At 36.5% G+C, this 237,087-nt stretch overlaps 38 protein-coding genes, 1 long non-coding RNA gene and 3 pseudogenes across 54 annotated transcripts; 24 read left to right on the top strand and 18 right to left on the bottom strand.

The window, feature by feature from the left end:
- Positions 1-2,382: 2,382 nt before the first annotated feature.
- Positions 2,383-4,131, top strand: LOC125212188 (loganic acid O-methyltransferase-like). 2 transcript variants are annotated; one of them, XM_048112284.2, is made up of 3 exons: positions 2,383-2,540; positions 2,907-3,530; positions 3,641-4,131. In XM_048112284.2, the coding sequence occupies exons 1-3, from the start codon at positions 2,457-2,459 to the stop codon at positions 3,971-3,973; spliced, it is 1,041 nt and encodes a 346-aa protein (XP_047968241.1). In that variant the 5' UTR covers positions 2,383-2,456; the 3' UTR covers positions 3,974-4,131. The 2 variants fall into 2 exon arrangements, with proteins under 2 accessions (XP_047968241.1, XP_088923862.1); XM_089067736.1 differs by having other exon boundaries at positions 2,479-2,549; positions 2,906-3,530.
- Positions 4,132-6,809: 2,678 nt separating this feature from the next.
- LOC148930811 (loganic acid O-methyltransferase-like) lies at positions 6,810-8,341 on the top strand. Its single transcript, XM_089067029.1, has 3 exons — positions 6,810-6,890; positions 7,017-7,643; positions 8,009-8,341. The coding sequence occupies exons 1-3, from the start codon at positions 6,810-6,812 to the stop codon at positions 8,339-8,341; spliced, it is 1,041 nt and encodes a 346-aa protein (XP_088923155.1).
- A 7,908-nt stretch (positions 8,342-16,249) lies between these two features.
- Positions 16,250-16,723, top strand: LOC148930810 (loganic acid O-methyltransferase pseudogene; annotated as a pseudogene).
- Positions 16,724-20,221: 3,498 nt separating this feature from the next.
- On the top strand, positions 20,222-20,622 carry LOC148930809 (uncharacterized). Its single transcript, XR_016136173.1, has 2 exons — positions 20,222-20,353; positions 20,441-20,622. It is a non-coding gene; the product is annotated as an uncharacterized LOC148930809 (long non-coding RNA).
- Positions 20,623-22,347: 1,725 nt separating this feature from the next.
- Positions 22,348-24,327, top strand: LOC148930808 (loganic acid O-methyltransferase-like). 2 transcript variants are annotated; one of them, XM_089067678.1, is made up of 3 exons: positions 22,348-22,492; positions 22,614-23,237; positions 23,781-24,327. In XM_089067678.1, the coding sequence occupies exons 1-3, from the start codon at positions 22,376-22,378 to the stop codon at positions 24,111-24,113; spliced, it is 1,074 nt and encodes a 357-aa protein (XP_088923804.1). In that variant the 5' UTR covers positions 22,348-22,375; the 3' UTR covers positions 24,114-24,327. The 2 variants fall into 2 exon arrangements, with proteins under 2 accessions (XP_088923804.1, XP_088923805.1); XM_089067679.1 differs by having other exon boundaries at positions 22,413-22,492; positions 22,592-23,237.
- Positions 24,328-36,884: 12,557 nt separating this feature from the next.
- Positions 36,885-38,382, top strand: LOC125212189 (loganic acid O-methyltransferase-like). Its single transcript, XM_048112285.2, has 3 exons — positions 36,885-37,015; positions 37,097-37,720; positions 37,998-38,382. The coding sequence occupies exons 1-3, from the start codon at positions 36,932-36,934 to the stop codon at positions 38,328-38,330; spliced, it is 1,041 nt and encodes a 346-aa protein (XP_047968242.1). The 5' UTR covers positions 36,885-36,931; the 3' UTR covers positions 38,331-38,382.
- Positions 38,383-42,916: 4,534 nt separating this feature from the next.
- LOC148930807 (uncharacterized) lies at positions 42,917-44,446 on the top strand. Its single transcript, XM_089066619.1, has 3 exons — positions 42,917-43,463; positions 43,849-43,901; positions 44,282-44,446. The coding sequence occupies exons 1-3, from the start codon at positions 42,917-42,919 to the stop codon at positions 44,444-44,446; spliced, it is 765 nt and encodes a 254-aa protein (XP_088922745.1).
- A 12,064-nt stretch (positions 44,447-56,510) lies between these two features.
- On the top strand, positions 56,511-58,234 carry LOC125210044 (loganic acid O-methyltransferase-like). Its single transcript, XM_048109618.2, has 2 exons — positions 56,511-57,298; positions 57,826-58,234. Exons 1-2 carry the CDS (start codon positions 56,801-56,803, stop codon positions 58,156-58,158), a joined length of 831 nt encoding a protein of 276 aa, XP_047965575.2. The 5' UTR covers positions 56,511-56,800; the 3' UTR covers positions 58,159-58,234.
- Positions 58,235-60,035: 1,801 nt separating this feature from the next.
- Positions 60,036-61,654, top strand: LOC125212753 (loganic acid O-methyltransferase-like). Its single transcript, XM_048112999.2, has 3 exons — positions 60,036-60,123; positions 60,246-60,869; positions 61,253-61,654. Exons 1-3 carry the CDS (start codon positions 60,043-60,045, stop codon positions 61,583-61,585), a joined length of 1,038 nt encoding a protein of 345 aa, XP_047968956.2. The 5' UTR covers positions 60,036-60,042; the 3' UTR covers positions 61,586-61,654.
- A 3,940-nt stretch (positions 61,655-65,594) lies between these two features.
- LOC125212752 (loganic acid O-methyltransferase-like) lies at positions 65,595-67,075 on the top strand. 2 transcript variants are annotated; one of them, XM_048112998.2, is made up of 3 exons: positions 65,595-65,718; positions 65,846-66,469; positions 66,593-67,075. In XM_048112998.2, the coding sequence occupies exons 1-3, from the start codon at positions 65,632-65,634 to the stop codon at positions 66,923-66,925; spliced, it is 1,044 nt and encodes a 347-aa protein (XP_047968955.2). In that variant the 5' UTR covers positions 65,595-65,631; the 3' UTR covers positions 66,926-67,075. The 2 variants fall into 2 exon arrangements, with proteins under 2 accessions (XP_047968955.2, XP_088923978.1); XM_089067852.1 differs by having other exon boundaries at positions 65,637-65,697.
- Positions 67,076-67,768: 693 nt separating this feature from the next.
- On the bottom strand, positions 67,769-72,578 carry LOC125214087 (vacuolar-sorting protein BRO1-like). The gene is made up of 9 exons (XM_048114965.2): positions 72,038-72,578; positions 71,392-71,699; positions 70,179-71,132; positions 69,980-70,069; positions 69,743-69,811; positions 69,429-69,569; positions 69,248-69,296; positions 68,822-68,925; positions 67,769-68,715 (listed from the first exon to the last, which is right to left on the bottom strand). Exons 1-9 carry the CDS (start codon positions 72,405-72,407, stop codon positions 67,966-67,968), a joined length of 2,835 nt encoding a protein of 944 aa, XP_047970922.1. The 5' UTR covers positions 72,408-72,578; the 3' UTR covers positions 67,769-67,965.
- An 888-nt stretch (positions 72,579-73,466) lies between these two features.
- On the top strand, positions 73,467-75,709 carry LOC125213596 (FAM133-like protein). Of its 2 annotated transcripts, none has more exons than XM_048114232.2 (3): positions 73,467-73,578; positions 73,935-74,000; positions 74,431-75,709. In XM_048114232.2, exon 3 carries the CDS (start codon positions 74,445-74,447, stop codon positions 75,261-75,263), a length of 819 nt encoding a protein of 272 aa, XP_047970189.2. In that variant the 5' UTR covers positions 73,467-73,578; positions 73,935-74,000; positions 74,431-74,444; the 3' UTR covers positions 75,264-75,709. The 2 variants fall into 2 exon arrangements, with proteins under 2 accessions (XP_047970189.2, XP_047970188.2); XM_048114231.2 differs by having other exon boundaries at positions 74,398-75,709.
- Positions 75,710-75,871: 162 nt separating this feature from the next.
- LOC125213597 (fruit protein pKIWI502-like) lies at positions 75,872-78,494 on the bottom strand. The gene is made up of 5 exons (XM_048114233.2): positions 77,863-78,494; positions 77,419-77,518; positions 77,213-77,308; positions 77,054-77,134; positions 75,872-76,342 (listed from the first exon to the last, which is right to left on the bottom strand). Exons 1-5 carry the CDS (start codon positions 78,333-78,335, stop codon positions 76,280-76,282), a joined length of 813 nt encoding a protein of 270 aa, XP_047970190.1. The 5' UTR covers positions 78,336-78,494; the 3' UTR covers positions 75,872-76,279.
- A 1,086-nt stretch (positions 78,495-79,580) lies between these two features.
- Positions 79,581-82,948, bottom strand: LOC125213393 (ATP synthase subunit beta, mitochondrial-like). The gene is made up of 9 exons (XM_048113909.2): positions 82,418-82,948; positions 81,710-81,785; positions 81,533-81,621; positions 81,298-81,415; positions 81,111-81,214; positions 80,861-81,019; positions 80,544-80,768; positions 80,154-80,465; positions 79,581-79,983 (listed from the first exon to the last, which is right to left on the bottom strand). The coding sequence occupies exons 1-9, from the start codon at positions 82,874-82,876 to the stop codon at positions 79,870-79,872; spliced, it is 1,656 nt and encodes a 551-aa protein (XP_047969866.1). The 5' UTR covers positions 82,877-82,948; the 3' UTR covers positions 79,581-79,869.
- An 862-nt stretch (positions 82,949-83,810) lies between these two features.
- Positions 83,811-91,448, bottom strand: LOC125216735 (protein DETOXIFICATION 14-like). Of its 2 annotated transcripts, XM_089067787.1 has the most exons (8): positions 91,177-91,448; positions 90,692-90,699; positions 85,428-85,978; positions 84,991-85,077; positions 84,849-84,905; positions 84,517-84,755; positions 84,229-84,434; positions 83,811-83,978 (listed from the first exon to the last, which is right to left on the bottom strand). In XM_089067787.1, the coding sequence occupies exons 1-8, from the start codon at positions 91,406-91,408 to the stop codon at positions 83,913-83,915; spliced, it is 1,446 nt and encodes a 481-aa protein (XP_088923913.1). In that variant the 5' UTR covers positions 91,409-91,448; the 3' UTR covers positions 83,811-83,912. The 2 variants fall into 2 exon arrangements, with proteins under 2 accessions (XP_088923913.1, XP_088923912.1); XM_089067786.1 differs by lacking the exons at positions 90,692-90,699; positions 91,177-91,448 and adding an exon at positions 87,003-87,452.
- LOC148930806 (uncharacterized) lies at positions 89,741-90,522 on the bottom strand. Its single transcript, XM_089068412.1, has one exon. It carries the CDS (start codon positions 90,479-90,481, stop codon positions 89,741-89,743), a length of 741 nt encoding a protein of 246 aa, XP_088924538.1. The 5' UTR covers positions 90,482-90,522.
- A 1,467-nt stretch (positions 91,449-92,915) lies between the features above and the next one.
- Positions 92,916-94,046, top strand: LOC125210043 (F-box protein At3g07870-like). Its single transcript, XM_048109617.2, has one exon. It carries the CDS (start codon positions 92,916-92,918, stop codon positions 94,044-94,046), a length of 1,131 nt encoding a protein of 376 aa, XP_047965574.1.
- Positions 94,047-101,009: 6,963 nt separating this feature from the next.
- Positions 101,010-102,137, top strand: LOC125210042 (F-box protein At3g07870-like). The gene has a single exon (XM_048109616.2). The coding sequence runs from the start codon at positions 101,010-101,012 to the stop codon at positions 102,135-102,137; it is 1,128 nt and encodes a 375-aa protein (XP_047965573.2).
- A 651-nt stretch (positions 102,138-102,788) lies between these two features.
- On the bottom strand, positions 102,789-105,891 carry LOC125210409 (protein DETOXIFICATION 12-like). The gene is made up of 7 exons (XM_048109968.2): positions 105,664-105,891; positions 104,419-104,963; positions 104,251-104,337; positions 104,102-104,158; positions 103,639-103,877; positions 103,228-103,433; positions 102,789-103,117 (listed from the first exon to the last, which is right to left on the bottom strand). The coding sequence occupies exons 1-7, from the start codon at positions 105,889-105,891 to the stop codon at positions 103,043-103,045; spliced, it is 1,437 nt and encodes a 478-aa protein (XP_047965925.1). The 3' UTR covers positions 102,789-103,042.
- A 1,178-nt stretch (positions 105,892-107,069) lies between these two features.
- LOC125216327 (protein DETOXIFICATION 12-like) lies at positions 107,070-109,828 on the bottom strand. The gene is made up of 7 exons (XM_048118019.2): positions 109,517-109,828; positions 108,488-109,032; positions 108,317-108,403; positions 108,159-108,215; positions 107,804-108,042; positions 107,412-107,617; positions 107,070-107,251 (listed from the first exon to the last, which is right to left on the bottom strand). Exons 1-7 carry the CDS (start codon positions 109,754-109,756, stop codon positions 107,177-107,179), a joined length of 1,449 nt encoding a protein of 482 aa, XP_047973976.1. The 5' UTR covers positions 109,757-109,828; the 3' UTR covers positions 107,070-107,176.
- A 3,184-nt stretch (positions 109,829-113,012) lies between these two features.
- LOC125210041 (protein DETOXIFICATION 14-like) lies at positions 113,013-116,149 on the bottom strand. Its single transcript, XM_089066618.1, has 7 exons — positions 115,731-116,149; positions 114,437-114,980; positions 114,276-114,362; positions 114,112-114,168; positions 113,768-114,006; positions 113,369-113,574; positions 113,013-113,204 (listed from the first exon to the last, which is right to left on the bottom strand). The coding sequence occupies exons 1-7, from the start codon at positions 116,023-116,025 to the stop codon at positions 113,136-113,138; spliced, it is 1,497 nt and encodes a 498-aa protein (XP_088922744.1). The 5' UTR covers positions 116,026-116,149; the 3' UTR covers positions 113,013-113,135.
- A 111-nt stretch (positions 116,150-116,260) lies between these two features.
- LOC125214341 (protein DETOXIFICATION 12-like) lies at positions 116,261-119,171 on the bottom strand (annotated as a pseudogene). The gene is made up of 7 exons (XR_016136999.1): positions 118,864-119,171; positions 117,460-118,004; positions 117,277-117,363; positions 117,132-117,188; positions 116,821-117,059; positions 116,528-116,733; positions 116,261-116,407 (listed from the first exon to the last, which is right to left on the bottom strand). The product of XR_016136999.1 is annotated as a protein DETOXIFICATION 12-like (transcript).
- A 999-nt stretch (positions 119,172-120,170) lies between these two features.
- LOC125214342 (uncharacterized) lies at positions 120,171-124,897 on the top strand. 4 transcript variants are annotated; one of them, XM_089068159.1, is made up of 5 exons: positions 120,171-120,314; positions 120,441-120,534; positions 121,017-121,226; positions 121,444-122,199; positions 123,066-124,897. In XM_089068159.1, the coding sequence occupies exons 1-4, from the start codon at positions 120,240-120,242 to the stop codon at positions 122,169-122,171; spliced, it is 1,107 nt and encodes a 368-aa protein (XP_088924285.1). In that variant the 5' UTR covers positions 120,171-120,239; the 3' UTR covers positions 122,172-122,199; positions 123,066-124,897. The 4 variants fall into 4 exon arrangements, with proteins under 4 accessions (XP_088924285.1, XP_047971289.1, XP_047971288.1 ...); XM_048115332.2 differs by lacking the exon at positions 123,066-124,897 and adding an exon at positions 122,300-122,472; XM_048115331.2 differs by lacking the exon at positions 123,066-124,897 and having other exon boundaries at positions 121,444-122,472.
- LOC125210040 (palmitoyl-acyl carrier protein thioesterase, chloroplastic-like) lies at positions 122,634-124,607 on the bottom strand. Its single transcript, XM_048109613.2, has 6 exons — positions 124,223-124,607; positions 123,994-124,127; positions 123,760-123,873; positions 123,496-123,664; positions 123,364-123,432; positions 122,634-123,278 (listed from the first exon to the last, which is right to left on the bottom strand). The coding sequence occupies exons 1-6, from the start codon at positions 124,589-124,591 to the stop codon at positions 122,967-122,969; spliced, it is 1,167 nt and encodes a 388-aa protein (XP_047965570.1). The 5' UTR covers positions 124,592-124,607; the 3' UTR covers positions 122,634-122,966.
- Positions 124,898-126,602: 1,705 nt separating the features above from the next.
- LOC125215585 (sec-independent protein translocase protein TATC, chloroplastic-like) lies at positions 126,603-128,609 on the top strand. Its single transcript, XM_048117045.2, has 4 exons — positions 126,603-126,919; positions 127,297-127,604; positions 127,849-128,139; positions 128,239-128,609. The coding sequence occupies exons 1-4, from the start codon at positions 126,730-126,732 to the stop codon at positions 128,446-128,448; spliced, it is 999 nt and encodes a 332-aa protein (XP_047973002.1). The 5' UTR covers positions 126,603-126,729; the 3' UTR covers positions 128,449-128,609.
- Positions 128,610-128,765: 156 nt separating this feature from the next.
- Positions 128,766-130,885, bottom strand: LOC125215584 (uncharacterized). Its single transcript, XM_048117044.2, has 4 exons — positions 130,731-130,885; positions 130,534-130,627; positions 129,848-130,057; positions 128,766-129,550 (listed from the first exon to the last, which is right to left on the bottom strand). Exons 1-4 carry the CDS (start codon positions 130,803-130,805, stop codon positions 128,823-128,825), a joined length of 1,107 nt encoding a protein of 368 aa, XP_047973001.1. The 5' UTR covers positions 130,806-130,885; the 3' UTR covers positions 128,766-128,822.
- Positions 130,886-132,444: 1,559 nt separating this feature from the next.
- LOC125215586 (palmitoyl-acyl carrier protein thioesterase, chloroplastic-like) lies at positions 132,445-134,376 on the top strand. The gene is made up of 6 exons (XM_048117046.2): positions 132,445-132,839; positions 132,945-133,078; positions 133,201-133,314; positions 133,395-133,563; positions 133,628-133,696; positions 133,782-134,376. The coding sequence occupies exons 1-6, from the start codon at positions 132,471-132,473 to the stop codon at positions 134,091-134,093; spliced, it is 1,167 nt and encodes a 388-aa protein (XP_047973003.1). The 5' UTR covers positions 132,445-132,470; the 3' UTR covers positions 134,094-134,376.
- A 1,149-nt stretch (positions 134,377-135,525) lies between these two features.
- LOC125215583 (CDP-diacylglycerol--serine O-phosphatidyltransferase 1-like) lies at positions 135,526-140,820 on the bottom strand. 3 transcript variants are annotated; one of them, XM_048117041.2, is made up of 13 exons: positions 140,327-140,820; positions 138,610-138,801; positions 138,365-138,430; positions 138,212-138,271; positions 137,885-137,975; positions 137,660-137,714; positions 137,477-137,556; positions 137,260-137,376; positions 137,072-137,156; positions 136,781-136,872; positions 136,172-136,425; positions 135,994-136,082; positions 135,526-135,903 (listed from the first exon to the last, which is right to left on the bottom strand). In XM_048117041.2, the coding sequence occupies exons 2-13, from the start codon at positions 138,771-138,773 to the stop codon at positions 135,776-135,778; spliced, it is 1,281 nt and encodes a 426-aa protein (XP_047972998.1). In that variant the 5' UTR covers positions 138,774-138,801; positions 140,327-140,820; the 3' UTR covers positions 135,526-135,775. The 3 variants fall into 3 exon arrangements, with proteins under 3 accessions (XP_047972998.1, XP_047972997.1, XP_047972994.1); XM_048117040.2 differs by having other exon boundaries at positions 140,331-140,820; XM_048117037.2 differs by lacking the exon at positions 140,327-140,820 and adding an exon at positions 138,926-140,289.
- Positions 140,821-145,267: 4,447 nt separating this feature from the next.
- On the bottom strand, positions 145,268-148,309 carry LOC125214346 (fructose-bisphosphate aldolase 3, chloroplastic). The gene is made up of 6 exons (XM_048115337.2): positions 147,994-148,309; positions 146,785-147,054; positions 146,483-146,592; positions 146,301-146,391; positions 145,916-146,185; positions 145,268-145,834 (listed from the first exon to the last, which is right to left on the bottom strand). The coding sequence occupies exons 1-6, from the start codon at positions 148,153-148,155 to the stop codon at positions 145,556-145,558; spliced, it is 1,182 nt and encodes a 393-aa protein (XP_047971294.1). The 5' UTR covers positions 148,156-148,309; the 3' UTR covers positions 145,268-145,555.
- Positions 148,310-151,205: 2,896 nt separating this feature from the next.
- On the top strand, positions 151,206-155,202 carry LOC125216611 (2-oxoglutarate and iron-dependent oxygenase domain-containing protein CP2-like). The gene is made up of 9 exons (XM_089066337.1): positions 151,206-151,730; positions 152,253-152,300; positions 152,732-152,908; positions 153,005-153,155; positions 153,248-153,334; positions 153,586-153,710; positions 153,895-154,013; positions 154,323-154,434; positions 154,904-155,202. Exons 1-9 carry the CDS (start codon positions 151,398-151,400, stop codon positions 154,937-154,939), a joined length of 1,188 nt encoding a protein of 395 aa, XP_088922463.1. The 5' UTR covers positions 151,206-151,397; the 3' UTR covers positions 154,940-155,202.
- A 1,439-nt stretch (positions 155,203-156,641) lies between these two features.
- RCK (DNA helicase ROCK-N-ROLLERS) lies at positions 156,642-163,909 on the top strand. 2 transcript variants are annotated; one of them, XM_089068138.1, is made up of 28 exons: positions 156,642-156,826; positions 157,131-157,237; positions 157,318-157,501; positions 157,799-157,960; positions 158,035-158,272; positions 158,356-158,392; positions 158,480-158,526; positions 158,710-158,747; positions 158,844-158,865; positions 158,970-159,182; positions 159,320-159,476; positions 159,816-159,867; positions 160,056-160,127; positions 160,208-160,257; positions 160,349-160,466; positions 160,553-160,613; positions 160,691-160,774; positions 160,850-160,975; positions 161,052-161,248; positions 161,341-161,529; positions 161,638-161,892; positions 162,018-162,067; positions 162,173-162,190; positions 162,319-162,401; positions 162,493-162,673; positions 162,759-162,793; positions 162,881-163,210; positions 163,292-163,909. In XM_089068138.1, the coding sequence occupies exons 2-28, from the start codon at positions 157,170-157,172 to the stop codon at positions 163,813-163,815; spliced, it is 3,591 nt and encodes a 1,196-aa protein (XP_088924264.1). In that variant the 5' UTR covers positions 156,642-156,826; positions 157,131-157,169; the 3' UTR covers positions 163,816-163,909. The 2 variants fall into 2 exon arrangements, with proteins under 2 accessions (XP_088924264.1, XP_047969987.1); XM_048114030.2 differs by having other exon boundaries at positions 157,126-157,237.
- A 19-nt stretch (positions 163,910-163,928) lies between these two features.
- CAF1 (RNA-binding CRS1 / YhbY (CRM) domain-containing protein) lies at positions 163,929-167,134 on the bottom strand. The gene is made up of 5 exons (XM_048114031.2): positions 166,300-167,134; positions 165,823-165,950; positions 165,084-165,309; positions 164,880-165,007; positions 163,929-164,787 (listed from the first exon to the last, which is right to left on the bottom strand). The coding sequence occupies exons 1-5, from the start codon at positions 167,099-167,101 to the stop codon at positions 164,005-164,007; spliced, it is 2,067 nt and encodes a 688-aa protein (XP_047969988.1). The 5' UTR covers positions 167,102-167,134; the 3' UTR covers positions 163,929-164,004.
- A 7,859-nt stretch (positions 167,135-174,993) lies between these two features.
- LOC125216976 (E3 ubiquitin-protein ligase RHA2A pseudogene) lies at positions 174,994-175,701 on the top strand (annotated as a pseudogene).
- Positions 175,702-180,958: 5,257 nt separating this feature from the next.
- Positions 180,959-184,296, top strand: LOC148930805 (uncharacterized). The gene is made up of 3 exons (XM_089066617.1): positions 180,959-181,469; positions 184,073-184,134; positions 184,234-184,296. The coding sequence occupies exons 1-3, from the start codon at positions 180,959-180,961 to the stop codon at positions 184,294-184,296; spliced, it is 636 nt and encodes a 211-aa protein (XP_088922743.1).
- Positions 184,297-184,952: 656 nt separating this feature from the next.
- LOC125212967 (zinc finger CCCH domain-containing protein 15-like) lies at positions 184,953-187,917 on the bottom strand. The gene is made up of 3 exons (XM_048113283.2): positions 187,813-187,917; positions 186,776-187,489; positions 184,953-185,539 (listed from the first exon to the last, which is right to left on the bottom strand). Exons 2-3 carry the CDS (start codon positions 187,448-187,450, stop codon positions 185,210-185,212), a joined length of 1,005 nt encoding a protein of 334 aa, XP_047969240.1. The 5' UTR covers positions 187,451-187,489; positions 187,813-187,917; the 3' UTR covers positions 184,953-185,209.
- Positions 187,918-189,973: 2,056 nt separating this feature from the next.
- Positions 189,974-190,805, top strand: LOC148930804 (two-component response regulator ARR10-like). The gene is made up of 3 exons (XM_089066616.1): positions 189,974-190,094; positions 190,176-190,328; positions 190,432-190,805. The coding sequence occupies exons 1-3, from the start codon at positions 189,974-189,976 to the stop codon at positions 190,803-190,805; spliced, it is 648 nt and encodes a 215-aa protein (XP_088922742.1).
- A 30-nt stretch (positions 190,806-190,835) lies between these two features.
- LOC125215764 (lipid phosphate phosphatase 2-like) lies at positions 190,836-193,369 on the bottom strand. Of its 2 annotated transcripts, none has more exons than XM_089067090.1 (8): positions 193,156-193,369; positions 192,243-192,477; positions 192,066-192,153; positions 191,868-191,977; positions 191,685-191,778; positions 191,426-191,614; positions 191,265-191,324; positions 190,836-191,114 (listed from the first exon to the last, which is right to left on the bottom strand). In XM_089067090.1, exons 2-8 carry the CDS (start codon positions 192,456-192,458, stop codon positions 191,020-191,022), a joined length of 852 nt encoding a protein of 283 aa, XP_088923216.1. In that variant the 5' UTR covers positions 192,459-192,477; positions 193,156-193,369; the 3' UTR covers positions 190,836-191,019. The 2 variants fall into 2 exon arrangements, with proteins under 2 accessions (XP_088923216.1, XP_047973258.1); XM_048117301.2 differs by having other exon boundaries at positions 190,836-191,111; positions 193,156-193,364.
- A 1,152-nt stretch (positions 193,370-194,521) lies between these two features.
- LOC125211545 (lipid phosphate phosphatase 2-like) lies at positions 194,522-197,589 on the bottom strand. 3 transcript variants are annotated; one of them, XM_048111389.2, is made up of 9 exons: positions 197,438-197,589; positions 197,115-197,238; positions 196,195-196,419; positions 196,022-196,109; positions 195,816-195,925; positions 195,377-195,467; positions 195,106-195,294; positions 194,968-195,027; positions 194,522-194,820 (listed from the first exon to the last, which is right to left on the bottom strand). In XM_048111389.2, the coding sequence occupies exons 2-9, from the start codon at positions 197,166-197,168 to the stop codon at positions 194,654-194,656; spliced, it is 984 nt and encodes a 327-aa protein (XP_047967346.1). In that variant the 5' UTR covers positions 197,169-197,238; positions 197,438-197,589; the 3' UTR covers positions 194,522-194,653. The 3 variants fall into 3 exon arrangements, with proteins under 3 accessions (XP_047967346.1, XP_047967347.1, XP_047967345.1); XM_048111390.2 differs by having other exon boundaries at positions 197,334-197,454; XM_048111388.2 differs by having other exon boundaries at positions 197,339-197,451.
- A 13,360-nt stretch (positions 197,590-210,949) lies between these two features.
- On the top strand, positions 210,950-214,427 carry LOC125212111 (transferases, transferring acyl groups). The gene is made up of 16 exons (XM_048112168.2): positions 210,950-211,092; positions 211,218-211,281; positions 211,360-211,408; positions 211,528-211,643; positions 211,740-211,804; positions 211,913-211,988; positions 212,060-212,149; positions 212,302-212,375; positions 212,740-212,827; positions 212,967-213,093; positions 213,214-213,318; positions 213,483-213,612; positions 213,710-213,761; positions 213,837-213,881; positions 214,010-214,108; positions 214,207-214,427. Exons 1-16 carry the CDS (start codon positions 211,055-211,057, stop codon positions 214,357-214,359), a joined length of 1,371 nt encoding a protein of 456 aa, XP_047968125.1. The 5' UTR covers positions 210,950-211,054; the 3' UTR covers positions 214,360-214,427.
- A 3,948-nt stretch (positions 214,428-218,375) lies between these two features.
- On the top strand, positions 218,376-220,852 carry LOC125213263 (uncharacterized). The gene is made up of 2 exons (XM_089068646.1): positions 218,376-219,684; positions 219,785-220,852. The coding sequence occupies exons 1-2, from the start codon at positions 218,441-218,443 to the stop codon at positions 220,659-220,661; spliced, it is 2,121 nt and encodes a 706-aa protein (XP_088924772.1). The 5' UTR covers positions 218,376-218,440; the 3' UTR covers positions 220,662-220,852.
- Positions 220,853-225,729: 4,877 nt separating this feature from the next.
- LOC125209034 (uncharacterized protein C24B11.05-like) lies at positions 225,730-228,563 on the top strand. Its single transcript, XM_048108618.2, has 7 exons — positions 225,730-225,816; positions 225,933-225,998; positions 226,893-226,990; positions 227,151-227,276; positions 227,760-227,972; positions 228,065-228,130; positions 228,362-228,563. The coding sequence occupies exons 1-7, from the start codon at positions 225,768-225,770 to the stop codon at positions 228,512-228,514; spliced, it is 771 nt and encodes a 256-aa protein (XP_047964575.1). The 5' UTR covers positions 225,730-225,767; the 3' UTR covers positions 228,515-228,563.
- An 858-nt stretch (positions 228,564-229,421) lies between these two features.
- On the bottom strand, positions 229,422-232,135 carry LOC125209395 (receptor protein kinase-like protein ZAR1). The gene is made up of 2 exons (XM_048108999.2): positions 230,452-232,135; positions 229,422-230,357 (listed from the first exon to the last, which is right to left on the bottom strand). The coding sequence occupies exons 1-2, from the start codon at positions 231,902-231,904 to the stop codon at positions 229,726-229,728; spliced, it is 2,085 nt and encodes a 694-aa protein (XP_047964956.2). The 5' UTR covers positions 231,905-232,135; the 3' UTR covers positions 229,422-229,725.
- Between the last annotated feature and the right edge of the window lie 4,952 nt (positions 232,136-237,087).

The following is a 237,087-nucleotide window of genomic DNA, read 5'->3' as shown; positions in this document are numbered from 1 at the left end:
GGTGCTGCCATGTGGCACAAAACATGCAATATTTTATACACAAAAATGCAATCTAGTTGTATATGCATTTTCGCAGATTGCATTTTTGTTGTATGTAAATTGCATTTTATAGTATTGAGTTTTGCATTTTCACATAAATTGCATTTTTTATTGTTAAGTTTTGCATTTTCACATATAAAAATGCAATCCGTCTATATATAAAATGCAATTTAAACAGTCAATATCTAAAATGCAAAACTTAACAATAAAAAATGCAATCTGCATATAACAAAAATGCAATCCGCCAAAATTCATTTATAACTTCTACAAATGCGTATTGCATTTTTCTGTATACAATATTGCATTTTTCGTGCCATGTGGCAGCACGATCCAACCACGTGCTGCCACATGGCACGAAAAATGCAATATTGTATACAGAAAAATGCAATACGCATTTGTAGAAGCTATAAATGAATTTTGGCGGATTGCATTTTTGTTATATGCAGATTGCATTTTTTATTGTTAAGTTTTGCATTTTAGATATTGACTGTTTAAATTGCATTTTATATATAGACGGATTGCATTTTTATATGTGAAAATGCAAAACTTAACAATAAAAAATGCAATTTATGTGAAAATGCAAAACTCAACACTATAAAATGCAATTTACATACAACAAAAATGCAATCTGCGAAAATGCATGTACAACTAGATTGCATTTTTGTGTTTAAAATATTGCATGTTTTGTGTCACATGGCAGCACCAGATTAGATGTACGTTGTGACTCTAAATAAGGAGGCACCCTAGTGCTCCCCTATATATATATACCTATATATATATATATATATATATATGGGAGTGATCAATTGCTAACTAATTAACGATCCCAAACTAAGACTAAATCTTAGTCATTAGATTGGAAGATCTAGTGGTTGAAATAATGTCACATGTATTATATTTTTAATTAAAAAATTAATAAATAAAATTAGAGGGTATTAGTGTCAATTCCTTCTCATTTAAATCATCTTAAAATTTTTATTTACGTGATTCTCTCGATTTAAATTATTTTTTCGCAAAAAATATATCAAATTAAAGATAATTTTATAAGGATTCAAATGAGATCTCAATTGCATATGTTCCGACGACGTTCGGATGATGAAATTTGATATTTTTTATTTTAGATTTCGTAAATGTTGATAACCAGATTTTTATCAACAAATACATAAAAAAATCTCAATAAAACTATGTAAAAATCTCAATAAATATGTGTTGATATTCTTATGTCATAATGTTGATATTTGTAATACATTATGTTGATATAAAAAATATTGACGAAAATTATCATATGATAACATAATGACGATATTACTCTTTTGTCGATATTTTGTCTACTATTTATTGAGATTCGTAAGATTTAATCTCGTCATTATGTTATCATATGATAATTTTCGTGAATGCTTTTTTATATCAACATAGTGTATTACAAATATCAACAATATGACGTGAGAATATCAACACTAGTGCAAGAAAATATCAACACATATTTATTGAGATTTTTACATGGTTTTATTGAGATTTTTTGATGTATTTGTTGATAAAAATCTGGTTATCAACATTTACGAAAACTAAAATAAAAAATATCAAATTTCATCATCCGAACGTCGTCGGAACATATGCAATTGAGATCTCGTTGGAATTCTTATAAAATTATCTTTAATTTGATATATTTTTTTGCGAAAAATAATAATTTAAATCGAGAGAGTTACGTAAATTTAAAGTTTTAAGATGATTTTAATGAGAAGGAATTGACATTAATACCCTTTAATTTTTTTATTAATTTTCTTAATTAAAAATATATAATTTATGATCTTCTAATTAGGCTGAGATTTAGTTTTAGTTTGGAATTGCTAATTAGTTAGCAATTGATCACTCCCTTATGCATGCATGTATCGATATACTTATACAAAAATCAATCAGTGATCCGGACAAATTGTCTTATAGTGTGTCCTACCAATTATAATTGCATATAACCATTTCCTTCACACCTTTTCTTCTCGTTTTCTCCAATGTGGATTAATTGAATACACCAAATGGTAATATGTCCGAACCATGACTTTTTACTCCCCGATAATGATTGTGTATTTAGAAAATAGTTCGTATATAAACAAATCCTAGTATATATATACTACTATATAAATTTGAATAAATGTGAACCATCATTGTTTGACTCTAAATGTACAAATAAAACATTATTATTATGCACAAAAAATGATAATTTTAAGAATCTAAGAATGAAATCCAACTACTAACTAAATCAGATTGATGGACATGAATTAGCCACGTACGTACGGATGAGTTGTCAATTGTAACACTTCGATTAATTAGTGGATAATAGTTTTCATTTCCAACTTAGTTATCACTCTCATATCCTCTATATATACATACATATGATTCACCTCTCTACATAGTTTTACATCATGGGTTCTTCCAAAGTTAGTGGACATTTATCCATGAATGGTGGCGATGGAGCTCACAGCTATGTCAAAAACTCATCCTACCAGGTTTAAATCTACACATCTTTTACCATCATAATTATTAAACTCTCATACTTTGATATGATCTATGGTAAGTCCACTGCAATAAAAAATAACAAATAAAACGCTTTTTATTTCATTAAGAACGCTTTTTTGTTATGTTTTTTTTTATTGTCAAATATATCATCGACGTTTCAAAAAAGCATCCTTATTCTTGATGTGCCAAATAAGAATAAGGACGCAAAGAGAAAGCGCTAGTGAATAAATCTCTTCTTGGGACGCCTTTTAAAAGCGTCACTAAATGCAGGTTAAAATTAGAGACACTATTAAAAATTGTCCCTACATGAATTTATGTTTGCGAATTAACGTTTGCTAAAAATTGATGTTTTCAAGAGAGGAATATTGGAGGCTGCAACGGCAATCATCGAAGAAGAAATCGCCACAAAATTAGACATTTCAACTAATAACTTCTGCATTGCCGATTTCGGGTGCTCAACTGGAAACAACTCTTTTCCGGCCATGCACACGATCATCGAAGCTGTCAGAAAGAATTACGAATCCTCAGACCTCAAAACCCCAGAATTCGTCGTGTGCTTCAGCGATTTAGTCTCCAACGACTTCAACACCCTCTTCAGTTCCCTCCCACCCGGCAGGAGCTACAAGGCAGCTGCAGTAGCCGGAGACTTTCACGGCCGCCTTCTCCTGCCATCGTCTGTCCACTTCACGTACTGTTCTTGGTCGCTCCACTGGCTGACGGAGGTGCCCAAGGCGGCCGAGGGCCTCAAGTCTGTTTGGCATGGTGGAGAGGAGAGAAAGGAGGTTTATGATGCCTATTTGGAGCAGTTTGAAAGGGATATGGAATCATTCTTGCAGTGTAGGGCTGTGGAAATGGTGGAAGGTGGAGTTATGGCTCTTTTAATTCCTTCAGTTCCTGCTTATTGGGACCCACAAAAGGAGTACACCGTTGGGTCGTTGGCCGACCTTCTCAGATCTTCCCTCCTCGACATGGCCAAAAAGGTCAAATCTACATTTTTTGCGTATATTCTTATTTTTATTCATAACAACAATCGATATTAAAAACTTTGACCAAGTCAATGAAATTGACTATACTATATTGACTTTCACAGGGAAAATTGAGTAAGGAAAAGTCAGAGACATTCAACATTCCATATAACGTTCCCACTCCAGGAGAAGTAAGGGCCATATTGCAAAAGAGCAATAGTTTCACATTAGAGAGAATGGAGAGTTTGAAGAGTGGGACATTGCTCAATGTTGATGGCCACGTGGCATTTTTTAGGGCAGTTCATCAAAATTTACTTACATACGAATTTGGAGCTGAAACCATCAATGAAACGTTCGACCTTTTCAAGAAGAAACTCCAAGCTTCGCCAGTTTACGCAGATCCTTCTAATGATAGATCTCTTGTGGTTGTTGCTATCCTCAAGCGGAACAATGTTTAGTACTTTGGTCACCGATTTTGTTGTCGGAGGCATCAATAATTCTGTTGTATCACTATAAAAATAATTTGGGGCTTTGGGATTTATATGGTATATCTACATAATGTAATATGAATTTTATCTTACAAAATAAAGTTTGTTGCTTATGTGTTCCTAATTAACTCATTCCGCCCACTACCAGGACTATTTTTTTATGGACAAATATATAGTACATAAATGAATAAAATTATTGGCCGTCAATATCACGAACTTTGACCTATTCTGGATCTTTCCACAAACATAAATTTAGTCGTAAATATCATGAACTTTGTTGTTGTTGCCGACTTCCCACAATCGCCAAAATTGAAACTGATGTGGCTAAATTTAAGTTGAGGTGTTAGTTAAATAGTTAGCAATTGAAACTGACGTGGCTAAAGTTAAGTTGAGGAGTAATAATATACTCCACTAGCTTACTTACTGGCTATAGTTAAACAAAAGATTAGGTAATTACATAATTTAACAAAATCGTTAAGAGAAAAATGACAATTATAAACACTACATCTACTACATTCATCCATAAAAAGAGACATGCTAGTGGAAGTTGTGAGTTTCAATACAAAATTGGTTAAATGAGAGATACAAAGAATATGGTATTAGTGTTACTGGAAAATGAGAAATACTTCAATAAGTGAAAAATTTACCATAAATAGAAGAATATAGATTAATTCTAGTGGACGACTCAAAATGGAAAAAACAACACTATATCTCATAGAAAGTGAGAGTATATAATTACAAAATTTGGCTAGCTAAGTCAAAATTTCGGCCAAATTGCAATCGGCTCAACTTACCTACCCAAATCTTTGACTCCTGCAAATCCTAGTTTCATCTGCCAATTTTCGACTCAATTACTTTAAAGTCCAGTGCTCGACAACGAAATTGAAATGAGAACATTTTTCGTTGACATCCCAAAATGACTAAATGAGACTTTTTTGGTAGACGAAAGAAGTTTATAAATGTGGAGTCCGCATTCCATCAGTGTCCTTCACAAAGGCAAACAATTTTTTAAAACTTGGACCGATCAAATATGGGACATGTAATGGGGACCGGAGGGAGTACGATTGATATCGTGCGCACAACTATGCAGCCCAATGATCACCAATGCCTCATTCGTTTGAAATCCGAATGCACAATTGAAAAAATCTCGAGATACAAAATTAAATAATAGGTCGGCTGATGAGTGATGAACTTAACTATGCTTAGGCATTAGTAGTATTAATGTGTGTGTGTCTAAGTTACCAACTTCGATCCTACCTATAACTAGCTGGGGACCAATCGAAGGTGTCTAAGAAAGCTAGGATTTTGCCATTTTAGTTTTGCATATGGAGAAAACTGTTGTGGTGTTGTAATAATATGACTTATGTTTTGATTAAGACTTGATTTGACTAATTGACTATATCTTTTATTTCCCTCCATAAACTATCGTTACGGAACTCGTGATGAAAACATTAAAAAAATAATGGTCAAAGCCTCAAATAGTACATATATTAACTAGATACTATTATTCTATTTGTATAATTATAAACGTAATACACCTATATATCCTCATAGATTGTTTTACTCTTGTAAAAGCACATCACAAATCACAATTATAATAGTACCAAAGTACACAGCATAATTATACTCCCATGGTCCCATAGAAATAGGCTAAATTTCATTTTTTGTTCGTCCTATAAAAACAGTTCATATCAATTTATATAAACCTTTTCACCTTCTTTTTTACTTTATCATTAATGGATTCCACCGTTCATTACATTATTTCAACTATTTTTCTCTTACTTACTAATTATGCATTAACACTGGTGTCATGTCCAATTAGCCCATTTCTACAAGACAGATGATGTATTTTCTAGTTCATTTATGTTTTACTTAATTTTGAATACTAGGGTAGGGTTCTAACCAATGCGAGAGATCATTGGATATTAATGTGAGTAGTGGAGGGAAATCACATAGAGCTAGCTAGCTCTTTGGCATTCTGCCTTTTGTAGCCTCCATTCGCTTAATGTTTCGGATCAATGTCTTTGTCGGTGCCTATGAGTTTGAGGTGCTTCTACTCAATATGAGTATAATCGTTTTATCTTTGGAGATGTTACAGTAATCCATGAGCTTTAATCCACTACAACAAAAAAACCATTAAAGATATTCTTAAATGTAATTAAATATGCTAATTTGTATATCTAAATATACCACTAACGCTTCAACAAGCGTCCTTACCGTTGGTGTCACAATTAAAATTAAAGGACGCAAAAGGAAGCGTCCTAAAATAGCAAAGGGATTAAAATTTTTTTTCCTTAATTGTTATTTTTAAAATTTTCATATGCAATTAATTGCATCTCGATTATTTAGTCATTTAAAATACTCCCTCCGTCCACAAAAAAGAGATCACTTTTGTCATTTTAGGACGTCCACAAAAAATAGATCACTTTCTAAAAATGTAAAGTTTATCTCTCATACTTTTTCCACTTTTTCTTCCATCTCTCGTACTTTACTCACTTTTTCTCCCTATCTCTCTTACTTTACCTATTTTTTCTCCTTCTCTCTCTTACTTTACCAATTCTACATTAAAACTCGTGTCATACACAAAGTGATCTATTTTTGGTGGACGGAGGGAGTAATTTTTTTGTATTGATAGGGCATATCTCATCTTGATGATAGATGAATACTTGTAAGACAAGTACTTAGTTTGTATTCTTGACTATATTATTTATTGTTTTTATTTTTACACTCTACTTTTATTCAATTGTAATACTCCGTAGCAATTGTATATACATATAAAAATCTCCTCTCTCCATAGTTTTACTTCATGGATTCCAAAGTTAGCACACATATATCCATGAATGGTGGCCATGGAGATCACAGCTACGTCAAAAACTCATCCTATCAAGTTTAAATTAATATTTTGATATGATTTATAAGTACTTCTTAATTATTTAATTCAATTACGTCACACAAATTAGCTAAAGAATCACCGTTTGCGAAAACATTTATTTTCATGTCTCAAGGCCTCAAGGGAGGAGTATTGGAAGATGCAAAGGCAGTCATCAAAGAAGAAATTGCCACAAAATTAGAGATTCCAACTAATAGTTTCTTCTGCATAGCCGATTTCGGGTGCTCAACCGGAAACAACTCTTTTCCGGCCATGCACATGATCATCGAAGCCATCAAACGGAAATACGAATCTTCAAACCTCAAACCCCCAGAATTCTACGTTTACTTCAACGACGTCGTCTCCAACGATTTCAACACTCTCTTCAGTTCCCTCCCACCCGACAGAAGCTACAAGGCAGCCGCAATAGCAGGAGACTTCCACGGCCGCCTTCTCCCGCCTTCGTCTGTCCACTTTGCGTACTCTTGTTGGGCGCTCCACTGGCTGACAGAGGTGCCCAAGTTGGCCGAGGGCCTCAGGCTTGTTTGGCATGGTGGAGAGGAGAGAGAGGAGGTTTATGATGCTTATTTGAGTCAGCTTGAGAGGGATTTGGAATCATTCTTGAAGTGTAGGGCTGTGGAAATGGTGGAAGGTGGGATTATGGCTCTTCTAATTCCTGCCTTGCCAGCCTATTGGGACCCACAAAAAGAGTTCACCGTTGGATCGGTGAGCGAGCTTATCAGATCTTCCGTCCACGACATGGCCAAAAAGGTGAAATCTACGTTTTTCAATTTTTATTTGGGAGATATCGTTATTTTTATTCACAACAACAATCGATTTTAACAATTAATATCTCCGTCTGTGGCGAAATAGCATGTTTTTTCTAGGGCAAATGGCAAAAGAAACCATGAAGTTTAGTCAAATTCTTGTCTATCCCGTAATTTTTAAAATTGGCCAATTATATCATAACTTTGATATGTCACATAGTCTATGAGTTGGGAGATAGACCAAAATTTGACCACACTATTTAACAAGAGGGGTATAGTACTTTAAATTATAAGAGCGGTCGAACTTTCCTTCGGGCTTATGGCGAGGGAGAGTTTTGGTTAATTTGATGAAATTGACGACTTTTGCAGGGAAAATTGCGCATGGCGAAGTCAGAGACATTCAATTTTCCATACTACATTCCCACTCCAGAAGAGCTGAGGGCCATATTCCAAAAGAGCAACGATTTCAGCATAGAACGAAAGGAGATTTTGAAGACGGGGGCATTGCTCAATGTTGATGGGCACGTGGCATTTGTTAGGGCAGTTCTTCAAAATATGCTCACACATGAGTTTGGAGCTGAAATCACTGATGAAACGTTCGACCTTTTGAAGAAGAAACTCCATACTTCACCAGTTTCCACAAATCCTTCTAATGATAGAACCATTGTGGTTGTTGCTATCCTTAAACGCAGCAATGTTTAGTACGATCACGGTTGTCGATAGTATCAGACATCAGCCATTCTACTATATCACACTCAAATAAGGTGATACGGGCCCCAACTGACAGGGCCCGAGTTCACCGACATCACCACGGCCCAAGCCAAATACATAACAGAATCCAACCATATATACCAGAATATGTTTTTATACAGACTATTTTCTATATATATATAGAATGTGGGGCGTATTATGGTCAATAAGTGATATTATGTTAAAAATCAAAACAAATCTCAGCCCTTGGATCCTGAGATTGGATGGTTGTGATAAGCTACATTATTAGCCAAGATGTTACATTATCACCCGAGCTACATTATTAGACTAAAATGCTACATTATTGTACTAAAATAGTACTACATTATTAGCTAAGTTACATTATTTGACTAATAATCTACATTACTAGATGACACGTGGCATTAATCTAACGGTTACATTACAAGATCCAATGACTAAGATTTGCTTTAATTTTTGACAGAATTTTACTTATTAACCTGATCACGTCCCTATAGAATGTTGTTCATATATGCCAGCCAAATAAAAAAAATTGTAGTACTAAACAGTTCCATATGGAAACTATCTGTCAAAATTAGATATTATACCACTTGATCACGTATAATATATGGTGGCACATGGGTTCCATCGTAACTCTACAAATAATAGTTTTTCTTGAGAAAAAGCAAGGTACTAATTCTGTCCTAAAAGATCAAAATAATATTTTCGATTCAAAAAAAAATACGTGACACAAAAAACGACTGTTGGATTTTGGATGGACTCTTATTGGGCTGTGATTATTTGTTAAGCCCGGGTGTTATTAATTGGGCTGAGCCCAATTACTTACCTCCTCACTCCAGATGTTGCCACGTGTCCCTCTCTCTCAGATGCTGTCTTCTGACCGTTGGATGTAGGGTTGAGTGTTTTATGTGAGTGTTGGCTTGGTTGAGCCGTTTCATTACTCACAATATCTCTCTCTCTCTCTTCCTTGTGAATCAGAGTGTCTCTCTCTTCTCTCCTCTCTTCTCCGGTGGACTTCCGGCCATCTCTTGGTGATCTCCCATGGTTCTTTGAGTGGTTGATCTCTTGTGAGTGCTAGTGTGAGGCAATCTCTTCGATTGCTTGTTACTGGAGTGGAACTAGGGTTTTGTGAGAACCCGAAGAGTGTGTGTGGAGATTTATTCGGTGGAACTTGATCTGGTGTGAGGGGCTTTCACAGTGGAGGTATTGGTGGTCTGAGGGTTAACTCTATCCAATCCATTGGTGCTCCCTTGGATCTAAGTTCTGGAAGAATAGATCAGTGTTGGTTGCGGCGGGTTCTGAGCCAAGTTTCTTTGATCTCTTGTTCTTGCTCTCTGTTGTGTAGTTGAGTTCTAGTATTTAGATCCGAGAGGATCTCTCTTAGTAGTTCTAACTTGTTTCTTGAGTGTGCAGGTGCAATTGAGTACGATTGAAGCTGTAGTGATAGCTTCAAGACCTTGTAATAGTTAGAACTAGATTCTTGTAATCTTAGTTGTATTACTTGTGTAAATCAGCCGCGTGGGTGAGAGTTTGGCTGAGCTCTCTTGTACAAGAACAAAGAGGTCTCGGTAATTAGTGAATCTAGACTAATCTGATCCCTACAGTGGTATCAGAGCCACATGGGGGGATTAGTCTAGCACGCCGAGTCGCTTAAGGAGGTGGGCAAGTGGAATCCTCCTTCGAGAGGGGATTCACTCTGGTAAATTGGCTTATCCTTCTTGGTTTATGTTTCTGTTTAGTGCCAACTATAGGCTTGGGCTTTTGTTTCTGGTAGACAGTCTCTGGCAAGGACTTAGAACTTCTGTGCTTTCTTTTCTCTGTGTTGCTTCCGCTGGTTTTAGTGCTCTGTGATCTGTGATCTCAAGTTACTTGACCACCAAGCATCTTGTACTGCCCAAGTGACCCCCTGCGCCCTCCAGTAGTGAGTGATTGCGAGCTGGGATAGCCTTGGCCAGTCTTGCTCGTGACAGTCAAGGATTTGAGTCCCTTTCTGTTGTGTGAAAGCTCTTGGTCCGTTCTTGTGTTGCTGGTGCATGTCTCTGTGCTTTCAGGTGTGTAAGGCTGTGTGTTTCTGTCTTGCTTCCTGCTTTCTTGTAAATTTTCTTGCTAAAATGGCTCAACCTGTTGGTTTGGTTCCTTATAATGGAAAAAATGATTTTGCTATTTGGAAACAGAAAATGAAATGTGTTTTGATTCAACAAAAAGTTTTCAAAGTTGTTGATGGTACTTTACCTGAGGATACTACTCAGGATAAAATTGATGAGATGAATGATCTGGCAAGGGCTACCATTGTGTTAAATCTATCTGATTCTGTGATTAGGAAAGTTGATCATGAGGAATCTGCTGCTGAAATGTGGAAATTGCTTGATACTCTGTATACTGAAACCTCTATGTCTTCCAGAATGTATTTGCTTGAAATATTGTTCAAATTTAAGCTTGATCTTGCTAAAGACATTGATGACAATGTGGATAGGTTTCAGAAGTTAGTACAGGACATTAAGAGGTCAGGTGATAAAACCATAGATGAATACACAAGTATAGCCCTGATGAATGTCATACCTGATTCCTATAGTGATGTTAAGGCTGCCATTAAGTATGGTAGAGATTCTGCTCCTCTAGTCCTCATTATTAGCTCCTTGAAATCCAAAGAACTTGAACTTAAGGAAAGGGCTGCTGACAAGACTGCTTACAATAAGGTGTTGAATGTCAGGGGTAGATCTAAATCTAGAGGGGGCAATGAGCCCAGTAGTGGTTCTGGTAATTCCTCAAACTCTAGGAAAAAGTTTAGGTCTAGGTCTAGAAGCAAGGATCCTAAAACCTATAGGAAGTGTTTCAACTGTGGTGATATTGGGCATTATAAGAAAGAATGTACAAAACCTAAGAAGAATAAGTTCCCTAACAATAATTCCCAAGTTGAAACCCTGGTTAATGTTGCTGCTTATGATAATGTAAATGATTCTGTTTTCATGGTGCATGACCTGCAATTTGTTAATGCCTCTCCTGCATGTCGCTTCACTTCAAATGATTGGTTGTGTGATTCTGGATGTACTTATCATGTGAGTCCTTTTAAGGAAGTGTTTTCTGAGTTAAAACCTGTTACTAAGACTTTTGTGTCTATGGCTGATGACAAGAAGTGTGAAATTCTTGGTATTGGCACTGTGTGTTTGAAGTTTGAAAATGGTTATGTGCTCAGCCTAAAGGATGTCAGATATGTTCCTGGTCTATGCTATAATTTGATGTCTTGTACTGCTCTTGAAAATGAGGGTATGGGAGGGAAGTGGGGGGAAGACTGTATGAAAATTTGCAGAGGTTCTATGTGTCTTTTCAAAGCTCAGAAGAAATGTGGCTTATATGTGTGTAATGATGTGCCTCTTGCATGTGACAAGGCTTATGCTAATGTAGTTAAAACTGACAGAACCATGTTGTGGCATAATAGGCTAGGTCATATGAGTGCAAAAGGATTGAGTATCCTGAAAAAACATGCCATTCTTTCTGATAATGATGTTCAAAGTGAGTTGTCTTTCTGTGATTCTTGTGTGCTGGGTAAACAACACAGAGTTTCTTTCCCAAGTACCCCTGCTCCTGCTAATGTGAGTAAATGTATTCTGGAATATTTGCATATGGATGTTTGGGGTCCAGCTTCAGTGTCTTCTCACTCTGGATGTGTCTACTTCTTGTCTGTGATTGATGATTTCTCAAGAAAAGTGTGGTGTTTTTTGATGAGACACAAGTCTGATGTTTTTGAAAAACTTAAAACTTGGAAAATCTTGATTGAGACTCAAACTGGTAAGAAGATTAAGGCTATTAGAACTGATAATGGCCTGGAGTTTTGTAATAATCAGATGGATGATTTATGTGATAGCTTTGGAATTAAAAGACATAGAACTGTGCCTTATACCCCACAGCAAAATGGGGTTGCTGAGAGAATGAACAGGACTTTACTTGAAAAAGTGAGATGCATGCTTTCTAAGTCTGGATTGTCAAAAAAGTTTTGGGGTGAGGCTTTGTTAACTGCTACTTATTTGGTAAATAGGTCTCCTTCTGTGCCTCTGGTTGGTCAGTGTCCTGAGTATGTGTTCTATGGCAAACTTCTTGTTTTTTCTCACCTAAGGGTTTTTGGCTGTACTGCTTTTGTGCATAATAAATCTGACAAACTTGAGCCTAGATCTAGGAAAGGTGTTTTTCTAGGTTATCCTGAAGGTGTCAAAGGGTATAGAGTCTGGCTAAGGGATGAACCTGGGTTCAAGGTCATAATAAGTAGGGATGTGGTCTTCAATGAAGATGAATTCCCCTGCTTAAGGCTGACATTGAGCCCAGATCCTATAGATGTGGACAATGAACCTCTTACTGAGGTGGAGTCCACAGATACACTCACTGGAGTGGAGCATCCTAGTGGTGCTCCAAGTGAGGTGGAGCAGCCATTTTGGAACACTTATCCAGTCTATACTCCTAATGAGACACTTGATGAAGGAAACCTAAATTTGCTGCATAATAACCCTGCCCAAAATGTTGATGACAATGTGCCTAATTTGCATAATAGTCCTGTTAGAAACTCTCCTCCTGTTCCTGTTCAGAATGTGATAAATAGCCCTAGTGGCATTCAAAATACTATTGATAATACTAACTTGCAGGATTATATTTTATCTAGAGATAGAACTAGAAGGGTAAATGTTGGTAAACCCTCTAGATATGATGGCTTTGTTGGTTTAGTTGCTCTGATTAATTTGGCTTTCAATGTTTATGAATCTGATGGTGATGAGCCTCAAACCTATAAGCAGGCTACTAAGTCTAAATTCTGGAGTCAGTGGCATAATGCCATGATGGAGGAGATGCATTCTCTGAAAATTAATTTCACTTGGATTCTTGTACCTTTGCCTCCTGGTGCATCTGTGGTTGATTGCAGGTGGCTCTATAAACTGAAAAATGAGGTGGAGGGCCTTAGGTACAAGGCCAGATTGGTGGCAAAAGGCTTTACTCAACAAGAGGGGGTGGATTACACAGAAATCTTTGCCCCTGTTGTTAAATTCACAATTGTTAGAATGATGTTGGCTTTGTGTGCTCATTTTAATTGGGAATTGAAACAGATGGATGTTAAAACTGCTTTCTTACATGGTGATCTTGATAAGCCCATTTACATGAAACAGCCTGAGGGCTTTGTTGATCCCAAGCTTCCCAATCATGTGTGCTTGTTGAAAAAGGCCCTTTATGGTTTAAAACAGTCACCTAGGCAGTGGAACATCAAGTTTAATATATGCATGCAAAAGTTAGGTTTTGTAAGAAGTACCTTTGATGCTTGCTTGTATGTGAAGAACCTTGACACTGTGCATGCCTGTGTTTTTGCTTTTATATGTTGATGATATGCTTATAATGGGTCCTTGTTTGAAAACCATTAAGGGTGTGCAAGCTGAGTGAGAATTTTGATATGAAGGATCTAGGTGATGCTCAGAAAATCTTAGGGATCAATATCTATAGAGATAGAGATACATCCACCCTTGTGTTGCATCAAGAACCTTATGTGTACAAAATTCTGAAAAAATTCAACATGTTTGATGCTAAGCCTGCTTCTGTGCCTTTAGCTGCTCATTTTATGTTGAGTAAAGATTTGTGCCCTAAGTCTCAGTCTGAAATTGATGCTATGAAAAGAATTCCCTATGCTAATGCTATTGGATCTGTTATGTACTTGATGGTTAGCACTAGGCCTGATATTGCCTATGCTGTATCTTGTCTTAGTAGATATATGTCTAATCCAGGTCCTGTTCATTGGGAAGCTCTGAAATGGCTTCTTAGATACTTGAAGCAAACTGCTAAGTATGGTTTGTGCTATTCTAAATGTGATGATGGTGTTTTACTAACTGGTTTTATGGATTCCAACTATGCTAATGACAGAGATAAGAGGAAGTCAACCACCTCCTATGTATTTTCAGTGTGTAGGTCTTGCATAAGCTGGAAATCACAACTGCAGCATATTGTGGCACTGTCCACCACTGAGTCTGAGTATATTGCTATCACTGAGGCAATGAAAGAGGCTGTATGGTTAAAGGGAGTACTTTCTGAACTCAAGTTTGTGAAATCCTCTCCTGTGTTGTTCTCTGATTCTCAATCTGCTATTCAGTTATGTAAAAATCCTGTTTTTCATGATAGAACAAAACATATAGATGTAAGGTTTCATTACATTAGGGATGTTGTAGAAAAGGGTGAAGTGTTTCTTCAAAAGGTGCATACTGATAAAAACACAGCTGACATGGGAACTAAACCCTTACCTTTGGAAAAACTTCTTTTCTGCATTAAGTACTTGCATTTTGATCTAGGATAGGTTGCATGTCCCGGGGAAAGACCTCAGTCACCTTATCAGCTGTGGTAAGGGTGGTAGGTGGCTGGAGGCATGAAGTCCTTTAGACTAATGGGTGTCGGCCCCTCTGGTGTCTAAAGGCAACCTGGTAGTTCCCAAGATGCTTGTGGACTTAGTCCTTTGGTGCTGAGGGATCTGCCTTGTAGGCTATGATGATTTTGTCTCAGCCCACAACACTTGATTGGTTTCCCAAAATAAAAGTCCAAGGTGGAGTATGTTGGATTTTGGATGGACTCTTATTGGGCTGTGATTATTTGTTAAGCCCGGGTGTTATTAATTGGGCTGAGCCCAATTACTTACCTCCTCACTCCAGATGTTGCCACGTGCCCCTCTCTCTCAGATGCTGTCTTCTGACCGTTGGATGTAGGGTTGAGTGTTTTATGTCAGTGTTGGCTTGGTTGAGCCGTTTCATTACTCACAATATCTCTCTCTCTCTCTTCCTTGTGAATCAGAGTGTCTCTCTCTTCTCTCCTCTCTTCTCCGGTGGACTTCCGGCCATCTCTTGGTGATCTCCCATGGTTCTTTGAGTGGTTGATCTCTTGTGAGTGCTAGTGTGAGGCAATTTCTTCGATTGCTTGTTACTGGAGTGGAACTAGGGTTTTGTGAGAACCCGAAGAGTGTGTGTGGATATTTGTTCGGTGGAACTTGATCTGGTGTGAGGGGCTTTCACGGTGGAGGTATTGGTGGTCTGAGGGTTAACTCTATCCAATCCATTGGTGCTCCCTTGGATCTAAGTTGTGGAAGAATAGATCAGTGTTGGTTGCGGCGGGTTCTGAGCCAAGTTTCTTTGATCTCTTGTTCTTGCTCTCTGTTTTGTAGTTGAGTTCTAGTATTTAGATTCGAGAGGATCTCTCTTAGTAGTTCTAACTTGTTTCTTGAGTGTGCAGGTGCAATTGAGTACGATTGAAGCTGTAGTGATAGCTTCAAGACCTTGTAATAGTTAGAACTAGATTCTTGTAATCTTAGTTGTATTACTTGTGTAAATCAGCCGCGTATGTGAGAGTTTGGTTGAGCTCTCTTGTACAAAAACAAAGAGGTCTCGGTAATTAGTGAATCTAGACTAATCTGATCCCTACAACGACGAAGAATGAACGTAATATAGTTGGACATTCTTGTTATATGCGTGCCTCGTGATATATCAAATCTCCATTAAAATATTTGGAATTTTTTGTTTTAAAGATTTCAATTCTCTATACATACAGATGTATGATTCACTCTCTCTCTCTACATAGTTTTTCTTCATGGATTCTTCCAAAGATAGTCGACATTTTTCCATGATTGGTGGCGATGGAGTTCATAGCTATGTCAAAAACTCATCCTACCAGGTATACATCTATTACTATTATAATTAAACTATTGCATTCATATTCTATAATTTTACATGATTGCTCATACACAAATTAAAGAGAGGAGTATTGGAAACTGCAAATGCAATCATCGAAGAAGAAATAGCCACAAAATTAGAGATTTCAACTAAAAGGTTCTGCATTGCCGACTTCGGGTGCTCAACCGGAAGCAACTCTTTTCCGGTCATGCACACAATCATCGAAGCCGTCAAACAGAAATACGAATCCTCATACCTCAAAACCCCAGAGTTCTACGTCTACTTCAATGACATCGTCTCCAACGATTTCAACACCCTCTTCAGTTCCCTCCCGCCCAATAGGAGTTACGAGGTTTTAGCAGTGCCCGGAGACTTCCACCGCCGCCTTCTCCCGCCGTTGTCCATCCACTTTGCGTACTCTGCTTGGTCTCTCCACTGGCTGTCGGAGGTGCCCAAGGCGGCAGAGGGCCTCAAATCTTTGATTTGGAGTGGAGGAGAGAATGAGGAGGTTTATGCAGCTTATTTGGGGCAATTTGAGAGGGATCTGGAATCATTCTTGAAGTGTAGGGCTGTAGAAATGGTGAAAGGTGGGATTATGGCTCTTCTAAATCCTGCACTATCTACCTATTGGCAGTGGCGGACGCAGAAAATTTTGTTAGTAGGGGCTGAATTGTATGTGTAGAGATAAAGAGTTGAGATAAAAAAGAATTTAATACATAATCGGATAACCAAATATAGAGGTCATTTTTCGATCGTTTTAGTTTATAATCATAGATGATCGTGTATAAATTTTGAACCTCCGTGTTATCTTAAAAATAACATCCGTGACAAATACCAGTATAAGATATGCATTAATATTTATGAATAAAACTAGTCTAATGCATAATCAAAACGGTACCGTATATTATCTATAAAATAATATAGTAAATTACAAATGTATTGCATAGCATGTCTTTTGTCATATTTCCAATATAATAGTCACTTATTAATTAAATATGACAAATTAAAAAAAAAAATAATTTTGCATAAAATTGGAAAAAGAAGAATAAAAGTGAACAATTGAAATTATAGATTAAACTCAGTAAACAGTTATTAAATTTGCATCGATGATAGTGGAAGAAAATGAATTATGATTAAAAAGAAATTTTTAGTCAAGAAGGAAATATTATTTAATTTAAAATTAATTAACCTTTTTTTAAAACTAAGTAATCAAGAAAATGAATTATGTTTAAAAAGAAACTTTCACACAAAATACACATATTTTAAGGCAATAAAATAAGCCCTCCGCATCATTTAAAAGAGATGACAGCTCATCACTTGTTTCAATACAATAATATTAAATTTATTAAAATTGAGTCTTCTTCTTCACGCTACACAACCGCATTACTTATTTTCTCTGCAACTTTTTATTTCAGATTCAGTTCAGCCCATCCTACTATTTAATTTTTATAGATTTAGACCTCAGCAACATTGATTTGGCAGGGGCTTATGATAGCTTTCAAAAAATTTGAAAATTTTAGAAGTAAAAAAAATACATAAAAAAAACTTCTTGGGGAGGGCTTAAGCCCCTCACCCCCTCTTACTGTGTCCTCCACTGCCTATTGGGACCCACAAAACGAGTATACCGTTGGGACGCTGGCCGACCTTCTCAGATCTTCCCTCCTCGACATGGCCAAAAAGGTCTAATCTATGTTTTTCACCTTTTATTTGAAAAATATTACTCTATCCGTCCCATAAAATTTGTCACTTATTTTTATTTTCGTCGATCCTTAAAAATATGTCACCTTTCACTTTTAACATTTTTGGTAGTAGATCTCACGTTTCACTAAATAATTCACATATATAAAAGTATGACCCACATGCACTAACTTTTTTAACTCACTTTCTAGTATAGTATATTTCTTAAAAACACATGCCAAAGTCAAATGATGACAAATTATTTAGGATATCAGGAAGTACTACTATTTAAACCCATAAATTGTCCCGTGACTTTAAGAATTAGCTAGCTAGAAAAATCATGAAGCTAGTTTGGATTCGTTCTTAATTATTTTATGGTAAAAAAATTTGGCGTCTAGTGTGGCAGTCGAAAATTCATAATGAAACTGCCAATGAGTAAATCAATATTTTCTACTATTATTAAAGAAAACAACATTGTTTAGTTAAAAAATACGAGCAAAACAATATTTTCTACTAGAATTTCTAAAGAAAACAACATTGTTTAATTGAAAAATATGAATAATATACTACAAGTAAGCAATCAATGATTTTCATCATGGGATACTTGTGAACTAATATCTAAATATCATGGTTTTTCTAATTTATTTTCAAAGTTGCGGGTCGAACAGCCAAACTTCATATTTTTCCTAGAAACTAATCCTTTTGTTTATTTGTAAATCATTTTATCAGGGTAGATTGTGTAAGGAGAAGTGTCACGACCGCCCTTTCTAGGGTTAATAAATGTGGAAGGTCACGACCAATGGGACTTTAAGAAAGGAGAATTTTCTAGGGTTTCGATAAAGAGTTTGACAAAGATAATTAATATTCAAATGTTGAGGAAAAAATCAGAGTAAATGCTTAAGTTTAAAATCCAAGGTCAACAATTATCATCATTTATAATTCAAGAGAAAAAGGGGTTCACAATATAATTGCGAAAATTAGTATTATCTCAGCAGAAGCATCCAAGAGTAAGAGTGACGCCATATATGAAGACACGATGCCACTCGGAGTTCAAAATAAATCCAACAATGATTAAGGTTCGACTCAACACCACCCCAAGCTCGTTGCCGCTCAACCTGCACATAAGGAAAACATATGCAGGGCTGAGTACTATAAGATATCCAGTGGACTCATGCCGAAAACAGTTTATAAAAATAAATTATATTTATCATGTCATTTTTAGGTAACCACCGGGGTTTTGACTTTTGAAAAGCCCGAGGCACCAAAATATTCCATTGTTCAAAATCGCGACTGCGTAGTCATTTTCCCATAGGCGTTTACCATATCTGCTCATACATGACTTGGAATGTGGCCACAAACCAAGTCACTAGACCGGCTAACCCGTACGCTGACACACGGTTTACCATAGGTGTACACTAATCCAAGTAGGGTTTGCGGCCCTACAAGGACCCGAATTCGATTTAAATAATAAATGGCAAAGCCATTTCAGATAGGCACGTTAAAACAAAATACAGCATGATAAACAGTTTCACATTTCATTCTCATCGATAAAATAGTTAGGGCATTGTCCTTATTTAAAAAGAGAGTCCACCTCAACTGCTTAATCCGAAATTATTTTCTTTCCTTGATATCACGTCTCGCTTGCAAGGAAATACCTTTAGCATTTAAATAACACATAAATCAACACAACGAATCGAGTAAATAATTAAGATGCATGAATCCTTTGGCTTCGATTATTTTTGTTGATAGGATTACAAATTTTCCCAATTAAAACTCCACTCTATTCCTCAAAATATCTCAATCAATCAGAGAAGTAAACATCAAATTAGCCCAACAAAAGAAACAAACACATCCAGGCCTAAGGCTTTAAATAGGTTCGGCCACTTCCAATAATTTTAAAGAATTAGCCCAATACTTAATTTAACAAACCACATCCCTTTACAATATAAAAGTAAAATGAATTTAATAAAGAATAAAAAGTACACCCCCATTCCCAACATACACGTAAACTCCCATCACAGTTTATAACAAACTCCCAAATTTAAGAATACACAACTGAGAAACAGCCGCCGTCGTCGAACAAGATCTCGCCGGGCATTCGCCTGATCCAAGACGTTCGGCGCTGCAGCGGTCGCTACATCGCCGCTCCGGCAGACCTGATTCACACCGAACACCCCGCAAGATAAGTTCTAAATTTTCGATTAAAAGTTTGATCTTTTACTTGGTTTGCTTCGATTACGCGATATATCGATTTGATTTCAGATTGTATTAACCGGTAGTGTAGGATATGTATGAATGCAGCAGTAAAAAGTCAGATTTGGGTGAGGGAGGTGTATACCGTCTGTACATGATGCAGATTAGTGAATGAAAGAGTTGTTGTTCCTGTTCTTTTCTCCCCTTCAAGTTTCTGTCGTGTGAAGTCATTTTCATGAGTTGGTTTGGAATAACAGGGATTTTGCAAAAATGAAACGTGATCAAGGATATACCGGAATTTAGAGTGGGAAGAAGATGAAGGCGTCGGATAGTTCGTCTTCTTCGCTGCTCTCTTTCTCTCTGTCGTATTTCTCACAGTTGGAGTATTTGAGATTGTGAAAGAATTTTGTTACGTGAGTGAGAGCGCCGGTGGGAGATTAGGGTATGAAGACTAGGTTTTATAAGAGAAATTTGTGGCAATTGATTCTCAAATAATTGGAATTAAAGGCTGATTGGTGGTTTAATTTAGGAAAAGGATTTGCATATCAGGGGAGGGGAGGAAGAAGAAGACGCGTTAAGATGGAGGAGGAGAAATCTTTGCCAATTTTTATTTATTTAATTATTTTCTTCTTTCCACAATTATAATCAAGGAAAGTCTTCGGGATCAAGACAAAGATCTTATAATTTAATCAAATTAATTTAGGGCTCAAACCCTTGTATTTTATTTAAATTATGTTGCTCACAAATTATGTTTCACAAGATTAGACTATTATTATTTATTTATTTTTATCATCAGATCCAACACGGAATTGAGTTCAATAAATATTCTTCACCGCAAGGAATTAAATATATATATATATATATATACATTTAATTCCGTCAACGTACATTCAAACCCTAAATCAAATTAGGTCACAAGAATATCAAATAATTATTTCACTCGTCATTTATTCCACGGACTTCAAGGCGTTAAAAGCATTAACTGCAAAAATTTTACGGTTCGAAAATTAGGGTTCGAAAATTGGGGCGTTACAAGAAGTGTGAGACTTTTAACTTTCCATGCTATACTCCTACTCCAGAGAAGTTGAGAGCCATATTGCAAAAGAGCAATAATTTCAACATAGAAAAATAGAGATTTTGAAGACGAGGACATTGTTCACTGTTGATGGCCACGTGGCATTTTTTAGGGCAGTTAAACAAAATATGCTTACACATGAGTTTGGAGACGAAATCATCGATGAAACATTCGACATTTTGAAGGAGAAACTACAAATTTCACCGGCTTACGCCAATCTTTCTAACGATAGAACTGTTGTGGTTGTTGTTATTCTCAAGCGTTGTTGTTATTCTCAACGATGTTTAGAATGTGGTCACCGTTGTTGTTTTGTTGGTCTCAGATCACAATCAAATAAAGTGTTCTACTCCCTCCGTCCACAAAATATAGAGCACAATTACCATTTTTGGCAGTTCACAAAAATAGAGATATTTATTTATGGAAAGTTTTTCAACAAATAATAATCCTACACGTCATTCAACTAACACTACTTATCACTTACTTTTTCTCCTTCTCTCTTACTCTTTTCCTTACTCTCTTACTTTACACCAATTCTACATTAAAACTCGTGTCATACACAAATTGCTCTATTTTTTTTGGGCGGAGGGAGTATTAAGTAAGATATTTTTCTTTTCTCTTTTTTTCTTTTTAGGATCAAACATAGGATTTATTAATATGGAAGCCAAATAGCCAATAACAGTTCAAGGATACTTAAATACTCAGTTACGACAACCTTTCAAGGTCGTATGAGCTTGTAAGAGTTGTACAATCTAATGCCTAACTAATTGACATCTTAACAGTAGACTTAAATCTGATTGGCAAGTATAAAGAAAACTTAAATCTAGTTTTAGGATAACTAGGTGGAAAAAGGCTAAAAGCTGACTTTTTTTAAGTTAAATGAATTTAAATTTAAATATTGCAGCCACGTAGGCTTGAAACTGAGACTTTTGGTCTCAAGCATTAACCTCTCTACCGCTTGACCAAATCACACACAAAAATTTTTTTACTTAAGTCTATGTCTTGTTGCCCAACCCTATTATCTAATTAACCTAATGAATATTTTTAGATTCATTAAGAAAAATAGATAAAGTAGAAAAGATATTATTATAATATGGTCTATAGGAATGTGATCAAATGAAAACTCTAAATATTGTATAAACTCAAAACTATGATCTGGATCATTGAAAGATGTTAACAGATCACAAAAAAGCATCAACAGGATAATGTCAACAGAATTTCAATAGTAGTTAATGATTGATGTTGTGTTGATATTGTGTTGATTTGACATTAAAATCTTGAAATTTTACACTGTGTTGATTGATGTTGGTATTGAAACTGTGTTGAAGTTGTGTTGAGGAGTTTTGAGTATATAGAATATATAAGTGCATTTTATCACCTATATATGCATATATGATTCACTCACCTCTCTACATACATAGTTTCGTGATGGATTCCAAAGATAATGCATATTTTTCCATGAATGGTGGCGATGGATATCACAGCTATGTCAAAAACTCATCATACCAGGTATACATCTATTACTATCATAATTTAACTATCGCATTCATATTTTGAAATGATCGATAATGCTTCATGTTTGCTAATCAATTATGAAATTAACGTTAGCAAAACATTTTATGTTTTAAAGAGAGGAGTAATGGAAACTTCAAACGCAATCATCGAAGAAGAAATAGCCACAAAATTATATATTTCAACTAATACCTTCTGCATTGCCGACTTCGGGTGCTCAACCGGAAGCAACTCTTTTCCAGTCATGCACACGATCATCGAAGCCGTCAAACAGAAATACGAATCCTCAGACCTCAAAACCCCAGAATTCTATGTCTGCTTCAACGACATCGTCTCCAACGATTTCAACATCCTCTTCAATTCCCTCCCGCCCGACAGGAGCTACGAGGTTTGTGCAGTGCCCGGAGACTTCCACGGCCGCCTTCTCCCACCGTCGTCTGTCCACTTTGCGTACTCTTCTTGGGCGCTCCAATGGCTGTCGGAGGTGCCCAAGGCGGCAGAGGGCCTCAAGTCTTCAATTTGGAGCGGAGGAGAGGGAAAGGAGGTTTATGCAGCTTATTTGGGGCAGTTTGAGAGGGATATGGAATCATTCTTGAAGAGTAGGGCTGTAGAAATGGTAAAAGATGGGATTATGGCTCTTCTAATTCCGGCCTTGCCGGCATATTGGGACCCACAAAAAGAGTTTACGGTTGGAACGTTGGCCGACCTTCTCCGATCTTCCCTCCTCGACATGGCTAAAAAGGTCAAATCTATGCTTGACTTTTTTCGAAAAATATTACTCCCTCCGTCCTTTTGTAGCTGAGTCGTATTCCTTTTTGGATTATTTTATTGCAATTGAGTCATTTCCTTTTTTTGGTCAAAAGTATTTTACTCTCTCTTACTTTATTCTATTTTTTCTCTTTCTACATTATTCACCTTTTACTCAATTATTTAAAACATTTTTTCTTAAATCTCGTTTCTATAGAGGGACGGAGGGAATAGTAATTTTATTAGGGTTAATTATAAAAAGCATAAATTTTGTTCATATTTTAAGTTTGGATTTCTTGTCAATTATTCTATGGTAAAAAAAATAGTTTCTATTAATAGATCAAACGTCATCATTTAGTTGAAGAATATGAAAATCATATTACATGTAATCGACTGGAAATTCTGGTGATAGGATAATTGTGAACAAATTTAGAATTCATTGTTTTTCTAGTTGGTTTTCAATGTCGCGGGACAAACGGTCAAACGTCATATTTTTCCTACAAATTTACCCTTTTTGTAATGAAATCAATCTTAACAGGGAAGATTGTGTAAAGCGAAGTCGGAGACTTTTAACTTTCCAGGCTATATTCCCACCCCAGAGGAGTTGATATCTATATTGCAAAAGAGTAATAGTTTCAGCATAGAAAGAATGGAGATTTTGAAGCCTGGGACATTGCTCACGGTTGATGGTCACGTGGCATTTTTTAGGGCAGTTAAACAAAATATGCTCATACATGAGTTTGGAGATGAAATCATCGATGAAACGTTCAACCTTTTGAAGAAGAAACTCCAAAGTTCACCTGCTTACGCAAATCCTTCTAATGATAGAACTGTTGTGGTTGTTGTTATTCTCAAGTGCAACGATGTTTAGTAAGTGGTCATGGTCGTTGTTTTGTTTATCATCAGAGATCACAATTAGATAAAGTGTTTCTGTTAAGAAAGATACTCCCTCCGTCCCCTAATAATTGTCCACTTTGGTTCCAGCACGGGTTTTGAGAAATGTAAAGGAAAGTGAGTTGAAAAGGTTAGTGGAATATGAGTGTCACTTTTATATATTAGTTTTAGAGTAAAGGCCAAATTGATCATGAACATATGCCCATTTTACGATTTTTAGGTCATAAACATTATCTTTTGAATTTTCGCATCTCAAACATTTCAACTCGGATCACAATCGGTCCAAAACTAACTTTTCCATCAAACTGTAACGGTCAACGTTTTAAATTATGATTACTAACTCCCTAATTATATCATTAATTATTTTAAAATTAAAAAAGTACTAGGGATCTGACTTTAATCCCACTCTAAAATCACCTAGTTATATCACTGAATTCCCACTCTCTCTCTGACTCAACTTATTTTAACACAAATAATACCCGCAAGTGTACGAGGCTAGTGTAGCAATTAGCAAGCAAGAATATCGTATTCCACAGAGACAAGATTGTATCAACTCAAGTACCACGAACAAATTTCGACTACTATCTAGACAATCCAAAGAGAAATGGTTTTGTTCTAACACTACTATAAGCATATAACAATTAAAAAGAAATTAAAAGTAACAAGAGGAAATAAACATAAGTGAAAAGATACCACAAAGAGGAGAGTAGAGTTTTGGATCCAATTACAATGGAATTGTCATGCGATTGTGTCACGACCGCACTTAGCTAAGGGTAGCAAGGTATGCTTACCGCGACAAGGGGGGGATTTAAAGAAGCGGGGAATTGAACATAACTTGAAATAATTGGAATAGCTTAAAAAAAATCGTAGTATCATCTCGAAAAAGTATAAACTCAAAAGAAGCAATAATCAGCGGAAGCATTCAGGGTAAAAGAAAATATGCCAGGTGTGAAGACATGACATATCCAGAAAGTTAAGACAAATTCTTCATCGGCTTTGCTCAACACCCACCCGCCCATCATCGGTCAACCTGCACATTTAAAAAAAATACATGTAGGGCTGAGTACTTGATATACTCAGTGAACACTTATCGAACTATGCTTTATATTAAAACTAGTTTTGTCAAGCCATCATTGAGTGAGCTCGGGATTTATCTTAAAAAGGCCCGAGTACACTATACTCTTTTCTTTTGTAAATTATGACTGGTCTGTCTATTTTCCTGTAGCATATACCATATCTGAACCTGTGTGAATCGGGAATGTGGCCACATTCCGAGTCACTGGACCGGCCAACTCAAAGGATGGCTGACGATCCCCTGGTGTACACTAATCCGAGTAAGGCTTGCGGCCCTACTGGGACCCGAATTCGATATGACTGTCCTAGTCTAGTAGGGAGACACCCCTAGCTAGACAAACAAACAGACATTGCTAAAAATAAAATATGGTCAGACAAAACATACTTAGAATTTAAATAACTAAAATCATACTTGAAAGCCCACATAATAATATAGGATAGAAAGCCCACCTCGTTAGCATAGTTTCCTTTTAACTTAAAAAAACTCAGCTTTCCTTCGAATTAATTATTTCGAAAATTAAAACATGGTCTAGCATATTATCACAAAGTCCCCACAACTATTTATTTTGGTCCAAAGATATTCTAGTGCAACAAATAATTCTCGGCCCAAAGTAAATTTCTCAAATTACTCTAATATTCTGGCCCCCAATTCCCAAATTAAAATCCATAGCCCATCTTAAAATGATATTCCTTAGCCCAACTATTTTATTCCATTTAGCCAATCCTCTTTTCCCTAAAAGAAACCCAATTACAATTCAAAATAGAGCAGCCCACTTTCCCCACCATCGTCACCACCAAATTACTCTTATTCCTTCATCACACAAAAATTCCCAAATTCAAACTCCTCTCTCTCTATCCCTCTTTCTCTCAACTAAATCAAAATCCTTGAAAAGAAGACTCCATCTAATCCCTTCTTCTTGCTCTCCCCAACAAAAACGCAGCACCGCCACCACCGGACACGCACAGGCGGCGGCGCTGCCTCCCCTCAGCAAACTCCCATCTCTCTCTTTCTCTAATTCTCGCTGCCGGAAACCCATTCGATTTAGAGCCCCGTCGGAAGTCATCTCTGGACCGGTTGCTGCCGTGCAGGCGCAGGTGTCGCCGTTCGAGGCACCATCGGCGCTGCAACTGTTCTCAAGAAATTGGAGTTGACTTGGTTTCAATAGGTTGAACTTATTTCGATGTTTGCACAAAAATCTCATGAATTAACTACTGTGAATGATGAAAAGGTATGCCATGGAAATAAAAACATAGATACGGGAACTGACAGAAATTATACCCTGTTGTTGGGAGAAAAGATTTTGCAACCGTATAAAAACACTTGTGTTGAAAGCTATTGTGGGGAATGATAATATGATATACTCCCTCCGTCCCAATAGAAATGAAACGTTTTTCTATTTGGATTGTCCCATTAAAAATGAAACGTTTCTTAAAATACAAATAATTTTATTTACTTTTTCCTCAATCTTATCTTATTCTCTCTTCTTGAACTCACAAAATAACACTACATAAAATCCTGTACCGAAAAACAAACGTTTCATATTTATTGGGACGGAGGGAGTATGTGTTACTAGATATTTTAAGGCGGTGGAGAGAAATTGGCAGATTTTGCAGAGGACGCGTGGAGTTGGGGAGTTGGCATATTGGAAACTCTATTGGGCTGCCAACAGAAATAAAGAGGGCATGGAGATGGGTTCTCCCAATAGTGGTTTTAAAAGAAAGTTTGGGCTAAAATAAATGGTTGATAGGCCCAAAACCTAGATGTCAATTTTCTTAATTTCCATTTCTTCTATTTTGGAGACGTAGGCAGGATTGGCAAATCGTGCAGATTGGGTCGTTATCGGGTCAACTCAATAAGGCCAAACTCGAACCCAACCTGTTAAGGAAACTCCAAACCCGAACACGAATCCAACCCGCCACCTTCAAACTCGGACACGACCTGAACACGATAACGACACGAACTGCTTTGGGTTGACCCGACACGATAACAACACGATATCGGCCTGAATACGATACCGGCACTAACCACTTTAGGTTGACCCGACACGATAACAACACGATATACAAAATTAGGGTATTTTACTATTTTTGTCATTTTCTATCATTTGCAAAAGTTAAAGGAATTTACCTATTTTAGTTATAGCATTAATTTCACATTATAGCCTCTAATGTTGATTAAAATTTGAACATGCTTTCAGCTAGAATTCAAAAACAAAAATGCTTATATAATTTTAACAAAAATGTTTTATTATATTTAGAAAAATATTTTACATCATATTTTTTTCTAGTTTTACCAAAAAAATTTGAAACAAGTTAAAAGAACTAAAGAAGTAAAAAGAACAAAACAAAAGAGTGAAAATACTAATAATTAAATTAAATTTATTAAATCAAAATAAAAAGAATATAATAGTAATAAATTATATTATTAAATTATTGGTAGATTAGTTTTGCTATTACATAATATCTGAATTACGTTTTGTATCTATAAGTATAAACTTATTTTTCATAAATTTATTCAAATTATCCTTTTATTCTAAATACTAATTGATTTAGTACTATTTTTCATTTGGATCTCTCACGTAGATTGTATTTTATTTCATTTCATTTCTTTCAACTACTTTAATTTTTGTAATTTGAAGTATAATTTGAAGCTTGTAATTTCAAATATTTTCTATATATTATAACATATGGAGAAATATGCAAAGTAGAGTCATTACTGGTCATTTAATATTATTATCCAAGATTACATGAATGAAGACATAATTATATATTTTGTATATAATAACTAATACTCTTGAAGATTGTGTCACAGGCCTAGGTGGACGTTGAGAGCAACAACCTTCTATCGTCGAACTAGCTCTTATGTATCATTTGATGCACTATAAAATATATAAGATAATTAATCATAAATTAATTTTATAATATGGGTCTAAAATTTATTGTGGTTTATCATAATATTTAAATATATCAATTTATATAGCAGTCATATAATTAAAGGATGTGTTACAACTTACACATTGGGTTCCACATGTTGTTATCCTCGTACCATCTCTATTATGATATTATTACGCACTATGAAAATAATTATAAAAGTAATATTAAAATAATACAGTAAATGAAAGATTGAAAATATTGTGATTTATCATATAGCAACAATAATTTTTCATGATCTTATCAATTTATGCAGCAAGTGCTATACATTTGAATGTTGCATTACTATTATATGTGTTGAGTCCAACAATGTCTCATTATTGAATGACCCATATTATATTGTTAATAATTTTAGATAGAATAATCAACCAATATGTATAATATTATTTTCAAAATTAAAAGTTAGAAACTAATGATAAAATATCAATGGTTTCAAAAATAATATGATAGAATTTCCAAACAAAAGAGTGTTTTCCTAATTTATACTTTGTAAAAAAAAATAATTTATTTATCTTTATATCATTGTGATAGTTTAAATAAAATGAATAAAAAATTATTCCATTATTACTCCATTAAAATATTATGGATAGTTATTCTTTCTAAACTTTTATCTTTTAATAAGGTACAACAATACAAATGAATAATGAAAAATTATAAATAAGGTCAAATTAGTCACAAAAATATGTAATTAATGATGCTATCTAATCAAAATAAATTAATATTATCCTTTTTAAAATTTGAAGGGCATTTTGTGTATATAATTTTTGTAAATTCAACTTTACTCAAAATAAAAATAAAAATATTAATTTTTAACGGGTTACCCGCATCCGACCCGCATCCAACCCGCATCCGACCCGAATTTTTCCTATTCATAGTGGGTCGACCCTATAATGACCCGCATCCAATAAGATTTAATCCAAACCCAATAATTTCGTGCGGATTCGTGTCGGATTATCGTGTCGTGTCAAAAATTGCCAGCCCTAGATGTAGGGATGTTCACATATGTAAACTTATGTCTTGGTTCTTCTTTTCTTCCTTTTTTTTTCATTCCTATCTTTCAGTTTGGTTGAGGAAACGATATATTAATACGCAAAGGGAACTTGGGATTCTAGATAATATTCTACTAAACGTTTGAAATTTATATGTAAAAAAAAAAAAACACAACTAAAGGATATAGGAAAAGTCGGGGCATTACAGATTGATTCAACAACTTCGATTACCCATTTTATGTCTCTAGGATTACTAGGAAAGTCGCTAGTCTAGGTTGAGCCCCTTCGCGAGTGTACTCACCCTGTTGATTAACCCTTAATATTGAAGTCTCCTTCTAATATGTTTAGATTAACTCCAAAGAACAAAAGACCCAAGCCCTCACTAAGGTTCCCCTCTCTCGAGTGTAGATTTTCAAAGTGATGCTCACTCTTTTATCAAACCTAGATAGGTATCTCTCGATTACAACTATAAAGGTAAACAAACTCAATTGGTAGCTAAGCAATTGAATTGAAACGGCACAAGAATGAACAAAGAAATCACAAGAGCTAAGTAATCGAAAGAAGTCATTGAATTAATCACAAACACCCATTGTAGTTTTCACCAAAACTCCACAATAAAATTAGCTACTCATGTTCTTCATGAAAACCAAAACAATGGATTTAATCAAATACATCAAAGAAAGCAAATAAATACTCATGTGGAATGATTCTATGGATTAGAGACTCCAATCTCTCGATTTGTAGTCTTCAATCTTCAAATCGGTCTTCAAAGTGTTCTTGGGGAAGTGTGGAGTGTGTGGTAGGTGGTGGAATGTAGAATGATGAACCCTAGGCATTCTTCCTTTTAATCCCCCATCAAAAATCGCGTTTTTGGCATAAAAATACACTAGAATAGTGTACCGGGTCGGGTGGAATTCTAAAGAGTAAAATTCACCAGGCCGGGTGGTCATTTTGGACCAATTTCTGACTCTTTTCGCGTAGAAACACCGTACCCGGCCGGGTGGTTAATTCACCCGACCGCGTGAAATTTTCTGGAACGCGCAGTGCTCTTATAACGACCATAACTTCTTCTACCTAATTCCGATTGAGGCGTGCGAGATACTCACGCGAAGCTCTTTCGAAGACGAAGAGATTGATATGCATTAGGGGCTGATTGGACTTAAAAATCTCCAGTTAATATTGTCTTAAACCAAGGCTGTTGCACATCCACATATTTTGTACCTTTTTCTCCACATTTTTAACAAAATGGTCAACATACCAACATAATAGAAAAGTGGATATAAATATGCCCAATAATAGACAAAATATGATCAAATTCATACAAAACCATCCTTTAAAACCATGTAAAATTCAAGTATGTCACTCTCCCACACTGTTTCAAAATTTCACCTTTCCCCCCTCCCACTTCCCCTCTTTTGATTCTCAATTTCTGCCCTCTCCACTCTCCCACATCAAAATGCATCCCTCCTCCTCCTCCTAACCTCAATCACACCCGCCGCGGCCAAATCCACCATCGAGCCCTACTCCAACTCCGCCTCCTGCCCCGCCCTCGTCGGCTACACCCTCTATATCGACCTCAAAGTCTTCGAAGTGGCATCCGAAAATCATTTTCTATTTCAAAATAATTAATGATATAATTAGGGAGTTAGTAATCATATTTAACGGCTTAAGTTGGTCAAAATCAGGATTAAAAATGTTGACCGTTACAATTTGACGGAAAAGTTAGTTTCGGACCGATTGTGATCGACTTAAAATGTTTGGGATGCAAAAATTCAAAAGATAATATCTAGGACCAAAATCGTAAAATTGACATATATTCAGGACCTATTTTGGCATTTACTCTTAGTTTTATAATAAAATGTGAGTGGAATGAGTTAGTGGAATGTGGTACATATTGCCATTTTATGCTAAAAAGTGAAAGTGGACAATTAATAGGCGACAGATGAGTATATTCTTTCCTTTTTTTTCTTCTTAGAGCATCCACAATGGTCGACGAGCGACCGGCTAGCCGACTCCTGGCGCTGGCCGGTCCGCTCGCCGAACCATTGTAAGCGGCTAGCATGGAATCGGCTAGAGAATCGGCGAGCGCTCGCCGATTCCCGGGCGCTAGCCGAAGCGCTCGCCGATCCGCTCGCCGCCATTGTAGGTTGCTGATCGGCGATCGATCGACCAGCGCATTTTTTTTTATTAATTTAATATCCGAACCACTATATATACGCTATTTGAACGTCATTTTCATTTGCACCGCTTGTTTTAACGAGCTTTCTCACTCTCTTAATTTCTGTACAAGAGCAATAACCTGAAATGAGTAACGCGGGTGGTAGTGGTAGTAGTGGTAGGGATGCCAAGGAGGAGTTCGAACGACAAGTGTTGGAAGTGTTAGAGGCCTATACGACCCGCGAGGCAGAGCGGCTGTTATAAAGGGCCTTGCAGCCGCCGATACCTCGACCTCGACCCGTTGTCCACCGCCGAGCAGTGATTGATCGGGATCACCAAGCTGCACATCAACGGCTATATGACGACTACTTCACTCCGGAGCCGCGGTATGGGGCCAACATTTTCAGGCGGCGTTTTAGGATGCACAACATGATAGTTGAAGATAAAGGTGTACAACTGACTAGTTGGGCCAATGATGATGAAGCCGATCCAAGCCACGGCGTGGCCACCCCCAAGGTATGAAGGGGGTACCTCACGACGAAATCGGCCGCCTTCAGGCACATGCCGACATGCGCCAAGTGGATGCTCATATTCAACTCTAAAAGGATTTAATTGAAAAGTTATGGGCGCGGAGGACTGTACGGCGATAGTTTTTTTTGTTTTATGTATTTTTTATTATTATGTAAATTTTTTTAATAAATGTACTTTTTGATTATTTTAATGAAATTAATGAAATTTCCCTTACATGTGTCATAAATTTAATTCTGTATTTTGTGTTTAATTCCGTAAATTTAATTGTTTTTTAATTTTGATTGTTGTGGCTAGCCTATGGCTAGCCTATTGCTTGTCCTGGTGATATGGCAGGAGGAATTTTAATGCTGATAATGTGGCAGGAGGAGCTTGTGGCAAGCCTATAGCTAGCCTAAAGCCATTATGGATGTTCTTAGAATCCATTCAGTTATCAGTATTGCCCATGACTAAAAGCCATATTTATTCTTATATCTTATTCAGTTGTATTTTCTCTCAAAAAGTTAGCACGTGACCGTGTATCCTGGCTCGTCTTGAAAGTGCTAACATTACATTGTATCGCACAGTTATTTGCTCCAACCCCACCCTACTGACTAATTTACAAAATAAAGTTTATTTTGGTTTATCACATTGTATAATAGTGGACACCTTCATACAAATATATACATGAAACATTAAATTAGAAAGAATAAATCAAGTCCTTGAGTCTAATGAAGCCCATATATCCAATTCATATTTTACAAGTTTCATAAAAATTTGTAACTTTAAAAACACATTACAATTGTAGATTAAAATTAGTAACGGGCATCTAGTCGAGTTATATAGAAATTAAATTAGCAACCTATAGCATACTAGCAACTTGGGGCATACTATAAAATTTTGTTTCTTATGCAAATAGTAGTCAATAAATTTATTAATATAGAAAATAATATTATCTAAAATTCTTGTTGTTATGATTATAGTTATATATAGATATTTTTCTAAAAGCTGAGGAATGATAACTTCAAGTGATCCGAGTCCAATTAGTGATATAATGATATAGTCGAGTTATTCAATATTCCAGATTTGTGAGTATTTTCTTCAATGAGACAAATTTGCGAATCGGTGGGAGAAGAATAGATGAATGATCTGTTAATTATACATACTAAGTGAAACTTTTTTGAAAATAAAAATGAGATTATTCTTCGATCACATCAAGACATGGTGATTCATCGGAAATGATTATCATTTAACACGTCTCATTAGATTTGTATTGACATTATATGAAAAATTGAATATTTTAATACTATTATGTTTTTAAATTTCAGCATTGCCTTATTTAACTGTTAGATTCCGTCATTGGGACAACGGCACCACTGTGCTTACAACTCGATTGCTCCAAATCGTGCACAAAACCACGCTGCCCAGGCTGCCCAGTTTCGACAGTTGAACGTCATGCTTCCGCCCATAAAAAATAGTTCAATTTGTGGATGGCACGGATTTTATGAGAAATTGGCAAATTAAGAGAGAAAAAAAGAATAAATAGGTAAAGTTAGAAAGATAGATTGAAAATTGAATAAAATATTGAGAGAGGAGAAAAAGTATGTAAAATATGAGATACTATAAATTTCCTCTTTTTGAAACGAGATTATTTTTTGTGGACATCCAAAAATGACAAAATAAGACTATTTTTCATGAATGGAGGAAATATTAATAGGTCGGCTGATAAACCAACTTAGACTTGGGCATTAATTAATACTCCATCTGTCCTACTTTAGGAGTCCCAGTTTACCATTTTTGGGCGTCCCACTTTAAGAGTCCCGGTTGAAATATTCCATAAATGGTATTAGATCCGACATTCCACTAACCTTTTTCCTCACACATTTTATTATAAAACTAATATAAAATAGTACGACCCACATTTCACAATCTTTTTTCACCAACTTTCCTTTACATTTCTTAAAACCCATGCCGAACTCAACCGAGACTCCTTCAAGGAAAAAGCTTGTGAGTCCTCCATACAATACGGACATGCATGGTGCCCAGATGTACTCCATCCTGATAACATTGAATATGCGGGGAAGTCGCTGATAGTCCTCATCAGTGCTGCACGCAACTGGAAGTTTTGTTTTCTGGATATATCGTATGCTGGAATTCCTTCAGCCCATAAATCGTTGAGCTCTGCAATCAAGGGTTGTAGAAATAAATCAATTTTGTGTTTTGGACTCTTCGGACCTGGCACGATCACAGTGAGAAACATGTATGGATCTTTCATGCACATCCACGACGGCAAATTGTATGGAGTTAAAATTACCGGCCATAATGAGTATTGTGAACCACGTTGGCCGAATGGCTGAAATCCATCTGTGCTAAGTGTCAACTTGACATTTCTTGATTCATAAGAAAATCAGGGATGTGTCTTGTCGAATGTTTTCCAGTCTATAGAATCAGCTGGATGGCGCATCTCTCCTGGAGTCTGGGCGTGCCATCGCATGGATTGAGCTGTAACTTCAGACGCATACAATCGTCTTAATCTTGGGCCCAGAGGAAAATAGTACATCTTCTTGAATGGACTCCTGCCATTATCCTTGAATCTAGCCTGACCACAAACTTTGTATTCAGTCATATTCTCGTCTTCCCTCCAATAGATCATGCATCCTTTCTTGCAACAATGTAACTTCAGATGTCGCATATCTAAAGTCTGCATTTGTTTCTTGCACTTGTAGAAACTGTTAGGCATACGATTTGGCTTTGGCAAACGCTCCTCCATAAACTGACACAATTCGTCAACAGCTCGCAAAGACGTTCGATGTTCAGACTTCATAGTCATTATTCGAGCATTTGTTGACAGCTCAGAATAATCACACCCCTCCCACAAATCAGACTTAGACGCTTCTAACAAATTATAGAACTGTTGCGACTCATTGAATGGGGGCTTTGGCATGTATGTAGGCGGAACATACTGCCAATGCTCATGAGCACCTGAATGTCCCCACGCATCGTGCACCATATGCTGGTACGGATTCAATGGTGGATCACAATGCATGGATTCTATTTGTCTTGAGCTGGACGACGCTTCAATAGTGAAATCTCCAATCATAATAATTTTTAGTAAACCCCATTTTCACAAGATGCTCCTTCACCATGTCCATATGAAGAAAAGTTTTATTATCACATCGTGCACATGGACACCTAATATTCGAACCATCCATTCTAGAGGGATGTTGCACTCTCTTCCCGGAATTTGATTCATTTTACTATCTATCATACAAAAACAATATAAATCAAATAAAGTACAATAATACTTTGAATTATTTAGCCCACAAATTAAAAGAATATTTATCAAATAAAAGTTTTACCTTTTAATAATTGGAAAATGCCAAGCTGGGCCGACCACGGGTAGCGGAAACACCTCCAAATCGCAGAAATCTTAGGCAAGAAACAATATAAATCAAATCAAGTGTAATAATACTTTGAATTATTTAGCCCACAAATAAGAATAACTAACAATTCAAGTATCATAATATAGATCAAATCGAGTAGACCAATATTTTGAATTATTAAGCCCACAAATTTAGAAAAACATCTAACAAATCAAGTACTCCCTCCGTCCCATAAAAGTTGAGTCGTATTCCTTTTTAGTCCGTCCCAACAAAGTTGAGTCATTTCCTTTTTTAACTAAAGACAAAACATCTAATCACTCTTACTTTATTCCATCATTTACTTTACTCTCTTTTATCTTTCCTACTTTTTTCATCTCTCCTATTTATTTAATATAAATTCTTAATCTCCGTGCCCAAAAGTTTTGTCTCAACTTTTATGGAACGGAGGGAGTATAATAATATTGTGAATTATTTAGCCCACAAATTTAAAAGAATATCTAACAAATCAAGTATATAATAATTTAGCCTACACATTTAGAAGAAAAGCTAAAAAATCAAATATGATAATATTTTGGTTTATTTAGCCCACAAATTTAGAGGAATAGCTAACAAATCATGTATAATAATTTAGTCCACACCTTTAAAGAATATCTAACAAATCAAGTATAATAATTTAGCCCACAACTTTAGAAGAATAACTAGCAAATCAAAGTTTTACCTTTCAATAATTGAAAAATATCAAAATTCGATGAGTTTGCTTCCCCACATCTCTCTACCCCTAACTTTCAATGATTGGAAAATATCAAAATTTGATGAGCTTGTTTCCCCATATATCTCTCTTCTCCCAACTTTTATGTAAGTAGATCTGGCAAAAATTTTTGCTACGAGTGGAGGCTTGGTTCGACAGTCGATGGCAGAAGGGATGGAATCATACGGTGATAACAAATATGGGGAAAGGTAACAAATGAGAAACAAGAAAGTAGATCTGGATAAGAATTAAAGTTTGCGAGCACCTATTTCTGCTCACTAATTTGCTAGCAACTATTATTGCTCACTAATTTGCGAGCACATGTATATTTTGCGAGAGAAATTGGTAAGAATATAATTTCGAGCACACTCACGTGCTCGCAAAATGGAAAAAATTCTACTTAGTTGTCATGTCGCAATCACCCTTTGCTCGCAAACTTTCGAGCACTATAGGTGTGCTCGCAAAATCCCTCATTTTATTCCAGCTGGCAAAATATGGGTGTAAATGGATGTTGTTTTTGTTTATGCTGGCTATTCTGCTCGCAAACTATCGAGCACTATAGGTATGGTCGCAAACAGGCGCTTTTTTTTGTAGTGTATATATTCATAATGTTGTTCATATATGCCAGCCAAATAAAAAAATTTGTGGTATTAAACAGTTCCACATGGAAACAATCTGTCAAAATTAGATATTATACTACTTGATCACGTATAATATACGTGGCACATGGATTCCATCATAACTCTACAAATAATTGTTTTTCTTGAGAAAAAGCAAGGTGCCAATTCTGACCTAAAAGATTCGAATAATATTTTCGATAAAAAAAGATATGTGACACAAAAAAACGACGAAGAATCAACTTAAAATAGTTAGACATTCTTGTTATATGCGTGCCTCGTGATATATCAAATCTCCATTAAAATATTTGGAATTTTTTGTTTCAAAGTTTTCAATTCTCTATACATAGAGATGTATGATTCACTCTTTCTCTACATAGTTTTTCTTCATGGATTCTTCCAAAGATAGTCAACATTTTTCCATGAATGGTGGCGATGGAGTTCATAGCTATGTCAAAAACTCATCCTACCAGGTATACATCTATTACTATTATAATTAAATTATTGCATTCATATTCTATAATTTTACATGATTGCTCATACACAAATTAAAGAGAGGAGTATTGGAAACTGCAAATGCAATCATCGAAGAAGAAATAGCCACAAAATTAGAGATTTCAACTAATAGCTTCTGCATTGCCGACTTCGGGTGCTCAACCGGAAGCAACTCTTTTCCGGTCATGCACACAATCATCGAAGCCGTCAAACAGAAATACGAATCCTCATACCTCAAAACCCCAGAGTTCTACGTCTACTTCAATGACATCGTCTCCAACGATTTCAACACCCTCTTCAGTTCCCTCCCGCCCAATAGGAGTTACGAGGTTTTAGCAGTGCCCGGAGACTTCCACCGCCGCCTTCTCCCGCCGTTGTCCATCCACTTTGCGTACTCTGCTTGGTCTCTCCACTGGCTGTCGGAGGTGCCCAAGGCGGCAGAGGGCCTCAAATCTTTGATTTGGAGCGGAGGAGAGAATGAGGAGGTTTATGCAGCTTATTTGGGGCAATTTGAGAAGGATTTGGAATCATTCTTGAAGTGTAGGGCTGTGGAAATGGTGAAAGGTGGGATTATGGCTCTTCTAATTCCTGCACTACCTGCCTATTGGGACCCACAAAAAGAGTATACGGTTGGGACACTGGCCGACCTTCTCAGATCTTCCCTCCTCGACATGGCCAAAAAGGTCAAATCTATGTCTTTCACTTTTTATTTGAAACCATAAATATTATTCGAAATATCATAAATAGATGTCACTGCAAATCTAAAATTCATGGTTGAAAAATATGAACAATATATTAAATGTAAGTGACCAGAAATTTTTATTATAGATAATTGTGAAGAAATTTAATATTCATGGTTTTTCAAGTTGATTGTGATTGTCAAAGTTGCGGGATGAACAACAACATGTTTTTCCTAGAAATTTACCCTTTTTTCATATGTAATAAAACCAATTTTAACAGGGAAGATTAAGTAAGGCGAGGTCGGAGACTTTTAACTTTCCATGCTACACTCCCACCCCAGAAGAGTTGAGAGCCATATTGCAAAAGAGCAATAATTTCAACATAGAAAAAATGGAGATTTTAAAGACGAGGACATTGCTCACTATTGATGGCCATGTGGCATTTTTTAGGGCAGTTAAACAAAATATGCTTATGCATGAGTTTGGAGACGAAATCATCGACGAAACGTTCGACCTTTTGAAGAAGAAACTCCAAAATTCAGTAGCTTACGCAAATCCTTCTAATGATAGAACTATTGTGGTGGTTGTTATTCTCAAGCGCAACGATGTTTAGTGTGGTCACGGTTGTTGTTTTGTTGGTCTCAGATCACAATCAAATAAAGTGTTCTATTAAGTGAAATATTTTTCTTTACTTTTTTTTCTTTTTAGGCTCAAATATAGAATTTATTAATATGGAAGCCAAAGAGCCCATAACAGTTCAAGGATACTTAAATACTCAGTTGCTCTACCTTTCAAGTTCATAAGAGCTTGTAAGAGTTGTACAATCTCATGCCGAACTAATTGACATCTTAACAGTAGACTTAAATCTGATTGGCAAGTATAAAGAAAATTTAAATCTAGTTTTAGGATAACTAGGTGGGAAAAGGCTAAAAGGTTACTTTTTTTAAAGAAAACTTAAATCTAGTTTTAAGATAACTAGGTGGAATAAGGCTAAAAGGTGACTTCTTTTTTAGGTAAATGAATTTAAATTTAAATATTGTGGTCACAGAGGATTTGAAATTAAGACTTTTGGTCTCAATCATTAATCTCTCTACTGCTTGACCAAATCAAAAAAAAATGTCACTTAAGTCTATGTCTTGTTGCCCAACACTATTATCTAATTAACCTAATTAATCAGATTAATATTAATTAGGTTAATTGGATTATTTGAATTTAAAATTAAATCACAAATTTGGTCAAAAGTTATAAACGAGATTGTTGACTTGGATCAAAACATATTATCAGAGACCAAAAGTATCAGAGACCAAAAGGTAACAAATTAACTTAATATATACTCTTCCGCCTCCCACTAATTGACACCGGTTGACTTGGCACAGATTTTAAGAACTGTAGTGGAAAGTGAATAAAAAAGGTTAGTGGAAAGTGAATAAAAAAGGTTAATGGAATAAATGTCCAACTTTTATATATTAATTTTATAATAAAATGTGAGTTAGTGGAATATGAGGTCCACTACCAAAAAGTAAGGGTGTTAATTTATGGGGACAAGTGAAAAAAGAATTGGTGTCAATTAATGAGGGACAGAGAGAGGGAGTATCACTAAAGAGTTTTTTAGGTCAAATTTAGAAGACTAATTTAAACTTTATTCTATTTATAAATCAGGAAAATAAATCAAAATCCTAACTACTTATGGAAATGAATAATAAACATAATACACACTATTTTTAGATTCATTAAGAAAAATAAATATACCTATCATATGGTCTATATATGCATATATATGACTCACTCACCTCTCTACATACATAGTTTCGTGATGGATTCCAAAGATAATGCATATTTATCCATGAATGGTGGCGATGGATATCACAGCTATGTCAAAAACTCATCATACCAGGTATAAATCTATTACTATCATATTTAACTATTGCATTCATATGTTGATATGATCGATAGTTCTTCATGTTTGCTAATCAATTATGAAATTAACGTTAGCAAAACACTTTATGTTTGCAAGAGAGGAGTATTGGAAGCTGCAAAGGCAATCATCGAAGAAGAAATCGCCACAAAATTAGAGATTTCAACTAATAGCTTCTTCTGCATCGCCGATTTCGGGTGCTCAACCGGAAGCAACTCTTTTCCGGTCATGCACACGATCACCGAAGCTATCAAACAGAAATATGAATCACCAGACCTCAAAACCCCAGAGTTCTACGTCTGGTTCAACGACATCGTCTCCAACGATTTCAACACCCTTTTCAGTTCCCTGACTCCCTCCCACCTGATAGGAGCTACGAAGTTTTAGCAGTGCCCGGAGACTTCCACCGTCGCCCACTCCCACAGTCGTCCATCCACTTTGCGTACGCTGCTTGGTCTCTCCACTGCTTGTATGTAACACCCCGACTTTTTCTATCTCTTTTAATCGTTCTGGAAAGGAGGTCGAGTTTGGGAGCCAGATTTTTCTTAGTTACCTAGGCTCGATTAAAGGAGTATTGGATAGTACGATCGATCAAGAGGAGTTCAATTTGCGGATACTACATGGAATAACACCGAAGAATTTCTTTAGTTTTTATTTATGGGCCTAATAATTTTAAAAGAAAGTATTATTCTTTGGTGAGCCAAAATCCTTCCATCTTTTTTTTGAGCCAAATAAATAAATTTTTTTCTTGAGCCCAAATATCAGACTATGAGTCTTTAAGCGATTCCTCTTCACTGCCGTTCCATGCGTTTTTTTTTCATTCACTCCCACCACCTGAGGAAATCAATTCCACCAATAAATAGTCATCAACTCAATTCAATGGCAATCAAACTCAATTAAGCACCATTATTTCCCATTAATCTCCATTACGTGCAATTTATTGCCCACCTTTTATTATACGATTAATCACCATCAATTTCGTTAACTCCCCACATGTGATGCAAAATGAACGGTAGAAACTATGAGAATGACTGAACTGATAAAGAACTCAAACTAATTGAAAACTTCGGAGTATAAAAACTCAATACAAAATTATATATTCAAAATCGTCTTTTAAGTTCAACAATAAGGCCTTATATAGGCAAAGGGAAATCCTAAACTTATGGAAAATAAAACTAGAAGGAAAATAACTAAAAGGAAAATAAGCAAAATAGAAAAACCTAATTTGTAGAAGGAAAAACAATTACTTCTAATATTTTTCCATCTACTAATTATATTAACTAGGAAATAAATAAAACCAAAAATATAACTCTTCCAATACTGCATCATACTCCCCTTCTTGAAAAAAGACTCGTCCTCGAGTCTTTATTGAAATAACATCTTAATCTAATCAAAATTTCTCCAATCAGCACGCTTGCACAATCAAGAGAAGCATCCTTCACAGCGAAAACTAGATCATCTCTTATGTGCAAGAAATCAATCCGTAAAGGCTCTTCCCAACTCCTTTCAACCACCAAGAGGCTGACACGATTATAAACATCACAGTAGTACCCCAAAAGAATTTGTGCCAGATTTGTCATGTAGTTTCCATCATTTATCTTGCTAGTATCTACAGTTGTAGAACTAGTATTGGATAGATCCAAGCCTACTAACCAATGCAAATTGTTAGAGATATACCGACCATTAGTGACACAACTTTTCAAGCTAGATATACTATCCTCTGGTGCTATATCTTTCTCAACTGGAAGATCACCAACACCGTTAACATTCCCAAACATGAACCCTAGGAGACAGTTTCCCCCTTCAGGCTCATCGTACTCCTCATCGTCATAGACGACAACGCCCTTGTCTTCGGCAACATCGTCAAATTTCACGGAAGGAGGCGAAGATTTGCTCATCAATCCAGGGAGCTCATAGAATATATCCTCGTCGTATACAGGCTTATCATACACCGGCATCGAGTATATATCATCTTCGTGTACGGGCGTATCATACACCGGCATCGACAATATATTGTTGTTACCAGCCACGGATCTACTCAGTGCCAAGCCCCCGCGCCAGCAGGGGCTTGCCCGGCGCCGGACCTCGAACCCCCCTTATTATGCCGTGCTCCGACCGTCTCCGCCCCGTAGCGAACCGCCGAGCCGACTCCGTCTCCGCCTCAATTTTAAAATCTGAAACTGAAAATTGGGGAAGAAGAATAGTGAAAAGTGGGCTTATTTATTTTGGGCTTTTTAACTTAATAAACTAAGTATCAATCCAATAATGCCAACCCTAAGCCCTTACACAATTAGCCCAATTGCCCAATTCTTCACAAAAACTTCACGCCTGGAGCTCGCCGCTTCGCCTGGATTTTCGAAGTACTAGATTTCCTCCACCATCGCCGGAGTTCTTCAGCGCGATTTAGGTAAGAATTCATGTAAATAGGTGATATATCATACTTGGTATGTAATTTAGGGCTTAGTGCAGTATATCCCATTTGTGAAATCTCAAGGCTCAATTTCAATTTCTCAAGTTTTATTTGCCTCAATGCTTTTTAATTTAATTTGTACGGTATGCTTCAATTTTCAATCTTCATAATTGATTTTGGCTTGGATTTGATAGTTAGGTAAAAATAGAATTAGTGTAAAATCATTTACATTGTCCAAATAGTATGTTTGTAAAGTTATTATTATATGAATATATATCATCTAGCACTAAGAAATTTTATTGTTATTGATTGTAGTTATGCATCGATATTTTTCCAAAAGACCAAGGAATGATTCAACTACTACAAATGCTTCAAATGATAGTAGTATTCCAATTCCGAATCCGATCATGAACCAAGAAAGAATTAATGTTGCAAGTGTTGAATCTATTGTGGAAAACATCGATTGTGACCCGGGAAGAGGGAGACCTATTGTTGAGTATGATGTCCAAGATAGGGATCGTATTCGAAGAGAATATATCTTGAAGGGACCTTTCCAACCAAAAGGTCATGTGTTTAAGAAAAGCTCATTTGCCAAGGAGAAAAGGAGTTTCCAATATAAATGGTTTGAAAGACATGCTTGGTTAGAGTATAGTGTGGATAAAGATGCAGCATTTTGTTTTTGGTGTTATATTTTTAGGCCTATTAATGACAATCGGTTTGGTGATGATGTCTTTGTGAGCACAGGGTGTAAAAATTGGAAAAAGCACTTGCTATTTTTAGAGAACACGAGGGTTCAGTTAATAGCACACATGATCAGGCAAGAATACTTTTTGAAGGATTTAAAAATCAAAGACAAAGTGTTGGGTATAATTTGATGAAATTTGATAAGGAAGACGAAGTCAACTATCGAATTTGTTTGACTGCTTCTTTAAATGTGACTCGAATATTGTTGAAACAAGGGTTGGCTTTTCGTGGAAGTGATGAATCATTGGAGTCTGAAAATAGGGGAAACTTTATAGAGATACTTGATTGGTTGCGTGAGCAAAAACTTGAGGTAGCAGTGGTGACATTGGAGAATGTTCCTCGCAATAATCAGATGGTTTGTCCTTCAGTTCAAAAGGAATTGACAAATTGTTGTGTTGTTGAAACTACAAAAGTTATTTTGGAAGATATTAAAAATTGCAATTTCTCTCTTTTGGTTGATGAAGCGCGCGATGCATCGATAAAAGAACAAATGGCATTGGTTTTGAGGTATGTTAACAATGATGGAGAGATTGCAGAAAGATTCTTGGCTTTGGTTCATGTCACCGATACCACGGCAAAATCTTTGAAAGAAGGGATTGACTTTGTATTTGCTAAGCATGGTTTATCTTTGTCACGCTTAAGAGGTCAAGGTTATGATGGTGCATCAAATATGCGAGGTGAGTACAATGGTTTGAAATCACTTGTATTGAAAGAAAATCCATCTGCCAAGTACGTTCATTGTTTTGCCCATCAGCTCCAATTAGTTGTGGTAAATGTTACAAAAGCGCATGGTGTTGTAAGTGATTTTTTTACCATTGCCACTATGATTGTCACCACATGTGGTTCATCTTGTAAAAGAAAGGACAAACTACGGCAGATTGAGCATGAAAAGCTTGTCGAAGCTATAGAAAGTGGAGAAATTAAAAATGGAAGGGGTTTAAATCAAGAGATGAGTTTAAAGCGACCGAGCGACACTCGATGGGGGGTCACACTTTACTACTTTGCTTCGTTTAAAAAAAATGTGGTCGTTGATAATTGAAGTGCTTGAAAATGTGTTTGAAGATGGTTGTAATCCTGATAATAGAGGTATATCAAAAACATTGGTCATGAGGATGGTGAGCTATGACTTTGTTTTTATTTTGCACTTGATGATAGAGTTGCTTGGGACAACGAATGATTTGTCAACAATTCTACAACTTGGAGATCAAAATATTGTTCAAGCTACATCTTTGATTACTTTGCGAGATTTGAGAGAGAATGGGTGGAATGATTTCTTGGGACAAGTTGAAGAGTTTTGTGTGGCTAATTCCATTGATGTCATTAGTATGAATGATACCATCAATCATCGTGTGCGTATGAAGCGGGATGGGCGTGTTACTAATTATCATCATTATAAAGTGGAGATTTATTGTCAAGTAAGATTCACATTTTATTCTCATTTATGATTACAATTAATTATCTATTAAATACTTAACTCACATTTTGCAATTGTTAGGTTCTTGATTTACTTAGTCAAGAGATGGAGAATCGTTTTCCAGAAGTGAATACGGAATGGCTTATTTGCATGAATTGCCTTAGTCCAAAAAATTCATTTGCTAGCTTCAATGTTGACAAGTTGGTTCGTCTTGCAGAACTTTATCTGGATGACTATCGCCTATAGAATGTATGTCTCTTCCATATCAACTTAAAACTTATATCAATGATATATTTGATAAAGTTGAGTTCTCCAACATTGAAGATTTGGGAAATTTAGCAAAGATTTTGGTTTCTACCGCAAGAGATAAAGCTTTCCCCTTGGTGCACCGTTTGATTGAGTTGACACTGATCCTCCCGGTTGCAACAGCTTCTGTCCAGAGAGTATTTTCGGCCATGAAAATTATTAAGACAGATTTGCGCAATAGAATTGGAGACGAATGGATGAATGATATCTTAGTTGTATACATTGAGAGGAGAATTTTCAAAAAAATTGGAAATGAGACCATTCTTCGGCGATTTCAGGACATGGCAACTCGCCGAAAACAGTTATCATCTAGTGTGTCGTAAAAGTTGAGCAGACATTACATGTAAAATTATATATTTTAATATTTATATATATATTTTAAATTTCAGCCTCAGCTTGCTCAATTTTCTGGATCTATCACTGGTTGTTACAATTCTTCGACGGTTCATCCGCATCAGATGATGTGAAGATTGAATCATGGTCGAAATTGCTCTGCTTGTTAAAGCCGCCGAAGTTTGAACTAGACTTTGGCTGGCCACTGCAGACGTCGTCGAATACTGGATCATCCATCAAATGACGCTCTGATGCATTACATCTCTTCGGTTTGGATTTATGACGACGCTCTTCCCGTCGCTGGAGGTCTCGAACCTGTCGTCGCAGATCATCGATCTCGATGTCGCGCTGGAGATCTCGAACCTGTTGTCTCAGATCATCAATCTCGATGTCGCGCAGATCACGTTGTCGTGCAGCCATTTCATTTGGGAGATCTCCATGTCCCCCACCATGACCGCTACCACGAGCATCGCCATGTCTGCCGCCATGTCTACGTTCAACCATTGATAATCAACCTGGATCGTGATACCAAATGATGCAAAATGACGCAGAAACAATGAGAATGATTAACTGAACTGATATATAAAGAACTCAAACTAATTGAGTACTTCGGAGTATAAAAACTCAGTGCAAAATTATATATTCAAAATCTGTCTTTTAATTTCAACAATGAGACCTTTATATAGGCAAAGGGAAATCCTAAACTTATGGAAAATAAAACTAGAAGGAAAATAACTAAAAGGAAAATAAGCAAAATAGGAAAACCTAATTTGTAGAAGGAAAAACAATTACTTCTAATATTTTTTCATCTACTAATTATATTAACTAGGAAATAAATAAAACCAAAAATATATCTCTTCCAATACTGCATCAACATGCCTCTACATGATTTATAAATCCTACGTCTACCAATAATCAGCAACGTTCACACAATCACCAAATGCAACCAAATAGCAAGAACAAAGACTTACCTTTTAGAGGTTTCATGCGACGCTGCTTCCCGCAGCACGGGACGACTCCAACGATGCACCAACAACAGCGACGCTGCATTTTGACCCGGCGACGGCGTGACGGCGCTGCGTAGGCTCGAAGAGGCGCGTCTGCTGTACACCGACGAAAGCCACGCTGTGATCGACCAAGGGGCAGCAGTGCGAACTGCTGGGTGCCCAGCAGCAGCGGTGGTTTTCGGTGGCAGCGAGTTGAACGTGCAGACAGCAGCAGCATCGCAACCTCCGCACTCCGAGTCGGTGAGCAGCAGCAGCGGCTGACGGAGACGACGCCAACTGCACCGTGACAGCAGCAGCGCTGCGTTCTGACCGAGGGCGAGCAGCAGCCTGGAGCGGTGAGTGGCTGGTCTCGATGCAGTAACAGCAGCGAATGGCGGGGCACCGAACAGAATCCTGATTTCGAGCAGGAGACGACGAAGGCGATGACGGGCTGGAGTCGCTGGCAAAAGATGAGCAGCGACGAGGTGACTGGTCCGGATGGACACGACGACGTGGAGGGCGTGAGGTAGTAGAGGGAAACGAAGGTCATGGTAATTATTCGTTTTGATTTCTCTGAAATGGGATAATGTAGGAGAAGGAGACGTGAGATTTGGAGAGAAGAGAATAAGGGGTTGCTGTTTTGAGTTTTCAAAAATGAGTGAGACTCATTTTGGGATTTGAGCTGCAGTACTAAAATTTTGATTTGAGCCTTGAGTTATTTAATTGGTTGGGCCTAAGTCAATTAATTTTAGTTGAGCCAACGAATTTATCAAAGGAAGTTTTGAGCTGGAATAATAATTAGTTGGGCTGAAAATTAATGTTGAAGATGTTACACGTATGGACGGAGGGCACGAATGGCCGGCTGGCGTCGCCCGCGACGCCTCGGGTGGCCACGAAAAATCCGAAAGAGAAAAAGGATGGCCTCTGCAAATTAAGGACAGATTAAAGAAATTCGAGTTAAGGAATTTTAAACAAATGAGGTGAGCTTTCAAACTAAAGTTTAACTGTGAGCTTTCGAGCTAAAGTTTTATTGTGGGCTTTCGAACTAAGGTTTTACTGAGGGCTAATTGCAGTTATGTTTCAAGTGTGGTTATACTGAAGATAATGATATGTGTGCTCTTTTATATCATATTCAATATTAAGTGGTGATCTACTCCCTTCGTCCCGGATAATTCGGGTCACTTTGACCGGGCACGGGTTTTATGAATTGTAATGAAAAGTGGGTTGAAAGTTAATGGAATGTGGGTCCTACCTCTATATATTAGTTTTATAATAAAATGTGAGTAGGAATGAGTTAGTGGAATATGGGACCCACTACCAAAAATAGTAAAAGTGAAGTGGGACAAATTATGTGGGACGGACCGAAATGGAAAACTGGGACGAATTATCCGGGACAGAGGGAGTATGTTTCAAGTATATGTTCAAGTGAAATTGACCTTACCATGTGATTTTTTCTTGAGTGGATTGTGAATCGCTCGGCCTTTCCGATATGATATTATATGATCTTCGACTTCGTTGGTATGATGTTATTCGATGCTCGGTGCCAACCGATAAACATGCGTTACGTTTCAAACTGGTTTTGAAAGGAAATGAGGATACAAATATTTTTGTCATGCCATATTTTATTTTGAGAAATGTCTATCTGTTTGTCTAGCAAGAGGAACGTCCCTACTAGACCAGTTATTTTATAATCGAATTCGGGTATGGGTGTGGAGAGTGTGTCCACCCAGGCTAGTGTACACAACATGTGGATACGGAGCCATCCTTCGAGTTGGTCGGTCTAGTGGACTCGGAATGTGGCCACATTCCCAGTTCATGTATAGTTCTGATGTGGTCTAATGGACCTATCCAAAGTGGTTGTTGCCACATATAGTTCATCGAATTCGGATCTCAGTGTGGGTAGCATCCCTACTTTGACTAGTGTACTCCAGGGACCGTGAGTCATCGAGCGGATTGGCCGGTTATTGTGACCGTGGGAGGTGGCCACCTTCACGGCACCAGAAACAGATATGACAGTTTTTCAAAGAACTCAAGGAGAAATGGTTGTGTTTTTGAAATGATGTTGAAAAGGACTTAGGAGATGAGTCGAAAGTTTGTGCTTAAAATAATTTTTGTGTTTCTCGATATTTTAAAGTAAAAACCGAGATTCACTCAATGGTGGCATGACATAAGTATTTTTATAAAATTGTTTTGGCTTGTATTCACTGAGTACATCAAGTACTCAGTTCTGCATATGTTTTAAAAATGTGCAAGTTGAGCAGTGATGACGATGGACGGTGGTGAGCAGAGACAGAGTATGTTCTTTGATAGAAAGGTGATTGGATGCATCGTGTCTCCGTATATGATGCCATTCGCTCTTGAACGCTTCCGCTAAAACAGTTCAGTTTTTTTTATTGGGCTCATGTCTTATTGATCGAGTTTATGTACTTGTTGAAATAATACTTTGATTTTATTCAAGTTATTTCCATTATTTCGAGCCAAGTCCAATTTTACCTTTGTATTCCCCCTTCTTCCCCGCTTCTTATATTCCATCCCAGTCGCGATAACCCGTCCTTTCTATCCTTAGTAAGGGCGGGCGTGACACTGTGAGAGTAATTTTAATCAATTTGAGAGGGATTTGGAAGCATTCTTGAATTGTAGGGCTGTGGAAATGGTGAAAGGTGGGATTATTGCTCTTCTAATTCCTGCACTACCTGCCTATTGGGATCCACAAAAAGAGTTTAACGTTGGGACGTTGGCCTCCATTATTTTTTTTTTACAAAGCCCCATATGTGCTTCCAAGTTTGTAGGCTTATCACTTTCAATGGTAACTCAACAATTATTTGATATTGGAACATTTTTTAGGCTAGGAGGGCTAACTAGGGATTAAGACAACAATATATACACTTGTGAAGGGGAAAACAAAGAATGTCTAACGTCATCTCCTAAATTCACATTCACTATGTAGACTTAATATGAGTAGGAGCAAGTTCTAGAAACAACAACAAGCATATGATAAAATCACACAAAAACGAAGTTTTGGCTCAAATCTCACCGGGGTAACAGCATGAATCAAGACAAACAAGCAATTTGTTACTTATGCACCTATTACTCAAACTCTTAAGCCAAAGACCATGATAGCTTAAAAGATGGATGGTGTTTTTATCATTAACAACTACTCCCTCCGTCCGTCATTAGGAGTCCCATTTGTGGGTGGCACGGGTTTTAAGAAATGTTAAGAAAAGTGGGTGGAAAAAAGTTAGTGGAATAGGGGTCCCACTTATATATATTAGTTTTAAATAAAATGTGAGTGAAATGAGTTAGTGGAAGGTGGGACCTTATTACCATTTATGGTAAAAGTGAACTGGGACTCCTATTCGTGGACGGAGGGAGTAGTCTTTACCCCAAGAAACGAAAATTCAAACAAGTTCAAATTCAAATCCACAACAACCCAAAACCAAAACAACTCACGGAGGTCTAAAGCAAAACAAATCTACCCTAAAACATAAATAAAAGCAACAAAAGACAACTAATCAATTTGAAACAAAAATAAAGTAGTAAAGTACCTCATAAGGCTCACTATCCACCATATCACCCCCCAAACTTATTCAAGGCTATGCAAAGAATAAGTTTGAAAAGTTGGTGGAGAAGTGAGACCTATGATAGACAAACTAAAACGGAAACAATCTAGAAGTTACCTACTAGGGGTTACCTCCTCTATAGTGCCTTTGGTTATCGTCGTTGGCTCGATGTCTTCACGCTCTCTCAGTTTATTCTGAACCGGAAAATGGAATCCGCATCATTGCTCTTTGCCACTATCGCATGAATAAGCTTATCCATTTGCTTCATCCACCAACTCACCATTGAGCTTTGAAAAAGTAGAACTCCACTCATTTTGGCCACTTTATTCTTCTTTCGAGGCCTTTTCTTTTTCAATCGGGCAGTCACTTCTTCCTTCATCTCTTTCTTTTCTCTATCATCCACGCCTTTTTCATCTTCATCGTGATTTATTTTGGATTTCCTCGTGAAATTTCTTGACCGATACCACTCTTTAGACTGATAGCATTGCCTCTTTCGGGTGCACGATTGTCTACTCCGAAAATTGACCTGGCTGTTGTTGAATGGTAGCGTGAGCAATTTGACTGATATGAGTCGTCATATTCTTCATGTGTGAGCTCAACTCCTCCATGGTTTTCTCTAGCCTGTCTAACCTCTGGGATGAGCTCTCTATGTAAGCTTCAGTTTTTTCCATGAAGGCAATCAACAACTCCTCCGAAGAATTCTTCTTAGGCTCACCAATGAACTCATGTGAGGGTTCCTGAGCATGATCGGAATATCCAAATGATGAGTTATGAGTGGACTTGGTTAGACTATAATCATCACTACCCGTTTGATTGAGGTAGTATCCGTCAATAGCTCTGTCTTGGTCCACTTGCTGAATATAATTAACATACTCAACCTTCCCTTGAGGTTCCATTATTTGTTCACTTCTGAATAGTTTGGGCGATGGATCCTTATATGCTTCATGTTTTCACATACATGCTTCAGTTTGCTTCACAAAGGTGGCGAGAGTCTCTTCTAGGGTTGGCTTCATATTTCCATCTAACGGCTCGTCCAAGAAGATGGAACGAGAGTGGCCTTCGGTGTAGAAATTGTAACCCCCTTGACTAGGGTGGTAATCACCGTAGCTCCAGCTTTGGTCATTTGGATATACATAATTCATATCTTCATGAACATCTTCAGGTTCAGTAACTTGCATCCCACTGTGTTGGCCCATGAGATCGAGAGATCGAGCCAGCTCCTTCAGTAGATCCATCTCGTCTGGAGGTCAACCTTTAGGTGCGTATCTCGCAAACATGGGCATATCACCAATTAGAACTCAAAGATTGGAGAACACAAAAATAAAAAATAAAAATAAAGCAAATAAAATCTAGACTAGTAATCTCAATTATTATCACGATATTAAGCTATAATGACACAAAATTGTCTCCGACAACGGCGCCAAAAACTTGACTCGAATTATTTTAACACGAGAATTACCCGCAAGTATACAGGGCTAGTGTAGCATAAAACAAGTAAGAGAATCGTATCCCACAGAGACAAGATTGTATCAACTCAAGTACCCCGAACAAACTTTAACTACTATCTAGACAATCAAAAGTGAATTGGTTTTGTTCTAACACTACTATAAGCATATAACAAGAAAGATGAAATAAAAGTAACAAGAGGAATTAAACACAAGTGAAAAGATACCACAAAGAGGAGAGTAGAGTTTTGGATCCAACTACAATGGAATTGTCGTGCGATTGATTCAACAACTTCGATTACCCATTTTATGTCTATAGGGTTACTAGGAAAGTCGCTAGTCTAGGTTGAGCCCCCTCGCAAGTGTACTCACCCCATTGATTAACCCTTAATATTGAAGTCTCCTTCTAATACGTTTAGATTAACTCCATAGATCAAAAGACCCAAGCCCTCACTAAGGTTCCCCTCTCTCGAGTGTAGATTATCAAAGTGATGCTCAATCTTTTATCAAACCTAGATAGGTATCTCTCGATTACAACTATAAAGGTAAACAAACCCAATTGGTAGCTAAGCAATTGAATTGAAAAAACACAATAATGAACAAAGAAACCACAAGAGCTAAGCAATCAAAAGAAGTCATTGAATCAATCACAGTCATCCATTGTAGTCTTCACCAAAACTCCACAATAAATTTAGCTACTCATGTTCTTCATGAAAACCAAAACAGGGAATTCAATCAAATACATAAAAGAAAACAAATAGATACTCCTGTGGAACGATTCTATAGATTGCAAACTTAAATCTCTCGATTTGCAGTCTTCAATCTTCAAATCTCTCTTCAAAGTGTTCTTAGGGAATTGTAGAGTGTGTGGTAGGCGGTAGAGAGTAGAATGTGTGAACCCTGGGCGTTCTTCCTTTTAATCCCCAATCAAAAATCGCGTTTTTGGCATAAAAATACGCCAAAATAGCGTACCCGGCCGGGTGGAATTATTGAGAATAAAATTCACCCGGTCGCATGAAATTTTCTGGAACGCGCATTGTTATTATAACGGAAATAACTTCTTCTACCTAACTCCGACTGAGGCTTGCGAGATACCAACGCGAAGTTTTTTCGAAGACGAAGAGATTGATATGCATTAGGGGCTGATTGAACTTCAAAATCTCCAGTTAATATTGTCTCAAACCAAGGTTGCTGCACATCCACATATTTTGTACTTTTTTCTACACATTCTTAACAAAATGGTCAACATACCAACATAATAGAGAAGTGGATATAAACATGCCCAATAATAGACAAAATATGATCAAATTCATACAAAACCATCCTCTAAAACCATGTAAAATCCAAGTATGTCACCGACCTTCTCAGATTTTCCCTCCTCGACATGGCCAAAAAGGTCAGATTTGTAGTGGACCCACATTCCACTAACTAATTCATACTATATAATAAAAGTAGGACTCACATGTCATTAACCTTTTCTAACTCACTTTATTAAAACTCATGCCAAGTCAAAAGGTGACAAATTATTAGGGATGTAGGGGAGTACTACTACTATTTTTAGGTAAATTGTCGGAAAAACTATGGTGAAAAAAATTAGCTAGCTAGCTAATTTATTCACTTTAAGAATTAGCTAGCATGCCAACTCACTTTAAGAATTAGCTAGCTAGAAAAATCATGGAGTTTGGATTTATTCTTAGTTATGTTATGGTGAAAAAAATTGGTGTCTAGTGTGGCAATCGTAAAATCATAAGTAGCTGACACTGTCGGTAAGTAAAACAATATTTTCTACTATTATTAAAGAAAACAGCATTGTTTAGTTGAAAAATGTGAATAATATATTACACGTAAGCAATCAAAGATTTTCATCATGGGATACTTCTGAAATAATCTAAATATCATGGTTTTTCTAATTTATTTTCAAAGTTGCGGGTCGAACAGACAAACCTCATGTTTTTTCTAGAAATTAATCCTTTTTTTTTATTTCTAAATCAATTTTATTAGGGAAGATTGTGCAAGGAGAAGTGTGAGACTTTTAACTTTCCATGCTACACTCCCACCCCAGAGGAGTTGAGAGCCATATTGCAAAAGAGCAATAATTTCAACATAGAAAAAATGGAGATTTTGAAGATGAGGACATTGCTCAATGTTGATGGCCACGTGGCATTTTTTAGGGCAGTTAAACATAATATGCTTACACATGAGTTTGGAGACCAAATCATCGACGAAACGTTCGACCTTTTAAAGAAGAAACTCCAAAATTCACTGGCTTATGCAAATCCTTCTAATGATAGAACTATTGTGGTGGTTGTTATTCTCAAACGCAATGATGTTTAGTATGTGGTCACGGTTGTTTTTTTGTTGGTCGCAGATCACAATCAAATAAAGTGTTTCTAATAAGTAAGTTATATTTTCTTCTTTTTTTCTTTTGAAGATCCATTCAGTTACCACTACAGCTCTTGACTAGAGGTCATGTTTATTCTAAAATGTTGTTTGGTTGTACTTTCTCTCAAAAAGTAAGGTCGTGATAATGCATCTCGGCTCATTTCCAAAGTGCTAAGATTACATTGTGTCTCGCAATTTTTTCATTCCAATCCAACCCATATGACTAGTTTAATTCAAGATAAAGTCTATTTTAATTTGTTTATCACATATTGTATCGCAGTATTATCTTCGTATTATCTTATCTAACGTACCAAATGTCACCTTAGGGGAGTAGGGGTCGGGGTGGATGGTCAACTAAAATGTCTGTGTGCTTTATAGTAATGGACACTCTTCAAAATATCTCTACATAGTGTAAATAGAATTTTATCTTACAAAGTTCTGTTCTTGTTGAAATCGTACGCATATTTTGTTGAGGATATATCGAAGATCCTTTCGCATTGGATGATTTTTTAAAAAAATACTTGAATTAATTCCACAAAATTAATATATATTCTAGAACGCAAGTTGATAGGCAGTAACCGATAATGATAGGTGCTATTTATACTAACAAGATTGCATCTTCTATCTTATTTTCTAGTGGTCATCTCTCATAAGAATTCCAAGTTGAAGAATGCTTAATCTGGGGCAATTTTGGGATAGGTGGTCTCCTAAGCAATAAAGTATGCTTATAGCTTGTGGTATTTGGGATTGGTGACCCATGAAAAGTTTCAGGTAACGTGAGAGTAGAGACAAAGCACACCGAAAACATTTGTGTTGGTTTGTAAGGACATCGGTCAGTCTGGGAGTTAGGTCATTACATTAGAATTTGGTCAGGGTCAAAATTTGACCAACTGGAGACTCTCATGTGATATCAAATTATGTCAACACTTTCTAATGGCATAATCGAGACCATGGAAATGGACTTGCCTCGACCTACATTACCAAGCCCCCAAATCAATTTCACAGTCTAAAACAATTCTACCTTGGAATCACAACTCGACTGCTCCAAATCGTGCACTAAAACAGGCATCTAGTCCAACGGTTGAACGTCGTGCTTTCAAAATATCTTGACAATACATAATATTAATAGGACGGCTGATAAACCAACATAGACTTGGGCATTATTTAATACTTCCTCCGTTCCCTTATAGTTGAGTCATTTTTTTCATTTTTGAGAAGTTCCTTTATAGTTGTGTAAGGAGAAGTGTGAGACTTTTAACTTTCCATGCTATACTCCCATCCTAGAGGAGTTGCCATATTACAGAAGAGCAATAGTTTCAGAATAGAAAGAATGGAAATTTTGAAGACTAGGACATTGCTCACTGTTGATGGCCACGTGGCATTTTTTGGGGCAGTTAAACAAAATATGCTTACACATGAGTTTGGAGATGAAATCATCGATGAAACGTTCGACATTTTGAATGAGAAACTACAAATTTCACCGGCTTACGCTAATTTTTCTAACGATAGAACTGTTGTGGTTGTTGTTCTCAAGCGCAACTATGTTTAGTATGTGGCCACGGTTGTTATTTTGTTGGTCTCAGATCACAATCAAATAAAGTGTTCTATTATTAAGTGTATAAGATATTTTTCTTCTCTTTTTTTTCCTTTTTAGGATCAAATATAGGATTTAATAATACGGAAGCCAAATAGCCAATAACAGTTCAAGGATACTTAAATACTCAGTTGCTAGAACCTTTCAAGGTCATAAGAGCTTGTAAGAGCTGTACAATCTCATGCCTAACTAATTGACATCTTAAGAGTAGACTTAAATATGATTGGCAAGTAAAAAAGAAAACTTAAATCTAGTTTTAGGATAACTATGTGGAAAAAGGGCTAAAAGGTGACTTTTTTTTAAGGAAAGAAAACTACTCCCTCCGTCCCACATAATTTGATCCAGTATTCCATTTTGGGCCGTCCCACATAATTTGTCTCATTTCACTTTTACCATTTTTGGTAGTGGACCTCATATTCCACTAACACATTCATACTCACATTTTATTATGAAACTAATACTTTAAAAGTAGGACCTACATCCCACCACCTTTTTCAACTCACTTTCCATTAGATTTCGTAAACCCGTGTCAGGTCAAAATGTCTCAAATTATGTGGGACGGAGGGAGTATCTAGTTTTAGGATAACTAGGTGGAAAAAAGGCTAAAAGGCGTTTTTTTTAAGGTAAATGAATTTAAATTTAAATGTTGTACTCCCTCCGTTCTTCTGTAGCTGAGTCGTATGCGTGTTTGGGTTGTCCCACTATAGCTGAGTTATTTCCTTTTTTGGCAAAAAGTATTTTACTCTCTCTTACTTTATTCTCTCTTCATCTGTACCTTTTTCCTTTCTACTTTATTCTCCTTTTACTTAACTCGTTTAAACAATTTTTCTTAAATCTCAAGCCGACAAGAAATGTCTCTACTACAGAGGGAGGGATGGAGGGAGTACTACAGAGGACTTGAAACTCATGAGACTTTTGGTCTCAAGTATTAACCTCTCTACCGTTTGACCAAATCACATACAAAAAAAAATGGTGACTTAAGTCTATGTCTTGTTGCCCAACCCTATTATCTTATTAACCTTGATTATCCAAATGAATTATCATTGCAAATAATTAATATTAATTAGGTTAATTGGATTATTTAAATTCAAATTAAACTATAAATTTGATCTGAAGTTATTAACGGGATTGTTAACTTTGAATTAAAACATATTAGAGACTAAAAGGTAACAAACTTAATATATAGTCCTCCGTCTCCCATTAATTGACACTGGTTGACTTGGCACGGATTTTAAGAAATGTGGTGGATAGTGAATGGAAAAGATTAGTGAAATATGGATCCTATTTTTATATATTAATTTTATTAAAATATGAGTAGAATGGGTTAGTGGAATGTGAGATCCACTATCAAAAGTAGTAAAAAGGTAAGGTTGTCAATTAATGGGGACAGGCGAAAAAAGAAAATTGGTGTCAATTAATAGAGTACAAGTGAGTATCACTAAAGAGTTTTTTAAGTCAAATGTAGAAGATTAATTTTAAACTTTATTCTATTTATAAATCAGGAAATAAATCAAAATCCTAACTACTTATGGAAATGAATAATAACCATAATACAAACTATTTTTAGATTCATTATGAAAAATAGATAATGTAGAAAAGATATCCCTTTCATATGGTCTATATATGCATATATGATTCACTCACCTTTCTACATACATAATTTCGTGATGGATTCCAAAGATAATGCATATTTTTCCATGAATGGTGGCGATGGATATCACAGCTATGTCAAAAACTCATCCTACCAGGAATACATCTATTACTATCATAAGTTAACAATTCCATTCATATGTTGATATGATCGATAGGTCTTCATGTTTGCTAATCAATTATGAAATTAACATTAGCAAAACATTTTATGTTTTCAAGAGAGGAGTGTTGGAAACTTCAAACGCAATCATCGAAGAAGAAAAGCCACAAAATTAGATATTTCAACTAATACCTTCTGCATTGCCGACTTCCGGTGCTCAACCGGAAGCAACTCTTTTCCAGTCATGCACACGATCATCGAAGCTGTCAAACAGAAATATGAATCACCAGACCTCAAAACCCCAGAGTTCTACGTCTGGTTCAACGACATCGTCTCCAACGATTTCAACACCCTTTTCAGTTCCCTCCCACCCGATCGGAGCTACGAAATTTTAGCAGTGCCCGGAGACTTCCACCCTCGCCTACTCCCACAGTCGTCCATCCACTTTGCGTATGCTGCTTGGTCTCTCCACTGGCTGTCAGAGGTGCCCAAGGCAGCGGAGGGGCTCAAGTCTTTGATTTGGAGCGGAGGAGAGAATGAGGAGGTTTATGCAGCTTATTTGAATCAATTTGAGAGGGATTTGGAAGCATTCTTGAAGTGTAGGGCTGTGGAAATGGTGAAAGGTGGGATTATGGCTCTCCTAATTCCTGCACTACCTGCCCATTGGGACCCACAAAAAGAGTTTACGGTTGGGACGTTGGCCGACCTTCTCAGATCTTCCCTCCTCGACATGGTCAAAAAGGTCAAATCTATGTCTTTCACTTTTTATTTGAAACCATAAATATTATTCGAAATATCATAAATAGATGTCACTGCAAATCTAAAATTCATGGTTGAAAAATACTCCCTCCGTCCCTAATTTGTCACCTATTTCTTTTTTCGTCCGTCCCTAAAAATTTGTTGCCTTTCACTTTTACCATCTTTGATAGTGGACCTCATATTCCACTAACTCATTCTCACTCACATTTTATTATAAAACTAATTTATAAAAGTAGGACCCACATGCCACTAACTTTTTCAACCCACTTTCTATAACATTTCTTAAAACTCGTGCCGGGTCAAATGGTGACAAATTATGGGGGACGGAGGGAGTATGAACAATATATTAAATGTAAGTGACCAGAAATTTTTATCATAGATAATTTTGAAGAAATTTAAAATTCATGGTTTTTCAAGTTGATTGTCAAAGTTGTTGGATGAACGGCCAAACAACATGTTTTTCCTAGAAATTTACCCTTTTTTTATATGTAATAAAATCAATTTTAACAGGGAAGATTATGTAAGGCGAGGTCGGAGACTTTTAACTTTCCATGCTACACTCCCACCTCAGAGGAGTTGAGAGCCATGTTGCAAAAGAGCAATAATTTCAACATAGAAAAAATGGAGATTTTAAAGACGAGGACATTGCTCACTATTGATGGCCATGTGGCATTTTTTAGGGCAGTTAAACAAAATATGTTTATGCATGAGTTTGGAGACGAAATCATCGACGAAACGTTCGACCTTTTGAAGAAGAAACTCCAATATTCACTAGCTTACGCAAATCCTTCTAATGATAAAACTATTGTGGTGGTTGTTATTCTCGAGCGCAACGATGTTTAGTGTGGTCAACTGTTTTGTTGGTCTCAGATCACAATCAAATAAAGTGTTCTATTAAGTGAGATATTTTTCTTTTCTTATTAGGATCAAATATAGAATTTATTAATATGGAAGCCAAAGAGCCAATAACAGTTTAAGGATACTTAAATACTCAGTTGCTAGAACCTTTCAAGGTCATAAGAGCTTGTAAGAGTTGTACAATCTCATGCCTAACTAATTGACATCTTAACAGTAGACTTAAATCTGATTGGCAAGTATATAGAAAACTTAAATGCTAGTTTTAGGATAACTAGCTGGAGAAAAGGCTGAAAGGTGACTTTTTTTGGGTAAATGAATTTAAACTTAAATATTGCAGCCACATAGGACTCGAAACTGAAACTTTTAGTCTCAAGCATTAACATCTCTACCGCTTGACCATATCACACAAAAAAAACTGTGACTTAGAGCATCTCCAACCATTTACACTAAACTCAAACTCATTTTAGTGTAAATGTCACACCAAATATGATTTTACTCCAACCATTTACTCTAAACTCAAACTTAAAAGAATATTCTCTCTATTATGCTCTTTTTACTCACAAAATTTGAAAAAGTTTTGGGTTTGAGTTTAGTGTAAACCTAAAGATAGGTATTTTTTTCTCAAAAACCAAAAATGGGATTGGTTTTTGAGTACTATTGGAGCTAAATACCTATCTCATTTTAAGTTTTAGTTTACCCTTGGAGATGGTCTTAGAGCATCCACAATGGATGCCCTAGTGGAAGCTAGTGAGAGCAAAGGTCAAAATTAAAAAGATATGTTGAGTTTGGGGCTTGAACACACAACCTCTATAATTTTCCTAGATAGTTGAAAACCTATCTATAAAACTACCATTTGTCCCACATCGAAGTCACAATAAAAGTTGGAGTTGAAAACGTATCTCTAAAAGGTTTACTCAAGTAATGCAAAACTTGTTCATTTGGTGTGAAGGAATATATTCTACCAAATATATTCTACAAAATATATTTTTTCACTAATTCACGGATCCGTCTTTTAGTATGGATCATTGTGAAATTATAGTTTTTTATTTCAAGTTAAAAAATGATTTTTTAATTTAAAAATCGATTTTTTAAATTAAAAATCGGTGTTTATAATTAAAAGTCAATTTTTTTCCGAGATCAGGCTCGGGCGTTGTGTCGCAATGGGCGCCTGATCTCACGCCCGATGGATCGGGCGGGAGATCGGTCGTGACCGAACGTTCGGTCGTCCTCGGGCGCGCCCGACGTCTGCAATGGATGCCCGACGACACCCGAGTGCGATCTCAGGCGATCCGGTGTGAGATCGGACATCCATTGTGGATGCTCTTAAGTCTATGTCTTGTTGCCCAGCCCTATTATCTAATCAACCTTGATTAACCTAATGATTAATATTAATTAGGTTAATTGGATTATTTAAATTCAAAATTAAATCACAAATTTGGTCAAAAGTTATTAACGAGATTGTTAACTTGGATCAAAACATATTAGAGACTAAAAGGTAACAAACTTAATGTATACTCTTCCGCCTCCTATTAATTGACACCGGTATGACTTGGCATGAATTTTAAGAAATGTAGTGGAAAGTGAATGGAAAACTTTAATAGAATATAGGTCCTACTTTAATATATTAATTTATAATAAAAGGTGAGAAGAATGAGTTAATGGAATGTGGAGTTCACTATCAAAAGTAGTAAAAAGTAATGGTGTTAATCAATGGGGACAGACGTAAAAAGAAAATAGGTATCAATTAATGAGGGACGGAGGGAGTATGACTAAAGAGTTTTTTAGGTCAAATGTAGAGTAACTAATTTTGAACTTTATTCTATTTATAATTCAGGAAAACAAATCAAAATTTACATGCTTAATTTCGTGATGGATTCCAAAGATAATGCATATTTTTCCATGAATGGTGGCGATGGATATCACAGCTATGTCAAAAACTCATCCTACCAGGTATACATCTATTACTATCATAAGTTAACAATTCCATTCATATGTTGATATTTATCGATAGTTCTTCATGTTTGCTAATCAATTATGAAATTAACTTTAGCAAAACATTTTATGTTTTCAAGAGAGGAATATTGGAAACTTCAAACGCAATCATCGAAGAAGAAATAGCCAAAAAATTAGATATTTCAACTAGTACCTTCTGCATTGCCGGCTTCGGATGCTCAACCGGAAGCAACTCTTTTCCGGCCATGCACACGATCATCGAAGCCGTCAAACAGAAATACGAATCCTCAGACCTCAAAACCCCAGAATTCTATGTCTGCTTCAACGACAGTGTCTCCAACGATTTCAACACCCTCTTCAATTCCCTCCCGTCCGACAGGAGCTATGAGGCTTCCACAGTGCCCGGAGACTTCCACCTCCGCCTTCTCCCACCGTCGTCTGTCCACTTTGCGTACTCTTCTTGGGCGCTCCAATGGCTGTCGGAGGTGCCCAAGGCGGCAGAGGGCCTCAAGTCTTCAATTTGGAGCGGAGGAGAGGGAAAGGAAGTTTATGCAGCTTATTTGGGGCAGTTTGAGAGGGATATGGAATCATTCTTGAAGAGTAGGGCTGTAGAAATGGTTAAAGATGGGATTGTGGCTCTTCTCATTCCGGCCTTACCGGCCTATTGGGACCCACAAAAAGAGTTTACTATTGGAACGCTGGCCGACCTTCTCAGATCTTCCCTCCTCGACATGGCTAAAAAGGTCAAATCTATGCTTTTGACTTTTTTCGAAAAATACGACTTTTATTAGGGTAGATTATCGCAAAAACATAAATTTTTGGCATATTTTAGTCTATTCCATAACTTTAAAACTACCTAGAAAAATCACGAAGTTCGGATTTATTATCAATTATTCAATGGTAAAAAAAATTGGTTTCTATTAATAAAGAAAACGTCATCAGTTAGTTTTAAAATATGAACATCATATTACACGTAATCGACCAGAAATTTTCATCATAGGATAATTGTGAACAACTCTAAAATTCATGGTTTCTCTAGTTGGTTTTCAATGTTGCGGAACGAACAGTCAAACTTCATATTTTTCCTACAAATTTACCCTTTTTGTAATGAAATCAATTTTAACAGGGAAGATTGTGCAAGGCGAAGTCGGAGACTTTTAACTTTCCATGCTATATTCCCACCTCAGAGGAGTTGATACCTATTTTGCAAAAGAACAATAGTTTCAGCATAGAAAGAATGGAGATTTTGAAGACTCGGACTTTGCTCACGGTTGATGGCCACGTGGCAGCTTTAAGGGCAGTTAAACAAAATATACTTACACATGAGTTTGGAGACAAAATCATCGACGAAACGTTCAACCTTTTGAAGAAGAAACTCCAAAGTTCACATGCTTACGCAAATGCTTCTAATGATAGAACTATTGTGGTTGTTGTTATTCTCAAGCGCAATGATGTTTAGTATGTGGTCACGGTCGTTGTTTTGTTGCTCAGAGAACACAATCAAATAAAGTGTTTCTGTTAAGAAATATTCTCTCTCTGTCCCCCAATAATTGTCCACTTTGGTTCTGGCAAGGGTTTTAAGAAATGTAAAGAAAAGTGGTTTGAAAAAGTTAGTGGAATATGAGTATCACTTTTATATATTAATTTTATAATAAAATGTGTGTGGAATGAGTTAGTGGAATGTGGGACCTATTATCATTTATACTCAAAAGTGAAAGTTGACAATTAACGAGGGATGAACGAAAATGACAAAAGTGGACAATTAATGGGGGACGGAGGGAGTATAGTCTTTCCTTTTTACTTCTTAGGATCTGTTCATTACCAGTATTGCCCATGACTAGAAGCCATGTTTACTCTTATATCTTATTCAGTTGTATTTTCTCTCAAAAAGTTAGCACGTGATAATGTATCCCGGCTCGTCTTGAAAGTGCTAACATTACACTGCGTCTCACAATTATTTGCTCCAACCCCACCCTAGTGACTAATTTTCAAAATAAAGTCTGCTTTGGTTTAGCACATTGCATCTCAATATTCTCTCTCAGTATTATCTTATCTAAATGTATATCTCAATATTATGTTATCTAAATGTATGTGTATTTTATAGTAGTGGACATCTTCATACAAATATGAAACTAAATTTGAAAGAATAAATCATGTCCTTGAGTCCAATGAAGCCCATATATCCAATCCATATTTTCCATGTTTCAGAAAAAATTTTAACTTTAAAAACACATTACAATTGTAGATTAAAATTAGTAACAGGCATCTAGTCGAGTTATATAGAAATTAGCAACCTATAGCATACTAGCAACTTGTGGCATACTATAAAATTATGTTTCTTATAGTAGTCAATAAATTTATTAATATAGGAAATAATATTATCTAAAAATTCTTGTTGTTATGATTATAGTTATATATAGATATTTTTCTAAAAATTAAGGAATGATAACTTCAAGTGATCCAAGTCTGATTAGTGATCGAGTTATTCAATATTCAACATTTGTGAGAGTATTTCTTCAATGAGACAAATTTGCGAAGTAGAATGAGAAGAATAGATGTCACTATAAATCTAAAAATCATGGTTGAAAATATAAATAATATACATGTAAGTGACCAGAAATTTCTATCATAGATAATTGTGAACAAATCTAAAATTCGGTTTTCTAGTTGATTTTCATAGTTGCGGGACGAATGGCCAAACAACATGTTTTTATCAGGGAAGATTGTATAAGGAGAAGTCTGAGAACCCGGAGGAGTTGATAGCCATATTGCAAAAGAGCAATAGTTTCAGCATAGAAAAAATGGAGATTTTGAAGACGAGGACATTGCTCACTGTTGATGGTCACGTGGCATTTTTTAGGGTAGTTAAACAAAATATGCTTACACATGAGTTTGGAGACCAAATTGTCAACAAAATGTTCGACATTTTGAAGGAGAAACTACAAGTTTTACCAACTTACACAAATCCTTCTAATGACAGAACTGTTGTGGTTGTTATTCTCAAGTGCAATTATGTTTAGTATAGGTCACGGTTGTTGTTTCGTTGGTCTAAGATCATAATCACATAAAGTGTTTCTGTTAAGTAAGATATGTTTTCCTCTTTTATTTTTCTTTTTAGGATCCTTTCGGTTACCACTACTACTCTTGGATAGAAGTAATATTTATTCTTATATTTTGTTTGGTTTTACTCTCTCAAAAAGTTAGGTCGTGATAATGCATCTCGGCTTATCTCCAAAGTGCTAATTAAGATGTAACCCCTGACTAATTTAATTCAAGATAAAGTCTATTTTTGTTTGTCACATATTGTATCTCAGTATTATCTTATCCAACGTACCAAACATCACCTTAGGAGAGTAGGGGTTGGGGTGGAGGGTCAATTTAAATGTCTATGTCTACTTCATAGTAATGGACACTCTTCATAATATCTCTATATAGTGTAATGAGAATTTTATCTTACAAAGTTCTATTTGTATTTTAAACTCTTATTGAAATCGTACGCATATCTTGTTGAGGATATATCGAAGATCCTTGTTCCTGAGGATCTCATTGGATGATTTAAAAAAAATACTTGAATTAATTCCATGAAATTAATATACATATTCTAGAATCCAAGTTGATAGGCAGTTAACCGATAACGATAGGTGCTACTCATACTAACAAGATTGCAGCTTCATCTTGTTTTCTAGTGTCCTATCTCATAAGAATTCCAAGTTGAAGCATGTTTAATCTTGGCCAATTTTGGGATAATCGAGACCATGGAATTGGACTCACTTCGACCTACATTACCAATCCCCCAAATCAATTTCACAGTCTAAAACAATTCTGCCTTGGAATTACATCTCGATTGCTCCAAATCGTGCACAAAACCGCGCTGCCCAGTTCGACAGTTGAACGTCGTGCTTTTGATAGATCTTGAGAATATATAAATATTAACAGGTCGGCTGATAAACCAACTCAGACTTGGGCATTAATTCATATTAATGTGTGGAGTGTCTAAGTACCCAACTTAGGCCCCTATGTAGATTGTGGTCCATAGCAAGTTTTGAAAATGAAAAAAAATGTGAATAGATTGTGATCCATCACAGTTTTGAAAATGATAAAAATGTGAAGACTAAAAGGCAAACGCAATCTGCATATTATATCACGGAAAGTCGCAAGGTGTATGCATTTTATAACATATAATAATAGCTGGATGCCGAATGATCTAATATAATACTAATGAAACTTTAAATTTGAACTAATGATACGAGTCGATGCATATTTAAGGATCACCTGAAGTTCATCCCGGTTTACGAGGACCAGCAGCGGGGGCGATTCCTTCGACTTAATTAAACACTCCTATGGAGGAGAGTTTTGACATACAGATGCCAACAGGAAGTCGTCCATGGGCCAAATCAGAGTAGTTTCCTAACTGTGATTACGCCTGTAAATTACTCTGGTTTAGTTAAAATGCATACCTAGAAACTAGCTTAGGATATTAACTAGCTAGAAGATTAAAAATAGGCATTGGTAATGTTTGGATTTGTGATGCTGGAGATTTAAAAGGCGCATATCAATATAAGAGATCCAAAAATGTACACATATAGCCTATAGGCTTTATGTGCTCATATGTTATGACAAAAAGAATGGGGGCTTAAATACTACTCTCTTCATACCACAAGAGTATGAACAATGGGTATGGCATGCGTTTTAATAAATAAAGGAAAAAGTAAGAGAGAGAGAAGGGTAGTGAAAATAATGTTAATGGAAAGTAGGGTCCACACTACACTATTGTTGGTATAAGTTGTAAATAAAATGATGTGTAAGGGTAATATGTTTGAATTTTCCAAAACTAAAAAGTTCATAATTTTACGGACGAAAAAGGAAATAGTTCATTCTATTTGAGGACGGACGGAGTATTATATTTTGTGGCTTTCGAGTTTTGTGTGTCACAATCTGCACTTCAATAAAAGGGCGATTGGTTGCTAACGAAATTTAGACGAATTCTAGATATTTTCACAAAACTAAAACTTGGTCCTAAATATCATAAACTTTGCTGTTGTAGCCGATTTCCCACAATCCACATAAAAACGATATTTTTATGAATCTAAGAATCAAATCCAATCGCTTATTAGATCAGATTTGGCGTACGGTTGAGTTATCAATTGCAACACTTGACTTAATTAGTGAATATTCCTCCTATCCACCGCAAGCGAGCCACTTTCCTTTTTGGGTGTCCTTTTTGGGTGTCCCGCCATAAATGAGCTATTTCCCTTTTTAGGTAAAACTTATACATTTCCTCTCTTAATTTTTTTTCTCTTTTCACTCATCTACTTTTTTTTTCTCTCATACTTTACTCTGTCTCCACTTAACTTTTTAAATATCAATTTCTTAAATCTCGTGCCCAAAAGAAGAGTCTTGCCTATGGCAGGACAAAGGAAGTAAGAGTTTTCATTTGTAGCTTAGAACATTATAATATTATCTATATATACCTACATATGATTCACATCTCTTTATAGTTTCGTGATGGATTCCATTTCCAAAGATAATGGACATTTTTCCATGAATAGTGGCAATGGACCTCTCAGCTATGTAAAAAACTCATCTTACCAGGTTTTAATCTATATTTTGATATAGTAATATATAACTCTTGCTTAGTTTACATCGCATAAATTCATTTGAGCTCATACACAAAATAACAAAGGAATTACCTTTTGCAAAAATATTTCATGTTTTGAAGAGAGGAGTCCTGGAGGCTGCAAAGGAAATCATCGAAGACGAAATCGCCACGAAATTAGAGATTTCAACTAATAGTTTATGCGTTGTCGATTTCGGGTGCTCAACCGGAAGCAACTCTTTTCCGGCCATGCACACGATCATCGAAGCCATCAAACGGAGATACGAATCCTCGTACCTCAAAACCCCAGAATTCTTCGTGTGCTTCAACGACTTAGTCTCCAACGATTTCAACACCCTCTTCAGTTCCCTCCCACCCGACAGGAGCTACAAGGCAGCCGCAGTAGCCGGAGACTTCCACGGTCGCCTTCTCCCGCCTTCGTCTGTCCACTTTGCGTACTCTTCTTGGGCGCTCCAGTGGCTGACGGAGGTGCCCAAGGCGGCCAAGGGCCTCAGGCTTGTTTGGCATGGTGGAGAGGAGAGAGAGGAGGTTTATGATGCTTATTTGAGTCAGCTTGAGAGGGATTTGGAATCATTCTTGAAGTGTAGGGCTGTGGAAATGGTGGAAGGTGGGATTATGGCTCTTTTAATTCCTTCAGTTCCTGCTTATTTGGACCCACAAAAAGAGTATACCGTTGGCTCGGTGACCGATCTTCTCAGATCTTCCCTCCTCGACATGGCCAAAAAGGTCAAATCTACTATTTTCACTTACATTCTTATTTTCATTTGTAACAACATTTTTCTTTGAGCCAATAGTGAGGGACAGCTTTGATTAATTCTATGTAATTGACAACTATATTGACTTTCGCAGGGGAAATTGAGTAAGGCAAAGACAGAGACATTTAACTTTCCATACCATTGTCCCACCCCTGAAGAACTGAGGGCCATATTACAAAAGAGCAATTGTTTTAGCATAGAAAGAATGGAGATTTTGAAGAGTGGGACGTTGCTCAATGTTGATGGCTTCGTGGCAATTTTTAGGGCAGGTTTACATAATTTGCTTACGTATGAATTTGGAGCTGAAACCATCGATGAAACTTTCGACCTTTACAAGAAGAAACTCCAAGCTTCACCAGTTTCTGCATATCCTTCTAATGATAGAACTCTAGTGGTTGTTGCTATCCTCAAGTGCAACAATATTTAGTACTTTGGTCACGTTTTTGTTGGTCGGACACTCGGGGGCATCAATAATTCTACTATATCACAATAAAATAAGGTGGGGTTTTGGGGTTTAGGCTATCTATATATTGTAATATGAATTTTATCTTGCAAAATTATGTTTTTGCTTGTGTTTGTTATACATCTAATCTAATTAAGTTTTTTCATCAAGATATGCTTACATATGAATTTGGAGATGAAACCATCAATGAAACGTTTGACCTATTTAAGAGGAGACTCCGGGCTTCACTAGTTTACGTAGATCCTTCTAATGATAGAACTATTGTGGTTGTTGCTATCCTCAAGCGCAACAATGTTTAGTCTGTTGTCACGGTTGTCGTTGGTATGAGTTATCAATCATTCTACTACATCACAATCAAATAAGGTGATACGGCCCAACTGACTAGGGCACGATTCCTCCGACATCACCTACACCAAAGCAACCCACAAGGACCTAGTCTCACCCACGACACACTCATACCGCCCAAAATTGCTACGGATATTATGTTTAGCCAAGTACTCCCTCCATCTCAACTTTGTTGAGCCATTTCCATTATTAGTAAAAATCAAAACATCTAACTATTAATGTGCTGAGTGTCTAAACTACCCAACTCCGGCCCTGCTATAAATAGTTGGGGAACAAAATCGAAGGTGTTTAAGCAAGCTAGGAGTTTCGCATTTACTTTTACATGTGACCAAATCTATTTTGATGTTGAAAATGATAAAAATGTGAAGATTGAAGGGAAAAGCAATCTGCATATTATTTCACGAAAAGAGGTAAGGTGTATGTATTTTATAACATAAAAATTAGCTAGATGTCGATTCTAAATTAATAGAAATGTGAAATATTATATTTGTATTTATGAATCAAGTCAATGCATATTCAAGGTGATTGTGTAGGAGCTTGGAACTCAAGTGTTACAGTTGAAATCGAACTGTGTAGATTAAACTAAAACATGTAGCATATCGCAAAAAACAATAACTAGATGTTGAATTTAGTTTAACAGATACAAGATAAGCATACCATTATTGTCTGTAGTAGCCGCTTTGGTTGGGAGGTGGATAGGGAGATTGAGCCGGGTACGGAGGGCGGGGCATCGAACCGGTTTGCTGCGGTGGTGCATTGTAGTATTGGCCTTGCCAGCCACCATATGGGGATTGCCCGTATTCAGCACTCGTATGCTGCTGGTGTTGGGGAGGTGGGTATGGATAATTTGAAGCGGGAGGCTGGTATGGAGCTGGCGGTGGTTGTGAGTATCCGTAAGGAGGAGTCTGAGCATAGGCGGGTGGCGTTGAGTGCTGAGGTGCCTGCTGATAGGTAGAGGCAGCTGTCGGGTGCTGAGGTGCCTGGTAGGGAGAGGCAGCTGTCGTGTGCTGAGATGGCTGGTAGGGAGAGGCAGTTGTCGGGTGCTGAGATGGCTGGTAGGGAGATGCTGTTGTCGGGTGCTGAGAGGGCTGGTAGGGAGATGCTGTTGTCGGGTGCTGAGAGGGCTGGTAGGGAGAGGCCATTGTCGGGTGCTGAGGTGGCTGGTAGGTAGGGGGTGTTTGGAGGTATGACGTGTGGGGCACACGTCCTTGATCCAAGGGCTGTTGTGGGTTGGACGATTGAGTTTGATGAGGCTGTGACGAGGGCAGGAAAGAATAGCTACTGCTTTTGCTGTCTTGGAAATTAAGACCAGCTAGTTTCTTCTGAACATCATCAATCATTTCTCGGCACTGCATGTTCCTAGTCATCACGAAATCGCTGCATTGTTGCTTTACGAGGGTTATAGCATCCTGTTTCCGCAGCCAAACAGCATCGCATATGTTTAGAAACTCTTATGGCTACAGTCTTGTAAAAATATATGTTATGTAGGGATATAATGATGGAAGAATTTCTTACCTGAAGAGTAACATAAAACTTCAGTCCTTCATTGATGTTCTCCTTGATTTCTCGATATTTAGCTATGGCAGCTTCGATCTGTTTATAGGCCTTCTCACGAGACGCTGAAAGTTACAAGACTGGATTATCAGCAGAGAGTAAGACCAGAATCCAAAACTCGAGGCAATATCACGAAATGCCAAGAATTGAAGATATTGGCTGGTATGTGAAGCCAGAAAAAACTTTAGCTTAGGCTCAAATTAATCTTCCATATGCTCGCAGAAAAAATGCAGGGGTTCCATGGTAAATCACTAGAAACCAAAATCTAAAGGACAAATCAAAGTGAACGTGTGTTTAAGGTGTGTGAAAAGCTCTCGGGATGAAAAAGTGTATGAATGACTAAGAAGCAAGACAAGGATGGCACAAATTGCATCCAGCAAGCAATACCTTTATAGTCTTCAAGGTTAAAGATAGCAGCAAACTCATCATTTTGAGCCTGTGAATAATATGAAGGATCAAGTTAATGAATGCTTTGATGGAGTATCAGTTTTGAATCAACTTCACATGGAAATCATGCAAGTTAAAATCACTCAAAGGGGACTAGTAACACAATAAATTATATTTAAACCTGAATATGCATCAATAATTGCTCTTGAGCTCCAAGGTTCTTCGCAATTTCTTCACAGATGTTATCATACTTGGATATCTCCTTTCTAAAAAGATCTTCATGAGAGCCAGCTGTAGCCATCAACTTGGGTAATATATCATCCTGGCTCACAAACCATAAGCCGAAAAGGTCAAATAAAAACGACAACGGAACTGGCAAAACCAAGCTCCAAATTAAGTGAGTTATGTTTATAGTACATATAAAATGTAACAGCACCCAATGCTTACAAAATGCTAAACCTAAATAAAAACAAGCATATGACCAGTCAAGCTCACCTTCCTCTTCATTTCTTTGAGCATGTCTTCAAGACCTGCCCTTTGAGCACCAAGAGTCTCCAATTGCCTCTACAAAGAATCATGATACAGAAGTATAAACAAGAATAGTTCTTTCACAGAATCTCATCACAATTCCAGGACCGTTCGTCAATAACTTTTGAAAGAGAAGAATCGTGAGAAAGACAAAGAATTCATAGGTCGAACATATACACTAAAGCTTCAGTGAGAGGAACTAACCAGACTCTGCTTCAGGGCTCCAACTATAGCATCTTCACCAGCATCCAGCGACATTATTGGCCTTGAAAGACTTGGCAGGGCAGATTCAATCTAAAAAAGTTAAAATAGATTAACAGAAGAATTAATATTATTGCAATGATATCAATCAAAGGAAAATGTGTGCGGTAAAAACCGAATGAGAGGAGGTTCAAAAGCTTACAGGACGAGAGTCAAGGATTGACATAAGGACTAAATGCTCCCGAACAGATCTCTCTATCCGAGCATCACTTTCTGCAGCCTGCTTCAGATTGGCTGCAAACCTATTTAACCTATCTTGTAAGTTCTTCGTTAAGGTACTGGATTGTGGCCTAGTCCACCGAGTTCCAAATTGGTTCCTGAACTGTGCATCTTCGGTTGCTTCTTTCTGCAACTGCTCCTCTGTTTGAATCAACATTTCATGGTTCACCCTACTTAAATCTTTAAGTTGCTGCAGCTCAGCTTCTAAACCTGCCGGGCCACCACAAATCTGTACTGCCTCAACATCTTCTTTTAGAACAGGTGGCAAAGGAGTGTTCCCTTCCAGTGAAAGAACTGAATCAGGCAAATCCATCTCCCTCAGCCTCACCCGAGCTAGTTCACTTCCCTGTTGCAATTTCTCAGCCTGTGTCCTAATGATGTCATCCACCATTTCAGTATACCTAGAAAGGGACTTCGCACTGCTATCAGGGACAAGACTGGCAAACATCTTCTCTTTGCTAGCATCCAATATCTCATTCATTACCATTGGCTTAACCATAGAAAATGTTGGAAGTGCTGATAAAGAACTGGCAGGAGGAACCCTCATCAAGTACACTCTATCATTCTCCTTCACGGCCCTCTCCAAGTTAGATTTTAATATAGTTTCTAGTTTAGTGACTGCATCCAAGAGCTGCTGAGCAGCCCCTCTAGGAGCTGACTTTCTTGCATCGGATAAGGCACTAATCCCAATTTTTACACGTGCGATCTCTTCAGCAATTTCTTCCTTCCCATGCAGCTCCAAACTGTACCTGTAGCAGGCCTCCCCATGAAACATGGCTGCCTTAAGTTGAACATGGGAAATCCATCCTTTTTCAAAATGCTGACTCAATGGTGTAACAGTAAGTGCTGCCAACGCATCCTCATAGAATAGCCCAACCTGTAATCAAGATTTGTCCAAGTTAAAGTCAAAATGAATTCATTCATACACCAACAGAGCATCCCAACACTTCTTTTTTTTTCTTTTTTCAAATTGGATGTTAAAAATCACTTAAATATTTTTCTTGTTTAAATAGGTTGTAGTCTATGTGTCCTCCTGAGTCCTGTCACTTTACCTGATAGCTTAACAAGGCCAACTGATTCTCCAGTCAATAATAAATATTACATGAGGATGAAGAAACATATCTACTTCTCAATACCTGTCTTGAAATCTTTGCACATACTCCAGGACTGCTTCCCTTAGCTATGGTATTCTCATACACACATTCCTGTGCCTGAGCTAACATCAACCTCTCCAGCAACCCAACACACTCCACCGAAATATCAAGAGTAGTTGAGCCTCCCGCTGATGCCTTCATTGCCACATTATCCTTCAAAAACGCAAATGCCCCAGCTGCTGCCATAAATGAATGTGAAGCCTGCTTCCTTCCTTCAACTGCGGATCTATCGCAACTCAGTCCAATTTGGCTGTGGACTGCCCCCAAATTGAACAGGACAGCAGCTTTTTCTACATTAATTTAAGAAGATAAGAGAAGACTGTTAAAGAGATACATCTATACTACCAAAAAAGAGCAGTCTTCAACTCATCTAAATTGATGCAGTTTTTAAAAAAAAACACTGTCCATTTCCAGGGATCAATCATCCCCGATTAATTTAGATCAATATCTTCCCATTGTTCAATATATTCAGTAGTACTCATTCAAGCTGCAACAGATGAAAGTATAACACAGTGCAAAATAAACAGCTAATCCAATTCGTTTTCAACAAGCCACACAACGAAGTTTCCTCTCAAAAATTGCACCAACTAAATACCTTTAACTGATCAAATTCATTAGAAATACCAACCTAGATGAATATTCTGTTGAGTAGCCTTCTGCTTATTCTTAAAAGCGTCATACCAAATAAACGACACCGCATTGACGTGATCCTTTTCCGGCGATATCGGAAACCTAGATTCCACCACGCAGAGCGCTCTGTAGTAGTTCTGGAGCAGATCACGCCGCGCGGTCGGCGAATCCGCCGCGCCGCCGCGCTCGACCTCGGAGCGCAGCTGCTTCAGCGTCTGGAGATCGTCCTCCAAATTCTGAGCCTCGCGCTCGGAATAATTGATCACGATGAAATTGCGCAGAGGCCGGTAGAGGTCGACGGAGTTGGTCTTCTTCTCGAAGATCGCGAGCATGATATTCGAGGTGGTAGTGGACGACGGGACCGCCATCGTTGACGGCGCAGAGGCGGCAGATTATCGGAAAACGATCGCCGATGAATTCGGCAGAAATCTGATGAAGTAATTCAGTTGATTTTGGGATTTAACGCAGTGTTTGATGAAAATTTCCAGGTCAATGGATTGGAAATTCGACTTTTTCCCTATCGTATTTGGGGGTTTTGATTTTTCTATTCTACTAATATTAATTTAATTATTTTCTTTGATTACTTACCTTGAATACTTATATAATTCTCACAATAAAACCTTAAACTATCTAAATATATTGCATAAACTAATTTAACTAGTTATGTAAATGTATAAAAGATTTTGAATATAAAATTATTTTTATTGTGTTGTGGTTTGCAGAAGTTCATTGCTTAGAACCATGATCAATTAAACTAATATAGGAGTATCTATTTTAAATTGTTTACTTAGGTGTTGTTTATGCACTAAAAAACTTTATATACTGCTACTAAATATAGATAATTATACAAAATTATGAAAATTTACTATTTAGTTACTCCCTCCGTCCGTCGTCAAGAGTCTCGGTTTACCATTTTAGTCTGTCCGTCATTAGCAGTCTCGGTTCACTTTTATTATAAATGGTAAATACACATCACTTTCTACTAACTCACTTTAGTCTCTTCGCAATTAAGAGTTTTGATTCGCTTTTACTATAAATGGTAGGTACACATCACTTTCCACTAACTCATTTTACTTATATTCTATTATAAAACTAATCTATGTTATTATTCTCTTCCTCCCGTAAAAGTAAAAATATTTAAAAGGTAACAAATTTTAATACAAAATTAATAAAATAAAAGACATAAAGAAAAATATGTCATGTAAAATGAATTTCATCAGAAAGTAAATATTCCTAAAAAAAAGTTTCCATGGTTAGAAAACAGACAAAAAAAATTACTACAGTATTATTTTAATTATTGTAGTTAATTAAATAAAAAATAATACTACTACTAACTAGTTACTCCTAGGTAAGTAAATTTATTACTCCTAATTAACCAGATTAACTAGTAGTACGGAGTACTAATTTATTGTATAAATATAAACGAAGTTCATTAGATCAAATTCTTTCTAGAGAAAAAAGGGTCGGTCAGCTCTCAAGCTTAGTCAAGATCATCGGCGGCTCCTCCTCCTCCGAACTCTTCTTTATCTGTATTTTCAGGTGTGGATTCTCGACTTGTTTCTTTTTTATTCGAGATTTTTAGTTTGCTTGTGTTTAATTCAATTTTGTTAGATTCTTCGGGTTCTGATTAGGGTTTTCGAAATTGAGAATTTCATGAGTTTATATGTTTCTTCTTCTGCCTTGGATCTGTACTTTTCTTATAACGGACTATGAAATTTAGGGTTTTGTGAAAAATCGGAATCTTTGAGCTGTCAATTACTCTATTTGGGCGTTTTCCGTTTCTGTGGTTTATGTTGTATGAAATTGTCCTCTTTAATTTGGGCTTTGATTGGAATTTTCCCCCAAAAATTATTGGGTTAGTAGTAATAATTTGAAGCTTGTTCTTGTTTGAACAGTGGTTGATTTGGTGGTGCGCTTGCCCTTGTTCTTGGCTTCTGTGATTTCCCCTTTTTGTCGAAAAGGTAAGAAATCCCTATTTGAGTTCTCATTTTATCTGTCTCAAGAATTTTAGAATATTATTGTTTACTATTATTTAAAACTGGTTTAATAGGTTGAATTTTGTCACTTATGATCAATACATGATAAGTTTCTGGTAGCTGTATATGTAAATCTTAGACTAATTTGATTGGTTGAATTTTGACACTTATGATGATAGCCATAGACATGATAAGTTTCTGGTTATATGATGAATCTTAAACTCATTTTATTGGTTGAATCTTGTTTTATGATCAAGAATTTGAATAGCCATTGGCATGATAAGTTTCTGGTAGTTGCGTATAGCATTTGTTATTTGTATTGTATTCTGATAGTCTGGTTTTAGTGTTGGAGGAACTAACATTGTTTCCTTCTCTCTTTGAGATGCCCTTCTGGTCATCATCATACCAAATGCAGCTAGACTTGTGTTTATGGATGCCAAGACATTTATGCAGCTCGTTGAGGAGAAGAAAAGGAGAGTTTTGGCGAAGAAGGAGGCGCCCCTGAAATGGGAGCAAAAGCTTGAAGCCGCTGCAAAGGCAAGAGCTGATGCTGAAGCCAAGGCGAGGAAGGAAAAAGCTGGCAAGCACAAGAGGAGGTCTGTCTCGGTGTCTGATAGTGATAGTGATAGTGATAGTGGCGAAGGGAGAAGAAGGACGAAAAGGTCCCACAAGAAGCGAAGAAAGCAGAGCCACTCCGATTCAGACCATGAGAAGAGGAAAGATAGGAAATCCAAGAGGAAGCCAAAGAGGCGGTCGTATGATTCTGATGACGAAAGCAGTGATGGATACGATTTGGACAATGAAAAGAGCAAGGACAGGAAACTTAGGAAGAAGCTAAAGAGAAGATCCTCTGATTTGGATGATGACAGCAGTGATGGATATGGCAGCGACTTTGACGAGAAAAGGAGGCGGCATGGCCATAGGAAACGCAGGCATGATTCACTCCCAAGTTCAAGTTCTGACTCCGAAAGTGACGAGGATGAGCATTATGCTAGAAGAAAAGGCAATAGAAAGCATCATAAACATCACCATCATCATGAACGAGCACATGATCCTGATTCTTCGAGTGAGGAGCATGATGCAGGCAGAAGGGAACATCGTCGCAAGCACCATGGACATGTTCATCGGTCACACAGCCACGACACGTCTGATTCGGATAGGCACAACCACCATCACCACACTAATGGTCGTCAACAGTCACGTGAGCCGACGACATCCAACAAAGATGAAACCTTGCAGTTCTCCTGATGGGTATATTGAAGATATAATGCCCCAGAAAATGCTTAACTGAATTATCAAGATTAGATTCCTTGGCATCCCTTGAATCTAACTGTTACTCCCTCCTTCCCCCATTAGGAGTCACTTTTTTCCATTTCGGTCCGTCCCCAATTAAGAGTCACACTTCATTTTTACCATAATTAGTAGTAGGTCCTACATTCCACTAACTCACTTCACTCACATTTTATTATAAAACCAATATAAAAAAGTGGGTTCCACATTCCACTAACGTTTTCAACCAACTTTTCTTTACATTTCTTAAAACTCGTGCCCGGTCAAACCATGACTCCTAATGGGGGACGGAGGGAGTATTTGCTAGCAAGAAACTGCAGCTAGACTATAAATACTTATGTACCTCTTTTGTCTCAAGATAACCTCTATTGGTTTACTATTATCTATCTTATTTTTATTTATCATAGTGGTCAAATGGTACCTATCTACCTCAATGCTCAGCCATATAGAAAACAAGTCTTGATATATATTACCCATAGTGATACATGGGTTAGAAAACAAGTCTTGATACATACTTCTAATACATGGATTTACAAATGGTATAATAACTTGGCAATGCTCAGCCATATAGAAAAAAAAGTCATGATAATACATGACAATTCTTGACATACTAAAACTAAGTCTTCATATATTACTTCTAATAGTACATGACAAGTCTTGATAAATATTAGTCCTAATACATGGGTTTACAAAGGGTTTAGGGTTTACAAATAAAGATTACCCAGATGCTGGAAAACAACAATAGCCTAAAATACAAATGTAATACACCATCAAAATTTTGAGCATCTTGCTAATCTAAGATGCTTCCTTGCATGCCTCAACTTGGAAATGCAACTTCACCATTGCAGGAACATGTTCAAGTTTGACAACTTGGTTTTATTCTATATGTTTCTGTCTCATGCCAGATTTTCAGCACAAAAAATGAATGGCTTGGTAGTATAATGTTACAAGCTGACTATCCAATCATGTAAATGTCAGAAATTCTTCAAAATCTTTTCACTTGCTACTCCATCGGATACAAGAATAGAAGTTACCTCCTGCAAGCAGCCAAGATTAAGGTTATGAATCAATATCGACAGTTTGAATCAAAAGAGACATGCATTCATACTTTGAAAAACCAACCTACAGGTTAGAGAGGCCAAAGATAGTATAATGGTGTGATATTTCAAGAGATCAGGAAATATATTACCTATAATAACCAGCTTGAACCCCGTAGAGTTACCTCATTACATGTCAATTATCAGTCACCCTATTCCTCTAGATCACCTTAACTAGAAATCCCATCTCATCAAATTTGATATGTCCCAAAATTTGAATTATTATTAAGAACGAAACAAATACTCCATTTGTCCAATTAGAAATGAAACGTTTTCCTTTTTAGTTTGTCCCATTAAAAATGAAACGTTTCTAAAAATGGAAACAATACTATCTCTACTTTTTCTTCTCTCTTACTTTACTCTCTCTTCATTAACTCACAAAACAACACTACCTAAAACCCTGTGCCAAAAAACAAATGTTGCATATTTAATGGGACGGAGGGAGTAGTTAATAACCAGCTTGAATCACATTGAGTTACCTCATTACATGTCATTGTCAGTCACCTAAACCTCTACGCCCCTTAACTAAAAAGTCCATCTTTTCAAATTTGGTATGTCCCAAAATTTCAATTTATTATCGATCAGTGTTTATAGCCATACTTATATCATTTAACCCTGCATGTCAAAAGTTGAAGAGGAACTACTACAAACCTCAGCCATCTTTCTGTAGCCACAGAGCACTGCTCCAGTAGACTCCGGGCTCAAGATTCTTTTTGCTCGAGCAAAAGCAGCCTGCAGACAATATCATGAATTACACAAACGAGGGAGACATATATGCATAAGACATGGAAGCCGAGTGTTTTTAACAACCTGCACAAAACCTCGTTCCCCTCTCCAAGTATCATCAGGATGCGACAGCACTTGCACAATATTGACTCCTGTTGATTGCCACTCTTGAAACCTCTCCTACAGAGGTTACAGAACAGATCTATGATATGAAAAAAAGTAAAACTAGAACAAGGACAACTACAATTTCTTAACCCTCCAATCAGAAATAATAAGCAGTAGAAGAGTACCCGATATGCCATTCTATTAAGGTTTGTGGCCCCGTAATAGAGTCTAACATCATTTCTCTTATCAGCACCAAAGCCTGTCTCGATCAAAGACCGAATTGGGCTGCGTATAACAAGATGGAGTGGAGTTAACACACAACATAAGGAATGGAAGCATACAAGAAAATACAGGCAATGTTAAACAGCTTCTTCTCTAGTTATGGAAATTCTATTCACATAATTCTTCATGAATTATGCCAAATCCAGCTAAACAAAGTTTGAATGTTTGATTCAATCAATAGATGTGCTAGTTTAACATTGAAATCATTCAGAAACAAAACCAGGCAACCAAGCAATGGAATTGCAGAGGAATCAATGAAGGCAGCATCAGCTCATAATTAGCCACAATTGCAGCGAGATAATTGACAACAAATAATTGGTACAGCTAAAACAAATGTATCTATTTACCTAATTCCGGATCCTGTGGCGAACATGAGCACCGTCTGATAATTCTCCGGCGGCGAGATTCGATCCACATCGAAGCCGCCACCAACCGCCTGACTCAATTCGACAACATCGCCTCTCCGAAGCTCGCAGAGGAGCTCCGCAGTGGAGCCGGCGATAGGCTTGACCAGAAATTCGAACACGCCGCTGGAGGCGGCGATCGAAGGAGGCGAGGAGATGGCGAGGACCGTGCGGCGGTCGCGGAGGCGGAGATGCAGGTACTGGCCGGGGCTGGTGTAGGACGCGGCGAGCTCGGGGGATCTCGATACGTCGACGGTGACGAGGAATAGCGACTCGGCGGCGGGGGAGACTTTGACGAGCGGTGTTGGGGTCCAGACGGTGGTGTCGTGGCGGAGGGCGGCGGCGGAGACAGCGAGGCCGCGGTGGAGAATTAGGCGGGAGAGGTGGCGAAGGGCGGTGGATTTAGCGACGGTCATGGGTAGGTGGAGGAGGGATCATGGGAGCTGAGGGTGGGAATTTTTGGAAGAAGAGACCAGAAATCGCCGCCGCAGGCGGTGGGGTTGGGGGGTTCTGGTGTGCACAGGCTCACCGTAGATACGGTGTTTTGAACGGTTTGATTCCTGACTTTTCAATATGACCTCACTTTTAGTCTTTTTATTTTATTTTTTTTGCCTAATTTTCATATTATTGTTAAAATAATGAATTTTGGATTTATGTTCTATTATTCCGACGAAAATGATGAATTTTGGACTGTTATTCATTTATCATTCATGAGAATCTACTTTTTTTGTGAAATTATGTGCTATTAAAATCGAAAAATCATCATAGTTGTAACCGTCGACGAGTTAAACAGTATTATCTATTCATAAAAATGTTTACAATATATTATACGTAGACAACTTAATTTAAAATTTGCAGAAAAAATCAATATGGCATGACTTTATAATTTTTCCAATAATTTACTTGATTTATTTATTTATTGGCAATGTAATTTGCAGTCAAGATTTAAAAGTCCTAATATATTATGTTGTTATCATTATGTTTAAATTGGAATTTAGCAAATGTGATTAAAAACCGAATTGTGTCAATGTCTTACAAATCAAAATCAAACTAAATCAAATAGTATAACCAAAAACCAAATCGACTAAATTCAATGATTATGTTCATTTATTAACCTTTAAGTTCAATTTTGTTTGCAGCTATTTGGGACTGAACATAGTCTTTCAGTATTAAAGAGAATTTTGTCTTAATGTAAAATTAATTATGTACGTATACATATTAAAGAGACAAAAACTAATTAAAAAAATATTAGTGAAATGCACCAGCATATACATATAACATGTATTAATTCAGACATAAAAATAGGCAGACCAAAGTGATGAAAGAAAAAAAAATTTAGACATGAAGTGTTTGATGACATGTGAAAAAAAAAAATCTATTCAAAAGTGGTTGATGATATGTGGTGATAATACCTTTCGGAGCGAACTTCCTACTTAAAAAAGGCATGCTACCTTTTATATATAGGCGCATAAAGTTGAATAATTCGATGAATGAAATAATCTCAAACTGAAACTATAAAGATTACTTGGCTTTCTTAGTTTCTTCATTTCTTGCAACAATATTTAACAAAACATGAGATTCGATAAAAATGAAGGCCGAATCATTTCTTCAGCAGCAGAAATGGAAATATATGGAAGCACAAGTGAAACAAACAATAGCAGTGAGTGAGTGGGTGAATCCAATTCTCAGAAAATAACTTGAAGCAAAAATATACAAGTCCGCCGATATCAATCACCCCCACCTTATTATGTCACACGATAAAAATGGGGGCTTGGCAAACAGCCATTGTAACATTTTCCCGCACATATAGAAGAACTAAAACAGAAATGTAATAACCCCAAAAATACAAAAATCCTTCATGTGGGCAGTGACTAGAGCTCAATTATTTTCGCAATTATCAGCAGAGAGAAGAACAAGAAGTCATCGAAAGGGACAGTTTTTGACCTATATCTAAGCAGCAGATTCCTTGGCAATCTTCTCTGCCTTGGCAATCACCTCCTCGATTCCTCCAACCATGTAAAATGACTGTTCGGAAAGGTCATCGTACTTACCATCCAAGACTCCCTGTAACAGAACAATCGAGAGATATACATCACGTATGGCAACAATCGATATTCACATAAGATATAACTAAAACCATCTATTTCTGTGGGGTATCAAATGTAAGAATACAGATTTCACACGTATGCAGATATTTCAAATCTTGTAAAACGAAAGAGTATAAGAATTTGTACCTGGAAACTGGTGATACTCTCCTTCAACTCAACATACTTTCCTGGGGCACCCGTGAAAACTTCTGCAACATGGAAAGGCTGGCTCAAAAATCGTTGGATTTTACGAGCACGTGCAACAGTCAATTTGTCATCTTCACTGAGCTCATCCATTCCGAGAATGGCAATAATATCTTGAAGATTCTTGTAGTTCTGCAAAACTTTCTGGACACCGCGAGCTGTGTTGTAGTGGCCCTCTCCCAAGATGTGAGGGGAAAGCATACGGGATGTAGAATCCAGAGGGTCGACAGCAGGATAAATACCAAGCTCAGAAATCTACAAAATACAGACAGAAATATCGATAAGAAACAAGATATAAAAACTTCTTGAAGAAACTTGAAAAAAACAACATACCGATCGGGATAACACAGTGGTGGCATCCAAGTGAGCAAAGGTGGTTGCAGGAGCAGGATCTGTCAAGTCATCAGCTGGCACGTAAATAGCTTGGACTGATGTGATAGAACCCTTCTTGGTTGTGGTAATACGTTCTTGAAGACCTCCAAGATCGGTAGCCAAAGTAGGCTGATAACCGACAGCAGATGGAATACGTCCAAGCAAAGCAGACACTTCTGAGTTGGCCTGGAAAAATATTGAACACAATAGACAACTTCAGCAAACTAGAAAATGCAAAGTAACAACACAAATGAATAGATATAGCAATGCAAGCCTACTTGGGTAAAACGGAAAATGTTGTCAATGAAGAGAAGCACATCCTGGCCCTCGGCATCACGGAAATGTTCAGCCACAGTCAATCCAGTGAGTCCAACACGAGCACGGGCACCCGGGGGCTCATTCATTTGACCGTAGACAAGGGCGCACTTGCTCTCGGCCTGAACACATAGGATAAGAAAACCGTAGCCAAAAGGCAATACCAAACTAGATAAATGAAAACTTCCAGAATAAGCAATGCTGGTCACTGACCTGCTTCTCATCTAGCTTAATGACACCACTTTCAATCATTTCCCGGTACAAGTCATTACCTTCACGTGTACGCTCTCCCACACCAGCAAAGACAGAGAAACCACCTGAGGAACAAACAAGTAACAACAATGAGATACATGTTGAACATAAGCATCTATAAGAATGCAGCGATTCAACAAGAACTAACCATGAGCCTTGGCAACATTGTTAATCAGTTCCATGATAAGCACAGTCTTTCCGACACCAGCACCACCGAAAAGCCCAATCTTTCCTCCTCTTTGGTAAGGTGCAAGAAGGTCGACAACCTAGAATTCATAAACAAATGAAAAACTAATGTCAAGAGAAAACCACATGGAGTAAAGAACATTGTAATAAATTTGGTAGTTCAAGCAGGATCACTGTCGTGAACAGTAGGAAAGTACCTTAATACCAGTGACGAGAATTTCTTGTTCAGTAGATTGCTCCACAAAGGATGGAGCTTCACGGTGAATGGGCAAAAAGTGCTCAGTCTCTGCATAATGATAGTTCATTAGTAAAGCTGCATTTTTCCCAATCACCAAACAGAAGTGACTTCAATGGAAAAGGGCAACATTACTTACTCAGATCACCCTTGTGGTCAATGGGCTCTCCAATGACATTGATGATGCGACCTAGGGTGGCCCTACCCACAGGAACCTATAATCATGTAAAACCATCTTTAGTCAATAAGGAAGACTACTATACATAAAACAGTGACTTGAGCAATTGGCACATTGACAACCAAAATATAGTTGTTTTAAGAATGTCTGAATCAAAGAAAACAAAGAGTCACTGACAATTCATCTCAAACTCAGTAAAGTAGCCTCAACTAATATCAAGGACCCAACAAATGTCAGCCATATATAATCTCGGTAAAGTACATAGTAAACGAGAACAACAAATTTAGCTTTGGTTATCAAGTCAATAAAGCTTTATCTCAGACAGGCCTATATATGAATAAAAGGGGCCGATACATTTAAACAGCTCATTTAGTATCAATCAACCATGAGAACCAAATAGATTACCCTCAGATCTAAGCATCAAACAAAAACACCAGGTGAAACCAACACAATTTTAAATCAATTCAACCTGATAAAATCAGCAACATCACAAATCAATTCAACTCAATTCCAGCATAATCACAAATCAATTCAGCTCAATTCCAGTATAATTACAAAGAACAAAACCCTAATCCAAACAATCCAATCGAGACAATCAAGCTCAGCAACAAAATCCAAATCAAACACAATGTAAATCCAACACGACGTCAACACATTAAAAAAACTCACAGTAATTGGCGACCCAGTGTTCAGCACGCGCTGGCCTCTAACAAGCCCTTCAGTTCCATCCATAGCAATGCATCTCACCACACTCTCCCCCAAGTGAGAAGCCACCTCCAGAACAAGCCTGATCTGATTATCCAGCACCTCAAGCGCCGTCAAAATCGGGGGAAGACCGTCGTCGAATCTCACATCGACGACGGCACCAATGACCTGGCAGACCTTCCCGATTGAGCCCTTTCCGGTGAACTCGTCAGTGATCTTCCCGGTGTGCCCATCGTTGGACGGCGCCTTGGACGGAGGAGCCGCCGGAGCCGCCGAGGTGGCGTAGTGGTTGGCGAATCGGTGGAGGAAGTGGCCGGCGGGGGAAGCGCGAGAGGTACGCCTCGGAGCCGGAGAGATTGGGGATCTAGTGCGTCTAGCGGCGGCGGATCGGAGGAACGAGGCCAGGAGCCTCCGGGAAGACATGGCGGAGGAGGTGATGATGGAGATTTAGAGAGAGAAAATGGAGAAATGGTGAGGAGAGAGTGAGTGCTAGGGTTTGTGTGAGAAGGGGATTATAATCTAGAGAGAGAGTGGGGTAATTAATTTTTTAACTTCTCAACTTTTACTGTTTCCCTTTTTTTTACTGGGATGAAGCATATCCTGTTGCGACGGGGTAGTTTCGGTTTTGGGCCATTTTCAGCAATAAAAAAGGATCAAAGAAATGCGAACGGGTTCAAATGTGACACGTGGCGCTTATTTTTAAAGAGCATCATTAAGTAATTTTTTGAAAAATTGCTACCGTTCTGATTATTGTTTCAACTTTTATTTTAGGCCAACTAAGCATTAGTTGTTTTTATTTAACTTTTATATTTCGAAAATTAATGGACGTTATTAAATAAAAAATTGATAAATCGAAGTTTAACTATATATGTTATTTATAAAATTAATACTATAAATAATCATTTTTAATATATTATAATAAAAATTATTCACGGGTGGTGTTAACTATCGTTAATCGTTTTATTAAAAAATGGCAGTTTTATTACTCTAATAGGAAATTTAGAATCACAACTTAACTTTACTGTTCCATAAACAGCTTTGCAACATATGACCTGATAAATCAATCCTATGATTATGGTAACAAATATAAAGATTTTGGTGATAATTCAGAGCATCTATCTTAATATAATCATGATAATTAACATATAAATTCGTTGTGAATATCATTTCTTTTTCGATCAATTTGAGTCCTTCTAAAGAAACAAAATATATTCGTCTACAAGCGTTATTGAATTAATTAATTTAAACACCATATGGAACAAACGATGCAAAGTATCAAAATGAAGTAACAATTCAAGATCTTGAAAATTATAAACAGGGCAGAAAATTGACATAACAAATTATTAACGTTCACTATTTTTCAAAAAATAACAGTATACAATTGGACAAACATTTACACCAATTCAATTGGTCAAAAAATACTGTAATAACTATATTATAAAATGTAGATTTCATTTCTTCATGAAAGCCTATTATTAACAAGTGAAGACTCCTCTTGAAATAGCCTCTCCCTTGCTTCAGCAGCCTACATAAATAAAGATTTGTGACAATTGAAATTTATGATTGATGCATCTTCTTACTCGATGAATGAATAACTTGGGTTCGAATCTGCCTATGTGCGAAAAATTCCATTTTTATGTAGTTACTTCGGCTTGAATAAATTAACTTTATACGTTCAGTGCAGTGTTCTCACAAAAAACGGGGTTGTTACGTTAGCTCCACTGGCAACTACTTGGACACATTATAGTATACAAACAAAGACGAAGACGACACACCTGTTTCTCCCAATTTGTGAAGATTGTTATTAACGAGAGCAGAATCGTCTGCAGCGTTGCACCGGACAGTATCCCGATCCAAAGGCCTATCCCTCTAAAATCAAGCCAGAAAGTCAGTGCAATCGCGATAGGGACTCCAAAAAGATAAAACGACGCAAGGTTGATATAGGCGCCAAGGTCCTGCCACCCGCATCCCCTAGCAACCCCTACAAACACAAACACGACATGATCACATACATAATCTTCGTATTGATTAAAATAAACCTCGAGGAAAGAAAAGATGATAACCCGAAAGGCATCCTTGGGCATTGTCCGTTATGATCGACAGGCAGAGAAGTGGAGCCATGTACGCTACATAGTCCACGACTTCCTTCTCGTTGCTGAAAATGTAGCCAAAAACACCCCGGCTTGCAAACACACACGAACTTATAACCAACGCGCTCACACCAGCAAGGAGCGCCAGCGCCCTAACCGAGAGACGTGCCCCCTCCGGTCTCCCGGCTCCCAACTCGTTCGAAATCCTGGTGCTGAAGATTAAAAAGCAAGCATCAAAACCTAAATCAAAGAAACTCATGAACATGAACATAAAACTAAGAGCTTTTGTCATTGTTGGTGTATACCTTGCTGCTGCACCAAATCCGAACGGCATTGCATAGAGCGTAGAGATAGAGTTTAGGCTGTCGAAAAAAGGGATAGTAAGTCAAGAAACATACAAAGCTACAATTACAAAATTGAAGCAGACGTGTTCACATCCACACATACCACACAAACAGCACTGAGCTCTCAAGCTGAGGATTTGGTAATAGCCCCGACATCAAGATCATCAACTCATACGACCACCACTCTAGACTGCAAAAAGACGGCCCAACTGTTGGGAAATAACACGCACCACAATCACGAAAAGTAATAAAGAACGCGAAATAGCTGTTTAGCCAGTCTGTTACCATATGTAACTATGTTTGAGGTCGATACCAAGCTAGAGTTTATCATTATATTTTTTTAGATGCTGAATACAAAGGGAAACAACTACTCCCTTCGTCCAATTATATTTGGTTCGCTATTTAAGAGTATGTAGAGGGACGGCATAAAAAAGGATACTACTCACTTATAATAGGACGGAAGGAGTATTCCTAGATTCATATGTTCAGTACCTTAAGACTTCACACTTCAACAATAACAAGTTCAAAGAAGCGACTTACCACACCATAACAGCGGAAGGAACTGCAAAGCGAAAGAACTCCTTCATGCCTTGGATCTCGAATATCTTACTCGAGATCGGAGCTCTCGTTTTCCTGCAGTCAGGCGAAAACCCCATGTACAAACCTAAGATGACGACATTCAACCATGTGGAAAGGCCAATGGAGACAGCACCTCCTAGATTCGCCAGCCCCGACTTGTAAACAAGCACCCAGTACACAGGCAAATGGATGCAGAGTGTGGTGCACGAGCTCACGAGCAGTGGGGCGGTCAAGCTCTGCATCTGAAAGTAACGAATGAGCGGCTCCAGAACCGCGTACCCAAAGAGGGCCGGGATGAGGCAAACTGAGAACCTCCCAGCCTCGTGTGAAATCTGAGGATCTTGGCCGGCCAGTTTGAGCAAGTCCCCCATGTATATCCACAGGAGGGACAAGGGAACGCACACAAAGAGAAGAGAGGCGATGGCTGTGTAGGTTTGAGTTCCGACTCTCTCGTATTGTTGGGCTCCGAAAGCCTGCCCACTGGTCGTCTCTAGAGCACTAGCCATACCTAGCTGTTATTCACCACAGGGGAGAATTCAAACAGTTTCTATTTCTGGTAATTGCAACATTAAATTTAAAGAACACGCCATGTTCCAATATTAAAACTAGGCCAACACACGCCTTAAAGTTTCGAAGAAACGTGAAAGCAATTATATTTCATTATGAACCTGAAATGTGTAAAAACTTAGTAAACTACGATTGCTTCTTTTAACATATGCTCGGAACGAAATTATTTTTGTTGAAGCAGAGAAACTACAGACTAGAAGCTGAGTGTGAACAGTATATAACTTTCGATTTGATTATTACAACACCACAAATTTGCAACCAACAGATAGTCTTATGCATGAATGAAATGTCAGTCTACATACTAATAGTTCCAAATCGGAGTCAATGTTGATAGTAACAAACTTGCTGTTAACTATGCTAAATCTTAGCAGAAATTCATCCAACGAAGGTGTTTATCGGATTAAGCTCTTTTGAAAAAGTATTTGTCAAAATAAGCTCAAACACAACTTATACAGTAAAAATTAGAGCTTACAAGCTCCAAAAAACAAGTTCTTGAATCTCAATTTGTTTTTCATAATCTTATACTCCCTCTGTCGCCATTACTTGTTCCATTTTTCATTTCGGAATGTCCTTCATTATATATCTTGTTTCACTTTTACCATATTTAAGTAAACATGTCCCACACTTTAACTCTCTTCACTTTTAACTTCACTTCACTATTTTACCATTTCACAGTTTAAGTATCAAACAGACCCTTATCATATAAGCTCGATTATCCAAACACTTCAACAGCTCGCAAACTCACAAAAACATTAGCTCTCTAAAATAAGCTTAAACAATCAATCCCTATTTCAAGAGCAACAGACAGCCAAGAAATTTCAACAACCACAGCGATTCACTAAATTTAGCATCATTTCATCAAGGGCAAAACCAAAATGTGCAGCAAAGCATCAAATCATCAATCATTCGCCCAAATTCATAACAAAAGGGGCTAATCAAAATAGGGCAAAGTGAGATGGAATTGCGTACAATCACGCTGAAGCTGTAAAATATAAAAGATAAAAAGCTCCATAATCGTGGAGAATAAAAGAGATGAAGATTAAAAATGTAAATCTGTATTTTTACTTGATGGATAAGAAACGAGATACAAAAGCTACTTTATACTCTTAGCTCGAGTGTAGATCAGTGCATGTACACTTGCACATACACAATTATTTCTCATAACAAAGGTACTAACTAACTCTCATCTAGAAGCTTCCTTATTCTTATGAACCACGTCACCACATTTTGTATGTACACATCTAATCCAAGCAGCAATCTTCCTTGTTCCATAATAGTTTTCAACATCCCCCCTCAAGATGGACTATACAAACTCTTGAAGTCCATCTTGCTCAAGATCTCATGAAAGGCCGTTGCTCCCAATGGTTTAGTAAATATGTCAGCCAGTTGAAGATTGTTCCTGATATGCATAGGCTTGATCACACCCTCCAAGTATTTTTCTCTCACTGTATGGCAATCCACCTCTATATGCTTAGTTCGCTCGTGGAAGACTGGGTTGGAGCATATGTGAACTGCTGCTTGGCTGTCACAGTAGAGTGGCACAGATTTTCTCATTTTTATGCCAAAATCTTCAAGTAATGCAAGCGCCCAAACAACTTCACAACTTGCCTGAGCCATTGCTCTATATTCTGCCTCAGCCGATGATCTGGATATTGTGGGCTGCTTCTTTGCCCTCCATGATATCAAGGATGTCCCAAGGAAAAGGCAAAATCCAGTCATGGATTTTCTTGTATCCGGACAAGTAGCCCAGTCTGCATCAGAGAAAATACTTAGACTTGGTTCTGCTTTTCTTGAGTAACAGAGGCCATGGCCAGGTGTTCCTTTGATGTATTTGAGTACCCTCTCAGCAGCTGCCCAATGTTCATTACAGGGCTTAGACACATACTGACTGAGTTTGTGCACAGCAAATGTGACATCAGGTCTTCAAACACAGCTGTCATAAGAACTATGAATCGGAGGTAGCTTGGAGATAGTCTTGAGAGATTGAGATAGGAGGAAATTGGGTATTTGGAGGAGGAAGGGGCTGAATTACAGATATAGTCTGTTAAGTGAATTGGAGGTATAACAACTCTACCTGATCTGGTGGTGGTAGGCATGGTGTTTTCTGGAGCTGAGTCAGGATGAGAGGATGTGGATGGGGTAGTGGTGGTGTCAGGAGGTAAGGGAGGTGAGTCTGAGATGGGAGTGTTGGCATGGTCAATATGTAGTGTGGCTGAAGAAGAGGTTACGGGAAAAGTGGCTGGTGGGAGATGAGAGAAAGGAAAAACAGATTCATGGAAGACAACATTTCTGGTAATGATTTCCTGCATGTTGTCAAGGTCAAGAACTTTATATCCCTTATATCCAGTGGGATAGCCAAGAAAAATACACTTGGAAGCCCTTGGAGAAAATTTATCTCTGCCTCGTTGTAAGGTGGAGGCATAGCATAAGCAACCAAAAACTTTCATATGGGAGTAAGATGGTGGTTTATTGAAAAGAATATGGAAGGGAGTGGTTTGATCAGGTAGGACAGAGGAGGGTGTTCTGTTAATCAAGTATGCTGCGGTAAGGATGCAATCACCCCAGTATTGTTCAGGAAGATGAGATTGAAATAGAAGGCTCCGAGCCACATTTAGGAGGTGTTGGTGTTTCCTCTCAACTCTTGCATTTTGCTGGGGTGTCTCTACACATGAGTGCTGCACCACAGTGCCAAAAGCACTATAAAGAGAAGTAATGTTGAACTCAGGTGCATTATCAGTCCTGATCATCTTGATTTTTCTCGAGAATTGAGTTTGGACAGTATTAAAGAATTGCACCATAATGTCTCTCACATCAGACTTGAATTTCATTAAGAATGTCCACACAAATCTGGACTTATCATCAACTATTGTCAGAAAATAGTGAAAACCATGGGAAGTAGCTGGAGAGAAAGGTACATCACAGTGGATGAGATCAAAGATGTTTGCAGAAACAGAATCAGAGTGAGGAAAGGATAGATGCTTTTGTTTAGCTAAAGGACAAATTTCACAAAGAGAAGGAGTTCTATTAGACAACTGCAGTACATCAGAGATGCATTTGAGTTTACTGAAAGAGGGATGACCTAGCCTCATATGCCAAACATCAACAGAAACAGCATTAACTACATTATCAGAATGGGAAATTTGCTCAATAGTAGAAGTAGCAGGGATATTACCAGAATCTAAATGCAAAATATAAAGATTTCCAAAGCGGCTACCCTTCCCAATCAAAGTCCCCTGTGAAGCTTCCTGAATAAGGAGAGAATTATGAGTAAAATTAACTGTGCAGGCTAGGGAACTTGTTAGAGAACTGACAGAGATTAGATTGAAAGTGAAAGAGGGAACACAGAGAACTGAAGTGAGAGTGATGGTAGGAGTCAAGTGAATTGTCCCAATATGAGTTACTATAGCTGTCCCCCCATTGGGTAAGTTCACAGAAGCATCACTAACAGGAGATGAAGTATGGAATAATGACAAGTTACAACAGACGTGATGTGTTGCACCAGTGTCAATAATCCAAGAGGGTGAGCAATTTACAGAGGCAATAAAGGGTGAAAAAGAGATTGTACCAGTGAAGTGTGGTTGCTGAGAGGATGAAGGAGCAGAGGTAGGAGGAGTATGAGTGAGTGCGGCAGAAATAGGCTCAGATGAAGAAGCTTGAGATGCATGAGGAGATGTGTTAAGCTGTGTCTGCAAGAAACTCATCATTTTCTAACACTGTTCAAGCATGGCAATAGCAGAATTAGATGAGATGCCAGTGATAGGAGCTGTAGCAGGAGCATCAAATGCCTTCTCAACTGCATCTGCAAAGTTATCATCAATCATGTTTACTGAACCAGACTGAGAGTAGTCCCTGGATTTGGGAACAAATTTCCCTCTCCCTCTGCCAAAACCAGGAGGGAAACCATGTAGAGCAAAACACTTATCAATAGTGTGATTAGGCTTCCCACAATGAGAGCATTTCCTCTCCCTGCCAAATGAAGAGGAAGCAGCATTCGCTGCAAAAAGCTGTTCACTAGAAACAGGAATGGTCGGAGAAACCACAGATGAAGGAGGACCACCAATATTTCTCTGTCGCTCCTCCTGCAGTACCATAGAGAAGACCTTGGATAGAGTAGGCATGGGAATCATGGATAATATTGTAGATCTGATGTGGGAGAAGTTTGGGCTCAAGCCAATAAGGAACTGCATAGTGCACTCTTTCTCCTGATGAGAGTGCCACCTCCTAGCGCTATCACAATGGCAGGTGTTGCAGGTGCACCAAGCAACCGGCTGAGAGTGACGAAATTCATCCCAAAGAACCCTGAGATTGGTGAAGTAGGAGTTAACATCAGAAGAACCTTGAGTTAAGTTCATGATCTGCTGCCTAAGCTGATAACCATGGGCAGAATCAGATTGAGAAAATCGATCGCGAAGATCGTTCCAGATTTCAAAGGCATCGTCCAAAAACATAACACTCGAACGGATCTGGGGAGAAATAGAATTTCTCAGCCAGGAGACTACCATGCTGTTACAGCGTATCCAGGCGGGAAGCAACAAATGATCTTCATCCGGGCGAAGAAGAGTGCCATTGATGAAGGGCATCTTGTTCTTAGCTAGGAGAGCAGTAGTAACAGATCTACTCCAGTTAATGAAGTTAGATCCGGTGAAAATCTCAGGAACCAGCTGAGCTCCAGGATTGTCGCTGGGATGCAAGTAATATGGGCTGGAGACATCCTCAAATTGATTGGGGTAGATGATTTCGCGACGCGGCGGCATTGTGAGGAGAAAAGGGAAAAACGAAGGAAGAAAACATAGGATTGAAGCCAAAATCAGGCGCGGAAGCATGAACTGTCACTGATACCATGTAAAATATAAAAGATAAAAAGCTCCATAATCGTGGAGAATAAAAGAGATGAAGATTAAAAATGTAAATCTGTATTTTTACTTGATGGATAAGAAACGAGATACAAAAGCTACTTTATACTCTTAGCTCGAGTGTAGATCAGTGCATGTACACTTGCACATACACAATTATTTCTCATAACAAAGGTACTAACTAACTCTCGTCTAGAAGCTTCCTTATTCTTATGAACCACGTCACCACATTTTGTATGTACACATCTAATCCAAGCAGCAATCTTCCTTGTTCCATAATAGTTTTCAACAGAAGCCAGCGACGCCAGTAAAGGAAATGGCTATGGCGGTGCTGGAGAGAGCGAGTTCTCCTAAATGGCCGACCATCATCAATGAAATTACTGTGACCAAGAAGAACGATAGAGTTACAGCCGCCATCGGCGCTGCTAAATAGCACAATTTCTTCGCCTCCTCCCATATCTCTCTCCACCTTCTCCCTCTCACCGTCGACCTCTCCTTCACCTTCAGCAACCCCTCATCCATCTCTCTCTATTCAGTTTGAGCAGTGGAATTAGAGTAACAAACGGTGCCGTTTTGGCGCCACTAACACATTAGAATTCCGCGGTTTTTCTCAACGAGAAATTATTTTAGTAACTTACCATTTTTCATTTAATCTGTTCACTAATACTAATATCCTAATATTAATTGAGTTTAGAGTTTTGATTTTATAAATTTCATCATTTTAATTTTTAACTATACAAAATTTATTTTCTTTATATTTTTTTTTATTTTGAAACGTTACTCAATTAATAATTATATATTCTGAACTTATTTATATACTTCATCCGTCCACCGTTAATTTGCACACTTTGACGCCATGGATTTTAAGCAATGATATGGAAAGTGAGCTGAAAAAAATATTGAAATGTGAGTCCTGCTTTTGTATATTAGTAGTTTAATAAAAGTAATAAAATGTTAGTGAGAATGAGTGAGTAGAATGTGAGGTCCATTACCCAAAAATTGTAAAAAGTATGAGTGGCAAGTATTCAAAGACGGACTAAAAAGGAAACTAGTGACATGTAATGACAGATGGAGGAAGTAGTATTTTTAAAGCTATATAGTTAATATTTTTTTCTTATTTTTTTTATAAAATATAGATTTATTATCTCAATTCACTATAACATGCAACAAATTAAATTTTAAAATATAGTGATATAAATTGAGTTTATGTTTTTTGTTTTGAGAAATTTAACTTTTAGTTATTTACTTTTTAAAGTTTTATTTTTTTTTAAATTTAAAATTTTAATACTCTATAAGGAGAAAGTATGTGAAAAGTTGCAGAATATATACCTTTTAAGAAAAAAGTGCAAATAAAAATATAAAGAAAAATTAAGAGAAAATGAAAAAAATACGTGCAAGGGAAAGACTAACCGAATTGAAGGACTAAATTTATAAACAAAACAATATTTATTATATGGAAAAAACAATGCGTATCTAAATCTTGGTAATCCCAATTTGATATAAATCTATTTTGGTGCTTTGATACAAATCTTTGTTCTAATTTTCATTCTTTTAAAATCCCACTACGTAAAGAGAAAATCCTATAAATCTTGTCAATGCAGAATCCCAGTCCGATTAGGAAGACTAGCCTAATCTTCCTAAAATAATAATACAATCAACTAGCAATTTCTCTAGGTAAAAATTAAAAAATAGTCATTTTATTCTTAGTCCCAATTTCCTTGAAAAATATACCGCCTACATATCCAACTTTATTTGTATATCTTTTTGCTGGTATTTTAGCCTTTATGGAGTATAGCTAAAGTTAGGGTTAGGATATGGGATAGGATTAGGATTTATTTTGGCCTATAAATATGGCCTTGTTTTCTATGCGCAAGTAGTTTTCGTCTTTCATAATTTGCATCATTAATTTCTGTATATCAAATATCCCATTGTCCGCTCGCTTTAGTTAATCATCGTATGTTTGGTCTTGCTGTAAACACGATTAGGGTTTTAATGCCTCTGCACGAAATCTGATAGTATTATGATAATAATGAAGAAAGATTTGTATCTACCGCAAGATATATGGAGACAGATCCTAGGGAGACTACCGATTGAAAGCATTCCGAGATGCAAGTATGTTTGTAAATCATGGCGCGATAGCGATATGATAGAAGGAAAAGAGGGTGAGTTTGTCACATTGTATACTCCAAAACCAGGCATGGCCTTCGCTCATCCGAAAATGGGGTATGCGGTATGCGATGAGGCCTTGCGGACACTTTTCCGATTCGGCTTGCCTCCTCCTCACGACCTATATTCAACTCCCGATCACCACCGTATTGTAATTGGTTCAGTTAACAGTTTGATTTTGGTGTGGGATGGATTGGATGCTTCTAATCATTGCCTTTTCATACTCAATCCAATCACTCATGAGTATATTGAGCTTCCTACTCTGCCGGCACGTAGGTGCGTATTTGGGTTTGGAGTGAGCAAATTAAGTGGGCAATATAAGATTATATGTGGTGATGAATCTAGGTTTTGTCACATATACAGTCTAGGTAGAGGAGAAGGGTTGTGGAGAAGCATCCCAGCGTCGTCAACAACTAAACTGCCTTACTGCGGAGTGGCAAGACCACCATATAGCGTGCCTTATGATTATGCTTTATTTTTGAACGGAAATATTCACTGGCTTGCAACAAATTTTGAGAATAATCTTTTGGTCTCCTGCCTTGATCTTGAAACCGAGTTATTTACATGTTTTTCTCTTCCTCCATGTGAAGGCGGCGAATATATGCTTGGTTTATATAGTGGATATCAGCTATGTATTTTGGAAGATCGGTTGTGTTTATGCGACAACATTACAAATCTTTTTCGTGTTGTTATTTGGATGATGGAAAACTACGGAGATACAAATTCGTGGGTAATGGAATATACCTTCGACTCACCAGCAAAAACAATCAGTCCAATTTTTTTCCCACTCAAGATTTTGGCAGATGGTGACCTATTGTACGCATTTAAAGATCGACTATCTATCTACTCCAAAAACACAAGAGCTTTTAAGCCATATGGTCGTCTTCGACATTCTGGGTATTCTAATTTGTTCAACACGGTTACTTTTACTCCAAGCTTTTGTTCGCTCAAGACCATGGGGATTCATAATGTTCAATCGTTAAGGTTTTATTAAGCACAACATATATACATATGTACTTTTATTGATTTTTGCGCATGTCGTACACTTTTTAAGTGTAGTTGAACTCATAGATGTTTTATTTACCTTTGCAGTCAATGTGTCAATGATTTATTTTGTGTTTCAAATACTTCAACAAAAACTGTACTTGCTGTCATTACACGTTACTCACTGTCATTACACGCTATAAGGCACTTCTAAACCCTAAACTGCACTAGCTAAAGGTGGCATTATATATAAAGTGTATATGTAATCAACATATTCATCTTGATACACTAGACAGAACATATTCCATAAACAAAACAATAACAAGAACAAAAACCAACAGGAATTTTGGAGATTAGAGATGAAATCATTACATTCTTATGAAGGCGCAGAAAGGAAAGAAAAGGTTACAAGTAAGAATTAGACATCAAATCTTTGATCTCTTTTGAAATGAAACCAAGTTTTACAGAGAGCTTACAAACGCAAAAAATCATCATTTTAGGAACTCTACCTTTATGCCCTCATCGTCCTTTTTTAATAGAACTTGTGCTCCTTCCACAAGTTCGTCGCGGTGATCACCAACGAAGTCTTGCCAATCTGGTCCATCGAAAATGTACACCATAGTCCGCTGAATTCCGATAAATTGATTCCTGCGGTCCAGTTCCACTTCATAAGTATTCCCTGTTGATTCGCTAGTGATGAGAAATGTTGAGTTTACATCATCCACAAGCCAACGTGCCTCTTCCATGCTGAATACCACGTTCCTATCCTCAATTATTTTCTCAATTTCAGTGACTTCATCCTCTTCTTCACCCCCCTCTTCTTCACCGCCCTCTTCTTCACCCTCATCGTCTTCACCCTCTTCTTCACCCTCATCTTCATCGCCTCTGTCTTCATCCTGTTCATCACCATCTCCATCCACTTCATCAGCGTCAACTCCATCCACTTCATCAGCATCTCCATCCTCTTCGGCTCCTGTAATACTATTTGAGCCAACGCTGCTCCCCCCTTCATGATCATCATCGTCATGATGATCATCCGAATCCTGCGTGAGAGAGATTTCTATAATCAATTCACACTATGAAAGGGATCATCATCAAGGGTATTCCGGAGTCTTACCATCAATTTTTTCACAGATGAACACATCTCTGGATTTGTATCAATCTCCAGCTCACCCTTCATCGCGTAGTTCCACCATTCTCTCTGGTCTTGCTTGGTCAGGAGAATGGCTGAAGGAATGAAAGAAAATTCAGCATTCACAATACATTAAAACAACATTTTGATAACATGTAATTTCATAGTTCAATACCTATAGTCCAAAAACAGTTGACAGAATCGAAAAATTCACCCTGTAGATGAAAACAACTCACTACTGAGAACTTGAATAACACCGACCAATGATAAAAGCATCATATGAATAAGACCAAGAGACTTACATCAATAACTGGAGGCTGACCTTTAAGCCCAACTTTCAGATGGTTATTTTTCATTTGACAAACAATAAGTCTCGGCTTTGTTCCAGATGGCACATGAACATAAACCTTAACCTCTTGAAGAGATTGGCCCCAAGAATATTTGTCCATATCGAGGCCGTTTGACTTGTTAGGAGCTAATTGGAGACAAAAAACGCAGTTAAAACATATTCATTCAACAATTTTGTAGTCCTCATAATATCATAAGATTCATAAGGTGCCATTTTAGAACCCAAAGGAGCGTGTACATTTTTTGGATAATTGATAAGCAATAAAGCGAATACTGAGCATCAAAGGAAATATTCATATCCAATATGAAATCACCAAACTCATAATTCTATAAACACTATTTATAACACTAAAAAGGAAGCAACATTAATAAATCAGGTACCTCGAGGCACATTCTTCTCTGATTTATTCCCTTCCCTCTCCTTCACTTCAAACACCTTCTCAAGAAATCCCGGGGGATCAGAGGGGTCGATGGAAGCAAACGGCTTCTTGCGAGCTTGTTCTTCTACGTATTTGGAGTGAACCACCATTGATTAAGTGGTTGCGCAAAACAGGAGCTTACGCTAAATGCAACTAAAAATACAAAAAAGAAGAATCATTAATCAAGATCAATGAAATATACCTCGAGGCATGGACACAGTTCCACCATCGCCTATCTTTGTTGAATCAATCTCTGGCTCACCCATCATCGCGTGGTTCCACCATTTCCTCTGGTCTTGCTTGGTCAGGAGAATGGAGCTAGTTTTTTTCTCCTCTGAAGGAATGAAAGAACAGTCACAACATTTTATAACTTAATTTAACCTCTGGCCCCAAGAATATTTGTCCATATCGAGGCCAAATTCTATAGTCCTCGGAATATCATAAGATTCATAATTGATAAGCAAAAGAAATAATTATACTAGAAAGTAATGCACAACCCTTTTCAATCCAATATGAAATCCCCAAAACTCATAAAAACACTAAAAAGGAAGAAACATTAATAAATCAAAAACAATGAAATATACCTCGACGCACATTCTCCGCCTTTATAACATCCACCATCACCTCATCCTTCACTTCCACAGCATTCTTCTCAGATATCGCATCCAACGTTTTGTTGATCATCTGAACCACCGCATTGCTCTTGAACAGGTCCGTCTCCCTCGCGGTGAACTCCAACACCTTTCCAAGAAACCCCTGGGGATCCGTGAACACCGGCAGCGGTGGCTTCTTGCTGTCTTTTTCTTCTACGTATTCGGAGTGAACAACCATTAATTAAGCAGTAGCGCAGAACAGGAGCTTAGGCAAAATGCAACTAAAAACACAAAAAGAAGAAAGATCAAAGAAATATACCTCGAGACACATTTGCGTCTTCTTCATGAGGTTTATTCTCCGCTTGCTTATTGTCAACCATGATCTCTACAGCATTCCCTCCCTCTCCTTTACTTCCAGTTTCTTCATCACCGCATTCACATACGAATTTCTCTTCAACAGCTTTGTCTCAAATACTTTCTCAAGAAACCCCAGCTTATCAGAGGGGTTGACCGGCGCTGGCGCCGCCATTGATTTAGAAGGTTACTGGTTTCCGATGAGGTTGAGCAGAGAGTTTTTTTTCGATAGTATAGAGAGATAGAGAGAAAGGTAGAAGAAATGCGTAACTATATTTGCATTACAAATCTTGGTTTTAACTGTTAAACCAGCTTACTAATTTGTAACTGTTTCAGCAGATTAACTATACGATAACCGCCTCTTAACTCCCGGTGCCACGTGTGCATGTGTTATCAGCAGATATTTCAAATCCTCAACTTCATATATACTCCCTCCGTCCCGGATAATTCGTCCCACTTTGACCGGGCACGGGTTTTAAGAAATGTAATGGAAAGTGAGTTGAAAAGGTTGGTGGGACGTGGGTCCTACTTTTAAAGTATTAGTTTTATAATAAATTGTGAGTAGGAATGAGTTAGTGGAATATGGGGTCCACTACCAAAAATGGTAAAAGTGAAGTGGGACAAATTATGTGGGACGGACCAAAATGGAATACTGGAACGAATTATCTGGGACGGAGGGAGTACATAATAATAATTTGCTTGTTAAAATAATACTAGTAATGTGTTTTATAATTAATAAAAATAAAGATATGAGACTATAAGATAAACGTTTCTGCCAAATTTGTGATCGTGATTATTAAACTCTAATCAGTGTAATACATTTTAATTAACATATTTTGTATGTTAGTAGCATGTACACATTCTTTCCTAAATTTAATAATACGAATATTCGCATAGATAGTGTTAGTTATGTTGCCTCATTCTCGATCAATTGGACTATTTTATTTTGATCATTTCATCCCAAAGTATAAAAAAATTGAAAAGTTATACTAGCAAATAATTGATAGATAGATAGTGTATTCTAATAAATTAGTTCTTCTACGACTTGTCACATGAAGCTTCCCAGCACGAGGAAAACAAAAAGAAAACCCTACTCTTCCAAAGCAAGTGGTATCTCTGTATAGATACTTTGTAATAAATGAGGACTTAATAAGATGAAGAGAGTCGTTGATCATATTTCAGTTCGAGGTTTTGGTTTGAGGCTTGTAGTAATTTGCATCATTTCTGAGCGCTGTTGATTGTGTTCTTTTGACTTTCAGTGTTGAGCAAATTTTAGTAATATCTCAATAGGAACAATACAAATCACAAAAGGAACCGCAGCTGCAAGCCAAGGCATTTGATGTGCTCTACTCTGACATACTAATATGCTGGATATTTCGAGCATAGGCGATCAGGGCATGGAAATAACGACAGGAAGCATCGTGTCAAGTTCTCGAGGGAAGATGGATTCGGAGACGGTGCACCATATTCCATCGGCGTATCTGATGATCAAGGGTCATGGAACCCGATTTTGGTGTTGAAATACAAATTGTACACTTAATTATAATTAAGTAATGCTTACTTTGATAAATGGTGATTACGCATTTCTCTTGTATGGTTACTTAATATCTTAGATCCTTTGATAAAAAATTTAATAAAGTTAAATGTATAATGGACAAAATATAATAAATAGAGATTTCTTTTATATAGCAACAGATTAATGATCAAATTAATGAAATTGTATTTAGGACGGATAAGGTGAGTTGTTCTATTTTATTCACGTGCAAATCACGCTTATCTAGGCCATGTATTATAGGAAGGTTTAAGTCAATATTCATGCAATTTAATAAACATTATAATTCACTATTATAAAAAAAATGAGAAAATATAAATGTATACGTACATAGGGGAAGTGATCAATTCCTAACTCATCATTTAATTTCTAACCACAACTAATTTAAGACCATATGATTTTAGAAAACTTATGGTCTACAATTCGCCACGTGTAATTTTCGTTTTTATAATTAAATCGAAAAAGATAAAAAAAAACTACCAAATTAGGGTTTTTGATGAAAATATGAATATAGTGTTTCGAAAATATCAATACAATGCTATGAGAATGTCAACACAATACTTTGAGAATGTTAACCATTGTTATATTGACATTCTACATATATTATATTGACATATTTTATATACTATGTTGACATTTGTTTTGTACGAAAAAATTAAAAATTTTCGAAGTTTTTTTAAATTTTGATGTCAGAACATATGCAAGTGAGATCTCGTTAGAATCCTTATGAAATTATCTTTAATTTGATATATGTTGTGCGAAAAAATAATTTAAATTGAGAAAGTAATATGCGTTTTAAAGTTATGAGATATTTTTCAAAAATTAGTTACAACTAATTTATTGTAAATTAACCTTAATACCCGACGTTTTTTTTTATCATATTGATATTTCAGGGTTGATGATCTATAGCCCCTAAATTTGAATATCTAATGGCTATAATTTAATTAGTTGTAGTTAGCAATTAAGTGTTGAGTTAGCAGTATAACATTTCCATATATACATATATATAATATTTTTAAATTTTTAAATTTAATTTAATTAGAAATTAATTTTATTATTTATTATATTATAGTACTGCGCAATAAGAAAAAAGTGATATAAAAATCTTATATTCGACTATAATGGAAGGTCTTAAAATGGAAAATTGTAGCAACTAAACACTTATTTAAACCAACTACGGTCCTTTCAATAGTATTTTTTCATTGTGGCCCGGCCTAAATCTGCATACGATAGGTTGTTCGAGTACTAAAATGACCTAAATCTGCTTTTTCATTGTTTGATTGTTTCAATGTGCAGAGCCCATATCTCTTGGCGTAAATCAATGCTATTAATGTAAGTTTTATGTCTCATGTGTGTATCCTAAATAGAATTGGATTTTGATTGTAATATATTAACTTGGTATAAGACACATTTTTCCCTAATTAATTATTATTATTGGGACGTTTCTTAATTATGTGATTAATTAGTCAATTATGAAAATATCACTTAGTGGTAAATCACAATATGATTCATATGACTAACAAGGAAATTGAGGTAATATATAATCGTATATGGCCAATTGTTAGTTTAACTAATATATAGTCACTGGTTTGGAAATCATATATTTCCTATCATATATTGAGATCTTTTTAAATCATTCCTATAATAATTAAGGAAATGAATATATATGTAAGAAATAATGTTTGTGATTTACGTGAAACGCTTCTATTATTTTATGGAAAAGAAACGCTTCTATTATCAATTAAGTTTATGATAATTAATCGACTATTTTATGGAAAAGAAACGCTTCTATTATTATATTAAATAGTCACTTTGATGAAAAGGGCTTTAATGTTTTACAATTAGGATTAGGATTTGTCTTCTCCCTGCCTATAAATACAAATGTGGGATCTCATCAAATCATACACTTTACAGAGAACACATAAATGAGGAAAAGAGAGAGAAACAAATCCTTGGAGTTGCAGCTAGGCTACTACGCCAAAGAAAGTCCGAGGAAGTTCTCTCCGTCTTCCCCAATCGCTTCCGCTATGGATCATAAAGGTTAGTTTTCGATCCATTATGTTTATGGTTAATACGTGAAATACATGATGTTCGAAGATCTTACTTTATTTATATTCAATTATGTATTCATGAATATATGATGATAAATAATTTCCAACTAACTAATTATTAGTATTTTAAGAAGCTCTTGAGAAAAATATATACCGACGATATCCAACTTTATTTGTAGTAGTAATGTATATCTTTTTCCAAGTCTTTCCTGTATTTTAAGGAGTAAAGCTAAAGTTAGGGTTACGGTTAAGATTTGGATTTATTTTTGGCCTATAAATATGGCCTTTTTTGATGCGCAAGAAGTTATCGTCTTTCATCATTTGCATTATAGTGTTCGTACATCAATCGCCGCCGGCCTTGATCTCCTCCACCTCTGCCGCCACTCCGGCCTCTTCTCCGGCGTCCGATCGCAGCATTTCAGCGCGATCTGCATCAGCTTCAGCACCCCCCTATTAGCCCCCATCTGCACCGCCATCTCCTCGTCGAATACCTCCCCCGTCCACTCCTCCCTCACCCGCACACAATGATGAAGAAAGATTTGTATCTACCGCAAGATATATGGAGACAGATCCTTGGGAGACTCCCGATTGAAAGTATTCCGAGATGCAAGTATGTTTGTAAATCATGGCGTGATATGATAGAAGGAAAAGAGGGTGAGTTTGTCACATTGTATACTCCAAAACCAGGCATGGCCTTCGCTCATCCGAAAATGGGGTATGCGGTATGCGATGAGGCCTTGCGGACACTTTTCCGATTCGGCTTGCCTCCTCCTCACGACCTATATTCAACTCCCGATCACCACCGTATTGTAATTGGTTCAGTTAACGGTTTGATTTTGGTGTGGGATGGATTGGATGCTTCTAATCATTGCCTTTTCATACTCAATCCAATCACTCATGAGTATATTGAGCTTCCTACTCTGCCGGCACGTAGGTGCGTATTTGGGTTTGGAGTGAGCAAATTAAGTGGGCAATATAAGATTATATGTGGTGATGAATCTAGGTTTTGTCACATATACAGTCTAGGTAGAGGAGAAGGGTTGTGGAGAAGCATCCCAGCGTCGTCAACAACTAAACTGCCTTACTGCGGAGTGGCAAGACCACCATATAGCGTGCCTTATGATTATGCTTTATTTTTGAACGGAAATATTCACTGGCTTGCAACAAATTTTGAGAATAATCTTTTGGTCTCCTGCCTTGATCTTGAAACCGAGTTATTTACATGTTTTTCTCTTCCTCCATGTGAAGGCGGCGAATATAGGCTTGGTTTATATAGTGGATATCAGCTATGTATTTTGGAAGATCGGTTGTGTTTATGCGACAACATTACAAATCTTTTTCGTGTTGTTATTTGGATGATGGAAAACTACGGAGATACAAATTCGTGGGTAATGGAATATACCTTCGACTCACCAGCAAAAACAATCAGTCCAATTTTTTTCCCACTCAAGATTTTGGCAGATGGTGACCTATTGTACGCATTTAAAGATCGACTATCTATCTACTCCAAAAACACAAGAGCTTTTAAGCCATATGGTCGTCTTCGACATTCTGGGTATTCTAATTTGTTCAACACGGTTACTTTTACTCCAAGCTTTCGTTCGCTCAAGACCATGGGGATTCATAATGTTCAATCGTTAAGGTTTTATTAAGCACAACATATATACATATGTACTTTTATTGATTTTTGCACATGTCGTACATTTTTCAAGTGTAGTTGAACTCATAAATGTGTTATTTACCTTTGTAGGTCGATGATTAAGTTAGAAATTTAAATAAGGATAGAACAAAACTCTTGATTAAGAACAACTGATTAACTGATTAAGAACAATTACTTAAAAAAGGTGCATATAAATAACATGTGTTCTATTTTTATTATATTAGTATTTTATAAGTAAATGAATATAAATTTAAAGAACGTGGCATGGAGGACTCGAACTTTGGGCATCAAACATTACCTCTTTACCATCAACTCAGACACACAATAACATATGTTCAATGTATGCTTACGTGTTGAGGTTGCTATTATATTTTATATATTTGTATTTATAATCCAAGGTCAGTTTCCTCACTATCTTATAACAAGCGAGCCTAGTCAAGCTCGAGTCCAATGGTGTTTGGTTTGCTGGGCTCACGAACATGCTCGACATTATATTTTCACAAATATGCCATCGGGCTTGTTACCTGAGCTTGTTCGCAAGCCTTCAATCGAGCCACTAGTGGCTCGAGTCTTACATCAAGCCGCTGTGCGAAAATATAATTGTAAGAAATATCACAAATTACTTTTAACAAGCTCGAGCCCGAGCTCAAATAAGACATTATTGAATACCATGCAATCTGAGCTCGAACAACAAGATGAAGTCGAGTCAAGCACCAAAATATTCAAACAAACCGAGCTCGAGCAACAGCTAGTATCCAACCCGGCTCGCCTCTTTTAAAGCAGTAGCTATACATCTTTCTTTCTATTTTCATTCTTTTGAAATCTCAATACATTGTGAAAAATCCTACAAGTCTTATAACTGCAAAAATTGAAGTTGAAATTTGAATTCATTTATCTTCATGTCAGCAGCCTATCATCACCCTCATCATTCACAGCCTCCTCATGAAATAATCTCTCTCTTGTCTTTGCTGCCTGCAAATTAAGTGAAGTATTCATTGCAATCAACACACGTAACATGATCAATAACACGTAAAATACACATGCGATGATGGTGTATAAGACGAAGAAACGAAGAGGAACACCTGTTTCTCCCAGTCCGTGAGAGCTGTAATAATCGAGAGCATCACACACTGCATAATCGCGCCACACAACACTCCAATCCAGAGCCCCTTCCCCCTCCAATCCCTCCAAAAACCCAATGCAGCTGCAATTGGTAGTCCAAAGAGGTAAATTGCAGCAAGATTGATATAAGCACCAATATGCTGCCAACCACATCCTCTTGCAACACCTAAAAGAAAGAGAGATATATAAGCAAGTTGTTCGTATAAAACAGAGATATACGACTAAGCAAATCGCGCTTAAGAGGCGTTTGGTTCAGGCGATAAGACATGATTGATAAAATAATCCAATTCAATCAAATGTTCAGTTTGCATTATTCTAGGTCGTAATCAATCTTATCTATCTCATACACCAAAACACACGTCTTGTTTTACCTGAAAGGACTCCTTGCGCGCAATCTGCTATGATTGATAAACAAACAAGAGGAGCCATCCTTGTCACGTAGTCCACGACTTCCTTCTCATTGCTGAAAACATAGCCAAAAACATTCCTATTCAGGAATATGGCGAGGCTCACGACAAATGCATTGACTGTTGCAAGGATCAATAGAGCAACGACAGATAGACGCGCCCCCTGTGGCCTCCCGGCTCCAAGCTGGTTTGATATTCGAGTACTGCATATTTTTGGAGCATAAGTTTAACCACAGTTAAATATGAACTAACCATAGTAAATGCTTGCTGCTGCTTATAAGATTTTATCAAACAATAAGTTGCTGCTGATCAACTTATTTTGCCAAATTTTTTGTCAAAAGCTTATAAACTCCAAAACAGATTATAGACTATTGTAAGGAGATTATAAGCACGGTTAAACGCCATCTTAAATGCGCCGTGACTCTACCTTGCTGAAGACGCCAAACCGTATGGTATTGCATAAAGTGTAGCAACGGTATTTAAGCTGCAAACAGGAGCAAAACAAGTCTTAGTAAACAAAGCATCAAATAACATTAACAGCATTATGTGGATTTTGAGGGTTTAAGAAGAGCCTACCACACAGAAAGCACCGAGGCTTCAAGCTGCGGATTTGGAAATAGCCCGGCAAGCAAGATTAGTAACTCAAACGACCACCATTGAAGACTACAAAATTTCACAAAATGAAACTGTTATAGTATAAAATTTAGAATCATAATGCAGTTATAGACAAGTGAAAGTTATTACCAAATCATGGTAGCAGAAGGGATTGCATACTTGAAAAACACTCCCATCCCACCAAAAATCTCCATTGAAAACGGAGAACGAGTTCTCGTGCAATGAGGGGAGTACTTCATGTACAGACTCAAGATAGAGACATTCAACCACATTGAAAGATCCATAGCAACTGCGCCTCCAACCTTGCCCATCCCGGATTTATAAACCAGCACCCAACAAAGTGGCGCGTGGAAACAGAGAGTGATGCACGAACTCAGGATCATGGGACTGATCATGCTTTGCATTTGATAGTACCGGATGAGGGGCTGAAGGATGGCGTAGGCGAAGAGTGCTGGAATGAGGCAGATTGCCATTTTTCCGGCCTCATGAGATATGCGAGGATCTTGGCCAGATAGTTTGAGTACACTCTCGACGTTTGCCCACAGAATGGATACAGGGATGGAAACTAGGATCAGAGAGACGATGGCAGTGTATGTCTGAGTTCCTATTTTCTCGTATTGCTGAGCTCCGAACGCTTGTCCACTTATCGTCTCTAGCGCACTCGCCATTCCCAACTGTTCCACCACCAATACACTAGTCAGATGGATAACTATGTACTTAGTCCATTTCTATCAGTCAAACTTATCTATCTTCATCCAAAAAACCAAACATTTTACAATTCCCTTCTATTTTCAGCTTCTTGTTATTCATCCATTTTGATCACAACTAATAGTAATTATGATGAGGATATGAGCATTCTTTGCAATCAAACAGTGTGAGGTGATTTTCAAAAACTTTGGGTGATAAATCACTTTTCCATAGAAGAAACAACTAGACTTAAAAAGGGTCCAACAAATCAAGGTTGCCTAAATCATTGAATCTTGGACTTTTCAAGATAATCCTAGTCCCGAGCCTCGAAGACGTACAATGAAAATATGTACAAAGGGGCAGTTTGGTCAGTTCGCGAATTCTGTGGGACCTAATAAGAGAAGAGAAGGCAAGGGGCAGTTTGGTCAGTTCACGTATTTTGTGAGAGAAGTGTAAGAAAATTTAAGATAAAATAGTAGAAAAAAATAGGCAAAAATCCCTAATATGAAAAATTCATGCCCTGTGATCCCATATTCTGAAAGACGTGCGAATTGGATCTCAAACCATCCAATTTAATCCCAAAATCTGAAATCTCTCCACTAATCATTTAATCTGATCGTCGTCATAATCATTATCATAATCATAATCATAATCATAATGCAGATTTCGGGAGAGAGAATAAAATACGAGAAGGCTGAAGCCGGTGACGCTAGCGAGGGAGATGGCGATGGCGGAGCTGGAGAGAGCGAGTTCACCCAAATGGCCGACCATCATGAGTGATATGACTTGAAGCATGTAGAAGGAGAGAGTGACGGCCACCATTGGCCCAGCCACGTAACCCAATCTCTTCATCTCCTCCCTTATTTCTCCCCATCCCTCTGATAATCTTTCCTTCACCGGCGATCCTTCCTCCATTCTTTCTCGTGAGAATATGTCTCATTTCCTTTGCTAAATAGTATATATATATATAAGGAGGATATTGTTTGTCACTTACCACGGTCACGAGTAGGGGCAACGAAAATCCGACCTGAATCAAATTGAAATTAAAATTTGGTTTAATTTCGGTTCGGTTCGATTTGAATTTTTGATAAATTTCAGTTTTTTTTATTCAGTTCGATCGATTGTATAAAAGACGAAAATTTTAAAAGTGAAAACTTTGACAAATGATAATAATAAATATATTTGCTAGTACATACATATGTACATTTATAAAATAATTTAGAAAATGAAATAATTATATTATTTATGTATAATACTTATATTAAATATCAATGGTCCATAAACTTCGTAAATTTATTAAAATTTTCTAAAATATTTAGCATAGAAAAGTTACTTATGCAGTTATGCTTAGGGATGTAATAAATTGCTAACTAATTATCAATCCTAAATTGAGATCAATTTTCAACCATTAGATTAGAAGATCTTGTGGTTAATATAATGTCAAGTGTAATATATTTTAAATTTAAATAATTATTAATTAAATTAAAAGGGTATTAATGTCAAATCCTGCATGTAGTAATTATAACTAACTACTTTCTCTCTCCTCAAAATCATCTCAAATCTTTAAATTTACGTAACTCTCTCAATTTAAATTATTTTCTCGCAAAAAATATATCAAATTAAAGATAATTCAATAAGGATTCCAACGAGATCTCAATTGCATATGTTCCGACGATGTTCGGGTGATGAAATTTGATAAATTATATTTCAATTTTCGTACATGTTGATAAGCAGCTATTTTCAACAAATGCAACAAAAAATCTCAATATATTGTAGGCAAAATCTCAATATTATGCATGTCCAATCTCAATAAAAATGTGTTGATATTTTCTTGTCCTTGTGTTGATATTTGTAATACACAATGTTGATATAAAAAAACACTCACAAAATTGTCATATGATAACATAATGACGATATTACCCTTTTGTTGATATTTTGTCTACTATTTATTGAGATTTTGTGAGCTTTAATCTAATCCACTCATTTTAAAATCCAAGGGTGGAGATTTAGTCTTGATTTTGGATTAGGGTGCTAAAAGCATTAGAATAGGACCCGTTATGCTTATACATTTTATATATTTTGAGAAAAAGAAATAAAATAGAAGAAAATTCAAATATGTGAAAGTTGGGCGCAAGAATTGATTCATACATAAATCTTAAAAATACAACACTTTGAATTGGAAATCTGAATTCAAATATCTTCATGTTAGCAACCTATCTTCACCATTATCATTCATAGCCTCCTCATGAAACAACCTCTCCCTTGCCTCTGATGCCTGCAAATTAAGTAAAGAATCCATTGCATTCAACACAAATTCTTCGGAGAAATAACAATACCGACGATAACACAAAAATGCACGTGTTGTCTTCATTCACGAACACAACAAAGAAGGATAATGAGGAAGAAGAAGAAGACGAAGAAACGAAGAGGAGCACCTGTTTCTCCCAGTCCGTGAGAGCTGTAATAACCGAGAGCATCAAACACTGCAGCGTCGAGCCACACACCACCCCAATCCAGAGCCCCTTTCCCCTCAAATCCAGCCAAAAACCCAATACAGCTGCAATTGGTAGTCCAAACAGATAAAATGCTGCAAGATTGATATAAGCACCAATATGCTGCCATCCACAACCTCTTGCAACACCTAAAAGAGAGAGATATATAAACAAGTTGTTCATGTAAAACAGAGATGTATGACTAAGCAATAACTTAAATAAGAAATGATTGATAAAATAATCCAACTCAATCAAATGTTAAGTTTGCATGATTCTAGGTCGTAACTCGTATCCATCTTATCTATCTCATACACCAAACAAACGTTTCGTTTTACCTGAAAGGACTCCTTGCACACAATCTGCTATGATTGATAAACACACGAGAGGAGCCATCCTTGTCACGTAGTCCACAACTTCCTTCTCATTGCTGAAAACATAGCCGAAAACATTCCTACTAAGGAAGATGGCAAGGCTCACGACGAATGCATTCACTGCTGCAAGGATCAATAGAGCAATGAGAGATAGACGCGCCCCCTGTGGCCTCCCGGCTCCCAGCTGGTTTGAGATTCGAGTGCTGCATATTCATTCATAAGTTTAAAAACAAGACACTTAGGCCGTGTTTGGCTAAAAAAAATTATAGACTGTTCATAAGCTCGGATAAACGCCATCTTAGTTTAGCCATGACTCTACCTTGCTGCAGAAGCCAAACCATATGGTATTGAATAAAGTGTAGCAATGGTATTTAAGCTGTAAACACAAGAAGAAAAAAAAGAGTTAGAAATAGTTGAAACAAACAGTAAAACAAAGCCTCAACATCTGTTGATTATGAGGATTTGAGAAGAGCCTACCACACAGAGAGCACCGAGGCTTCAAGCTGCGGATGTGGGAATAGCCCGGAAAGCAATATTAGTAGCTCAAACGACCACCATTGAAGACTACAAAATTTCACAAAACGAAACAGTTATATATATAACATAATTTACAAACACAGTGTTAACATGTTTGTGTTGTTTGATTACCAAATCATGGTAGCAGAGGGGATCGCAAACTTGAAAAACACTCTCATCCCGCCAAAAATCTCCATTGAAAATGGGGAGCGAGTTTGCGCGCAATGAGGGGAGTACCTCATGTACAAGCTCAGGACAGCAACATTCAACCACAGCGAAAGATCCAAGGCGACTGCGCCTCCAACGCTGCCCAACCCGGATTTAAAAACCAGAACCCAACAGAATGGCACGTGGAAACAGAGAGTGATGCACGAACTCACGAGCATGGGCCGGATCAGGCTCTGCATTTGATAGTAGCGGATGAGAGGCTGAAGGAAGGCGTAGGCGAAGAGTGTGGGAATGAGCCACATTATCAACTTTCCCGCTTCGTATGATATACGAGGATCTTGGCCGGCCAGTTTGAGTACACTCTCGACGTTTACCCACAGAATGGATACCGGGATGCAAACTAGGATCAGGGAGACGATGGCAGTGTACGTCTGAGTTCCTATCTTCTCGTATTGTTGAGCCCCGAACGCTTGTCCGCTTATCGTCTCCAGAGCACTCGCCATTCCCAACTGTTGCACCGCATATCAGAAGGGCGTTTGGTTTGAGTGATAAGACATGACTGATGAGATAACCTAACCCAACTCGATAAATAGTTTCCATGATTTAGCACTTTAATTCTTTCAATCTTATCTGTCTCGTCCGCCAAACCAAACGTACTCCAGTTCACTTTTTTTAATAGTAGTACATCTTTATGTTGCGTTAAAGACAAAACATGCATAACGCAGAAACAAAAAAACATGTCATTATAACAGAACACCTAAGGTCAGTTTTACTTCGTTTTTAGTCCATTAAAGGAAATTCGGATATTAACATCCGGTTTTCTGTAATAAACTACAAACGAGGTAAAATGATCTTAGATATTCTTTTATAATGACTTTTTTTTTGTTCTGTGTTTTGCGTTTAAAATTAGTTCTGCATATAAAGAAGTGCAGCCTAAATAATAGTAGTAATAAAAAAAAAAAAACAGATTTTGAGAGGGAGAGAGGATAATACAAGAAGGCTGAAGCCGGTGACTCCGGCGAGAGAAAGGGCGATGGCGGTGCCGGAGAGAGCGAGTTCGCCTAAATGGCCAACCATCATGAGTAATATAACTTGAAGCAAGTAGAATGATAGACTCACAGCCACCATTGGCCCAGCTACATATCCCAATCTCTTCATCTCCTCTCCTATTTCTCTCCATCTTATTGTGCTCGTCTCTACTAATCTTTCCTTCACAATCAATCCCTCCTCCATTCTCTCTCACTCTCGAGAATGTATGTGTTTTATGTTGTGGAGTCATCTACATGTCTATACTTATAAACTACATAATTAATACTCTCTCTGTTCGATATTAATTGGCTCAGTTTGATTAGGCATGAATTTTAAAAATATAATGGAAAGTGGAAGGAAACATGTAAGTCCGATTTTTATATGCTTCTCATTTTGACTTAGTGCGGGTTTTAAAAAATGTTATGGAAAGCGGATTATAAAAAGTTAGTGGAACTATGGGTTTCCACTTTTGTATATTAGTTTACTAATAGAATGTGCGTGTAATGGGTTAGAACTTAGAAAAAAGTGTGGTTCACTTGCCGAAAATGGAAGAAAATAAAAGGCAAATGTGGACATTATTTCATGGACGGACCGAAATGACAAATGTGAACATTATTTCGTGGACGGATGGAGTATTAGTTTGATACTATTGAAATACATAAAGTCAATGGAATGAAAGATCTATTATCAAAAAATAAAAATAACTGAATTAATTATTCACGGACGGACGGAAATGACAAATTGCAACGATTAATGGTGGACAGTGGGAGTGGTCCCTTTTTTTTGTTTTAACTTAATTAGCAGGTACTACTACTACTGGACTGGAACTTAAGTATTGTTTTATCAAATAATTATTGTATTATTTTCACGTGAGGTTTAATTTAAGATGCATTTTAAGTTCATAATTGTGCAATTTCCCTAAGTTGGTCAGCAAATTGAGGAAGAATGGAGATAGGCTAAAGTGTAGAGCAAGAAAAGACATAAATGAGGCCTCGTCTAGTCAACACACAGCGGGTTTGGTTTCGCAAACCACGCGAGCAGTGTATTCGTGCCAAATTTGTCCATAACATTTCACTCGGACCGTGTGACAAAGATCAGACGGTTTCCACATTCCATCTTGCATGAAAGTTTGAGAAAAAATCAAGAATGTGAAAAGATCAGACGTAAAATTTATGCTATGATTCTCGTATGTGATTCATGATTTTTATTTACGTTGAGACATCGTAGCGAATTGTTCAGAGAGAAATTCTTGATTCGACACAGAACTATCGTTGTTATCAGTCGATTAATTATTGCTATTAATCGTCTATTTTTTAAAAATGATTTTTTTTTGTTTTATTTTTAAATTTGTATATATTTGTAAAAATTATCTCGAGCCCTAGCCATGTCAATGCTAATGAAAAATATATCATGAGATGTTGTATGATGAAAAGGGCTAAAATGAATCGAAGAATTTAATTTTGCAGATTTAAAAAGTAGAGAAAACTACGTTGTGCTCATTGAGGAAGAAGACTATGCAATTTTTTAAAAAGTTAATAATAGTATTATTATTATTACTATATTAAATTATTGTACACGCTTTTAGCGATTGCCGTGTTCACCTATTTTCTTTGATATAAAAGTGCTATCACTTTCCAAAAGTCCAATCTTGAAATCTTCTTTCTTTAAATAAGAAGGCCGTTTTAATAATATGGCGTGTTAATTTTTAATTATTCTTCATAAAGTATGCATAAACTTACAAAGTAATAAATTAATTTCCAATAACAAATAGGAGTATTATTCAATTCTAATTCTAATAAGAATAATTTGTTCTAAATTACTATAATTTTTAAAATATCATTCCAATTTTCATTCCACAATTCACTCAATCTCAATATTTCTGTTATGAAAATTTTAGAATGAGAATATGCGAGTTATGCATTAAATTTTGTGCTAAGTTTATAAAAAAAATTGTAATTTTTCTTTAAGAATTTACTTTTACTTGTTTGCTTTAAGTTTAAGATGTTGGGTTAGAATTTTTCATGAGCTTTAAGATTGAGTTTGAGCTGCTAATACTGAATTTTTTAAAAAAGATATTTTTTTCTCGATATATATGTGTTTACGACTACATATATATCGTTATACAATCACTTTCCAAAAGTCAAAACTTCTTTCTTCAAATTAGGAGGAGGCTGTTTTAATAATATGGCGTGTTAATTTTTAATTAGTCCGTATTATTTATAAAGTGCATGAAATTCCAAAATAGTAAATTTATTTTCAAATAACAAAATTAATTAATCAATTCTAATAAAGCAATTTTCTTCTACATTATTTTTACAAAATATTGTTCCAATTTTCTTTTCACAATTTAATCTCAATAATTTAATTTAAAATTGAGAATGAGAATATGCAAATCAAACCAGTTATGCATAAAATTTTCTATTAAATTTATAATTTCTTTTGTAAGAATTTATTTTCACTTGTTTGGTTTGAGTTTAAGATGTTGGTCTAGAATTTTATTTTAAATAAGATACTCTCTAGATGTCTACATATGTCTTTCCTTTTAACATAATTAATCGTCCCTTTCTATTGTTTAGACTTTGCTGGTACTACCATTGGACTGGAAATCAATTTTTTGGTGAACCAAATATGTTTGATTTCACGTGAGTATTTTTTTTATAGATGCTCTAGCTTTATAATTTTGCGATTAGCCCTAGTAGGTCGCAAATCTAGGTGGAAATGGAGATAGAACAAAGTGTAGGGCAAGAAAAGACATAAATGAGGTCTCGAACTAGTCGCGCATACGTGGTTTCACAAACTACGCGGGCAGTGTATTCGTGCCAAATTTGTCCAGAACATTTCACATAGACCGTATGATTTGTAGCAGTTAGCGCGAATTGGAGATTTATTCAAATTTGAAGGTGGTTTCCACATTCTTGGACGAAAGTTTGAGAAAAAGATCAAGAATGTGATAAGATCAAGATACATCTCGGAGACGAACCACACATATATAGTTGAAGAAACACCATGGAGTGTGACTACTTCGTTTCATTGCTCCTAGCATGTGATAGGGGTTGAAATACAAAATATGTGGTGAATTAATTAGATTAAGTAATTAGTTATCCTCTGTGATTCTTGATTTTTTTTTTTTTTTTTTTGAGACAATGTGGTGAATTGTCCAGAGAGAAATTCTTTAGTGGATATAGAAGTTTCATTGTTAAGAAATAGTCGATTAATTATTGCGATTAGTAGTCTAATAGTAGTACTTATGAAGAGTGGAAAATATTAGTCATCATAGCCTCTTGATGAAATTAATAACCGTTCAAGATTATCTCTTTTATTCAATTAATAATCATTCTCAAACTACTAATTTGACACTGTATTCTTGCAGTATGAGTTACTATTAGGGACAATAATTAAATATATTGTGCATCTAAAATAAATAAAAATAGTGCTCTAATTTATAGATTACCATACCATATATGCAGCCTCCATGGAGATATAAGAATTGGTTCAATGAATCATCCAAATCAAAATTGTTAAAATCCCATAAATCTTACAACTACAACATTTGATTGGATATTTGAATTCATTTTTTTTCATGCTATAGCCTATTATCACCAACATCATTCACAACCTCCTCATGAAAACACCTCCCCCTTGCCTCTAATGCCTGCAAATTAAGTAAAGAATTCTTTGCAATTAAAACAAATTCTTCGGAGAAATGACAATACCGACGATAACACAAAAATGCGCGTGTTGTGTTCATTCATGAACACGACAAAGAACGATAATTAAAAATGAAGAAGAAGAAGACGAAGAAACGAAGAGGAACACCTGTTTCTCCCAGTCCGTGAGAGCAGTAATAACCGAGAGCATCACACACTGCAGCGTCGAGCCACACACCACTCCAATCCAGAGCCCCTTTCCCCTCAAATCCAGCCAAAAACCCAATACAGCTGCAATTGGTAGTCCAAACAGATAAAATGCTGCTAGATTGATGTAAGCACCAATATGCTGCCATCCACAACCTCTTGCAACACCTAAAAGAGAGAGATATGTAAGCAAGTTGTTCATGTAAAACAGAGATGTATGACTAAGCCATACACATGAAATAAGACATGATTGATAAAATAATCCAACTCTATCAAATGTTTAGTTTGCATGATTCAACCTCCAATTTTAGGTCCTATAAATCTTATCTATCTCATACACCAAACAAGCGTTCCGTTTTACCTGAAAGGACTCCTTGCACACAATCTGCTACGATTGATAAACACACGAGAGGAGCCATCCTTGTCACGTAGTCCACGACTTCCTTCTCATTGCTGAAAGCATAGCCGAAAACGTTCCTACTTAGGAAGATGGCAAGGCTCACGACGAATGCATTCACTGCTGCAAGGAGCAATAGAGCAATGAGAGATAGACGTGCGCCCTGTGGCCTCCCGGCTCCCAGCTGATTTGATATTCGAGTGCTACACATATGCGGTTACAAGACACTTAGGCCAAGTTTGGCTACAAAATTATACACAGTTTTAAGGACTCGGTTAAACACCATCTTAAATTAGTCGCGACTCTACCTTGCTGCAGAAGCCAAACCATAGGGTACGGCATAAAGTGTTTCAACGGTGTTTAAGCTGTAAACACAAACGAAAAAGTCTTAGAAACGGATCAAACTAAAAGCAAAGGATAAGACAAAATTCACAACATTCTATGAATTTTTGAGGATTTATGCAGAGCGTACCACACAGAAAGCACCGAGGCTTCAAGCTGCGGATGTGGAAATAGCCCGGAAAGCAAGATCATTAGCTCAAACGACCACCATTGAAGACTACAAAATTTCACAAAACCAACTGTTACTATATAAAATATAGAATCATATTGTAGCAAGTAAAAGTTTATTACCAAATCATGGTAGCAGAAGGGATTGCAAACTTGAAAAACACTCCCATCCCTCGTACAATCTCCATTGAAATCGAAGAACGAGTTTTCAAGCAATGAGGGGAGTATTTCATGTACAAACTCAGGATAGAGACATTCAACCACATTGAAAGATCCATGGCGACTGCGCCTCCAACGTTGTCCAACCCGGACTTATAAACCAGCGCCCAGCAGAGAGGCACGTGGAAGCAGAGAGTGATGCACGAACTCACTAGCAAGGGACGGATCAGGCTTTGCATTTGATAGTAGCGGATGAGAGGCTGAAGGAAGGCGTAGGCGAAGAGCGTGGGAATGAGCCACATTACCATTTTTCCTGCTTCGTGCGATATGTGAGGATCTTGGCCAGCCAGTTTGAGTAGGTACTCGACCTTCGCCCACAGAAGGGATACCGGGATGCAAACTAGGATAAGAGAGGCGATGGCAGTGTAAGTCTGAGTTCCTATTTTCTCGTATTGCTTTGCTCCGAACGCTTGTCCACTTATCGTCTCTAGAGCACTGCCATTCCCAACTGTTGCACCACATATCAAAACATTAGTCATTAAGGCACGGTATTTTAGCACACGATAGATAACTCAACACTCTAATTTTCCGATTCTGTCAATCTTATCTATCTCATCCACCAAACAAAACGACGCCCAATTCATGTCTACTTTGAGTTTCTTTTTAATACATCTATGTGTTTATGCATTTAAATCACAACTACTAGAATACTATCACTATGTTTGGTTTGAGTGGTATGACATGATTGATGAAATAATCCAACCCGATTGGATGATTCGTTTGCATGATTTAGCACGGGATGGATAACTCAGTACGTACTATAGTTCTCCGATTTCTATCAATCTTATCTATCTCATCCACCAAACCAAACGCCCCGCCAACCCGATTGGAGTATATGTTTATGCACTTAGATCACAAGACTTCAAAAGGTCCAACAAATGAAGGAATTTCTTTAACATGAATATATTGCCTTAAATCACTGAATCTTGGACTTTTCCCTGCCACTAGCATGTGTTCTTTGTCTTGCAAGAAAATAATTAATGAAACTAACTACTAAGTGATTTTCATTTTTAGCAAAATACAACACATTCACTATTTCCAGTACTTTAGGAGTAGTTTATTCTCTTGATTTGACTCAACAAATATAAATTTTTTAAATCTCGTGCCCAAATCATCATAATCACTCCGCACTGTTTTTAGTCTATCTTGAAAAGAAAAGGACAGGGACTATAATCAGTGAACAGAGAATATAATCAGTAAACAGAGAATATAATAAGACAGTGCCAAAAATAAAAAAGATGAGATTTTGAGAGAGAGGAGAATACGAGAAGGCTGAAGCCGGTGACACCAGCGAGAGAAAGGGCGATGGCGGTGCCGGAGAGGGAGAGTTCACCTAAATGGCCAACCATCATGAGTAATATAACTTGAAGCAAGTAGAAAGATAGATTCACAGCCACCATAGGCCCTGCTATATGTCCCAATCTCTTCATCTCTTCTCTTATTTCTCCCCATCTCCTGCTCAATCTCTCCTTCACCAACAATCCCTCCTCCATTCTCACTCTCTCTCTTCAGAATATTATGTGTTTTTGTTATAGAGATATACATAAATAATTGCTCCCTTTCTTTTGCTTCTACTAACATTTGTGTAATGTACGTAACTTTATCTTGGAGTGTAGTGTGGAATTTTGTTGAATGTAGTCAAATTTAAATTATGCTCCTTATGTGATTCAAATAAATTTGTATTTTTGCATGTCACATCTCAATTCAAGATAACCGTTTCTAGTAGAATTGTTCTAAAAGTTGAAACTCCTCCATAGAGATATAAGAATTGGTTTCATATGAATCATTCTTGAAATTTAAATTCCTTTTTCTTCATGTTAGCCTATCATCATTCTCAGACTCCTCATGAAATAGCCTCTCCCTTGCCTTTGCTGCCTGCAAAGTGTAGAATTCATCACAATCAATACAATTTCTTCTGAGAAATGACAAACAACACTGGTGATAATACGAAAATGAACACGACGAAGAAGGAGAAGAAGAAACGAAGAGGAATACCTGTTTCTCCCAGTTCGTGAGAGCTGTAATAACCGCAAGCATCAAAGACTGCAGCGTCGCGCCACACAACACCCCAGTCCAGAGCCCCTTTCCCCTCCAATCCAGCCAAAAACCCAATGCAGCTGCAATTGGAAGCCCAAAGAGATAGAATGCTGCAAGATTGATATAAGCACCAATATGCTGCCAACCACAACCCCTTGCAACACCTGTGAGAGAGAGAGATGGAGTTAAGCAAGTTGTTGATCATAACAATCATATCTATCTCAGTCATCAAATCAAACATCGCCTTTTACCTGAAAGGACTCCTTGTACACAATCTGCTATAATCGATAAGCAAACAAGAGGAGCCATCATTGTCACGTACTCCACAACTTCCTTCTCATTGCTGAAAATATAGCCAAAAACATTTCTACTAGCAAAGATGCTGAGGCTCACGACGAATGCATTCACTGCTGCAAGGAGCGATAGAGCAATGACAGATAGACGCGCCCCCTGTGGCCTCCCAGCTCCCAGCTCGTTTGATATCCGAGTGCTGCATAGTTGAAAATAAGTTTAACCAGAGCTAAAGATTAACCATAGTAAATGAACTGTAAAATCTACCTACCTTGCTGCAGAAGCCAAACCATATGGAATTGAGTAAAGTGTACCAATGGTACTTAAGCTGTAAACACAAGCAACAAAGAGTTAGAAATAGTTGAAACTCAAAGGAAAAAAACACTATGATTTTTGAGAATTTAGGAACAGCTTACCATACAGAAAGCACTGAGGTTTCAAGCTGCGGATTTGGTAATAGCCCGGAAAACAGGATTAGTAGCTCAAATGACCACCATTCAAGACTACGAAATTTCAAAAAACGAAACTGTTATATTAGTAACATTTAGAAGCACAGTGTTGTAATAAATGCAGTTAATAGACAAGTGAAAGTTTATTACCAAATCATGGTAGAAGAAGGGATTGCAAACTTGAAAAACACTCCCATCCCTGCAAAAATCTCCATTGAAAATGGCGAACGAGTTTTCGTGCAATGAGGGGAGTACTTCATGTACAAACTCAGGATAGAAACATTCAACCAAATTGAAACATCCATGGCGATTGCGCCTCCAATGTTTCCCAGCTCAGATTTATAGACCAGCGCCCAGCATAGTGGCGTGTGGAAGCAGAGAGTGATGCAGGAACTCACGAGCATGGGACGGATCATGCTTTGCATTTGATAGTAGCGGATGAGAGGCTGAAGGATGGCGTAGGCGAAGAGTGCGGGAATGAGCCATATCGCCATCTTTCCGGCTTCATGAGATATACTAGGATCTTGGCCAGCCAGTTTGAGGAGAGACTCCACGTTTGCCCACAGAAGGGATACGGGGATGCAGACTAGGATCAGAGAGACGATGGCGGTGTAAGTCTAAGTTCCTATTTTCTCGTATTGTTGAGCTCCGAACGCTTGTCCACTTATCGTCTCTAGAGCACTGGCCATTCCCAACTGTTGCACCACACATCAAAACATAAGTCAGAAGGGAGAGGGAGTGATAAGGCATGATTTTTTAGCACGCGATGGATAATGCAACTTTTTAATTCTCCAATTCTATCAATCTCATCAAACTTTTCTATCTCATCCACCAAACCAAACACCATCCAATTCATTAAGGATATGACCACTCTGCAATCAGAGAGTCTGAGGAAACTTAAGGCATGATTTTCAATAACTTTTGTGATGAATCGCTTTTCGACGGAAGAAAAAACTACACTAAAAAAATTGTCCAACAAATCAAGGTTGCTATGAACAAAGATTCTCTTTAACACAAAGATGTTCTCTTAAATCATCGAATCTCAGACTTTTCCCGGCCACTAGCACGTGTTCATTGTCTTGCAAGAAAACGTTAAATGTAACCAACCACATTGAAATCAAGGGACATCTAACACCCTTGGTTTAAACTCAGTTCATCATAATCACTCCACACAGCTTTTCTTGGATAAAAGCATGAAAATGACATACATTTGGCACCACTATATACTAATCCATGAAACACAAGTACTACAATAATTGAGCAATCACTTTAAATGAATAATGGCAAATTAGGAAACTTTTTCCATGACATGATGACTCACACAACTAGTGAACGAAGACTATGAATGACTCATAAAAGTTTGTTCAAAATTAGGTCTGTGATGCTACTTTTCCATATCTAATCTAAATCAGTACAAAAATCAAGTTTATGCTTAAACTACAACTTCAACAAACTTAGCCTAAAATCAGATACTAATATAATCAAACAGTACCAAAAGCCAAAACAAGAAGCGCTACTAAAAAAAGATTGGATTTTGAAGATAGAAGTGAATACAAGAAGGCTGAAGCCGGTGACTCCGGCGAGAGAGACGGCGATGGAGGTGCCGGAGAGAGCGAGTTCACCTAAATGGCCAACCATCATGAGTGATATAACTTGAAGCAAGTAAAATGAAAGAGTGACAGCCACCATAGGCCCTGCTACATATCCCAATCTCTTCATCTCTTCCCTTATTTCTCCCCATCTCGTGCTTGTCTCTGCAAATCTCTCCTTCACCAGCAATCCCTCCTCCATTTTTGCCTCCTCACTCTCTCTCTCTCCTTCACCAGAATATGTGTTTCGTTAAATACAAATTCGTTTGGATTTAATGTTTGTTCTTTTCTAGTGTGATGTCTAGTTGTCTACTCCAGTAATAAACATTTTAATTTACTTACATACCATTATTTGGTGTTGACTACAACCATGCATCCACAAGTATTTAAATTTTAAGCCTTGTTCATGTATCTAAAAGTAATTCATTCATAAATACTTATATTATTTATATTTATTATTTTTCATGTTTTTTTATATTTTGTATTGAGTAGTGAGATTTTGAATTTTACGGGAACATTATATTAATAACAAATAATTTAAAATAATCAAAGTTTCTTAAAGAAACGAAACAAGACATAATTAAATCAAAATTGTGGATATCTTTGTTCTTGTCGAGTCATATATTATTCGATAAGTAAATAAAGGTCGAAAAACGAGTTCGGTAAACAGATAATAAAATCAGCGGTAGAGTACCAAAACATCGCGTGAAAAAGTCACGAGCCATCCATGATTCTTTGAAGAATCAATTGGTACGAGCAATTCAGCCATAGAATTCATGATTTAGGTCTTATATTCCTATTACAGGAATTATTTGCATTTTAGTTTGAGATTATTTATTTTTACACGAAATCGTATTAATACTATAATTAGTTAAATAACTTTTTTCAAATTATATGGACTTCACATTCTATTAATTTTTCCATTCACTTTTTAATATATTTTCTTAAAACTCAAGTGGAGTGAAACTAAAAGTCTATTATGGCTGAAGGAGGAAGTATGTGTTTTTAATTATACTCTTATCAGACAATCTAAATATAAATTTGCAATTATAGATATCTTATTATTGTTATTTTATCAATATTTTCATAAAGAAATTTTATTTCAATCGTTACGTTAAATTTATTTATTTATTTATTACGTCAATTAGTTAATTAATTAATTATAAATTTAAAATTTCAAATATATCACATTTTCGAATAAAAATCATACTTGTAAATAAAATTAGTCGGCCCATTAAAATCCGAATTTGTCATAAAATATTCACATTTATAAACCCTCAAAATTGAAATTAGAAGCGTAGAATTGTACACAAAGGGAGTGTGATTGTGCGCGCGGTGGAGATGGGGAAAGCAGCTACGGAGCAGCTGGATCGAGTTCTGATTGAGCATCTCAATACCGCACGCGAAACTTTTCAGGTAACCAATTCATGAATTTTCCTTTTCCTTTTCCTTTTTTATCTGAAGTTGAATACTTGTTGAGAATTTGTCGATTTTGAGCTATTGTTTTGTGTGCTTTATTTATTTAATAGATGCATTATGCAGATGTTGGATCAAACGCCTGCCTCTTCCCTTGAGAAAGTGAGCTGGAAAGAGGTCATTCAGATTGGTGAACAAGTCTCCAAACAAGCTACTATGGGTACTCTGTTTCTTTTATGTTGTTATGTTTGTTCTGCTTAAACCTAATTTTGGATTTATAATTGGAAGATATTTAGGTTTATGTATGCTGCAATTGTATAATTACGGGATTAAAGACTGATATATCGCTCAAGTAGGAAGTTTGATGTTTGATTATATGTAATTCGCTAAAATTCTAAGTGTCGGTTTCCTCTGCCTGATTTGAAGCATCCTTTGAGCTCTGTATAAAGCATTATCCCAAACTATGCATCAATGAGTAGCTAATGATCATAGTGACCTAATAACTGGAACCAGTGATAAGTTGAGCGTGACTCTGATAGAACACGAAGCATTCATTTTCTTTAGTTGGTTGTCTTTGTGAAGAGTTAATAGCTTGGTTGCATTCATTGTTTCGTTTGGATGAGAGCCACATTTAGGAAATATAGTCCACACTTGTGCTGTGTGCAATACTAATCGCCTGCATTTATAATGCTTTAAGGGTAGTTGGAATGCTGTATACTGGAGAAACTCCTGAAATTAAAGTCCTTGAAGATAATATGGCAGCATACTTCAATACTTTACAAGGCTTCCTGTTACTCTCCCATGGAAGTTCAGTCGGCGCAGGTCCCACTCTCTTGTCGTGCATTCATGGATCTGTAAAGCAAGTCGTTGACAGCAGTTTCATGCTATTACAGGGAGCTGTGTCCTCCTATGGTACTCTCTCTCTCTCACACACACACACATGTTGAGATAGCTCCATCTTGATTCTGTAAGAAATGATGCTTTAACTTTTCTTAATATGATGCATATATATAAAGAAGTGCACAGTTTTCTCGTGTCAGGAAGTTGAAGCTTCATGATGGATTTTAGTACTCCATACTTTTCTAGGTGGAATTGATTAGAATCATGATGAGGTATTCTTGATTTACAGGGTCATCATCAAATAAAACCCAGAAACTCACGATCCCACAGCTCGTAGGCGCAGTATGGAACGCTTGCTCTGCCCTGAAGAAGACTCCAGTCACTAACGTTACAGCTATTGGACGAGCAATGAAACAAGCCGCAGTTTCAATGAAGGATGTGCTTCGCGAGATGAAGGAACTGAAGCCAGCATCATCTGATTCAGCGGACGAAGCTTCTATTCATGACTCTACAAAAGGCGAAGGCAAATCCATCTCTGATGATGATGATGATGATTCCTTTGACGAAGAGTTGGGCAACGACTTGTCTCCTGAAGAGATGAAAATCGTGCATTTGACAACCAGCATTGTGTCTGAAACTCTCGCGGTAGTTAAGGAACTAATTCGATACATCACTGTATTACTTCAGCAGGAAAGTGCAGGTGATGGCGCCATCTCAGTAGATTCTCTAGAGAAACTGCTGAAGCTATGCCAAGAAACTGGAGTACAGATTGATGAGCTCGGAGCATGCCTTTACCCGCCACAAGAAATCTCTGATATCAAGGTGGCTCTTGAGAAGATCTCGCGCTTCAGCAATGAAACTGAGACGGAGCTTCGGAACCTTAAAGGCTTTACAGAAGACTTCGGTAAAGCTTGCACCAGTTTGAGAAGCTCATTGAGACTATTGGGAACTGAAATAGGTTGTTCTAACGTTGGTGATCTTGTCCCAAAATTGGAGAATCTTGTCGTGAGCAGCTAATCAATTCGATTACATTATCAACCTACGTGTAAGTATCCATACTCTATTAGAAAATACTTTTGGTTATAATATGAAATCGTGTTCTCTGCTTTATTAAAAACAGCAGAAAACCCATTTTTGTCTAGTAGTCTATGATGAAGCCGGTGATTCCATCTAAGATATTCACAAAAGCTACAGAACCTAGGGGAACAGCTTGGTATTTGAGTCCCCGTCTTCAGTCTAAATATCAGAATTGTATTACAAAACTCTAAGCTGTCCTAGTCATATTTCATGAATATAAACAAATATTTTCTTAGTTTGATATACTAATGTTTACGTCTACCAACTTTTCTATCACTTATAGCTTCATTTTTACCCCTACGTTCCCATCTAACCTTTCATTGTCTACTTGTGATGTTCTTGTATCATTGAACTATGCTGTTCCCCATGGCTTTAATAGTGAGCAGACATCTATGTGCTAAATTTGTTTGTTTACTCATATTTGACAGTGATCACCAATACAACAATTAATTACAAATTTCTGTGATCTTTACTGCACTAGTATGATAAACACATACACACATACTGCTTGTATTACTTCCATGATTCTTGAGCTATGTCTGCTTTGCTGCTTGCCCCCATATAACTTCAGTCTCAGCAATGTCACGCTACACTTATTTGCACGCGGTTTTCATTTCAATATTCCTCACCAGGCGGGAATACGATGGGTTTTAGGTTTATGCTTCTTGACATATATTGACTTATGATCCTGGTGATGATCCTGAAATGTTTTTGAAAAAAAGTTGTGATGATTACTCATGAAGGGAACGGTTTAGCACTGTGTTTCTTCTCCCTCCATGTTGTTCTTGCCCTCACGATTTCTTCATTTTTGCTCTCCCCCTTTGTCTGGAGCAGATGAGTGTAACTGAGTGGCCTCTGGTTTATGGCTCCTAACAATCCATTACCTTGAAGGAATTGTGATGACACTGAGTGCCCATTGACACCGATGTTTTCGTTGAATTGAGGCTCACACAGAGACTGAACCACATCCGAACTCCCACATTCTTTTCTGTATTCTAGGACCATCTCTGACAGCTGATGCTTCTCCAAGAACTCATCTGGGATTGTCTGATCAAATTGAAAGAGTTAAGAGTTTTATGAGGATTGTAACTGGGCATAACTAGAGCGAGCTTGCACGTTTTTTGAGCTTTACCTCGAGCATCCATCGGAGGTACTTGACGTTGTTAACATGCTGGTTCATGTCCAGATCACTTCTCTTTGGCTGCGGGAAAGAACATGAGTTCAGTTGCTACACTTGTTTGTTAAGGTGTAAGTTGAAAGAAACCTTCAAGTTCGAGTGCACATAGCGCGCTTTGTTGTCAAGTTTCTCGATCTTTTCCGGGCTCTCTTCCTCTATGGCGTACTTCTCGATGAACCATGGCGCAATCTCGTCCCTCACCTCATCCGGCATCTTCGACAGACGCCTAGTCTCCTTGTTCATCATCACCCACGTACTATTGTTCCACCACACATCACATATCATCTTAGTATGCATCGAAATAGATTGAAACAAATCAAAACAGACGCCTCGTTTGTTCGCTCATCGTACCTCGTTGCACGGATGAATACAATCCCGGTGACTTGGCTTCTCAGAAGCCAATCTCTCCTCATCCCGTTCTTGCCCGATGCTCCAACCCATGTGTCGATCTCCATCACCTCTCCCCTGTTTTACGCACACACTCTATCATCAGTGACTGTTCGATGGAATGACGATCTCATGAATGTAATCTAGAGAACTACTAGAGTGACGATTTCATGACTGGAATCGAGATCGAGAGATTACCAGATTGGGAAATGATCAACTTGAACTTGCATTCTTGAAACAACCCAAATGAGGTTATTCCTCATCATTCCATGAGTAGCTCCAAATCCATCGCTCAACAGTCCTGACATCCACACATGATTCAGCGCCGTTTCCTACACCAAAAAACATAAGCATTCAGACACATCTCCTCTTTCCTCAAAAACATAGGAATCTCCAACAAAACCCCAACCATCACAATCACAATCACCTGAAGCAAGTTCAAAAGGCTCTCAATGGTGGCAGTCTTATCTGCCCCAACTTCATAAGACCGAATCACCACAGTCTGCCTGTACCCAACTCCCTCCTCCACCATCTCCCCGTGCCGATACGGATCCACCATCTGCTTCCTCCTCGGAATATTCTGCCGGAGATGCTCCTCCAACACGTCTTCATCCACTCCACCGGTACAAGGCATAGGCATCGCGTGGTCCTGCCTTAAAACGCCCATCTTCGCGGCCGTGAAGCTCTTGCTCCCGTTCACCTTCACGCAGTTGAGCTTCTGCTTGCTCGGCTCTCCGCCTCCACCTATGTAGACGGCGGTTACGGTCATAATTACATGCCGCAGAACACAAGCCATTTGTTCTGTTTTGCTACAAACAGTGGGAAAATGTTGTGGAAATTTAGTTTCCTAGTTTAGTGTGACGGTTATATAAGCCTATAAGGTGTGGGGCGGAAAAGACTAAAGCCTTTATTTTTAAATTAATTTAAAAAGAAGGGAACGAGGAATAGAGCTTTGTTCTAAAATATGGTTGTTTTCGAAGTTGTTTGTGTCAGTTGATTTATGTTTTTTTTTTTGGAGCTTTGGCGTCTGTACTTTGCTGTAATCGTCAGTGTTGAAATGGACATATAAACATTTCATTTAATTAGTTTAGTTTTTATTTAATTAATCATGAGCTACTCTCTTTTTCTCCTCTAAATTTGGGGGGTTTTGGCGTTTTCGGTTGCATGAAACTGCATTTTGCGTCTGTTTCTGTTAGTTTCATTCAAGTTTTTTCTTTTCTGTCTACTGAACTTTGTTGTGTTTTTGAGTCAAGCTGAGATGGAGAGAATGCAGTTTAGTTAGCAAGACGTTTCTCCTTTCAATAAGTTAGATGTTTGAGTCATCACAGGATGAATTAGGAACTATTATTATGAAGCGGGAATGGGGTGTTAAGGTTTTTCATAACTTTTCTTTTTTTGAGTGATTACTTCCTGGCAAACCACACTCATTTAGTGACCACTTTTTACTTTGAGTTACAACAACTTACACAGCATACTTATACGGATTAGGTCATTCGACTCATTAACTACTGATTGGAAAAAAGCGTCTTATCAACTGAGTTGTATTCAGTTTAGGGTTTAGGTATCTTTTAATTATCAAGTTTGATTAATTGTTGTTTTTGTATCTTTTACGAGAAGTTTAAAGTTTGAAACGACTTGATTATCCCTCACTTTCTTTCCATCATTGGATTTTAAGAAGGCTATATCAAAATAGAAGGGAGGATTCCATTATATGCATTTTTTTCTTTATAAACAAAATGTGTGATGTTTTCAAGAAAGATTCTTAGTAGAAATTTTGTAAAAATACCATACTATAGTAAGCGAAATTCTTGTTGACGTTCTTAATGGTCATATATGACTGAACATTTGAGGTTAAAAGAAAAAATGATTGTGAGAATCATGTCAAAACTTTCTCGCGGATAAATTTCACAGGTCTATCCGCCAAATGCTACCATTATGGCAATATTTGGTGATGTGGATAGCTGATATGCAATGGTTACAGATTCTATTGGCCGCGATAATTAACTTGGAATCCACCTTGTTCACATTGCTTTTCAATTTTTAAAATGAAATGGATTCCATAGTAATTTCCTTCCACTTTTGACATTTTCTTGTTAGTGTCCTTCACTTTTAGTGATTCCCCTACTCCTATTTCCAACATGGAACACTAAACCATAAAAACTACTCCTTCAGTCCATGAATAGAGTCTCATTTCTTTCTATCACGAGTTTTAAGAAATATTAAGAAAAGTGAGTAAAAAAAAGTTAGTGGAATATAAGTCTCACATTTACCTATTAGTTTTAAATAATACTATATGAGTGGAATTAGTTAGTGGAACGTGGACCTCTTTATCATTTGTGGTAATTATAGACCGTGGCTACTATTCCTGGACGAACCAAAATGGAACTCCTATTCGCGGACGGAGTGAGTAGTAAGAAAAAAGTGAATTATGTGTTTAACAAGCACTATCTATAAAACCATAAAACTTATCTAGGTAGTGTTTAAACTTTATACCCCATCCCTTTTCTACACAAGGTTCAACAAATAAGCTGATTTCAAATTAGATTTATTTAGATTGATAAATAAATAATTTGTTGGTAGGAGTATGTAAATTCAAAGGTTTAGAATTCAAAACTCATCACCCTTTCATTTCCATAAGTTCAAAAAATGAGCCAATTTCGAGATGAATTTATTCAATTGGATAAAAATGAGCATTGCTATTAAAAACAGAAAGCGAAAAATAAAATCGGTTAAACGAAAACGGTTTATTTCACCCGAACCGAAACCATTTAGGCATTAAAAAATGGAAGCGCACGATAGCAAATCCATGTGCTACTCAACTAAAACGCGCCTTGTCCTGCGCCAGCATGAACTGAAAATTATCACCGCCTAAGCAAACTACAACCAATCATCTTCTCCAAAATCCAGCTTCTGTTTCTGCTTCCACCTCCAACAATGGCGACCGCGCTCGATTTCAAATGCTTGAACTCGTTTTCTCTCTCTACAACTCTGTCGCACATCAAGCAGACACCGCCTAATTCTCGGAGCTTCTCAACTAGGAAGCGATTCAGCAGACTGTCTTGTTCTGCCGTTGAAGATGCGACGCAAAAACAACAAGAAATCGTTACAACCAGCAATTTCAATGGTGCGTAGAAACTCTTATTTCGAGTTTCTATTTTTTCTGTTTAATTTCATAGATTCAATATGAATTGGTAATAGTAGTTGATTTGAGTAATGGATGTTACCAGCTTCTGATTTAGGTTTTTGAGTCAAAATTCAATCAGTTAGAACTTGAATATTTAGCTATTTTTTACAGTTTGGATGTTTGATCATCGGATCTCTTTCTTCCTGTGTATATGAATTATGATTATGCAATTTGTTAGTATGATTTAATCCATTAATAATTGGAGAAAAGTTCTGTCGATTTGATAGAGATGATTACATCACTGCATATTTTTATCGAGTATCTAAAGCACAAGCTGGATTAGTATATGAATTTATGATTTATCTATGTAATTGCAGACTCCAGCAATGAAGCAGAAGAAAATCCTTTCTTAAACAACAAGTTAGATGATGGAGGAAATTCCATCTACGACATTCTTTATCCGAGCAAAGAGCTTCTCCCAGACGACGTAGAAATGAGTATATACGACCATTTAGATGAGCTGAGGCAGAGAGTTTTTGTCTCAGTTTTGGCTGTGGGGGCTGCCATTGTTGGTTGTTTTGCCTTTTCAAAGGATCTCATCTTGCTCCTTGAAGGTCCGATGAGTGCACAAGGCGTTCGTTTTCTACAGCTTGCTCCTGGAGAATTTTTCTTCACATCTCTTAAGGTTTGCTTGTGTCCTCGTATCCTTTGATTGGTTTAATTTCAGTATGACAACCGATGTTCTTTAATTTTTGTAGCTCGTTGTGTTCATTCTCCTGCTCTTCAAACTCTGTTGGGGCACTTCTTGTGTTATGTGTTAGTTTGTGATAGAAATGATGTGATCACTGTTTCATTCATGAGTTTTGATAGTTGAGAGTTTTTACTCAGATGGGACTGATTAGCGTATTTTTTGGACTTAATCTTTGCAGGTTTCTGGATACTGTGGCCTTCTGTTGGGGATCCCTGTGATTCTCTACGAGATCATAGCTTTCGTTCTTCCAGGTCTAACAGTGGCAGAGAGAAGATTTCTTGGGCCGATTGTCCTAGGCTCGTCTGTCCTCTTCTACGCAGGCATTGTCTTCTCCTACCTCGTTCTCACTCCAGCCGCTCTGACGTTCTTCATTAACTACTCCGATGGGGCGGTTGAGTCTCTGTGGTCAATTGATCAGTACTTTGAGTTTGTGCTTGTGCTCATGTTCAGCACAGGCTTGTCATTCCAGGTTTCCTCTCATTCTTTATGTCAATTTTGTAACTTTTTTTCTCATTTATTTGTTGTTTTGTCTGTTTTCATAAATTTGCATTTGTGGAATGATTTTCAGGTCCCTGTTATACAACTCCTCCTTGGGCAAGTGGGTTTGGTTTCTTCAGCACAAATGCTGTCTATATGGAGATATGTGGTGGTTGGCTCAGTGGTTGCTGCTGCTGTGCTCACTCCCTCGACCGATCCTTTAACTCAGATGCTCCTCGCCGGCCCTCTTATGGGTCTCTATCTTGGAGGCGCAACGATGGTCAAGGTCCTTGGTCGATAAATTGTTAGAATCGAACCCTTTTTGGTGTTTCTGGCGATGTTCTTGTATAAAGATTCTTTGGGTTGAATCATAGAATATGCATACCGGCTTTAAAATCTGTATACGTAACAACAAATGTGACGTCGTTTCACTACATACAATGTTACATTTTGGTTGATCAAGTTATGCTCAAACCAATGCTGAAATCTTAGTCGGTTGCTAATCAGAACAAATCAATGAGTTGTAATTCTCAAACATATTTTAAAGCTCGATATGCAAAATTAATGAAATTTTAGAAATCTACAGATGCTTTTCTTCAATAGCTTTGACAGAGAGAATAATATAAGACTAATTCATGATAATTTTGAGGTAGTTTGATCATGTAATCGATTTGATCAACTGCTCACAGCAAGATTTTCCAATTTTGGGACAATATCACCTACTTTAGAGCAACCTAGTTCGTTTTCCAATTGTCTTAACGAGCTTCTCAAACCGGTGCAAGCTTTGCCAAAATCTTCTGTGAAGCCCTTAAGATTCCGAAGCTCAGTCTCCGATTCATCGCTGAAGCTCGAGATCTTCTCCAGAGCCACCTTGATCACGGAGATTTCTTGAGGTGGGTAAAGGCATGCTCCGAGCTCATCAATCTGTATTCCGGTTTCACGGCATAGCTTCAGCAGTTTCTCCAGAGAATCTACTGAGATGGCATCACCACCTGCACTTTCCCGCTGAAGCAATCCAGTGATGGACCGAATTAGCTCCTTAACTACCGCAAGAGTTTCAGACACGATGCTGGTTGTTAACTGCACGATTTTCATTTCTTCAGGAGACAAGTCGTTGCCCAACTCTCCGTCAAAGGAATCATCATCATCGGCATCAGAGATGGATTTTTCTTTGCCCTTTGTAGAGTCGTGAGCAGAAGCTTCGTCTGCTGAATCAGGGGAAGCTAGCTTCAGTTCCTTCATCTCACGAAGCACATCCTTCATTGAAACTGTGGCTTGTGTCATTGCTCGTCCAATAGCTGTGACGTTTGTGGCTGGAGTCTTCTTTAGGGCAGAGCAAGCATTCCATACTGTACCTACGAGCTGTGGGATCGCGAGTTTCTGGGTTTTATTTGATGATGACCCTGCAAATTCGTTCAAGAAATACCACATCACGATTTTAATCAATGCAACCAAGACAAGTACTAGAAACCATCATGAAGATTCAACTTTCGTGCATGGGAAAACTGTGCATTTTTTGTAAAAGACAACTTTTATAGGTTACTTAGAATTCTTGATCTCTAGAATAATGGGTATATTCTTGTGTTAACTTGAGAAGAGATCATACTATAAGTCTATAATACAAAAGCATCATTTCTTATAGAATCAAGAGTTAACTCAATATGTGTGTGTGTGAGAGAGAGAGAGGGGGGGGGGAGTACCATAGGAGGACACAGCTCCCTGTAAAAGCATGAAACTGCTGTCAACGACTTGCTTTACAGAACCATGAATGCACGACAAGAGAGTGGGACCAGCACCGACTGAACTTCCATGGGAGAGCAACAGGAAACCTTGTAGAGTATTGAAGTATGATGTCATATTTTCTTCAAGGGCTTTAATTTCAGGAGTTTCTCCAGTATACAGCATTCCAACTACACATAAAGCAATATAAATGCAGATAATTAGTATTGCGATTCGCACACTCGTGTGAATAAATATTGCCGACGGATGCAACCAAGCTATCAACTCTTCACAAACAACTAAAGTAAAAGATGCATAGCTTGAAATATAGCTTTACATAGAGGTCAAACGATGTTCCGAATAAGGCAGAAGGAAACGGATAGTTAAGGTAATCTTCGAAGAAAATTGAGCTAATTACATAGAATCAAACGTCAAAAGATGTTGCAAATCAAGCAGAAAGTAACAGATTCTTAGCTAAGGCAATCACTTCAGAAATTCTATCTAGTTACATATAATTAAACACCAAACTTCCTATTTGAGCAATATATTATCCTCCATTCAAGTAAATATACAATTGCAGCATACATAAACCTAAATATCTTCCAATTATAAATCCAAAATTAGGTTTAAGCAGAACAAACAAAACAACATAAAAGAAACAGAGTACCCATAGTAGCTTGTTTGGAGACTTGTTCACCAATCTGAATGACCTCTTTCCAGCTCACTTTCTCAAGAGAAGAGGCCGGCGTTTGATCCAATACCTGCATAATGCATCTATTAACAGAAGATCCAAGGAAAAACCACATCGCTCGATCAAAATTGAAAAATTCTCAACGAAATATCCAAGGAAAATTGATGAATTGCCTGTAATGTTTCGTGTACGGTACTGAGATGCTCACTCAGAACTCGATTCAGCTGCTCCCTAGCTGCTTTCCCCATCTCCAATACGCGCACAAACACACTCACTATGTGTAGAATTCGTCGCTGCTAATTTCCATTTTGAGGGTTTATTGAGTGATTTTTTACGACAAATGAAATCCAGAGCTTTAATGGGCCGATAAAATGGGTCAATTAACACGGATCCGGATTCAATATGCTTTGTTTAATAAAATCGATAAAATACATTAATGGGCTGACTATTGGGCTTTTCATTAAATAAAAAGCAATGATATAGTATATAGTATTATTTTCACTTTTAAAAAAATAATTATTATAAAAAAACAAATTAAAAAAATCATAAATTTTGTTCAAGATCTGATTAGTCTCGTAACTTTAAAAATTGGTTGTAAAAATCATGAATTTTAACATTTTCTCAATCTTCCCACATCTCTAATTTCAGTTTGTATTTGATTTGTTATCTGAAAAATTTTATATGGACGAGATCAGCTGCGAATTTTACCCATTTTCACAAAGCACATACTCCGACTCATAACTCAATCACGCCATCAATTACTAATAGAAAACTACATATTTGACCATAGGAAAGTTGAGCAAAAATGTACTGTGAATTCATGGTTTTTATACTCGGTTTTCAAAGTTGTCGGGCGAACCATAATTTGACCAAAATTCAAGATTTTTGCAAGTCTTTCAAATAGTTATAGCTTGTGTTATAACTCATGAAATCTGAGTGTAATTCTCTTCAATTTATACACTAAAATCCCCAATTCGTAAGGTTAAATCACACATTCTTCTCAAATAAATGTCAAATATAGCAAAATTCTCACCCCCGCCCTCATAATCGGCTCATGTTTTACCTCGGGGAAGAAAAACAGTGGGGTTTGAACTCTATACCTCGCTACTTAAAGACTAAAATTGTACACTAATTGAGTAGGAACTTCTAGATGAGTGTTGTGGTTGTTGAAAAATGAAAATAGGAGGTTTAATGGAATTAGTCAGAGTGAAGAACAAGAAAATGTCAAAAAGTTGAAGGAAATTACTATGGAATCTGAATCATTTTTAAATGTAAACTTGGTGGATTCCATAATTTATCTTGCCCAATAGTATCTTTAACCTTAGAATAACAGCTATCCACATCACCAAATATTGCCACAATAGTAGTAAAAATTCAGCATTGACTGATGGTTCTGAGAAATTTAACTCGAGTAGGTTTCCAAAAATATAACATAATCACACATGATTCCAAGTTCCAACAATCATTTTTTTCTATTAACCTCAAATATTCACAATTATATATGGCCATTAAGAACATCAATGGAAATTTCGCTTAATAAAAACACAACACATTTTGTTTATAAAGAAAAAACACATATGATGGAATTCTATGACTAAAGTTAGAGGAGAAACAGAGAGAGAGCAAATGATTAATTAAATCGAATATTGGAATGTCCATTTCAACACTGACGATTAGTGCTAAGTACAGACGCCAAAGCTCCACAAAAAAACATAAATCAACTGACACATAAACACCTTCGAAAACAACCATATTATAGAACAAAGCTCTATTTCTCGTTTCCTTTGTATTTAATTAATAAAATAATTAAATTTTTTAGGCTTATCCGCCCAACAACATATATAACCATCATACTAAACAAGGAAACTAAATTTTCCACAACATTTTCCACTGTTTGTAGCAAAACAGAACAAATGGCTTGTGTTCTGCGGCATGTAATTATGACCGTAACCGCCGTCTACATAGGCGGAGGCAGAGAGCCGAGCAAGCAGAAGCTCAACTGCATGAAGGTGAACGGGAGCAAGAGCCTTGCGGCCGCGAAGATGGGGTTGTTGAGGCAGGATCATGCGATGCCTATGCCTTGTACCGGTGGAGTGGATGAGGATGTGTTGGAGGAGCATCTCCGGCAGAATATTCCGAGGAGGAAACAGATGGTGGATCCGTATAGGCATGGCGAGATCGTGGATGAGGGATTTGGGTACAGGCAGACGGTGGTGATTCGATCTTATGAAGTTGGGGCAGATAAAACTGCCACCATTGAGAGCCTTTTGAACTTGCTTCAGGTGATTGTGATTGTGATGGTTGGGTTTTTTTGGAGATTCCTATGTCTTTTTCGATGTTTTTGAGGAAAGAGGAGATGTGTCTGAATGCTTATGTTTTTGGTGTAGGAAACGGCGCTGAATCATGTGTGGATGTCAGGACTGTTGAGCGATGGATTTGGAGCTACTCATGGAATGATGAGGAATAACCTCATTTGGGTTGTTTCAAGAATGCAAGTTCAAGTTGATCATTTCCCAATCTGGTAATCTCTCGATCTCGATTCCAGTCATGAAATCGTCACTCTAGTAGTTCTCTAGGTTACAGTCATGAGATCGTCATTCCATCAGACAGTCAGTGATGATAGAGTGTGTGTGCGTAAAACAGGGGAGAGGTGATGGAGATTGACACATGGGTTGGAGCATCGGGGAAGAACGGGATGAGGAGAGATTGGCTTCTGAGAAGCCAAGCCACCGGCATCGTATTCGTACGAGCAACAAGGTATGATGAATGAGCAGACAAGGCGTCTGTATCGATCTGTTTCGATGAATACTAATATATGATGTGTGGTGGAACAACAGTACGTGGGTGATGATGAACAAGGAGACGAGGCGTCTTTCGAAGATGCCGGATGAGGTGAGGGACGAGATCGCGCCATGGTTCATCGAGAAGTACACCATAGAGGAAGAGAGCCCAGAAAAGATCGAGAAACTTGACGACAAAGCACGCTACGTGCGCTCAAACTTGAAGGTATCTTTCAACTTTACACCTTAACAAACAAGTGTAGCAACTGAACTCATGTTCTTTCCTGCAGCCAAAGAGAAGTGATCTGGACATGAACCAGCATGTTAACAACGTCAAGTACCTCCGATGGATGCTCGAGGTAAAGCTCGAAAAACGTGCAAGCTCGCTCTAGTTATGCCCGGTTACAATCCTCATAAAACTCTTAACTCTTTCAATTTGATCAGACAATCCCAGATGAGTTCTTGGAGAAGCATCAGCTTTCAGACATAATCCTAGAATACAGAAAAGAATGTGGGAGTTCGGATGTGGTTCAGTCTTTGTGTGAGCCTCAATTCAACGAGAACATCGGTCTCAACGGGCACACAGTTTCCTCACAAATCCTTCAAGGAAATGGATTGTTAGGAGCCATAAACCAAAAGCTACTCAGTTACACTCATCTGCTTCAGACAAAGGGGGAGAGCAAAAATGAAGAAATCATAAGGGGGAGGACAACATGGAGGGAGAAGAAACACGGTGCTAAACTCTTCCCTTCATGAGAAATCATAACAGTTGTTTTTAAAGAAAATACAGTACCATCACCAGGATCATGAGTCAATATATGTCAAGAAGCATAAACCTAAAACGTGTCGTATTCCCACCTGGTGAGGAAAATCGGAACGAAAACTGTGTGCAAATAAGTTGTAGTGTGCCAGTGCTGAGACTCGTGTTTTCTGGGGGCAAGCAGCGAAGCAGACACAGCTCAAGAATCATGAAACTATTATAAGCAAATATTTTTGAATAGTAGGTGTGCGTGTGTGTGTGTGTGTGTGTGTTTGTAAGATAATTGTACAGGAAGGATCACAGATAATTAGTAATTCATTGCTGTATTGATGATCACTATCAAATATCATAATAAAAAAAATTAGCACATGCATGTCTACTCACTAGTAAAGGCATGAAGAACAGAGTAGTACAATGATACGAGAACATCACGAGTACAGAACGAAAGTTTGATGAGAACGAGGGGAGAAAACGAAGCAAAAGTGTTAGAAAAGTTGGTAAATGTAACCATCCGAAGGGGAGTGTTATATTGCTAACTCAATGCTTAATTGTTAACTACAATTCAATAATAGCCATTAGATATTCAAATTAAAGGCTTAGATCATTAACCACAAAATGTCAATACGATCAACAAAAAACGTCAATAAGGCTATACGATTAATTCCAATAAAAATCAATAGGGGTATTAATGTCAAGTTAGTTATAACTAACTTTTAAAAGAAATCTCAAAACTTTAAATTCATATAACATATATCAAATTAAAGATAATTTTATAAGGATTCCAACGATATACTACATGCATATGTTCCGACGTCAAAATTTGAAAAAAAAAATCTAGAATTTTCGTATTTTTCGTACACAGGCTAATGTCAATACAGCTAAGATAATATGTCAATATAAAGCATATACAATGTCAATCCTAAATTTGTTTTGACATTCTCAAAGCATTTTGTTGATATTTTCGAAACACTATATTGACATTTTCATCCAAAACCCTAATTTGGCGTTTTTTTAAATTTTTTTCGATTTAATTAATAAAAATGAAAATTACACGTGGCAAATTGTAGACCACACGTTTTTTAAAATTATGTGGCCTTAAATTAGTTGTAGTTAGCAATTAAATGACGAGTTAGCAATTGATCACTCCCCACCATCTGAATATATCAAACTAAGAAAGTATTTGTTTCTATTCATGAAATATGACTAGGACTGAATAGGAGTTACATACTCCTACAATTCTGATAATTGTCCTGATAAAGGGACTCAAATACCAAGCTTGCTTAGGTTCTGTAGGTTTTGCGTTATCTAAGATGGAAACACCAGATTCGTCAAAGACTACTAGACAACAACTTGTTTTTCTGCTGCTTTTAATAGAGCAGAAAACACAAATTCATATTATAACTAAAATATTTTCGAACAGCATATGGATTCTTACAAGAGAATTTTTTTTATTGGAACGTTTAAGTGAACAAAATTTCACATTTGGCCGAGCCTGAAGTAAAAAGAATTAAGGTTGTCTACAATCTACATAAGATCACCTAGAGATATAACCTAGAAGAGAATACGATTGCAGCTATAGAAGTATATTTACAACAAGGGTGACTAATGAAAGGAGAAAAAAAGAAGAAAAAATAAAGATTTCCTTCAATGAACAACGAGAAACTGAAAATGAGCTAACCTATTGCCTCTTTCTCTTCATAGATTGATGTAGATGCCATGACCACACAGCCAAGAATATCAAGAGTCCAAGTCCGACTAGACTCCAAAATATAACCAACCATGTAGGCATGGCAAGAGGAAATAGGCCTGCAAGGGTTTTACATAGCATGTAGTGAGAGAAAAGTTTAACTCGAAACGAAAATGCTAGTGAAGTACAATTAGAATAGAAAACCGAACCATGTCCAAACTTGATACAGATGAGAAGCTCTATAATGCAGATAGCAAGGGAAAGCCAGCAAAAGGCTCCAACTTTTTTTGCAGGTTTTCTATGAAGTAGAGAAATCAGGCAAAAATGTGACAAAAACCAAAAAAGATTGCTCTATGCAGTCAAAATGTTCAAAGAAAGAGGAGCTACCTGTCTTGTAAGTAGTTATTATATTCACGAATTGTTGGTATTGCGATGAGCCACCAGAAAACCAGCCTATATATAATAAGGGGGTTTTGGGGAGGAATCCAGAGACAGAACTTCAGAAAGAAGGTATTGAGTTCCACAGTCAAGAAAACAATGCAAAGACTGAGAACTTGTAAGAATCGGATTGGACCAAGAAAAGGATGCCATTCATCTTTATCCCACATGGCAGGCGTAAATTGGCCAAGTGTTCTTTTCACCTGAGAAAACGAATATGTTATATTACTCTTGTAGCCACAGTTCCCATAAGTAAATCAAGGGCGTCTACTTTCTAGAGAAAGAAAGTAGAAAGTTCTCTAACTGGATGCAAGCATGCCCATTTTGGCTAGTGAGAAATATCCACTTAAATTTTGCATGAGTTTCAGTGGCAGATGCTAATTCTGCTCTGGCCTAAAACATTACTGCCTAAGCCAAATATGAATAATATAATGTATATAAATCTGGAACTGGATTAGATATTATTAATAGAACTAAAACAGTGATATAGAACATGCCTCATAGCAAATTATAGAAAATGGAACTAAGTTCACAAGAACATATTGCAAACAAACTTACTTTGCTAATGATGTTTGGCTGCCTGCTTATACCAACCCACTCGTAAGTTTTGCCATCAAAGTAACGAACAGTACGCATGCCGGCCCAAATACCTGTTAGAAATAAAAAAAGTCGGCATGACGGAGGTTCGACAGTCGACAATGAAACATTTAAGATCTGAGGGTTTTGTAAAGAGCATGATGGAAGTTTAGGGGTAGGAAGAAATTTGTTAGGCCAGCCACTATTATGGTGTTAACAGTGAGAAAGGACACAACAATAATCTTGCAATTGAAAGAAAAACTCGATCCATACCAAACCAATTGCAGATTAATATATCAAGAATAATGCTGTCCCACCAGCATTCATTGAAATTTGGCAACATGTGGCGAAAGGTTAGCTGAAAAAACCATTAAATCACTTCAGAAATTAGGGGAAAAGAGAGGCACATGCATTCAACTTGATGAAGATAAGTAGAAAAAAGGAAGAATTGTAAATATGACCTCCAGTGACTCAAACCCAATTGAAAGTACCCACAAAAGAGGCTGATTGCGAATCATTATAGCTTTTCCCCACCACCCAAGGATATGAGCCACAACGAATACGTCAAAAAGTGTGTCCTAGAAACAAATAGAACACATGAGTCTAGCTTCAGAGCACATTTAGTAGTTGAAGTCACAATAGAGAGAGAATTGTTTGAGAAGAATAAAGATAACATACATAAACATTCTTAAACCTGCTTGCTGGATTTTCAGGGACATAAATTCTGCAGTCGACACCATATGATCTTTCCGGAAGTTCTACACAAAGGAATTGCTTAGAATTAATACTGTTGCTGAATAATAACAAGGGTGACGAAAATATATTCCGACAATCAAAACATGAATTGGATCAGGTCTTTACCAACACCAAGATCAGGGTGCAGGAATTTCATGAATTGCCTGGCGTCATCACGCCTCTGGAGGAAAGGAATAAGTTTATTCATCAGAATTTACTAAAACAGCTGTTAAATGCTATACATAATTCGTATGAGAAGTGAGCTTGAGTCAAATCCCAAAATTAGTCTAAAAATTCACAATCTCAAGCTAAAATAGGCAAAAAAATCTAAATGGCTGCATAATCACTGACCTGGAACAGTAAAAATGTTAAAGCAACAAGGTAAATAACAGCCATTCCATGAACAAGACGCCAAATTGCAGGATGTGGTCGGATTAGCACTCTGACAAAAAGGAAAGAAAATTTAAAAAGATTTAAGAGTTTGAAATAAAATAAAACAGAGACAAATAAACAAATATGCACCATGTACAAATGCTACAAATATTTGGGATCCACCCAAAGTTAAGCAAACAGTTGGAAAATGGAGAAACTATTAGTAATCTACCTAACACCATGATATTGAATCTAAGTACAGAATAAGAACACGTGAAATTCCAGTATATATACATTAAAACTCACGTGGAAGGAGCTTGTAGCAAGCTATAAGCGAGATACACAGCGATCATTGCCCACACACCCCTATCAAAGCAGCAAGAAGAAGTTTTTAAGAACCCGAAAAGAGAAACAAAGGAACATCCTGCATGCACTATAATGAAGTTTTGTACAACACACCTTTTCACAGACATTATAGAATCTCCTTCCGAGCTACTTTCAGGGTCAAGCGCTCCACTTACCCATCTGCACAGCATTTTCAAATACCAAGATCAGGATACTGATACTTCAGAATTAGAAAAGCTAATAAACAAAAGCAATTTATATGAAGAAATAAAAATATGGAAGGCTCTGATATTTCATGCCACTATTTATATCAATGTTCAGTCAGAATTACGAAATACAAACTGAGATGATTAACTTACACAAGAAAGCATGCGCCAATAAGTAAAAGGGTAATAGTACGAGGCTTGTAAGCCCACGCGGTCCATGGATCAAGCTCATCTTCAATGACCGATATGCTCATGCCACCGTTTTGATGGCTGACAAGATCCTTCCGCTTACCTCTCCTCTGATTGTTCACTTCCATACCAAATAGCAAGTACTCAGAGCCCCTACTGCAGCACAGGATAGACAAACCATGAAGAAAAATTACTCTCTTGATATTCCTTAATACAGAAAAGGTATCAGAATATTTTTCAAGAGATGAACTGATGAATGGAACTGGGCGTTCTATGCCACCTCATGTATTCCTATCCTGAATTGTTGATTTGCTCTCTTTTTTAAGTATCTTGCGGTACCTCAATGTAAAAAAGCTAAATCAAGAAAGTTACAACACACATGTCCGAGGCCTATGGTGTTCAAGCTCAATCCCTGGAGTACTTTAGAATTTGACAAAGAGAAGAACGTAGAAATTGCACGAATAAACTGTGGTATCAAAAGTTTCCACTGAATGGCATATGCTAAGATGCTCAAGAAGAGAAAAGAATTTAACACATCAGACAGCCACTAAACAACTAAAACTAATCCAATCAATTTTTATCTAAATAAAAAGGTGACATCGGATTCCATTCTGGAGCAGGTCAATTCAAACTATAGCAAGATGCCAACAGCCAAATCTGAAAGTTCAACATTATATCACAAATTACAATTTAGAATCAGACCTCTCACCATTTGTGCAATGTTGAGTGGTCTAGAACTACACAAAAAAGCACCTTTATATGCCAAATGAAATATATGCAATGAGCCATACAGCAAAGTCCATTCGCTAGGATTTGCAGCCTTTCTTTCCAAATCATTCAAAATTTGAACCATTAAGCAACTCAACTAGCTTTGCAGACTTTGCATCTATCAAGTTTGACCACTACTTTTATTTGTATAAGTCTCTGTATAACCACTAATGAAACTATAATTAAACGTTTCTATAAAAATGATCTAGTATACACTACAGTAAGGAACAAGTCTCTCTGGAAAAGATGAGAACCAAGCAAGTTACTCAGAGGCTCAGAAAAAAAGAGTTGGTCTCAATCTTCAACAAAAATAATCATCTCAATTTAAACAGCCATGAAAAACAGCCCCTAAATTCCATTTGCAACCCATAAACAGTAAAGCGTGGATCACAGTACAGTAACAGTCTATCTGTACAAAACAAACCAACTTTTCAACATCATTATTGTACCCTTTATAAATATAGTATTTTATTTATTAATAATCAAAATTGATGATGTCGCTATCAAACTCAAGCAAACAATCCCCAACATTGATTTGGTAAAGCACTTTACTGCATGCAAGTTAAATGAAAAAAGGAAAACACAAAACCACCAACAAATCTCCAAATATAGCACACCGATCTAAAACTCTCGAAGCTCAAATTTTTACTGAAACTCAATCAAAATTGCAAAAATAACCACCGCCAAATCAACCAAAAAACCGGAATGTCACGTCCGGCGAGATTGAGAAGCAGCTCCACGAATAGAAACAGAAAGATGAATCTTCAATTTTTAGCTGAAAATATGAAAATTATGCATAACGAAAACAATGATTGCGTGCAGAAATGATTAGATGCAGTGATTAATGATGCGAAAAAATGATTTGGTGAGAGAAAGCGCATCAAATGTTTATGCATTACTGTATCCTTCTTACTCACGTAAGTGGAAGGCTGGGAGGCGATCGCAGCTGCACGATTAGACAGGGAGGAATCCGAGCCGTCCAATCAGAAATTCCAGATGGATAGACTGTTTATCGATTTGAGAGAAAGGAAAAGGTGCTCGCTTTTACGGAAAAAGGCGACTCTCACTTCAACACCGCCGCTCGTGTGCGCGTGTGTGTGATTGGATTACAAATTAGTTTAATAAACATACGAGATCAGGAAGAAAATTGTGGAATTGGCGAATTGCTTAGTCTCGGAGAGAAGGAGAGGAAAAGTGCGAGCTCGAGCTTTTTTGTATGTGTTTCAATGGCGGCAGGGTGGCGTTGATGGTCAAACCAAATTGAGAGAGAGAGAGAGAGAGAGAGAAAGGAGAGAGAATCGTTGTTTGAACATTTGGGGTTGTTAATTTATAGTTGCAGAGAATTAATTAAAAAATGTTTGAGGGGTCTCTGGTTTTGTGGAGACGACGGTGGAGACATTTCGATGATTTCAGGGGAAAATGATTTAATCATTTAATTTCTGCCCCCAAATTGTACCATGCTAGTGTACAATGACTATTTTGCCCTTTTAAATTTTTCTCCAAATGATAAATCGACCTCGAGTCAATTTAATTTTGAGGAACCGAATACTATCATATGATTATTTTTATAGGATGTGAGTAGGAGTGGTTCGATTTAATTTGTTTCGATATTAATTCTGAAGTCTAAGGGTCAAGAGTACTTCTACCTAACATTATCTCAACATTAATCTGATCATATATGTCCACCTAATAATATTGAAAACACTCACTCTTCTGTTATACTACATCAAAATTAATGTCATCTAATTATAATTATATTCAACTTATTTTATAAGAGAGATTTCAGTTTTTTTGAATAAACTGGTCGGTCTTTCAGTATTTTGAATTCAATTCGCACATTTTTCAGAATATGAGATTGAGATAAGCCAAATTTGTTATTTTAGATAAATTTTTTCTCTTTTTTTTCTTATTTCTTTTCTCACAAAATACATGAACTAGCCAAACTGCTATTTGCCTTATCTTCTGTTATTCTTTACGTATGAACGCAAGAGTTCTTTCTCTCTCTCGTTCTTTTCTTCTTCTCTCTTTGTTGCTCCAATCAACAATTGGACCGAATTTCATCCCCTCTACTGCAACAAAGAAAGAAAATGAAAAGAACGAGAGAGAAAGAGAAAGAACTCTTGTGTTCATGTGATGGAATAAGAGAAGATATGGCAAGAGGCAACTTGGTCACTTCACGTATTTTAAGAATAAGAAAGGGGAAGAATGCAAAAAAAATCCCTATAATGAAAATTTTTAAATGCATGTTGTGCGATCTCATATTCTGAGAGAGATGCGAAACGAATCTCAATATTAGAAAATGTAGTAGTACAATTTAATCCAAAATCGAAATCTCTCATTTTCTAAATAGTTGGGCCCTATAAATATTTATTGAAGTATGAAAATGCTTGTGAGATGCAACATAATTAATTCTATAATGGACAATTCATGTGACAATTTATTCAAGAAATCATTGTAATTCTATACCTTCATAAATGATGGGAATAATTAACATATATACGACCTATTATGGTACTGTCCTATTTTCTGTTTTTCATTTAATGAACTGCACCTACTTTGGAATATTTTCTCTACGTTTGACAAATTATATATGGTACAATAATTGTACAATTTCAATAAAGAATGATCATATGTGTATTTGTACACCCATACGTTATGAATGGGGCACACTATTTATTGGTATCTACCAAAAAACTAAATTGGAGAGTGTATGATTGAACATTCTTCGTGAACAAATTGATTAAGTAAGCTCTCAAAATGATTCACCAATATAGAGGTACAATAGAATAGTCAAAATGATTAATTATATCAAGATATAAATTTTTAAATACCTTTAATAAAAATTGGAGGCAGTATAATTTTTTTGCGAATATAGAACTACAAGAAGGTCATAAATCCGAATATTATCATATAATTTAAATTAAAATATTTTTCCACTTCTGTAAATAACAGGCATGTATCTTTGGAAAAAAGAATAGAATTCAATATTTTGGGAAAAAAATTTGATCCCATGTGATTAAAGATAGAGATGGTTGACCATATAAAGTAGTGACTAACGACTATACATATGTCGATAGGATAGTTGTCTTCGAAAATGTTTATTGTTAATAGCAAAATGGCAGAAGTTAGATTCCACACACATCTAATCAATTTCCTAATAAAAACATACATCTAATCACATGTACAAAGTTAATTGCATGTCCAATCTTGAACATTATGTTAGAATTAAAGGACAATAGATATATATATATATATATATATATATATATATATAAGTAGGGGAAAAAAAATCAATTGGTACTAACTGCATTTTGAATACTTTTTATGTATAAGTCCTTTTTTTTTCCTTTTTGAGGAATATATTAACTACTCATTATCGTTTTGCACTATGAATAACTTGGTCTATATGTGTTTGGTGGAATTTAAAACTCATGATATTTAATCTACTTATTTAATCCCATTTTTAATGGTCTCCTGATTCATAAGATTTTGACCACTTTATAATATTATGGGAATCACAAATCTAAGATCCAAGGTCAAGTTGTATTGGAAATTTGGAATAGTTAAAAGAAAATTAGGGTTGTCCTATCCCCGACCACAAATTACATTTCACACCTCCAAACATATAAATAATTATAAAGGGAGAGGGGTCCTCATAGTGTCATTTCAACTGAAAAATGTGGTCCCTAAAATTAGGGATTATCCTATACTTGGACCATTGGTAGGTGGTTCCGGACTTTGACCATGATTTCATGTCGAACTGGAACCAAAATCGAACTGAGAATCGAAAAATGTCGCTTTGATATTTGACTTGCGTGTTGATTGTTATGATCAAAATGAAGCGACACTATCAACTGGAAGCAAGCGACGACTGGACATGGATGAAGCGCGAGAGAGAAATTGTGGTGTTATGAAGTGGTTGTTGTGATTTTTATACCTGATGAATAGAAAGATATTCCATATAAATAATGGCTATGATCAACGTTAGGGGATTTTCTCGCAAGGGGTGCAATCCAAAAGGAGGAGATGACTATGGTGGCCGGAGGACCGGTGGTAGTGCTCACGGTTGATATAAAAATAAATATATAATATGTGAAGTCGGCAAAATCAATAATTTTGGACTGTAACAAGAAAAGCTTGAATCCTTTAATTACGATTCCACCTCTCAAAACTACCAAAACTAGCAATTTTGTACAAGAAGCCCTCACTAGCTATGTGAGTAAGACACTACTATGGTGGCAAACATCCCAACATACACACAGTATCTAAACAAGGACTCGTGTCTCACATTTTTTTAATTAGAGTGATGTTATGTTTATGACTTTATTCAACATCAATAATAGTACTATTTTATCAATGTAATCCTAACAAAGTAGTATATGAATGATAAGGGGTGTCTATTCGGTTGGATAGGGCTCAGGTACCCTACTCGAACCGGAGCTTTCAATTTAGCCTACACCCGACCCCAGCCCGAGCACCTGCATTTAGGAATGTCTATTTGGTCGGGCTCGAATATCCTAACAAGTTTTTTTCGGGTGCCAAAACCCGTACATGGTTTGCTAATAATGCATAAAAAAGTTGAAAATAAAAACAATAGTTGAATAGTAGAAAAAGACAAGAATGGGTATCTTTTAGACAAGGACGAGCATACCTTCCCAAGCTGTCTTGAATTTTTGTAGTCATATTCGATTTCTCTCAAAATAATTTTACCTAATCAATTGCATGATTCCGACAGCAAGATCAACGTCGCATTTCGAGAACAATTTAATCCATTTTAGTATTTTATTTGAATCTTGAACTCTTTCAGTTGTAATAACCTATTGGCAATTTACAGTAATGTTGAGTTATGCTCACATGCAGATATATTACGATCAAATGCAGAGATAAAATAATTAGATAATAAAATTACATTAATTTGATTCGTCTAAAATCTAAGTGGGCTGTCAAGCCCATCAAAAGAGAATGGGAGGACTCCATCATGGCCCACTTTTGCAAAAAAAAAAATCTGCTAATTTTCTGATGAAGTTTAGCTCAACCAAAATGAGAATCGATAACTGCTATTAATAATAGTATTTCTTACGACTAGTACTAGATGTCGCAATATTAAATAAACTGTATAATAAATTTATTTTTTTCGTTAGTTATAATGCTACTATTAATGATTTAAACTAGAATAAAGGCTTTTAGAAGTAATCGTTCGATAAACCTATGGAAAGCAAGACTCCAACCTAAACCAATTGTGCCACTCATTTTTTATGTTATTTTTACATGATTTCAATACACATATAGAAAGCATTGAAATTATTGAGAGCCTTACGTCCCCATGCCCCTTTCTAGCTTCGTCACTTGCTAAAATGACAACGGTTCATAGAAGATTTGAGAATATCATCATATAAATTCATATACTACTACTAAGGTAATAATACATGGAATTTCAAAACACAACATCAAATGATGCTTTATTACACAACATAGAGTAGTTCTAAAGGTGACAACTCTGAGAGTCAGCTACAAACGTTGATACGAGCAAGCGTCTGTGGTTGGCTCTACAAAACCAAGCAGCAAAAGAACAACCGATTTCGGTCGACAGTTGGAGTCAAAGGAACAGAGATAACGAGGCAGCCTTGAACAACAAGAAGCTAGCGGAGAAAGACACAGCAGCTGGGGCTCTGCAATATCTACAAGATCCCACAATATATGCAAGACTGTGTGTGATCTTTCTTGCGTCTTTTCAGCGTTATCAACAGGTTGTCAACATGGTCACAACACACTCCGTACGAGAATAATGTATTGTAAAACTGCACGCACTTAAATAAAACATGACGAGAATAAGGTATCGTAAAACTGCAGGCGCTTGACAAGCTTCGCTAGCAACCACTTTTGACATTCACGAAAAAAAATGGTACATTTGACCGCCATAACTGACTCCACCCTAAATCAGGTTAAAATTAGAATTCTGTCACCCGACTTATTTCTGGTATTATTCAAAGCACTATATTTAGAGCAACAAAGGGGGGAATTTTGAGTTTAAAAAAAAAAAAGTTTTCATGTCCTCGACACCTCGAACAAAATGCAACACCGGAAGATAACAACAACAATCTCAAGTCCCAAACTACTGTAGAAAGGAGCCCTCTTGCCTGCCTTAGTAAGTGTATCCCTTCACGAACATTCCCTTCTTAGCTTCCTCGTTCTCTCCCTCGGCCGAGTACTTCCCGAGCTGTGCCAAGGAGTTGGCCTTCGCGCGCACCAGGAGCGCTTTCTGCGCAGCTTCTACGTTCTCTGGACGACCTTGCCACGCCTTCAGCACGGAGTTCTGCAGTGCCCGTGCGTACGAGAAGGACACGTGCCACGGGTTGGGGCTCTGGTTCATCGCGTTGAGGTTCAGTGTCGCCTCAACTTCGGATTGCCCTCCTGACAAGAACTAAGCAGAAAACAAGGAGATCAAGCAGAGTCCTCAGAGACGAAGAACGATTTTGAATTATACGTTAAATATGTGAAGTACCATTATTCCTGGGACGGCAGGGGGTACTCTTCTTCTGAGCATGGTGAGAGTGTGGTTGGCAATGGTTTCTGGAGAAGACTTCTGCTTGTGTTCAGCTCCTGGTGTTACCATGCTTGGTTTAAGCAGGATCCCTTCGAATACAACATTGTTCTCAGCTAGGTAGTAGAAAACCTCGGCCCACACTTTCTCGGCCACTTCAAGAGTCCGCTCGATTGGGTGGTCTCCGTCAAGGAGAATTTCAGGCTCCACAATAGGCACGAGCCCGTTATCCTAAATTAGAACATGAACAAACAAGTTTAATACACAACTTGTAAGAGTACAGAAGCAAGATGAGAAAATTGTCAGATAAGGAAGGGGTGGAAGGCGATGAGATCTAAAGTAGTACCTGCGAAATGGCAGCATAACGAGCAAGACCCCAAGCTGCTTCTTTAACAGCTAAAGCAGAAGGACCACAAGGAATGCTTACAACAGTTCTCCTAAAATACACAGAAAGGCAGTATCGTGATTGAGTCAGTCAAAGGTTACACTTGATATATGAAAGAAAATAGCTTTTGTAAAATAGCAAACCATTTAGCAAAACGAGCTCCTTGCTTATAGTATTCAGCAGATCTGGAAGCCAGTCCGTCTAATCCCTGGCACCAAGATTCATTGTTTGATCCTGGCAATGGAACCAAACCCTGCCAAAATGGAACCAAAAAACTAAGTAAGAAGAAAATATATAACATGATTCTAGATTGAAGTCAGGGACTCATAAGTGTAGGAAGTCAAGGATATATGATTATAGTCGATGACGGATGAGGATGATCAAAATTTGAGTAGCATTAGCATAGTAAACCTTGAAATGAAATTAACTTTACCCTAATCCTCACCTTATCAACTTTAATACCAGGAACAATATTCCCATCACGTAAACAGTCCACAAACTTCTTTCCATCTGTGGTCGACTGGTAAAGTGTCTCTTCAAAGAGAATAGCACCAGAAATATAATCACCCAACCCAGGGGTCGTCAGAAGGAGTTGCCTGTAGGCCTGCCTGTTCGTCTCGGTGTTGTCAAGTCCAATGGACGCCAACCTCTTACCGCATGTAGCGTTTGATTCGTCTATTGCAAGGATACCATGTCCTGGTGATGCAATTGATTTCTGTTCCAACATAGAATAGAATATTGTACTGTTATTTTAATATTATAAACCACAAATATGTACATAGTATCACATAGTGTCTTCTTCAAACATTCTATCCGCCAATATACATTAGCCCGCATAAACTATGGAACAATTCCAACTTCCATCTTTTAAATATGCAAAATGCAAGTGAGGAAATATTGCTAGTAGAGTGCATAGTGTTTTTACCCCGCAATTAAAATGAATTATATAATTCTCAAATGGAATATATATAAGGCGGCTAGAATGCACAGACATACAGTTGCAAACACACCAGGCTTACTACCAGCGCCTTCTACAAGCCTAGTGAATCATACTAACACTCACCAACCAAATGAGTAGTGCAAGCACGTGACCATACCTCATCTACCCGCTTTTTATAAAAATAATAGTAGTAATAATAATATTATAAAAAAGGAAGAATATTAGAATATTAAAATATTAAAATAATCAACTATTGCAGTCAACTATACTTTATTAGCAGTCATAGCGTAGTGCAACAGCGTGAATCATGACAATCATAGTATTAAAAAATTGCATTTTATTGTAAAATAACTTGATCATGTTTAGCAAATTTCAGCAACGGCAGATCTCGAATTCTCCGATAAACTCTCAAACAAAAATACATCAAGCAGTAATCTAGGGAAAATCAATTAAAACACAGCAGATCATATATCTCAATAATTCCTAAAACATGACCACAAAAAGGAGCTAATACAGTATAATCCTTGGATCTAACTATCTAAGACAGAATTAAAAACTTAAGAACACAAAACATAAGCATATATACATTTTCTGCGTGTTTCCTACATCACTAACGGATTAAAAACTTCATATGCAGAAAAACACCGCCACAGCTATAATTCATCACTTCAATTGATTAATCAAACGCTAATAGCAGGTAGAGGAATCGCTTACAGCTGTTTTGACGAGCTCATCGGTGTACGATCCGGCGCGGACGACTGAAAGGCGGCGGTTGGAGAACCTCGGCGCCGATCCTGAGCGCGAGTTGACGGACTGGTGGCCGCCGATCCACGATGAGGCGGCGGCGTTCAATTTCACAAAACTGGAGCAAGCCATGACTCGTGTTTTCGGCAAGTTAGAGAGAGGCAGAGAGAGAGAGAAATGGAGAGAGTGAGAATTTGGAAGAGAGCGAGGGCTTATTATTAAGAGTAATTTAATGTGATTAATTAATAAATGGGGAGTGAATTGTTTTCTTCTTTACGTTGTAGAGTCCGCCCTTTGGCGGAAAGAGCTGTAATTGGAGAATAAGGCTGCGGCGGATCTACCAACCCACTAGGTCGTTGAACGTCACTGTTCACAGGTTGCTTTGAAAATTACGTTGCTATCCCTCGCCTAATATTTTTGCCCAAACTCCCAATATTTACATACTTCTACTAATTAGATATTTAGAGCTTTGCAAGCATGACTCAGGTCCATCTCGGTGAGGCTAGATTGGTGCGGAATGGAAAACGACTATCGTCATCCACACGGTGTCCACTCCGGTGATGGTCACTCATGTGGCGGGCGAGTAGCCGAGCTTGTATTATTTCAACTTTTTTCTTGTGAAATCATCATCCACACGGTCACCGCAGTAGTGATGGTCACTCATGTGTCGGGCGAGTAGCCGGACTTTTATTATTTCAACTTTTTTCTTGTGAACAAATATTTTTATTTGTTGAAATTACTTCTTTAGAGAGAAAAACTTCAATTTGTAATTCTGATAAAAAATAGATGTAGGGTGCAAATAGAAAATTGTATTGCAAGGGAGATAATTTCAATATAAATGGTTTTGGATCAGGTTTAGTTGTGTTTATGTTGGGCTGACCCAATAATGACACAAACATAATAAACCTTGATCCAAACTCATTAATTGGCCAGTCCTATAAGAACAAGACAGTATTTTGAGTTTAGTTCCGAAAGGATTCATATACTAACTTGCTATTCTTTACTTACTATCTTCGTAAAAAAAATAGACTAATTTTATCATTTTTGGAGTGTCCACCAAAATTAGATCAATTTTTAAATGAAAAATCTTACAGAAATACTCCACCAGCCATACATATCATTCTAAATATGGACTCCACATTTCACTAACACTACTTCGATCACTTTTTACCTCCCTCTCTCTTACTTTATCAATTACTACGCATTAAAACTCGTGTCGTTCAAAATTTTGTCTATTGTTTGTGGACGGAGGTAACATTTTATATGCTCCCTTTGTCCCACACTAAGAAAAGCATTTCTCATCCGACACTGACTATTATAAAGTTTGTAATATTGTATGAGTTGAGTGGAGAGATAATAATGTTTCTATTTTAATAAATGTAAAAATTAGAATGGAACATAAAATAAAAATAAAAATGTGTCACTGAGAAAGAGATGGTATTTAGTGTGTTTAGAGAGTCAAAATTGGGTTATTATTTTATCGCACTCCCTCCGTCCTTGAAAATTTGTCACCTTTGACTTTTACCATTTTTAGTAATGGACCTCACATTCCACTAACTCATTCTCACTCACATTTTATTTTAAAACTACTCCCTCCGTCCAACAGTAGGAGTCCCGTTTTTCCGTTTTGGGACGTCCGATAATAGGAGTCCCGGTTCTACTTACCATATTTGGACAATTTAATTACCCTCCCCCTTCTCACTAATTTACACAATTGCCATAAAAAAAACACCCCCCCACCCCCATCTAATTTCACTCTCACTCTCTCTCATTGTCGGTCTCATTCTCTTGCCCTCCTCTTCCTACGCGAAACCCTAATTCACTATTGCCTCCATTGCTCCTTCTCGCCCACCGCCTCCTTCTGTCACCACCACCGCCTCCTTCTCGCTCGTCGTCTCCACCGCCTCTTTCTCGCGTTGTCTCCACCGCCTCCTTCTCGCCTGTCGTCTCCACCGCCTCCTTATTTTCCGCCGCCTCCACCACCTCCTATCAAACCCTAATCGCCCGCCGCCGCCTCACACTCTCTCTTCCTCTTCTTCCTGCCCGTTGATTCATATCTTGCGTTGTGGAATTAATTGTTCCATCGAGTGTAATTGTTAGTGGCTGTTAATTTTGCAAAATTTGCTCTTGAAAAATCTGTTCTTATGGCCTCTCTGCGGGTTTTACTTTTGGATTTGAATTCGGTATCGTTTTGATTAATCTTGGCTTTCGAAATTGATTCCTAGCGGATTTGAATTAGAGTGTGGATTTCTTATGAATTTGATTAGAAATTGGTTTTGTTATTGGTTTTTTCTCCAGATTATGAATGCAATTTAGTCGATTTCCAAAACCAAGATTGAATGGGAATCTGCTGGGCATTTTGTTTAATTTGAGGGTTCTTTTTAAATTCAGTTTTTGATTTATTTCCATGAATATATTGGCAGCTTGAAATTAAAATTTTCATTATGTGCGGGCTTCATTGAGGTGGGTCCCAAATTCCAATATAACACACCATTTATTATACATTCCAAAACTTTCTTAAAATCCGTGCCCTTTAGAAATGGGACTGCTATTGCTGGACGGAGGGAGTAATATATAAAAGTAGGACCTACATACCACTAACTTTTTCAAGACACTTTCTATTGCATTTCTTAAAATCCGTGCCGGATCAAATGGTGACGAATTTTGGGGGACGGGGGAAGTATTTTATTTGTTGTCTCCATTTCATTCCATGCCTTCGTCATCATTGTCAGGGATATGTTGAAGACCCTATTTCCGAAGACGGAATGATTTCCGAAAATAGTTACATGTAGTAGATCGATAAAAGGATAGTTACAAGTTTGAATATTGTGTGGATAATGAGTTTTCAAACCCTAAATAAATTTGAAATTTTCAGATCATATAATTTAAATTTCATTTTTTTCCGGAATCGATTTAAATTTAGTTATAAAAGGATGGAGATTTGAATTTATATTTTATTCAATTTAAATTTATATTCTATGAAAGTTGGATATTTAGATCGATTTGGTATATAAAAAAATTCCTACCCGAATCCGAATGCTCACTACTAATGAAACTATAAATAAGTATAATTATAATTTAATTTATTAATAAAAATAAAAAGTACTCCTACGGTCCTACACACTGGAAAAAAAAAGGTAAAATCTTAACAGTACCTTGGGTGTACATTAAATTCGTACAACCCGGAATTTTGCACTATACCTCAAACCCTAGCTCTCATCGTCCCCTTCACCACACCACCTGCACAATCACCTCACGAAAACCCTAAAATCTCTAACTTAGCTCCAGAAATGTCGATCTAGCTCGTAACTTACTCCTTCCAATCCACACATTTTCCAGAAATCCGGTGGAAAACACTTGCTGATCGATCCTCGATGTCTCTCGACGGTGCACGTAAACCAGGGGCACCCGACGGGAGGCCCGATCAAGCAATTGCGCACGCCAACGGCGGCTCCACTGTTCAGGTGCTGCAAAATGGCGCCTCCGCTGCGCCGCCGACGTACCTGACGCACAGGCTGAGGCTGAACCCCAATTCGGATCACAGGCCGGACAATTACGAGGATTTGGACCTCGAATTCAGCCCCTCGATCTTCAGCTCGCTGGAGAGGTATCTCCCTCCGAATCTGCTGCAACAGGCGCGCGATGTGAAGGTGAATTACATGCGCGAGATTCTTCGCCGGTATTACCCCGAGAGCGAGCGAGTGAGGGTAATGCTCTGACGCCATTCTCCCTCGTTTAGTGTTGGTGCCAGTGTTCATTTGTGTATATGCATGCGGAGTCTAAATTTAACTTGTCATACATATATATATTGTTGAATCTCTATTGTGGGAGTGTTTGAATCGGATGTGTAGGAAACAGCATTTTGCTAAGGACTTAAAATTTTGCATGATTGCTTACAGTGAGAACCTATATGCTTTCAAGTTTCAACAAGCAAACACTGAAAACAAGCCAGCTACATGAAAAAAGCTTGTTTAGCACAGTTAATTAGATAAGCAAATGGTTGGCTCTTAGGGGGTGTTTACTTTCATGATTGATGATTTACATGATTGAGTATTACTACTATTTTCATTTGAATGAGATAAGAAACAAGGAAAAAGTAGCTAAAATGATTAAAATAATCAAGGGCATTGGGATTTAAGTTCCAATCCATATTGGTAAACAAGGAGTTAGCCTAGACATACTTTCTTATTTCTCACTCACTGTTGACATTTTACTTCTGTGTTTAACAGCTTCAGAAGCATCGCGAATACAGGCAGAAGATTATATCCAACTACCAGGTATACTTTTCTTTAAACTTTCATTTACAATAAATAATTTTAGTCAAGTTTATCCAACTATCAGGTGTGCATAAGAGCAGTATAGTTGAGCTTATACCGATAGGATAAGTGTGCTGCAATACAACGGTTGACCTCTACAATCGTACGAAGTCGCTCGACCGTAAGAGAGAGCCCGCCAACGCTCGTGAAACCCGGGTCGGTCGGTCCTCCATTCATCCGACCGGAGGTGTAGGAGGACATGCATGTTCAAACAATGAAAGATAGAATTGTTTCTTCATGGGACGAATTAACTAATCTATGTCTGCCTGTCAATTGATAGAAAAGTGGAAGAACATGTTAACAGTATACTGTAGTATTAGTATCATTTCTGTATATTTGAAATCCTATGCCAGGATAAACGTTCTATAACTGCACCATCTTTATCTTCTCAGCGCCTTCACCTCGAGCTTTATAGTATGCATCCGACGAACTTTTTTGTGCCCTCATTCCTGAAGGCTATAAATGAGAACACTGAACAGGCGTTTAGAAACATAATGTCAGAACCCTCTCCTGGAATTTTTACATTTGAGATGCTGCAGCCACGGTTCTGTGAAATGTTGTTGGCCGAGGTGATTTCCACATTTCAGCTATTGTTCAGCATCTTAACATTATTATGCCAACTTGTTTAGTGTTTATATTCTCTTACAGTGTTTCAATTTTTTTAGGTAGAAAATTTTGAGAAATGGGTCCACGAGACAAAGTTCAGAATCATGAGACCCAATACAATGAATAAATATGGTGTTGTTCTTGATGATTTTGGCATGGAAACCATGCTTGATAAGCTCATGGTAGATTTTATACGGCCTATATCAAAAGGTGAGTTAGCTTTTCGGTCACAAGTCTGTATACATCTATCGTTGTTGGTGCTCAGTTTGATACTAATCAGCCTTCTCAAAAATGTGTTGCAGTTTTCTTTCCTGGGGTTGGGGGATCAAACCTTGATACTCATCATGGTTTTGTCCTTGAATATGGGATCGATAGAGATGTTGACCTGGGTTAGTGATTGTATCCAAGTTTATTTTTGATTCACATCTTTATGGTTTGTATGTTTAATCATTCCTGAATGTAATTATTATTTCCTTGCCAGTGAAATTATATTATGCTAAATCGATACAATGACTTTCTTTTTGGAGTACAAACCATTGTTTAATTACCTATGCGCAATTGCCTTGTGAAGTTCTTACCAATGTAATCACAAAGCACCCTCCTCAGCTGTTTTTAATTTGTGTATAATTGGAATTTACAGGTTTCCACGTGGATGACTCGGAAGTGACCTTGAATGTCTGTGTGGGTAGACAATTCTCTGGGGGCGAACTCTTTTTTCGTGGTGTGCGATGTGATAAACATGTAAATACAGAAACACAGTCTGAGGTAAGTTGCTCGAGCAGCAGTTTCTTCCTTATTGGTAAACATAAAAAACTTCCTAAAATACACCTGTTTCAACATAAAAAACTTCCATAGGATGATGGTATTGGTAAAAAATTCCATGTCTGGATTGATTGTAATAACTGAAAATAGGCTTCATCAGCAGGTGTTTGTCTTGGCTGTTTTGTAGGAGATATTTGACTATTCACATGTCCCGGGGCGTGCTGTTCTTCATTGTGGCCGTCATAGGCATGGTGCTAGAGCCACCACATCAGGAAAGAGGATAAACTTAGTGTTATGGTGTAGAAGGTAAGGCTACAGTTCTCTTTCACTTATGTCTGACGCGCCTTTGACTTCAAAGTACGCAATACTTTTATCCCGGGATCGAAGCTAACATTCTGTTCACTATAACTTTCCAAAGCAAAAAAAAAAAAAAAACTCCTGAACTACTATTAACTATGAGATGTTGATAGCTTTCCTTCACCTATTGCCGGAATTGTTTGATCTGAATCAAAGCATTATATATTTATATTTGGTTAAACTGGTCAGCTTATTATTATTTCGTAAAGGTAAAGCTCTTGCAATTTCATACTTAGTTCTGATATCTTTACTCTACAGTTCTGTATTTAGAGAATCCCGAAAATATCAAAAAGATTTCTCCAGCTGGTGTGCAGAGTGTCAACATGAGAAGAAAGAAAGGCAACGCCTGTCAGTCGCTGCTATCAAAATGGTATTCTAACATCCCTAGTTTTTATATAATGCTTCCCGTTTTATCCGTGAAGGACAACACTGTCCTGTTTTCCTCCTCAATACCCAACAATTCATTCACTGTCAAAACCACTGAGAATTGGTCACAAATGCTACATGGTGACCTGCACTGCTGCTGTTTCAGTTTTTTGCATATGATAGATTGATTAGTGTCATCGGAATCAAGATATACAAGATTAATGTTGTCTGATGCTATGACATGGCTTAAACTATCCATAAGGGTTAGAATGATTGTTTATGAGAACATGTGTGATATTGTTGTCTTTGAGAAAGATATCACAGGTTCAAAAGTCTAATAGAAGTTGCGTAGTTAGCTATACCATGATCATGGTGCTCTCAACGAACATCATTTACGCTGATAAAACTGCAAAGCTGTTTCTTGTATCTGGACTTGAACAAAACATGACAAGTTCTAAAACGTTTGTTTGCAGGACTTGCTGAGGAGGGAGGGGCAAACTGCTACCTGAGCTTGTTGTACATTGTTTTGTTGAAGCTGTATAACATTAGATGCTCTCATCCTTGGATAATCAAATATTCATAATCAGCAGCATGTAACAATTATCCTTTTTGTTGTCTGTTGTTTTTTGCAATCCAAGCACACATGTGTAAATGAAAACTATTTAGGTGCAAGAAATCTGGATTGGTCCTACCTGCTATGCAGTTCATTCATGTAATTAAAAACCAGCATTCTTTATTTATCCAACTCTTTTTACTCTCTTTATGTTTTAAATAGTGCTTCTTAATTGGTAGTAGTAGCGAATCAAAGAGCTTTATATTAGTACATCTGTTTTTTAACAACAGAAAGTATTTCTATTTTGTTGTCTCTTAAAATTAAAACTTTCTATGTTATGAAACTTTTCTCTCTCAAGTGTGGTGATATTCAATCTCTATTAATAATACTTTAATCAGTTCATGAAGTATGAAATACTTTTGGAAATGACAAAACAGATATTGATGTACCCCTCAGTTGCTAATCATTATAATATAGGTACAGTAACTACACAACTACAAAGGGTTATGAGTTTTTAATGAAATATCTAACATTTAATGTGTATGATATGATTAGGTGTTGGAAAGGAGAGAACGAAATGGAACTTCATGTAAAAGAGATGGTAAATACTACTCCTACTAAACATATATGTGAGCTTTGTGTAGGAGGGTTTGTTAGGATGGATATAGATATTTTTGATGAATAAGCTTTGTTCTAAGTATTTACTAATGATACTATAATATGTTGGTTTATAGAATTTATCCTTTATGTGAGAGTAAAAGTAAATGCTTGTGTAATGACTCAAAAATTATGGTCTGTCTATGTTGCCTCTTCTTCATTTGATTATAGAATATTTATGTTTGTTTTCGCTTCAAATCATTTCATTGTGTTTAACCTCGTGTGATGCACTACTTGAGTGGTTTTTCCACATCAATTTGAGATTATCAAACGAAAACTGAAATAATAAGTTTTCACACTCAATATGTTCTCTTTTGCTAAATAACCAAATTCAATGCATGACAATATATATATGTACACATTTCAATATTTTGAGAAGCATCGAAAAAAGTAATAGGAACCAAAATCTTGAACAGTATATTATGTCGGAGAAGAAATCGAAATCAACTCAATTTTAAGTATGTATAGTAATTTATATATAAATATGTTTATAAATTATAAACTTGAATATCAAAGAATTAGTTTCGTGTTAAAATGACAATACAGTGACATCACGTATCTAACAATATTATAAACGCTACACAACAATCTATAAATTGTTGTCTAGCTTATTGGATATTGCTGGCCGAGAAAAAAAATGTTGTATAGCATGGTGGATATTGCTGTCCGAGAAATTTACCCTTGAGCATTTTTTATGATTGTCACATGGCAGTTGATTATTCGTCCCCGTGTACAAATGATTGACTATTAATGGTGGTATGGTGTTACTTTAAAAATTGTTGTCATTTTAACGTACCTCTTATAAATAATTAAATTCATTCATAAATATAAATCATAAATAATTTGAATAGTAAAGAATAATAAAAAGATTGAATAAACTATTATACAATGTCAACAATTTGAAGTCGAATTTTGAACTTAGCTTAGATTTATCACTATACCACAACATATAAAAACGCAAACTAATTTAAAACGGTCTACACATACCAATTTCATTTTCCCTCAAAAAACTTCTCTCTCCCCTTTACCGGCGAAATCCGCCCCGCCTGTCTCACTCGCCGCGACACCGCCCCGCCTTGCCGCCAACCTGCCTCGCTGATACACCGCCATACCTCGCTGCATTTCCGCTCGCCAGCTGTCCTTCCGCCCGCCTGCTTCGTGGCCTCGCCGTGGTGTGTTTCAGCAGGTATTGATTTTCTTCAATTAAAGTATTCCGATCTTATTGTTTCTGTTTGAATTGATTGTGTTTCTAGTCTAGATTCAGTTCCTGCTCATTATCTCTACATTATATGTATTGGTATAGATCGAGTTCCTGCAGCAGTTATCTCTCTTTATATTCGTGTAGATTATGATAATATTTTTGCAATCTAGTGTATAACGAACTAGTACTGGTGAATTTTAAAATTATTTGCAGTGAAATCATTTTTTTATTCACTGTTTGCTGCTTTCTGATGTGTTGCATAACCTGGTGTTTATGGTTGTAAGCTTAGCATATTGAGTACTTAGTTCATCTGAACCGGACTCCACACATGGATGGCTATGCATTGAAGTCAGTGACCGATTTACCTGCTCCATTTCGCTCAGCCTTTAATTTCAGGTACCATTAGAAGTGTCTGTTGAGACTGAAACAGACGAGGTCGCTTCTTTATTAATGTATTTTTTTCGACACACATGCAGATACTTCAACTCACTGCAGAGTGAATGCTTTTCCACATGCTACCTTTCCGACTTCAACATGGTCATTTCAGCACCAACTGGAAGTGGCAAGACGGTACTCTTTGAGTTATGCATTATGAGGCTTCTCTCCAAGTCCATCACTGGTGGTGGGAGCTTCAACCATCACATAGGGACCCTTAAGACAGTAGGTTTTCCGATGGTTTTGTTTATTACAAAAATTAGTGTATTTATATCCTTGAAGAAGTTACCATGGTTGCATATGAGAACAGTGTTGTCAGAGCCACTCCATTTTGTTTTGATATATGAATCACAGAATAATATGAAAGCCTTTGTTCATTTCTTTGCATAAGCCAAACCTGATATTATGTATAATGATTTTGAAACAAATGTGCTATATGAAAATCCTGACTGTCATCTGATGTTATTGTTTCATTTGCATCCATTTTGTTTCTTGCTGGTGTAAATATATTGTGTTGTGAAGATATATATAGCACCATCAAAGGCCTTGGTACAAGAGAAGCTCCGGCATTGGACGCAGAAGTTTGGATCACTGGGAATAAATTGCCTTGAGCTAACAGGTGACAATGAGTATTACAACGTCAAGAGTATGCAGGATGCAGACATAATTCTTACAACTCCTGAGGTAGCTATTAGGGGATTTTTTTTCCATCTTTGGGTTACCTCATCCTGGCTTAGATCTGGTCTTCCTCCCGGCAGAAATTCGATGCTGTGACTCGTTATCGCATAAAGGATGGGGGCTTGAGCTTTTTCAGTGATATATCACTTGTGCTAATTGATGAAGTTCATCTGCTGAATGATCCCCGAGGAGCAGCTCTAGAAGCTATTGTCAGCAGAATTAAAATGCTCGCTTGCAGCCCTGAAATGAAGTCAAGTCCTTTATCCCTTGTTCGTTTCCTAGCTGTTTCTGCTACAATACCAAATATCAACGACTTAGGTAGTTTCGAGATTCACATCATCAAGATGATTTGCATTCTGTTATTTCAAACGTAGGGCATAACAGAAAATTTACATTTGCAGCGGAGTGGCTTATGGTTCCATTTCAGGGAATCAAAAAGTATGGTTAAATCTTATTAGATGTCAAGTGTGCACTCTGATGGCAGAGCTTGTTCTCATGAAACTTATGGTACTGTCCTTCTCACAGGTTTGGAGAAGAAATGAGACCTGTAAAGTTGACTACTAAAGTTTTTGGTACTCACAGTTTCCCTAAAGCTCAGTTCCACCGACTGTTCTCCTAGTTATCCACCAATTTATACTAGAGTAGACGCAATGCAGCATATCATAATTTCAAGAATTAATACTATGAAAAATAATACTTGTATCAGACTGAATAATTTATCTTGATATAAAGTAGAAAAATATTTTTGCTTGCAGGGTACACACCAGCTAAAAATGATTTCTTATTTGAAAAGGTACCCTTGATAGCCCATGATCATGAAAAGCTTTAATCATCATTTATCAACTTTCTACTTCTTGATAATTATTAATGCTTTGTTTTGGTTGTTCAGCGTCTTCAGAACTACATCTTTGGTATGCCTGCCTACTGATTATCCAGTCGATATTTCTGTAGAGAGCTCGTTTATGTGGCATATTAAAGACCAGTAATACAGTAATCTTAAGTCACTAATTTGCAGATCTCCTAATGCAATATTCAAGAGAAAAATCTGCCTTGGTTTTTTGCTCGACAAGAAAAGGAGCCCAAGAAGCAGCACAATGCCTCTCTCAAATAGCCATGACATTTGGCCATTCAAGTCCTTTCATCAAAAGCAGAGAACAGCAGGAGAGACTAAGAGAAGCATCATTATCATGCAGTGACAAACAAATGCAATCTTATATACTCTATGGTGGTATTAGTTCATTCCTTTTCTTTTTCTTTTTTAATTTCATGTGACATCAGGCTTGGGGAAGGTTGGACAAAGATTAATACCTGAAATAATTTAGGATATGATTGTTGATTTAATATCTGCTAGCTGTTTCTTTCCAGTTGGATACCATAATGGTGGACTATCTATGAAAGATAGAAATCTTATGGAAGAGCTTTTTCTGAATGGTGATCTGCGGATTTTGTGCACCACGAATACTCTGGCCCATGGAATAAATCTACCAGCACATACTGTCGTCATCAAATCAACACAGTATTTGTACGTCTAGAAGTATTTTCGAATTATTTATGAGTTTTAATAGGTATTTGAGTGGAGGACAGCAGCAAACCGAGTGATATGCATATTCCTGGGATAACTTATGCTTAATATTGAGGTCTAACTATGCAGTTTAATATACCTTATCATAAGAAGGTATATATGTATGATCAGTACTAAAAACTAGTAATCTTTTCCAACTATCAGAAATCCAATTTCCTTTTATTTGTTTCTGTGGACATGGTTCAGACTCTTCCACTCCTTATGAAGGAACTACATATTTGGAGGTGAATCGGATTAGAATTTAAAATAATTGTGCTCTAATATTTGATATTTTTCCAGCAACAAGGAGAAAGGGATGTACATGGAATATGAACGCTCCATGATACTCCAGGTGTATTTCTGTTGCTTTAATCATTCTATAAGAAATATTAAGATTATCAGATCTTTTCTTGAGAATTGATTGTTAGGTGGTCAGGGTAAACATAACACACTGAACTTGGGGTACAAAATTAGGCAATTGTGATTTTCACATCTGAGTGCTCTTTATATTGAAATGATAGCCACCTCTAATTTGTGCAGATGTGCGGAAGAGCAGGGCGTCCTCCATTTGATGACACAGGGATGGTCATAATCATGACCAGAAAAGAAACAGTATAAATTTCCCAATACTATGAAAATATTACTGATATCGAATAAAAACTTGCTTATAACCCTTTTGGATCACATCTCAGGTTCATTTGTATGAGAACTTATTAGGTGGATGTGAAATGGTGGAATCACAGTATGCCGCTTTTTTACCTCTAATCTCTCTCTACCCTAAAGCAACACTAAACATGAATCATCTGACAGTTTTCTGGTTTACTTCTCTTCAGATTGCTTCCATGTGTAACAGAACATCTAACAGCAGAGATAGTTCAATCTACTGTAGCAGATATAACAAGAGCCATTGAATGGATAAAGTGCTCATACTTGTATGTGAGAATGAAAAAGGCAGGTTCTCATTGTCAAAAGGAGACGCAAACATTTGAGTATTCCTTTATTAGATAGCTTTCTGAGAGTTTCCTTGCAATGGCCAGAATCCCGAGAATTATTCAATTAAAGGGCCAGCCGGTGATCGTATTGAGAGGCATTTGCAAGGTAAAGTGATTCATAATAACCATATATCAAATGTGATATACAGACATACACTGACATCTTGTTACATGCTCTGCCAGAAATTTGTGTTCAAAAGGTTAATGAACTATCAAAGTATCAAATGGTCTGGACTGATGATGATGGTTTCCTTCTGAAGCCACTTGGTAAGCCATCAATCGTTTCTGCAGTTTTCAGATTATAATGTAGTATGAGGCATTGATTCTTTCTCTTGTATCCAGAGCCTGGGAAATTGATGACAAAGTACTATCTGAAGTTTAACACGATGAAGCACATTATAGACGCACCCGCCAACTGCAGCGTAGATGAGACACTCCGTACAATATGCAAGGCAGAAGAAATTGCATGTATTTATTTATTATACTCAAAACTAATTTTCAAGCTATGTATTTTGGTTAATGTATATCATTTTGACAATGAAAGGGATACAACTGAGGCGTAATGAAAAGAAGCTTCTGAATGACATAAACAACGACAAAGATGGCCGCCTGCGGTTTCATGCCCTTGATGAGAGAGGAAAGCGGAAAAAACGCATCCAAAGTAGAGAAGAGAAGATGTTTATTCTGGTGAATGACTGTTTGACTGGCGATCCTGTAGTGCGGGACTTGTCCATGACTCAGGTTTCACCGCCTTTGCATATAGTTTAAGATTGTGTGCCATTTCATTATTCTCTGTAGGATTGTTAAACCACGACCAACCTTTTATCCTGTAGGACACAAATTCTGTATGCTCAAATGGATCAAGGATTGCCAAGTGCATGAAAGAGTATTTTATGTACAAAAAAAGTTACAAAGGAGCTTTGAGTGCCACTCTTCTAGCCAAATGTTTGCATCAGAAATTATGGAATGACAGCCCTTACTTGCTGAAACAATTACCAGGCATTGGGATGGTGACGGCAAAGGTCGCTTTACTAATCTATCGACTTGAGATTCCTTTGGATATCTGACCTTTACATTTATGAAGAGATAACGACATATAATTCTTTGTGCACCTGACTAATTCTTACTAGGCACTGCATTCAATGGGAGTAACATCATTCGATACCCTCTTCGAGGCTGACCCAAGAAAGATTGAGTTGATGACTGGTCGAAAATACCCTTTCGGGAACCATATCAAAGAATCTCTGCTGCTACTTCCCCCAAAAATTGAGATGACACTTAAGGAGGAAGAGGTCCAAAGAATAGGGAAGTCCAAGCTGCTAGTTACATTAACCAGGCTATCAGAGCCAGTGGCGCCAACACCTAAAAAGCATTATGCTGATGTGGTATGCAAGGACTACTGACCTTTACATATGATATGTCAGAATTACAGTTCTTTTTGCTTGTATAAATGTTGGTATTGAGGCTTCTAAATTTCGTAAAGTCATGCAACTGAAATAGTTCCTTACAGATTGTTGGTGTTGAAGATGACAACAATATTCTATTTCATGAAAAAATAAGGTACAGTGATTGCTAGAGCTTTGGATACATCCAGTAATGCACCTCTTTGCTCGTTGGTCCCTATTCTGTCTCTTCGTTTCTGAAACCTCTTTTCTGGTGCCCCAGGTTGGAGGATTTCTCAAGGTAAGAAAACCAGTGACTGAAACATATTCGCGTTCAACGGTGTAGAACACGAACTTCTTTTCAGACACATGGTACATGACATCCGTCTAATGGAAATTCACGTACCTGATGTTATGGATTCTGTGCAGCCCGTATCATGCAACTGTGTTATATTCAAGCCCCGAGCAAGGAAAACTGACGATTAAGGCAGATTTGATATTTGAAGAAATCAGTAACTTCTTTACTTTCATCTCCTCCAATCCACGCTTTCTATTTCAAAGGCTGGCCTAGTATGCATCTGGTATAATTTTATGCTATTGCAGTTGGCATTGATCTCCATCAAAAGGTTATCGTCACACCACCATTAGAAAAAGATGTTGTTCCTAAATTCAGACAGAAAGAGATTTCCTCGTATGTTCCCAAGAAGGTTCGCAGTGTAAAAGACAGCTATAATCGTGCTTCTCTCCCTGCCTCCAAAGAATTGATGGAGATTTCATCTTCCATGTATGTTCGTGTTCATCCCTTCTGATATAACCATATAAAAACTATGACTTCCTTAACAATCGATCTTAAACTTTTGACGTATCAGGCCCAGCTTCAAACTTATAGATGAAGATTCAGATGGTATAACTAACTATTGCTTCTCCTGATCATACATGCTTGTCTTCCAGCAGCTCACTACCTATGCTTACTTGTTTCTTATTCTCACAGACAATCCGGTTGCCGAAACTGAAGATGATGACTGCAGGATTATTACTTCAAAGACAGTCTTCGACCACATCCGGGAGAAAGCAAAAAGTTTACCCGTGTTGCCCATGTCTGATTCTACATCTTCACCATCATTAGAGGCCTTCACTCTCATCAAAAAACGCACTCGTGAGATGCATCTCGTGCTTGATAATGACTTTGAGGTACTGGAGATTCAAGGCAGCTACAGAACTCCACAAAGCAGGATGGCCTTTCAACGTCCCCGACGTACAGAACCAGTACAGGAAATACAAATCATAGACGAAGATGGCCAAATACTCACATTCGATGCAGGTGAGCCTTCATACTGTCTCTACCATGTGACATTTTAATTACTATTTCTAGTTATACTCATTCAACTTATACACAATGTAGAAGCTTGGAATGAAGAAGATGTAGCAGCTACTGAGTATTATAACACCAAACCAGGAAAATCGACAGAAGCTACGGTCTCTGATCATGCAAGAAAAAGACCAAGAAATTCCATGATTCTTGACTGTACGAAGACGACTGATTCTACACAAGTACTCACGTTCGATGCAGGTGAGCCTTGGAATGAAGATGTAGCAGCTACTGAGTATAATAACACCAAACTGGAAATATCGACAGAAGCAACGATCTCTGATCACGCAAGAAAAAGGCCAAGAAATTCCATGGTTCTTGACTGTATGAAGACGACTGATTCCACCCAAGTCACAAAGAGCAACACAATGTCACACATACAGAAGAAGGCAAGCTCGTTCAACGTGCCTATCAACGATGCTCGACTCCGTGTCAGCTCCAGTGATAAGCTGCGGTCACCAAGTTTACAGAAAGGGCAGCTTTGCTCGCTGTCAATGGCGCCAGTAAAGAAAGAGAAGCCATTTCTTGGGTTTCAGAGCGTATTCTCATTTCTTTGATTTTACATCGAAAAATACAGTTTGGCTTTATAATAATTTTGTTATTTTGTTATTACCACGAACTATTATAATAATTTTGTTATTTTTGAAGTGAGTAACATTGTAAACACCTCTATCCAAAAAACCTACACTTTATAGAAGTGAATAATACATAGCCTCTTAAATACAAATTATGCCATTGCATCAAAACTATGATAGCAACTTGGCAAGCTCATCTACTCTGAGGTTTCCCTGTGGAACAACATTAAGATAATCAGCTTTAATTTCCTCCATTTTCTTAGCCACTCTTTCACCTCTCCGGCTACGAACCGTTAACTTCGGTGCTACTATATCCACCGGAGCTTCTTTCACCCCCGAATCCTCACGTTGTTGCAGCTTCCTTTTCTCTTCTCGTAACTCCTTAGCGCGCTGTCGATAGTTAGGGACCTCCGGAGCAGTCTTAGCTAAAGCAACTGCCTTCTTGAAAACAATATCAGCATCCAAGCTATCGCGATCCAGCATAACCGCCACCCCTTTTTCTACTGCTTGCTCCCTGAGTTGTATAATTTCCTCGGTACAAGCCACTGATACAGCTGCAATACTATCCACTGAACCATCCAACTCCACTTCGCTTTGACTGCATGCTTCTGCTTCTTCTGAACTATCATCAACCGTGATTGGAGAGATCTCGGGTGCGAAAGACATAGTTTCCTCTACGCCAGCCTCAGGCAAAACGCTGTCTCCTTGGGGCTTCTCATCGTTATAAGTTGGAGATATTGTGCTTTCAAGATCATCATGTTTGTCTTCGATGATGCTCAAGGAGTTGGGGATACTTGTTGATGGAGCAGGCGGTATCTCTGAAGCTGTATCAGTTTTGACTTCTTCCGCGACCCTCAGATTATTAATAGGTTCTATCGAGGACTTCCACTCCGGCCCTCGCCATATGAGTATGTGTTCATGCTCAAATGATATTAGCACACATGGGACAAGATCCTGCATTAAAGAAAACATACAGAATCAATGTAAAGGTGGATATTTCTTTTGATCTGAATCATCTCACTTGCACAAGATAGATAGATACATACTTTGAGTTTGGCACCAATTTTTTTGTAGTCACTTGGGTTCAAACCTTGGCAGTTTATGCGAACTAGTTCACACGCTTCAAATGCCTCCCTCACATTTGCCACAAGGTGAGTGTAAACACCATTTTTTGCTGCAAAAGACAGATAAATTATCAGTAGATTCATCACACGAGGAAAATGGAGTAAATACCAAAAGCATTCACATACCGAGCTTGCAGATTGGTGTTAGATCACGCCCCTTTTTCCGTAGATCAGATGCTTCTTCTAAAGTCAATCCTTCTGGAACTCTTTTAACTAGTCTTGGGTATACGGGTGCAGCAGGTTTCCATAGCATGAGAGGAAAGCGAGGTCGTGTTCTATAGTTATAGTTTCTGCCTCGGAAAAGGTAAATGACACCGCCTCTATTGTATATAATCTTCCCTCCCGATTTTTCCTGTTTTTTACAGATTTCATCTCATAAAAAGCTTGTCTGGAATAATAGCTAAGAGAAGAATAAATACATGCATACTTGATGTGATGCACAAGCAGAAGCTATTTCCATTTTTGGGCCATCCCTTAAAAATGGAAACTTTCTATTTTATGATATGGACCCCCCACAATCCACTATCACTACTTCCACTTCTTTTTATCTTCCTTTCTCTTGATCCATTTTTCTCTTCTTTTCTCTTACTTTACCAATTGTGCTTTAAAATCTGTGTTGTTTCAAACATTTTTTATTTTTTTCAAGGACGGGGTAGTATAGTAGTAGTATATTTCTTTAGTCAATAATAGTTCCATTCATGCTAAATTAGTAATTTAACAAGAGGTGAACCAAAAACGCAAAATCTTGGACACTAATTCCACGCCTTCAGATCACACCCAAAACAACAGCATAATCCAAAACTTATGTGTACAAATGTTCGAATCAGTAAGTTCGTTCAGAGAAGAGCAAGGAGAACATACCGACCTCCAATTGTTGGCACACATTGTCCATATCTACAGTGCATACACCCTTGCATTTTATTTTACAAACCCTTCTTCGCTTCCAAAGAGCATGTATGTTGTCCAACATGTTGTGTGTTAGGCCATCCCTTCCTGAAGATGAACAACACAACGGTCACTGAACACATTGTCCAACTTCTAAGACTCATGCAATCGACCTTCATCAAGATTCACAAAGTAAGAGAATCAGAATCCAGAACATCATGTATAGCCATACATCCAATTGATCCCTCAAAATCAGAAAATCGACAATACACGAAGAGCCATACATCTAGAATCAAGCAAAAACTACACAATGCGAGCCGATACCCACATTAATCAATGCTATGCTCTCTATTCATTTATTTGAACTTGTTTAACCTTCTTATCCTTCAAATACCCAATCTCATGTTTTATCAATCTAATAATTAACAAAAAAATAAAATAAAAATGCAATCTTTACCCATATTCAACTGCCGTGTGGATTTCCTAGAGCTTTCTATAAGCGCCTCAATCTCCTCCTTCGTCAGCGGCTCCCCGAGAATCTCCTCTCTAGACCTCACATGCTTCGGCCCCGAACCGGGCAGAAACGGCCCGGGCGCCTGCACCGGCTTCACCCCCTTCTTATGCGGCGGCGGCAGCTTAAACGAATCAAACTCCGGCAGCTTCTTCTTACTCGACGGCAGCGGCCTCCTCCCCGTCCACGGCCTCGCCATCGTCTCCGGCCCAAACGGCGACACCAGCGGCTCCCGCAGCTTCACCGGCCTCGCCTTCGGCGTCTCGGTGTAGCTATACTGATACAAAAACGGCGCCTCCGGCATCTCGTACGAAATTCCGTTGTCATCGATTCTGAAATCGGGGGTTTTGGTAGCTAGGGTGTCGTCTTCAATTCGATTTCGATTGATTGGGAGAAGGCGGGGTTTAGCTAGGGTTTTGAAGGCGGGGTGGGAATTTGGGGGTTTTGAGTATTTGGACTTTTTGCCGGGGATGGAAGGGGCGGAGGGGGAGGAAGGGGTGCCGGGGGATTTGAAGGTGGTGGGGTGGGGAGGGGCGGGGTTGTAGTTGTGGGCGATGGTTAGGGCGGAATCGAATCGCTTTTCGAGGCGGAGCTCGTCTTCGATTTCCTTCTGAGACCTCTCGCGGCGGGTGAATTGCCGAGCGTTGGCGTTGTTCCAACGGGAGAAGCGGATTTCGGTGGCCGGGCGGTGGGGAAGGGGGCGGAGCTGCGGCGGCGCAAAGACGGGGAAATGGGTCTTCACTGCCATTCTCCTTTGCGTTTAGCTCATTTGGGAGTGATCACATTTTATAAATTTTAAATTATTACTCTAAATTTTAAAAATTTCCCTTAAATATCGATTTATAATAATTATATTTGGTTTCGCCTTATTCATAATTTTGTTATTATGGTCTTACAAGCTTCTAATATTTCAATTCTTTATAAAATAATAACTTTAATAGCAATTGGCATAAATTTTAACATAAAATTTGTAAAAGAAAATGAGACCTATCTTATCTGATAGATAAACTTATCATAGAGTGACAGAGAATATTTTTTTGGATAGATCACAAAGAAAAGGGTGAACTACTAAAATAGTTCATGCACTATGCGTTTATCTCGCCAATGAACCATGAACTTTAAAAGTATTCCCAGATAACCCTGGACTAAGCGTTTATCTTGAAAATAGTCATTTTTCACTGTTTCGTGACGAAAATATCCTTTTGGAAGGCTTTGGGGGTTTGGGCAATTTGGTCTTTTTACATTTTAAATCTGATATTATTTCAATGATGTACTAAATTTGATATTATTTCAAAATTATCATTCTTCTTCCCCTTTTTCATCCTTCACTTTGTTTCTTTATTTCAATATTAGATTAATTTTATAAAATTAAATTTTAAATTTTGATTTTTAAATATCAATAAATTTTTTTAATTATTAAAACTACTATTAAATAACAAATTAATAGTTTTAATCAATATTTGATAGTGTCTAATATTTAATCAATAAGGTACGATGACGTCTTAGTTTTAATCAATATTTAATAGTTCTAATCATAAATAGATCATATAACACGATTTATTCCGAAATAAATATGCATCTAATGTATAGGAGAATTTGACTAAAAATATTATGAAGTTGACTAAAAATTTGATACTATTAAAAATTTTTGTTGAAATTTTCTAGTTAATTTTGATTGTTTTCAAATTAATAAACGGAAATTATATTAGTCTTACATTAGATGCAGATTTATTTCGGAATAAATCGTGTTATATGATCTATTTATAATTAAAACTAAGGTGTCGTCGTACCTTATTGATTAAATATTAGACACTATCAAATATTGATTAAAACTATTAATTTGTTACTAACTCCGTCCACGAAAATTTGTCTCATTTTTCCATTTCCGTCCGTCCTCCAAAATTTGTCTCATTTGACTTTTACCATTTTTGGTAGTGGACCTCATATTCCACTAACTCATTCCTACTCACATTTTATTATAAAACTAATATCTAAAAGTAGGACCCACAATCCACTAACTTTTTCAATTCACTTTCCATTACATTTCTTAAAATCCGTGCCCGGTCAAACCGGGACGAATTTTCGTGGACGGAGGTAGTATTTAATAGTAATTTTAATAATTAAAAATATTTGTTGATATTTAAAAATTAAAATTTAAAATTTAATTTTAAAAATTAAACCTAATATTGAAATAAAGAAACAAAGTGAAGGATGACAAAAGGGAAGAAGAATGATAATTGAAATAATATCAGATTTAGTACATCATTGAAATAATATCAAATTTAAAATGTAAAAAGATCAAATTGCCCAAACCCCCAAAACCTCCCAAAAGGATATTTTCGTCACGAAACAGTGAAAAAGGACTATTTTCGAGATAAACGCTTAATCCAGGGTTGTCTGTAGATATTTTTAAAGTCCAGGATTCATTAGCGAGATAAACGCATAGTTCAAGGACTAATTTTGTAGTTCACTCAATAGAAAAATATAACTATTTTTTTTAGAGTGAACTACAAAAATGGTCCCTGCACTATGGGTTTATCTCGCCCATAGTCCCTGTACTTTAAAAATATCGCCAGTAATCCCTGGACTAAGGGTTTATCTCGAAATTGGTCCTTTTGACTTTTTTTGGTACGAAAATACCCTTTGATATTATTTTGGGGGGTTTGGGCAATTTGGTCTTTTTACATTTTTAACATTTTAAATTTGATATTATTTTAGTTATGTACTAACTTTGATATTATTTCAAAATTATCATTCTTCTTCCATTTTGTTATCCTTCACTGAATTTGTTTTTTTTATTTCAATATTAGATTTAATTTTACAAAATTTTAAATTTTAATTTTTAAATATCAATAAAATTTTTAGTCAACTTCATAATATTTAATCACAAGCAATTATAACAACCGAACGAAGGCTAAATAGAATAACTCTTATTTTTCCATCATGATTAATATATTATTTTTCTGTACTCTTCAATTCAATTGAATATTATATTAAATAACAAAAATTAATAGTTTTAATCAATATTTATAGTGTCCATGAATTAATAGTTTTCATTAAAAAAATTTATTGATATTTAAAAATCTAAATATTAAATTTAATTTTATAAAATTAAGTCTAATATTGAAATAAAATAAAAAAACAAATTCAGTGAAGGATAACAAAATGGAAGAAGAATGATAATTTTGAAATAATATCAAAGTTAGTACATAACTAAAATAATATCAGATTTAAAATGTTAAAAGTGTAAAAAGACCAAATTGCCCAAACCCTCCAAAATAATATCAAAGGGTATTTTCGTACCAAAAAAAGTCAAAAGGACCAATTTCGAGATAAACCCTTAGTACAGGGACTACTGGCGATATTTTTAAAGTCCAGGGACTATGGGCGAGATAAACCCATAGTCCAGGGACCATTTTTGTAGTTCACTCTTTTTTTTATAGACGTACAACGTATATTCATTCTACATATAAAATTAAATATATTGATTTCTAAACTATGCAAAATAATCAAATACTCCTTATAGATCATAAATCAAAATTAAAAAAATAAGTTATAAAATGGATAGTTGCAAGTTCTTATTTTATCAAATTTTACGACAAACGCTTACTAATAAGTGGTAGTACTACGGTACTAGTATAAGAATAATTTATTTCTGTTTATGAGTTTTGAATGTTATTAAAGGAGAGAGCCTTTATCTCAAAATATTCTCAGCCCAATTGTCTCTTAATATTTGAGGCCCATACATTAACCCAATCTCTACTTCATATTTTTTAGTAAACTACACAAATGGTCCCTGGACTATGAGTTTACCCATAGTCTCTGGACTTTAAAAATATCGACAATAGTACCTGGATTAAGGGTTTATCTCGAAATTGGTCCTTTTGGCTTTTTTTGATACGAAAATACCCTTTGATATTATTTTGGGGGGTTTGGGCAATTTGGTCTTTTTACACTTTTAACATTTTAAATCTGATATTATTTTAGTTATGTACTAACTTTGATATTATTTCAAAATTATCATTCTTCTTCCATTTTGTTATCCTTCACTGAATTTGTTTTTTTAATTTCAATATTAGATTTAATTTTACAAAATTTTAAATTTTATTTTTTAAATATCAATAAATTTTTTTAATTATAAAAATTATTAAATAGCAAAAATTAATAGTTATAATCAATATTTGATAGTGTATAGTACTACCTAATCAATTAGGTATGACAACGCCTTAGTTTTAATCAATATTTAAATAGCTTTAATTATAAATAGATTATATAACACAATTTATTCTGAAATAAATATGCATCTAATGTAAGACTAATATAATTTTTGTTTATTAATTTGAAAACAATCAAAATTTACTAGAAAATTTCAACAAAAATACTCCTATATAAAATTTTAAGTAGGATCAAATTTTTAGTCAACTTCATAATATTTAATCACAAGCAATTATAACAACCTAACGGAGGCTAAATAGAATAACTCTTATTTTTTCATCATGATTAATATTATTTTTCTTTACTTCTTCAATTCAATTGAATATTATATTAAATAACAAAAATTAATAGTTTTAATCAATATTTATAGTGTCCATGAATTAATAGTTTTCATTAAAAAATTTATTGATATTTAAAAATCTAAATATTAAATTTAATTTTATAAAATTAAATCTAATATTGAAATAAAAAAAATTCAGTGAAGGATAACATAATGAAAGAAGAATGATAATTTTGAAATAATATCAAAGTTAGTACATAACTAAAATAATATCAGATTTAAAATGTTAAAAGTGTAAAAAGACCAAATTGCCCAAACCCCCCAAAATAATATCAAAGGGTATTTTCGTACCAAAAAAAGCCAAAAGGACCAATTTCGAGATAAACCCTTAGTCCAGGGACTATTGGCGATATTTTTAAAGTCCAGGGACTATGGGCGAGATAAACCCATAGTCCAGGGACCATTTGTGTAGTTCACTCTTCTTTTTTAAATTCTCTTCAAGACTTTAACATAAGTAAGTACATATTTCTGATGCCCTTATCTTAGCATAGATTCTGTAGATCTAGTGGCGGATGGAGGTGGGGCCGACTGACCCCAATAGTCGGCAGCTCCGTTCCATGGTCAATGGCCTTTGGAGTTCCTGATGACAATGGAGTCAGTAGCCCCTTCCTGAAAACACTGCCACATTAATGAAACATTCTTGGTTGGACTACTAGTTTTATACTGTGTATTAGCAAAAAATAAAGTGTAACAGTAACAATCTATTAAAATGTAGATGAATGAGAAAGAAAATGACTAGTAGTAGTTCGATCAAAGGAACATCGAGATTCGAGACTATCATTCACAAACGTATTCAACTGTCCGTGTTTGATCTTATGATATTATTATCGTGTGACACGATAACAATCCGATTTTCCGTGTTTGATCACCATATTTGGGCCAAATCAATTGGAAATTCAGCCTAACAAGCCAATATATGGGCCCATTTTCAGGTGGGTCAATTTTGTAGGTTTTGAAATTGAATGCATGAACCTATTCATTTCAAGTTGAGTAAAGGCCAAAATTGGTACTGAACATATGGTCATTTTACGTTTTTGGTCCTAAACATTATTTTGTGGATTTTTTGGTCCTGAACATATGGAAATTTGATCATTTTGGTCCTCCGTCAACATTTCCGTTAAAAAGTAACGGTCAACGGGCTTAATCCCGATTTTGACCAAATTAAACTTTTAAATCTGATTTTTTACTCCCTAATTATTTTTATAAATGTCCAGCTCAGCAGCCCCTCTCCTCCAGCTCGCCCCCGCCGTGGTCCTCCTCCTGGTGTCCTCCAGCGCCGCCACCGACCACATCGTCGGCGCCAACAAGGTCTGGAACCCCGGCCTCAACTACACCCTCTGGGCCAATAACCACACCTTCTACGTCGGCGACCTCATCTGTACTTGTAACTAATTCCCCACCCCCTTCTTTTCTATTTCCTTAATTAATTAATCCTATTTTCAGATGTTGCAGCGTTTAGGTACCAGAAAATGCAGTACAATGTGTTTGAGGTGAACCAGACGGGTTACGATAATTGCACGACGGAGGGGGACACCGGAAATTGGAGCAGCGCAAGGAATTCATACTCCTCGACAAGGCCAGGAGGTACTACTTTATCTGCGGCAATGGCGGCTGCTTTAGCGGCATGAAGGTCTCTATTCTTGTCCACGCGCTGCTGCCACCGCCCAAGTCTTCCATAGCCAACCGCACCTCTGCCGCAGCGCCGCCGCCGATTGGAGTTTTGCACTCCCTAATTATTTTTATAAATATTCTAAGTTGTCGGTGGGTAAAAAATAATTAGGGAGTAAAAAATTAGAATTAAAAGTGTAATTTGGTCAAAATCGGGATTAAACCTGTTGACCGTTACTTTTTAACGGAAATGTTGACGGATGATCAAAATGAACAAATTTCCATATGTTCAGGACCAAAAAATCCAAAAAATAATGTTTAAGACCAAAAACGTAAAATGGTCATATGTTTAGGACCAATTTTGACCTTTACTCTTTCAAGTTTTCGGTGTAGATGGTACATGCTCGTGTTTTATGCTACTTTTGATGTCTCATTTATCAATTCACATTTAAAATATTTTTCTCACTTATCACAAAATTCATCCACGTCACCTCGCAAATTTCATCATTAATTTTCAATTACTTGCTTAAACTCTTATGATTTCATGTGCCAATACTTATTTTATTGATACAAGTTGAAGAGGAAATCTTAGCATATCCTGTTTAGTCAGATTGGTCGCTGTATAACCAATTATAGTTACCGGCCCAACGTGTCATTATATCACTCTTAATTATTTTTTAAATAGCTTTAAACAGTCATTCTTATAATTGGAGTAATGTGATATATACGAGTGTAATCAAATACGAACATTAAGTATTGTTCAAACTCTAAACTATAATCTGGATCTTTGAAAAATGTCAACAGATGACAAAATAATAGTAACAAAAAATATCAATACAATGTCAACTGTTGACACTATGTTGATATTGTGTTACGCCAAAATATTTAAAATTGTACACTGTGTTGACATATATTGACATTATGTTCAAAAGTTTAGAGTTTGTACAATATATAGAGTTTTGCATTTTATCATCACCCTTATTCTACATTATTATGTACAAATAACATAAAAATTAAAGCCTTATCTATTCATTTTTTCCATAACTTCAATCAATAAATAAAAAACAATTCGAGCTTTGAATATTATTTTACTTAATAGAAATAATGACCACAACAACCTTTTTAAGTATTAAAATTAAATAAAATCCTAAGTAAAAAAAAACTAATACTGACGATACCTAAACGAAAACGGTGCTCACTTATGTGCTCATGTATGGTATATTATGACATTTCTCATTATTGGGATTCAATTTAACGTCTTTTATTTATAAAATAAAATTAAATACTTCATACATCCATGATTAATTGTCCTTAGCTTTTTGATATGTCTATAAATTAGTTTCATTCCATTTTTGTACATGGTCCATCATTTTTCTCTATATCATCGTATTTTTTCTCACATTCTCTCTTCTATTTTTATTCCACTCTACCTGTTAATTACATTTTAATTATTTTCTCTTTTATTTTTATTAAATTTATACTTTAAATGTGTTTATTTTCATTCTAATAGATGCAATCATTCATATTGATGTTGCGGCTCAATTCATGCCATTCGCACAATACAAGATACCAAATATTAATTAGGTGTAACTAATTAAATTTGGTACGACTTAATTGGCATAATTTCGACATATTCGAAAAACGCCATGTGAGTAGCCCGTATGTTTCGAATGAAATATAGTTAAATTCTGATAAAAACACTAAAATATAGTACTACAAATTCTCTTCTTTGTTTATTTTTTTATTTAACCATCTCTTCCTTTTAATTATTAATTAATAATACTATCATTTTCCTAAAATTCGTACTTAAAAGAACTACCTCACTTAGTACCATGGAACAGATAGATAGAAGTGCAAAGAATTTTAGAATAAAAACAACCTCAATCAAACAAAGTGAAAATACATTAATATTAGTTGACATCACAAAGACACAAATATGTCAGAAACTTTTTAGCATATTCTACTCCATATACTTAATTTCCCCCTTTTAGCATATATATACTACTCCATATACTTAATTTCTCCCATCCTATATAGTATTTCCTTCGTCCCTCAAATTTTGTCACAGTTTAACGGGCACAGATTTTAAAAAATGTAATAGAAAATGAGTTGAAAAAGTTGGTAAGACGTGAGTCCTACTTTTATGGTATTGCTTTAATAATAAAATATGAGTGAGAATAAGTTAATGAAATGTGAAATCTACTAATAAAAATGGTAAAAAGTGAAATGTGACAAATTTTATGGGACAGACAGAAATGAAAAAATGTGACAAAATTTCAGGGACGGAAGGATATATATTGCATTATGTATGTACATACATATAGTATATATATACTGTATCGTATATATACAAACACCACTCGTTACTTTCTTATTTTCTCCTACCCAATATAGTACAAGTATTGTGTACATATGCATACACCACACATTTACATACACATACTCCCTATATAAACAATCAAACACACAAAATCATCTCTATACCCAAACTATAAAAAAACACTCTCCCCTAAATCTTCTACTCCATTCCATTGCATGAAAATCCCAAACCCATAGAAACAACAAAAATGGGTTTGCAAAGCCAGCTATCCGACGTGTCATCAGAATCCACCCTCATCCTCGCCGTCGTCCTAATCGGAAAAAGCGTACGTTATCTCCGATCCCTACTCTCCACTATCCTGCGCACAATCGGCGTATTCTCCACCAGCTTTGACCCCAATTCCATCGGCTCATTAAACGACGTCGCGGGGTCCGGTCTGGCCGGAGTCATCCTCCTCTGCGAGCAGTTGAATCTGAACCGGGCGCATTCCTACGCGAACCGGCCGGGTGACCGGTCCGGTTCGGAATGTGTGGTGTGTCTGAACCGGTTCGCGGAGGGGGAGAGCCTGCGCAAGTTAGCGTGCTGCCACGTGTTCCACAGGAATTGCTTGGACGGCTGGCTCGGTCAAATGAATTTCAGCTGCCCGCTGTGCCGCGCGCCGCTTGTGACCGAAGAGCGAGTGCAGAGCACGCGGAGGCGCGTGGGCGGTGACGTCATGGCGTGGTTTTGCAACGGTAGTTTTGATCTTTGACTTCTTTATTTTCTTTTTATTTTTTACGTCTTTGTTTGTTGAAGAGTCGCGTGGAATGTCGATGGCTCTTCCCTATTTTTAAAATAATTCATGAATATATTGCATTTAAAGCTATCTCTTTGTTTACAGTTACAAGTTTTTTTAGTAGTATGAATTTTGAGAAATGCAAATAAACATGTGAAATGAAAAATTTATATGAATGTAACAAAAGTTAAATGTGACTCATTTGAGATAAATCGAAATAGTTAAAAAAGACATTTATTGTTGGACAAAATGTGTATAGTAATGCCTTTTTGAATGTTATGTGATTTAAATCTTGATAGCAAAAAATTCATTATAAATCATTTTGGTAGTTAGCTAGGAGTATGAATTTTAATTTAAAATAAAAAGTAGGAGAGATGAAAAATTGACTACATAGAGTATTAAAGTTAAATAAATTAAGGAGGGAGAGAAAAAAAAAAGTGATGTGCCAATGTGCCATATAGTAAAATATTGAAATGAAATTATTCTTTTGTAGATTAATCAAATATGGGGAAAAAAAAATAGGAATGTTGGTTGAGGGTGATTTTTATTAGAGTACATTTCTTAAATACATTTTGTTTTAAATGTGGAAAAGTGATAGCTAGCGCTATTTAGGGTTGTGATTTTGTTATAGTTTGTCGTCACGTGATTTTCCTTTCCTTGAATTTTTGTGTAAATTTGCATCATAAGATAGCAAGAGGAAGAAAATGGACACGCAAGAAAGAGGATAAAGAAAATACAAAAGCTCTAAAAAATAGTAAAAGGAAACTTTAGCAATATATCATTAAAATTACTTATTTTGCACCGAGTTATACTATTTTATTGAGTTACTTTTAATCTCTTTTCTTTGTGACTATTTGCATATATGAAAAACTAGCACTCCCACTACTAGAAAATAATGTCTTTTGAAGCTCACGATTATTTGTTTTACTAAACTAATATGAACATCATCTCCTTTCATTCACCTTCTTGTTAGATTGAACTAATTTAAAATAATTAATTTGTATGGTTGTGCTCATAACCATAGTAGAACCTAACATAAAATATTAATTTTTATTTCCACTTGCATGTTATTGTGCTTTGGATCGATCAAATACTAAAAGAATACTAATCTTGTGGTGTCCATTAGATGCTTTAACATTCGAAAAGTTGAGATGCATTTTGATTCACAAACGAAGTTGCTTTAATTTAGGGGTCAAATGAACTAAATCATGTCACATTCAAGTTGCGTGGTCCTATTACAAATAAAAGATGGAGAAAATGAATATTGATTACATTTCAAATGTGTGGTCTTTATAACTAACAAATGGTCTTATTAACATTGGAGTATAATTCCCGTCCCACTATGTGATTTTCAATGGACGTCTCATTGGAAAAATGTAACATTTAAGTTACACACGTATTTTTTTTTTTTTTTTTAAAAAAAGAAGCTTTCGATGCAAAATACAATTTGTTAATTCAGTGCAAAATGGTACTACTCCATAAACTAAAAATTAGTACTTTTATTAGGACGAATTAAGTATATTTATTAAAAAAATACAAGAAGCCCACATTTCATATAACACTTAAAGCCCAAATACTTTTAATAGACAACAAAGCCCAATATTGTGATAAAATTCAAATATTTTAAGTCCATTTGCAGATCTCTTTATTGGGCTGTGGTGGATTCATTTATAAACTTAATATAGTGAGGCCTTTGAAATTAATATCACTAAAGCCCAATATAAATGTAATATGTCATTTTGTTCATCATAAATTTTTTGTACTATACTTTTCAATTTTTCCTATAGATATTGGGAGTTACCTATCTTACAATTATTTTGTAGTATTAAGTTTACAACCTTATAATAATTAATTTTCCCAAATTTTCAATTATAGCACTTCTCATTGCGATTTCATTTCTAGATTTAGCTTCTTCCAACTATATTTTCCTTTAAAACACATAATTTTTGCTACCCAACAGAGAATATGTTACAATACAAAAACAAAATAATCTGATGAACTGTCCCTTCCACTATTTTTTTAACTTATTAAAGCAAAAGGAGAAAGTGAAATATGAGAAGTCAAAAGACAAACACTTTAACTTTTTCTGATATCCAATAAAAGAGAGAGAAATTTACATTGAGAGGTGTAAGAGATGCATGCCCGGCACCAAATATCCCAAACCCCAAATCCACCCCCCATCTTTCCAATAATTCCAAAATCCACCCCAAAATTCCACCTTAACTTAAAAACATCCCAAACTCGGCTACCTTGTATGCATCTCTTACATCCCATTTCTCATCTCAAATCACAAACACTAAACGTGGAAATTAAACATAAACAAAATACAACTAATTTTTCAAGAAAATAATAAAATACCCAAAATAAAATAAAATAAAATAAAACATAGTGAATAAATTCGGACCGATACCCTCAATTCCCCGCCATGCAACAATTGCGATCTTCCGATTTTGCCCCTGGATAGAAATTCGGGAGAGCGGAATTGCAAGGCTATTTTTGTCAGCGGTTAGTTTATGCCTACAAACAACTCCTCCTCCTCCGCCGTCTCCGCCGCAGTCCGCCGCCGTAGCCGCCGCGAGAGCCTCCAATCATGTCGTTGATTAACTGAATTTGTAGTGGAAAGCAAATGAGGTAAGAAATGGGAGTGGAATTTAGGTAAGAAATGGCAAGAAATTTGATTTTTTTTGTAAGAAGGGAAGGTTGAAATGGAAGGCAAGGGTAAGAAATGATAGAATCCAATTGTATATAAAGGCAAGAATGCAAGCTTTTAGGTTGAGCGTGATGTGTGTGTGAGTAGAGACAAACGCTATCTCTTTTTTCTCTCTCTCTCACACACACAATCTATGGTGTATATATAAGTGTGTATATACTAATGCTAGAGATTTATTTGGTGTTGAGATTGTAGTCCAAGTAGGGTTAAGGGCATGTTTGTGGGAAATGTAGAAATGTCCACTAGCACGATTTACAAGGCCTTGAAATTTTCTCACCGGCTACTTGTTCACACACTCACGTACTACTTCAGCCATCCCTCAAAAAGTACGAACATTTGATTGGATATAAGAGTTTAATGCATAATTAGTAAAATAAAATGGAGATAGAGAAATGATTGTAGAAATAGTGTTAGTAAATAATAAGGTCTACATTGTTAGTAATGTAATTGAATTTCTAAAATTAGAAAGTTGATATTTTTCAGGGGCAGACTAAAAATGAAATAGTTCTTACATTTTAGGGTACGAGGAAATATATATAATGTATATAATGAGGTTATGATTTTATAATTATCTAATTGCAATATATATATATAATGGAATATATAAGTTTGTTATATGTTACTTCCTCAATCCGTCATTAAGAGTTTCAATTTACCATTTTAAATCCATCTGCTATTAGAAGTCATTGTTCACTTTTACTATAAATAGTAGGTGGATCACATATTTTGCTCACCTATTTCACTCACTTTTCGTTATATTTCTTAAAATTCGTGCATAACTCAAATGAGACTTTTAATGTCGGAAGAAGGGAGTAACATTCACTCATGCCCTATCATAATTCCGTGTTAAAAAAATGTCTCGCTTATGGCGCGACTCCAAATATAATTTTTGGACAATTTTATCATTTGTTCCTTTCTTTTTAATTGTCTGGAAGTAGTTTCGTCATTTACCATGTCTTAGAAGTGAAAATAATGCCTACTATTTTATACAACTACAATAAATATGATTCTAATAATAATTCAACTCGACGCGTATATAGAGATAGTATTTATGGAGAGTTTGGGGTTATAGAGATTATTAATGCAGTGAGAAAAGAAAAGTGGAACTTGATGTGGTTGGTTTGTCTCTCTTTGCTTTCGTGATATGTGAATTTCTAAATCTATCTCTCTCAACCCTAGACAAAAGTCACCATGGACCACTTTTGAGTTTTATTACCTTATTATTGCCAATTGTACATTTGTGTTTTATTTATATTTATTATTTTACACACATAATCATCATCATTACTAAAACAAAGTATTTACTCTAAACAAAGTAACTGGACTTTATGTACAATTATTTTTGTATAGCAATTTATATGTGTAATGTGTATGTGTTAGATGTAAATTATACTCCTATATTTATGCAATGACTTATTGAAATCAAATATTACTAGTTACTACTCGTACTCGAGTATTTAATTTAATATTTTATAAATTGAAATGACAGAATACGGTGGTGTACGGTTGTACATTTATAGATGATTTTTCCTATAGGTAGACTGTTTAAGTGTAGTGAAAAGACTGGAATTAATGAATGGGAGTTGTTAAAATCGCTTTATTGTGGGATTTGTCAATCAAGTTGTGAGAAACCCAAAAGCTGAATTCGATCTATAAGTCAGCTAAATTGAGATTCTGATGTCGTTTTTTTTAATTAATAAGAAAGAAAAAGAAAAAGAAATATAAGACATTCTACTTTTATTAATTATTTAATTAATTTCCACCGAATGGGAGTGCTATCATAAAAGTTGTGCATTATTGCAACCACCAATTAGAAAGTGCTTCACTTGATGTAATTCGATGAAAAATACAGTGTCCTATTTTGTTATTACAAGATGTACATAAAAATAGTTTTTTACCCCTAAAATTTAAGATTGTTATGGATAAATTCCACTCTCTTGCGCAAATCATACGTACTTATAATGTGAATTTTCTTTTTTTTTATATGCATTTGCAAATTTGTTCATTCCTTTTATCACGAATTGATTTTGGAATGAAATTTTATTAGAGCCTAATTGTTTTTCTTTATCTAATACCTCATTCGTCCCAAGATATGCACTTTATCTTTTAGTTTGTCCATAAAAGATGTTAAATTTTATTTTTAGAAAAAAAGTTTCTTCTTACATTAATATGTCTATTTAACATACAGAACAAAACATTATATGTGACATCCGTCTGGAAGGAGTGAAGTACTCCCTCCGTTCCATAGTAATAGAGACGTTTTTCCATTTCCGTCTGTTCCATAGTAATAGAGTCATTTCCCTTTTTAGTAAAAGTCAATACATTTTTCCACACCTCCTTAGAGCATCCACTATAGCACCGCCGCGCCGGCCGCCCCCTTCCCGGCTTAGCCGCGGCGATCTATAGGGGCGAAGGCGTCCGCCCCGGGGGCGGACGGACGTTCGCCGGCTTTGCGGCGAGGACGGGGCGTTGGAGAGAGAAAAGCGACGGCCGCGGCGGCGGTCCGCCGATTTTCCTTTTTTTTTTTAATTCGAATTTATAATTGTTTTTTTATAAATATTCCTCCCATTTTCATCTTCTCTCCACACACTTCTTCACTCTCTATCCAAATTTTCTATCTCTAAAAACTTTTCAGTTATGGATGATTTGTGGAATCAAGCATGGGATTCTTTGATTCAAGAGGTGCAGAGGGAGGCCGACGAGGAGGCGGCGGCGGCGATCCCTCGTGAGATTCGTCATCGTCGGACAATCCCACGAGACCATGTCGGAGCGGCTGAGCGGCTTCTGGCCGACTACTTTAGCGATGAGCCTCGTTACCCGGCTGAGATTTTTCGTCGGCGTTTCAGAATGTCCCGACCGCTATTTACCCATATAGCGACGACATTGGCGGACCGGTTCGAGTGCTTCACGCTCCGGAGTGATTGCACTGGCCGGATCGGTCTGTCTACTTTGCAGAAATGCACCTCTGCAATTAGGCAGCTTGTCTATGCCGGACCAGCTGATATGTTCGACGAATACCTACAGATGGGTGAGACGACTAGTCTAAATGTGCTCCGGCAGTTTTGTAAGGGCATTCGGCAAGTCTTTGGTCCGGAGTTCCTACGAAAGCCAACCCCTGATGAGTGCCAGAGACTGCTAGATATGCACGGTGCGGTGCACAGTTTCCCCGGGATGATGGGCAGCATTGATTGCATGCATTGGGAGTGGAAAAACTGCCCGGTGGCGTGGAAAGGCCAGTTCACTACCGGTTTCAAGCAGAAACATCCGTCGATGATCCTCGAAGCCGTTGCTGACTACCGTTTGCGGATCTGGCATGCATATTTTGGTGTTGCAGGTTCGAACAACGACATCAACGTTCTGCAGTCGTCGCCTATCTTCAATGATGAGTGCCGGGGAGAGGTCCAGAGATCAGTTTTGTAGCAAACGGCACGCAGTATCGCAGGGGATACTATTTGGCAGATGGAATATACCCTCGTTGGCCCGTATTCGTCAAGACACTTCGGCAACCGGCTGGAGCGAAGAGACAATATTTTGCGCGCAAACAAGAGGCCGCTAGGAAAGATGTTGAGCGAGCTTTTGGTGTGCTCCAAGCGCGATGGGCCATTCTACGCTGCCCGGCACGAGTGTGGCACGAAGATGATGTCGCAGATATCATGGTAGCGTGTATCATATTGCACAATATGATAATAGAAGATGAAGGATTTGCTGCAGAACGTTGGGCGCCGGAAGATGGTGCAAGTACAAGTCACGGTGTTGCCTCCGCGCCGATACAGATGGGTGTACCACGTAGTAATGAATATCTGATCCAACGTTTCGCTGATATACGCCGGAGCACAGCACATGACCAACTCCAGGTCGATTTGATTGAAGAGATCTGGGCACGTAGGGGAGGCGGCGTAGCATGAACAACATGTGTGATTTCCGTAGATCAAATTTTCGTTGTAATTTTCCTCTCACTTTAATCCGACGAAAATTTAGTTTTCAATTTTAATTTTATTGCACTAGCCGTTTATCTCGAATTATTTTTAGTCCGATAATTTGTAATTGAATTAAAATATACAACAAGAAAAATAAAGTGAAAGTTTTCCACTAAAAAGTGTCCACTATTGCTGCGGACACTTTTTTTTGTGGCTGTGGACAAATAAAATGGGGCTATGGACAAAAAAAAAAGTTGTCCACCAAAAGTTGTCCACCTATAGTGGATGCTCTTACTCTCTCTTACTTTTTTCTATCTTCATCTCTCTACCTTTTTCATTTTCCATTTTATTCTTTCTTTACTTAACTCACCAAACCCAATTTTTCTTAATCTCCGTGCTGAAAAGTTTTGCCTCCATTACTATGAAATGGAGGGAGTATAAAACAATTGATTGAGTAGTTGATATTGTGAGTTAAATATGCCCATTTTATTGGTGAATATTCCTACTCATATGGACCATACTTTATAAATCAAAGGGACAAATTTATGGGTGAATTAAAAAGAAAGTTATATGGCAATTTTTTTTATATAAAAAAAATCGAATAATAATTCCGATTATAATTACACTCCAATTAATCCAAAAACCAATGATTAGAAGATGAAATATATACATGTGAGATTGGGAAAATGGAAAATAAAAATAAAATTTAGAGAGTGTCTAATCAGTGTCGGGTGATAGCCGGACAGATAGCGGCGCGTGAGCATCGAGACGCCGCTCGTGTTTAGCCGTTTGAAGCCACTCACCCTTTTTATTTTCTCATTTTTTTTATTCTTTCCATATCTATAGCAATATAGGTCGTGGGATTCTGTCACTTGTCACTTCACTCAATTACCCATTTATTTCCTCAAGATATTTTCTTATTTTTCTATTTTGAGAAATTGGTTTGATGCAAAAAATTGGACAAGTAGATATTGAAAGAGCGTTGGGATAATAGTTTAGAGAACTAACTTTCAACGTAGAAATGAACTCACAAAACTTATTCATAATCCAATATTTCTCATGCATGTTTCCATTTTGGGATAGTCGTTTCGATTGTGACATTTGTTTTCGTTTAGAACAACTTTAGTATATAAATTTTAATAAATAATATTGTAGTAGTAGTATATTTTATTCACACATTTTCAAGCCACTTTTTGACTTTTGTATGTCCTAAAGTTTTGAATCATGAAATAATCTACAATGCTGATTTTCAGTACATGAATTCGATTCTATGCAAAGATTAGTTACAATTTAAATGATTTAATCCAGAAATGAAAAACATTTACAATACAAAATTATTGTATTTTACGTACTATATCCATTTACACTCCGTTTTATGTTTATAAACACTACAAAAGAAGTCTTTTTCGAGCACTAAAGTGGTCGGGAATATCAAATGAGATCAGAAAATGTAATTTCTGTACATTTGTGAGCATCATATTAGCTTGGGAAATTGTCATAATTTGCGAGTACATGGTGTGCTCGAAAATAGGAAGTCGAAAAATGAGAGCTTTTTTATGTAGTAAAACTCATTTTTTTCTCTGTTTCCATTCAACAAAGTTTGATAATTCCACAGTTACCATATAAAAAGAAGTTAATTTATGTAGACAAACGGCTCTACAGGATTATGGATTTATGGGGCCATAGGTAAACCACTTTTCCCTTTATAAAAAGAAACACATTTTCACTCTACCATCATTCCCACCCATGGTAAATCATATGGGCATCATTTCGTGTAAATTCAATTATAGAAAAAATGATTGGGTAATCGTAATAATTTTGGTCTTTTGTGTAGGCAGATGTGGGTCCCTAATATTCTTTATAATTGTCTTCTACTATTTGGCTAAGTTCATGGAGGTATATGTATATATGCTATGATAGCATATGTAGGTGTCCCACAAAATGCAATTTAGAAATTTAGACATACTTTTTGGATGTATATTTCAACCATTGTAGATTGATAGTCGTGCAGCAACTCCTTTAGTTTCTTTTCCCTTTTTTTGGGGTGTTGAAAATTGAAAGTAGTTTCATTCAATATTTCTAAAGTTTGATAGTATGACATTATCTCTACCTTGTAATTTATTTTAATCTTATTCTTACTGCTCAAGATATGATAAGTATCCACGCACAATACTACTACAATAGTACATGAGCAATAAAAAAGGGGAAGTTGTGGAAATATGATGGTGTTTGGTCAAATTCGTATTCGTTTGCAACTTTCAAAATCAGTTTGAAAAATCACGAGTTTAGATTTATCTGTAATTATTCCAGGGTAGATTTTTTTGATGAACCTAATATGGGGGCAGGAAAATCATACATGAACGTCAACGCCGATGAATTAACCGACTAATAAAAAAACATTGTCATCTGGTTGAAAAACAAACGCGATATATTGCATAAGGATGACCTCATTTTTTTCTCAACGAGATAATTGCGAACATATCAAAACTTCATAGTTTTTTTAGCGGAATTTTTAAAGTTGCAAGATAGACAAAAACTTGACCAAACCTCATGATTTTTAAGCAATTTTCCATAAAAACATAAGCCTGCTACAACTATTGGGCTATTAATGGAGTACTTCATTCTAGATTATGGAGTATATTAATATTGTAAGTATATAACTCTAATACATGACATAAACATAGTAGTAATATCATAAAAGACACAGCAAACAGTTAGCATGAATGATGACTACACATCGCAAAAATGAGTTTTCAACCAAGTGATCAGTGTGGCAAAGCATTATTATGAATAATGACATTTAAACGTAAAGAAAAGTCTCAAAATGATGACACATGAATTCTATGCGAACGAAGCCTCAATGTTACTAGCACATTTGATGCTTATTTACTTACATCGTCGAATCCACTTCTACATAACACCATTCTCTTTCATGCAAAGCACAGATAAAGAGTAATCACATGAAGATGTGTTACCGGTAGTTCATAGGTTGAAGAGTGCTGGTATTCATGGCCCTCACGAGCTCCTCCTCCTCGGTGAGAGTGTGGCGGAAGTGGCAGCGATGGCCGTAGGGGCAAGGGACGCCGTTCAAGACCATGCGGCAGACCTCAGTCTTGTAACGAGGGTGGCGGAGGACTGGTCGGAGTTCAGCAATGCCATGAGCAAACTGGCAGTTAGCTCCGTAAGGGCAGGCTCCGGTCTGTTGCCATTTGTTGCAGAGCTCAGTCTTGAACATGCCCTGATTGTACACTTCGAGTTCCACCGCTTGCTCCTTCTTACCGCCTTTCACATATACCTTTTGCTGCATCCATAGCATAACAGAAGACTAAATGAGCTTAATCTACTACTACTACTACTACTACTACTATTTATTTCGATATTTTTCACTCAAAGTAAACGTTTTCTTGCAAGTTTGAATCCTAACAAAACTGGCTAGCATGAATAGCAAAAGATGAATGAGGTGATACAGAGGAAAGCATTCTTAGTTCAAGAATGGCAATATGGGATAACTCTGCTATGCTTTTTCATTCAATTAGATCAATTTTGTTAAGATCAGCTCCTTTTTACCACCTTTCACATACACCTTTTGCTGCATTCATAGCATAACAGAGGACTAAATGAGCCTAATCTACCATATATTATATCAAGCTATCGTATCACTCGAAGTAAACGTCTCCTTACAAGTTTGAATCCTAACAAACTGGCTAGCATCAAACATGAATCTGGAGATACAGAGGAAGGAATTTTGATTTCAAGAATGATAAATTCTCCTATGTTTTCTCAGTCAATTAGATCAATTTTGTTGAGATCAGCTCCCTCTTATCACCTTTCACATACACCTTTTGCTGCATTCACAGCATAACAGAGGACATATGCCTAACCTACCTTTTATTCCGATGTCTTATCAATCTATCGTATCTCTCAAAGTAAACGTCTCCATAAAATGTGAGTCCTAACAAAACTGGCTAGTATCAAAAGCAAAAAAATGAATCAGGATATACAGAGGAAGCCATTGATTTTAAGAATGACAATTTGGGCTACTCTATGTTTTTCAGTCAATTAGATCAATTTTGTTGAGATCAGTTCTAAAATCATCAAGAATGGCATACAAGAGTTTGAGTCTTAACAAAACTGGCTAGCATCACAATTTTTGGACCTTGCACATACACCTTTTGTTGCATTCACAGCATAACAATAGACTAAGTAAGCCTTAACATGTACTCTGATATTTTATGTATCTATCCTATCACTCAAAGTAAACGTCTCCTTACAAGTATGAATCCTAACAAAACTGGCTAGCAATTGCATCAATGGCAAAAACTTGAATCAGGATACACAGATAACAGAGGAAAACACAGTTTTTTCAGTCAATTAGATTGAGATCAGCTAAATATCATCAAGAATGGCATAAAAGAGTTTTTCTCAGTCACAACTTCCTGTTCTAAAACACCAATTTCTTGATGCAAATCAATATTATATAATAATTGAAAGCTAGCATATACCACTGTGCTGTAACTACTTAAAGCAATAAAATTACCGTCCCATTGTTTTCGTTTAATGCTTTGACAACTTTGGGGCCGGCGCCGCTGCCGCTGCCGCTGCTGCTGGCATACTCCCGCGCCGCCTTGAGATAGCCATTAGAGCGAACTGAAATGCTCTTTGGCAAATGAACACGCTTCTCTCCTAGCCCACCCTGACCGGAATCCATCACGCTAGTGGGGCTCTGCGCCACCGCCTCATTCTCACTCGTCCCCTCCTCTTCCACGCTCATCTTGCGCATCCTTTCGTCTAAATTTTCCAAACCAGGAAGAGGATCGGCGGCCACACCACGAAACGGCGGCGGCGAATTGAGCAGAAGATTCAACCGATTGTTCAAATCGAGGTTTGCCATTTTCAGATTGACGTTCTCCTGCCGGAGCGTCTGCGCCTGCTTCGCCGCGCTGCGGAGGCGCGTCAGCACCATGCGGTGGCGGTTCGTCAGGTCCTGACTCAGCATCTGCTGGAATTGGGGCAAGCACGGAGCTAGGGCTTTCTCGTCCCCAGCGGAAGAGAAATCGGAGGATCCGTCGTCGTTTAGGTAGTTATTCTCGAAGCCTGACGAATGATTTGGCGGGAAAATCGACGAGTACATCAGCGGATTCAGATCGAAATCGAATTCACCGTTGAAAGGCATAGTGGAGATTCCGGTCGAGATTGAGATTTCTCTCTGCATAGTTCCTAGCCGCGGTGCATACGAATTCTGCGCAGTGCTCTGCTTCGCCATAAAAAGGCAAAAATACATGAGATTTCATGAATCTTCTGAAATCGAGAGCTGTATATTTAAAAATTGCAACTAGTTCTTCTGATTAATCAATGAAATCTTATTGAATTTGAAGGAAAATCTCTAATTGAGTGATATGCAAGCGAGCGACATAAAATTTCATCGCACTGCAATGCAGAATCGATCTAATTTAAAATGACATAAAAGTTCTTCGCATTGCAGAATTGATCTAATTTAAACCTAATCGATCGAGGATAATTTAATCGCTCAATTGCGTCGATGAATTGAACTAGAAACTGTGTAGATTAACTCACTTGATTAGCAATCAAACTTCACGCGCAAGCTTCAAATTGCTCTTCAAAACACCTTCTGCTCCTACGCGAGAGAGAGAATTGAGCGGTTTTCAGAGAAGCAGAAACTTGAGAAGTGGTGGAGAGGATGAAGAAGATGGCGTAATTTATACTCTGAGCTCAGCTGATTGTATTTGACGCGCGTGCCCTTGCATGGTGAATGCTCTTCAATTGCATTGAAGGGTATTTTCGGCAAACTAATTAACCAGAATATTAAATGTGATTTGGCGGGAAAATTCATAACAAGATGAAGTAGCTTAATTAATGTATCATCCTATAATTTATATTTTAATTGAACAATTATTGTTCAACTCAAAATTTTAACGAGTAATTTTGGAGTAGTAACTTTTTTATACTCCATATAATATGGTGAAATTAATTTTAGACTCATTTACACTACTATTTCACCAACTACTATAGTTTCATGGTTATTAAGCGATTAATTGAATGATTAAACAAAAATAATAATAACAAATTGCATAAATATGTGAAACATGTGCATTTCTAAAAATGATGATTATCCTAATCATTTTTGGAATCTCTCCCCAAGTTATCTTAAGTTCTTTTCTTGAAAAAAACAAATGATTCATTTTTCACAACACCAAATTAAAAGAGCTTTAAGAGGCTCAAGATAGACAATTAGTACTATTATTAGCTTGCTAATAATAAATATTTGTGAAAATAGTTTGTTAGAGGAACAAAATCCATCATATCTCAATCAGGTCTTTTCATCAATCTTACTCAATATAATTTGCAGTTAGTTGAAAACCACAGTTGCAACACACGTTGTAGTTAGAAATAAACATTTTAATTGATTTGCTTGATATAGAAGTTATTTTTAATTTGTGGGAAAGATTGAACTTGTTGGTGGGCTTGCAAATTCTTGCATTTTTTAATTTAATTTTTTCTTTCTTATACAAAAGTTAGATTAAATTAACACAAAAAGCCATTTGTAGCAGACAAAGACTCATGATTATGATCGAACAACATTGCTTCTTTATCACAACATTAAATTAGCTTTAAAATCTGGTGAAATATGGCAATGATCAATTTTGGTTTTTGACCAATTACAAAGTGCTTTTTTGTTGTAATGTCATGGTTTGTTAAAGCTCATGCAACTTCTCACTGACCTTCACATAGAAGTTTCATCTTCTCCAATAGTGGGATTTTCGTTCCATTTTTTTAGAGAGTAAAATGGCCAAGCCAAGAAAATAACGAGATACTTTATCTACATCTAGTGTGAATATTTTATAATTAATTTAAGTGGTAGTACAATGTTTTCACGTTCTCGATACTAAAAATTCTCATACTTGATATGAACATGTGAAGATGTATGGATGCTTCAATAAAATTTAAAGGTACAAACTATGAATTGACAATGAGAAAAAAAAAGCCCAAACCTATTTATCAAGCTTAATATATGCTCTTAATACTCCTTCCGTCCACGAAAAATAAGGTTATTCCATTTTTATCCCCCATTTTATAAATATGATAATAAATAGTTAAAGTGGAGAAAAAGGAAATAAGAGAGAGAGAGTAATATAGACAAGAGACTTCTCTATATTATTCTCTCTTACTTTTCTTTTTATCCATTTTATCTATTTATTAATATTTTTTCAAAACGAGATAATGGAATAGACCTATTTTTCGTAGACGGAGGGAGTAGTTAATTTGCATATGAGTGTACACTCTATAACATGTCTATGACTATTAGTATCTTTAATTCATAAATTCAAGAATTTATTGGGCATGATTATTTAGATTCAAGAATCTTATAGATATGCTTAATTTGGCTATACGAATTAATTATCTAAAAATCCGATGCACTTTATTTTCTGAGAAGGGAGGGAATCTGGATGACTGGATTTTCATGGATTCTGAATAAATAAAAATCAATAATAAAATTCAGACAGATTCTTATCAAGATGGAATGCCTTAAATTAAAGTTCACCAACATTTATTTAGATTGATAGAATCTACTAACCACATTATTGCATCGATAGAATCACCAGATTTATGAACAAATAAAAAGATACTCAAAATATTTGTTTTCCACTTTATGGTCTTTCATTTTTTCATAAATTGACATTTTTCTACCAAAATTATTGTGATGAATTTCGCAGAGATGAATCAAGAAATAAACACAATTCCTTCAATTTTTCGAGGCCTTCGCATTCTTCTGCTTGATGATGACACAGAATCGTTGTTAAAGTTAGCATCACAATTGGAAAATTATTCCTATAGAGGTAACATTTTAGTTCATTTATTTACTTACTCTATGACTCTAAATTTTTGTTTGTAACTATTGGTTTTATTCATAACAACAGTAACGACTACCGAACTGCCCACAATTGCACTATCCATTTTCCGAGAACGATCGGACCGGTTCGATCTCATCATGGCCGACGTCGAAATGCAAGAAATGGACTGTTTCAAGTTTATGAAGAGCCTACATCTTATTAAGGACATTCCCATCATATGTAAGATTTCTATAATTGGTATATTTTTTTCTATTATATTTTCGTATTCTATCTCGTATTTCATTTTATCAATACACTGACAACGTATGCATTCGCCATTCAGTGATTTCCGCGGAACCAAAGAGGAGTGTGATCGAGGAAGCCATGGCGAAGGGGGCATGCTTCTTTCTCAAGAAACCAATAACTCCCAAGAATCTCAAGAATGTGTGGCAACATGTTTATAGAAAGACTAGAATGATGGGAATCAAGAGTAGTGATTGTGAAGAAGCAGAGTCTCATGGAGCCAAGGCAGGAAAAAGGGGAGAAGTTGTTCACGTTGGAAACGAGCGTTATGGGGAAAGCAGTCGAGCTGGGAATTCGAGAAGAAAGAGGCCTGCTTCGTCAGAAAACGACGAAGCAAGAGAAATCAAGAGGAGGAAGCTGGCTGAAAGTGAAAACCATGAATTGGCAGATTCACCTACAATTTGGTTAGGATAATTTTGAAATGAGTCATGAAATTTGATCACCTTTTACATTTCAATTATTTTATAGAATTCAGCAAGTAGAAAAAACCAGCAGCAGTCATAGTTCACAGTATAATAGGAGTGCTATAACAAAAGTAGAATTTGTCAAAATCTGCACCCTCTTAATAAATGGATTAGCCTCATTTCTACTTGATATATCAGACTTGCACAGTCTCAAACTCCGACTCTCATACGGTTAGATTGCTTCCATTGTTCATTGATGCTCGGTTTTCACTCTGCGACTCTGCCACCATGTTGAGATATGCATGAGGAGCCCAACCTGCTTCGCCATCACAAACGAGAATTCAACGTTTAATTTAATACCATATCAGAACTTTCACCGGATATAAAAAAGGCGCGAGAGCTATTCTCAAGATATTAACTTGAAACAGAAAACGAATCACGAAATGAAAATAAGTGCAGAGAAGAGTACCGTCTGTGTCATATGGTGGAGGAAAAAATTGCAAGTAACAAAATGAGGCAACTGTCAACCCTGCATTGTTGAGCAAGCACAGATTATTAGTACAAGAAAGCACGCACATAAACCATGTAAAACGAAACCAAGGATGCCAAAAATTTCATATGAAATACTACCTAATAAACCTCCAGTGAAGACATCCTGCCAATGGTGCCAATAATCATCAACTCTCGACACTCCAACTAACGCTGCCAGGAGTAATGGAAAAAAGACGAGACATAGCTTCGCTACATGGCCTCTACGATCAAACACTCTGATTTTCCCGGACAGATACCACGCCAGGAAGCCAAGCCCGGCAAAGGACCCTATATGAGCACAGCCAGTATTCAGTTCAGACACCAAATCAGTATACGGAGATAGCAGCGAATCACTCACATGATGTATGTCCACTGGGAAAACTTTTATGACCTTCTTTGATGACACTCTTTAATCCAGTGCACTGGACAGACCCTGTCACATTGTGAAAAGACTATCCACCAAAGTGTGGAAAGTCCAGTTAACGAGCTGCAAACGCAGTTTGTGGGTCTAAAACTACTGAATTCCAAGATGACTACTCACAGGTTTGCCATCGGGGAAGCAGCGCCAGTAGAAGTCAGGCCGAGGGCGGCCAACAGCATCTTTGATTGCATCAGTGAGAACAGCAGTTATAAGTACAGAGAAAAGCAGTCCTGAAAGTGAATGCACACAAACAATTTTATATCAATCTTTAGCTTTTTGATCAATGGGAAAGGGCAGCCAGAGAAATGAGAGTCGAACCCAATATAGTATGGTGTAAATCATAGACATCTCGTCGGATAAAGTAGAAGACAAGGATGATGGTTATAGGCAATAGTATTCCAAGTATCTGTCACAAATTATAAAAAGAGCAAATAGTCAGCAATTGTTTTACTTTAACTCAATCGAAACGCAGTGCTGATTTAAGGCATTGCATACCGGAACAGCCCAAAAGGGGATGGTGTTATCTTTCAACGGATACTTCAGGTCAGTCATCATGTCTTGACCAACAAACCGGTGAAATGGCTCAATGACATTCAGGGCTATGTCAATCGCGACAAGCAGAAAAAGTATGAGCCAATCATGCATGTGAAACCTGGCTACTTGAGCACCATGAGTTCTAAATGTGTGAGCACCCAACTGAATCTCCGGCATCTTGACAGCCTAAAACAAACTGTAACCGGAAACGATCACCAAAACTTGTGAGACAGCAGAAAAGAAGTTCATCTGACCTCTGCTATCCTTCGACAAAGACTTATGGTTAAACAATAACAAAAATGAGGGAAACCAAATTATATTCCAAAGGCCATTATTTAATAAGTTCAATTTCCTTCAGCACAGCAAAATAAACACACATAATTACACCTTAATCACTAACGCATTTCTTCAATTGAGGTTTTCATTTGTGAATTTCTGTTTTTCCAGTAAAATTTCATTTTACTTCCATCTGATGTTGATAGAGAACGAACATTCGATCGATAGAGTTCACTTTACCTATTTAGTAAAACATAAACACAGCAAACGCGCAAAAATTTCAGTAGCGATGACATTTTGATTGATCGAGTTTCGTCTTTGCAATCCAAGCATAATTATATCAAAACTGAGCAAAATTTTACACAAAATTACGTTCGCAGCAATACAAAAAAGTACTATGCAGCAACACGCACAAATCTCACCAGAAAAATTATGGAGTAACAGATTCCCACCAAATTTTCAGTTATCTCCAATACGTGATAATAAAAAATAAATAAAAACAGAGATAAAAAATAGAGATAAGAGAGACTGTAACACGGAAGAGCAGCTGCATTTGAAAATTAAAAAAAAAAAAAAAACAGAAAAAACCGGAATTCACCTGAGAAGAGCGGCGCAGTATCAACGCGTGTTCGAGAGAGACGAGCAAAATCAGGAAGGCAATACGCGGAGAGGTTTCTTCACGCAAACTACTGCAATCTATCTGCTGCATAAATTCTCAACCATTTTTCTATTTTTGAAAGGAGAGAAAGAGCTATGGGTGATTGGATTCTATTTTATCTGTGAATAATACTCCAAAATTCCAAATTAATCCAGATAAGTGCTGATTTGAAAAACGCGGTAGAATTCAATTCACATCTCCAATATTGTAACAATACATTAATACTCTCTCCTATATTCATTTCCAAAAAAAAAAAACAATTGTCACATTTCACTTTTATTATTTCTAGCAATCGCCCACATTCCCATAAACTAATTCTTTCTCATATTTTATTATAAAACTAGTATATAAAAATAAGATTTATATACAACTAAGTTTTTCAACTCATTTTCTATTAATTAGTGACAAATTATTAAAAGCAGAGAAACTACTAGTGGTAGTAATAAAATACTACTCATATTTGTAATAAGAATCAAGCTAAATAGTTTAATAGTAGTACTAGGAGTAATAAATTTAATTAAATCAAGTTTAAATTAACAGAATTTTAAAAATTAGTAGGAATAATCAATTAATTTCATTTTTCATAGGAGTATATAATTTCTTATCTTGTAGTTGTAGCTACTTTGCTGCTCCTTAAGCACCAATTCATATGAACATTAATTATTACATGAAAATTGGATTTTTTTTTTTCTACGTGTTTTGTGAAGCTTTGAGCTTTATGAAATGAAACACAGAGTATTAATTCAGCTTGATCTAATTTTTTCATTGAAAATAATTATTACATGAAATTTTCATTTCCATTTTTGTTTTAGTTAGCCGATTAATCACTCTATTTCCAACAATAGTGAATTCTTCTAATTGTCGTTAATGATCACATTAGTGAGTTAGATTTAGACTCCACAACTTCTTTAGCTTCAAGTTGTGATTAATCAATGCAATTACTTGGATGATTGGTAATAAAATTCAATTAATTCTTTAAAAAATGGCAATTTTTTCTATGTGAATTTCCATCATTGTCACCATAGAATTTATATGCCACGCCTTAATTCCAAAAGTAAAAATTAATTGATTCCGTTACAATCCTTTAGCAACTTTAAGGAAGAGGCAAGTTAATTTGATCCTTCTTTCATAAAATATTGAATTATAAAAAATATTTTCCATTTTAGAACTTGTTTAAGTTGTTAAACGAGTCATTTGCAGCTCAATCGAGACATGGAACGAGTCATCTACGAACCGAGCACAAGCTTGATATTTTGGTTCGAGAGGACACGAGCACGTTTGAAGCCCTAACGAAAAAGCGTGAAAATAGATCAACAAAAGCACGCTTTTAGTTTAAAACCACTTATTTACAAATTAGTATAACGAAGAAATGGAAAACCAACCTACACAAAATAACTAGTGATTTTTGTACCTAGCCACAAGAGTTGATCAAGTAGTTCTATTTTCTTCCTGACTCCATGGCATCAAAGGCTGAATCAAGATTCGAGCCTACGACACTTGTTGATGCTCGTTCTTGGTTCGTCCCTAGCATGTTCGTCGTGTCTTGGGGTAGAGAATTGGAACGAAGGTCCTCCACAGCGCGGAAGTATGCGTAAGGACCCCATCCTAGCAAAATATATCTTGTCACATTTCGTGTTTTTTTTTTGGTAATTGTAACATTAAATTTAAAGGTTTCGCCTCGAGCATTAATCACTCTGCTGCTAGGCCAACACACACATGTAGAAATCTCAGATTCTCGGGTTTCACACATACCTTCATTTTGGTATGGAGGTGGGAAAAACTGCAGGTAGCAAAAGGTAGCAACTACAAGACCTACAAATCAACGACGGTAATGAAGAAAATGCGACCAGCATCGTGTTGTCGTGTGGAAAAGTCAGGACGAGAACGAACCTAGGATGCCTCCGGCAAACACGTCTTGCCAATGGTGCCAGTAGTCGTCCACACGAGAAACAGCAACGAGGCATGCAATGAGGATAGGGAGGAAGACGATGCACAGCTTTGCAACGTGCCCACTGCGGTCAAAGCATTGGATCTTCGCTGACAAGTACAAGGCCAGAAAGCCTAGACCTGCGAACGACCCTGCAAAATGTTCGTGGAGTGGTCAAGACTATGAGCTCGGACCAAGGCAAGCGTCATCCTCAAGTGGAGAGGGGATTCTTACATGAAGTATGACCGCTCGGGAAACTCTTGTGCCCTTCTTTTATGTCAGCCGGATCTCCATGGCACACGACGTTGCCCCAGCGATCATATTCCTATTTACGAGAAGATTACACATGATGAAATAGTAAAGATTATGTGACAATGGATTCGAATCTAAGACCTTTAGCCTTATGCGTAAACACACAGTTTTCTAACCAAAAACAACGCTTCAACTTATATAACTTAAGACTAAATTCCTAAAGTAGTCCTAAACATATGGCCGTTTTATGATTTTGGTCCTGAACATTATGTTTTGAACCTTCGTATCCTGGATAAATGAAATCAATCCGTTTTTGGTAATTTTTTACGGAGCCGTAAAAAATAAACAGGCAACCCAAATTAAGTTAACTTTGACCGGATCAAAATCTAAAACGACCATATGTTATGTTAAGATGACATACATCACGCCCGTCAGGAAAGCAACGATAGAAAAAGTCGGGCCGGGGGCGGCCAACTGCGTCTTTTATAGCATCCGTGAGAACTCCCGTTATCAACACAGAAAAGAGCAGCCCTGCAATCACACTCACCCTCACAACATCAGCCAAAAACCACTACCTTTTTCCTCATCGAACACAAAATCGAAAGGCTAAAGTCGAAAAAGCAATACCTAGCACGCTATGGTGCAGATCATACACATCATTTCTCCGAAGGTAGTAGAGGAAAAACACGGTCATAGGCAGGAAAACCGCATACAGCTAATTCACCACAAAATTTCATTTGAAATAAAGTTAGCAGCTATGCTGGTAACGTTAAACCGACTACTACAACGTTTCTACTCACGGGAACTGCCCAAAGGGGGACGGTGTTTTCCTTCATCGGATACATGAGATCTTCCATCATGCCTTCCCCAACGAACCTATAGAACGGGTTGATGACATTCAGAGCGATTTCTATGACCACGAGTAGCAACAAAATCAGCCAGTCCTGCCTGTGGTCTCGAGCAAGCTGCCTCCCGTGAGACCTAATTGTGTGTCGACATTCTAGCTCAAACTGACTCGGCCTAACCTGTTTGATAGCGGAAATAAACACATAAGCCTCGTCGATTTGTATAAGTAAACACTACCAAACTCAAGAATACAGCATTGCAGTGACAAAGTTGGATTCATTATTCAAACACAGTGATAGAGGTTGAACCAAACACCTCTCTCTATCTCTTTCTTTTTAGTAATTCTGGAAATTGAATTAGAGATACTTAAACTACACAATCAAGAACTGAACACTACAATTTTATTCTTTTTTTTGGTTAATTCTGCAAATTTAGTTACAGAAAATGAGAGCTATACAAGTCTGCATCATATCAAATTGAATACCAAAGCAACCAAAGAAAAAAATACATTAATCCAATTTAAGTTCTTGGTCGCTCCAATTTTCAACAAATAAACTACTAAAAGCTACCAACTACATAAAATTGTTGATAAACAAAGACACCTAATTATGCTAAATTAAATACACAAGAGAATTCTGCAAATTTAGTTACAGATATGAGAGCTATACAAGTCTACATCATATCATATTGAATACCAAAGCAACCAAATAAAAAAAAAACATTAATCCAAGCTAAGTTCTTGGTCTCTCAAATTTTCAACAAATAAACTACTACAAAATTCTACCAACTAAACAAAATTCTTGATAAACATAGATACTAATCATACAAAATTAAAATAAACTGAATAATCGCCCAAAATCCCAACCAAACAAACCTGAAACATTGTCCGGAAATTCGTGTTGGGACAAAAAGAAATCTTCCAACCCATTTTCGCACAATAATATTGGAGCAAAACCCACGAAACCAAACCTCGAAAATTCAAGATTTTTGAAGGAGAGCTGACCCACAAAAAAAAGGCAGAGTGAGATAAAAGTTTTCAAAGATACTGAACCCAAATTGCAAGAAAAATAGAATCTTTTTTAAACACTAGTACTTAACGGTGCCGACAACAAGGCAGCAAAATCCAATGGCATTGCGATTTGGGGGTTGAAAATGAGAGCTATTAAAGGAAATTTTTGAACGGAGATATTTTCTTACATAGCTGTCTCAACTTGAAAGCAATGGAGCCCAATTTCATCAAATCTTCGCCTACAATGATTAAGTGCTTTTATTGAAGAAAAAAGGTTGGTAATTATTACGATTAGTGATTGTTTAGAGATAATGGGATAGTGGAAGACCAACTGTGAGTGAGAGTGATGAAGCGAAGTGGAAAGAATAGATTAGGTGCTCTGCCGACGGTTGGGGCAGTTGTGCAAATCAAAGTGTTTGTCGTTTAAGGCCACGTTGGATGTCGTTTTAATGGAATACAGCCGCCGTGTTTGTTGAATAAATACCTCTATATTTATTGGAAAATAGCTTCGGTATTTATTGACTAATCCATCATTCCGCCATTAGAAATTTCATTTCTTATCAGCTTGCGTTTTAAGAAATATTAAGAAAAAAAAGTAAAAAAAATTAGGAGAATATAAATTTCAATTGTACTATTAGTTTCAAGTAATATGTGAGCGAACTGAGTCAGTTGAATGTAAAACCATATTACCATCTATAGTAAAAGTGAACCAGGAGTCCGAGACTCCTATTCGACGACGGAGAGAGTATCAATTAATATTATTCTCTCCGTTTCACTTTAGGAGTCTCGGTTTACCATTTTTGGGTGTCCCACTTTAGAAGTCTCGGTTGGAATATTCCATAAATGGTATTAGGCTCTACATTCCACTAACCTTTTTCCATTCACATTTTATTATAAAACTAATACTAGGATCCACCGATCCACATTCTACTGTCTTTTTTCACCAACTTTTCTTTATATTTTTTAAAACTCGTTCCAAACTTAACTGGGACGATGGGAGTAATATTTCTTTGTTATTTAGACGTGTAAGTATTATATAATTAATTATTGTTGATTACTTATTTTAAAGATTGATGTTTTGGGAGGGAATATATATCGTACATGGCCATTACTTTTATTTAATTAATGCTATATGATTAATATGATATATTTTGTTATATACATTTTTTTAAAATTTTAGTATATTAAAAATTATATTTTTGAAACTATGCATAGTTTTATTTCAAATAAATACAATTCTAGATATTGAAATTTATATGAAAATCGTAGGAGTACATTATCAAGGCCCTATATTGGGCCTTTGTTCGGTGGGCTTTTGTGTTTGGAACATATATCTTATATATTCTCATAAAGTTATTTTTTCACGGTTTTGGAAAAATTACAAGATTGTCATTTAATTTAAAAAATAATATTAAACTAAAAATATACAATTAAAGCCTAAAAATATGTGATTAAGGAGTGAGTGGGAGGTTAGGGGTATATCACTACGATGGAAGTTTTTCATCTACGATGGAAAAAGTAAAAGTGATGCTTGCCGATTGGGCAAATGAGGCCTTATTCCTGCTACATCTAAAATTATTTTTTGATTAGGTACAGAAAATTTGAATAGCATGATATTTACTGATGCTATTATGTAGTATGTCTACGTGAAGTTTTGGGTTCCCAAATAGTAAAATATTTAGTATTGAAATGGAATATGACTTTCCAATTAAAATTGTTTGTTTGATGAATTAGGAGCCTCAATCAAAATTTTCCTTTGATTTTGATTAAGGATCGAATTTTAGCTTAAGCAGATGAAATGTTCCATTTGTGATAAGCAACATGCTTTTCATACAATCCAGTGTTATCATCTATATGCATTTTCTTTTCTGTGGGGAACAGGAATGTATAGAGTATCTGTTAGGTTTGGTATACTGAAAAGCATGTTTCGAGCAAGTTTCGCTCGAATAGAATCTTGCTTGTATACGTAAAACTCTATAATCCACTTTTAACCTGATTCAGTATTATTCGAGCAGTTCCGCACGAATAGAATCACTATTATTATTACATTGTGTTTGCTTGTGCATTTATAAGATGTTTTATAAACATTTAAATGCATAAGAAGTAAACAAAGTCTAAGTCTTTTGCTTAGTAGACCGGTTGTGGGCGTCGTCCACTTTAAGGTAACACGGTCAGATCTATGCAATGCTTTGCAAAAGAAAAAGAAGAATTTCACAACCTAGATAGGCTTTGGCTACCTATCGTGAAAGGTTGCAATGTCAGTCCGCATATTTCTAAGCCTTACTGAAATAAGATGACATTGGTGTGGTATAGCACTGAACGGATCTAACAGCAAGACGTGTCTTTATGCTATCTACTGAAAGACTAGGTCTTGATAAAATATTATTTCTTAATCTACATATGTTAGCATTGAGCATACGGTATTGATTATGCACTACTTTGACTTATCAAATGGTGCGGGTTTTTCGCAACCCAATAATCCTGATATATTGGGTAGTGGTGATTAATATCTAGCGGTGCTAGGATTGCTATTATGTTGAAACGTGCACGAGGTGAGTCTCGTTTGATAATGTCCTCAAGAGGAGCTCGAACAAGGTTTTATTATTCGAAAAACTGGCCAGTTGGAGTTTTATTACTCTATGAATAATAAATAAATGTTTCTTGCTAAGTCCACTCTTGGAATTAATAAGATATTAATTAATTAAGTCCATAGCAGACATTGATTAATTAATGGACATTTATATCTTAAGCGCGGGAAATAAATAATAAAAGTGGAAACCCGGATTACTTGTAATTTCGGATTTGGATGGGGAGAGTTCAATATTACTTCTGTAGTGGCTGCTCGTAATATTCCAATATAAGCTTGTATTAAATTGTGGGTTCAATTTAATTAGTAAAAAGCTAATTGGGCGAGCCCATATCCAAAACCTTCCATAGATCCCTGTCTGGGCCCAAAAGGAACTTAATATAAATAGGAGAATAAAGGAGACAGAATAATCACAATTTTCATTACTGAAATTTTCGAAAATATCAGCCCCATCAGCTGTAGGAATTTTCGAATTCCACTCATTTTCCCAAAAGGATTTCTTCTGTCTTCTTTATTCGAGTCCTAGTGTTTTGATAAGATCAGCCCACCCTGATATCGAGATACAGTTCGGGAACCAGAGAGAAGATCCGTGGTCTAGTATTGAAGATCATCACGTGGAGAAGGCGCGAGCAATCGACGATTCTTTGGAGAATCAAATCGGTAACCCTAAACCGTAGAATTCATGTTTTAGGATTTACTTTCTTAGAGCATGAATTATTTGCGTTCTAGCATGCAATTATCTGTTTAACATGTGAATTGATTAATCGCATAATCAGTCAAATAGATCCGTATCTGATTTATTTGTTTTGTACGAGTCTTCCGCTGTGCAAGGGGCACCAAACCCCATCAATTGGTATCAGAGCCAATTTTTGGCTCTGATTATGTGAATTAATTTCATGTTATGTGAATTGCTTGAATGCATGATTTCTTCGCCGCGTGTTTGTTTGTTTGTTGTTTAGTTTTAATTGACAAAACGTAAAACACGAAGCATCGAAGAAACTAATTCGGTGGAATCTAATTCATTTATAAAGCAATCATTGCAATATTGCAATGATTACTTGGATTAGATGAGTTTTGTTTATTATTTGCCTTACGTGAACTAAATTTCCAAGTCGGCAAATTCAAGAACTGCTGCGTGTTCACCGCCTTCGGTAATAGATTGTCGGGAATTCGCGACAGCTGCGGAGAATTGCTGCGGAGAGGTGTCGACGCAGCAGCGTCGGAGATCACCGGGCAGCAGCGCCGGCGGCTGCAGAGACGACGTCGCACAAGCGACGACGCAGCAGCAGCGCCAGAGGCGTCGCAACAGTGAACAGCAACACCGGAGCAGCTGCGACACGGCGGCAGCGACGTCGGAGATGTCGCAGCAGCAGCAATGGTGGTTTCACGAGGCAGCAGCACCGCTGACGCCGGAGACGCGACAGCAGCTCCAGCGGAGCGACGTCGACGCAGCAGCGTCGGAGACGTCAGGCTCGGTGGATGCGTGAGACGGAGAGGGAAGGCTAGCTTGATGCAGGCGGCGATGGCGGTCTGAGTGGGAGCCCTTCGTGGGCAGTTCCCGGGCTCGAAAGACAGCGACCTTCGTGAGCAGCCGGCGTCGGAGAAGTCAGGCTGGCCAAGCTGCATCGGCAGCTCAAGCTCTCGAGCTTGACAGTTTGCGTGAAGCATAACAGCGGCTGTGATTCGAGTGGGAGCTCTTCGCGGGCAGTTTCCCGGCCTCGAGTTTGATGTCGCATTACCTCGTTCCGTGACTTCGCTTTCCAAATTTGATTAGGGTTTCCTAACCCTTGCATTAATTTTGGAAAGTATTCCGGATTAATTTGGAAATAAGATTTGAATATATCTTGTGGACTTTATATATTATATAAGATTTGATTTTGTATTAAATCATGGATTAATTATAGATTTTATCCTTATTTTATGGATTTGTAGGGATTTAATTCCTAGATGAATCCTAGTTAAATTTGGATAATGACAATTTAATTTTTATTTATATCCTATGGATTAATGTGGATATATCCCTAGACAAATCCTAGTTGGATTTAGATAAAAATAATATTATTTTATTCTTATCCTATGAGTTTATTTGAATTTATTCATAGATAAATTCTAGATGGATTTGAATAGTGATAATATAATATTTTATTCTTATCTTATAGATTTATATGGATTTGTTCCTAGATAAATCATGGATAGATTTGAATGATTATAATATAATATTATCTTATTCTATGGATTTGTATGGATTTATTTCAAGATAAATCCTAGATGAATTAGGATAAACATTTATATTAATTTATTTTATCCTATAGATTTGGATAGATTTAATTCTATTAAGACAAATCTTAGATGGATTAAAATAAGAATTAATCCAAGTTATCCTTATCATTTGGATGTATATCCTAGATAGATTAGGATAAAGATGATATATAAGAGATCCTTATTTAATTGGATTTAAATGAATTTATTTATCTAAGAAATCCTAAGAAATGTTTGATATATTCTAGATGTCTATTCTAAATAGAATTAAGATTTGTATAAATCTTGGTTGATAGGATTTTATTTTTATCTTATGGATGATGGTGGAATTGTTTCTATCTAGTAATATCCTAGTACGATTTAAATAATGATAATCCTAGATCAACGTTATCTTGAATTGTAGGATTTGATTTTATCGAAATAAAATCTAGAATAATCCTAAATGGATTTAGATAGTTAACTCTATCTTGATAAATCGTATCAGTAATTGGATAATTATGATCCAATATAAAACTTAATTATTTAATTGATTTTCCCTTGACTAGATTAAATAATTGTCGATAATTATCCTGTGTTTAAATGCCATGCATTAAATGGATTTATCTGTTTATTTGGTGTTTATCTATTTTAAGTGGATTATCTGTTTTATCTGCTTATGTGATAATTATGCAAAAACCATATAAAAATATCTAAGTGATGATTACAACAAGTGCGTTGTATATGGTCTCCATCGGTTGGACTGCCAAATTTTGTGAAGCTGATTTTCTAATATTATCGCCACCTACAGAGTAGGGACAATAATCCTACGAAAACAGTAAGTTCATAAGGGCGGACTTCTCACATAATAAATAGAATGAACTAGAAAGTGGTTCCCAATATTATTGCCACCTGCAGAGTGGGGACAATAATCCTAAGGAACTGCGAGTTTCAGGGTTCAATCAGAATTTATGAGATAGCTTGATTTTGTTATCAACACATGAACATTGTTATGGGAGTGTGTTGTAGAAATAAAATTCTGTAATGCTAAATCTGATGGTCGTGCTTAGGCAGCATTAGGCGTGTCAACCTCCAGAGGAGGAAGCTATTGATGCGTCGGTGTTGTGACCAGTAAAATTGTCAAAATTTTAATGTGTATTAACCTCCAGAGGAGGATACAATTTATTAATTTTGCAGTTGTAAGATACATAATTGTTTTGTGGTTATTTGTGATTATGTATTGAGCATGAGTATGTGATAATAAGTTTATTTGCCAAATCTTCATTATATCATTTAATATTTGTCTGCGATCCTTAAAGAAAGAAAACTTGAATGCCTAAATTATGTAGACCGGAAACGAAAATGGATAAGATTCTCATCGCTGAAAGCTTGGAGTTTATACTCAATGATTCATGTCCTCCATTTCCTCGACATAATTCCACGAAGAATGTTCAAGAATGCATTATACATGTACTTGACAAGCTCTTTGAGGAATAAGGTCAAGCTATTTTCCTTTAAGTAGCTCGACAAGTCTTGGTTAATGACGATGAAAGATGGATATCAATAGAATCTGTCAAGATGATTCGATTGGAATATCCTAGAGTGACAGAATGTTTTGAGTGATCAACAGATCCTCAAATAGTTTCTGACACAAGTCATCGCCTAAAGTAATAAAGAATGACTATAAGAAGGTTTAGCTAAAAAGTAGAAAATCTTCAGAATAATAGTCGTTATATTACTGTTAGAGGAAAGTAACATGATAGATGACGAATTCATAAAGGCTGCATTTTTCTTAAGTCCTAGTTCATTTGAACAAAAGACTAGATATGGAAATGGGAGAGCCTGGATTGTCATCGAAGTTTGTTTAAAGCGAGTAAAGATGTTTTGTGAGTTGGATTGACCTATTTTATAGAAGGACAATGACTTACATGACAATGCAACTTCTAAATAAGAGATCTTGATCCAGTTAGGTTTTTGTTGCAGTGGGAGCTATTAATGCTCAACTATTATTTTATGGTTGATGCTTAGGGCATCATAGTATTAAAATAATATAAGTGCGACAAGGTTGAGTATTCAACAACACATCAACTTCTTAATCATTGAATGATAAAGTATTTATGGCTCTTAGCCTTAAGGCCAAGAAAATACTTAGAAATTGTTTGAACTGATCTAGACTATCAAGATTTTAACATTTCGTTAAATAGCTTGACAGTTGAGAAAGTCTGTTTGATGCACTATGAGTTAGAATCGTTTGATTCAGAATACTTATAGAAGTGCAATATAGAAAGACTAGCGAGTCTTAATGGTTTACACCATAAGAAGACGAGCAAAGGGTTATGATCAGTAGTGGGAGTCTAATCTCCATTAACGAATCCAAGCATTCACCTAATGAATGGGATAGTTATGTAAGAAGGAATCAAAGTCTTTCTAAGACAAGTTTGATTAAGTGATGAGTTGTACTCATTAAAATCTTATCATTGATGGGATAAACATTAAAGAAACTACCAACATCAGTACCTTCTACAAAACACGAGTTGTGGACTAGAGCGACTCTAGTCTAGCACATCTCAAGGTGTAATGTTGTTCCAACACGTGTTGGAAAAGTGTCCAAGAAATTGGAGTTGAGTACTGAGGCATGTTTTAAGGTTTGTCCCAAATGATGTATTGTTATAAGTTCTGTAATCTTCAAAGATATAATTCTTGTATGAAGATCAAGAGATGAACTACAAGCCTAACAGCGTGATAACTCTCAAAATAAAGAGAGAGATATCGGATTTTCCACATTACCAAGAAGTCATACCATTAGAAACTTTTGCACTAATAAAATCAACTTCAGTACCTAAGATTGTAAGAACCATATCGTAGTGGGAGCGTTCCACTGGAACACAACAAGTTCATGGGTCTAAGAGTGTCGTAAGACTCAGTCTTAGATCAACTTGAACATAATCCCTTTAACTACAATGTAGTATTGGTTCATTTGGATATTCATCTTTGAAAAGGTGATAGATTTCAAACTACAATCTAAGATAGACAACATGTTTTACAAGACTTGCAAAACTACCTATAGGCTGTGTCAGTCAGTGGGAGCTAGTATATTTGCAAGTGTAAATATGGATCTTAAATGGCTAGACAATGACAATGGGTTATGCCCAAAGAGAATTATCTTCTCGCTATCGTTGTGCCAGGATTTATTCGATCCTATTGTCTATTAGAACTTACATAAATTAGAATATATGTATTATGATTGTCTAGACAGCCTTCTATAAATAGAAGTCTTGAGGAAATCATCTACTAGAACATTCTAATAGATATGTAATTAAGGGCAAGAAACGCATGATTGGAAGCTCATATAGACCTTCGTGGTCTTAGGCAAGCATCTAAATCATAGTATATGCATTTTATCAAAATTGTCAAATATTTGGAATTTGACTTGTGTCCTTAACAGTGCTGTAAGCACAAGGAAGTTGAAAGTGCATTACATATGGAATTATTGGTACTCTACAATGATGAATCTACAAAAGTTGCAAACAACTAAGATTGGCATCTAGCGTAGGAAACTGGTTGTCTACCCAGTTAAAGATAAATGATTTAAGAGAAACTAATTACATTCTTAGCATCTAAGTCCTTTTAAGATTGCTAGAAAGAATGTTGAGATTCTCTTAGGAATCCTATATCTACACATTGCTTGGAACATTTAAGCATTAGAAATTCCATGAAAAGGTTTATACCTTTCAAGGTGGAATTGTCTTGTCTCTAGTCAAGTGTCATTTGACGCTTAGTGAGATCAAGAATTATGAGACTAGTTTCGGAGATAGTTGTCTCATGTATGCTATAGTGTGTACTAAGTTTGATATTAGTTGTGCTTTTGCATAGCAAGTATATATCATAATAACCATGGCAAAGGATTTTGATTGAGGTAATGAATATACCCTAGTGCTTGAGAAAGACTAGTAACTATATTCTAGTTTACCAGTCATTCATGTAATGTCCTTGAGGTTACACTGTCTTAGTTTTATTACTAATCAGTGATCGAGTAAGTCATCCTCTGAATATGTGTTTACCTTAGGAATATCTTCCTAATAGCTTTAATCGTAAGTTTGAGTATGCCTATGAGTATTATATTTAATTACTCTAGTGAAGGCTAACTCAAAGGACACACGAGTTTATTAAGCTAAGCAATCACATATGGGGATGATATTAATTAAAGATCAAGTACGCAGCAAAGACATTATGGTGACAAAGATATAATCAGAGAACTACCAAGCAGATTTTTCTTTCACTTAGTGAAATGAATGGTAGTTCGATATATCTAGTATCAATACCTGCTTTGTGTATAAGTGGGAGAGTTTTTGGCAGTGGGTATACTCGAAAGCATGTTTTGAGTATAAGTGGGAGATTGTTAGGTTTGGTATACTGAAAAGCATGTTTCGAGCAAGTTTCGCTCGAATAGAATCTTGCTTGTATACGTAAAACTCTATAATCCACTTTTAACCTGATTCAGTATTATTCGAGCAGTTCCGCACGAATAGAATCACTATTATTATTACATTGTGTTTGCTTGTGCATTTATAAGATGTTTTATAAACATTTAAATGCATAAGAAGTAAACAAAGTCTAAGTCTTTTGCTTAGTAGACCGGTTGTGGGCGTCGTCCACTTTAAGGTAACACGGTCAGATCTATGCAATGCTTTGCAAAAGAAAAAGAAGAATTTCACAACCTAGATAGGCTTTGGCTACCTATCGTGAAAGGTTGCAATGTCAGTCCGCATATTTCTAAGCCTTACTGAAATAAGATGACATTGGTGTGGTATAGCACTGAACGGATCTAACAGCAAGACGTGTCTTTATGCTATCTACTGAAAGACTAGGTCTTGATAAAATATTATTTCTTAATCTACATATGTTAGCATTGAGCATACGGTATTGATTATGCACTACTTTGACTTATCAAATGGTGCGGGTTTTTCGCAACCCAATAATCCTGATATATTGGGTAGTGGTGATTAATATCTAGCGGTGCTAGGATTGCTATTATGTTGAAACGTGCACGAGGTGAGTCTCGTTTGATAATGTCCTCAAGAGGAGCTCGAACAAGGTTTTATTATTCGAAAAACTGGCCAGTTGGAGTTTTATTACTCTATGAATAATAAATAAATGTTTCTTGCTAAGTCCACTCTTGGAATTAATAAGATATTAATTAATTAAGTCCATAGCAGACATTGATTAATTAATGGACATTTATATCTTAAGCGCGGGAAATAAATAATAAAAGTGGAAACCCGGATTACTTGTAATTTCGGATTTGGATGGGGAGAGTTCAATATTACTTCTGTAGTGGCTGCTCGTAATATTCCAATATAAGCTTGTATTAAATTGTGGGTTCAATTTAATTAGTAAAAAGCTAATTGGGCGAGCCCATATCCAAAACCTTCCATAGATCCCTGTCTGGGCCCAAAAGGAACTTAATATAAATAGGAGAATAAAGGAGACAGAATAATCACAATTTTCATTACTGAAATTTTCGAAAATATCAGCCCCATCAGCTGTAGGAATTTTCGAATTCCACTCCTTTTCCCAAAAGGATTTCTTCTGTCTTCTTTATTCGAGTCCTAGTGTTTTGATAAGATCAGCCCACCCTGATATCGAGATACAGTTCGGGAACCAGAGAGAAGATCCGTGGTCTAGTATTGAAGATCATCACGTGGAGAAGGCGCGAGCAATCGACGATTCTTTGGAGAATCAAATCGGTAACCCTAAACCGTAGAATTCATGTTTTAGGATTTACTTTCTTAGAGCATGAATTATTTGCGTTCTAGCATGCAATTATCTGTTTAACATGTGAATTGATTAATCGCATAATCAGTCAAATAGATCCGTATCTGATTTATTTGTTTTGTACGAGTCTTCCGCTGTGCAAGGGGCACCAAACCCCATCAGTATCCAGATGTCTTGCCCATCAATTGCACTTCTCTTGCAAACATGAATGATATTTTTAGCAAGGTATGTTGATGCTATGTACGAGTGATTTCAAACCAAGACCTCAGAGTACTAATACTTTGCTGTTATAGATTTTTGAGCAAAACCATTCTGGGAAGAAACGTAGTCGTTCTACATCATCTTTGCAGTAGCTTCTAAACTTGTATTCTCAACAGACCCCTAGCATGAAGATGATGTGAGTGTCATGTGCCTTTTTCTGTTCCTTAAGCTTAAGACATGATAGTTCCCATTTTATACAGCTTATAACTTGGTTAAGTAAATCTTTAGTTGCCATTATGTAGGATTCAAGTTCTATGAATTCTATTGTTTCTCAACTCACTGAATACTTCAATTATGGTTATAGATTGGCTATAGTTGATGAGCTGGAATATTTGATTACCAGAGATCGAGCTGTGCTTCATGATCTTTTCATGCTATCATGCACTGTCTTCTCCAAGTGTATTTTGCTAGGTATGTTAAAAGACCTTACAAGGTTGAAGATTCAAGGTCATTCACCCTGAGAGTTGGTTTTAATCTCTTTAACTTGTATATGCAGGGGTTGCTAATGCTATTGACTTGGCAGGTAATAGATGAATTCGACCAGCAAGTCCATTTGGTCGAGATCGACATTGAGGAAGATCCAGAAATAGCTGAGGCTGCAGGAATCATGGGCACACCTTGTGTACAATTTTTCAAGAACAAGGAAATGATCAGGTTGATTAAATTTGGAGCATCGAAGATGGTACTTTTTGTCCCAACCATCAATATTTCGATTCCTTTATGGACTACAACCCGTTGCATTCGTCTCGGATATAGCACCAAGGTAATTTTTCATATTATCTAGATAGTTTTGTGATGTTTTTGCTCATGCCGCAGGGATAATGAGTGCCTTAATTTTTCTGTAATACATTGTTAGAATCTAAAACATTGTCGTAGAAAAATAAAAAATGTTAGTACTATGTTTTTGTTGATCTTGATTTTACTTAATCTTTCTATAATATATTATTAGAATCTAAAACGTTGTCGTTGAGAAAAATAAAAAATGTTAGTACTATGTTTTTGTTGATCTTGATTTTAATTTGAATGTACAGGATTGTATCGGGTGTGAAGATGAAGAAAGAGTTCAGAGAATTCATTAAAGCAAATAAATAAGGTGATTCTCAATAAGATGTGTGACTCAATTTTTATGTGTTGGAATTGTACCATTTATTTGCTGAAGAAAAGAAAAAATATACCATTTATTTTGCCATTGAAATTGTATATTTCGAAATAGTCTTATTTAAATGTACAAAACCAAGTAGAAAGTTCTACAATGTAAGTTTGTTTACTATATCTTGATGGATGAAGTCTAAAAGTCCTTTTCAACTACAACCAATGTCATGTGTTGAATTATTTGCCAAATTTTACTAAATTTGTTAACATCTAATTGTTGTTACATATATAATCATTTATGTTTTATGTAGTGTAGATTTGGATTATTATAAAGTAATTTAAGATCTGTGCATCGCACATATGGTATACTAGACTTGCCGAAGGTTTACCGAACCGGCGGTTAACCGCGAAATAGTAACCGCCGGTTACGGTTCCGAACCGAAACTGTGAGAAATATCTCGAACCGAAACCGTAAATTTTAGAACTGTAGTTCGGTTCAGGTTCAAAATTTTCGAACCGAAACCGCGACCGAACTGCCGGTTCTGAACCGCCGGTTAACCGGCGGTTTCACGGTTCCATATGATCAAATTATTCTCAAATAAATGTAATAATTAATTAAGCTAAAATTTTAAAATTCACATCTAAAAAGTCTTAGAATTAACATTTTAACAAATTCACACAAAATTCTCAAATATTTATGAAGTAATATTGATTTGATTTCGACAAAATTAAGAAGGAAACATAATTTAGTTAATCAAGATTAATTAATAATAATTATTTAGTTAATGCAATCACACATGATTTATTAATACTATAAATTAAATGAGCACAGTACGTATGAATATTCTCATATGCAGTTTTCAAAATTGATTAATGAATATGGACATAAGATAATATGATAATACTATAATTAACATCTGGTTAAGGTATTTGAAATTGAGTGGTTAGACGTTATGCTAATAATATAATTAACATTTGGTTAATGAACATGCAGTCTTCGAAATTGAGTGATTGAACTTGGTGGTGGGTGATGATGGTTGCACTCTTCAAAATTGATTGCACAAAGCACCATTTTTTTATTTTTTATTTTAAATGTTGATTTTAAATTTAAATTAGATCACATTTCCCTCCATTTTTACCTATAAATATCTCCCTCTATTCTCACTTACATTCATCTCATTCTTGTGTTAACAAGAATTTCTCTCTTCAATTTCTCAATTCTCTCTCTTTGCCTCATAGTATTTCTCATATTTGCAATTGTGTTTACATTTTGAGAATTCAAGTGCCAGCGCTACTTTTATTTATGTATTGTTTGTTATACTTATATTAGTTGACTCTTTCTCTCAATTGAAAATATATAGGAGTACAGAGTAATATATATATATATATAATTCTATATTACTATCAAGATGTCTTCCAATTTATTTTATAATTTCAAACTACATGATAAAAAAAAAAGAGTAAAAAAACCGCGAAACTGCAAAATCGAACCTAAACCGCTACGAACCGTCCGAAAATCAGCGGTTCAGAACCGAAACCGAAACCGGAAACAGCCTACCGGTTCGATTCCGGTTCCATATTTTCCAAAACTGGAACCGGCGGTTCCGAACCGCCGATTTATAAACCGTGGGCAGTTCTTATTAATGTTTAAAGTTTGTCACATTTCGATTTAATACCCCTATAATATGGAACAATTATGAACTTTTTATACTAATTGTATAAAATAATAGTAATAACGTAAAACAATATTGAAATTTTTTACACTTCAAATAAAATCTTAAGCCAATAATCATTTTATGTCTCCTTTCTTTAGCAAAAATCTCAAATCAATTCGAAGCTAAGTCAAGCTTCATCAATGGAGTCCTTCAATCCCAACAGGCTTCTCAAAGAACAGTGAGCACAGTCGAAAACTTGATCTCTTTCATCACTTCTTTTCAATTTCCTATACTACTTTGATTTATTTATTTATTTTTTTTTTGGCGAAATCTCTAGTGAAACAACAATTTTATTTGCTACAGATTCGTGAGCAACTTAACTGGATCTTCGAAGCTCGAAATTTTCTCTTTGATCACAAATCTTTCAGTGGGTATTCAGCTACACGGTTTTCTCGATTTTATTGTTTGCGTTGTCAGCTTATAATTCTTCTCGTGTTTTCTGCAGATTTTGATTCTTATTAGACGGTGCATCGGATTCAATCCGATCTATAATGGTAATTACATTGTTGTGGAATTGATCGAATTTGTTAATTCTCCTTGCTGGTTTATTCATTTCATGTGATGATTTTACTTTTATTTTTATATTGCTGTCGTTTTTTGGGGACAAAATTAGGTTATCATAAGAAAGATGATAATGTTGCTGGTGGTGGAAAGAGCTTCAGAGCTTATGTTGCTGTATTGCTTATTGATTTTCTCTGCATTGCTGTGCCTTATATTTTATATCTAACTGTAAGTATTCAAATTCAGCGACAATAATCTTGAATGCTATGATAGAATTGAATTGTTTTGGTAGTCGTAGTTAGCGGAGTTACTCGATGGTGACAGGTTCTAGCAGAATGGACTTATTGGAGCACAATCGTGATGCTTTTGCTGCTGTTAACATTTGATAGGTAAACTTGTGAAGCTCTTTTTTAGCTTAAGAGACTTGAGAATTTTAGTGGAGTTAAAGTAGATTTTGCATTTCATATGTTTTGGAAGTAATTTAATCTTTAGAACAGAAATCTACCTTCGTTCTTGCAGGAAGGTGATGTAGACTCTATTAGGGACGATATCACATCCTACAGGGTCTCAACGGTACGTGGTCAAACTTCTGTTAGTCATATATCAGTTGTAGCTACTGTTGTAACGAGGATGATATGGTGCAGATGCTTGTTACATGCTTCTCTATTTTGGCTGTTGATTTCAAGATATTCCCCAGAAGATACGCGAAAACAGAGACATATGGAACTAGCCTGGTGAGAACTATGTACTTACTTTGGTTCAGCATAAGTCCTCATCAAGTGTGTTTGCTTATATCATCATCTGCGATATTTCTGAATCTTCTGTCCTACGTATAGCTTCTGTTAGTTTGGGGATGGAGTCTGATTTTCTTCTATTGGCATGCTAGATGGATCTTGGGGTTGGCTCATTTATAGTAGCAAATGCCTTGGTTTCGCGACAGGCACGTGGCATTGCAAATATGTAAGTGGCTAAAATGCTTTTCTTTGTATGCACTCTTTATCCTTTTTATGATTTTTATTGGAGTTGGGGCCTTGGCTAGTTACAACATATGTGTAGTGATTGCTTTCTATATCCTCAGGCAGTCCTTGAGACCAGAATGAGTTGGTTCTGGTCCCAATTAGTTTAGTTACTTAACATCGCTGTCTGTTATTGCCAAATTTTTTTGGGTGTTTGTGGATGTTTTTGTTTTGCATTAGTATTCAATGGCTGCTGCATTATCTTGTAGTTCCAGTTGCCGCAACCTTTTTTTCTTTCAATATCTTTTGTATGAGCTATTATGATTGATCATGTACTCTTAAATTCTTATCTGTCCATGCCAATCTAGGACATTGAGTCAAGGTCTTCGTTCTACTAGTCCATTGATTATTTTGGGGTTTGCTCGACTTGTCTCTACATCAAGTGTGAATTACCAGGTACAATAATATGGGATCTCCAACTGATTCACCCTTCTGCTTTCCACGATCATCCTCTGAAGTTATTCGTCGCAAGCCCCTAAAATGACTGTGCTTGTATGTTTCCCCTCAATTTAGCTTGTGTTTATTCTCCCTATAGGTTCATGTTGCTGAATATGGTGTCCACTGGAACTTCTTTTTCACTCTAGCTGCTGTAGCCATCCTCACGTTAATTGTTAACATTCGTTCAAAATACTGTGGTATTCTAGGCTCATCCATTCTAATAGGTACTTCACAATTTACAATTTCCTTTCTGTAGTAGCTGAGCTCCTTAGCTATAACAGTTGTACGAATCATGAAATGTATTCGGTTAACATTTGTGGACTTAAGTGATATTATCATATCAGGTTATCAAGCTTTACTATTGTGTGGGCTGAATAAATATCTTCTATCTGACGAAAGGAAAAATGACATCTTTAGTCAAAACAAGGAAGGGATATTTAGCATATTTGGTGAGGATCTCTCTGTAATTTGGGTATTCTTCATTATGTAGATTTTCCGTATTTCTTTATACATTTCTCTTGGGAAATATTGTGAAGATAAACATTATTTTTCCTTAAAAGATATGCTGTTTTAAATTTGTAACCATATGCCATTGGTTTGTTCCTGGTTTCAGGATATTGGGGTATGTATCTATTAGGTGTCAGAATTGGAAGCTATGCCTTCTTCGGAGACAACACCGATGCTATGTTGAAAACCAAGAAATCCGCAAGAACTAGAGTTTGGGCTCTTTGCATGTTTTTCTGGTAAGAGGGCCGTGCTTTTGGTCCGAGCATTTGCTTCTTTATTATGAAGTTGAACAATGTACCAAGTCGTCTGCTTTCCTTCTCCGTCTTATTATAGGTTACTAACGTTGCTTCTAGACCGGTATGTTGAAGCAGCATCTCGGCGAATGGTAATGCCCACTCTAAAATGTCACTCATACATTAGTAATTTAACTATCGTTTACGACTTTGAGATTTCTGTGCAGTGCAACATGGCATATGTTTCTCTTATCTTGGCTCTCAACCTTCAGGTATACTTTTTTTCATATTTGATTCACAAAAATTATGCATATAATGATTAAAATCACACACTAATTTCCTCATATTGTATATAAGTGTTACTACTAAATTGAGAAATAACTTCATATCATTCTCTCAGGTGTTAGCCATTGTGATGATGTTCGACTGCGTTCCTGGACGTAAGAGTTCAGCCATGGAAGAAGCTTTTAGTCGGAATATGCTGGCTTCGTTTCTTCTGGTTAGAGATAGCAACCAGCCCTACTCATGGTTTTCCATAAATAGGATGTTTTAGGTCTCGGTTGAGTGACTAACCACCCATTTTCTCACCGTGTGCAGGCGAATGTTCTTACGGGACTGGTTAACTTGTCCATTGACACTCTGTCTGCATCCTCCATCTCAGCTCTTGCTATCTTGTTTTTGTATGCCTTTATTTTATGTTTTGGTGTCGGAATTGCAAATTTTTTTGGTATGAAGTTGAAGTTTTGGTAGTCTGTAAACTCAAGCCTATAAAATGTATTCGTACAAGGATCTCTAGATGTGTTTTGCCAATTTTGTTATATCCTTTTTATTTATTTTTGATGTAGAATAGTCGAGATTGAATTCGAGATCTGGTTTGTGAAGGGAATTACTCATCATACTTTCATTGGTATATCATTGACTATTTGACTTTAACTAAGGATAATACCACATAAAAAACTATAGGAAAATAGCATGAAGGGCATGTAAAAATTGAAGAAAATACTTATTTATGAATTTAACAGATAATAGTTATTTTGCAAGTATTTGAAATAGATTCGCCAAAATTTATTTGAATGTTTCTTCAATACTAACTAAGGGTAATTATTTATAGTTTTATACCCACACCAAATACTTAAACTAAAACATCTGAGTTTAATTACAGAAAAATGAGAAGTTTTTTCACACACAAATTTAGGCATATTCTCATAATCTCATGATTGAAACCATATACTGTAGTACTTATTTAGAAATATCAAATAAAATATTTAAAATATTCCCTTCATGCTATAATTTCCTTCTCAAATCATGAAATATTAAAAACATAATTATTTTGACACAAATGAGTCAACAAATAAATCCAAACCATAGCTGCTTACACCAAACTTTTTGATTAATATATTTAATAAATAACTTATAATATAATCCAACAACCACAATGAATCCAATACTCCACCTCTCATACTAATCTCAACATACAACTTTCATTCATTAGTTTGATTAATATATTCAATAAATAACTTATAATATAATCCAGCAACCATAATGAATCCAATACTCCACCTCTCATACTAATCTCAACATACAACATTAAAATACTGATAATTATTAGGCTTTAATTTATCTTATCGTAATATACTAATTCTACTAGACAAAAATCTGCACACCTTTCACAATTATGAGATGTTTCCATTATAAGTTGCGGTTATCCACTTTTGCTCAATTGTTAAATTTAATCAAGTTGTTTAGATTTATTTGGAAAATCTACGATATTGAGATTAAAGTATTTATTTTTTTAAACACATCTTTTTTAAAGAAGGTCGAAACCTATAATATTTGAGAGGATTAGTTATTACTTATTACGGCTAATTATAATAACTACTGCCTACCTCCGTTTACCAAAATTTGTCTCATTTTTCCATTTCCGTTCGTCCCCCTAAAATTTGTCCCATTTTGCTTTTACCATTTTTGGTAGTGGACCTCATCTTCCACTAACTCATTCCTACTCATATTTTATTGTAAAACTAATATATAAAAGTATGACCCACTATCCACTAACTTTTTCAATACACTTTCCATTACATTTTTTAAAACCCGTGTCGGGTCAAAGTGGGACAAATTTTAGTGGACGGAGGTAGTAACATCTTAATCCGATTGTGTATTTTTTAAAAATTACATAATCGGATTCTAATATTTTGATTTTAAGAATTCAAAAATAATTGTAAATTATTTTAAGAATTCAAAATCTCTTCATATCGTCTAAATTTAGGAGTAGTATTTACAATATCTTTTTAACCAATTCATTCTAGATATGGACTATGGAGTACTCCGTATTTAAGTAACAAGATCTAGAATTCAAATTTCATTCTAGCCATCCTTAAATAAAATAAAATAAAGAAAGCAAGATTTACTCGGATCATGCCACAACAAGATTATTAAATGCAAATAACTGTATTTCGATTTCCCCTAATATGTATTTCTAACTTTTTGATAAGTAGCTCAAAAAGACAATTGTGACTGAAGTGAGTTGGTTTTTATCCGTAGCCTATTAGTTTTTTTTCTACGTACATTTTTTTCGTTGTAATCTTTTTTTTAGTTAAGTATTTTTGGTATTATTTTTAATTTATGTTATTTTACTATTTTATCTTATTTTATAATAAAAAAATAGTAGTAAAATAAAGATAAAATGGATTTATAGGATAAAATTTAGAGCATTATGCAACTGATTGAAATGGAAGATAAAATAAGGTGCGATCTTCCACTAATAGGAATCCCGTTTTGTTACTTTAGTTCGTCCGCAAATAGAAATCTCGATTCATTTTTACCATAAACAGTAATAACTCATTCACCCATATTTTATTTAATATTAATATTATATACACGTTGGTATTCAATTAATTTTTTATCTATTCACTTTTCTTAATATTTCTTAAAACTCGTGCATATATGAGGAATGCTGCCGCTAATAATGGACGATATCATTCCAAACCAAAAGTGCAGTATCCAATCAAGAGAGTAGCTGGCATACGACAAGCCCCCACCGAATTTCCATCCGCGGTTTAAACAGTAAATACGCATGGGTATCCACAACATTTTATACGACTACAATACTTTATTAAAAATACATCTATATATTTACATGTGGGCCCTGCCTCGGTGGATAATCCTATACTAGTGTTAACTTTTGAGGTCATTGTTTATAAAATCATCAATAATAAGTTATTTCTTATCTTTCAAAATTCAATTTATAAATCACGAAAATTTTAAAAATTGTCAATTTAATCAAGTTTAGTTTGTTTTATTTTAATTTATATTTGAGTATCTTAGCTCAAACCATAATTTAGATTTAGTTATTACGATTGTCGAGTTCATTGACATCACTAAAATTTGCATGTATACACCAAATTAGCATGGTATTAGTATGAAAAGAAATGATCAAGATAATTGATAATTATTTAAATTTCGTAATTTAATATTTAAATTTTAAAAACCACTAAACCAAACTTTGTGATTTAACTAATCAACGTCAATTTGTTGACAAGACATTTAGAAATTAGAATGAAACGATACTAAAATTCCATTTTTAAACGAAATTATAGATTTCGAGATTGTTGAGAACTTGAGATTGTTAAATAGGATACTTTTCCCATATATTATTTGTATTAACGTCCTTTTTTTAACACCTAAACTTCCGCCATCTCAAATCAAGTCCTTAAATACTCTTTTTTAACATTGAAGTCATCATAAATATTTGATAGAAATAATCCAATTTTAGGGAACAATTTTTTCTGTTGACTTGTGCATCATGGTAACTTCCATAACTTCCAAAGCATATTATAGTTAAATAATAGTACTACCATAGTTCGCAATTGTCATAATAAGCCTAATTTTCCAGTTATATTGATGGTGCCATGAAGCCGAATTTTCCCACATGAACAAGTTCTTCAAAATATTACTACTACTAGTATTTTCTAAGTAGATATGAGACGATGGTGTTAATTCTTGTCATCATAGGTAACTCCTTTACTATATGGAAATCAGATTGAAATTCCCAATTCTCATGACGTGATTCTGATAATGGCATTTCGATATTCACTATTTGGATTAGGCTGACAATTTTTGGCACGACACGAACTCGCACGAAATTAATGGGTATGTGTCAAGACTTATTGGGTTCGTGTCCTTATTGTGTCGACACGATAAGGGCACGAAAACTTTGTATCGTGTTTGTGTCGTGTTCGTGTTACCCATTAAGAAATAATATTAATATATTATAATATTATTATTTTGTTATTTATTTTAAAATTTTAAAATTAAAAAGTAAAATTTAATATAAGAAATAATATTTATATATTATAATATTATTATTATAGTGTCGTTATTGTGCCATGTCATATATTTGTTGTTATCGTGTCGTGTCCCCCGAAGTGGTTCGTGTCGTTAATGGATTCGTGTCGTGTTCGTGTCTGAGGGTAGTGGGTCGTGTCCGTATTCGTGTTTGGAGTTTTCTTAACAGGTCATGTTCGTGTTTATTGTTATCGTTCGACACGATAACGATACAAGACGCACGATTTGCCACCATTAATTTGGATCTTTTTATGGTACGATTTCAAATTATTTAAAAATTATGAGATGAGTAATGTCAATTAAAAATGATGAATTAAACAATAATTTCGTCTATTATAAATAGATTAATAAAAACAGAAAAGAACAGCTGGAATAAGTAAAGTAAGGAGTATTAAAAGAGGGGAAAGTCCAACCAAAAACCTTCTGCCCCAAATAATTAAAAATTCTCAATTCGATTCGACCTTCTCTCCTAATTCTCTCTCCTTCAATGGAGGCCCCACCACCACCCCTCTCCGCCGCTCCTCCCGCCGCCGCCGCCACGGCGGCCCCTGCCCCCGCCGTCTACGCCGATTCCGTCGACTCCTCTCCCCGCTCCCGCCACACCGACTCCTGGGACACCGAGGCGCCGCCGCCGCAGCTGCCACCGCCGCCGCAGAAGCTCCGCCTCATGTGCAGCTACGGCGGCCACATAGTCCCCCGCCCCCACGACAAATCACTCTGCTACATCGGCGGAGACACTCGCATCATCGTAATCGACCGCCACACCACCCTCTCTGGCCTCCGCCACCGCCTCTCCAAAACCCTCCTCAACAACCAATTGTTCTCGCTGAAATACCAGCTGCCTAGCGAGGATTTGGATTCGCTGATTTCGGTCACCACCGATGAGGATCTCGAGAACATGGTGGAGGAGTACGACCGCCTGAATAGTCCCGCCGCCGTCGGCGTCGGGGCTAAGCCTGGACGCCTCCGCCTCTTTCTGTTTCCACAATCGTCGGCGAATATTGAACAGCTTCTGGTTGAGACGGCATCGACTAAATCGGACGATTGGTTCTTCAACGCTCTCAACGGCAAGGGCAGCACGTTGTCGGTGGGGGCGAGTGATCGCGGTTTTTCTGAGTCTTCTTCGGCCAATTGCCTCCTCGAATTGGACGATGAATCGGTGGGGAAGGCAGCTGCGGTTGGGAAAGAGGCGGAAGGTCAAATTGAGGGGGCGAAAGTTGGGGGAAATTCTAACAGTGGGATGAATCACGATGTGCACTCTGTTCCTGATTCACCAATGCGGGAAACGACGTCGTCGTTCGGGTCGACTTCTAGCTCGCCGTCTCTGGCGAATTTGCCTCCGATTAGGGTTCATGTCGATGAGAATCCGAAGATTGGGGCGATTGGAATTGAGGATCAGTTTCAGCAGATGGCTGTGGGGGTTGCGGCGAATGTCAATTTGTCGACGACTCCTCCGAAGATCGAGGAGGCAGGGGGTTTCATGGCGGCCGGAATTGCTGCTGGTGGAGTGGCTGCTGGGGTGCCGGTGGTGGTTGGCGGCGATCCCCCAAATCGGGTTGTTTCAGACGATGAGAGATCAGATCCTGGTGGTTACAGGAGGGTACAACAAATCCAGCCGCAGGTACAATCACAAATGCAGCAACATCAACAGCAGCAGCAGATATCTCAGGCTCAATTTCAGCAGAAACAGAGTGGTGGCTTTGAATTGGTTTCTCCAGATTCCGTTTCGAGGTATATCGATTGATTAATTTGTGAGTCTAATTTCGTTGAATTGATGTTCGATTGCATAGATAATCTGAATTGGGGATTTTTCATGATTTCATTTATACAGTGAAGGAAGTATACAGAACCCCTTATCTAGGCAGAGACAACCTATGTATCAAGAACAAATCACACAAATTCAATCTGGAAACACTATGGTTGCTGCTAATCCGGCTGATCTGAAATCCGGTGATCAAAATGCTAATAAGATTCCGATGCAGCAACAAGTTCAAGAACCAGGTTATGTCATATCGAACCAATATGATCCGAATCACCCCCAAATGCATCACCCCCAACCATTTGTTCATTCCGGGAACCAGTATATACCTGCTGGGGCAATGTCGTATGCACCATACTACTCCGTTTATCCCCAACAGCAGCCACACCATCCACACCAGCAGCCGGTGCTCGACCAACAGCAGTTCTACTTTGTCCCTGCTAGACAGCCCCAAGCTTATAACATACCTGTACCGCAACAAGGCTATAGCGAAATGGCCCCAAATCCCCCTTCCATTCGCCCTCAGGCGCCTCCTGCTGCTGCCGCTGCCGCTGCCACGCACGTGGCTTACAGCCAGCAAGTAAACGCGCCTTCATCCAAACCCGAGATGGCTGCAGGAGTGTACAGAACAGCAACTGGAGCACCACCCCAGCATATGGTGCAAGTCCCGTCTAGCCAGCAACATCAACCTCAATATGTTGGGTTCACTCAGATTCATCATCCCTCCCAAATGATGGCTCCTTCCTCAGCATCCAATCCTGCTTACGCGTTTGAATTTACTGATCCGACACAGGCCCAAATGTATTACACTCAGGCTATGACACATCAGCTCTCTGCTCAGTACCAGACCATGACGTCAGCCCCTCAAGGGATTTCGCCTGATGCTTCGTCTCAGGCTTCCTCAGACAGCATTAAGCAGCAGCAGCAAGTTAGGACTATGCAGCAATAATGACAGGTAAAAGTTTGGGGTATTGATGGAAAATTTTGCAGCAGTGGATTTGATTTTATATTCGGAGTTTATATTACAGTGTCAAAAGTCTTACTATTCTTATTATTGGTTTGTGGTATGTAAGTTCATTAGGTAATAAGGAACTCGTGTTTTTTACTTCTATATATATGGTGTTTCTGTCATTGCTCTTATTGGTGGTGTCTGATATCATACTGTAAAAGTCGAACCTCAGTATTACGCGATCATCCTATATAGCATTTGTTGAACAATTACCAGAAAGTGCAAGATGAAACTTTGGACATGATACTCTATTTGGTTTCTTAGCTCAGTGTTTTGTTGATTTTGCAATCCATGTTTCAAGTATGTTAAGGCATGCGTGTTATTGCAAGAACCTGCTATGTGAAGCTTTAGTTAGGTAATCCTTAAAGTTTCTATAATCACTGATCTTCAATCTTGCTTTAATTCTCAGTCTGACTCGGTAGTTTTTGTCATCGCTATCATCTGTCTTTGTGGCAATCTTAACTTCAACGAGGGTTTGGACCAATAACATGAATGTACTCTATTTGGTTTCTGAGCTCAGTGTTTTGTTGATTTTGCAATCCATGTTTCAAGTACGTTAAAGCATACATGTGTGTTCTTGCAAGAATCTGCTATGTGAAGTTTCAGTTAGGTGATCCTTAAAGTTTCCATAATCACACCGTTTGTCATCTTTGTAGCAAATCTTTACTTCTACGACATGATTGGTAGCTGCTGCTTCTATGCTTTGTTATGGTGTTGTGTGGCCTATTATGTGTTGACTGTATATAGATGGAGTGGCTTATCCATAGACCATGCCTTCATTGATGTTTTGTAATAACGAATGAACGATGAATGTTTGCTTGAGAGTATATCAGTTGACATATATCTTCAAGATTTTTGTAGGTTTTGTGCTTTCCCAAATCCTTTTTCAATGCTCATGAAATTCTCTATGTTAATCTGCTTTGCATTCTTCTGTTCGAAATAGAAAATCGAACTTCTTTATAAGTAAGCCGTGTTTTTTTACTGTTCATACCATCTCAAAATGCAGATTGCTTTCTAACAAGAGGTGTTTTTCTCTCTTGCTAAGAACAGCTTATGATATTGTTTTCTTCGTTTTCTTGCCTTCGAAATTCATGGATTTATCGTCGTTCACGTTTGTTTCGTTGTTGTGCGTGAAAATGTCACATAATTTGAATACAGAGTATGTATGAAATCGAAATATGGCATGAAACATGCATGGTCAGGTTCGTAGAAAACAATTTAGCAATTAATGAGTTGGACCTACTAGATTTTTGAATAAATTTAAGAATTCAGAAATGTTTGTGGGACTGACATTGATATATCAGATAGGATAAGTAGATGTATTAATACAGACACATCCTCATCAAAATGAAAGCAACTGTTACCAAATGATAAAAGAAAATGTGAATGGATATTTGTAAACTATCGTTAAGGATTGTAGGGGTCAAGTTTGGCAATTAATGAGTTATAAAAGCCTTATGCTTTCGACATCTCTCATTTTCAAGTTTCCCAACAGCAGACTTTTCCATCCTCTTATGCACGTGCCAGCGTTGGCCTCGTACCCGTGTAGTGGGTCGATGTTCGTATTGTGTTCGCAATCAGAACCTTGTGCTATTATTTCGTTTATTCTGTTTATTTCTTTTCTTATTTTTCATCTATAAATACATGTATTCTCTATATTAAAATTTTCAAATTTAGAATTTAATCTTGTAATTTTTAGTATTTTATTTTAGTTACTATATGACTTTTTAATATCAATTATATACTGATTTTTAGTAATAATTTAATATTTTTTATTTATTTATAAATTAATTTAATTGGAGTATAAGAAAGAATTAAAATATAAAAAATGAGGAAATATGGCATGAATATGATGTGAATTCATGATTATAATTTCTTATTCAGTCTACCCTTTTGCGAGTTAGAATGGCCAACATATCTTCCACAATCTTTGTCAAGATTCACATAATCTAACGTGGTGTATCAATCGATATTCTTTTAATTTTATATTATACGCAAAAGAGTAAAAGGAATGATATGTTGAATAAATATATTGTATTTGTATTTCACTCGATTATTTCGTGTTGGGAAATGTAGGGACATTTTTTAGTTAAAAAACCTAACCTAATCAAATTGGCTAAAGTTTGGTGCTTCAACGTTCAACATTCAACAATCAGCAAAAAGTGTCAAATGGTGTAGAAAGCGTCATATATCGACTAAGTACGAACGACAATAAAGTGTAGATTAGTTGTAAAACATTCCCCAATCAATATAAGTTGGAGGCTTGTAACTGTTTCAGTTACTATGAAGATAGAAAGTTATTATTCGATACTCTTTTGGAAAAAAATGGGGTAATGATCTCTATAATCACAAGCTTCGTCTGAAATTTGATATCTCCCACAAACTTATAAATTGAATTCAGCATGACCCGTCAGATTACATAGGTTGATAAATTGGTCAATAAATAAAACGACGTCACTTTTTATGGATGTAAACGGGTTGTTATGTAGGTTATTTGAGTGAAAAAATTTCTCAAAAATTTCGTCAGACTTTCAAATGTGAAAATTTCATTATACTTAAAAAATATTTGAAATTATGTTTTACGTCGGTAAGAAATGATGTCAAATTTCGATCATAGTTCATATGATTTTATAGACCATTAGCCCTAAAAAACTATTGTACATGCTCTTTAGTTAAATACTACACTAACCAATATTTCAAGCTCCTTAAGTTTGAACAAATATGACGGCTTTCAAATTAACTAAAGTGGACGAATTGTTGGGAAATTTGGGTTTTGTAAATGAGTTGACTATCTACAAGCAATTTGTACAAAAACGATTTAATTGTTGCCAGGATCTGGACAAATCACCAAGAAATGTACCCTTTTTTTTTTATACCAAAAAACTATTTTTGAAAAAAGTAATAAAATACAAAGTGTATAATTATAGGAAACTAAATTTATTTAATAATTAAACCCCGATTTTGTGAGCAGAATAATGAAGTTGAAAATGGATCCCTTCATATATTAGGGCCCACAGTAAAGAATTTGTTGGGCCTAACAGTCCGTGATATTATATCATTTCATTTTGGCCATTTAAATTATTTGGGATAATTTCTTTTTAGTTCTAGTTAATTACTCCATTTTTTAAAGATTCATTTTTAATTAATAGTTAGGGGTTGTAGAATGTAAATCGAAAACTGTTGTATTTCAGTATATCCATTAATCTACATGTAATGGTGGTGAGATACGAGGACGGTCGACCAATCCTATCGCCAATCTATGAGCACCCAAAAACTCCATTAGATTCGACTTTTGGAGCCGCTGCCGACCCCGCTATGTGGCAGCTCCTCAACAATCCTCTAAAAGGTTGAGAGGTTCATTATTTGTTTTTGTTTTTTTGTGTTTTTTTGCTATCGTTAAATTCTCTTCCGACCCTACTACGTGGCAGCTCCTCAAGAATCCTCTAAGGTTGAGAGGTTCATTTTGTCTTTTTGTGTTTTTTGGTATCGATAAATTCTCTAAAGTTAGATTTATGGAGATCTAATCCAATTATATGCTTTATACCAAGTACTCCATCCGTTCCACAAAAGATATCACACTTACTCTTTTAGTTTGTCATACAAAAGATGTCACATTTCTCCTTTTTGGAAAAAGTTCTCTCTCACATAAATATAAAAATTATATTTTCTCTCTCCATTTAACACACAAAACAAAATCCCCTAAAATCCCGTGCCGTCCCACAAGTGTGACATCTTTTGTGGGACGGAGGGAGGATTATACTTCGTTACCTTAGTCGTGTAGTAATAAAGAACACATCCTCGGCTGCATATACTCCTACCAAATATTCTTATCTATGTTTTGAGAATAAAAATAAGTGGAACTACCAAACAAGTATTTTCTGATCAATATTTAATGACCTACTCATTTCATATCAAAATGAATCATCATATTTCTTTTGTTTGCAATACTATTCAGTGTCAAGCTAGTTTTCAATGACAACCTAAATAAAGTAGAAAGAGGTGTGCACTAAATTAATGGAAATTAATTTTATCATGAAAAAAATAGCAAGACTCATAAGAGAAGACTAATCATACCTGACACTGTCCTCCGACAATTATCTAATTGAATCGACACCAACCAAATACTAGCCCTCATGGCATAGGCGGACCCAAGTAGAGTGGTCATGGGGTTTATGCCCGTACTAAATATTTTTTTTCATTATTTTATACAATCAGCAAATTTATCCAAACTTTTATGTGTATGTAAAAACACTAGGTTTAATGATTCGAATCATCTAAAATACATTCTCAAATAAATTTTCAAGACATTATATATCCAACATTTTTTTTTTCATCAAACCAGACAATGACCCACAAACGAATATTTTTGATAATTCGAATAAAGTAGTGCATGGTAATAATCGAAGCCTCTATATATATTCTTTATAATGAATGGTGGGCCTCTCCACTACCAAATCATGATCTCACTCCCCAACTATATATATGTACCTTCTAAACCTCATAATGCATGCATTCTTCAACAAAAATCAAGCTTAGTTCAAGGTGATAATATTATCATGTGTCATTTCTTTATATTTATTTTCATGTTTCTTTCCTATCTCCTCTTGTTTCCATGCATGGATTTTACCAAGGCATATACCTATTTTTAGATTTTACCAAGGCATAATATTATGCATATACCTATCTTAATTTTGTGAGTAAAACTATGAATACATGAAAATGAAAAATACTATATTCGTCCACATTAAATAGTCTTGTTTCTCAATTTTGGTTTGTCCATCAAAATTTGAAGGCGAGTCTTATTTTCTACTAACAATAATTCAACTACTTTTTCTTTCGCCCTCTATTATTATACCAACTTTGCATCAAAACTCATTCCTTTCCTTGTCAAGATTATTTTTCGTGGACAGACTCTCTATTAATTTACCAATTTTGCATTAAAATTCATGTCTTATATTGTCAAGATTATATTTTGTGGACGAGGGAGTACTAAGTTGTAGACTTGAAGGTGGATGTTTTTCAGGTTTTGGTTTCAGGGTTACTGAAATGGAAGGTGGAAGGTCTGAGGGTTCGAAATATGAGTGCTTGCTTTTTGGTATGTTGCTTCAAAGATTTTACTTCAAAATTGAAGTCTACAATATTTAGGTAGCTGTGGAAAAGTCACGGGATATGATATGTGAGTAAGTCAATTTTACTGTGATTTTTGGTCAGATATGGATGACACTTTATACCCTTTGAGTTTGGGGATCAATTTTGCATGTCGCAAGAATATACAAGGTACTACTTGAATCTTTTCATGTGTTCTGTTTTGGATTTGTTGGGATATAGTACATACATATCACAAAAATGTTAGATTTTGTTAGAGCTACGTTATACTCTCTTCGTTCCATAGTAATGGAGGTGTTTCTTTTCGGCACGGAGATTAAGAAAAATTGTGTTAGGTGAGTTAAAAGAGGGAATAAAATGGAAAATGAAAAAGGTAGATAGATGAAGAAAGAAAAAAGTAAGAGAGAGTAAAGTAGGTGTGAAAAAATGTGTTGACTTTTACTAAAAATGGAAATGACTCTATTACTATGGAACGTATTAAAATGGCAAAATGACTCTATTACTATGGAACGGAGGGAATAGTTCATTAGGAGGTTCCATCTTCATATCATTTAACTTTAGAATGGAACGTTGCTACGCTTTAGTAAATGAGATCGTACCTAACTAGCACCCGTAAAATCTAAAATAGCAGGCTCCATGTTCGAGCCGAATGTGTTGTCTAATGTGACGGAGCTTAGGTGATCATGTTCAAATAAGCTACAAATGACTCATATGTGAGGCAATGAGGGGACATGTTGAGAGGGGACATATTGAGATATTCACGTGTGAGTTGTCGCATATTGAAATTGTGAAATAAAAAGGAATTAGCTCAAGCCAGTTGAGTCACTCCTCTATTCATCAATCAATTTTAGAATGGAACCTCACAAGGTCTTGATTAGTCTTCATTTTACGTATCAGGTACGCTTCAATGAATGAAACTGTACTTAGCCTCCGTAAAATCTAATTGAAAAAGCAATAAAGAATATAAGAATTAGTTAGCCCCATAAAAATCTACCAATAAAAGCAATAAAGTGCATGTGAACTCATGATGATTGATTACCTATAGATGGTTAACCTTGATCTCAGATTATATGCTCCATCACATGCATATTGAAGAAAGTGAGGTCCCTAGGCTTTGCTTAGATCTGTACAAAGAGTATGGCACAACAATGGCTGGCCTTAAGGTATATATCTCCCGTTTAACCGAACACTTTTGCCTTGTACCGAAGGTTCTCGGTAAACATTAATTTTTTTAAGTGTATGTAAACAAGCAACGAAGATTAAGCTAATTAAAGCAATATACATGGATTTAAATATAAGAATCATTAATTTAATTTGTTGCAGGTGATGGGCTACGAATTTGACAATGATGAGTTCCATGCTTATGTTCATGGAAGATTGCCATATGATTTGCTAAAGCCTGATCCAGTGCTACGCAATCTCCTCCATTCCATGCCCCAACAGAAAATAGTATGTTCAAACTCTAATCTCTCTCAACGGTTTCGCTCGCACCCCTAGATCAAAAATTTTGGATCTGCCACTAGAAAAATATTAACGTTACCACTTGCTTCGTTGGATGCGTGTTACTAATTCAGGTCATTGATCATCTGAAGATATGCAACGAACATAATAGAAAATGAATATAGATCTATATTTATAATCAATATTGCAAGTTGAGCATGCAAATACATCAGTTAGAGAACTTACTTCTTGTGTCATTCGCTAGCTGTGTTTGATCGAATCCTACAGATGAATCCATTACTTTCATTATCCAACATGCATGTAAACCCGGTGCATTAACAATTCTCAGTACAGAGTCCAATATTGAACATGCATATTATTTACTATAATAAACGTTCTAAACAAACGACATATTTCTCGAGAAATATATATTAACGTTCTACATTAATTGAAGTCCAATATCTTAATCTAGTTCATATATCTTCCGTGCAGATCTTCACGAATGGAGACGAAGCACACGTGGCTCAAGTGCTTGGTAGGATGGGGTTGGAAGATTGCTTCAATGGTGTCATATGCTTCGAAACTCTTAATCCTCCCTCGACTGAAACCATGCAAAATGGGAACTCTACTCAAATCCTGTGCAAGCCTTCTGTGGAAGCAATGGAAGCTGCCATTCGAATAGCAAATGTTGATCCAAAGAAAACAGTTAGTATATATACTAGGTTAACATATTGCTACTACAATTAAATGTAAAAGAAAGCATGTGACTTATGAAGGTTTCTCCCTTTGAATCTCAGATATTCTTCGATGATAGCGTTCGTAACATTGCAAGTGGTAAAGCAGCAGGACTCCACACTGTAGTTGTAAGTTCAACACATTCTATTGCTTGCAGCCTGAAGCGAACGAACATGGATGCATAATGGATTTTTAAACTTTAATGAGATGTAAAACAAAACAAGTTTTAAAAAAAATCCCAAACGGCGTAGTTTGACATCTTCTTCGAAGAAAAAAACTAGGCCTTCTTGGCGATCGCCCCTTGAATTCGCCACTTTTCACGACATGGTCATTTTCTAACCGGCTCGTAAAAAATGCAGGTGGGAAGATCCAGTCTAGTGCCAGGTGCAGATCATGCTTTGAGCAGCATACACAATATGAAAGAAGCATTGCCTGAGATATGGGAAGATGAAGTCGAGCATTTGGAGCAAGTCATCCAATCTTCTGCAGTGGAAACTGTGGTCTTAGCATAGACCAATTATTAATATGTACAATAACAATAAAAATAAAATGTGACATCTACATATTATAATGTGATGATGTACGGTCTATCAATCAATAAAGTTGATGCATATCAGTCAATAAAGTTCTATATTACAAAAATTGTCTTTTTTCTTCGATTCAAGAAAAATGCTCAAACCAAAAAAAAAAAATGTGACATCTGCATATAATAATGTGATGATGTAGTGTCTATCAATCAATAAACTTGATGCATATCGGTCAATAAAGTTCTATTTTACGAATATTAACTATTTCGATTCAAGAGAAATGCTCAAGCCAACAGAACGTCGAGTAGAAACAACCCTTTTCTTTTTTGCTTGATTATGAATTATGGCTTCAATTTTCTTACCTCACATGTGCTTGTGCTAGTCTTCTTATTTAGGTCGTAGACAATATTAATAAATGCTGGAATGGAATTTCTCATTCATGTAATTTATTATGTCGCCGACTTACATCTGAAATAATTTTCAGCAATTAATGTACAGAAAATATCAAGTCAATTTTGACGCCTCAAAAAATGAGAGAGAATAAAAAATTAAAAATCAATATCTTAATCTGGCGATAAGATTTGATTATTTGAGATTAAATAGTTCAAAACAAACTTTGACACTAAATTGTTTTGATATTATTTTTTTTGAAATTATATCTAATTTGGCAGCTAAATTCATAGGTGAGTGTCACCACCAATAAGTTAAACAATGTTGTTTATTTATAAAAAAAATTGACATTTAGTTAATTCTTGTAATATACTATCCTACCAAACCTAAAGCACACTAAGTAAAACCAATATCTTCTTAGTAGAATTGTACAATCACAAATAAAAATCATTCTACACCTTTAAAATGGTTGAAAACTGACAATTTGAAACATAACAAGGACTAACAGAATAGAAAAAATAAACATCATCAACAACAAAAACAAACACAAAGTGACAAACTGATTAAAACACAACAAACAAACAAACAATAAACAAATGATGTCTCCAACAAGAGCAAGAACAAGACAACTTAAAATCACAGCATTCTTACACACACTAACAGTCAAAACAATCTTCAACTAAACCTTTTTTTAGCCATGGATAAAGGAGATTGATTCCATAGACTTTTTCATCTCTTGTTTCATCACAATAGTGACAATATCCATCTTGCTCCAATGAGATTACACACCTCGAAAATCGACCCTCTCAGGGTTCCGGTAGTCTCTCTAGGGCGTCCGAGACAAGCCTCATCGAAGGCCTCTTCTCGGGGCTGCTAGAGGTGCACGCCATCGCAATCTTTAGAACCGCGATCATCTCCTCTTCCCTGTCCCCGTCCTGAGCCAGGTTCGGGTCCAGGACATCGCACACGGCCTTCTTCTCCTCGATGCAGAGCTGCATCCACCGCACAAGGTCCATCTCCGACGAGCCAACTTGGACCAATGGCGCCTTGCCTGTTATCATTTCCAGCAGGATCATCCCGTACGAGTAGATGTCCCACTTTTGGGACGGCTTCACCGCCCTCATTGCCTCAGGGGCTTGGTAATAGGCACCGAACGAGGCTGATGAGGCGAATGCAGCAACGTCTGAGGCAGAGCTGCTATGCTCCCCTCTCTGAGGCTGTGAGCCACCGGCTATGTTAGCTAGCCGGCCTAGGCCAAAATCGGAGATTTTGGGCTCCATTTCGTTCCCGAGCAATATATTCGATGGCTTGAGATCACCATGGACATATTTCTTGGGACTGCACTCGTGCAAGTAAACTAAGCCCTTTGCAACTCCTTTCATGATCTTCAATCTCACACGCCACGAAAGAGGCGTGAACGCCACCAATCCCGGCTTTCCTACAACATCAAACACATAGCATTATGTCCAAGAAAACACACAAGAGCTAATAATCAATGTTCAATTATCACACGAAGTCGTATGGAGACGAACCATGGATAGCAGAAGCGAGATTTCCATTTGGCACGAAGTCGTATATCAGCAGCTTCTCATCCACAGACCAATAATAAGCTCTAAGAGTGACTACATTCGGATGCCTAAGCTTTCCAATGGCTTCAACCTCTGTTTGAAACTCCTTAAACTTCTGCGAACCTCCCTCGCCCAATCGTCTCACAGCCAAGACAAGTCCATCCTCGAGCACGACCTTGTACACGATCCCTATCCCACTCTTCCCCATCACGAAGGCAGAAGCCTTCAAGAGCTCATCGAGATCAAACTCCACTCGTGCATCGAGAGCCACTAGATCATAATGCTCCGCCTTTTCAGACAACGTCTCCGACTCATCCTTCCTAAAGCACAAGCATTCCTTTGACGCTTTAGGCACCTTCTCAAAACCATAGCCACTCTCGTCCCTACCCTTCCCACGACGACAGACCTTCGATTGGCAATACGAGAACAACAACCCAAGCACGCATATCCCCACAACATCCCCAACAATGATGGCAACTAAACTAGCCTTACTCAAACCCCTCCCACCGCCCCCATTCTTCCCCGGAGGGTAGCTGCTAGGCAAGTACGGATACGAAGAGGGCGGATTCGCCTCACCACCAGACGAGCAAAGATTCCTCAACGGAGGACCACAGAGCCCCGGATTCCCAACAAAGGCCGTTGGCCCCCTGTTCACAAGAGCTCCATTTTGAGGAATTGGACCTCCCAAACTGTTGTAAGTGAGATCAATGTACACCTTCTCAGGCAGATTGCCAAGACTAGCCGGAATCGAGCCGTTGAACTTGTTATAAGACAAGTCAACAGTCCCTTGCAAGTTATCAAGATAGCCCAAATCAACAGGAATAGAGCCACTAAAGCTATTGTGGGAAAGATCAAGTCTTTCCAACAAAACCAAACTCTTCCCAAACTCACTAGGCAAAGAGCCACTAAAATTATTCTGCCTAACAACAAGATTCCTCAACCTCCTACACTTAACCAAAGAAGAAGGCAGTGACCCATTAAATAAATTCTCAGACAAATCTAAAGTAATGAGATACCCAAGATTCCCAACCTCAAATGGCAAAACCCCAGATAAGAAATTCCCATAAAGAACCAAACTTTGCAACCCAACAGCCTTAAAAAGACCAAAAGGCAGCCCCCCAAACAACCTATTGCTCCTCAAATTGACATGCCTTAGCTCAGAGAGGGATCCTAGAGAGGGAGAGAGAATCCCAGAAAGCTTCTTTCTAGGAATGCTGAGAGACACCACTCTCCTCTCTTTGCATGTGATGCCATTCCATGAACATGGGGTTTCATCAGAGATGTTCCAATTGTTAAAAGCTCCTTGAGGGTCCAATGTGATGGATTTCTTGAATGATAACAGAGCTACCCCTTCTTCATTCACAGAACTCGCAAAATCGCAGCAAATTAAGAGGAATAAAGCAAGGAAAGGTAGCATCTTTTGAAGAAAATGATGGTTGCAAATGCATCTACAAGATTTACCTTTTAAGCAAGAAGACTGGAGGGGAGAGAGCAAGAAAGAATTGGTTTTGGGGAAAGGGTAAAGGTGGTTCAAGCTAATAAGCAAAGGGGGTTTGGGAAAATGGAGTGGTTTTACAGAGAAAGATAGCAATAATGCAGGAAATGAAAAGGAAGATCCGTGTTGAACTATCTTGGTAAAAAAATATTTGCTTTGCAGTGTACTGTGATAACTCTGTAGTGGGAAATGCCAGTTACTAGAATCTGAGTTGCTGTAAAAAAGATCTTCCATTTCTATGTTAAAATCGTGGCTCCATTATTTCTGTTTCGATTGGTGTAGGCGTGTAGCAATTAGTAAAATTAGATGAAATCGAAAATTCAATAATTATGTTAACTTTTTCTCAAAATTAATAATGTCAAATCAGAATTTAATAAAAATTCAGTACTTTTAGTAATTCATCATTTTTTTGAAAAGGAGATGATTCTACTAGGGAATGTGAACTGAAGTGGGGAAAGGATTCCTGCTGGATGCTGGCAATGGTTTTAATTAGCTATTCGTATGGGAAATTTAATTATGTCTAACTTAATTAAATAATCTACTTCCCCAGTCCTCGAAAATATATCACTTATTTCCTTTTTTATCCGCCCTTAAAAATTTGTCACTTTTCAGTTTTTACCATTTTTAGTAATAAACATTATATTTCACTAATTCATTCTTATTCATATTTTATTATAAAACTAATATATAAATGTAGGATCCACGTATCACTAACTTTTTTTAATTCACTTTCTATAATACATTTTTTAAAACCCATGCCGAATTAAATGATATCAAATTATTAGAGAAGTAGGGAGTATAAAATAAATTTACTACACTTGATAATTTGACCCACAAAAATGACTTCGTAATTTGTTTTTTAACCGAGAACGGAGAATCTCGATACACTAGTTGTCGGAATATTTAAAATTTACTACTCCACATCATATGTTAGCAAAAAAAGGTTACAATTAAATGAAAATGTAATTAGTACTATATTATTTTCCATAAGTTAGTTAAACATGTTTTGTACCTACATGACACTGTCCATTTCGAGTTCAAATTCGATTTACATTTTGATTAAAAAAAACTTATAGTCATGTAAAAATAAAAAAACTACTTCATAATTAATTAAATAAATTAGAAACGAAATGCAGATAAGAGACAAGAATAATATTTTTTACAGACATAAAAAGGAAAAGAATGAAGCGCCTACATTAATTTGTTTAAACTGAACCACAAAGTTGAGGCACGACAACTTGTACAAAGATAGATTAAACCACTTTGTTTAATAAATAATTCATATTTATCAATCTTGTCATTTTTTTTCAATTTAACTTGAGAATTTGTTTATTTTGGTTTGGGACAATATTGCAAATTACATGTCATATTTTAGCAACAATTACTTTGACAGTCTATGTTGTCTATAAAAAGGTAGACCATTGAGCAAAATATTTACAATAAGAGGAAAAAAGATTCTTCTAATACTATGATTAGACCACATGTCTCTTCATTTACTTTTTGGTAGATTTAACTTTAATTGCAATTTTGGTAGCTAATTAATTATTATAATTAAGCTGATTTTGGTGCTTTTTACATATGCGGATTAGAAGCTAAATAATAAAATCGTAAGTTGTTACCAATAAAATCGTCATTATTAAATGAAGGATGAAGAATAAATCTATTTATTAGCTGTAAAATATGATGATGAAGATAATATCATTTATTTCTAAATTATGACGTTGCATTTTAATGTCAAAGAAAGGAATGCCTTGTACATGAAAGTTCACCCTCAAGTTTAATGAGTACTACAAATCAATCTTTTACAACTAATTATTTCACATGTTATTTCTTCCTCTTATGAGTGTGGATAACCGATATACTTTATCCGTCCAATAATAATTGTCACATTTTTCTATTTCGGTCCGTTCCACAATAATTATCACACTTTACTTTTACCATAAACGGTAAGTAGGTCTCACATTCCACTAACATGCTTCACTCACATTTTATTACAAAATCAATATAAAAAAGTAGATCTCACATTCTACTAACTTTTCCAACCAACTTTTTCTTACATTTTTTAAAATTCATGCCCACAATAAGAGTGACAATTATTGTGGGACGAGGAGAGTAATATCTCAATAATATCAATTTAGCTCGAAAAGGAAGGATATGACTAAATTAATTTTGCCCTAATAAAAAGACCGTTTAAACCGAACCAATAATAGTGCAAAATTGAATGGGTCGATAAAGTAGACTGACCTAATTAACATTTCTAAACATAAATATAATGTTAAATAAATAAATGAAAAAGAATAAATGATTTAATGAGCAAATATATAGAGCCCATTAGGGCCGTATATGATAATAGCACTCATAGAGACCCAAATAGAACTAAATGGGCTAAACTAAGCCCATAAAAATATCCATGTTCAATTATTCTGCATTCCATCCCTCAAGCTGGATACAACTAATTTTGATTATGTTCACAATTAGGCCTACTTATTCGGCCGGTTCCGGTTCTACCCGGTCCAGTTGACCGGGTACCCGGTTACAAATTTTCATGAATCTTGGAACCGGAACCGGAATCGGACCTGGCCGGATCCGGTTCAGAACCGGTCGGGTAAGAACCGGTCGGTTCCGGTTCCGAACCGGAACCGATTTATAGTTTTAATTTTGATTTATTTAAATAATTCAATATTTAGAAATATAACAATTAATGCCAAAAAGTTTAAATAAACACACAAAAATACAAATCAAAATATTGAAAATCTAAAATAATACATTAGTAACTTTTAACATGGAGTAAAAATATAGTTCTTGACCACTAATCATGTGATTTATGCCCAACTACGTCTCAAAAGTGGTATACAAAATAAACCTAGTCCACAGATTATGAAATTTCAATTCTTTAATATCTTTATTACATTATTATTTGTATTCACTCAGCAAAATACCTTCCAACAAATAAAACATTAAGAAGGAAAAATGAGTCATGAAATTGATTACTTCAATGATTGAGATATTCACAAAACTAGTAGTGTTGTTATTTTTAATTTTCTATATGCTAGCCTATTTTCACCCAGTATATATATGTAGTCTGTGTGTATATAAGGCTTATAATTTAATATAATTTCAAAGTAGTAGTATTTGATTTTGTCATATATTTCTAAACGATACAGATGTGCATCAAAATATACACTATATAGGTTAATCGAAAAAAATTAGATAAACTATACAATATGTTAGTAATTGAAAGCATATCAAACGAATTTATATTTGAAGCACATTCTTTTGATATATTTCTAACTCAATTGAATACACAAAATGAGGAGATATCAAATGAAAAATATGTACTCCATAGTCGCTGACTAGGAAGTTAGGAATAGGATTACTTTTATTTAAATAAAAATATTAAATTTTATTAAAACTAAAATTAAAAATCTGAAATTAATATATTATCCGGTTCCGGGTAAGAACCGATCGGTTCCGGGTAGAACCGGAACCGAAAAGTTTGAGAAATACTAGAACCGGTATCGGAACCGGAATCGGTTCTCCGGTTCCCGGTTCCTCAATTACCCGGTCGGTTTCGGTTCCGGTTCCGGGTACCCGAGAACCGGAGAACCGATTAAGCAGGCCTATTCACAATTCAATCAATTCGAATTCTAATTAAATATTAGTAATGAGTAAATAGCCTGCTAAATTAACTTATATTGATCGGGTAATAATTAATAAGTCATCGAAGAAAAGAAAAATGTACGTATTTTTTTTATGTAATTTAAGAGTCCGTTTTATACAATTAAAAAAATATTACTCACTTCATTTATATATTTCCTCCTTTGTCTTTTCCTTGGAGTCCTTACTGATTTTGAAATTGCTTTTTAAAAAAATCTCAAATTACTGATATTTCAGTTATTCAAATTTCTGCTGCAGATCTCTATTTATGAAGTTTTAATTATTCTGGAGTGGGCCGCTAACATACTTATTTCTGTGATGGTATGCAAAAAATTAATTATTGCAGCAAAAATTTAATTATTACTACTAAGCTAATTCCATCGCACAGTCAAAGTGTTAATTCTGACGTTTGACTGCGTAAACGTCGCCGTTTTACGCTAAACCGGAGGCAGAAATTCAGTAAAAATTAATTTAATATGTATTCATTATCCAAAGCATCAGGATTCATCATTAAGTACTCATTGCGAATTTACCTAAAGAGAATACCTTTTTACCCAAAATATTCTAAATGATGCATACAGATACTGTACTGATAAGGTACATTTCGAATAATTAAAAAGAATGGTCACTATGCAAAATTTTAAAAAATTATTGTTTGCTGCAATTTAAATTATGATGTATGATAACAATTTTATGACTCGGCCGCAGTAAGGATAATGCATCATAGATTTAATGTGAAATATATTTTTTATATTAATTTTATAGTATTACTAATTAAATATGTGTGTAACGAGTTAGTGAAATATATAGATTATATATCATGTATAGTAAAAGTATTATGAGATTTTTATTGTTGCTCATTGAAATGCCAAAAAGCACTCTTATTATAGTACTATATTTCTTTTGATACAATGGACTCTTATTATATGAAAATGGAGGGAATATATGAAAGTGTGATTTCTTTTCATATTTTTAATAATTTTAGCTGAGTTAAAAAGTGATATGCATCCAGATTAAGTATTATTTTGTAGATGGATCATGGAGGGTATATGGAGAAAATATTAATTTTACACTTTGATAAATAAATTTTGGAATGTGATGATTAATGTTGGCCCATGCGACTCATCACCCTCCACCGAAAAGTAATATATGCAGCCAGATTAAATTAATCCAACCATGGTCAATTGATTCGGATTTATGTAGTAGATATTTTTACTTTTTTCTCCATATATATGTTTGAATGATTTTATATAATTCGGAAATTTGTGTCTAATCATACGACAAATCAAGATTAAATCCAAAAAATAGTGAATCAAAGTCGTGTCATAAAATATCAGGATTTAAATATAAATACCATCTAATAAATTAAGTGTAAATGTTGTATACAAATTGCTGAGTGTAAGTGATGATAACCGGATCAAGAAGAGGAAACAAGCTAATCAGCTCCC

Source organism: Salvia hispanica, chromosome 3, assembly GCF_029641045.1.
Source record: "Salvia hispanica isolate PSC_SH4W2 chromosome 3, Shi_PSC_v1, whole genome shotgun sequence".
Classification (NCBI taxonomy): Eukaryota; Viridiplantae; Streptophyta; class Magnoliopsida; order Lamiales; family Lamiaceae; genus Salvia; species Salvia hispanica.
This window is presented reverse-complemented; position numbering and strand designations above follow the sequence as displayed.

Bases quoted from the DNA above. Each gene is read 5' to 3' on its own strand.
- LOC125209395 (XM_048108999.2), bottom strand. From the start codon at position 231,904: ATGCTACCTTTCCTTGCTTTATTCCTCTTAATTTGCTGCGATTTTGCG. The intron at 230,358-230,451 runs GTTCGTCTCCAT...TTGATGTTGTAG, and splicing joins TCTCGCTTCTGCTATCCATG to GAAAGCCGGGATTGGTGGCG.
- LOC125210041 (XM_089066618.1), bottom strand. From the start codon at position 116,025: ATGGAGGAGGGATTGTTGGTGAAGGAGAGATTGAGCAGGAGATGGGGA. The intron at 114,007-114,111 runs GTAGAGTCGCGA...GCATATGTGTAG, and splicing joins GGTTTGGCTTCTGCAGCAAG to CACTCGAATATCAAATCAGC. The intron at 113,575-113,767 runs GTAAAACGGAAC...TCTCTCTTTTAG, and splicing joins TGTGCAAGGAGTCCTTTCAG to GTGTTGCAAGAGGTTGTGGA.
- LOC148930805 (XM_089066617.1), top strand. From the start codon at position 180,959: ATGGATGATTTGTGGAATCAAGCATGGGATTCTTTGATTCAAGAGGTG. The intron at 181,470-184,072 runs GTGCGGTGCACA...TCTTTTGTGTAG, and splicing joins GAGACTGCTAGATATGCACG to GCAGATGTGGGTCCCTAATA. The intron at 184,135-184,233 runs GTATATGTATAT...CAACCATTGTAG, and splicing joins ATTTGGCTAAGTTCATGGAG to ATTGATAGTCGTGCAGCAAC.
- LOC125214342 (XM_089068159.1), top strand. From the start codon at position 120,240: ATGGGGAAAGCAGCTACGGAGCAGCTGGATCGAGTTCTGATTGAGCAT. The intron at 120,315-120,440 runs GTAACCAATTCA...TGCATTATGCAG, and splicing joins CCGCACGCGAAACTTTTCAG to ATGTTGGATCAAACGCCTGC. The intron at 121,227-121,443 runs GTACTCTCTCTC...CTTGATTTACAG, and splicing joins GGGAGCTGTGTCCTCCTATG to GGTCATCATCAAATAAAACC.
- LOC125212189 (XM_048112285.2), top strand. From the start codon at position 36,932: ATGGATTCTTCCAAAGATAGTCAACATTTTTCCATGAATGGTGGCGAT. The intron at 37,016-37,096 runs GTATACATCTAT...CACAAATTAAAG, and splicing joins TCAAAAACTCATCCTACCAG to AGAGGAGTATTGGAAACTGC. The intron at 37,721-37,997 runs GTCAAATCTATG...CAATTTTAACAG, and splicing joins TCCTCGACATGGCCAAAAAG to GGAAGATTAAGTAAGGCGAG.
- LOC125211545 (XM_048111388.2), bottom strand. From the start codon at position 197,373: ATGCCATTGGATTTTGCTGCCTTGTTGTCGGCACC. The intron at 195,295-195,376 runs GTAAGAATCCCC...AACATTTTGCAG, and splicing joins CCCGAGCGGTCATACTTCAT to GGTCGTTCGCAGGTCTAGGC. The intron at 194,821-194,967 runs GTATGTGTGAAA...ATATTTTGCTAG, and splicing joins ACCTCCATACCAAAATGAAG to GATGGGGTCCTTACGCATAC.
- LOC125210043 (XM_048109617.2), top strand. From the start codon at position 92,916: ATGAAGAAAGATTTGTATCTACCGCAAGATATATGGAGACAGATCCTA.
- LOC125210044 (XM_048109618.2), top strand. From the start codon at position 56,801: ATGCACACGATCATCGAAGCTGTCAAACAGAAATATGAATCACCAGAC. The intron at 57,299-57,825 runs GTCAAATCTATG...CAATTTTAACAG, and splicing joins TCCTCGACATGGTCAAAAAG to GGAAGATTATGTAAGGCGAG.
- LOC125216327 (XM_048118019.2), bottom strand. From the start codon at position 109,756: ATGGAGGAGGGATTGATTGTGAAGGAAAGATTAGTAGAGACGAGCACA. The intron at 109,033-109,516 runs GTATTATCCTCT...GCGGTGCAACAG, and splicing joins TCACCGGCTTCAGCCTTCTT to TTGGGAATGGCGAGTGCTCT. The intron at 107,252-107,411 runs GTGCTCCTCTTC...CTTAATTTGCAG, and splicing joins TCACGGACTGGGAGAAACAG to GCATCAGAGGCAAGGGAGAG.
- LOC125214087 (XM_048114965.2), bottom strand. From the start codon at position 72,407: ATGGCGGTCCCGTCGTCCACTACCACCTCGAATATCATGCTCGCGATC. The intron at 70,070-70,178 runs GTAAGCTTTTGA...TAACTTTTTTAG, and splicing joins CAATCCTTGACTCTCGTCCT to ATTGAATCTGCCCTGCCAAG. The intron at 68,716-68,821 runs GTAAGAAATTCT...CTGCGGAAACAG, and splicing joins AGTTTTATGTTACTCTTCAG to GATGCTATAACCCTCGTAAA.
- CAF1 (XM_048114031.2), bottom strand. From the start codon at position 167,101: ATGGCAGTGAAGACCCATTTCCCCGTCTTTGCGCCGCCGCAGCTCCGC. The intron at 165,008-165,083 runs GTATGTGAATGC...TGTCTTTTGCAG, and splicing joins AACACCAATCTGCAAGCTCG to CAAAAAATGGTGTTTACACT. The intron at 164,788-164,879 runs GTATGTATCTAT...TCTTTAATGCAG, and splicing joins AAATTGGTGCCAAACTCAAA to GATCTTGTCCCATGTGTGCT.
- RCK (XM_089068138.1), top strand. From the start codon at position 157,170: ATGGATGGCTATGCATTGAAGTCAGTGACCGATTTACCTGCTCCATTT. The intron at 157,238-157,317 runs GTACCATTAGAA...ACACACATGCAG, and splicing joins CGCTCAGCCTTTAATTTCAG to ATACTTCAACTCACTGCAGA. The intron at 157,502-157,798 runs GTAGGTTTTCCG...TGTGTTGTGAAG, and splicing joins ACATAGGGACCCTTAAGACA to ATATATATAGCACCATCAAA.
- LOC125212111 (XM_048112168.2), top strand. From the start codon at position 211,055: ATGGAGTCCTTCAATCCCAACAGGCTTCTCAAAGAACA. The intron at 211,093-211,217 runs GTGAGCACAGTC...TATTTGCTACAG, and splicing joins AACAGGCTTCTCAAAGAACA to ATTCGTGAGCAACTTAACTG. The intron at 211,282-211,359 runs GTGGGTATTCAG...TGTTTTCTGCAG, and splicing joins CTTTGATCACAAATCTTTCA to ATTTTGATTCTTATTAGACG.
- LOC125209034 (XM_048108618.2), top strand. From the start codon at position 225,768: ATGGAAGGTGGAAGGTCTGAGGGTTCGAAATATGAGTGCTTGCTTTTT. The intron at 225,817-225,932 runs GTATGTTGCTTC...ATTTTTGGTCAG, and splicing joins ATATGAGTGCTTGCTTTTTG to ATATGGATGACACTTTATAC. The intron at 227,973-228,064 runs GTTAGTATATAT...TTTGAATCTCAG, and splicing joins ATGTTGATCCAAAGAAAACA to ATATTCTTCGATGATAGCGT.
- LOC148930808 (XM_089067678.1), top strand. From the start codon at position 22,376: ATGATTCACTCACCTCTCTACATACATAGTTTCGTGATGGATTCCAAA. The intron at 22,493-22,613 runs GTATACATCTAT...TATGTTTTAAAG, and splicing joins TCAAAAACTCATCATACCAG to AGAGGAGTAATGGAAACTTC. The intron at 23,238-23,780 runs GTCAAATCTATG...CAATCTTAACAG, and splicing joins TCCTCGACATGGCTAAAAAG to GGAAGATTGTGTAAAGCGAA.
- LOC148930811 (XM_089067029.1), top strand. From the start codon at position 6,810: ATGGATTCCAAAGTTAGCACACATATATCCATGAATGGTGGCCATGGA. The intron at 6,891-7,016 runs GTTTAAATTAAT...CAAGGCCTCAAG, and splicing joins TCAAAAACTCATCCTATCAA to GGAGGAGTATTGGAAGATGC. The intron at 7,644-8,008 runs GTGAAATCTACG...CGACTTTTGCAG, and splicing joins TCCACGACATGGCCAAAAAG to GGAAAATTGCGCATGGCGAA.
- LOC125216735 (XM_089067787.1), bottom strand. From the start codon at position 91,408: ATGGATGAGGGGTTGCTGAAGGTGAAGGAGAGGTCGACGGTGAGAGGG. The intron at 84,906-84,990 runs GTATGTGTGGAT...TTTTTTCGACAG, and splicing joins AGCTCAGTGCTGTTTGTGTG to CCTAAACTCTATCTCTACGC. The intron at 84,435-84,516 runs GTTATCATCTTT...TTGTGTTTGTAG, and splicing joins TGCCCAAGGATGCCTTTCGG to GGGTTGCTAGGGGATGCGGG.
- LOC125212752 (XM_048112998.2), top strand. From the start codon at position 65,632: ATGGATTCCATTTCCAAAGATAATGGACATTTTTCCATGAATAGTGGC. The intron at 65,719-65,845 runs GTTTTAATCTAT...CATGTTTTGAAG, and splicing joins TAAAAAACTCATCTTACCAG to AGAGGAGTCCTGGAGGCTGC. The intron at 66,470-66,592 runs GTCAAATCTACT...TGACTTTCGCAG, and splicing joins TCCTCGACATGGCCAAAAAG to GGGAAATTGAGTAAGGCAAA.
- LOC125215583 (XM_048117037.2), bottom strand. The intron at 136,426-136,780 runs GTAAGTTTGTTT...TCGTTTTCTCAG, and splicing joins AGCCAAACATCATTAGCAAA to GTGAAAAGAACACTTGGCCA. The intron at 136,083-136,171 runs GTAGCTCCTCTT...TCTACTTCATAG, and splicing joins AATAACTACTTACAAGACAG to AAAACCTGCAAAAAAAGTTG.
- LOC125213597 (XM_048114233.2), bottom strand. From the start codon at position 78,335: ATGACCGTCGCTAAATCCACCGCCCTTCGCCACCTCTCCCGCCTAATT. The intron at 77,519-77,862 runs GTAAATAGATAC...TGTTATACGCAG, and splicing joins GCCACAGGATCCGGAATTAG to CCCAATTCGGTCTTTGATCG. The intron at 77,135-77,212 runs GTTGTTAAAAAC...TATTGTCTGCAG, and splicing joins GGGAACGAGGTTTTGTGCAG to GCTGCTTTTGCTCGAGCAAA.
- LOC125213596 (XM_048114232.2), top strand. From the start codon at position 74,445: ATGGATGCCAAGACATTTATGCAGCTCGTTGAGGAGAAGAAAAGGAGA.
- LOC125215584 (XM_048117044.2), bottom strand. From the start codon at position 130,805: ATGGGGAAAGCAGCTAGGGAGCAGCTGAATCGAGTTCTGAGTGAGCAT. The intron at 130,628-130,730 runs GCAATTCATCAA...TGCATTATGCAG, and splicing joins CCGTACACGAAACATTACAG to GTATTGGATCAAACGCCGGC. The intron at 129,551-129,847 runs GTACTCCCCCCC...ACGAATTTGCAG, and splicing joins GGGAGCTGTGTCCTCCTATG to GGTCATCATCAAATAAAACC.
- LOC125210040 (XM_048109613.2), bottom strand. From the start codon at position 124,591: ATGGCTTGTGTTCTGCGGCATGTAATTATGACCGTAACCGCCGTCTAC. The intron at 123,665-123,759 runs GTACGATGAGCG...GTGGAACAATAG, and splicing joins GTATTCATCCGTGCAACGAG to TACGTGGGTGATGATGAACA. The intron at 123,279-123,363 runs GTAAAGCTCAAA...CAATTTGATCAG, and splicing joins ACCTCCGATGGATGCTCGAG to ACAATCCCAGATGAGTTCTT.
- LOC125215586 (XM_048117046.2), top strand. From the start codon at position 132,471: ATGGCTTGTGTTCTGCGGCATGTAATTATGACCGTAACCGCCGTCTAC. The intron at 132,840-132,944 runs GTGATTGTGATT...TTTTTGGTGTAG, and splicing joins GCCTTTTGAACTTGCTTCAG to GAAACGGCGCTGAATCATGT. The intron at 133,315-133,394 runs GTATGATGAATG...GTGGAACAACAG, and splicing joins GTATTCGTACGAGCAACAAG to TACGTGGGTGATGATGAACA.
- LOC125214346 (XM_048115337.2), bottom strand. From the start codon at position 148,155: ATGGCTTGCTCCAGTTTTGTGAAATTGAACGCCGCCGCCTCATCGTGG. The intron at 146,392-146,482 runs GTTTGCTATTTT...TGTGTATTTTAG, and splicing joins GGAGCTCGTTTTGCTAAATG to GAGAACTGTTGTAAGCATTC. The intron at 146,186-146,300 runs GTACTACTTTAG...GTTCTAATTTAG, and splicing joins GTTATGCTGCCATTTCGCAG to GATAACGGGCTCGTGCCTAT.
- LOC125213393 (XM_048113909.2), bottom strand. From the start codon at position 82,876: ATGTCTTCCCGGAGGCTCCTGGCCTCGTTCCTCCGATCCGCCGCCGCT. The intron at 81,416-81,532 runs GTACTTTCCTAC...TATGAATTCTAG, and splicing joins TTCTCGTCACTGGTATTAAG to GTTGTCGACCTTCTTGCACC. The intron at 80,769-80,860 runs GTAGGCTTGCAT...ATATTTTTCCAG, and splicing joins ACATTTTCCGTTTTACCCAA to GCCAACTCAGAAGTGTCTGC.
- LOC125215764 (XM_089067090.1), bottom strand. From the start codon at position 192,458: ATGCCGGAGATTCAGTTGGGTGCTCACACATTTAGAACTCATGGTGCT. The intron at 192,154-192,242 runs GTATGCAATGCC...AATTTGTGACAG, and splicing joins TCCCCTTTTGGGCTGTTCCG to ATACTTGGAATACTATTGCC. The intron at 191,115-191,264 runs GTACTCTTCTCT...GTGATGGCGAAG, and splicing joins TCCACCATATGACACAGACG to CAGGTTGGGCTCCTCATGCA.
- LOC125212967 (XM_048113283.2), bottom strand. From the start codon at position 187,450: ATGCAGAGAGAAATCTCAATCTCGACCGGAATCTCCACTATGCCTTTC. The intron at 185,540-186,775 runs GTAATTTTATTG...CTATGGATGCAG, and splicing joins TAAACGAAAACAATGGGACG to CAAAAGGTATATGTGAAAGG.
- LOC125210042 (XM_048109616.2), top strand. From the start codon at position 101,010: ATGATGAAGAAAGATTTGTATCTACCGCAAGATATATGGAGACAGATC.
- LOC125212188 (XM_048112284.2), top strand. From the start codon at position 2,457: ATGGGTTCTTCCAAAGTTAGTGGACATTTATCCATGAATGGTGGCGAT. The intron at 2,541-2,906 runs GTTTAAATCTAC...GATGTTTTCAAG, and splicing joins TCAAAAACTCATCCTACCAG to AGAGGAATATTGGAGGCTGC. The intron at 3,531-3,640 runs GTCAAATCTACA...TGACTTTCACAG, and splicing joins TCCTCGACATGGCCAAAAAG to GGAAAATTGAGTAAGGAAAA.
- LOC125210409 (XM_048109968.2), bottom strand. From the start codon at position 105,891: ATGGAGGAAGGATCGCCGGTGAAGGAAAGATTATCAGAGGGATGGGGA. The intron at 104,964-105,663 runs GTATTTTATTCT...GTGGTGGAACAG, and splicing joins TCACCGGCTTCAGCCTTCTC to TTGGGAATGGCGAGTGCGCT. The intron at 103,118-103,227 runs GTGTTCCTCTTC...CTTAATTTGCAG, and splicing joins TCACGGACTGGGAGAAACAG to GCAGCAAAGACAAGAGAGAG.
- LOC125213263 (XM_089068646.1), top strand. From the start codon at position 218,441: ATGGAGGCCCCACCACCACCCCTCTCCGCCGCTCCTCCCGCCGCCGCC. The intron at 219,685-219,784 runs GTATATCGATTG...TCATTTATACAG, and splicing joins TCTCCAGATTCCGTTTCGAG to TGAAGGAAGTATACAGAACC.
- LOC148930804 (XM_089066616.1), top strand. From the start codon at position 189,974: ATGAATCAAGAAATAAACACAATTCCTTCAATTTTTCGAGGCCTTCGC. The intron at 190,095-190,175 runs GTAACATTTTAG...TCATAACAACAG, and splicing joins GGAAAATTATTCCTATAGAG to TAACGACTACCGAACTGCCC. The intron at 190,329-190,431 runs GTAAGATTTCTA...TTCGCCATTCAG, and splicing joins TAAGGACATTCCCATCATAT to TGATTTCCGCGGAACCAAAG.
- LOC148930806 (XM_089068412.1), bottom strand. From the start codon at position 90,481: ATGTTTTTGGACGATGCCTTTGAAATCTGGAACGATCTTCGCGATCGA.
- LOC125215585 (XM_048117045.2), top strand. From the start codon at position 126,730: ATGGCGACCGCGCTCGATTTCAAATGCTTGAACTCGTTTTCTCTCTCT. The intron at 126,920-127,296 runs GTGCGTAGAAAC...ATGTAATTGCAG, and splicing joins TACAACCAGCAATTTCAATG to ACTCCAGCAATGAAGCAGAA. The intron at 128,140-128,238 runs GTTTCCTCTCAT...AATGATTTTCAG, and splicing joins GCACAGGCTTGTCATTCCAG to GTCCCTGTTATACAACTCCT.
- LOC125212753 (XM_048112999.2), top strand. From the start codon at position 60,043: ATGGATTCCAAAGATAATGCATATTTTTCCATGAATGGTGGCGATGGA. The intron at 60,124-60,245 runs GTATACATCTAT...TATGTTTTCAAG, and splicing joins TCAAAAACTCATCCTACCAG to AGAGGAATATTGGAAACTTC. The intron at 60,870-61,252 runs GTCAAATCTATG...CAATTTTAACAG, and splicing joins TCCTCGACATGGCTAAAAAG to GGAAGATTGTGCAAGGCGAA.
- LOC148930807 (XM_089066619.1), top strand. From the start codon at position 42,917: ATGAAATTTGATAAGGAAGACGAAGTCAACTATCGAATTTGTTTGACT. The intron at 43,464-43,848 runs GTGAGTACAATG...ATGTGTTTGAAG, and splicing joins TGGTGCATCAAATATGCGAG to ATGGTTGTAATCCTGATAAT. The intron at 43,902-44,281 runs GTGAGCTATGAC...TGCAATTGTTAG, and splicing joins AAACATTGGTCATGAGGATG to GTTCTTGATTTACTTAGTCA.
- LOC125216611 (XM_089066337.1), top strand. From the start codon at position 151,398: ATGTCTCTCGACGGTGCACGTAAACCAGGGGCACCCGACGGGAGGCCC. The intron at 153,156-153,247 runs GTGAGTTAGCTT...AATGTGTTGCAG, and splicing joins TATACGGCCTATATCAAAAG to TTTTCTTTCCTGGGGTTGGG. The intron at 154,435-154,903 runs GTATTCTAACAT...GTTTGTTTGCAG, and splicing joins CAGTCGCTGCTATCAAAATG to GACTTGCTGAGGAGGGAGGG.